The sequence below is a fragment of the Selaginella moellendorffii genome, unplaced genomic scaffold, assembly GCF_000143415.4.
Source record: "Selaginella moellendorffii unplaced genomic scaffold, v1.0 SELMOscaffold_65, whole genome shotgun sequence".
NCBI lineage: Eukaryota > Viridiplantae > Streptophyta > Lycopodiopsida > Selaginellales > Selaginellaceae > Selaginella > Selaginella moellendorffii.
In genome coordinates, this window is record NW_003314326.1 from 495,141 (window position 1) to 708,889 (window position 213,749).

General features: G+C 45.3%; 38 protein-coding genes, 2 long non-coding RNA genes and 1 pseudogene across 59 annotated transcripts; 23 read left to right on the forward strand and 18 right to left on the reverse strand.

Moving 5' to 3' along the window:
* Positions 1 to 5,989: 5,989 nt before the first annotated feature.
* Positions 5,990 to 6,904, reverse strand: LOC9648905 (chitinase 6). The gene is made up of 3 exons (XM_002985024.2): positions 6,646 to 6,904; positions 6,465 to 6,582; positions 5,990 to 6,411 (listed from the first exon to the last, which is right to left on the reverse strand). Exons 1-3 carry the CDS (start codon positions 6,902 to 6,904, stop codon positions 6,108 to 6,110), a joined length of 681 nt encoding a protein of 226 aa, XP_002985070.2. The 3' UTR covers positions 5,990 to 6,107.
* A 28,792-nt stretch (positions 6,905 to 35,696) lies between these two features.
* LOC9648906 lies at positions 35,697 to 37,562 on the forward strand. Of its 5 annotated transcripts, XR_002990141.1 has the most exons (7): positions 35,697 to 35,992; positions 36,086 to 36,187; positions 36,260 to 36,316; positions 36,369 to 36,389; positions 36,472 to 36,619; positions 36,682 to 36,766; positions 36,817 to 37,562. It is a non-coding gene; the product is annotated as an uncharacterized LOC9648906 (long non-coding RNA). The 5 variants fall into 5 exon arrangements; XR_002990138.1 differs by having other exon boundaries at positions 36,086 to 36,316; XR_002990140.1 differs by having other exon boundaries at positions 36,369 to 36,619.
* Positions 37,563 to 38,076: 514 nt separating this feature from the next.
* LOC9648907 (auxin response factor 16) lies at positions 38,077 to 41,996 on the forward strand. 5 transcript variants are annotated; one of them, XM_024659021.1, is made up of 13 exons: positions 38,077 to 38,526; positions 38,728 to 38,843; positions 38,914 to 39,012; positions 39,077 to 39,139; positions 39,198 to 39,350; positions 39,406 to 39,490; positions 39,543 to 39,633; positions 39,681 to 39,845; positions 39,896 to 40,018; positions 40,074 to 40,336; positions 40,392 to 41,263; positions 41,327 to 41,505; positions 41,562 to 41,996. In XM_024659021.1, exons 1-13 carry the CDS (start codon positions 38,508 to 38,510, stop codon positions 41,851 to 41,853), a joined length of 2,520 nt encoding a protein of 839 aa, XP_024514789.1. In that variant the 5' UTR covers positions 38,077 to 38,507; the 3' UTR covers positions 41,854 to 41,996. The 5 variants fall into 5 exon arrangements, with proteins under 5 accessions (XP_024514789.1, XP_024514788.1, XP_024514790.1 ...); XM_024659023.1 differs by lacking the exon at positions 38,077 to 38,526 and having other exon boundaries at positions 38,636 to 38,843; positions 40,074 to 40,149; positions 40,204 to 40,336; XM_024659024.1 differs by lacking the exon at positions 38,077 to 38,526 and having other exon boundaries at positions 38,636 to 38,843; positions 40,074 to 40,149; positions 40,204 to 40,330.
* LOC112340511 lies at positions 39,851 to 40,368 on the reverse strand. Its single transcript, XR_002990142.1, has 3 exons — positions 40,280 to 40,368; positions 40,059 to 40,225; positions 39,851 to 39,963 (listed from the first exon to the last, which is right to left on the reverse strand). It is a non-coding gene; the product is annotated as an uncharacterized LOC112340511 (long non-coding RNA).
* On the reverse strand, positions 41,856 to 43,877 carry LOC9648908 (lysophospholipid acyltransferase LPEAT2). The gene has a single exon (XM_002985025.2). It carries the CDS (start codon positions 43,852 to 43,854, stop codon positions 42,097 to 42,099), a length of 1,758 nt encoding a protein of 585 aa, XP_002985071.2. The 5' UTR covers positions 43,855 to 43,877; the 3' UTR covers positions 41,856 to 42,096.
* A 529-nt stretch (positions 43,878 to 44,406) lies between these two features.
* LOC9649071 (pentatricopeptide repeat-containing protein At4g02750) lies at positions 44,407 to 46,260 on the forward strand. The gene has a single exon (XM_002984937.2). The coding sequence runs from the start codon at positions 44,407 to 44,409 to the stop codon at positions 46,258 to 46,260; it is 1,854 nt and encodes a 617-aa protein (XP_002984983.2).
* Positions 46,261 to 46,373: 113 nt separating this feature from the next.
* LOC9648909 (50S ribosomal protein L7/L12) lies at positions 46,374 to 47,364 on the reverse strand. The gene has a single exon (XM_002985026.3). The coding sequence runs from the start codon at positions 47,332 to 47,334 to the stop codon at positions 46,606 to 46,608; it is 729 nt and encodes a 242-aa protein (XP_002985072.2). The 5' UTR covers positions 47,335 to 47,364; the 3' UTR covers positions 46,374 to 46,605.
* Positions 47,365 to 47,394: 30 nt separating this feature from the next.
* Positions 47,395 to 49,041, reverse strand: LOC9649072 (metal tolerance protein A1). Its single transcript, XM_002985027.2, has 2 exons — positions 48,908 to 49,041; positions 47,395 to 48,822 (listed from the first exon to the last, which is right to left on the reverse strand). Exons 1-2 carry the CDS (start codon positions 48,970 to 48,972, stop codon positions 47,532 to 47,534), a joined length of 1,356 nt encoding a protein of 451 aa, XP_002985073.2. The 5' UTR covers positions 48,973 to 49,041; the 3' UTR covers positions 47,395 to 47,531.
* Positions 49,031 to 50,541, forward strand: LOC9649073. 2 transcript variants are annotated; one of them, XR_002990136.1, is made up of 11 exons: positions 49,031 to 49,169; positions 49,228 to 49,322; positions 49,383 to 49,433; positions 49,497 to 49,561; positions 49,620 to 49,657; positions 49,710 to 49,798; positions 49,853 to 49,966; positions 50,010 to 50,094; positions 50,140 to 50,221; positions 50,273 to 50,350; positions 50,403 to 50,507. XR_002990136.1 is itself a non-coding variant. In XM_024659033.1 (11 exons), the coding sequence occupies exons 1-11, from the start codon at positions 49,055 to 49,057 to the stop codon at positions 50,499 to 50,501; spliced, it is 891 nt and encodes a 296-aa protein (XP_024514801.1). In that variant the 5' UTR covers positions 49,031 to 49,054; the 3' UTR covers positions 50,502 to 50,541. The 2 variants fall into 2 exon arrangements, 1 of the variants encoding a protein (XP_024514801.1); XM_024659033.1 differs by having other exon boundaries at positions 50,017 to 50,094; positions 50,153 to 50,221; positions 50,403 to 50,541.
* Positions 50,542 to 50,674: 133 nt separating this feature from the next.
* LOC9648910 (kinesin-like protein KIN-4A) lies at positions 50,675 to 55,464 on the forward strand. Its single transcript, XM_024659018.1, has 21 exons — positions 50,675 to 50,926; positions 51,033 to 51,179; positions 51,233 to 51,385; positions 51,445 to 51,701; positions 51,757 to 51,947; positions 51,994 to 52,118; positions 52,170 to 52,206; positions 52,258 to 52,349; positions 52,406 to 52,516; positions 52,564 to 52,677; positions 52,729 to 52,812; positions 52,864 to 53,121; positions 53,175 to 53,273; positions 53,324 to 53,437; positions 53,488 to 53,604; positions 53,655 to 53,807; positions 53,857 to 53,942; positions 53,994 to 54,168; positions 54,217 to 54,336; positions 54,395 to 54,883; positions 54,940 to 55,464. The coding sequence occupies exons 1-21, from the start codon at positions 50,786 to 50,788 to the stop codon at positions 55,306 to 55,308; spliced, it is 3,432 nt and encodes a 1,143-aa protein (XP_024514786.1). The 5' UTR covers positions 50,675 to 50,785; the 3' UTR covers positions 55,309 to 55,464.
* Positions 55,465 to 64,785: 9,321 nt separating this feature from the next.
* Positions 64,786 to 66,207, forward strand: LOC112351736 (anthocyanidin 3-O-glucosyltransferase 2-like). The gene has a single exon (XM_024690112.1). The coding sequence runs from the start codon at positions 64,786 to 64,788 to the stop codon at positions 66,205 to 66,207; it is 1,422 nt and encodes a 473-aa protein (XP_024545880.1).
* A 42-nt stretch (positions 66,208 to 66,249) lies between these two features.
* LOC112340510 lies at positions 66,250 to 66,684 on the reverse strand. The gene is made up of 2 exons (XM_024659034.1): positions 66,396 to 66,684; positions 66,250 to 66,337 (listed from the first exon to the last, which is right to left on the reverse strand). The coding sequence occupies exons 1-2, from the start codon at positions 66,667 to 66,669 to the stop codon at positions 66,288 to 66,290; spliced, it is 324 nt and encodes a 107-aa protein (XP_024514802.1). The 5' UTR covers positions 66,670 to 66,684; the 3' UTR covers positions 66,250 to 66,287.
* Positions 66,685 to 67,385: 701 nt separating this feature from the next.
* LOC9648912 (pentatricopeptide repeat-containing protein At1g62680, mitochondrial) lies at positions 67,386 to 70,228 on the forward strand. Of its 3 annotated transcripts, none has more exons than XM_024659026.1 (4): positions 67,386 to 69,679; positions 69,738 to 69,851; positions 69,927 to 69,976; positions 70,021 to 70,228. In XM_024659026.1, exon 1 carries the CDS (start codon positions 67,849 to 67,851, stop codon positions 69,670 to 69,672), a length of 1,824 nt encoding a protein of 607 aa, XP_024514794.1. In that variant the 5' UTR covers positions 67,386 to 67,848; the 3' UTR covers positions 69,673 to 69,679; positions 69,738 to 69,851; positions 69,927 to 69,976; positions 70,021 to 70,228. The 3 variants fall into 3 exon arrangements, with proteins under 3 accessions (XP_024514794.1, XP_024514795.1, XP_002984987.2); XM_024659027.1 differs by having other exon boundaries at positions 67,386 to 69,675; positions 69,900 to 69,976; XM_002984941.2 differs by having other exon boundaries at positions 67,386 to 69,675.
* A 3,319-nt stretch (positions 70,229 to 73,547) lies between these two features.
* Positions 73,548 to 75,656, reverse strand: LOC112351737 (pentatricopeptide repeat-containing protein At4g02750-like). The gene has a single exon (XM_024690113.1). It carries the CDS (start codon positions 75,654 to 75,656, stop codon positions 73,548 to 73,550), a length of 2,109 nt encoding a protein of 702 aa, XP_024545881.1.
* A 97-nt stretch (positions 75,657 to 75,753) lies between these two features.
* Positions 75,754 to 77,399, reverse strand: LOC9649074 (UDP-glycosyltransferase 85A5). Its single transcript, XM_024659028.1, has one exon. The coding sequence runs from the start codon at positions 77,193 to 77,195 to the stop codon at positions 75,780 to 75,782; it is 1,416 nt and encodes a 471-aa protein (XP_024514796.1). The 5' UTR covers positions 77,196 to 77,399; the 3' UTR covers positions 75,754 to 75,779.
* Positions 77,400 to 77,899: 500 nt separating this feature from the next.
* On the forward strand, positions 77,900 to 80,997 carry LOC9649075. The gene is made up of 12 exons (XM_002984942.2): positions 77,900 to 78,534; positions 78,599 to 78,656; positions 78,726 to 78,821; positions 78,897 to 79,010; positions 79,082 to 79,408; positions 79,463 to 79,537; positions 79,591 to 79,913; positions 79,970 to 80,069; positions 80,150 to 80,209; positions 80,274 to 80,360; positions 80,412 to 80,537; positions 80,586 to 80,997. The coding sequence occupies exons 1-12, from the start codon at positions 78,398 to 78,400 to the stop codon at positions 80,895 to 80,897; spliced, it is 1,815 nt and encodes a 604-aa protein (XP_002984988.2). The 5' UTR covers positions 77,900 to 78,397; the 3' UTR covers positions 80,898 to 80,997.
* Positions 80,989 to 82,673, reverse strand: LOC112340509 (RING-H2 finger protein ATL29-like). The gene has a single exon (XM_024659032.1). It carries the CDS (start codon positions 82,295 to 82,297, stop codon positions 81,239 to 81,241), a length of 1,059 nt encoding a protein of 352 aa, XP_024514800.1. The 5' UTR covers positions 82,298 to 82,673; the 3' UTR covers positions 80,989 to 81,238.
* Positions 82,674 to 82,834: 161 nt separating this feature from the next.
* Positions 82,835 to 85,292, forward strand: LOC112340508 (RING-H2 finger protein ATL7-like). Of its 2 annotated transcripts, XM_024659031.1 has the most exons (3): positions 82,835 to 84,218; positions 84,397 to 84,894; positions 84,955 to 85,292. In XM_024659031.1, the coding sequence occupies exons 1-2, from the start codon at positions 83,386 to 83,388 to the stop codon at positions 84,521 to 84,523; spliced, it is 960 nt and encodes a 319-aa protein (XP_024514799.1). In that variant the 5' UTR covers positions 82,835 to 83,385; the 3' UTR covers positions 84,524 to 84,894; positions 84,955 to 85,292. The 2 variants fall into 2 exon arrangements, with proteins under 2 accessions (XP_024514799.1, XP_024514798.1); XM_024659030.1 differs by having other exon boundaries at positions 82,836 to 84,894.
* A 2,672-nt stretch (positions 85,293 to 87,964) lies between these two features.
* Positions 87,965 to 92,419, forward strand: LOC9648915 (auxin response factor 17). The gene is made up of 13 exons (XM_024659019.1): positions 87,965 to 88,585; positions 88,665 to 88,777; positions 88,843 to 88,947; positions 89,009 to 89,215; positions 89,298 to 89,382; positions 89,450 to 89,540; positions 89,615 to 89,779; positions 89,844 to 89,966; positions 90,023 to 90,098; positions 90,160 to 90,289; positions 90,349 to 91,772; positions 91,839 to 92,032; positions 92,109 to 92,419. The coding sequence occupies exons 1-13, from the start codon at positions 88,579 to 88,581 to the stop codon at positions 92,308 to 92,310; spliced, it is 2,922 nt and encodes a 973-aa protein (XP_024514787.1). The 5' UTR covers positions 87,965 to 88,578; the 3' UTR covers positions 92,311 to 92,419.
* LOC9648916 (replication stress response regulator SDE2) lies at positions 92,383 to 93,780 on the reverse strand. The gene is made up of 4 exons (XM_002985031.2): positions 93,101 to 93,780; positions 92,814 to 93,012; positions 92,713 to 92,763; positions 92,383 to 92,650 (listed from the first exon to the last, which is right to left on the reverse strand). The coding sequence occupies exons 1-4, from the start codon at positions 93,742 to 93,744 to the stop codon at positions 92,501 to 92,503; spliced, it is 1,044 nt and encodes a 347-aa protein (XP_002985077.2). The 5' UTR covers positions 93,745 to 93,780; the 3' UTR covers positions 92,383 to 92,500.
* Positions 93,781 to 97,854: 4,074 nt separating this feature from the next.
* On the reverse strand, positions 97,855 to 105,880 carry LOC9649077 (NEDD8-conjugating enzyme Ubc12). The gene is made up of 6 exons (XM_002985032.2): positions 105,698 to 105,880; positions 105,371 to 105,552; positions 98,518 to 98,652; positions 98,385 to 98,463; positions 98,212 to 98,328; positions 97,855 to 98,156 (listed from the first exon to the last, which is right to left on the reverse strand). The coding sequence occupies exons 1-6, from the start codon at positions 105,878 to 105,880 to the stop codon at positions 98,019 to 98,021; spliced, it is 834 nt and encodes a 277-aa protein (XP_002985078.2). The 3' UTR covers positions 97,855 to 98,018.
* Positions 105,881 to 106,399: 519 nt separating this feature from the next.
* Positions 106,400 to 107,584, forward strand: LOC112351738 (annotated as a pseudogene).
* A 3,023-nt stretch (positions 107,585 to 110,607) lies between these two features.
* Positions 110,608 to 111,868, reverse strand: LOC9649078 (NEDD8-conjugating enzyme Ubc12). Its single transcript, XM_002985033.2, has 5 exons — positions 111,470 to 111,868; positions 111,290 to 111,398; positions 111,157 to 111,235; positions 110,983 to 111,099; positions 110,608 to 110,927 (listed from the first exon to the last, which is right to left on the reverse strand). Exons 1-5 carry the CDS (start codon positions 111,579 to 111,581, stop codon positions 110,790 to 110,792), a joined length of 555 nt encoding a protein of 184 aa, XP_002985079.1. The 5' UTR covers positions 111,582 to 111,868; the 3' UTR covers positions 110,608 to 110,789.
* A 2,444-nt stretch (positions 111,869 to 114,312) lies between these two features.
* On the reverse strand, positions 114,313 to 116,307 carry LOC9649079 (DNA-directed RNA polymerase II subunit RPB1). Its single transcript, XM_024690115.1, has one exon. The coding sequence runs from the start codon at positions 116,305 to 116,307 to the stop codon at positions 114,313 to 114,315; it is 1,995 nt and encodes a 664-aa protein (XP_024545883.1).
* Positions 116,308 to 116,549: 242 nt separating this feature from the next.
* On the forward strand, positions 116,550 to 120,183 carry LOC9649080 (cleavage and polyadenylation specificity factor subunit 3-I). Of its 6 annotated transcripts, none has more exons than XR_002994264.1 (9): positions 116,550 to 116,695; positions 116,764 to 116,861; positions 116,921 to 116,966; positions 117,017 to 117,166; positions 117,213 to 118,903; positions 118,968 to 119,220; positions 119,288 to 119,549; positions 119,622 to 119,867; positions 119,917 to 120,183. XR_002994264.1 is itself a non-coding variant. In XM_002984945.2 (5 exons), exons 1-5 carry the CDS (start codon positions 116,570 to 116,572, stop codon positions 118,824 to 118,826), a joined length of 2,034 nt encoding a protein of 677 aa, XP_002984991.1. In that variant the 5' UTR covers positions 116,550 to 116,569; the 3' UTR covers positions 118,827 to 118,906. The 6 variants fall into 6 exon arrangements, 1 of the variants encoding a protein (XP_002984991.1); XR_002994265.1 differs by having other exon boundaries at positions 119,622 to 119,848; XR_002994261.1 differs by having other exon boundaries at positions 119,622 to 119,978.
* A 304-nt stretch (positions 120,184 to 120,487) lies between these two features.
* Positions 120,488 to 123,889, forward strand: LOC9648917. Of its 2 annotated transcripts, none has more exons than XM_024690124.1 (13): positions 120,488 to 120,812; positions 120,882 to 120,932; positions 121,020 to 121,075; positions 121,161 to 121,203; positions 121,278 to 121,352; positions 121,425 to 121,541; positions 121,615 to 122,067; positions 122,138 to 122,619; positions 122,682 to 122,781; positions 122,845 to 122,904; positions 122,982 to 123,074; positions 123,137 to 123,256; positions 123,329 to 123,889. In XM_024690124.1, the coding sequence occupies exons 1-13, from the start codon at positions 120,678 to 120,680 to the stop codon at positions 123,635 to 123,637; spliced, it is 2,094 nt and encodes a 697-aa protein (XP_024545892.1). In that variant the 5' UTR covers positions 120,488 to 120,677; the 3' UTR covers positions 123,638 to 123,889. The 2 variants fall into 2 exon arrangements, with proteins under 2 accessions (XP_024545892.1, XP_024545893.1); XM_024690125.1 differs by having other exon boundaries at positions 121,035 to 121,075.
* Positions 123,890 to 124,969: 1,080 nt separating this feature from the next.
* LOC9649081 (syntaxin-22) lies at positions 124,970 to 126,523 on the forward strand. Its single transcript, XM_024658958.1, has 7 exons — positions 124,970 to 125,323; positions 125,399 to 125,492; positions 125,586 to 125,725; positions 125,795 to 125,842; positions 125,905 to 126,062; positions 126,125 to 126,225; positions 126,295 to 126,523. Exons 1-7 carry the CDS (start codon positions 125,133 to 125,135, stop codon positions 126,358 to 126,360), a joined length of 798 nt encoding a protein of 265 aa, XP_024514726.1. The 5' UTR covers positions 124,970 to 125,132; the 3' UTR covers positions 126,361 to 126,523.
* On the reverse strand, positions 126,492 to 129,339 carry LOC9648919 (transketolase, chloroplastic). Its single transcript, XM_002985036.2, has 7 exons — positions 128,687 to 129,339; positions 128,535 to 128,625; positions 128,365 to 128,470; positions 128,036 to 128,318; positions 127,832 to 127,980; positions 127,633 to 127,786; positions 126,492 to 127,563 (listed from the first exon to the last, which is right to left on the reverse strand). Exons 1-7 carry the CDS (start codon positions 129,329 to 129,331, stop codon positions 126,589 to 126,591), a joined length of 2,403 nt encoding a protein of 800 aa, XP_002985082.2. The 5' UTR covers positions 129,332 to 129,339; the 3' UTR covers positions 126,492 to 126,588.
* Positions 129,340 to 129,605: 266 nt separating this feature from the next.
* LOC9649082 (polygalacturonase non-catalytic subunit AroGP3) lies at positions 129,606 to 131,764 on the reverse strand. Its single transcript, XM_024658955.1, has 3 exons — positions 131,690 to 131,764; positions 130,322 to 131,624; positions 129,606 to 130,261 (listed from the first exon to the last, which is right to left on the reverse strand). Exons 1-3 carry the CDS (start codon positions 131,735 to 131,737, stop codon positions 129,687 to 129,689), a joined length of 1,926 nt encoding a protein of 641 aa, XP_024514723.1. The 5' UTR covers positions 131,738 to 131,764; the 3' UTR covers positions 129,606 to 129,686.
* LOC112351739 (tyrosine decarboxylase 1-like) lies at positions 131,736 to 133,013 on the forward strand. The gene is made up of 6 exons (XM_024690116.1): positions 131,736 to 131,792; positions 132,029 to 132,088; positions 132,135 to 132,304; positions 132,527 to 132,668; positions 132,723 to 132,777; positions 132,838 to 133,013. Exons 1-6 carry the CDS (start codon positions 131,736 to 131,738, stop codon positions 133,011 to 133,013), a joined length of 660 nt encoding a protein of 219 aa, XP_024545884.1.
* Positions 133,014 to 134,127: 1,114 nt separating this feature from the next.
* Positions 134,128 to 136,302, reverse strand: LOC112351741 (polygalacturonase non-catalytic subunit AroGP3-like). The gene is made up of 3 exons (XM_024658954.1): positions 136,192 to 136,302; positions 134,822 to 136,127; positions 134,128 to 134,761 (listed from the first exon to the last, which is right to left on the reverse strand). The coding sequence occupies exons 1-3, from the start codon at positions 136,237 to 136,239 to the stop codon at positions 134,187 to 134,189; spliced, it is 1,929 nt and encodes a 642-aa protein (XP_024514722.1). The 5' UTR covers positions 136,240 to 136,302; the 3' UTR covers positions 134,128 to 134,186.
* A 130-nt stretch (positions 136,303 to 136,432) lies between these two features.
* On the forward strand, positions 136,433 to 138,609 carry LOC9649083 (tyrosine decarboxylase 1). 2 transcript variants are annotated; one of them, XM_024658956.1, is made up of 12 exons: positions 136,433 to 136,578; positions 136,630 to 136,702; positions 136,777 to 137,013; positions 137,063 to 137,244; positions 137,301 to 137,441; positions 137,493 to 137,552; positions 137,605 to 137,769; positions 137,819 to 137,866; positions 137,916 to 137,989; positions 138,038 to 138,161; positions 138,223 to 138,360; positions 138,414 to 138,609. In XM_024658956.1, the coding sequence occupies exons 1-12, from the start codon at positions 136,477 to 136,479 to the stop codon at positions 138,534 to 138,536; spliced, it is 1,467 nt and encodes a 488-aa protein (XP_024514724.1). In that variant the 5' UTR covers positions 136,433 to 136,476; the 3' UTR covers positions 138,537 to 138,609. The 2 variants fall into 2 exon arrangements, with proteins under 2 accessions (XP_024514724.1, XP_024514725.1); XM_024658957.1 differs by having other exon boundaries at positions 137,063 to 137,241.
* Positions 138,610 to 138,730: 121 nt separating this feature from the next.
* On the forward strand, positions 138,731 to 140,309 carry LOC9648920 (violaxanthin de-epoxidase, chloroplastic). The gene is made up of 4 exons (XM_002984949.2): positions 138,731 to 139,098; positions 139,162 to 139,258; positions 139,329 to 139,720; positions 139,774 to 140,309. The coding sequence occupies exons 1-4, from the start codon at positions 138,761 to 138,763 to the stop codon at positions 140,264 to 140,266; spliced, it is 1,320 nt and encodes a 439-aa protein (XP_002984995.2). The 5' UTR covers positions 138,731 to 138,760; the 3' UTR covers positions 140,267 to 140,309.
* Positions 140,310 to 140,413: 104 nt separating this feature from the next.
* On the forward strand, positions 140,414 to 142,836 carry LOC9648921 (protein Brevis radix-like 1). The gene is made up of 5 exons (XM_002984950.2): positions 140,414 to 141,393; positions 141,777 to 142,225; positions 142,281 to 142,401; positions 142,488 to 142,648; positions 142,711 to 142,836. The coding sequence occupies exons 1-5, from the start codon at positions 141,256 to 141,258 to the stop codon at positions 142,787 to 142,789; spliced, it is 948 nt and encodes a 315-aa protein (XP_002984996.2). The 5' UTR covers positions 140,414 to 141,255; the 3' UTR covers positions 142,790 to 142,836.
* Positions 142,837 to 147,820: 4,984 nt separating this feature from the next.
* LOC9648922 (glutamate--tRNA ligase, cytoplasmic) lies at positions 147,821 to 150,602 on the forward strand. Its single transcript, XM_002984951.2, has 6 exons — positions 147,821 to 147,993; positions 148,052 to 148,148; positions 148,201 to 148,354; positions 148,415 to 149,541; positions 149,603 to 150,067; positions 150,119 to 150,602. Exons 1-6 carry the CDS (start codon positions 147,857 to 147,859, stop codon positions 150,332 to 150,334), a joined length of 2,196 nt encoding a protein of 731 aa, XP_002984997.1. The 5' UTR covers positions 147,821 to 147,856; the 3' UTR covers positions 150,335 to 150,602.
* A 116-nt stretch (positions 150,603 to 150,718) lies between these two features.
* LOC9648923 (chloroplast processing peptidase) lies at positions 150,719 to 152,089 on the reverse strand. Its single transcript, XM_002985038.2, has 6 exons — positions 151,472 to 152,089; positions 151,287 to 151,358; positions 151,169 to 151,231; positions 151,027 to 151,113; positions 150,903 to 150,970; positions 150,719 to 150,840 (listed from the first exon to the last, which is right to left on the reverse strand). The coding sequence occupies exons 1-6, from the start codon at positions 151,817 to 151,819 to the stop codon at positions 150,723 to 150,725; spliced, it is 756 nt and encodes a 251-aa protein (XP_002985084.2). The 5' UTR covers positions 151,820 to 152,089; the 3' UTR covers positions 150,719 to 150,722.
* LOC9649084 (photosystem I chlorophyll a/b-binding protein 2, chloroplastic) lies at positions 152,089 to 153,610 on the forward strand. The gene is made up of 5 exons (XM_002984952.2): positions 152,089 to 152,386; positions 152,503 to 152,685; positions 152,758 to 152,795; positions 152,854 to 153,368; positions 153,437 to 153,610. Exons 1-5 carry the CDS (start codon positions 152,334 to 152,336, stop codon positions 153,452 to 153,454), a joined length of 807 nt encoding a protein of 268 aa, XP_002984998.1. The 5' UTR covers positions 152,089 to 152,333; the 3' UTR covers positions 153,455 to 153,610.
* Positions 153,512 to 154,680, reverse strand: LOC9648924 (uncharacterized protein YwbO). The gene is made up of 7 exons (XM_024690061.1): positions 154,519 to 154,680; positions 154,382 to 154,452; positions 154,217 to 154,321; positions 154,089 to 154,157; positions 153,890 to 154,043; positions 153,709 to 153,828; positions 153,512 to 153,661 (listed from the first exon to the last, which is right to left on the reverse strand). The coding sequence occupies exons 1-7, from the start codon at positions 154,618 to 154,620 to the stop codon at positions 153,608 to 153,610; spliced, it is 675 nt and encodes a 224-aa protein (XP_024545829.1). The 5' UTR covers positions 154,621 to 154,680; the 3' UTR covers positions 153,512 to 153,607.
* LOC112351709 (F-box protein SKIP22-like) lies at positions 154,657 to 156,410 on the forward strand. Its single transcript, XM_024690060.1, has one exon. The coding sequence runs from the start codon at positions 154,679 to 154,681 to the stop codon at positions 156,293 to 156,295; it is 1,617 nt and encodes a 538-aa protein (XP_024545828.1). The 5' UTR covers positions 154,657 to 154,678; the 3' UTR covers positions 156,296 to 156,410.
* Positions 156,411 to 193,729: 37,319 nt separating this feature from the next.
* Positions 193,730 to 195,519, forward strand: LOC9649086 (suppressor of mec-8 and unc-52 protein homolog 2). Its single transcript, XM_024690117.1, has 11 exons — positions 193,730 to 193,738; positions 193,969 to 194,177; positions 194,354 to 194,507; positions 194,593 to 194,626; positions 194,680 to 194,797; positions 194,850 to 194,883; positions 194,945 to 195,031; positions 195,083 to 195,148; positions 195,208 to 195,294; positions 195,357 to 195,396; positions 195,457 to 195,519. The coding sequence occupies exons 1-10, from the start codon at positions 193,730 to 193,732 to the stop codon at positions 195,393 to 195,395; spliced, it is 837 nt and encodes a 278-aa protein (XP_024545885.1). The 3' UTR covers position 195,396; positions 195,457 to 195,519.
* A 116-nt stretch (positions 195,520 to 195,635) lies between these two features.
* LOC112351707 (suppressor of mec-8 and unc-52 protein homolog 2-like) lies at positions 195,636 to 196,690 on the forward strand. The gene is made up of 2 exons (XM_024690055.1): positions 195,636 to 195,737; positions 195,797 to 196,690. Exons 1-2 carry the CDS (start codon positions 195,657 to 195,659, stop codon positions 196,082 to 196,084), a joined length of 369 nt encoding a protein of 122 aa, XP_024545823.1. The 5' UTR covers positions 195,636 to 195,656; the 3' UTR covers positions 196,085 to 196,690.
* The last annotated feature ends 17,059 nt before the right edge of the window (positions 196,691 to 213,749 follow it).

The following is a 213,749-nucleotide window of genomic DNA, read 5'->3' on the forward strand; positions in this document are numbered from 1 at the left end:
ATATGGACTGACAAGCGGGGTAGCTTGGTGAAGTGTTCTAAGAGCTGGCTTCTAGTTCCCTCGGGAGATCAACTGGTCAAGGCTCCCAGTCCAAGTGTGGGTGGCACTACCTAGTTGGATACCTAGCGTGGCTCAACGAAACCTCACTCTAAGCCCATGGCTAGAGCACCCAAAGGTGAAAGGCAAGGAGAGTACCTACAAGGCTCGCATAAGGCCACGGTATTCCAAAATGTTGCCCAAAAGTCCTAGACTGTGAAAAGGAAGAGGAGCTGTCCTCTAGTGTAGAGACCAGGGATATGGTCATGTGAGGGGGAAGTCCCAAAGGACCATGGGACTTAGTGGTCGGGCTTGATCCAGTAGTAGTGTTGGCGAACACGGCCATGGACGAAAAGGGACCTGATGAGGACTGGAAAAGGGATATTGGGGAAGGCTAATTCCCATGTCTGTGGGCATCCTAAGGATGCTAAGGAGTGGATCTGGAATGATCACTCATGGACAGATGGCCCAGTTCTTGAGAGACAGGACTGTGATGTAGATGGTGTTAGACCACCGGTGTGACTAAGGTGAAGGGGCATATCTTTAGCGTAACAGGCTGATATGTCGATGGTACCTTGGGGTGTCGGTCATGGGATTGGACACATGGAGCATTTGGACCAAGTGCAAAGGTTGAGTGGCGACGATGTCATTCTTGGGGTTAGCAAGCCCAAGTCTGAAATAGGACTTATGGAGGTTGTGAGAGAGACTCCTCCAAGTGGTCGGAGTTGTGGTTTAAGTGACTAAAGTAGAATGGAAAATTTAGTCGCTTACACTGCTTGGGTCTAAGTTTAAGTTCCACACCATGCTAGCTGGTGGAGTATCCATATCTTTGCATTAGACCACCAGTATACTAAAATTATGTTAGACTCCGTTTGGCTCCATTTTGCATATTGGTCCTAGCATTAGGATGCTGGAAACTCTAGGATTGTTCCAAGTCACTCTGTGCTCCTGTCCCTTTACTCATTGGGCTGAATGCTTAGGAGTTATTCCATGCTCCAGTTCCTTCACTCCTTAATTACAAGCTTGGGAGTTTGGCTTTATTCCTTTGTTCAATGGCCAAAGGCCTTAAAACTAAAGTTCTACTCCACTGTTTTTGTATATGTGGCACGTGGCATATGGCATGTGACATATGGCATATGGAGGGTTTAAATTCTACTTCATAGTTATTCTATGGTAAATTACATTAGGATAAAGGGTGAAAACCACATACGCTACAGGATGCTCCAGAATTACGATACACAATTAAATTACTTAGTATGAAAGTTTGGCATATCTAACTTAAACACTGTACTGCAAGTGGCATTAAAGATGTGGTGAATGAGATAGAGACACTCAATCTCGGTTGCTATGGACCCCTAGCCAGAAGGGTTAGCTTAGGTGCATTGCCAAATGTAAGGGATGCTTCTAGAATTATGATCAACAACTTAAAGGTCTGGCAAACTTAATACCTATTGGTAAATACGTTAAGGTATCAATGTGAGATCATTAAGTAATCCTATGGCTAAAGAAAAACAAACTCCTTATTAGGTCAAGGAATAAAGTTTTTAGTTTAGAGTGTTGATTTGAACTATTAGTAATAGTGTGACTTAGTCAAAGAGACCAAATGGGAAAGACACATAGGTGAAATGAATTATGATATTACAATGGTATTATAAGTTCAATAAATTAGTCTTTAAAGAAAGACCTATGGGAAGGTCACAAGGTTGCACTATAGATAAAGCCTCTAGTAGAAAATGATAAAGAGATTTATTAAAGATAAACACCCTCTAAATTTGGTAAAATAAAGCCTTTACTATGGAACCAAAAAAATACCTTAAGGATGGAGGTAATGATCCTATATTACTTAGTGTAATAATCAAAGGATAAAAGAAAAGGATTAGTGACCAAGAATGGGTTAAAGAAATTATTGGAAGGAATCCAAATGATAAATTATGTGAGGAACACCCATATAATGGATACTAATGGATTGTGAGAAAAGAAATATGTTATTAAGGATGGAATTTTTCAAATGCTTTAATGTGGTGAAGATGAAAGTTCTAAGAGATGGAACAACAAAGTAGCCAAATAATATAGATAGCCGTAATACAAATTATGGATGAATGAAAATTAATACCTATAGTGGCACAAAATAAAAGAGAGGATGATGGTGCTTTTAAGTAAAAGACCTCTTAAGATATGAAAGTGGAGTTTGCGCAATATGTGCAATACAAGGTGTTAGAAATACCGAGAAAATTGACTCATGAAATCAATATGAAAGTTCCAAAGTATGATAGTTATGTTGATAGAGGTTGAGACTACTTTGGAATAAATAGTAAAATTGAGATAGAGAAGGTGTTTCTAAAGGGTTTAGCGAGAGGTAAACAAAAAAAAGAAGAAAACCACCATAAGTGATATTATGAGTCTCTAAGATGAAGAAACCATACTTCTTAGAGGATGGGAAAGGTATGGTGAGCCTTTGGTGGCAAACCTTTGACAAATATTAGTTTAGTGTCAAAGATGAAAATGGTAATCCATAATGGGGTTATTTTATAAAAAGATTTATTGTTCAATGAGGATATTGAACTTCATCTATGGGTGGTGGAGTTGTAAGACATAAATTCTTAAGCCCCAAAGTAGAGCTGAAACTATGTTATATGGTAGTGATTAAAATGGAAGTTTAACAAGTGTAAAACATTGAAACCAAAAGCTCTGACTTGGGAAGTTAAGAACAGGAGTGGAACTCCAAATGAAGTGCTTGAGAAATAAGAAACAATTGATGAATGAATCTCTAAAAAAGGACACAAAAAGGACTAACACATGATAAGTGTCATGACACATGGTAAATGTCGTAACACTTGGAAGTGTCAAAACCAAGTCCGAAATAGAGTTCGAGATGGAGTTTGAGATAAAGTCTGAGATGGAGTCCGAGATGGAGTCCAAGAAGGAATACAAGATGGAGACCGAGACTAGGTCTGAGATCAAGGCTAAGATTGAGACTGAGACCGAAACTGAGACAAAGATCAAGTCCAAATCTGAGTTTAAGTCTGATTACTAATACAAGTCAAAAGGTGAAGGCCCAAAGTGATTGTCCCCCAAGGGGAGGGTGGGGCCTTGAAAGATTCTAAAAGTATAGTAAAGAGAATGTAAGGGTTGAATTCCAATGGAACCAATTTGTTCAAGAAAGGCTAGTGTGATCTAAAAAGGTTATACCCATATGATGGGTGATGATATAACTATTGAAGAATCCAGGCTAAAGTGAACACAGACAAATAAATGAAGTAACTTAATAAAGTGTTTAAAAGCTCTAACTCCCTTAAAAGATCTAATGGTCAATTCTCCTAATCCAAGTGTAAATGGCATTATGTACTTGGATACCTAGTATGGCTCATTAGATTTTGTTTTAGCCACCTGGCTAGAGCATCCAAAAGCAGAAAGTGGGGGGAGTACCTATGGAGGCTCATTGTAACACATATGATTATAAGATGAGATTTGAATGTATTATCATTGTGGATTTTTGGAACTTTAATGAATAAATAGGGATTAAATAGCCACTAAAAGCTCTTTTATCAAACAATTGGCCATTTTTTAGTTAATTTAAAGGGAGAGATATAAAGTGTCTAGTAAACTAAGAAAAATTTTATTAGGTATTATTGAAATTTATACGCAAGAACAAACTGACTAAGTTTGCTTGATGAGGTCCCTAAGCTGCTGAATGAGCTTGGGATTGTGACAGCATCATAAATGGGAGGATTTGATGCAAACACAGCTTTGGCTACCTGGGTGACACTGGGATTCTGGGAGTTGAATCCCGCAAGAGCAACAGCCAGTGTCTTCCCAACGTTGAGCTGGAAGTGAATGAGACCACGCGGAAACACAAAGAGATCCCCTGGATGCAAAGTTTGAGCGAAGAGTGTGTTGTTGGTGGTGCTCACGAATCCAACATAGAGAGTTCCTTGCTGGAGGAAGAGGAGCTCGGTTCCTCGGGGGTGGACGTGAGGGGGATTGACACCATATGGAGCATAATCAATCCTCGCAAAAGAGACTCCAAGAGTGTTGATTCCCGGGAATACGCCAACATTTGCATTGGTGACTATGGATCCGAGCTTGTTGTTGGTGTTCCCGGGTTCCTGAGTCCCTGGAACATGAAATCACTGGCTAGAGTTGCTGCAGCAGGCTTGCAAGTGAATCCATTGACGATGGTGCTGCTGTTTCCGTCGTGGACACAGAAATCCTGGAGGGCATCTTCATCTGATCCATGGACGAAAGCAATGGCACAAATGGCAACTAGACAAATGGCTAACTTGTAAGACATGTTGTATCTTCACACAGATTTTGTGTTGTGATGCTACTTAATTGATGAAGAATTGAGTGAGGGGAAATGTGGAGGTTGCTGGAGTTTATGTAGTACTACAAATCTGACTTGGTCATTTTACTGGAACAGAGAACACGTTAACCAGACTTGATCAGATGTTACATTCTATTTATCTTCCGAGGAAAGAACCAAGAAGTGGACAAAGAACTGTTCCATGAAAACGTTGTAAGGATTGATTTGGGAGGGCATTCATATACAGGCTGTCCATTTGACAGCTGTGAGGCTCAACAAGTTGAACCACAAGTCACAGCCGTGAGAGTTTGATTCGTCCTAAATAGGGAAATGGTAGCGCCATGTGTCACTCAAGGACTTTCCGCCGCCTCTGGATCAGGTGAGTGATCAAGCCTCTATTGTTTCTGTGATCTTTTTCCTGCAGGAGTGTTACGATGTTCCCCAGGAATTATAAAAGGAGGCCTGAGCTTAGCTTGTGACTCACTGTGTGGATTTTGCTCTGTTTTGATTCTGATCAATGGTGCCTGCGAAGTGGGAAGAAAAAGAAGAACAGTGTCCAGCATACACGCTCACGAAAAAGATAAGGACGAGGAGAGCGGAAAATAATCCAACATCTCCTCTCGAGACTGGGATGAGGACTAAACTCGAATTGATCAATCCATTTTCTTAGCACGATATTCGGCTGCACAGGTGGAAAAATCTGTACTGTGCTGCATCGTTTCTTCCGGCAAGTCGAGTGTCCCATGGCCAAATGCGCTGGTGGCGGTTTAAGCTCAGCGTGCCTTTCAGCGATGATCTCAGAACCTGGTTATTCGAGCTTGATGTATATGGGAAGAGCACCATGGGACATCAGGTAGCGGGGTTAACTGGGAAAAGTACTCGCTTGAAGGCCAAATAATTAGAGTCTATTGTCAGCGATTTGTAAGCTTCTTGCAGAAGACCACAGTAAGTGGACGGCTGGAATGCCCGATCTTCTGCTGCGGAAGGAGCAGCTGGCCGAAGTCAAGGGTCCAGTGGTCGCTTGTCCGAGCAATAGGTGGCCTGGTTTCTTATTCTCTCGGACGCTAATTTTCCAGTGGAACTTTGCAAGGTCTCACATGTGGTGTCACTTGTGGACATTAACTTCTTTTGATTGAATCTTTTTCTATACTTCGGCGAGACGCACGCGCAGAGGTATTTAGAACACTTCTTTGACTTGTATGTGAATTCTTTCCTTCAGGCTTTGAACTTCTGAGGTCAAGACATGACAACGAGAAGCTTCTACAGAAGGCCCTTTTGCAACACCAACCAAGAATCGAACCACGTCCGCTTCAAGCTCCTGGTTTGCATGAGTTACCTTTCCAAGATGCTTTTAGACAGGGATAGTGATAGAGACGAGAAGTTGCAACCCCGCGGCAGAGCAGATACCAGGCTTACATTTATGACTTCAAGTCCATCATAACAGGCTGCGTCCAGTCTCCGGACAGTGATCAAGAACAGCCCGACCAGGAAGTCTTTAGCGTGCTCAGCGACTGCGCCAGAGAGAGCAGTAGCCACCAGCAACTCGGCACAGGTTTACTTTATGGGCCATGACTTCCACACTTCTCGGTCGTGCATCCGGGCCTTGAACTCGCCAGACATAAAAGCTATGGCTGCTAAGTTTATGAGAACTTGGATCAATTACGCTGGTTTTATATCAAAGTCGTTAGTGCCACCCGTGAACATATTGACTTGCCATGAACTCCCTAAGAAGTTTCTTACTTATTTCGAAATATTATGGATCTTTAGCTTAAGCACAACCAAGGTTTTCACCTGGTGAAACACCCAACTGTGAGCAGAAGTCCCTGTAATAATTGATACGGTTTTGTGCTGGTTGTGTCTCACTGCCCATGCCACACTCTCGCACTCCATTGATGGCTCGAATTGTAGCTCCAAATCCTTGATTCTGTGTTATTGCGGTGTGGCAATTCGAGTTTTGCATCCAAAACCACACTGATGCCCTCCATGCAAGTAAGCCATTCTGAGCAACTTGGTCTGGGTTCTGGAGAAGGTTCATATTGAAAGCCCTTCCCGCGGCATCATAGTTGTAATTCCTGCAGATGAAATTTTGGATTTGTACTGCATACGTTTTTCATTTCTAACTTACCAAGTGAGCTGCAGAGGACCTCTTCCATAATAAGCCATAGCGCCTGCCGGACATGAAACTCCACCTCTAGTGTCACAATAGACGTTGTTTTGGTTGATCTCTCGAATGAATTGCAGTGCTACAATCAAGTAGAAAAACTTCAAGACATTAGTGAGAAATGGATTTTGCTATGTAAAATTACTTCCAGTCTCCTGCTTCACATTTGCAAAGTACGCAGCCAGTTCCCTCCTTTGAACATCAAGACTCCCTGTGCTTCCAAAAGCAGGAAAGCCATTTGCTGCAGCAATGAAATCACTATAGGTATAGAAAGGATTGGCAACGTTGGATGGGAAGAACTGCCTAAACACAGACTCGGTTATGATGCTAGATGGGTTTGCTAGTGTGGGGGAGGGAGATCCAATGCAAAGTATAAAAGATATGATGATTGCTGCAAATGCCATGGCTGCTAAAGTTTATGAGAACTTGAATGAATTTGGGTTGGTTTTATGCTCTTGAAGCCACCCGTGAACATATTGACTAAAATGCCGTGTTGATGGAAACTTCCTAAGATGGAAGGAGTCTTTTATTGACTTTTCAAAATACTTTTGATTGAGGTTATGATCTTCTGTTTAAAGATATAATATCTAAAGTTTGAACAGTTTCACAATACATTTTTATATCTAGAAATAAAATACCAATTTATACAGTTATCAATCTTAGTAAATAGAAATTCAATTTTTTTTTAATTAACAAATTTTTAAAAAGGAATTTCTTGCATGATTTTTAGCTAGAATAAGCTTGGACATTCAAAGATATTTTATCATCTACTGGTTGCTAGTTATTTAGATTAATATTATATTTATAGTTTATAAATATATTATGATATCTTTATATTTACTAAGAAAGTATATTCATCATGACATAAATTACTATACACATATAAGGGATTATTATGAATCTATACTAAAATTAAGTTTCTAGATTAAGTCATGAATTTATACTAAAATTAGATTTCTATATTAGCTAGAGGTTGGATCAAAGCCTTTATAAAAATAGAGTTTTGATAATTTTGTATTAGAGTGTTTAACATAAGTTTATATTTTCTTTTCCATTTTTTAATATTTTATTAATAGTTTAATCTCTCCCTTCCTCTCAATAGCAATTTTTTAATAGTTTAAACATTTTGAAATCAATGATTTTCTCAAATTTGTTTTTTCAGCTCTAGTTAAATCAGAATACTCTATAGAAGTCATACCAAGCATTAAGAGCAATCCAATACTATACTTAATTTGCAGCTCTACTAAATTATCAACACCAATTGATTTAAAACCAAAATTTGGTATGCCAATAAAGTTTGATGCACATGGTCCAAATTTCATAACTTCCTTAGCCAAGTCAGATTTCAAAGTGCCATGCAACCTAATTGATATTCCATAACATAAAATCATTTTTATTTTCTATTATTTTAATATTTTAATAGTATTTTCATTGTTTTAATATAGAATTATTCAAATAGTTCATTGTGAAGTATAATATATTAAATCCAAATTTAGAACTCTCACTGTGAGTGTATGGAATATGGAAAGGGAATATAGAAAATGTGTACAATAATTAACCCAAAAACCCTAGCTTATATACAGGAGTGAATAGTTTGGATAAAAACTAATTTGATGGCTACTAAAATCCCATTATGCTAGTATTAATATATGGCATTGTAGCCATACACTTGGACCTCATATCATCCCCTCTTGGAATAACGGAAGACCATCAAGGTTCTCTCGTAGATGGGCTAGGATCTAAAGGAACGTCAGGAGGAGGTATCAGCAGATCTATAGGTGGTATTAGTTATTCTTGATCCTTTTTGTATGAAGCGTTTCAACTGCTGCATATGTACAATTTCTAGAAGATTAGCTTGCTGGATGTCATGCCAAACCTCATAAACTTGTGGTCCAACTTGCCACAACACTCGATATGGTCCTTTCCACTAAGCAAGAAGCCCCTTACATAAACCACGTATTGTAAGATGGGGAAAATAGACTAACACCAAGTCATCCACTTTGTACTCCATAGGTGGACAATGATGGGAGTTGTAATGCCATTGTTGTCCCACTTGTATGCAGCCTAAATGTTCAGTAGACTCTGCTCAGACAAGTGGAAGAACGCTCATCAAATACTGATTCCACGACTTAGCATTAGAAACTCATGGCAATCGCAAAGGTAAACCCAGCTCCGTTGGTAATATTAGATCATGACCATATAGGAGTTTATATAGTGAAGCATTAATAGAGCTCTGCACTCCTAACACATATGCATACTTAAGAGACGGCAAATAACCATCCTAATATGGGGAACAACCTTCTCTAATATCCCTTTTTCAGTCCTCACTAAGTCCCTTTTTGTCCATGACCATGTTTAATAGGACTTCCTCAACATGTGACTGTATCCTTGGTCACTACACCAGAGGATTGCTCCTGTTTCTTTCCATAGTCTGGGACATTGGGATAACATTTCGAAACACTGTAGCCTTGTGTGAACCTACTTTCCCCACCTTCTGCCTTTGGGTGCTCTAGCCATGGGGCTAGAGCGAGATTTCGTTGAGCCACACCAAATATCCAAGTAGGTAGTGCCACCCATGCTTGGACTGGGAACATTGACCATTTGATTTCCCGGGGGAGCTAAATCCAACTCTTTAACACTTCACCAAGCTACCCCGCTTGTTTGTTTGTATTCACTTTACCTTTGGACTCTTCAATAAAGATATCATCACCCAACACATGGGCATAGCCTTCCTAGGTCACACTAGCCTTTCCTGACTAAATTAGCTCTATTGGGGCCTAACCCCCACACTCTCCCTAGTATACTTTTAGAACCCCTTGCAGCCCCCTTCTAGAGGACGATCGCTTTGGGCTTTCACCCAACAACCTGTATTAGTATTTGGACTCAGAGTTGGATTCGAACTCAGACTTGAATTCAGACGCAGACTTGGACTCGGTCTCGGTCTCAGACTCCATCTTGGGTCCATCTTGGACTCCATCTCAGGCCCATCCTAAACTCCATCTTGGACTCCATCTCAGGTCCATCTTGGATTCCATTTTGGACTCTATCTCGGGTCCATCTCGGACTTCATCTTGGGTCCACCTTGGACTCTTTCTCAGACTCTATTTTGAACTCCTTCTTGGACACTTTCATATATCATGCGTTGGTCCTCTTGTGTCCCTTTTTTAGAGATTTACTTATTGTTCGCTTCATGCTTGTTCCTCAAGCACTTCGTTGGGAGTTCCACTCCCGCTATTGACCTTCAAGTCAGAGTTTTTAGTCCAAACGTGTTACGCTCGTTTGGCTTTTGCTTTGGCCACCACCACATGGTGCCCTTTCGGCTCCACTTTGGGGCTTAGGGATTTGTATCTCACAACCCCACCACCTATAGACGAAGTTCAATATCCTTATCAAACGATAAACTATTCTATAAAGTAATACTAGTATGTATTACCCTTTCCATCTTTGGCATCTAGCCAATATTCGTCAATAGTTTGACATCGAAGGCTCACCATGTCTTGTCCATCCTCTAAGGAGCATAAACTCTCTAACTTAAAGACTCATTTGACCATTTGTGGTGGTTCTTTCCTTGTATTAGTTTAGTTCTCTCTAAACCTATTAAAGACACCTTCTCTATCTCAATTCCACTACTCATTCTCGAGTAGTTTTAGTTCCTATTGATATAACCTTTGCATTTTGGAACTTTTAATTTTGACTTCGCGGAGTCAATTTCTTGGGTGTCTCTGACATTTTGCATTGCACATTTTGTGCAACTCCACTTCCCCATCCTAGGAAGTTCTCTACTCGAGGGCACCATCATCCTCTTTTCTATTTTGTGCCACCTTTGGCATTAAGTTCCAGTTATCATAATTTATGTTAGGGCTGTCCACAGCTCTATCATTTGGCTACTGCTCCCTCCCTTAGAGTTTCCACCTTCGCCAAATCAAAGCAATTGAGAATCCATCATTGGAAACACATTGCCTTCCCACAATCCATTAAAATCCAACACATTAGTGTTCATAGCCTAACTTTGCCATTTGGGTTCTATCCCATAATTCATATGCTATATGTGATATCAAAATAAATGACATAGGTTCAATTGCCATTGATTAATGGCTACTTAAAATATATACCCTTGAGTAAAGTATATTCTTACCCCTAAATTTGAAATCATATGTATTAAGCATCCATGAGTACGTCCTTCATCTTATAGAGCACCTATGGATGAAGGTATCCACCCGAGACTACAGTACAAGTGGATGATTAGTTGTCTCACATGGAATAACTAATCTACACAATGTAAGAATTGGTAAATTCAGTGCAGAAATAAAAGTGTTAGTTTCCCTTAGTTCAATAATGGTTGTTAGTCAGTAATTAATAAAGACAATAGCTAGTTTACATAATGAAATGATTGGTAAATTTAGTGCGGAAATAGAAGTGTTAGGTCCTCTTGACTTAATAATAGTTGTTAATCAGTAGTCAATAAAGACTTTGACATTTCTAAAGGGGGGGTGAGTGTAGCACATATGATTATAAAATGAGATTTAGATATACTATCACCATAGATCTTTAAAACTTTGGGGGATAAATAGGGATAAAATAACTATTAAAAGCTTTTTCATCAAGTAATTACACCTTTTCCAATTGGCTTAAGAGGGGGTGCACTACACTCATATAGGGCCACAATGTTTCAAAATGTCGTCCAAAGCCTTGGATTGTGAAAAAGAAAAAAACAATCCTCTTGTATTATGGTGAGGAACTCGTAAAGCCAATAGGACTTAGTGATCGAGCCTTTAGGCCTTGACGTAGTGGTGGTATTAGTGAGCATTGTCATGGATAGAAAGGGACTTAATAGGGACCAAAAAAGGGATATTTGGAGTGGGGATAACTATAATTTTTAAGATGGGGAATGATTTTCTTTGAAGCCATTCCTATATTGAAGATTCCAACTTTCCAAGAAGCTTAAGGAAAAAAAAATATAATGACTATAATTTTTCTTAGTAGTTTATATACTAAGTTTTAGTTTTGAGAATGAAGTTTATTTTTTATTTTTTATTTATTACTAGTCATTCCAATACTCCAAATTCTTGAAATATTAGTCTTGAAAATGAGACTTCACAATCATAGCTTATGAATAGACAAACTTCTAGAATTTTAAACAACTCCCATAAACTCCCATAAGCTCCTAGTGGGGATTCACAAATAAACTCCTAGTAGGGATTCACCACAAGAATATGCCTTGCTCTTCTTATATGGGAGGATTGTGAAATAGAATTTTTCATATGAATTAATATATAAATTACAAATACCATAGAAAGTTTTATAAAGTAGATTTATTAGTGCCTTTTGCCATATTGTTCATTTCTTCATTTTTGTTACTCTAAACTATTATTTTGGACATACTAAGAGCAATTTTATCAATAGTGATAATGGTTATCACATTCCTGATAGGTAATAAAAACTAGGACCAAGGTTCTGAAACTATGATTTAGATACAAAATCAAAGTCACTTGGTTTGAAGTGAAGAAAGTCAGCAAACCAACATGCATGACTTTATGTCAAGGTCTTTTATAAAGTTAAGAATAAATAAAAGATACTATAGAATATTTTTCATTACTTTTGTATTCATATGTATGAACATATAGGGATGAATTCTTCTTGCCCTTCTCTTCTTACTCACTCATCAAAAAGATTGTCCTATATTAAAAACAAGCCAAAGTTGCCTCACCATCAAATGCTCTTGTTGAGCTCCACTTCCTCTCTCAATCAAGCATAGAAAGAAGCTTGAAGTGGTAATCATGCAATCTCAGCATCCCTAGTCCTACCCACAATACTAATTGATGTGTTGTGTGTGCTATACCAAGGTGTCAATAGCAAGTACTCTAGTATATTCATAATTATAGCTTATGAATAGAAGAACTTCTAGAATTTTAAATTATCATTTATACATACATGTAATCATAGGATGAGATTTATATATACTATCACCATAGATTTTTAGAACTTTAGGGGATAAGTGGGGATAAAATAGCCATTAAAGGCTCTCTCATTTAGCAATTGCCCCTTTTCCAATTAGTTTAAGAGGAGAGAGATAGGGTGCATTATATATGGTATGTGGTATTGATTAGTGGCTACTTAAAAATATAATATACCCTTGAGCAAAGTATATTCCTACCCCTAAATTTGAGATCATATATATTAGGCCACCATGCATATATCCTTTCTTTTGTGGAGCATTCATGGATGAAAGTATCCACCGTGTGAATATGGTATAGGTGGATGATTAGTTACCTTATATGGAATGGCTAATCTATATAATAGAAGGATTAGTAAATTTAGTGTGGAAATGAAGGTATTGGTTCCTCTTAGCTCAGTAGGGGTTATTAGTAAATAGTCAAAAAGGACGTTGATATCTTTAGAGAGGAAGGTGAGTGTAACATATATGATCATAGGATGAGATTTAGATATACTTTCACCGTGGATCTTTAAAACTTTGGGGGATGAGTGAGGATAAAATAGCTATTTCTAGAGTTGTTTCCTTGCCAGTGATCTAGACTGGAGTATACATCGATGAGGATGTCAATCTTCCCTAAGGAGGGGAGAGTGTTGCAAATATAACTTTGGGTTAACTACCTTTTTATAATAGTCTATTTAAACCTTACTGATAGGTTTGGTTTTTTTGCTCATGAGGGTTGGGGCCTCTAGCTTTTCTCTCTATATCCTTGCAAACAATGTTTCATTGGATTAACATAAGACCATGATATGTGAATAACTCCAGTGAAAATCTTTGACAAGGATAATCAACTATCCTAGATGATAGTCAATCATCGTTAATGATTGCTAGATGCAAAAGCCTACTTGAAAACTTTAAATTATGCCTCCTCTTTGTCATTTTCTTAGAACTATAAGAAATATTAATCATTTTGATAAGAATTTCAATAAAGGGCTTTTGTAAACTCATGAGTTTGGACTTCCCAAAAGGTCACCCAACCCAGTACTATTCAAACCCAAGGACACTTAACTCCAAATATCCTAAAACTCTTAACCAATTGGAAAAAAAAGGTGCACTCTTATTTATAGGCCCTTTCGCTCTATATTTGAACCTCTATGGATCGTCTCTGTCGCGCATGTGACTTCGGGTATCGAAAGTTACCTGTCGACCAGTCCTTACGGACACTCTTACCTTACTGCCACGATGGCAGGAGGTCGGTATTACTGGACCCATTATCAGTTTCCCACTTGAGCTAGTTGAGAAACTGGTCAATGACCATGAACTTAGATTGGATAAACATAAGGTAGGAACCCTATGTGTTTCTTGCTGAGCATACTCGGCCTGGTTTGAGAAACTTGAGTCATTGGCTTGCACTTGCTAGTATCAAGAACCCCCGCGATATTGAGATTGGTCCCTCAATATTGCTAGATGATAGCTTACCGTGTTTGCCAAACACCCTCGCTATCATGCCCTTTGTGTTGGTCTCGTTTCGGTCCCAAATGCTATTTATGGAAAGCGTCCAGATTTGCTCATTTGGCATATCTACGGAATGTAGAGATCGTCCTGAACACAATGGTGTTCGTCCCATGTCCAAATTCGCAATCTAGGGACATTCCATATTTAGTAAGTTTCGAGCTTGTCCTAGAGACTAACTCCTGATACTAAGGGAGGCTTGGGGTGAAAGCCCAAAGCGTGTGTTCCTCAAGGGGGGGGGGGCTGTGGGGGGTTCCAAATGTATAGTAGGGATAGTGGGTAGGTCGGGCATGGCCGACCAACCTGAGGCATAGTCTAGCTCCCGCTTGCGTGCCTGTCCTTGTTCTGCGTCCGGCTTGGGTCTAAGCCCAAGTTCCATTCCATGCTAGTTGGTGGAGTACCCATATCCTCACGTTAGGCCACCGGTATGCTGAAATAGCGCCAGACTCCGTTTGGTTTTGTTTTGCGTGCTGGTCCTGGCATTGGGATGCTGGTTACTCTAGGACTGTTCCAAGTCGCTCCGGGCTCCTGTCCCTTCGCTCCTTGGGCTTCATGCTCGGGAGTTGCTCCGTGGTTCGGTTCTGTCACTCCTCGGCTCCATACTTGGGAGTTTGGCACCGTTCCTTCGTTCAGTGGCCCAAGGCCCTGAACCTCGGGTCCTGTGGACACGTGGCATGGACACGTGGCATGTGACACGTGGCATCTGTCACGTGGCACAAAGAGGGTTAGGTTCCGCTTCGTGGTGTTATCCTATGGTAAATCACCATAGGATAAAGGGTCAAAACCACGTGCGCTACATTTGGTATCAGAGGATACGTCTCAGCGAGTACTATTCAATGAGATTGGGCAACTAGTCTCGTTGCATACGCAGAGATGAAAACGATGATCCGAGTGGGTACACGTTTGGGTGCAAAGACTTCGCGTTCGTTCCTTGGGTATGGATTCGGTTACCTTGTTGTACCATATTTTGTGAGCTTGAGCTTGGGCTCATAAGAGGGAATAAGTTGTTCCAATTTGCACGAGTTTGCGCTTGGGCTCGTGAGTGAGGCACATTAGCAACTCAAGGTTACACTTTGAGTTGGCAGGATTAATGTTAGCCTATCGGTCGTTCCATGGGTTGTTCCAATGGTTCCGTGAGTTGTTCCATGTACCATGGGTGAAAGCAAACTTTCCCTGAGTTTGCTATGAGTGGCAAACAGGCTGGTCCGTAGCTGTTTAGCACAGCACTAGTGGATCCTTCCTAGGCATGATTACAAGTGGATCAAACAAGACTGTAGTGATTAGTCTATTGATTCAGGTAATCATTGCCATGCTCTCTCATAAACTTTTCTTGGATTGGACTGAAGGCAGTGCGAAAGCAAGCTTGAGGTTTGGTCAAAGATGAGAACGAAAAGAGAGTCGTCGGGGACGAAGGATCAAATACGTAAATCATTTTCTCTTCTTAGAAAAATGATTTGCAACGAGGTGTTGACTCATTGCTCGTGTTCATATTATGCAATCAAGATTCCCTACCTTGATGCATCTTGGAGATGATGGTCTTACAAATGGTGAGTTATGGGATGGATAGTGGTGAAACACTATACCATTTTGTCTAGACTCGCTATTGGAAGACTTGGGTTGCAATGCTCAATTCTTTTCCGGGGAACCTTGCTATTGCTCCTTGAGTAGTTTGGTGTTGGATTAAGTTTTGAGTTTGGTCGAAAAGAGAGTGGCATGAGCTTGTCCGTGTTGTGAACAAAAGTTAGTGATTTTGAGTGTTATAAATCCTTATCGATGGAGTGTGGCATTTATGTTGCATTTTGTCGAATTGAGTTGACACTTGATACTCACATAAACCTTTGAAGTAATGACATTGGCATTGCTCGTGGTGTTGCTCAATTGATGATCAAGTCATTGTGATTTCTATATCATATCCATGTGATAATGAACAATGTGTTTACGAAGTTGCCTGGTTAAATGATGATCAACCCCAAAGTGGTTGATGGTGAAGCTAGTCTACTTACACGAAGTAGCATTGTAGTAGCTTTGACTGGATTCTCAATGGTGGTCCATTATGTTAAGCTTAAGTTGGTTCCTTAGTTCCTTGAGTTTGCCCATTGGGTGTTGGAAAAAGGTTGTAGCATTCATTTGCTATAGCTCATTGGTTGATCCGTTAACACTTGGAGTAGATTGTTGGATGGAGACAATGTGTAGTTGATGCATTGACATCGCTAGCATTTGTGTTAGTGCAAGTGGCATTGTTATTTCAAGTGATAAGGATTTTCCTTAGAGCTTGATTTTCTATGTCATTTTTCTTGTTAGTGTTTGGGCTTCACATTGGATCTTGAAGGTGGTTGAAGAAGAGTGTTAGTGCAATGTGGATATCCGAAGATGTGGTCTTCATGATCGAGCCTTGGATGTTCCATTTGCATTTTTACGGATGTCGGTGTTGGATGTCGAAAGAATGGGCAAAAAGATGTTCGAGGCTTAAGCATACTATGGGTCATGAGAATTTGTGTTGAGGTGAACATATGTGAAGTTGTTAGTAGGAGGAAGTTGGTTGAGTCTTGAAAGTTTGTATTCCTAGATTGAAAGTCATTCTTTCTCTAGAATGGAAAAATTTTTCCACAAATTTTCTTAGACTTTTCCAATGGCTGATCTGTTATCACTTTGCTCGAAAACCATTCCGTTTTCGAAAGCCAATACAAACTAAGTGAAGGGGTTGGAGTTGACTTCGGTTAGCTTAAACCTTAGTATGTAGTTTGTATGATGCGGCCCGAAAGGGATGCCGACTTTTGGGGCTAAAGCAATTGAGTTGGATAGAGTCTGGAGTTAGTGTAGAAAAGTGGCTGTTGCACTTTTCTAGAAAGGTGACTTTTGTGTCTTTCTTTTGTAGCGTTATGCTTGGTGGTAGGTTGCACCTTGCATTTCGTTAGACTCTATGAGAGTAGTGAGCTCTCACTCATCTTAACTTAGTCTTGGTGTCCCTGCGCCTTGGCTGAGGATGGTGATGTTCAACTTAGTTGTTTGAGTTTGAGATGTTGGTACCCATACTGTAGCTTTGTCTATGAGGAGGTTGTGTACCAATATGAGTCCATCTCATGGTCTTCGCTTTAGTTTCGGCTAAGTGTTGGTCATGCATAGCTAGCCTCTTCAAGGCATACTCAGAGCTATTGCCTAAATGCATTAGTGAGCTTATTGTGGTTGAGTTGGATTCGAGTGGTCATTTAGTTTGTGCTTGTTTATGAACCTTTATCTCGTCCATGAGGTATTACGTTCATGTTGGACAAGTATATAACTCGATGGCAAGAGTTTAGTGTTTGGGTTTTGTGAAAGGCAAGACAAGTGATTGTTGGTTGCTTTGCAACTAGTGATTGCTTGTAGACTTTGTCAAGGGCTTTGGACACTTGCTTCGCTTGATGAAGATTTAGCAGTGATGGGTTTACTTTACCGGATGGTATTGCGGAGGATCGTGTCATTTGACTTACATGGGTTTTCCATGTTGGCATGTCGACTCTACCTCTATTGGTATCATTTGGTTGCGTTTAGTTCATAGTGTTGGATTTCATTGAGTCTTGGATGTGGTGATGCACTCCTTGAGGAAGTGTTATCTATACCTGAGTAATGTTGAAGAACTAGTCTCGGATACTGACTAAAGTATCTTCGACTTTGGTTAGCTTGGTTGCAAGAGAGTTTTGAGTGGTGATTCACTCTTGCTTTCTTTTAGCTTTGTTCTGATGTTGATGGCATTGAGGTGATGCCTTGTCATTGATATTATTGACGTTGAGATTCAAGTGAGATGAGATGTCTATCCTTAGGATTGATATTGCGTTTCATTAGTCTCGATGAAAATAGTGTTGATGATTTGGCTATGGCTTTGTGTTATTGGCATTCGTGCATTTGCTAGTTAGCAACTGTGTTGACGTTCAAACAAGCGGAATGGCAAGTTTGAATTAGTTGTGTTCTAGACGAGGTTATTTAGTAGGGGTTGAGCTTTGGCTTTTCCTTGAAAAGTGATTTAGTCATAGACTATGCTAACTCTACAAATGGGAGAGTTAGTGATCAATATTGGAATATTTGAATCCTTATGGGATTTTAGTTGAAATATATTGATCATTGATGATTCTTTTTGTGCTTGTTATGAAGTGAGTTACGTCTTGCTATGGATGGATTCATGGAGGATCGTTTAGTGATCACTTGTCCAGCATAGCTTCGTTATGCTTAGCTTTTGGATTGATGCAGACATGCTCTTCATTAGCTTGGCATTATGAAGTTTAGCTTATGGATGTGTTGAGGAGGATATTGTGGGTTGAACTATAATTTCTTCTTTAGCATTGAAGTTAGTTCATGCGAAACTTGTGATCATTGTTAGGAAAGACTTATCTATAGACTTCTTCGAGCTTTTGGTTCTTTGAGCTTTATGCTCATTGTTCCATTTGTTAGAAGTTGTTGGGGAGGGCATTTTGGCTTGTTAGCTTCGATGAAGTTAGTATTTGCATCTGGCAATCATTGGTGATGATTAATTATCATCTAAGATAGTTGATTATCCTTGTCAAGGGTTTTGCTTGGTTGTTGTTGATATAGAATGATTCGCTGCTCTTTGAGATAGTGGATTCTTTCTTAGACAATGATTATGCATCTCTTTATTGATGGGATGATTGATGATCTTTCGTGATAGTTAGTTGTTCTCTTTGATGGCTTGTGGCTTTTTGCAATATCACATGTTCTTTGTGATTTGCTCTGGATTGGTCTCTTGGGTTTGAGACATCAAAAGGATGTTGCTAACACTTGCTTAGGCAACTTGAGTTCCTTGGTGTTGTTGGCTAGGATCTATTTGGATTGGCTAGTGTGATAGTTGGCATGAATGGGTGTTTGTTGGTCTTACCGCATTCATTCTGTTCTGTTGATTATTGCTCGAGTTAGTTCTGATAGGTTGGGATGTTATTTCCTTCGGGTGATACATTCGCGAGCATTGTGCCTGTCAGTCAATGATACTTTGTGTTCTTTGAGTTATCTCTAGTAAGTTGTTAGCTTACTGTCTGCTATCTTTGATAGTTATGTTTTATCATTAAGTGTTCTTGATGATACACTAGCTATTGAATTTTGTTGGATAGTGAATCCTATGTTTTCCAATTATGATGATCTTGGTGGTTCCTGCACTATACTACTAGTTTATCAGATGATAACTTACTTGGAATACTTTTGTGTTCTAATCTAAGATATAATCACTGATAATTCAGCTTCTAAGATATCATTGTCTCTGACTTTGATATTGTCCATCTATTGATCTTTGAGTTTGGGCCAGTAAAGGCAGACTGGCTTCGGCACTTCGTGTGCATGTTGAAATCTCTAGTCATGGGGTAGCTACTGTCAACTGGTCACATAACCCGCTTCTCTGTCGATGTTCCTTATTCCGTTAAAAGGGCGTGACCGTGTAAACAACTCTACCTGCCTGTTTACAGTAGTCTATCTAAACCATACCGACGGGTTTGGTTTCTTTGCTCAGGAGGGTTGGGGCCTCTGGCTTCTCTCTCTATGTCTCTGCGGGCAGGGCATATCACACTTTTGTAAGCTGGGTGACTCCCAGAGCAGCAAGGGTGGCTGACTCCGTTGGTCATTTCCTTGTCGGCGACGGCCGGAAGGTGTCTGAGCTGGTAGCGCATCCGCGTTAGACAAAGAGGTTACCCCTAACTCATTTAAGTTGGTGCATTTCTCACATAGTGTGAGTACCGTGAACTTTTTCTGGAGTTGTTTCCTTGGCGGTATTCTAGACTCGAGTATGCATCGACGAGGACGTCGATCTTCCCTAGGGGGGGAGAGTGTCGCGCATGTGACTTCGGGTATCGAAAGTTACCTGTCGACCAGTCCTTACGGACACTCTTACCTTACTGCCACGATGGCAGGAGGTCGGTATTACTGGACCCGTTATCAGTTTCCCACTTGAGCTAGTTGAGAAACTGGTCAATGACCATGAACTTAGATTGGATAAACATAAGGTAGGAACCCTATGTGTTTCTTGCTGAGCATACTCGGCCTGGTTTGAGAAACTTGAGTCATTGGCTTGCACTTGCTAGTATCAAGAACCCCCGCGATATTGAGATTGGTCCCTCAATATTGCTAGATGATAGCTTACCGTGTTTGCCAAACACCCTCGCTATCATGCCCTTTGTGTTGGTCTCGTTTCGGTCCCAAATGCTATTTATGGAAAGCGTCCAGATTTGCTCATTTGGCATATCTACGGAATGTAGAGATCGTCCTGAACACAATGGTGTTCGTCCCATGTCCAAATTCGCAATCTAGGGACATTCCATATTTAGTAAGTTTCGAGCTTGTCCTAGAGACTAACTCCTGATACTAAGGGAGGCTTGGGGTGAAAGCCCAAAGCGTGTGTTCCTCAAGGGGGGGGGGGCTGTGGGGGGTTCCAAATGTATAGTAGGGATAGTGGGTAGGTCGGGCATGGCCGACCAACCTGAGGCATAGTCTAGCTCCCGCTTGCGTGCCTGTCCTTGTTCTGCGTCCGGCTTGGGTCTAAGCCCAAGTTCCATTCCATGCTAGTTGGTGGAGTACCCATATCCTCACGTTAGGCCACCGGTATGCTGAAATAGCGCCAGACTCCGTTTGGTTTTGTTTTGCGTGCTGGTCCTGGCATTGGGATGCTGGTTACTCTAGGACTGTTCCAAGTCGCTCCGGGCTCCTGTCCCTTCGCTCCTTGGGCTTCATGCTCGGGAGTTGCTCCGTGGTTCGGTTCTGTCACTCCTCGGCTCCATACTTGGGAGTTTGGCACCGTTCCTTCGTTCAGTGGCCCAAGGCCCTGAACCTCGGGTCCTGTGGACACGTGGCATGGACACGTGGCATGTGACACGTGGCATCTGTCACGTGGCACAAAGAGGGTTAGGTTCCGCTTCGTGGTGTTATCCTATGGTAAATCACCATAGGATAAAGGGTCAAAACCACGTGCGCTACAGTCTCTCAAGTCGTTCCTTTTGGTTGCTTACAACTTTCTCATCAAGAAATTGCCCCTTTTTAGTTGGTTTAAGGGGAGAGAAATAAGATGCACTACAATATGCTAAATTATTTATCATTTTGATAAAAACCTACTTGACTATATATATATTCTTTTTACACTTGTGCCAACTTTTTAGTGAAATAGAATGTAGGGAAATATAGACCCCATTATAGTGGTAGAGCATATCATAAATATATAGGCATTCTCTTGTCAAAATTATCTTTTAGTTTTGGATATATACATAGACTTGATTTTTTATATGATATTACTTTTGAGTCTTTTGAAAGATTTTGATTTCTATTATTATTCACGAACAACTTCCATAAATTCCTAGTGGGGATTCACCACAAAAACATACTTTACTCTTCTTATATGGGAGGATTGCAAGATATATAAGCAAGTAGAGTTTTTTATATGAATTAATATATAAATTATAAATATCATAGAAATTTTTATCAAGTAAAGTTGTTAGTGTTTTTTGGCATATTATTCATTTCTTCGTTTCTGTTATATTGTAGCACACATGGTTTTTACACTTTATCCTATAATGATTTATCATAGAATAATCACGAAGTGGAATATGAACCCTCTATATGCCACATATCCAAGGATAGTGGAGTCCAACTCAAGTTATAAGGTCTTGAGCCACTGAATAAATAGAGCCAAACTTCTAATAGAGCCAAGGAGTGAAGGAAGTGGAGCATGGTGTCATGTTTTAAGAAGTTCTATGGGCAAAGCACCATAGTAGCTATGTTCACTCACAAATGTCAAGGTTTCCAATCTTAATATCAACAATGTCACCAATAAAGCATTACTTTAATACCATTAACATTAGAACAAAGCTAGTAGAAAGTAAGAGTGAATCACCACTCAAAACTTTTTAGCAACCAAGCTAACCAAAGTCAAAGTTACCTTATTTAGTATCCGAAACTAAATCTTTAACAAATCTCAGTTACAAATAACACATCATCAAGGAGTGATTCATCATGTCCAAGACTCAATGTAATCCTTAATACGGACTAAATGTAACTAAATGATATCACCAAAGGTAGAGTCGATACACCAATATGGGGAAACTATATAAGTTTAATGACATGATCCTCCGTAACACCATCTGGTAAAGAAGCCCATTGCTGATAAATTTTCATTGAGTAAAACAAGTGTCAAAAGTCTTTAATAAAGTCTACAAGCAATTACTACTCACAAATCAATCAACAACCATTTTTTAACTTGCCTTCACAAAACCTAAACATTAAACTCACATTATCAAATTATATACTTGCCTAACAAAAAGATAACACCCAAGTACAAGATATAAGAACATGGACAAACACAAACTAAATGACTACTCAAATCCAATCATATAACAATAAGCTCACTAATATATCTAGCCAACAGCTATGAGCATGCCTTGAAGAGGCTAGCTATACTTGATCAACATTCAATTGAAACTAAAGTGAAAACTATGAGATGTACTCATATGGTACACAACTTCCTCATAGATAAAACTATAGTATGGGTACTAACACCTCAACCTTAAACAATTAAGTTATCCTCAACCAAGATGAAAGACCACCAAAACCAAGTCAAAATTAGTAAGAGCTCACTACTTTTATATAGAGTTTTAACAAAATGCAAAATGCAACTTACCACCAAGCACAATACTATAAAAGAAAAACACAAGGGTCACCTTTCTAGAAAAGTGCAACTGCCATTTTCTTACACTAATTCCAGATTCTATCCAATTTAACTGCCTTATCCCCAAAAAGTTAACACCCCTTTTAGGCCACATCATACAAACTACCTACTAGGGTCTAAGCTAACCAAAATTAACTTTAACCCTTTCACTAATTTGTATTGACTTACAAAATGAAATAATTTTTGGGCAAAATGATCAATAGATCAGCTATTGGAAAAATCTAAAAACATTTATAGAAAATTTTCCTCAGGCTAGGAATATAAATTCTCAAGACTTAACCAATTTCTTCATACCAACAACTTCATATATGTTCACCTCAACATAAATTTCCATAACCCAACATTTTGCCTATATTTTTAGCATACAACATCAACATCCACAAAATGCAAAATGAATATCCAAAACTTGATTATGAAGACTATATCCTTAGATATCCATATTGCATTAACACTCTTCTTCAATCACCTTCAAAATCCAATATAAAGCTAAAACACTAACAAGAAAAATGACATGGAAAATCAAACTTTAAGAAAAGTTCCTCATCACATAATATAACAATGCCACCCCCACTAGCACAAGTGCTAATAAAGTTAATACTTCAACTTCACACGTTTTCCATCCAACAATCTACTCCAAGTGCTAACAAATAAATCAATAAGCCATAACAAATAAATGCTATAACCCTTTTTAACACCTAATAGGCAAATCCCCAAGGACCAAAGTACCAACTCAAGCTTAGCATAATGGATCACCATTAAGAACTAAGTCAAATCTACTTCAATGTTATTATTTGCAAGTAGACTAATTTCATATCAACCACTTTGGAGTTGATCATTATCTATCTAAGCAACTTTATAACATATTGCTCATGATCACATACATGGAAATCATAATGATTTGATTATCAATTGAGTAATACCATGAGTAAGCCTAAATTATTACTTTAAATGTTTATGTGAGTATTAAATGCCAACTTTATTTGATAAAATTCAGCATAAATGCCACACCCCACCAATAGAAATTTACAACACTAAACATCATCAACTTTGTTCACAACATAGACAAGCTCATATGACACTCTTTTTGGCCAAACTCAAAACTAATCTTACACCAAACTACTCAAAGAACAATAGCAAGATTCCTCAGAAAAGAATTAAGCATTATAACCCAAGTCTTTAATAGCAAGCCTAGCTAAAATAGTTTAGCACTTCACCACTATCCAAATTTATAACATCAATTTTAAATAGGAGTTTTTAAATTTCTTATGGATGCTAGTTTTTCAAGATAGTTTGTGTTTTCCCACAGAAACTATTCATTGTTAAGTTACTGATTTAAGAGGGAGTCCAAGATGGCAAGTTCTCTACCTCATCCTTTTACATACTTTGCTTTTCTTGACACAGTAGTCAATAGTAATAAGATGATTGTAAGCAAGTCATAGTTATATGGTACTCTACTAGAGGCATCTAGGATATGATCCAAGGATCAACTTTGTCACCTTATCTGACTTGGGACTGAATGAAACCATTATCTGTCAGTCATGATTGGTTTGGATTACTAAATATGTGTTGTCATCATATTTCCTGCAAATCCAACTAGAGCACATGTTGTTGACACCTTGGCATAGCACACACAACACATCAATCAGTATTGTGGACAGGACTAGGGATGTTGAGATTGCATGATTACCACTTCAAGCTTCTTTCTGTGCCTAGCTAAGAGAGGAAGAGGAGCTTGGTAAGAGCATTTGATGGTGAGGAAACTTTGGCTTGTTTCCAATATGGGACAATCTTTTTGATAAATGAGTAAGAAGAGAAGGGCAAGAAGAATTCATCCCTATATACACACATATGAATACAAAAGTAATGAAAAATATTCTATAGTATCTTTTATTTATTCTTAACTTTATACAAGACCTTGATATAAAGTCACGCATGTTGGTTTGCTGACTTTCTTTATGTCAAACCAAGTGACTTTGATTTTGTATCTAGATCATGGTTTCAAAACCTTGGTCCTAGTCTTTATTACTTATCCGGGAATGTGATAATCATTATCATTATTGATAAAAATGCTCCTATTATGTCCAAAATAATAGTTTAGTGTATGTCACGAATGTGACTGTAGGTACCAAAAGTTATCTATCGGCGATATTCTTTCTTTATTGCCACAAAGGTAGGAGGTCGGTATTGTTGAACCTTTTTTCAATCTCCGCTCAAGCTAATTGAGAAACTAATCTTCGCATGTGCACTTGATCAAATGAGTATAAGGATGGAATTTGTAAATTTTATTAGTCAAGCATATTTAACCTGGTTAGAGAAACTCATTCGTTACCTTGCACTTGCTAGTGTTAGGAACCCTTAATATTGGATATGTGATAGCTTACTGTGTCCGCCAAAATACTCTCGGTATCATGCCCCTTGTATTGGTTTTGTTTAGTTCCATTAGCTATTTATGGAAAATATCTAGATTTGCTAATTTAGCATATCAACAGAATGTAGAGATTGTTCTGAATATAATGGTATTCATTTTATATTAAAATTCCATTCCATATTTAGTAAGTTTTCATTATTCTCAAAGACTAACTTTTGGTACTAAAGGTGACTAAGGGCGAAAGCCCAAAGCATATTAGTTGGTGGAGTAACTATATCCTTGCATTATACCACTGGTATACTAAAATAGCACCAAACTCTATTTGGCTCTATTTTGCATACTAATTCTAGCATTAGAGTGCTAAAACCTCTAAGATTGTTCTAATATCACTCCATACTTTTTTCCCTTCACTCCTTAAGTTGTATATTTGGAAATTGTTCCATACTTCACTTCTTTCAATCCTTAACTCTATACTTAAGAGTTTGACTCTATTCCTTCATTTAGTGGCCTAAGGCCCTTAAACTCAAGTTTTATTCCATTGTCCTTGGACATATGGCATGTGGCATATGGCATGTGACACATGGCATATGGCACATGGCATGTGATACATGGTATATAAAGGGTTTAGATTCTAGTTCATGGTTATCCCATAGTAAATCACTCTAGAATAAAGGGTGAAAACCATATGTGCTACATTTGGTATCAAAGGATGAGTCTTAGTGAGTACTATCTATTGAGATTAGGTAGCTAATGTCGTTATATATGCAAAGATGAAAATAATGATCTGAGTGGATACACGTTTTGGTGCAAAAACTTCACATTCATTCCTTAGGTATAGATTTTAGTTACCTTTTGTACCATATTATGTGAGTTTGTGCTTGAACTCATAAAATGGATTGAGATGTTTTGTTTGCATGAGTTTGCGCTTGGGCTCGTGAGTGAGGCACATTAGTAACTCAAGGTTACACTTGAGTTGACAAGATTAATATTAGCTTATCAATGGTTTATAAATTGTTCCATGTACCGTGGGTGAAAGTAAACCTCCTTGGGTTTGTTATGAGTGGCAAATAGGCTAATCTATAGCTATTTAGCACAACATTAGTAGATCCTTCCTAGGCACGATTATAAGTGGATTAATCAAGAAGTTTGTGTTTGCACTACCTACAGTCCAATCCAAGAAAAGTTTATGAAATAGTGTGGCAATGATTACTTGAATAAATAGACTAATCCCTATAGTGAAATTTAGTCAAGTTACGTTCAAAAAAAGAGTTATCAAGGACAAAGTATCAAATATGTAAATCATTTCTCTTCTTCGAGAAATGATTTGCAACAAAGTGTGACTCATTGCTCATATTCATATCATACAATCAAGAGTCCCTATCTTAATGCATGTTGGAAATGATGGTCTTACAAGTGGTGAATTGTGGGAATAGCAATAGAAAAATTATTAGTTTTGTGAGTGCTTAGAATATAGGAATAGGTATATTAATTAGGGTTTAAGCCCTTATTTATATACAAGAATGGATGGATCAAATTCAGTCCCAAATGGATAGTCCATATACTATAGTACTATAATTAGTGTATTACCTAGCTTGGGTAATACATATATATATATATATATATGTATTTATAAACCTTACACCATCCTCCCCTCTGGAAGATAAAAGGGTGATGATAATAAGTCAAGTGGAACATCTAGAGCTTTTGCTGAGCGATTATAAACTACCACAAAAATCTGAAGCTTCCACAAAATCACCAATAAAGTTCCTGATAACCATGACTGAAATAAAATCTAAAGCCATAGTATAAACATTAGCTAACTATGGAATCTTGATAAACTAGTTGCAACTCTGTATGTAGCTCCTAAATGTTCAAACCAACTATCTAACCATAACTTTGAACCAGGGAGGTCAGACTCACTTCATTCGTCCTCCACATTCTCTTTATCCCCTCCTCGAAAGAAAAAAAGTTTTGAAGCACTGGCTTCATTCGGACTTGCATTGGCTTCATTTGGACTTGTTGCGCTCGTCCTCATTACGCCATCTATATTCGGCCTTACTCCACTATCACATTTGTTTGGCCTCACTACGTCGGGGCCAGATGTTCCATTCAGATTTATTATACTCGTCCTCACTCCACAATCTATGTCATTCGTCCTCACTCCACAATTTATATCATTCGTCCTCGCTCCATTACTGTATTTACTCATCCTCACTCCATTATCAGGGCCGGACTCCCATCCATCTCCTCTACCCTCTCCTTCGAAAAAAAAAAAGTTTGAAGAGTCCTCAGCAGCAACAATAAAGTAAAGGCTCTCAGTGGCACTCACAAGTGGGGACATGCATTCAACTTAAAACTCTAGCCAAAGTGACTCAACCCTTGGAACAAAGGAATACTCAACACTAGAATTGATTAAAGACTCTGCCAACGAAACAAAAGCAAAATTCTCAACTTCATAGATACACTTAACATCCATATTAGTATGAGGAGGACAGAAAACACTCAACTCAACACTAGATTGAGAATGAGAATCATGAGAGTCATAAATGATCGATGTGCCAAAAGAAAAAACACTACAGATGAGGAAGAAATACTAAGAATATGAGAAGGTGGCTTATGCCAAGAATAAGAAAAAGTTGGGAAAGAGTAAAAAGGAAAGAAAAAGGATTAGATGGCAAATTGAAATATTGATACTTACCATGTGAAATCTCCACTTCATCTCCAAATCATCATCACACTCTAAAATCTACTCGAGCTTGTACACATCATTTTCCCATAAACTTGATCTTCGAACATTCTCTAAGAATTGGACTACATCATCTATAACTTGCCAATCAATATCATGAGCACACTCCACATTAACAAAAGATGGCAAAACACCAAGAACAGGACAAGCCATGTAATCATGTCTCACAAAAGTTGGAAACGGAAACACACCAAAGATAGGCACAACACCAATATGATCACACCTCACAACACCAAAAGTTTGATCTAACAGAGCAGCATTAGCAACCTCAAATGACATACTCTTTGATCGATAACGACGTGGTATGGTAGAAGAAGATAATGCAATGAAGATCAGAAGAAAAAGCAAATCTAAGCACAACAATAGCTAGAATTTTAAATCTTGCAAAAAGCTAATACAAATCTAGATCTTAAAGAGAATAAAGAAATAAGAATAAAAAAGCACAATCCTGAACACTAAAGCAAAGCATTGCCAAAAAACTTTGCTTTTCATGCATAAATTGCAATGTGCCTCACCTCCACCAATGTGAATGCTCAGGATATAGGAATAGGTATATTAATTGGGGTTTAAGCCCTTGCTTATATACAAGAATGGATGCAATCCCAAATGGACGATCCATATGCCATAGTACTATAATTAGTGTATTACCTAACTAGGGTAATAAATGTATTTATGTATTTACAAACCTTATAGTTTTACATTTTAAAACTATATTTAAAATAATTTCTGGTAACAGTTTTGAAATGGGGCTCCTAGTGATAGAAGGTCTTCAAAGCTGGGTGCGTAGTGAAATCATGTGCTGAGTCATATAAGGTTGCACTTGCTGCAGCAGTAAAGGTCCATTTCAACAAATGCTTGCATCAAAACCCCCTATTTGCGGAAAGTAGTTCACACAAAGTAGTAAAGCTTTGTATGGGAAGCAAAGCTTTAAAGGCAAATGGTCAAAACCGGAAAGTCAGGGATTTAGAAAGCAATCAAGAAGGGCAAGATGAGCAACACTAAGTCTCATCAATCATCCACACTGCAGAACTCTAAGCACACATTCAAATCATAATGCAGTGTGAGCAACTGAAAGTGAGGATGGATTTCACAGTACTGGAAATGGAAGGGTGTATGTAGTCTTTCAAATGGAATGGTTCCATCAATATGTCATAGCACTACATGGATGACATAAAAATCTCATAGTGCTTGACAACTTGGCTGGGGAACATTCTCAACAGTATCTATATGTCAGGAAAGAGAGGGCTTTTGATACAAGCCTAATATCATCTCCTCATGACGACAATTGACTAAGGGAACCAAAGCTTTGCTCTTGTACCTGGTTACAAATCCTGATGTGAAAGAGGAGCAATCAGGAATGCCAATAGCCATCTAAGAAAGGTTTAAAGACATTATGCTGGACCACCAGCAAGAGTTTTCGAACACAAAATCAGATGGAGCACCAGTAATGGTAGGTCTGCCATATCATTTCAATGCAAAAGAGCTGGGTGAGCTAAAGTCTCAACTTGAGGATTAGGAATATATTCAACCAATTAAATCTCCTTATAAAGCACTAGTGTTGTTTGTGAAAAAGAAAGATGATAGAATAAGCACACTAAAAAGAACAAATACCCTCTAGCATGGATAGAGGATGAAGTATTTCTCATATTGATTTGTGATCTGGTTATCATCAAATACAAATTGTAGAAGGGGATGTAGAGAAGACAACTTATTAAACACACTATAGGAAATTCTTAATGATGCCTTTTGAAGCCATTTCTCCACACTAATAAGTTTACCTACCATGACTTTGTGGTGGTCTATATTGATGACATATTAGTGTATAGTGAAACACTAGATCAACATATGGAGCATCTAATGAAGCTCTGAGAACACAAGCTATATGCAAAGGGTAGTAAATATAGGTTTACTAGCCGATAAACCAAATTCCTTGAACATGTGGTGGGCAAAGAAGGATTGAAGGTGGACTAAGAGAAAGTGCATGCAGTTAAAGAATGGGAAAGGCCCACTAATGTGCATGCATTCCTAGGACTATGCTCTGCTACATTTTTTATTTAGGAAGTTATGTAATGGATAGAGACCAAAGATAGATGTGAAGATAGATGTGTGATTCTGGAATGGGTGGTGTCATCTTGAGATCTGGACTGTGGTATTGTTGCTGGAAACAAGAATGGTAAATCATTGCGGCTCTTTGTTAGATAATAGTATTACTATAGAATCTAAAAGCAGTTTAGGGTTTGGACATTAGGGCGGCTGGAGCGAAGATTGGTGTCTTTCAGAGAAGCTCAGCTGGAATAGCGCAAGGGTTAAGGTCCTGGATTTGTTCGACAATGAGACAGCTGGTACCATCATTGATGCATTGCCCCAGCTTACAGAGTCAACCCGATTGGACTATTTCCTCCCTGCCGATGCTGCGACCAAATCTGATCTACTGTCACTCGGTATGTCAATTTATGTTGATCCAGCATTAGCGCTTGTTCTGCAGTTAGCAGGAAAAGGGGCAGAGTAGATCCATTTGGGGAGGTGAAGGCTCAAGCTTCTGCGCTGATGGTTGGTCCCAACCGCATTCGGCCGGAATCCCGACCGCTGCCGAACGCGGTCAGACAGCTATGTTCGGTGATTCCGTTTGGCAAAAAAAATGGCAATCGCGCTCGCAGGGGCTAGATTTCCGATGCTGCTGCGGCTATCGCCATCGCCACTGCATCTCCACCACTTTGCTGTTCTCCTACTGCTATGGAGCGATCCATCCATCCACAAATGCCCAGCCCAGCAAGCCTACATCAAATCCGACCAAGAGGGCTATAGCCTATAGGAGCTGCATGCGTACCGAGCTATACAAGGGTGACACTCTCCAGTCAGTCGGCCTCTGCTTTCGATTGAGTGTGGAGCAGCTTGCTGAGGCCTCGCAAATCGCCCAGTCCGCGACACTTGAAATTTTTGCCCTAAAATGGAAATTAGGATTCTAGTGATTTCAGAGATTTGATTCAAGCAATTCTAGCAATTCTGGCACAATTGGCTGAGAATGTCCGGCGCCAGCAGATCTATCTGGGTATTGATGCTCCCGAGCTTTTCTTCTATCATCTCTTGATAAGATGTCTCCAAAGACAATGCCAGTGCCAAGGTTAGTCCCGACCATTCCGAATGCTAACTGGCTGATCAGACATGACCTCATTTTCATACATGGGACGGAAGACTACGGTGGACATACTGAAGTTTTTCCAAGCTGTGGAGAAGGGTCCTAGCGTGTACAGCACGAACCGGAATCTTGATATTCGGTTCATGACTGGGACCACTGGGGCTGCGTTGCAGCCCCAGCTGGTTACCTATATGTCAGCAAGCAAAGAAAAGCTACTGGTGCGTATATCAACACCCGAGTGTTCATGGGAGGTCCATCTTACAATTTATGGTGTGCGCTCATTCTAGCCTATGCTCGTGATGAAGAGGCTCTCAACGTGCTGAAATGTGTCGACTACGACAGGCCAGACAGTCTGCTCCAATTTCTCAAAGAGGGAAAGAAGCTGTAAAAGGTTTACCTTAGAGCCTCTATATTCGACGATGGCAACTCGCTAGATGACAAAGATATCAGATCAGATTTGCTGCTCGATCTTTTGTGGAGTCGCTTGCTCAGGTGTGCGTCGTCGTCTTCTGTGCATTCATACAAAGCAAGCTGCGCAAAGAGCTTATAAAGGAGACTGCTCCGCCTCAATTCAGCGTTTGCGGAGGGTATACGGTAAGTGCCTGTTTTGGAAAACTGATTCACCGAGCTGTTTTGCTAGAGAAAGGAACTAGTTGCCTGCATTGGCATGTACCTCGAAACTACGGAGGTGTACACTCCTACAGAGACAGATACTTGGGTGGTTAAGGACCTCATGTTACTCAAGTCTTCATGTCTTTCGGTCAGCTGTCCAGCCATCTCAAGGATATCAATTCCGCACTTCGGGTGCTCAAGAGCAATCACTACTCAAAGAAGCCGGCCGAGGACGTCTGTCCAGAGTGCAAGTTTGCTGAAACCTGCAGGGAGGATAAGTGGATAAGCTGTACTTACTGTAACGTCTGGTTTCACTGGCTCTGCACCACTGCTACTGAGGAAACTTGCGAGTTGTGGTTGTGTGATAACTGCCGTGCTCCTGGTAAGTATCAAACCTGTCTCTTGCTAACTTACACGCCTTCGCCTTCTGACGCCTCATTTTGCAGATGATGATCCCGATGTGGAATTGCCTCCACCAGTTTCGGATGCTGGTCGAAGGCGTGGAACATTTCAGAGGACACATTAATCTCTTTCTAGTCGGAGCTTCTTCCTTCTGTGCAAATGAGTTTAAATGTGCAAATCGGGGTCTGATTTGGCTACAACAACCTCAAACGTTACGTTATTTCCGTACTTAAAAGTAGTGATGTAATTGCCATTAAATAAAATCATCAGTAAAATAACAAAGCTCGAGGTGTCTTGTAAGGTATGGTCGCATTCTCTTCCTTGGTATGAAGAATTGCGGTATGAATGCATGGCCTGTTCACTGTAGTGCCAGGTGATCCAAGATATGGTCATTTTTTGGTTCGGTGCAGAAGCATGGCCAGTTATTACTTTTGAATTTTATAGCTGTTGGTGGAGATGGCGGTGGAAATGGCTGATGAAGAGCTGAGATGAAGAAGGGGAGATGGTGCCATCGATTGGGGCGCTTTGAAGCAGACTCTCAGGAGCAGACGCCCAGGAGATGTTGAGGCATCGACGTTTTCTCCTTCAAGGTCACAGCTCACAAGCACTGCTCCCAAGAGCTCCTCGTCATCACGTTGCTCGATCCTCTCATGCAAGACTTGAGGGCATGGCCTAGAGAGAGTGAGAAGAGGACTGTTGACACAAAGAAGCAATTCCCTGCACAAAACAACAAACATCCAGGTAGCAGCATTGACCTCGACTTGCTGTCGACACTAACCTTCTACGCCATCCCCTCTTTCCAGAAAGCAAATATTGTTACGGTGTCAATCCGTAAGAAGTACGGACAGACACCAGTACGCCAAAGACGCATCATTTTTGGTTGTACATTGACCAAAAATCTCATGAATAAAGATTCACACACAACAAGCAATAGCGAGATACATCATTAGGCGCATTAGGATGAGGAGATTGCTAGCTCAGGTAGTTAGGGTTGTAGTTGCAAACTAAGGAATGCTTCCTACGGAGATGGCAGTGCCACCTCTGCCCCCTCCTCTTCCTCCTCTTCCTCTTCATCCTCCAGCACCACCTCCAGTAGGACTGTCATAGGAGATTTGGCTCCGCTTAAACTCACAGCTTCCGAATTCTCAATTTGAAAGAGGAAAGTATTACCTCAATGAGCGTGGCAAATAATGGCGAATGATATTGAACCATCCTGCTGCTGCACAAATTGATCACGACCGATGGGCTGCACTGAATAGGAAGGCTTTAGGGAAATTTTTCGAAGCTTTGGATGCATGCGACCTGTGCAATGTTTCTAGATGTACAAAAGCTTGTGAAATCTGGAGCACACTGAAAGCAACCTATGAGCAACAAACTTTATCATATTGGGTTTATCTTCGCCGCAAACACTTCACGATGGCAATGTCTGAGACTGACCACCTCCCACATTGCTGCCGTTAAGGAGATCCTCGACGAATTGATGGCTGTTGAGGCACAGACGGAAGAAGAAGAAGAGTGCGAATATCTCCTTTCGACTCTCCCTTCATCTTTTGACACGGAGATCTAGTCTCTTCAACCATCAATTCCTGGAGGAAAATCTCTTTTGTACATCTGGAAACATTGCGCAGGTTGTGTGCATCCAAAGCTTGGAAAAATTTCCCTAAAGCCTTCCTATTCAATGCAGCCCAGCAGCAGGGTCTGGTTCAATATCATTCGCCCAGTCCATGTTCATCAAGGTAATACTTGATTTTCCTCTTCCAAATTGAGAATTCGGAAGCTGTGAGTTTAGACAGTCACTACTGGATCAAAGGAAGGCGGTGCTGGAGGACGAAGAGGAAGAGGAGGGGGCGGAGGTGGCGCTGCCATCTCCGTAGGAGGCACCCACAAATATGCCACCTCCACGTACTTTTATTCCACGTAGTTTCCATGCCCCTCCACACACTGCAAGCAACTGAGATGCTCCGCATCGAGCATGGCATCCACGGCTCCTCTCAAGCCCGGCAGCACAACTGTAGCCCCAAGCTTGAATAGGCACGCCACTCCCTCCTGCTCCTTGCTGTAGACTTCAAGGGAACAAGGTGCCTCCGAGACTACTTCAACTGCTGAGGGATGGCAGCTCTGTCTGCTGAGACAAAGAAAGAGTGGTCGCCAACTTTGTGGAAAAAACAGCATCTATATCTGCCTTACGTCCGAGTGAACAGCACTAGACACAGTAGAATGTTAGAAAATGCCGATGCAAGGCATTTGCTGCTCAGATTTGCTGCTAAGAGTTGCGTTCGATCGTATGTGCTTGTCCAGGGCAGGAGGAAGATCAATGCAGGTGCTTCAGTCTGTTTATCATTGTTTCTTGTTCTAACAACAAGTGAATATTTCTTTGGACAACATTGGTGCAGCTTTTCTTCCTCAATACACTGGTTTTGTTTGATCCATATAGTTTCCTAGGGGTAGGGTGTCAAGAGAGTGGGGCTTTTGGGAGAGTTGTGGTTTTCAGCTTCCATTCACGAGGATATTCTCCAGAAAGAGCTGGGCAAACTTAATATCATGATGATCCAAGCAAGTAAGTTTCATTGATTGCTTGTCTTTGTTTCTTTTTTTGGCAGAGTTCCTGGTCAATCTTTGGAGGACTATTCTTTTGATTCCAACAAAAACCACACAAGCATGAAATAAGGTTGCATCCGGCCGACTAGACATGGATGTCGTATATGCGGCGAGCCAGGAGCTTGAATATGAAAGATGTTTCACTCTGCTTCTTGTACTTGAGGAAGTCTGCCTTGACCTCCTCTTCGTCCTCATCGTCAATGCGTGCCAGGCTTGCTGCCTCCTTTTCCGGTGAACTCTTGTGTGAGCCCACGAAGCACTCCCCCAATCTCGACATCCTCGCCATGTAACAGCTGCGGCTCTCTGGCTCAAGATCCATTGGCGTCATGTAATGCACCTTCATCTCCGAGTGGCTGAGCACGCCCAAGTGGTTGCCCGCTGCACTGCCTCCGCAGGACGTGCAAGGTGGAGGGAGGGTGGCCATGCAGCTGCCGCATGGCTGGAGCGGCCCCCTTGCGGATCACCTTGTCTGTGAAAATTACATGAGCAACCAAAAAGAATTGAGAATGCTGAAGGCTCACAAGATCCGCTTCTCTCGACAAGTTCGACAGGAAGCTCCGAGTTGCCCAACCACAGCTGCACGTCTAACACGGCAATGTGACGTTCTCCTCGTGCGTAAGATAACGTCACACCGTAATAAGAGAAGCAAGCCTTCCCCCGTCACTCAGATCTACCAGGAGCTGCTCCAGATCCCTTGCACTTACAGTGGTTTTTGTCAGCAGTTTCAACTCCGATGGCTTGCGGCGCGGGATGTCATTAAGCAAGAAATCCAGCTTTGAGGACCACCACCCCTCCACGGCCTTTGGATGTTGAACTTTGTACCGTGCATATGGGTTCGGCTCTATAGCAGCAAGTTAAACTCTACAGCAAGAAAAAACACAGTGCGTACCTTGGGGTACTCCTTCAGGTTGAAACTAGGTACGTATTTCTCCACGTACCACGCTTCGATTGTCTTGAACAGAGCTCCACCCTCCACACACCGCAAGCAACTGTACCTGAAGGAGGAGATGACCCTCCGCAACTCGAGCGTGGCATCCACGGCTTCTCTCAAGCCCGGTGGCACATCGGCATCCCCAAGCTTGAAGATCAAATTGGCCAGACCCACGTTGAGACTTGAATCTCGGCCATCGAATGGCTGTCGCTGGGGAGCAAACAGAATTTGGCAAATATAGCTTACATTGTGATTTCAGCTTGAAAATCCAGATTTGGTATGATGCCGGCATTTGGATCGGTAAGGCAACTCTCAGTCTACTCTTTGTCTCGTGAGCGCTGCTGGCATTCCCGGAGGCTGGGAGTCGAATTTTATTCTCTTGTGGGATTGTAGCAGGGGTTTGTGAACAGTGGTTTCGTTTCTTCCCTGGAGAGAAGGGAAGAAGGGGTCGTGGAAGACTCTTTGCATCTGAGGAGGGGGGGGCTAGCAGCACGACGAGGATGAACGCCGAGATGGAAGGTAAGCTTCGACACTCGCAGTGCCCCTTTGGTGGACTTGGAGAGCGTTTTTACGTGAGTGATCCTAGGCGACTTGGGTTCCGCGAGAGCGATCGATTGTCCGGGGCGAAGTTTCAGGCCCTATGTCTCATGTTTCTTCCCTGGCAGGAGGTGACAAGAAAGCTATAAACCAGGCATTGTGGCTTGAATGCCCGGGACCTCTCATCACTTTGCCAGCGATTGGTAGCCAAGTTGTCTACTTCCCACAAGGTCACACCGAACAAGTCAACATACGTAGGAACTCTCAGAAAACGAAAAAAACCTTTTTTTTTCTCGTACCAGGTGGTAGCTTCCACGCAGAAGGAGGCTGATTTCGATATCCCAATCTCCCACCTCCATGTAAGGCAGACAACGAGAACGCAAACTTCAGAAAAAACTGACTTGTGTGTAGGCCGATCAAGAAAACGACGAGGTATTCGCGCAGATGACGCTGCAGCCCTTCTCACAGACTGCGGTAATCGCTTCCGATGAAACTCTTGGTTTTCTTCTTGCAGGACCCGTTTCTTTTGCCGGACTTTGGAATCCAAACGAAGCAAACCATTGTTTCTTTCTCCAGGACACTAACAGTGAGTGATACGAGCACTCATGGTGGTTTTGCCATTCCTTGCAGAGCAGCGGAGAAAGTTCCCCCCGCCCCCTCTTGTAAGAAAAGTTTCTTTTGTTTTTCTTCGTTTCATCTGATGAACGAGATTTCTCGTGTCCAGGATTTTACCCAGACACCTCCAGCTCAAGAGCTCGTTGCCAGAGACTTACACAACATCGAGTGGCGTTTCCGCCATATCTATCGAGGTATGTGCCCGTCACACAGCAAAATGCAAAGTTCCAGCTTTTACCCGCAGGCTACAAAATGGAAAGAGTATTTTTCACCTCAAGAACAGCACAGTGTCGCCAGCTTGAAGCCGCTTAAAACTGACAAAGACGCTCCACCCGGTCGTTAGCAAGTGCCCTCCAGGCTGGAGCTTGAGATTTTCTTGCAGGGACGAGCAGGGACAACACATGCTGGGAATTCGACGTGCAAACCGGCAGCAAACGAATCTCCGAGCGACAGCACGCTCGTCGGTGTTCTTGCCGCGGCTGCTCACGCAGCGTCGACTAACAGCCGCTTCGAGGTGCTCCTGCAGAGGAGGACTACTCTCTCTCTCGCGGAGGAGGAATACTCGTGCTCTCTCGCAGAGGAGGATCTCCAGATGAAAGAGAAGAAGGCAAGTTTAAATATGAACTTTCCTGGGCTCGGGATGCCGATGCAATTCAACCAGTCGATGCCACCGCTACTCCAGCAGCAGCAACAACAGGCCCAGCAGATTATCGACTTGCCTCCAAACGTCCCGGAAGCAGCGAGCATCCTCTCAAGACCCCTCCGGATCAGGGGTGAATCGAAGCAGCACGCCGCTTCTAAACCGCCTCATCGTCTGGGTGATCGTGATGTTGTGATGATGTTTTGTGTCGTGATCGTTTTTTATGCTTCCTGTCAGGGCCGGATCATGTGAAAAACCATGAAACTCTTCACCTCCTCGAAGATCGAACGCCAGTTTTCCTGTCCGGAAATCACATCGATGGAATAATAAGATACTACTTACTTCCCTTTCCTCGGCATCGATCGATTCACACGCTGGCGCCATCCATTTTTTTGTAGTTTCCCCAAAATGTTCCTGGTTTCTCGTGCAAGCGCATCGATCCAAAAAAAAAGCCATGGATCAGATCGAGCCCTGCCCGATCAAACGCCGCGTCCTCGGTCAATCCCTCAAATCTCGAAAGATTTGCAATATCCGTTCTCATGAATGTGAGGAGCAGCCGACAGTCCAAGTAGAGTATTTCCAAGTAGCGATGATTTTTATTTTAGTTGGATCGAGAGAAGCACGGGGGGACAAGGAGCCGACAGTACCCCCTGCCTGCCTGTCCCCCTTGTCCCCCCGCTGACATCGTTTGCCTCCAAATCCACTCCGCCAAACCAAAACCCCCTGCCCGTTAGTTAAGCCAATCCATGCCCACGTCACCGGCCCCGTCACGGCCACGTCAGGCAATTTGCCACGTGCCCACATCCAAATGGCCGGCAGCATTTATTTGTTTTCTCCCTCTTTTTTGCTCCTGTGTGGCGGCTGCTGTTGTGTAGGGTAACACTGCGCTGGTCTGCTGCTAACTGGGCTTTTGTTTGCTCCTTTTTGCTTGCGCGCTGCCTTGTTTGGATTTGGGAGATCGCGGTGTGGTGTTTGTGCCGGCATTTGGATCGGCAAGGCAACTATTGGGAGTTCTCACTCACTCTCTCACTCGTCCTAGTGTTTGTGGGTTCTTTGTTTTACTCTTTGTCTCGCAAGTGCTGCTGGTGGGTTTGCTGTTCTCGCTGTCTGTGGCATTCCCGGAGGCTGGGAGTGGAATTTTTTTCTCTTGTGGGGTTGTAGCAGGGGTTTGTGAACAGTGGTTTCGTTTCTTCCCTGGAGAGGAGTGAAGGAAGAACGGGGGCTTTTGCGTGTGACAATGGCGTCGGTGGAAGACTCTCTGCATCTGAGGAGGGGCCGCTAGCACTAGGACGAGGATGAACACCGAGATGGAAGGTAAGCTTCCCTCTTTTCTCTTTGCTTGTTTCGAATGCCCTTGGACTTGGAGAGCGTTTTTGCGTGAGTGATCCGAGAGATGGATAGAAGTTTAGGCGACATGGTTTCCACGAGAGTGATCGAAGTTCGATCAAAGTCAACTTTGTTGTCTTGTCCGGAGCGAAGTTTCAGGTCCTATGTCTCATGTTTCTTCTCTGGCAGGAGGTGACAAGAAGGCTATAAACCAGGCATTGTGGCTTGAATGCGCGGGACCTCTCATCACTTTGCCAGCGATTGGTAGCCAAGTTGTCTACTTCCCACAAGGTCACAGCGAACAAGTGAGTATCAATCAACATACGTAGGAACTCTCAAAAGACAAAAAGAAACCTTTTTCTTTTCTCGTACCAGGTGATAGCTTCCACGCACAAGGAGGCTGATTTCGAAGTTCCCAGCTATCCGAATCTCCCACCTCAGCTCTTTTGTATTCTTCACAACATCACTCTCCATGTAAGGCAGACAACGAGAATTCAAACTTGAGAAAAACACTGACTTGTGAGACTTTTTCGTGTAGGCCGATCAAGAAAACGACGAGGTTTTCGCGCAGATGACGCTGCAGCCCTTCTCACAGACTGCGGTAATCGCACCCAGTTCTTCCGATAATTGCGTGAAAACTCTTGGTTTTCGTCTTGCAGCTGCTGAAGGACCCGTTTCTTTTGCCGGACTTTGGAATCCAGACGAAGCAAACCATCGTTTCTTTCTCCAAGACGTTAACAGCGAGTGATACGAGCACTCACGGTGGTTTTTCCATTCCCCGCAGAGCAGCGGAGAAAGTTTTCCCCCCTCTTGTAAGAAGTTCTAAGCTTCTCGTATCATCTGATCAATGGGATTTTTCCTGTCCAGGATTTTACCAAGACACCTCCAGCTCAAGAGCTCGTTGCCAGAGACTTACACAACAACGAGTGGCATTTCCGCCATATCTATCGAGGTATGTGCCTATCACAGACGTAGAATTGCAAAGTTCCAACTTTTACGCGCAGGCCAGCCTCGAAGGCACTTGCTCACGACCGGGTGGAGCGTTTTCGTCAGCGCTAAGCGGCTTCAAGCTGGCGACACGGTGCTGTTCTTGAGGTAGAAAAAACTCGTTCCATTTTATAGAGCTTGAGATTTTCTTGCAGGGACGAGCAGGGACAACACATGCTGGGAATTCGACGGGCAAACCGGCAGCAAACGAATCTCCCGACATCTCTATTGTCGAGCGACAGCATGCTCATCGGTGTTCTTGCCGCGGCTGCTCACGCAGCATCCACCAACAGCCGCTTCACGATCTTCTATAATCCGAGGTAGCTTTGTTCTCTTCCTGTTTTGGAGCTGGCTGATGCGTTCTTCGCAGGGCGAGCCCCTCGGAGTTTGTGATTCCACTGGCGAAGTATCAGAAAGCACTGCATCCTCCGCAACTGACTGTAGGAATGCGATTTAGAATGGAGATGGAAACCGAGGACTCAAGCACAAGGAGGTAGCAACAGTAGAGAAACAAAAAGTATAGATCTATTTACCCGTTTGATCCACAGGTACATGGGAACAATCACTGGTATAGGAGATTTGGATCCCGTAAGATGGCCAAACTCCCACTGGAGATCTCTCAAGGTGAGAGCTTTACCAAAGCAAGCCGAGTCTTCTCACTTTTCTTTGTCCTCTCAGGTCGGCTGGGACGAATCTACCGCTGGACAGAAGCAACGCAGAGTGTCAGCATGGGAGATTGAGCCACTGACAGTACCTTTTCTTCTCTGCAACTCTTCGTTTTTGTTGAGGTCCAAGCGTCCGAGAGGTACTGGTAAGTGAGAGAGCTTTCTCCGGTGTGCTTAATACTCTCTCTCTCTCTCTCGCAGAGGAGGAGCTCCAGATGAAGGCTCCCTCGATCTGGGCCAGAGGAGAAGAAGGCAAGTTTAGCATGCAAAATATGAACTTTCCTGGGCTCAGTGGGATGGATCACTGGCTCCAACTCCAGCAAAAAGCCGGGGGCTCCGCGGCAGTAACTCCACCGCCTCCTGTCATCCAACCTGGTTACTACAGCTCCATCCTCCAAGAAATGCGGACCATTGATGCTACTCCAAAGCAGCTCATGCAAAGTCCGCAAGCCTTCCAGCCGATGCAATTCAACCAGTCGATGCCACCGCTACTCCAGCAGCAGCAGCAACAGGCCCAGCAGATGATGCACCTGCCTCCAAACGTCCCGGAAGCAGCGAGCATGCATGCTCCATACATCCCAGCTGCTCTCAAGACCCCTCCGGATCAAGAGGTGAATCGAAACAGCAACTCATACCCGCCCTTCATCATCGAGGACGGCGTCTCGTATACTTCGATGCTCCAGGGCTCGGCTCCAGCATCACTCCCAAAGCAGCAACACCATCAGCAGCAAGCAGGGATGTTGACTTGCTCGAGTTTGGATCACCAGACCAACTGGATGCCATCCCTGCGAGAAGGTGACGCGAGCATTCCGGTGGATGCATCGCTTCTACCGCCGTCGGCATCACAGCAAGCTCTGGATCAAGACAACGATCCCAGAAGTCACGTCCTCTTTGGCGTCAACATAGATGGCCAAGTCCCGCCATCTTACGCTCCCCCGCCTTTCTCCAAGCCAAAGGATTTCTCCGGAGCTCAAGCCGACATAGCTCTCCTCCATGCCGCCGAAGAGAATGGAGTCCCCCAACCAAGCTGGCCGCAACAAGTCTATCCCCCGCCAGTGAGAACTTTCACCAAGGTTTGCCTCCTTCCACTTGAAACACTTCGATGGGACGATCGATCGAGTAACACTTGCTTGCAGGTCCACAAGGTCGGATCGGTCGGGAGATCGCTCGACATCACCCGCTTCAAAAACTACCACGAGCTTCGCAACGAGCTCACGCGAATGTTCGGCCTGGAGCACGATCACAAGTCGGGTTGGCAGCTCGTCTTCATCGACAACGAGAATGACATGCTGCTACTGGGCGATGATCCTTGGGAGTAAGTTCTTCCTTCCTTTCACTCTTGAGGCGTTGCTAACGTTGACATCGCTGCAGTGAATTCATCGGCTGCGTCAAGTCGATACGAATCCTCTCCTCGTCCGAGATCCTCCAGATGAACCAAGAACATATGGAGTGGCTAAACTCCATTCCACTCCACCAGCAGCAAAAGCAAGCTAGCAGCTCCTCGGATGATCACCGGCCCTGCGGCGACGTCCCTGCGATCACTACTGCTACCCCCACTGCCGCTACCACTACTACTGCTACCACCACTGCTCAAGCAGGCAACGTACCCCGAGCGATGAGCAGCTACAACAGTGACCCGTCGTGCGTAAGCGATGGGATCTAACGTAACCAAGGGAAGAACTTGTCTCGATTTCTAGCAAGTAGGAAGCTTACAGCGAAGTCGCGCTTTTTATTCGCGCGTCTCCCTACCTATGTAGAAATTTTTACGCTGGACAGAATCAACAAAAACCGATACTTAGACGCGCTTAGGAACCACGTACCTCGCTACGTGATTAACAAACGCGTGTATGTTGTATGTCTTCCTTCCACCTACGTATATACACCCCCGACTGATGATCGAGGCAAATCAGCTTGAGCGGAGTGACCCGTTCACGAAGCCATCAGGAAGTGTAGAGGCAGCGGAGGAGGCGGCGGCGGCGGCGGCGGACTTCGTAGTAAGTAGATCCGTCCTTGCAGCGAGAAACACCGCCAGGTACTCGGGATCACGTTGGAGAGCCTCTACAAATTCGTCACGGCTCACCCGCTCCATTCCTTTGCTCAGCTTCTTCCACACCTCCTGTATTTGCCTCCCACTGATGCTGGGAATCAAGTCCTTAAGGCTGCTGAAAACGTCCTCAAAGCTCAAGATGCCATCGTTGTCCTGGTCGCAGAGCCCGTACGCCGCGTCGATTGTCTCACGGAGCTTTTCAAACCTTGATATGAATGCCAGCCCGTTGACATACTGCCGGAAGTTGAAGTAGCCCCTCCCTAAGCCGTCAAACAGCGAGAACACTTGCTGGACCGGCTGGCAATCGGGCAGCCCCAGCACCTTGACAAACGTCTCGTAAGTCACCCTGTTGGTCGCGGCCGGATCCAAGAGCTTGAACTTGGCGTAGTAAGCCTTGGCCTCCTTCATCGTCAACCTGTAGAGCCTCTCAAACCTGCCAAACTCGATCACCGGAATGGTGGAGTAGTCTTTGGCCTTCTGTGCGTCCGACACCAGGCTCAGGTCCTCATAACTGTGCTCCGACACCATCACGTTGAGAATGCTGGCCATTGTCATCCGGGTTCTCTCCGTGAAGAGCCTCGGGTTGCACTGCTCCTTCCAGCTCGGCTCGATCACCGGGAGGTACTCCACCACCATGTAGTTGTGGAACTGGATCATAAGCTTGAAGATGAGGAAGTATATAGACGGGCCCTGTGCTACCCACGATGGATCCATGTGAACTTGAGGATAGCGTACCACCATCGGTTGGATCGGGTAGCCGGGCGTAAACGCTCCAGTCTTGAAAGAAACCAGCGACTTACCATTAGTGGTGGTCGCCTCTGGGAAGATCATCACGGTGCTCCAGTCGTTACACATAGCTCGCCGCTTGATCTCTCCGGCCGCGTTCCTGCGCGAGTCTGGCGAGCCCCGGTTGATGGCAATGACTTGCATGGCACTGATGATCGCGCCAATGACCGGGTACTTGAGATTCTCCTCCGCCGTCACGATCACGGGCAAATGCTTGTAGAAGATGAAAACGGGGTCCACGAACGTGACGTGGTTGGAGACCAGAATCGGAGCTCTCTCGCGAGGAGCCGGCTTGCCTTTGATGGTGATCCAGTGGAATCCACACACGAAGAGAAGCACCCTCGCGAGAATCCTCACTGGCCACAGCAGAGACCTCCTCCATGCAGGAAAGGGCCTGGTGAGCACGTCCCTGGCGCCGATGAGCGCGATCTTGGTCAGGACAAGACCCAGCAGGAGAATCGCCGTGAATGCGATCATCCGCAAGATCGCGACCGGGAGCATGACGATCGCCTTGAAGAGCTCGTAGGGATTGGAAATACCCGGCACTGCGTTGAGGAAGGGATTGAAGGGCATGTCGGGCTCCACAACCGGCGGACTCCCGAGCGACGATAGCACTGGCGCTGGCGCTGGTGCTGCTTCTGTCACCGCATGCCCCGAATCGAAGGCATTGTGATCGGGAGAGGGCTTCTTCACAGACCTCTCTTGGATCGCTGTAGCTGGCGATTCCTCCGCCGACGGCGATTTCATCACCCGACGCTTCGATAATCCGCCGATGCCAGCGTGGTGGACGCTAAGCGGCGCTCCCCCGACGTTCTCCAGGCGCAGCGCCATAGCCACAAGCTCCAGTGCGCGCAATGGAGAATATCCAGGAGCCCTAGAAAAAAAGGCCCTAAATTAGATTAAAACGAGCGCAATCGGTTCTTCCGCGTGGCGCAAGCGGCACCGTTGGATCCGCCCGCAGCACACATTTAAAAGACCATGTGTATGAACATTGATGAATCTTTCGGTGGAGCAGCCTCTGGAGCGGCATTTAATTTGTCAACTCGCGCTATAATTCTTGGATTGGGTCCAAAAACGTTTCAAAACCGCGTGTGAATTTTGTTTCCCTTTCTCCATTCACTGTCTATCCAGGCCAGAGTTTTCGTTTTCCCTGTGGAGTGATTGATTGATCTGTTCGTGTATCACGTCACGGGCATTTGGTGTCCTCTAGACAAGAGCTAAAATTGGGGGTGCCGTGTTCCATGAGAAGATACGCCAACGCCCAAGCCCCAAAGAGTGGAGCCCAAAGCGTGGAGCCGGAGTAAATGGACACGAAAGATTCCGATTCCTTTGTCGTTCATCCTTTGATCGCCCGGGATCCATGCTCGAATCCACAGGAAACGCATGAGTTTGATATCAGGGGGGAATTTCTTCTCATTTCCAAATCGCCCAGATCGATTGGGGCTACACGGAAGGAGCCCAATCTTGTTGTTGTCAGGCTTTGCGAAAGCTGGGGATCTCATCCAGGCAAAGAAGGTGTTTGATTCTCTGTCCCACAAGAGCATACTGGCCTGGACCATCTTGATGACTGCTTATGCCCAATGTGGGCATATAGACAATGCCATTGAGACGTTCTATTCCATGCCGGAACATGATCTAGTTTCTTGGTCTGCTCTTATCAATGTCTATTCTACCTTTAGCGTGATCTGCGCGGCAAAACTGATGTTTGAATCAATGCCAGAGTGGAACCTGGTAGCTTGGAGTTCTCTTCTTGCAGCATATGCCCAGAGCGGGGATTTAAGAAAGACAAAGAATGTGTTTGATTTCATGCAATCGCGAAACATCGTCTGTTACTCGACACTGCTCACAATGTACACAAGATTTTGTAGTTTAGATCATGCAAAACCATTTTTTGATCAAATGCCAGAGTGGAATCTAGTGTCGTGGAATGTGCTTCTTTCAGCTTATGCAAAGATTGGAAATCTTGAAAGCGTTCAAGAGGTGTTCTTGATAATGGAGGCTTGGAACCTCGTCTCCGGCGCAACTATGATAACTGGATACACAAAATATGGCCATATTGGAAAGGCTCAAACCATTTTTGAAAGCCTGCCAGTGTGGAATGCCGTCGCATGCACGGCGATGCTGACTGGATATGCCCAAACGGGGCATGTCTTGCTTGCTAAGCAGGTCTTTGACACGATGCCCGTGAGAGGCATTGTGACGTGGAATGCCATGCTGGCGTGTTATGCCCGAAACGGGTACACGGAAGATGCAAAGGCGATATTTCATGGGATGAAAGAGCACGACATTGTTTCGCTGACGACGATGCTAAGCTGCTCACGCTGTTTGGCCGATGCTGAGAGTCTTTTCAATCGATATCCGGAGAGAAATCTTTGCAGTGAGAATGTGATGCTGGATGCATTTGTCTCTGGAGGAAAGATCGAGCAAGCGAAGAGATTCTTTGATGGAATGAAATACCATGATTTCCAATCGCTGGTTGTCATGGTTCTGGGATTTTCCCACGCCGGGAGGCTGGAAGAAGCAAAGTATGTTTTTGAAGAGGCCCGCGAGTTTAATCCTGTGCTGTGGACTTGCATGGGTTCGGCATATGCTCAATCTGGGCATTTTGAGGAAGCCAGGCAAATTTTTGGCAATGCTTCGGATGTAGTCTTTTTAGATGACAATGCAAATGAAAAGATTGCTTGGCATTTACATGATCACAATGATCTTGTTTTCTGCAATGCTCATCTTTCAGTTTGCCTCCAAGACGGAGATTTTGTGGAGGGAGTCCAGAAGTTCCATCGCATGAAACAAAGAGACCAAGTTACCTGGAACTCGGTTGTATCAGCTTATATCCGGAGGGGTCAAGTGATCACGGCAGCTCGTTTGTTTGATCGCCTTCCAGTGAGAGATGTTACAAGCTGGAACTTGGTTCTAGCCGGCTTGTGTTGGAAGATCGACTCTGAGGTTCGAAATGAAGTGTTTCACAAGATGATCCTGATGGAAATGCCGGACGAGGTCACGCTTCTCTGCAAACTATACTTGTGTAGTCATGAAGGAAACTTGGCCAATTTCTCGAGATGGTTTGCTTCACTGAGAAGTGACTTTGGGCTGGAACCAACCAAGCAGCACTACTCAACAGCGATTGATATCCTTTCTAGAGCGGGGGATTTAAGAGAAGCTTGGGATCTTTTAAACACAATGCCGTTCTATCCAGATGAGATGGAGTGGACAAAGATCACAAAACACAAACACTGATCTTGTCAAGTTCCCAATCGAAGTTCTTATACATAGTTTGCTCATCACTTCGAGTTTTTCAAGGAGCTTTGAAGCTCCGCTGGTTAGAATTGTTGTTTGTTTACAACACAGAATGACTTGAAGCTTGGGGGATTTAAACAACACAACCATGTCGTCCACAAACTTTGATCCAAAAACTTGGTCATCTCATCCAAGCATCTTGAAACGGATCTAAACAAAAATGAATGCAAAGAACAGACTAGAAACGAAATCGAAAGAACCAACCTCAAGATCACTTGTTAGTTGCGAGTAGCTCCGCTTCTTCTTCTTCTTCTTCTTCTTCTTCTTCCAATTCTTTGATCAGTTTCACTCCATGACGGCGGTCCCTCCCACAGCCTTCAACTTGTTAATGATCTTCTCGGCCTCCTCTTTCGTGACGCTCTTCTTCACCATCGCCGGGAGCTTCTCCACGAGCTCCTTGGCCTCCTTGAGCCCCAGCTCCGTCACCGATCTCACCTCCTTGATCACCTTGATCTTGTCCGCGGCCTCATACTTCTCCAGCTTGATATCAAACACCATCTTCTCCACTGGCTTCTCGGGTGCCGCGGCGGCGGCGGACGCATCGGCAGCGGCACCGCCACTTCCAGCTCCGCCAGGAGCCATCATCCCCGCCGGCATCACCATCCCCGCGGGCATCATCATCGGCACCGAGATGTTGGCGTGATCAAGCCCGAGGCGCTTCTTGAGCTGCTCCGTGAGATCCGCGAAGTCGACCACCGAGAGCTCCACGAGCTCGTTGACGAGCTTCATCACTCTCTCGGATGGAACGCGCTCTTGGGCTGCGGCGGCGGCTGCTTCCGGCTTCTCGGATTTGCCCGCTGCTGCTGCTGCTGCTGCTTCTGGCTTCTCGGATTTGGCCTTGTCACTCGCTGGCGATGCTTTGTCTGGTTTTCCCGGGGCCTTCTTCGCCGCTGCCTCGGCCGCATTTACCTGGGAGGATGTGTGGAATGCCAAGGACCAACCTGTGAGAAGCGCGCTCCTCCATTGCTCGTCGGTCCGCAGAGCCAAGTGCCGAGCTCCACGAAGAACGCTCATTCCTCCCTAGGGTTTTAGGGGAGAGCCCAAAAGCCCTAATGGTAAAGCCCAAAACCCTAATGGCTAATGGTTGGTAAAAACTCGATTATTCGCTTGGTTATTTTCTAGAGGACAGTGTTTGTGTTTGTGGTTTGTGGCAGTAGCGTCAATGATATATGATCCAATTGGAAAATCAATTGGGTATGAGAAGACGTTGATCAGTCGCGCTCGATCTGGATGGTAACATGGGTGATCTTAAAATCGCGCTCGCAGTACTCGATCACGTTGCGCAGCACCTCGTCCGCGTCCGCATCGCGCTCGATCTTGACATGGCACGCCAGCAGAACTTTGCCGAGCGTGATCGCCCAGATGTGGAGCTCATGCACCGCCTGGACGCTGCCAATCCGCCGCAGCCCCTCCTCCAGCCTCGTCGCGTCGATCTCCCGCGGCGTGCTCTCCATGAGCACGTCCGAGATCTCCGTCCACATGTTGACGGTGGTGAGCAGCACCAGCACCGAGAAGAGCAGCGTGCACACCAGATCCACCACCTTCCACTCGGGCTTGTACCAGATGATCGCCCCCGCGATCATCACTCCGATGCTCTGGATCAGATCGCCCAAGACGTGCAAGTAAGCGCCCCTCACGTTGATGCTGCTGGTCTTGCTGTTCTTGCTCGTACCGTGGTCACGGAGCTCGTCCAGATCTTTGTCGAGCTTGATACGGTTGGGGCCGTGATCCGAGTCGACACGTATCAGAAAAGAATCACTTTTTCTCCCATGGTGATCGTGCTGTTCCTGTCCCTGGTGGCCGTGCTCTTGGTGGCCGTGATCTTGTTCCTGGTGGTCGTGATCTCGCCCGTGTTCTTCGTGATCGTGCTGCTGGTGGTCGTGATCGCTGTCAGCGTGATTATGATCTTTGTCCTTGTCACCGACAGTAGTGCATCCTCCACTGTGAGTGTGAGAGTGGGATTGGTGGGAGTGTCCTCCTCCACTGTGGCTGTGGCCGTGGCCGTGGCTATGGCTGTGACCGTGGCTATGGCCGTGGCCATGATCTCCCAGGATGAGCATCATTCCAATGTTGACGAGCAACCCAAGCGTTGCGATGATGAACATGAGCCCACCATTCACTGGCTGGCTGTCGTGGAAGAAACGCGAGACCGCCTCGTAGACGAGGATCCCAGTGATGAGCCAGATGATGTGAATTGAAACCAGCGCCCCCAGGATCTCCACCCGGTGGAAGCCATAGGATTGCTTGGGGGTCGCGTCCCAGCCCGAGGCGTAGATCGCGAAGAGCGAGATCGCGAACGAGGCCACATCCGAGAGGAGATGAGCCGCGTCCGTGAGGATCGCCAAGCTCCCGGCTATAATCCCTCCCCCTACCTCCAGAATCATGAAGACGATACAGAGCCCAATCGCGATCACCAGCTTCCTCGTCGTCGCGCGCCGCTTGGCCAGGTCCTCCGGGTCCGATAGGCCGCAGCCATCACCGCAAGAGACCATGCCGCGCTGCCTGATCATCGATCCATCCCAATCGACCAACGACAATCACACTAAATCAGCTGGAATTCCCAATGCGATCGATCAGGTCGGCTCACCGTGAAATGGAATCCACCTCCTCCGCCGCGCGTCCATGGCTGCTCCTCAGCAATGGCTCCTCCATGATGCTCTGCTTAGCCCTAAATTTCGCCCTATCTTTAAGGCCCTTTTCTTCACTGGATTGCTTTTTAGGGCTCTAGCGGAGCATGCGTCAGGGACGCAGGAGTCTCAGGTTTAGCAAGATTTTGGGGCTGGCATTCCTTCTCCTAGTAGTCGGATTGCTCGCGCTTCGCCGGTGGCAGCCTCACGAGTTACACATGGGTGAGTGTTTAGATTAGATTCGGTGGAAAATTTATGATCTCTAAATTCTTCCTGTCAGCATCCTATAATTCGCAGCGCTCGACAATCTATCAGAAAATGGCTGACGAAGGTCGGGCATTCCTTGCCGGTGGAGAAACCACGCAATCTCTCAAGGTAAGTTTTGAGTCTTTCGTTTCAAAAGGGAACTCCTTGGAACATTTTTCTGTTCTCCAGATCAGTGATATCTTCTCTTTCGACAATGGAAAGATTCATCCCATTCACAAGGTACCTACATTTTTCCTTCTTACGTTCATTCCATGCCATTCTAAACACTTGTTTCGATTCAAGCTCGCAGAGCCACCTGTTCGAGCCGCGGTGCTCTACTTGCCGCAGAAATTCTCGCGAGTGATATCGTTCGTGTGACGAGTTCTAGTTGCGGGCTCTGAAGTTGATACGTTTCTTTGTTTGTAGGGAGATCGTCACAGAGACACTCGGCTCGCATTCTTCAGGCAAGTCACGTCCATCGTTTACTATGCCGTGATTGATGTTTCATTGATGCAGCTATCTGGTACCAGAATCCCGAGATGTATCACTTTAGCCTTTACCACGCCTCGCATCATCTGGAGCCGGTGCCGGCTTCCAAGTCCGAGGTAAGCATTTCGAGATGTGTGCTTTACGTGTTGGTGTTTTTTTTTATTGTTTAGATCGCAAGAGAGCTGGAAGCTGTGGACCAAGTTGCAAGATCGTGCTCTCCTTTACGTATTCAACTGGAGCGTGTTGTATTGACTTGCACAGGAGCTCTGATCGGCTGCTGGCAGGTTTGACGTCCATGATTGGAAAAGTCGTTAAATCTTACTTTAGTGTCCAGGTTTTGGAAGGGACAGATCCACTTGTTATACGGGAACGTTTGAAGAACAAGCTCCCAAATGCACCAAAGAAACAACTGGTAAGGGTTGTAGCCCTTCATCCATTCTATGATCTCTCTTTTAAGCTTGGTTTTGCAGTATGACAAGCTCATACTCCATTGTTCTTTCGCGAGAATTTTACCACCGACAGCAAACGAAACTGTGGAGGTTTGTTAGATCGATCAATTGCTCGAGTTTTCTAAGTTATTATCCATACAGACAAAAGATAATCGGATGACCACGGAGCTGCTGGAGCAACTAGTCATGGATCTGAACAAAGCGCTGCAAAACTTCGAGGTGATCAAACCACTATTACTTCCAGGGTAAAGATTTATTGTTCCAATTCCAGGCTGATATCAAAGAGCTATGGTTCGTGGAAGAACTGGATATATTAGCTCTGGCACTCCAAGGCCGAGTTAAAACCCATAAGTTTTCCCTGGGAGGATAAACGTAATACCATTCTGGCGAATATGCCGTTGGCCCTACTAGCCGTTGAGTTTTCTGACGTGCCACGTTCGCCGGTCGGCACATCTTTCCGGCGTGCCCCCAAAATTCAAAATACAAGTTTGCCCTAAACCGGCAGCGGCCGGTAGAGAAGGACGCTAGGCTAGGCGCCAGGGAAGGAAGCTTTCTTGGATGCGCCACACCCACAGCTAGGTTTTTCTAGGCGCCGAGCTCGCGATCGCTGCGCCGCCCTCGCGATTTGATGCATCGCTGCTGAAATATCGCGGAATGGAGAGCGGCGGAGGCTCGGAGGTCGAGAAAGATGCATTGCAGGCTGTCCAGGTCGCCGTTCACATCAGGCCCCTCATCGCGCAGGAGCGGATTCAGGGATGCAAGGAATGCGTTTCGGTTGTTCCCGGCGAACCGCAGGTAAAATCTCCCAAAATTCCTCTCGCGAGCCGGCGAGATTTCACTTCTCCCGGTACATCGATCGGGGAATGGATTTAGGTCAATTACGAGCTTCTGTGGTGCGCAGGTGCAGCTGGGATCGCATTCTTTCACGTTTGATCATGTCTATGGAGGCGGTGGCTCCTCGCCATCGTCTATTTTCGATCAATGCGTGAGACCTCTTGTCGAGGGATTGTTCCAAGGCTACAATGCCACTGTCCTTGCTTATGGACAGGTAAGAAGTTTGTTTTCTTCTCGTTTGGCACTCACTTGGAGCTCAATTTATAGACAGGATCCGGCAAAACTTACACTATGGGCACTGGTTACACAGTGGGCGGTAGCAGTGAGGGTGTTATCCCACAAGTCATGGACACACTCTTTAGCAAAATCAATGCTTTGAAGCACAAGGCAGACTTCCAAGTCCGAGTCTCTTTTATTGAGGTAACCGGGCAAGCTGGTTCATTTCTTCTTTCTTTTCTGAAGTTTGGCAGTGAATGCAGATCTTGAAGGAGGAGGTCCATGATCTTCTTGACCCAAATCCACCGTCTACAATGAAAACTGATGCTGCCAACGGCGCACTTTTGAGAGTTGTGCCTGGAAAGCCTCCCATCCAGATTCGGGAGACCGGGAGCGGAGGGATCATGCTTGCCGGCGTAACAGAAACTGAAGTACGTACGTTACCAGAGATGGCCGCCTGCTTGGAACAGGGATCTCTTTGCCGAGCAACAGGAAGCACCAACATGAATGCGCAATCAAGGTGCGTTTGACAAGAATTTTCGTCTTTCTGTGGTAGCTAACAAAGTTTACCGCAGTCGCTCTCACGCAATCTTTACTATCAACGTCGAACAACGTCGAAAATGGGATTCCTTTCTGAATGCTGATACTTCATCATTGCCGGAGGACACCGGAGAAGACTTTCTCTGTGCGAAGCTCCACTTAGTAGATCTTGCTGGTTCTGAGCGCGCCAAGAGAACTAAAGCAGATGGGAATCGTTTCAAAGAAGGTGAATGCCTGTTATTCTTGTTACCACTAAAATAGCACCAATGCAGGTGTACATATCAATCGAGGACTTTTGGCTCTTGGAAATGTGATTAGTGCTTTAGGAGATGACAAAAAACGCAAAGAAGGTGGCCACGTACCTTACAGGGATAGCAAATTGACACGCCTTTTGCAGGTAAGCCTTAGGGATGGCTGAGTTTATGGTTGTTTATTATTTCGCATGCAGGATTCTTTAGGTGGTAATAGTCGCACAACAATGATTGGTAAGTCTGCTCAATACAGTTTTCAGAGACCTCACATCCATTCTGTATTAGCTTGTGTTAGTCCTGCGGATTCTAATGCCGAAGAAACACTGAATACTCTGAAATATGCTAATCGGGCACGCAACATTCAAAACAAACCAATGGTAGGCTGGCTAATCAATTCTTCTCCCCGTTGTTGATGGTATGATTTGGTGTGCAGGTGAACCGTGATCCAGTAGTTGCGGAGATGCAGAGAATGAGACAGCAGTTGGAAGTGCTACAAGCGGAACTTTTATGCGCTCAAGCAGCAACCATACCTGAGGAAATTCAGGTAGTTATTTTCCTGTCATTCGTTGATTCTGATCCTCGGAAGCACAGATTCTTAAGCAGAAAGTGACATGGCTAGAAAGCAACAACCTGGAACTACGGCGTGAACTGCAACAGTCGGCTGAAAGCTGTGCTTTACTTTCCGAGCAAGTCGTTAGTGCACAGGTATTTTACTGTTGGACTGAGTGAACTTTCTGAATCTAAACGCAAGTGTAGGTGGAACGCGATAAGTTGCAGCTCAAGTTTCAAAAATTACGTAGTGGCGTGGCGCTTTCGGAGTGTGGAGAGAACGATACCGAGGTTTGTGTCTGTAAAGTCTCAGTTTGTTTTCTAACCGATTGTTCTCAGCAGAGCGAAGATCTGGTCAAAAACTACTTGAAAAGGATTCAAGAATTGGAGCTGGAATTGCTAAGTGTGAAGTCTAGCAACGCCACCGATCTTTCGGCTGAAGGAGAAGGGGACGTGGAAGAAGGAGAAGGGGACGTGGAAGAAGGAGAAGGAGAAGTGGACGTGGATGTAGTTGCTGCAAAAGAGCTGGAGCATACTATGCGGCAGGACTGTCTGGACAAGGAACTCGAAGAGCTTGATAAACGACTTGAACTGAAAGAGGTACCAGATGTGAGAATTAAATTGGTTTAACATGTTTTTTTTTGTCAATTCAGGCGGAAATGAAAGCGTTTGCAAGACCCGACAACGTCGTCTTGAAGCAACATTTTGAGAAAAAGCTTATTGAGCTTGAAGACGAGAAAAAAACCCTCCAGGTACTGCTTTGCAGAAGTATAGCTGCCGTAACTACTTTGATCTTCTGCAGAAAGAGAGAGATGCATTGCTGAAAGAGTTAGAGGCGCTGGCGACCAGCTCAGATGAGCATGCTCATAAAATGCAAGAGACGTATGTCCAGAAGCTCAAGGACCTCGAGCGTCAGGTGAGAGAGTTCATAAAGTTTACACTGGCAATGAAAGTTTGGTACTACAGATTGCGGAGCTCAAGAAAAAGCAAGAGAATCAAGCACAGCTGCTGCGTCAGAAACAACGAAGCGACGAAGCAGCAAAGCGTTTGCAGGAAGACATTTTGCGTATGAAGCAGCAAAAGGCTAGTCATTTTATTGTTTCCTTCGTGATTTGACTCATCTTCTTTGACAGGTGCAACTACAAAACAAAATAAAGCAAGAGTCAGAGCAGTTTCGTGCATGGAAAAACGCCAGGGAAAAGGAGGTCTTGCAGCTCCGGAAAGAGGGAAGGCGAAATGTTTACGAAATGCACAAACTTCAGGCTCTACACCAGCGTCAGAAATTGGTATTCCGTAACGATATCCTTTCCTGAATTTCTGATTTTATTTTTCCAGGTTCTTCAAAGAAAAACAGAGGAAGCTGCAGTTGCAACACGCCGCCTGAAAGACATGCTAGAGGCTTCGGAAGCTTCTTATGCGAGGCAAGTGCTTGTGACGTTACTACCATAACACCTTCGGTTTGTCTGTTGCAGAAGCCAATTGCGTATCAAAGAAATCGAAAACAGGGAGCTTAGAAAAAGAGTTATTGAGCTTTCCGAAAGCCTCAAGCAAAGTGAAGCACGCAGAATGGAGTTCGAAAGGGATAATGCTAAACAACGTCGTGAAAGAGAACAGCCTGCTGCAGTTGTTTTAGCAACAGCGTCAAAGGTACTGCTCAGTTTCATTTCTAGCATTCACTCTGTTTCCTTCTGGCAGGATGCTGGGCGAGAGATAAATGAGCTTTCTGTCGGACTAGCGCAGCTTGTACATACCGGTAGGAAGTCGTCGCATTATGGCAGTGTTGGTTTTGAAAGCATCCCTTACGATCTTCGCAAGGTGGGAGGATTGACGGTTCTTCGATTTTCCACCGGCTTAATCTTGTCGACCATGACAGGCTCCACGGGAATCCTACAAGAGCATAACTAGCGAGAGCTCCGAATGTGAAACGGACATGGAGATCGAAGAGATTGATCAGTCAGACAAAGACTGGGACGTGGACGACGAGAAGTACAAAGACGGGCTAAAGCTGGGCTCGGCAGGGTGCTGCAGCTGCAGCCAAACCTCAGGCTGCAAAACGAAGAAATGCCAATGCAGGCTGGCTGGTGGCTACTGCGGTGCTAGCTGCTCGTGCAAAGCCAGCAAGTGCGCGAACAGAGAGCATGCGGTGTCCGGGTCAGACATGGCAGGAACCTCTTCAGCTAGCAGTAGCGTACAGGACGCTGGATCAGACCGGGGATCGGAAGAGCTGGCCAAGTATGGAGCCAAGCTCCTGGACACTGCATACAAGGAGGAGCTAAGCGCGCAGATAACAGCCAGTATCGGTGGTGAAACGGTGGAAAAACCCAGCCAGCGTCGCCCACTCAGCGACATCGGCAATACAAGAGTAAGTACGCAAAAACTCCACATACGTTCGTTTTCTAACGCAGAGGTGTCTCACAGGTCGTCATTCCGTCTCGAAAGCCTGGAAAGCAAAAGAGAAAGTCGCAGAAGATAGTGGTACAACTCGTTCCCGTGGAGTCCAGCACTGCCCCGCAGCCTGAAGCGGTGGCTCCTCCTCCCCAGCCGCCCGCTCTTCCTCCTCTTGCTGTCGATCAAGCTCCACAAGACAGCGAAGTGGAGCAGCAGCAGCAGCAAAGGTATCGGCATCAACGAGAGCAGCCTCTCCAGCCGCGGACTGCGTCAGTGAGCCCGCTTAGAGCTCGCAATCGGCATCGAGCAAGAGACGATAGCGGAGGCGTGAAGAGAGTGTCGAGCGGTCCACCCAGTCCCAGGAAGAAGCACGGCGACGAGAAAGAAAACATTAGATAAGATGCGAAGCAAGAAACAAACGGCATTACAGCCCAAGTGGCAGCCATGTCATCTCTTCACTCCAAATTAGTGGGAAAAAACGCTTATTTGATAATATGGATCTTTTAAGAATGTTATGAGCTAATAATTTAACAATGAGAATAATTTAACAGCTAATAATTTTAACAATATGAACTTTTATCAACATATTGAATATTGTATTAAACCTTATAAACTGGTGGCCCAATTTAGCACAACATTTGATATGGTCGTTTTCAATAAGTAAATAGCCCTTTAGACAAACTATATATCATAAGAATGGGAAAATAAATTAATACTATATCATCCACTTTATATTTTATATATAAAGAAAAAATTCTAGAAACTAACTTCAATAATTGGTGGCAATTGTAAAAGTAAACATAACTCCGTTAGCAATATTAATATTATAAACATGAGATACATATATTATATAAATAACCATCTTAATCTGGGTTTTGAAAGTTTATGTACTTCATGATCATCCCTTTAAAAGTCTTAATAAGCCATTCGACTAAATCATCCATTTGTAGATGGTAAGCATGTATGAAAGTATGGAATATCCCTAGTCAAGACATCATGCCTTAGCCATAAATGCAGGACTATTATCTAAAAAAAATCTACTCTAAACAAGAATGTTGGAATCATCCAATTTAAAAGAAGTTATAAATTATAAATTTTCATTTTCTAATTTGCCAACTACTTTGTCTATCCAACCACATTTGCTTTGGCCTTAGTGGTTCCCTTGCTAAAATTCACACTTATTATACCAATTTTTATTTAGTCCCACTTGAATTTAACTACTTACTACATAAACAATAAAGTGTTAGCTATCCTTCCATGGATTCCCAAACTCTTTATTAATTCCTTTCCCTGAGTTAAATTAGACTTATGGTTTGCCTACACTCCCCACAAAGTTAAGCAACTAAATATACTAAACTTTCAACATCCCTTGATACAACAAAATTTGTTTATAGAACCTTTTAAATCCTACACTTTCAATGCATTTCTTTTTGGGGAAATATTGTGGATTAACAATTAATATGGGTATTTTAACTTCCCACCTCTATCCCAAAGGGAAAACCCAAGCCTTTAAAATGGGGTGAGGATCAATGAGTTACACAGTACTCAAATTGAACACCACTCTATTTGAGTTAAGAGCACTACAATCAATTTCTTTTTCGGGAGTGGGAGTTGCTTTTAAGTATGTCATTAAAGTGCCTCTCAAACACCCTTTAAACCCTTATTCACTCCCACCCAAGACTAGTAACCCCTAATTCTAATTTCAACTCCATTTGGAAACACCATTGGATGGTTCTTTCAAGACTGGATCTTTAGTAGCCCCCCTCAACTCCCCTCCCCTCTTGGAGAAATAATTTCCTTAGGCTTTCACCACATGATTTGTATTAGTATTTTTGGACTTGATCTCAGACTTGGTCTTGAATTTAATCTTGAATCTCGGACTCAAACTCAAAGTCGAGTTCAGACTTGGTCTCATTTGACTAACTCTTTATTGTTTTAATCATATGTAAGACATAAATCCCTAGGCCCTAAAGTGGAGTTGAAAGGGTGTCACATGGCAGTGGTCAAAGTAGAAGTCTAACAAGCTTAACACATTTGGACCAAGAGTTTTAACTCGAAAAGTTGAGAGTGGGAGTGAAACTCCTAAATAAGTGTTTGTGGAACAAGTGCAAAATAATTGGTGAACAAGTCTCTAGAAAATGAAACAAGAGGGACCAACATATAGCAAGTGTTGACATATGAAAGTGTCGAGACTGACTCTAAGATGGTGTTTAAGATGGAGTCCAAGAAGAGTTTAAAATGGAGTCCGAAAAGGAATTCGAGATAGAGTCTTAGTAAAAGTCCAAGAAGGAATCCAAGTTCGAGAAGGAGTCCAAGATAGAGACTGAGATCAGGGCCAAGAGCGGGATTGAGACCAAGACAAAGACGAGGACTAGGACCGAGACTGGGACCAAGATTGAGACCAAGATTGAGACTAAGACTGAGTCTGAGTTTGAGTCCGAGTCCGAGTTCGAGTTTGAGTTCAATTTGAGTACGAATTCGAGAGTGAAAGGTCAAATAAATTGTCTCCCAAATCCCCCAGGGTTTGGTGAGCTTCAAAAAGATAGTAGGGGGAGGACTCTAGTGGAACTAGTTTGGCTAAGACAAGCTAGTGTGACTAAAGAAAGCTATACCCACGTGGTGGGTGATGGTATAAAAGGAGTCCAAGGCTAAAGTGAACACAAATAGGGTAACTTAGTGAAGTGTTCAAGAGCCAGTTCTAGCTCCCTCGAGAGATTGTGGTCAATACTCCCAATCCAAATATAGGTGGTAGTACATACTTGGATATTCTATGTGGCTTATTGAAACCTCACTCTAGTCACATAGTTAAGGCATTTAAGGGCAAAAGCTAGGGAGGTGCCCACAAGGCTCTCATAGGGTTATAATGTTTCAAAATGTTATCCCAAAGTCTCAGACTGTGGAAATGATAAGGAGTTGTCCTCTAGCATAGTGACCAAAGGCATTGTCATGTGGTGAAGAAGTCCCAGAGGTTAGTGGGACTTAGTGGTTGAGGCTTTAGACCTTGATTTAATGGCAGTGTTGGTGAGCACGACTATAGATGGAGAGGGATTTAGTGGGAACTAAAGAAGGGACATTGGGGAAGGGTGTTCTTTATGTCTCTAAGCATCTTAAAGATGTTAAGACATGGTTTTGGGATATAACTTATAGACATATGGTTTAGTCTTGGAGAAATGAAACTATGGCATAAATGGTCTTGGACTACTAATGAGACAAAGGTAAATAGACATAACCTTAATGTAACGGGCTAATGTGTTGATGGAACCTTTGAGGTGTCTATCGTGGGATCAGACATGTGAAAGTGTAGCGCATGTGATTATGGGATGAGATTTGGATATACTGTCACCGTGGATCCTTGGAACCTTGGGGGATAAATGGGGATAAAATAGCCACTAAGGGCTCTCTCATCAAGCAATTGCCCCTTTTTCAGTCGGTTTAAGGGAAGAGAGATAAGGTGCGCTATAGCACTTGCACCAAGTGTAAAGGCTAAGTGGCATAGGCCATTCATGGGGCTAATATATCCCTAAGTCGGGAATAAAACTTATAAAGGTTGTGAGTGAAATTTCTCTAAGTGATTAAAGGTGTGGTTAAGTGATTAAAGTAAAATAGAAAATTTAGTATTAGGATCCTACCCTTACACCTTAAGCCAACTAGCTAAAAGGGTGATTACTTGATTGCAGGGCCCTTTCTTTCAATCCTCCCCTTGTCAGAGAATGATTGTTCGTAATCATTTTTAAGCCACCCTCCTGTCACCATGGTCCTTCTCTTATACCAAGCCTTGGTTCTCCCTCTAGATCCACCATGTTGAATATTCCTTTAGCATATTCTTGCCCTATTCGTCAGCCATGAGAATCAAATTGGGCTCCAATGCTAATGTTATGATCCAGTGTAAAAAAGACAGAGATCTAGTCTCCCTAAACTATACTACACCACCTCTTGAGATTCTTCACCACCTAACCACCTCCAAGCTACTCCAAAAGCTCCACTACAGCACTCTTCTGTGAGCCCTAGGGTAGGTTAAGTCCCTTACCTTAACATACCTTAATATACACTTGAGCCTCTCTTTAACCGATGTTAAGCACATGGTCAAAGCTGGCACTTAACAATTCTTTCCCCCCCAACAAAATCCTTGTCTCAAGGATGAGTTGTACTGGTGATCACCTTTTATAGGGAACTCTATTCAAGCTTCTGGTCCATCTTCCACAACCATATACATCAAGGAGGCATTGGGCCCATCATTTCGAGATAATACACCTTTCAACTGGCTAACGTAAAATATCGGATGAATTTTCACCCTAGCTGGTAGCCACACTGAATAAGCCATTATACTAATGCGCTCCAGCACTTCATATGGACTAACATATTGATGGGAAGGTTTGTCACTCTTCCCTGTTTATAAAGGCACCAAGGTGTTCTATTGCTCACTTGACAGAAAGGTCACTCGCACGAAGACAAAATCACCCACCTTATATTCCCAGAATTGACGATGCTTATTAGCAAACTTCTCCGCTCTATCTTGAGTTGCTTGTAAATTCCATTTGCACACCACTAAAATCTCATCAAGGTCTATTGCTAAATCAGTCACCTTAGAATCAAGCTTATCTTGAACATCCTTACTCAAATGCAATCCCAACTCCACCATTATTCAGAGATGCCTTCCAAACATGACAAAGTAAAGACTTAGCTTGGTTCCACTATGTTGGCTATTGTTGTAAGTAAATTGCACCAACAGAAGGTATAGATCCCACTATCTCTGCCTTTGACCAATGCTACAGCATAGCATATCTTTCACCATTTGATTCATACACTCAGTTTGCCCATCTGTTTAAAAATGATTTCCACTCAAGAGTTTCAAAATCACTTGCATAGCCTTTGCAAAGCTCTTCCAAAATCCACTAGTGAACCTTGAATATGATCATTAATAATGTCCTCTGGCAAACCAAAATCATGAAAACTTTCTCCAAGTAAACTATAGCCAAGTCTGAGGTAATGATAATCTTCCAAAGAGCTAATAGCCGTACATACTTTGTCAACCGATCCACTATAACCCATACTTGCTCCTTTTGCCTTTGTGTGTGTGGCAAACAAGTGATGAAGTCTATAGAGATATTATACCAATAGCTCTAAGGAATAGGTAAAGGTTGTAGAAGTCTTCTTAACTTTTCTCGTGGCACCTTAACCCATTAACAAAGCTCACATAATTTACAATACTTAAAGATATCAGCCTTCATATTCCTCCAATCAAAATTGCACTCAATCAACTTATACATTTTCTTCCCCCAAAATGACCAGCCTCTGGATGATCATAATAGTGGGATAAAACTTAAGTAATTAATGCATCCATATGTGGCAAATATACACGGCCATTGTAGTAAAGAATCCCAACCACCAATGAGAAAAGGGTTTCCATGTGGTCTTACAAAGAGGCCACCTCAGCATTCTAGGCCTAAGCATGCTCAATCAACTGCCCAAATTTAGTGACCATCTTACTTAAATGATGACAAAATTGTGTTTGTAATGTTGTTATATGATGAACAGAAGACAAAGCATTTGCCACCATATTTGATTTTCCCGAATGATGCTCAATAAGAAACTCCCCAAATTCCATAAGTTTGACCATTTAACGAGCTTGCCTAGTGTTCAACTCCTTTAGTGTGAAAAGATACACAAATGGTTTGTGATCCATCAACACCATAAACACTACATCATAAAGATAGTGTTGCCACATCTGCAAAGCATGAACAAGAGAGAGTAACTCTTGCTCATATGTGGAATAGCGTTGTTCTGTAGATTTCAAAGTTTGACTCTCATATGCAATAGGTTGTCCCTCTTACATGAAAACTCCTCTTAGTGCATAACCACTCGCATTGTATATCACCTCATAAGGTTTAAATGGATCAACAATACAAAGCATTGGAATCTTTCTCAACAATCATTTCAGCACCACAAAACTCCCCTCTTATGGCTTCTTTCACTTGAATGGTATGTTCTTGCGCAACAATTGTGTCAAAGGAATAACCACCTCCACAAATTTATACTGGAAATGTCGGTAGTAATTAACTATACCAAGGAAATTGCGTAACTCAGCCACTATAGTCAGTGTAGGCCAGTTCTCCACCACAGCCACCTTCCTTAGATCCGTCTTGACACCCTTAGATGTCACAATATGGCCTAGATATTCCACCTCTGACTTTGCAAACTCATATTTACTCTTCTTCACATAAAGTTTATTATCACGAAATAATAAAAGAACCTTGTGCAAATGCACCCTATATTCCTCCATAGTCTTGCTAAAAACAAGAATATCATCCAAAAAAATCTCCACAAACTCATGAAGATAATGCTCAAATACCTTTGTCATCAACAGAATAAATGTGGATGGTGCATTCATCAAACCAAAAGGCATAATTGTAAACTCAAAATGTTTGAAGCTTATATTAAATGCCATTTTGGAGATAGATACATCATCCATTACAATCTAATGATATCCACTCCTTAGATCAATCTTGGTAAACATTTATGTTTCACCAAGCTTATCTAAAATATCATCCATATGTGGTATTAGCATCTTATCCTTCACTGTCTTTTTGTTTAAGGCATAGTAGTCAATACGCATTTGCATTGAACCTTCCTTCTTCTTCACAAGCAAGATTGGAGCACCAAACAGAGACTTACTTGGCTGAATAAATCCAAACTCAAGTAACTCTTTGACTTGTCGTTGAACTTCTTGCTCCTCCACATAACTTAACTGAAATAGACGTTAGTAAATTGGCTACGTCCTCGGCTTCAACATAATCTCATGCTCTATACTTCGTAATGGAGGCAACTCATAAGGAAGTTTAGATGGAAAAACATTAGAAAACTCGTTGAGTACATTCTATACTGCTACTTCTCCCCCACACATGTCTTGGTCCCCCAAGTCACGAACAAATAGCAAGTAACTAAAAAATGCATTTCCATTACGATAAGCCTGCTTCAAAGATGTAGTGAAGAGCATAACAATTGGAGGTTGAACTCCCTCTCCAAACCACACATCTTTAATGCCACCATACGCAAGTGAAACATGCTTAATACTCCACTTTATTTCTAGATCCACCTTCACCAACCATGGCATCCCAAGAATGAGATCCACATGATGGATATCTGTGAGATAAAAAGTCTTCACAAGAGTGGTTTTGTCAACCAACACTTCTAGCCTCTCTACACAAGCATCAAAATGTTGAGTAGAGATAATTGCACTTTCCACTGTATATGGAAGAATTCCTTATGTCACTAAGCCATGCTTCATAACAAACTTTGCCAAAACAAGTTGTTATCACTCCCACTATCCAATAAAATTCACATTAGACCGCTATGGAACACGCCCTTTAGCATTAAAGCTGATTCATAAATATCCTCAAGCTCTATTTTGTTCCACACACAGTTCCTTATGTCCATGACAATCATCACGACAATACCAATGTTAGGATCTTATCCCTTACACCCTAAACCAACTAGCTAAAGGGGTGATCACTTGATTGCAAGACCCTTTTTTTATCCTATTATCCTGACCTGGTGCTTAACAATACTAGGATCCTATCCCTTACACCCTAAGCTAACTAACTAAAGGGGTGATTATTTGATTGTAGAGCCCTTTCTTTATCCTATTATCTTGACCTAGTGCTTAACAATCCTTTCCTCGTAAGGGAATGATCATCTACGATCATACTTGCCACCCTCTGGTCACTATGGTCCTTCTCTTAAGGTTTACTAAACCTTGGTTGTCCGGGGCCCGACATATTGGATGCCTAACATATCTAGGGCCCAACATATCGGGTGCCCAACATGTCCAGGCCCGGACATATTCGGGGCCCAATATATCCGGGGCCGGACATATCAGATGCCTGACATGGACATATCCGGGGCCTGACATATTGGGTGCCCGACATGTCCAGGCCCAGACATATCCGGGGCCTATATATTTGGGGTTAGATATATCGAGTGCCTAACATATCTAGGGCCGGACATATCGGGGCCCAGCCCGACATATCCAAGGCTTGAGATATGCCAGATTCACCATATTGAATATTCCTTCAAAATATTTTTGCCCCACTTAGGGTCTACCAAACCTTGGTATTCCCTTTAGATCCACCATGTTGAATATTCCTTTAAAATATTCCTGCCCCACTCATTAGCCACAAGAATCAAACTATGCTTTGATACCAATGTTAGGATTCTATCCTTTACACCTTAAACCAACTGGCTAAAGGGGTGATCACTTGGTTGCAAGGCCTTTTCTTTATCCTATTATCTTGATCTAGTGCCTAACATTTAGTCACTTATATCATGATTTTAAGGGATCCTTTATCCTATGACACCTTGGTTAAAAGTATTTTATAATAGTCATTGCACTAGTAAAAGCACCAACTTCCACCCAACAAATTAAGTAGTCAAAACTAATAATTTATTGCCAATATTCAACTGTGGAAAATGCCTATTATACTAAATACTATTAACTCAAAAAAACAAAAAAAACTACAATTGATTCCATAACATGAAGAGGAGTATTACAAGCTTAGCATTAGTTAAACTATGCATATATTAGGTCATATCTTGTCTCATCTCTAACTAATAAAAAGACCTATACAACTTCTTAAGCATATTATAATGTCCCATATACCCTCCTAAAATGAGAGAGTTATGGTAAGTGTAAAGGAAGCATGGAATGGGATTAAAGGCAATCAACTATAAATGGTTATTCATATCAGTTTTTACAAAATAAAGAAAGTTATCCTTAAGGTAATATTAAAAATATAAACAACAAATTATCAGCAAACAATACAAGATCTTCAAAGCCATCATAAAGCATTCAAATCCATGGCTTAACCTTTAGATTTTCTAAACATCATTCAAAGAAGACAAATCTAACTTCACACCTTATGAACATTGATCATCAAACATAACAATTGCTAATAACATAGAATCTTTGTTTTAAAATCCACTAACATTAGAATAATAAGCTCCTCAAAAATAGAAAAAGAGAGAGGAGGGAAAGGAACTTGAGCTAGAGCATCACTATTAATTATTAAACTCTCAAGGCAATAAATAATCTCAAAGTCATAGATCATAAACCTATTGAGCAATATAGCCAACAAAGTTTTTTGGCTTAAAAAATTCTTTGGCTTTAACAGCAAAGTGATTACAATATAATCCAGGTTTAAAAACCATATAAATATGCATGGAACTTCTTAAAACCCTAAACCATTATAAACATTCCTTTTCTGTTGCAAAATAGTTCAACTTAATTGACTGTAAAGTATAGTCATGTATGTAATGAGATAATATTAGTTAAAGACACTTCTACTCTCTTGCATCCTATCAAGAACTCCCACACCCTGATGGATCGCTCCTGGCAACTAGATTAAGGATATAGTAAAATATGCCTTTTCAATCTAATGGTTGGATACCATATGTATGTATGTTTTTCACATGTGTATGGCCATAATGGCTAAGGGAATAAACATGGGAAATTCTACTGAATAATTTTCTGTAATAAAATTTTCTTTGAATCCTTTCTTACTCCAATCTGGGTCATCTCTCGGTCACTCCAGGTGCCATTCGCATTGATCTCAATAGATGAGCTCAACTGCTCTAGTAAAAGAAATCAAGATTTAAGTGTCCACGGAGGAAGCACATGGGTGGTTACCAGCAAGGATCTCAAAAATTGCTCCATTGCATGGAAATGTAGTTCAACCTAAATTCTTTAAAGGTGGGCCTAACCCAAACCTGGGTGGCAGAAGGTTCGGCACTCTTTTCTTTGTAAAGACTGGCAAAGATTATAAGTCAACACCAAACTTTCTATTGTTATTTGAAAAGGTCGGTATGTGCGATCTTGGCAGAATGGCGTCTCCTCCTCACTTCGTTGTAATTCCACTGCCCGTCTATGGCCACATCTTCCCGATGCTCCATCTCTCCGTGCAGCTCGCCTCCATTGGAAACAAGATCACATTCATCGCCAGCACTAGGACCAAGACCACCACGCTCTCCACCTTCGAATCCAGTCTATCCCAGATCCAAGACCCTCAAACAGTACGTACCAATCTCATCTTTGAGTTTCTCTCCGGCGACGAACTTCTCCAGCAAGGTGGCGAGCAAGGCTTCCGGGCCAGTCTCGACTGGATGGTCAGCCAGATCACTGCCGTGGACGAAGCAATCGAATCCTGTGTTAGCCGTCACGGCCCAGTTTCCTGTGTGATCCTCGACTTCATGGTTTTCTTCCTCAAGAACGCAGCGGCAGACAAGAGAAATGCCACTGTTGCTGCCTTGTGGACTGCTTCCGCCCCATGGATGCTCCTTTCTTTGCAGATCCAAGCTTTGATCGACGGGGGATATGTTCCACTCACGCCTTCCAATGCTCTGTCCGTCGTCTCCGGCCTCACTGGAGTTCCACCCTTGTGCAACTACAAAGACGTTCCGGTGTGCCTGCTCAAGCCGGTGACAGACCAGCAGATTGAGGAGATAGCAGTGATCTCGAAGATGTTTTTGGAGGTGCCATGGCTGCTGGTGAACACGATCCCGGAGCTGGACAGTCGATCGCTGCGCTGCGTCCGTCAGCTCGGAGTTAAGTCAGTCGCAATTGGTCCTCTGCTGCCACTCCCGGTGAAGGACTCTTGTAGAGCTCCAGACGATGTTCCGGTTCTCTCCTGGCTCGACCAGAAGCCACCCCAGTCTGTCGTCTTTATCTGCTTTGGAACGCTGGCGGAGAACACGCTGGAGCAGCTCCAAGAACTTGCGAGTGCGCTGGAGGAGCTGACGAACCAGAGTTTCCTGTGGGTGCTGCGACCGTCGCAGCAATCGTGCCTGAGCGAGGATTTCAAGCGACGAACAGCTGCCAGAGGTAAGATCGTTCCCTGGTGCTCGCAGCTCCAAGTTCTCAGCCACCCTTCCATCGGTGGATTCGTGACGCACTGCGGCTGGAACTCCATCCTTGAGAGCCTGAGCTGTGGCGTCCCAATGCTCGGTTGGCCGTGCCTTGGAGAGCAGAGTCTCAACTCCAAATACTTAGCGGATGTGTGGAAAGCCGGCACCAGAATTGTTCCTTACAATCCCGATGGCAGCAACAGGGTAGTGAACCGGTCCGAGGTATCGAAAGAAATCGCCCTTTTGATGACAGGCGAGGAAGGACAAGAGTTGAGGAAGCGTGCTCGCGCGATTCAGAAGGCGAGTACGCGAGCCATGCAGTCGTCAGTCGATGAACTTCGGCGCTGGATTGCTCAACTGTTCCAGCAGGGAGAAGAAGCTTCAGTGGAAGAACAAGTGTAAGCTTCGTGGCGCAGCTCGAGACAAAACAATGTTGACAATTGAGTCCTAGCCAACTTTTTCGGTAAAAGCCTCGAAACATGTCAGACAACGCATTTCTCTCCTCGAATAAATGTGGTTGGCCAAAGCACACCTACCAAAAAAAGAAGACTGAGGCGATCTCTACCAGCAAAGCACCAGAAAAACGATACCGAGTGAAGGCCAGCTGTTAAGTCGTGAGCCCGATGATCGTCCTCCCATCGCATTCCATGGCTTCTCCACACTTGGTTGTGGTTCCACTGCCGCTCTACGGACACATATCCCCAATGCTTCGATTGTCAGTCCAGAGCTCGCATCACTGGGAAACAAAGTTACCTTCATCGCCAGCGGAAGAACACAGACTGCCACGCTCTCGGTATTCGAGTCGAGCCTCTCCCACATCGATGACGCCGAAACGCCGCGTACCGGGCTTAGCTTTGAGTTCATTCCGATGAAGACGGCGTCGAGCTCGAGCAAGGCGGTGAGGAAGGAATCTGGGCCGTTTTGCGATGGATGAGCGCGCAGCACGGTACCGTAGATCAAATAGTCGAGTCGTCCGTTAGCCGCCACGGCCAGATCTCCTGCGTGATCCTCGACTTCCTGGCTCTCCACCTCAAGGACGTGGCTGACAAGCACAAGGCTTCCGTGGCTTTGTTTTGGACGCCATCTCCGCCTTGGCTACTTCTCTGTCTCCAAGTGAAAGCTTTCGTGGTCGGGGGCTATGCCCCTCTCACGCCTTCCAATGCTCTCTCCACTGTCTCGGGCCTCACCGGAGTTCGAGCTCTGTGTAACTACATGGACGTTCCAACGAGCATGCTGATCAGCAACTTGAAAGGGCTGGCACAGTACCTGATCGAGGTACCATGGGTGATCATGAACACGATCCCGGAGCTGGACTCTCAGTCTCTTGCTTGCATCCGCCAACTCGGAGTGAAGCTGGTCACACTCGGTCCTTCGCTGCCGATGGATGATCCGGTAGCTCCGGATGATCTTCCAATCATCTCCTGGCTGCACGAGAAACTACCCCTCTCGGTCCTTTACATCTGCTTTGGAACGGTGGCAGACCACTCGATGGAGCAGCTCCAAGAACTCGCCAGCTCACTGGAAGAGCTCGTCAGTAACCACCAGAATTTTCCTTCTTGTGGGCTTTGCGTCGATCCCAGCAGCCGAGTTTGAGCGAGGAGTTCCAGCGAAGAACTTCTGCGAGAGGTATGGTCGTTCCTTGGTGCTCGCAGCTCCAGATTCTCAAGCATCCCTCAGTTGGTGGATTCGTCACGCACTGCGGCTGGAACTCCATCCTAGAGAGCTTGAGCTGTGGAGTTCCACTGGTCGGCTGGCCATCTATCGCGGAGCAAAGACTCAATGCAAATGGATGTGTGGACGGTCGGCGCCAGGATCGTCCCTCGCAATCCCGATGCCAGCACCAGGCTTGTCGCTCGATCCGAAATATCCGACGCGATCGCCACGGTGATGATCGCCGAGGAAGGGCGGGAGATGAGGAGCCGCGCTCGCGAGATCCCGAAGGCTGCCGATCGAGCAATGCGATCTTCCCTAGCCGCGGCAAGACGCTGGGCGGAGAATTTCTCACCGTTAGAAGATGCTACCTAGGATTTAGGGTTCTTGGGAATGAGAAGGGCGCCTATAGACGATATTCCCAGGACCGTGACGGCGATCCTCAATCTCCTCCACAGCGGTCGGCCATGGAGCGCGATCGAGCCCGATCTCTCGCCATTCTCGGCCACCACGCCCAGGATCGTAGGTAGGGTCGTGAACAGCCTGAAGGACGCCAAGCTCGCCCTCGCCTTCTTCCGCTGGGCGCCAGCGAGCATTCCAGGGTTCTCCCACACCGCATTCTCCTGGAATTCGCTGCTCCAGGTGCTTGTGCGATGCAAGAAGCATCGCGAGGCGGGCGACCTCTTTCGCTCGGAGCTCCTCACGAGCTGCGAGCCCGATGTGTGCTCCTACAACATCGTCATCTCTGGATTTTGCAATGCTGGGGATCTCCACGCGGCGCTTGAGCTCCTCGAGGAGATGAAGAGCGCCGGGTTCGCTCCAGATGCTTTCACGCACACGCCGATCATCACAGCCATGGCCAATGCCGGTGATTTGGATGGAGCCATGGATCACTTGAGGAGCATGGGATGCGATCCAAACGTGGTGACTTACACAGCTCTCATAGCAGCGTTTGCAAGAGCAAAGAAGCTCGAGGAGGCGATGAAGCTGCTCGAGGAGATGCGAGAGCGTGGCTGCCCTCCAAACTTGGTGACATACAACGTCTTGGTGGATGCTCTCTGCAAGCTTTCCATGGTTGGAGCTGCCCAAGACGTGGTGAAGAAGATGATCGAGGGTGGCTTTGCTCCAAACGTGATGACCTTCAACTCTCTCGTGGATGGATTCTGCAAGAGAGGCAATGTTGACGATGCTCGCAAGCTCCTGGGGATCATGGTGGCCAAGGGAATGAGACCCAACGTCGTGACTTACAGCGCTCTCATCGATGGGCTTTGCAAGTCTCAAAAGTTTCTCGAGGCCAAGGAGGTCCTGGAGGAGATGAAGGCCAGCGGTGTTACTCCCGACGCTTTCACTTACAGTGCCTTGATCCATGGACTGTGCAAGGCTGACAAGATCGAAGAAGCCGAGCAAATGCTCCGACGCATGGCTGGTTCCGGCTGCACTCCCGACGTGGTTGTCTACAGCAGCATCATCCACGCGTTTTGCAAGTCCGGGAAGTTACTCGAGGCACAGAAAACTCTCCAGGAGATGCGAAAGCAGCGGAAATCTCCGGACGTGGTGACTTACAACACAGTGATTGACGGACTTTGCAAGCTAGGAAAGATCGCCGAGGCTCAAGTGATACTGGATCAGATGCAAGAATCCGGGGACGTTCTACCGGACGTGGTGACTTACAGCACGGTCATCAACGGACTTTGCAAATCCGACATGCTTGTCGAGGCACAAAAGTTGCTGGACAGGATGTGTAAAGCTGGCTGCAACCCGGACGTTGTTACTTACACCACCATCATCGACGGGCTTTGCAAGTGTGGAAGATTGGAGGAGGCCGAGTATTTGCTCCAAGGGATGAAGAGAGCTGGCTGTGCTCCAAACGTTGTCACGTACACCACGCTCATCTCCGGCCTGTGCAAAGCTCGCAAAGTGGATGAAGCGGAACGAGTCATGGAGGAGATGAGAAACGCAGGCTGCCCTCCAAACCTGGTGACTTACAACACCATGGTGAATGGTTTGTGTGTGTCGGGACGGATCAAAGAAGCACAGCAGCTAGTCCAGAGGATGAAAGACGGTCGTGCGGAGTGCTCGCCCGACGCGGCCACTTACAGAACCATCGTCAATGCGCTCATGAGCTCCGACTTGGTCCAGGAAGCCGAGCAGCTGCTGGAGCAGATGAAGTCGACCACATCGAGCCAACAGGAACAAGGGTCTCTCACGCTTTTCTAACTGGTGTGTAAGTTCTTTCATTCATAGTCTTTCTTTTTCTCATTTGGTGCTGTTGGCTCTAGCAGGTTCATGCTGATCTTCCCAAGTTCATTGTTTTTGTTGCGAAGTTTATCAACCTCAGGCTTGAATTGATTTCCTTGATTCAACACTTGCGACGGGGACGGTGTTAGATGCTCCAGGTGGGAAGTCTTATCGTTCTGAGATTTGGCTTTCTAAGATTGTTTCAGAGTATCAAAATCGGCTCTATTGAAAAGTTCCTATGCGTCAACACTCACAGATCGATCATTCAAATCAAGATCTCAAGGTAAGAGCTTTCCTCTTTGTCTCATTTTCTTATAAACTACGCAGGTGGTAGTGGAGATTGGAACTAGAACACTATGTTTACAAGCGTACAAAGCTCTGGGATTCCATCCAAAGGATTAAATCCGTGCGCTACGCCTCACATCAACATGATTCCGACAAACAACGTTGTCCAATGCTGCAAGTTCGCGGGCACTGCGAAAGTGCAAAATCCCCGATCATAGACAAGAAACACGATGTCCCAGCCTCCAGCTTCCCGGCCTGGCTCAGCACGCTCAAAACCAGCACGAATATAGCCTTAGCTATCTCGTCCAGCAGCTTCATCTCATCGAAGAGATTCATCACTGCGACCCATCGGCAAATCCACGCCACGAGATTTCTCTCAGGCATTCTTTCGAAGATCTTCTTTGCTTGATCCAAATGCCCGTTCTGGACATACGCTGCTGCGATGGCGGTCCAGCACACGCCCGGGAATCCGTCAAACATCGCCTTGGCCTCGTAGGTCGATTCGAATGATTTTGCAGTCAAAAAGCTAGAACCATTAGTCGAGAAACATGCCTACCGAATACAAGCCCCTCTATCTTTCCCTCTGCCAGCTTGTCTTCTTATATTCAGATCCTGTTAGATTAGAAAACGAAGGCGCGGAGGCTTTAGAAAACATAAATCGCGAACGTTTGGCAGCTTTTCTCCCACCTCCAAATCAAAGAAATATCTTTCTTACTTTATACACCTGAGAGAACACCATTCCGACGATATGTTCTGGCCTTCGTGAGTCAGCGTGAAAAGCAGCTGTTCTGCCTCGGCAACTTTGCCTACAGTGTCCGCCAACCTCACAAGCCTGAATTCAAAGGTAGAAGTTTTTTTTCCTTTTTCTTTAGCGCTTGCCTGTGTCCATGCAAAGAATTCGGCCACCATTTAAAATTCTCATTGATCGTCACGGGCTTAGATATCTCTGACCAAGAAAACTTACCCTCTCAGAAGTAGTCCAAGAATCCGATCGAGTATACTCCTCTCCAGAAGGATTGGTGTTGCGATCGATAATCGAATTTGTCTGGTATCAATCACGGTAGTGGTAGGACTGCGACCGCATTAGAAATATGTGCCGGGGATGCTGATCCCCCTTCGGATGGTTGTGGCGATCTGTCATCGTGCTCCCCGATGCCATGTACTTCTGATTCATTACGACCTACACAGGCTGAGAGAGTCAAACACACACAGCTTGAACGCAGGAATAAGAAGTCGAGATTGCAAGAGGTAGTTTCTTAAAAAGGAGAGCTAATGTTGCGACTCTTGGGTCAGAGAGACAAGCTTTTTCATGGCTATGAATTGCTGCCGGTTGCTAGGCAAAATGATTGGGTACATCGCTGGGTCGACAACGGCCCGTCCCTCTGCCACCCAGTCCAATCCCTGTATTGCAGCAGGTGATGCTCTGCCATAGAATCAACAGTATCACGAAGCGCCACTAGCTCCGAATACGGAACAACACCATCCGGGTGAGATACAACTCTTTCCAGGACTGAAAGGAATGTCTCCTGTGTCCACCTGTTATCAGCGAAAGCCAGAGCCTCATCCTTGGTGAAGTTTCCTATCATCACGTGACCTTGGACGCCAGGCATATGATCAATCCATGACTTGAAGAAGTTCTCGGACGAAAGCAAGACAATGTTTGCTCCACACTCCTGCTTGGAGATCCTGACTACCTGCCGCATCAACTCCTCCAGCTCGCGAGGACCCCAGTATCGAAGAACGTTGGCTTCGTCGATGAAAATCGTTGGGAAGGCACCGATGTAGCCACCAAGTGAAAACCCCACCACGTTCACGGAGTAGGCACTTAAGGCCTGAAACACCATCTCCATCGCATCAGGCCGTTCCTTGCTATACGAGACGGCTGCAGCAGGAGTGGTGACCATGATCACTTGCCGCCAAGTTTAACATCGACTTGAGTTCTCTGTCCCAAAGAGGCAAAGTTCGCAGCAGACATGTTGTAACTCTTCATCAAATCGATGTAGGAAGACACCCCTGAGACAAGTCCCACGCTCTCCCTATGGCGGAACTCGTGAATCGTGGCGGTCTTACCCGAATCCTTGAGACCGAGGATGATCACAAACTTCCGAAGTTGAATTCTTGTAAGAGGATGAACTATCATATAATTTTTAAGTATTAGTTTGTGGAGGAGTGGAATAAAGTTTTGTTATCCACCATGATCTTCACTTTGTCGGCTAGCAAATAGTGGTTCTTGGTAAAGAATCTCTTTATAACTTGCACACAGCCATAGTTCAATGGTGTTCCTAAGCCTTGTTGTTTCCATCTAAGTTTGTTCGAAAAGATCTAGAGTGTTTGTTGGGAGTTTGGAGAGCTTGGCCCAATTTTATAGGATGTCTAGAGAGTGGATAAATTGTTAAAACACAATGGTTTGAGCTTGGAGAAGTTGTTGGACAATATCTCTAATGAGCTGGAGCAGTCAGTGAGGAGTTTGAATGCAAGAAGAGGCATACCACCCTCCTGTGGTGAGCTAGCAAGCGAATCTTGCAGCCAGTTGTGGGAACACAGTGGCCCTAAGCATGGAGGAGTTACTAGAGGACACGTCCTGTGTGTTGAAGCGGCTAAAGAATTATTAAAGAGTCTGTCACTATGGGTGGGGAAATTTTGGAGTTGTTCATGAATCTCAAGTATACTAAAAGTCCTAAGAGAGTTCTCTAATAGGTTGGATTGGAGTGACTGGGAGCTCCTGGTGCAAGAAAGAGCCCACCACCTTCTTGGGCAAGTTGGATTGGAGAATCTTGGTATACATTAAGAACAACTATAGACCAGTGGTGTTCCTAGGCATGTTTGAGAACAATGTAATGTATGAGAGACACAGAAACCACAACTGCAAAGTTAGGACTAAAAAAGATTCACTGGAGAATTTGTGCATGGCATCTCCTTGGTGGTGCAAGTTGGTGGGCAGCACTTCTACTGCAAGCAGGCCATTAGAGGTGCATTTGGTGAGCTAAAGGAGCTCAGGAGCGACAAGAAAAAAAAGAAGAGGAGAACAGCTAAGCCAGGCACGTAAATCAATCTCACGTGGATTAAAACCAACTTGGACTGTTTGCATCCACAACCAAGGCACAAAAGTTGTTGGACAGGATGTGTAATGCAGGGAGGCTGATCTTTTGTTATACTGGAGGAGAGTACATCTGTAAGTTTGCTTGTTTTTCACTTTCTTGTTATGTCTCATGGTATTTTCCCAAGTTCATTGTTTTCATTGCAAAGTTTATCAATCTCAGGTTTGCATCGATTTCCTGATTTCAACACCTGACGGGGACAGTGTTAAATGCTCCAGGTGGGAAGTCTTATTGTATTTGGCAAAAGCTTTGGTTTTCTAGGATTGTATCAGAGTATTCTATTGAGAAGCTCCTATGCGTCAACACTCACTAACTCAAAATCACGGGGCTGTAGTATCAGAGATTTAATGACGATGGGCATCTTTCTCTCAAGGCTCTCCCATCTAACATTTCATTTTTCTTATAAACCATGCAGGACCACCACGGAGGTGACGGTGGCTCTCCAAACTCTATTGGAACTACGTACGCTTCTTACAAGTGTACAAGCAAACTCAAAGCTCTGGGATTCAATCCAAAATCCTTTCCCGGCTGCTCCTTGTTGCTGGCCCTCACATCATCATGATTCCGACGAGCTCCAAACAGCGTTGTCCACTCGAGAAAATCAGGAACAAATGGCATGCTGCAAATAAGTTCGCGAGCGTTGCGGAGGTGACCGGCCCTGCAAAGAAGATCTACCAGACAAGAGTAGTGCTGCTTGCACGGCTCCACTCCAAAATCCCCGATCATGGACAAGAAACACGATCTCCCAGCCTCCAGTTTCCCGGCCTGGCTCAGAGCGCTCAAAACCAGCACGAAGATGGTCTCACCGATCTCGTCCAGCAGCTTCATCGCATCGAAGAGAGTCATCACTTCTCCCAGTCGCGACCCATCGGTAAATCCAGCAAGAAGCGAGCTCCACGCCACAAGATTTCTATCGGGCATTCTATCGAAGATCGTCTTTGCTTGATCCAAATGCCCGTTCTGGGCATACGCTGCTGCGATCGCGGTCCAGCACACGCGATTCCTCTCCGGGAATTCGTCAAACATCGCCTTTGCCTCGTAGATCCTGCCGCTTTGCGAGAGCATTGACACAAATGTGTTCCAGGAAGCCATGTCGTGCTCGGGCATGGCTTGGTGAAAGATCTTCCGGGCCTCCTCCACAAGGCCCATCTTGGCACACGCGGATAGCACCGCGGTAAGCAGCACCAGATCCTTGGCCGGGATGGAATCAAGCAGCCACAATGCCGACTCCAGATCGCCGGTCGCCGCATAACCATCGATCATCGCAGTGGCCGTGACGAGATTGTGCCGCGGCATTCGATCGTAGATTGCCTTGGCCGCGCGGAGATTGGTAGCTCTTCCGCGATCCTGGGAGTTTGAGTAGAGCGCCAGCATCGATCCACAAGAGACGATGTCCCGCTCGCGCATCTCATCGAAGAAGAGACGCTCCGCCTCTTGGATCTTCCCATGCTGCGAGTAAATCGCGAGCATCGCGTTGCAGCACACGAGGCTGTGCTGTGGCAATCGATCGAACAGCGCCCTTGAGTGGCGGAGGCCATCGATCCGGCCGCCAAGAACACCCAGGATGGTGGTGATCGAGAAGGGATCTATGGCCGGCATACTCTCGAAGAGCCTCTCGGCCTCCTCGATATGCCTAAGCCGGGCATACGCGAAAAGCATCGCGTTCCATGTCACAATGTTTGTCTCTGGCAGCCCATCGAAAACTCTTTTTGCTTCTTCAAGCTTGCCAGCCACGGTGTATGCCGTGAGCATTGCGTTCCAGGTGACGAGATTCCTGTGCTCCATGCCCGAGAATATTTCTTTCGCGTACTCTATATGCCCAGATTGGGCATATGCTGTGAGTAGTGTGGTTTCAGAGATTACATCCTTTTCGGGTATCTTGTCCAGAATGGATTTTACATTTTCAAGGTTACCAGCTTGTATGTGTCCAAAGAGATATGTATTCCAAGAAATGAGATTTAAAAGGGGCATCTCTACAAAGAATGACACTACTTTATCAAAATGACAAGATTGGGCATATGCTGAAAGCATGGCATTCCACGTAACGAGGTTCCTTTCGGGCATCTTTTCAAACAAAATTTCAGCGTCTTCAACTTTACTGGCTTGTGCTAATGCCGATAGCATTGCCGTGCAAGATACCACGCTGTGTTGTGGCATCGCTAAGAAGATTCGCTTTGATTTATCAAGGTGACCATTTCTGGCATTTGCAAAGAACATTGTGTTCCACGAGACAGCGTTTCGCTGCTTCATGGAGGTAAATATCTCTTGCGCTCGATCGAGAAAGCCATTATCTGCATACGCGGCAAGGATTGTGTTCCAGGACATAATACTGTGCTCCGGCATCGCGTCAAAGATTTGCCTGGCTTGGTTCAAATCTCCGTTGCGCGAGTAGGCCGAAAGCATCAGCTTCCAGGACGAGCAGTTCTTCCCGGCCAATCCATCAAATACTCGCCGCGCGCTCCTGGCGGTCCCAAATCGCCCATACATCTCGATCAATCTGTTGGAAATCGCAATCGCCTCCTCCTCTTTCTCCTCCATTTCCAAGAGGCCCTGAATTCTTCTGTGGGCGCTCTCGAGCATAGTGAGCGAGCTACAGGATTGGATGAGATGAAGCGCATCGTTCCCGGTCACGAGGAAGAAGAAGCAAACCATGAAAGATTCTTTATTCAGAAGGAATATTCTTTGTCAGGTAGGATAAGAGCCCTACTTCCCAGCACTTTTGAAACTTTGTGCCCAGCGTCTTGCCTCGACTAGGGAAGATCGCATTGCTCGATCGGCAGCCTTCTGGATATCGCGAGCTCGTCTCCTCATCTCGCGCCCTTCTTCGGCGATCATCACAGTGGCGATGGCGTCGGATATTTCGGATTGAGTGACAAACCTGGTGCTGGCATCTGGATTGCGAGAGATGATCCTGGCGCCGACCTTCCACACATCCACCAGGTACTTTGCATTGAGGCTTTGCTCCGCGATAGATGGCCAGCCGACCAGTGGAACTCCACAGCTCAAGCTCTCCAGGATGGAGTTCCAGCCGCAGTGCGTGACGAATCCACCAATCGAGGGATGCTTGAGAATCTGGAGCTGCGAGCACCAAGGAACGACCATACCTCTCGCAGAAGTTCTTCGCTGGAACTCCTCGCTCAAGCTCGGCTGCTGGGATCGACGCAAAGCCCACAGGAAGAAGAGATTTTGGTTGAGTTCTTCCAGTGCGCTGGCGAGTTCCTGGAGCTGCTCCGCGGAGTGCTCCGCCAGCGTTCCAAAGCAGATGTAGAGGACTGAGAGAGGTGGTTTCTCGTGCAGCCAGGAAAGGATTGGAAGATCATCCGGAGCTACCGGATCATCCATTGGCAGCAAAGGACCGAGTGTGACCAGCTTCACTCCGAGTTGGCGGATGCAAGCAAGAGACTGAGAGTCCAGCTCCGGGATCGTGTTCACGATCACCCATGGTGCCTCGATCAGGTACTGTGCCAGCTCTAGCGTCCTTTCAAGTTGCTGATCTCTTGGCTTGAGCAGGGCCGTTGGAACGTCCATATAGTTACACAGAGCTGGAACTCCGGTGAGGCCCGAGACAGTGGAGAGAGCATTGGAAGGCGTGAGAGGTGCATAGCCGCCATCCACGAAAGCTTTTACTTGGAGACAGAGAAGTAGCCAAGGCGGAGATGGCGTCCAAAACAAAGCCACTGAAGCATTGTGCTTGTCAGCCACGTCCCTGAGGTGGAGAGCGAGGAAGTCGAGGATCACGCAGGAGATCTGGCCGTGGCGGCTAACGGACGACTCGACTATTTGATCTACGGTACCGTGCTGCGCGCTCATCCATCGCAAAACGGCCCAGAGTCCTTCCTCACCGCCTTGCTCGAGCTCGACGCTGTCTTCATCGGGAATGAACTCAAAGCTAAGCCCGCTACGCACCGTTTCGGCGTCATCGATGTGGGAGAGGCTCGACTCGAATGCCGAGAGCGTGGCAGCCTGTGTTCTTCCGCTGGCGATGAAGGTAACTTTGTTTCCCAGTGATGCGAGCTGGAGTGACAATCGAAGCATTGGGGATATGTGGCCATAGAGCGGCAGGGGAACCACAACCAAGTGTGGAGAAGCCATGGAAGCTTGCGGATGTTTCTTCGACATGCTTTTGCCGCTGCCCTAGTACTAGGAGAAAAGTGCTGCACGGCTGAGGTGTGATATATGTGGATACAAGCGAGCCATGCAAAACGACAGGGAAAACACGAATCTTTTCTAGACTTGATTTTTAGTGAAGTTTCTTCTTGTTGCAGAGTGATGACTGCATGGCATCAAAGCAACAAGATATACTCTAAATCCCCCTAGAAAGATATAGCCACTTTATCCAAATGACCCCTTTGGGCTGCAAGGATTGCCTCAAGATGGCAACAACACTATGTTCCAAGAGACATGGAGCTAAATATTTCTTGCAGTCGATGAAACTTTGTGTTGGAGCCCATCGTTCCCGCTCTGTGACGAATATTGTCAATTCAAATGTTTGTAAGCCCTCGATTAAAAGGTTTGACTGTGACGGTGCGCCGGCGGAGGCTTCATAGTTTGGAAGGATTCCCACGCGAATCTTTCCGATTAGCGTTGCTATCGACCGAATCGAGCCCGAGACCTCTCACCAGCCAGCGACGCCGACAGCTCTTCTCCGCGTTATATTCGTACTCAGCTACGCACGCAAACAAACAGCGTATGTATACACGTATGGAATGGAAGAAGCGAACAGAAAGAACGCATTTAATGTCAAAGAGACGCCGCCCCAGTAAAAGGTTAAAAGGTCTTCGTTTTTACTAATTTATTTGCGAATATTCGTGCGCATGAAGAGAAAGAACGAGGGCTTAGCTAATGAAAGAAGGAATGATGAACACATTCCAGGCGCTGGCGCTGGCCGGAAGGAGCTAGGTCGATTCGATCGCTAGGGCGCATTCATTGCGCGGCACAGGTTTGTGAAGCCAAATCTCGTGGTATCGTCGCGCTCCAGGCAAGCAGGCGGCTCCATCGGCATGGGATCGCGATGATCTTTGCTTATTTCGATGGAATCCCGAGCGCGGGCACGTATTTCGAGCGCTCCAGGCCGGAATCTCTCCTCTTTTGGGATCGCAATGCGGGTATCCAGCTGCGAGCTCTGGAAATATTGAAAGGCTGGGCAGTGATTCTTTTCTTCCGGGAAGAAGGAAGGGGCGTGCTCGCCGAGCCAAGACAATGGCGTTAGTTAGGTGGATGTAACTGCTGCCTAGTTCCGGAATGCGGCGCGGAACAAGAATCGAGAGCTCTCGTCGTGATCATCCAGGCGCTCGGCTCCAAGCTGGATTGATTATAAGGGGATGGAATCGCCAGAGTTTCAGTTCGACGTTTTCTCCGCGAATGATCATCACTTCTCGCTGCGCGATAGCGTTTCTTTCGTCGATGCCAATGCTGCTAGTGCTGCTGCGGCTTCGAGACGACACTCGCGATCTATGAGGTATGGCTTTCTCGCGACACTGGTTGATAACTTTGGAAAAGCTGATGCTCGTGAGCTGGAGCAGTGCGCCGGTGTATCAACGCCCGTCTGGTGGTTGGGGGGAGGCTTTTCAATACAAAGAGGTGAGCAACGCCGATACGCTCTCACTCTCATCGCTAGTTCCCTCTTCTCTTCTAAAAACTTTTTTCCAGGTCTTTATGCCGGATAAAACAAGAGGGTGGAGCTACATGCTGAAAAGGAGCGATGTTGACACGAGAATTAGCCAGCGAGCGAGCTTAGAGAAGGACGTAAGTAGCGATGGTTTAACAAAGAAGTTCTATTTCACTTACGTGATCCATCAATTGGTGCTTTTAATTCCGCAGGTTCATGAGCTCCAGCTACAGCTTGAGATTGAGAAAACTGTACGGAAGGTGCTGGAGAAGGCCTTAACATCGCCCTGCTGTGAGCCACTATCGTCTGGAGTTTTAAGTCCTCAGGTGAGTGGAGTGGTGCATTAAACTGTACTATATTTCTGTTTTTTCAAACTGGTCCTTTGTCCGCCTGGCAGATCACGGAGCTCATCAAAGAGATTTCAAGTCTCGAGTCAGAAGTGGTTCACTTGGAGAAGCACGTACTCTCACTGTACCGGAAAGTGTTCGACGGCAGAGGGACTCCACAAGATGCCAGCGTTCCAATGCGTCTGCTGTCGTCGAGCGACCATCAACATAACGTCAGCGTCCGACACAGGCCAAGGAAAGCTTATTCTTTCCAGCATAGACGACATGCTTCCCAGGGCTGCCAATCTCTACAAGATGCTGTCTCATATGCGCATTCGAAAACAAGGCATGCGTCGCTCCTTGGCGGGAAGTTCCGCATTGCGGAGGAGCAGGAAAACGTAAGCAATGCGTTTCAAAGCCTTTCTTTACCTTTTGCTCTTTATCTTGGCCAGGAAACTCGGGTGTATTCTTCCGAATTTGATGTTCCGAGTCCGCGGGGTTGGGCCTTGGCGTGTGATCCTCATACGGTAAAAGCCGTTTCGCTGTATCATCTCTGCAATTTCTGGCTTTACGTGTGCAGCCGCTGCAAGACGCAGCACCAGATCGCAACTTAACGGAATTCTATGATTCTCCGAACAAACTGTCGGAACGAATGGTGCGCTGTATGGCTGCCATTTACTGTAAACTAGCTGATCCGCCGCTGCCATCCACTGGAGATGCATTATCTCCACCTTCTTCATCGTCAATGTCGTCAACGGGCACTTCTCGTGATGTATCCAGCGAAGGATGGAGTCCGCTGTCCAAAGAATCAGTGACTTGTTCAACTAGTATGATCGAAGTCCCCTGGATTCGCGTGGACAAGGAGCGTTTGACTTACGCAGCACAGGCCTTGCGGAATTTCAGGTGAGTGGTTTTAATGATGGTGTTTTGTTGCTGCTGGCTGACATACCGGCCGACAGATCAATGGTCGAGCAGCTTGAGAGCGTTCACCCGGGTGAAATGAAGCATGACGAAAAGCTAGCGTTTTGGATAAATATCCATAACGCGCTGGTGATGCACGTACGAGAATCTCTTCTGATTTAACTCACCTGATCAAGATTCTCGCTCCTACTAACGTGCGGACATGACGTCTCTTGCAGGCATACTTGGCATATGGAATCCCTCGCAGTAATCTTAAAAGGGCTTCTCTTTTGCAAAAGGTACATCCACCAGACCATACCAGCTTCTTGCTTAGAAATTGCGTTCGTGTTCCCCATGTTTCAGGCTGCGTATAAAGTAGGTTCATATTCTATAAACGCGTGTACCATAGAGAATTCGATTCTTGGCTGCCGCTCTCAACGTCCAGCACAGGTTCTTGCCATCCCACTTGCAACTTGACAGAAATATAGTCCTTCTGTGCAGTGGCTTCAAACGCTTTTCGGACCCCTCACCAAGTTCAAATCGGAAGAACGTCGAGCTTATGCACTAAACACGCCAGAGCCACTGATCTGTTTTGCGCTGTGCTCCGGAGGACGCTCCGATCCGGCGGTACTTTTCCCGTTTACTTGCGTGTATCTGGCTCACATTCTGTTCCAGGTGCGAGCTTACACTCCAAAGTCTGTCAAGACAGAGCTCGAGTCAGCCAAGAGAGACTTTCTACTCGCAAACATCAGCACCAAAAACAGCAAAGTCCTGGCGCCAAAGCTGGTCGAGGCATATGCGCGCGACGCCGGGCTCTCCTCGAGCAAGCTCCTGGATTGGATCATCCGCAACGCATCTGACAAACAGGCGAGGAACTTTCGGCATGGAAAGTCGACGGGGCAGCGGCAGCGACACCTGGAATGGATCCCTTACGACTTTAACTTCGGCTACGTGTTTGTGAGGGAGCTCGCGACGACGACGAGATAAATGGTTTTCTTCTCCGAGTGAGTTCTTCACAGCATATTTATTGGTTCTAACTCTGTGTATATTAACACCCCAAAGCGAAGTTTACAGCTTGAAAGAAAAAGAGACGCAACACGGGGTGGTATTCACTTTTAAAGAAGCTTCTTCCGCGACAAGAGCGTGAGCCAGCCAAACCATAGGTGCGCGAACGGAAAGCGTGCACACACGACTCTCACAACAGCGTTGCTCAGCTCAGCCACAAAAACCAATGACGACGACGACGACGACTTTTCCTCCCTCGATCGGATTCGACAAGCCGGAAGCTATGTACAGCTTACTAGGAGGCAGCGGAGGTGGGCGGGGACTTATGATGATGGGGCTGTGACATCCTTGGCAGCAGCACCACCAACCAGCCACTTCAAGCTCCGCCTCGCAAATCCAGAGACCGCTGCTCCTCGGCTTGCCGCGGACGACTCGCCGCCGCCACTCCAAAGATTGCCGGAACCAACCGAGACGGACCTCCGCAAAACATCCGGGCTGCGAGCAGCCGGCAACGAGTCGGGCTCGTCGAGTGGAGCAAGCCCGGCAAAGCTGTTTGAGTGGTGGATCACAACCTGAGGAGGAGCAAGTCCCCGCTGGCTCCTGGCTCGCATTTTCTCCCGGATCTCCATCAGCTCCAGGTCGTGCACCGCCATCTTAAACGACTCCGAGTGCCGCGAGAGTGTCCTCACCGCCTGGCCCTGGTCGTGCCGCCGGCTGGCATCCAGCGCCTCGTCGGGCTGGTGATCTTCACGAAGAACCGAGCGCTCGGGATCCGCCGCCACCGCCACCTCCACCTCCACCTCCGCTGCTGCGTCCCGCCGCCCCTCAGCGATGGAGTTGGAGTTTGGATCCCGGCGGAAGGAGCCGACCACTGCCGAGAGAGCGCGCTGCAGGTGCCCGGACACGGCATTTTGGTCGAGGTTGCGGCGGCAGAGCGGGCAAGTGGAGTGGGTCTCGAGCCACATATCGATGCAATCGGCGTGGAAGAGGTGGCCGCAATCGGGGAGGAGGCGGACTTGCTCGTTCTCCTCGAACTGGAGCAGGCACACTGTACACTCGGGGCCGGCCTTCCCCTTCTTGCTGGATTTGATGGACGAGTATCTCAAGATGGGCAGCTTCTCCAGCGATTCGGGATCCAGGCCGCGGTGCCGCTGCTGCTGCTGCTGCTGCTGCTGGCCTTGCTGCTGCTGAGCGTTGGGGCCGGCGTTCCAGCCGGTGGCATTCACCATGTTGCAGCGGCGGATGTAGAGCACGAAGAGGGCCATGAAGAAGAAGGTGGTGACGAGCACCACGACGATGATCGCCATGCTCGCGTTGAATTTGTAGGTGAGATCGCCCGGGTAGAACATCCCGCCGGGGCCGCTGGGTGGGGTCGACGACATTGTAGCAAGCTCTCACTGCTCTCGCGAAATATCGCCCAAATCGATCGATGATGGGAAGGATCTAGATCGAATCGCGGAAAGAAGAAGAAATCCCTCTCGGGCTGATGGATACCGATCTTAAATAGCCAGACCTTGGTCCTGCCGCTGTTCACACGCAGATTTCCGCGATCGCTCGTCCCTTTGTCGTTGCTGCTGGCCTCGCAGCGCCTCCTCGATACGATCCAAGAAATAGAACCGGAAAAGAGAACGCGGACACCGCTGTTCTCATCGCACGGCTTTCTAGCCTAATCCCTCACTAGCCACGCCAGACAGAGATCCACAACACGCCAAGCCGAGCGCTCCATCGCGTCCTCTCTCCTCTCTCCTCTCTCCTCTCGCCCTCTCGCCCTACCCTAATTTCTCCCCCTGGAAGAAGAAGAAGAAGTATCGCAGTCGCCAGGCATTGGGGAGAGGCTTTGTTGCCAAAGTCGTATCCGGTAGCTCTGTGCTGGTTGACAAAATTTCCCCACTGCCACGTGGCCAACACTCGGCCACTTGAAAAAAAATTCTAGTAAGGGAATTTTATTTCTTACATTACGTTGGCGGCCATCAAGATTTTAAACTTACCATGGCGGCCTTCTAGATGCTCCCAGACCAAAGCATTGTATTCCGGCGCTACTACAGTAAAACGCCAGAAGAATATTCGCAAGAATCTTTCCGACACAAGGAGATCGATCCAACGGCTACGATTTGCGTGCGTTTGAAATAATCTTTAAACAAAATAGAAAGATTATCTCCGACGAAAAGGATGAGATGAGCTTCCCTTCCCTTTCAAAGAGGTAGGGCTGCCTTTCCGTGATATGAATCTTTGGCCTCTCTCTCTGCCAAAAGAAATCTCTCTTTCCTGTGCGCGCCTCGCAGATCCATCCACCAGCATTTCCTCCATCATCGATCGGCGCCTGCATTTCAACTCCTCTTCTCGATCGATGATCTCTGGCGGTGAGCAGCAGCTCGCAATTCCCTCTTCTTGGCGTGGCTATGGCGGATTTTCACGAGCGGTGATTTGATCGGCCGAAATATCGACTCGAACTTCTTCCTTGGAGGGAGCTATGGCGGCTCCTCCATCGGCATCGCAGCTCACATACCCCTACAGCCTGAATTTCCAGTCGAGCACCAGCGTCGCGATCATCATCGTCGTCCTCGGCGCCACATTCTTCTTCATGTTCTTGTTCGTCATCTACATCAAGCGATGCAACACGGAGCGATTCGACCAGGGCGATGGGATGATGGCGCTCTCCAATCCACGCCACGATGGCGGCGGCGGCGGCGATGGCTGGAATCACCACCACCAGCAGCCGCGCATCCACGGCCTGGACCCCGAGGTTCTCCAGAAATTCCCAATCTTACAGTTCTCTCTGGATCGCAGCGACAGCAAGAACAAGAACAGCGCCAGCGCTACCACCAAGAAGGGCAAGATCATCGATGGGCCGGTGGAATGCGCGGTGTGCTTGGGGAATTTCGAGGAGGGCGAGCTCTTGCGGATCTTGCCCGCTTGCGGCCATCTCTTCCACCCGGATTGCATCGATGCGTGGCTCCACACGCACTCCACTTGCCCGCTGTGCCGGCGAAGCCTCAGCCGCGATGCCGTGTCTGGGCATTTGCTGCAAAGAGCGCTCGCCGCGATCGCATCGCTCAGGAGCTCCGCCAATGCGGCCGCTGCCAACGAGGGGGACTCCTCCCCGGAGAATTCCACCATCTCTCCTCCAGTTCTTCCCACCCCTAGCGAGGATTTGGATCTGGAATCCCAGCAAGAGCTCGAGCAGGGACGGATCCTCCGGGCGCTCTCGCGCAATTCCGAGTCGTTCAAGGCGGCAGCCCAGAGCTTGGAGATCCAGGAGAGGCTACTCGCGGCGGTGGCGGCGACGAGCTCCTCGTCTGGAAGGTACAATCTCTCTTCCAGCTCCAATCCCGGCTCCGCGAGGCTGGAATTCCTCTCCCCGGGGAGATTGAGGAGCCTCTCTCACACCGCGGCAATGTCGCCCATCGCGTGTGGGCGAATGCCCCACTCCCAGAGCTTGACCAATCTCATCGCCAGTGGGCAATCGCCCGGATGCTCGCAGTGCCAGCAGCCGGATGAGGTGCAATCGCAGCAATCGCGCTTCTCCCTGCGGAGATCCGTGTCAGCGTCCGGCCGGCGGCCATAAGAGCCCTAAAAACAGAGGAGTGCTCCTCGGGACTGGTGATTGAATGGATCCCCCCACCAAACCCGAGCGCGACTGGACGGATCAAAGATTGGATTGATTGCGTGCTGCAGCTGCGATGCGATCGATCCATCCGAGCAGTAAAAGGTCGGCATCAAATGGGAGAACAGGGGAAAAAGGAGATGCGAGTGCCCTAGATGACGTTCCTTCTGCCCTAGCGGCGGGGGAATGGATATTCCGCTAGGCGAGAGACAGTTTGTGTTGTCCTAGACCTAGGAAAGGAGAGGAGCTCTGGCGGCGAGTGATCAACTCGGCATGGCGGGGGCTCCGCAGCCCAACATGGCACTCCTCTCGCAAGCTCTCAATCAGTGCTCCGTCGAGGTTGCCCACATTGGGAACCTCCCCATCAAGATCCAGGTAACTGGAAAAAATGCCTCTTGCTTGAATCTCTCATCTTTTTTCTGTTCGTGATCGCAGCAAACGCAGCAGCAGATACAACAGACACAGCAGCAGATGCAGCAGCAGTTGCAACAAGTTCAACAGCAGCTGCAGGTGATCCAGCAGGCGCAACAGCAGCAACTGCAGCAAGTCCAGGTGAGCGCATGAAACAGAAAAGAAAAACAAGTTCACCAAAAGGAAGGACAAAATCGACACGCCACCTGTTTCTTGAAGTTGACAAGCACGTAGTTGATCACAGTAACACAAGTTTACAAACACTCACACACACACACACACAGAGACTTGGGAATTGTGCTGAAAGACTTGATCGGAAGCTTGCTTGTGGGAAGAATGAACTTTAAAGCTGGAAGCTCAAAGCTGGTTGAATTGAATCGTGTTCCTCGCTCTGCTTGTGCAGCAAAGCATCCAGATCTTGCAGCAAGGCCAGGCGGGGATGCTGCAGACGCTCCAGCAGTGCATCCAGGCGCAGGCGCTCGTCCAGCAGGTGTCCGAGGCCCGGGCGCTGGCCCGAGCTGCAAACGCCGCAACCTCGCAGTCGATCGAGCCGCTGCCCGACGCGCAGAACGTGATGCCGCAAAACTTCCCCGCCACGAGATACGAGCTGACGCAGCTCAATGACAATGGCGTCAACAATCTGCTCGGCTTCTACGGCCTGCAGCTGCAAGGTAACATTGATGCCCGGCGGCAAAGGCTGGCGAGATTTCTAGGTGTGTCCTTGTGAAAGGTACTCGTTCCATCATTTGGATATATAACTTTTTAAAGTGCTAGTCACTGATCCTGAGGAGATTTTCTAGCAGATTTGTGAACTTTGTTTTGTTTCAGCTGTTGTTTGCGCTGATGTTTGGAATGCCGAGGCAACTCATCACGTCCCTAGCCAGGCCACAACTTTCAGGGTCCATTTTTTCTGAATTGCGATCATGATATCGAGGACTACTTTGTGTGAATCTATAATAATGTCATATCTTCCAAGTTCAAAGCAACATGAAGGTAATGAACAGCTTGACATGTTTTTCTTTTTTCCCATGAGCTTTCAAACGCTGAGAACTGAAAAGTCTTCTAGCCCCTGTATTCGGCGTGATATAAGATTCAGGGACCCATGAATATCTATGCAGTACGTCCGTGGTCATCAAAGAGCAGAGTGTGGAGTTACATAGTCTACTTTTGTGCGCGAACTTGCTTGATCGTGTCAATCGCTGGTGTGACATGGTGGAGAGTAAAGAAATGAGAACCAGACCAGCCAATTCTGGCTGTCATGCACAATATCAATCAGCCCAATAAAGAAATCGGAATGCACACTGTCTCTAACACAGCAAGCAGGGAGATCGAGGCGTCTACAACCTTAATATACGCAGTCTTCGGTCTTGCTCTCCAGAAAACACCAAAACTTCCGCGCAGGGGAATATCCGCGCTTTGACAATGACGAGTTTTTGATCTTGTTGTTTCCCAAGGTGTTGTTTGTTTGCCCCTCTCCATACCTACACATCTCTAGCTATAAGAACCCCTTTTGATCCAAACAAGATCACTCACCAATTGGGTAGAACAAAGAAACCTTGACAAAAAAAAAAGGAATTGGAGTGGCCAGGGGGATTAAATGTGGGCCTTTAAGAAGTAAGAAGGTAGACACACAGAACTCACACAATGGTGCCCATGCCCATACCAATGAGTCAGTGACAGGGGTTAAAAATAAAAACAAAGTCAAGAGCTAAAGAGCTGCTTCCTGCCAACAAGTGTGCCAGAAAACAACAACAGGCTCTCAGGATGGATGGATGAATTAAGCTGGCCCCACAGACAGGCATATTCTTGGAATATTCCTGATTTTTATTCCGATTCTCACTGGGCCAGTTTTACTGTTTTACCCCAGCAGGCGGCGCCGCTTGGTCACCTGTCGGTTGGTGGGGATGACAATGTCGGTAATAAAAGCGATGCACGTGGGAACGGACTGACTGACGGAAATGCCGCCGGCTCTCTGTCAGCCGCTACGTGTAGCGCGTATATTCCATCTGCTGATTCGCCTTACGCTACGCAATACGAGCATACGGGCACAACATTGAGACTGGAGTGCTGTGATTTGCCTAATTCGTCGAGCGAATCGATTCCATGGTATGATCGCGACAACGAAAGCCGCCACGTCATTGTGTGTGGCTTTGGCACGGCAGTAACACTGTGAGTGTGCGTATGTACAAGAGTAGTGTACAAGTGGTATTCGTATCGTGGGTGTCGTATGTGTGCTTGCGTCTCTTAAAGGGAATCTCGCGATGACGACAGCGTGTGTGTTTATACAGGCGACGCATTTAGGGTTTCCACAAGTAAAATGATCCCGCGCGGGTTGGCAACAACGAAATTTGGCAATGATTCCGGGATTTGATGCTCCTACATGGGAAGGAACAGGAGCGGAGAAGGATGAGAGCGAAATGATCTTAGACGGCGATACCATAATATGCTGTGGTCCATCCACTCCTCCTTTTCTCCTTTGAGTGTGATTTTTCTTTTTGCTTTGGTTGGAGCTCGAGGTTTCTGGGGGGCGTCTCGCTCGCGTGCGTGCCACTTTGTGGGATGGAATATATAGATTGGAATCTGGAGTGTGCGTGATTGTTCTTGTGGGGGTTTTGTTTGTCCCCCCCCGCCCCCAATTATTCACTTGCGGGCGATGCAAATCGAAAAAACCAGCGACGAGAAAATGCGGGTTTGATACCAAAACGAGGAGCACTGGCTTGATTGATTTTACACACTTGCTCCATTGGGAGGGGGCACAGCGCAACCAGCCCGGGCGCGTACGGCGCCGGTACGGCACGGTCAAGCGGCGCTGACCGCGCACCGACAAAGCTGCGGCCGCCTGGCCGCAAAGCCCGCCGGGTCCAGCGCCGCCTGCAGTGGGGCCGCCTGTCGCCCAGCCGGTCACCCCGGCGTGTCCACTAACCGGTCCACAACATTCCGACCGGTCACGGCCCCACTGTCCGTACCGGATAGGGGCGGCGTACGGTAGGCGGGGCTGCCCAATTGTGTTTAGTTTAGTGTTGTTGAGCTGGGTTGTTTTGGTTGCGCTGCTCGGCTATGGCGGACAAGGGAAGCAGCTGTGTCTGAAGAGAGCAGCAAAAAGACGTGAAATTCCGTTTGCTCTGTTTTTGGGAGCGCAGTGCGTTGTTGCCGCTTGTGATCCCCCAGATCCAAGCGCTCCACCTCTGTGTTTGTCACTACTTTCCTCTCTCGATCTTATCCATTCCCATTCCAATCCTTTCCCCTCCTGGGTTTTCTCCCTTGGGTCTCTTCTCTCGTGCGAGCGAGTAGAGGGGTTTTAAACTTCCCAGATCCTGTGAGCTGCGGTCGTCTTGTTGGTGTTCTTGTCGCTCTTCCGGGGAGCACAACGGCAAAACTGGCATTATTGGGCCGGCAGCGGCGGCTTCCCGTGTGGATCTGCCGGATCACAGGCCATGGGGCTGCGAAATGCCCAGCAGTGGTCGCAGGTAGAGCTCCGTCTCGTCTCGCGGGGGGTGGAATGAAGCATGTCTAGCAGCTCGCTCGACTTCTAGGAGCACGAGAACAGAACAAGCATCGATAGGAAGGTAGAAGGCGAGAGATTTGAGCTGGTTTTGGAGCTCGATCTGCCTTCTTCCAAGTCCGAGTGAAAGCTAAAAGCTAGGATTCATGGAAGGTACAACTCGCGAGTTACAGAGAGAGAGAGAGAGAGATAGAGGGCTTTAGCTGGGTGGAAATGAATTGTTTGCTTGCAGGAGAGAAGAAGGCGATGAACACGGCTCTTTGGCTGGAATGCGCTGGTCCTCTGGTGACGCTTCCAACAGTAGGCAGCCATGTCGTCTACTTTCCTCAAGGCCACAGCGAACAGGTTCGTAGCAAACGCAAAGAGGGTGTGACGCAGGAACTTAGAGCAAGTTGGTGTTTGATCTCCAGGTGGTGGCTTCCACGACTCAAAAGGATGGAGTGGAGGCAGAGATCCCGAACTATCCCAGTCTCCCAGCGCATCTCATTTGCCACCTCCACAACATCACGCTCCATGTAAGCTTTCCAGATCTTGCAGCGAGAGTTTGCTCGGGCTAAGCGAAGGACTTGGTTTCAGGCCGATCCAGACACGGACGAAGTCTACGCGCAGATGACTTTGCAGCCGGTGCAGAACGACAAGGAGCCCTTCCTGACACCCGATCTGGGAATCCAGCCCAAGCAGCAAACTCTCTCCTTTTGCAAGACTTTGACAGCCAGTGACACGAGCACGCACGGTGGATTCTCCATCCCAAGGCGCGCAGCTGAGAAAGTCTTCCCTCCTCTCGTAAGAAAACTCTTTTCTAGACTTCTTGGCTTGGGGGGCTCTAAAGCTTTCTTTCTCGCCGTTCTTTGCGTGGCTTCTCTAGGATTTCACCAAGCAGCCCCCGGCGCAGGAACTCGTTGCCAAGGATCTCCACAACCAGCAGTGGACGTTTCGACACATTTACAGAGGTAAGTTCGTCTCGTCTCCGCGATGAAAACCGTAAGAGAAACACTCTTTGTCTCTCCTGGCGCGCAGGACAACCGAGGAGGCATCTCCTCACGACTGGCTGGAGTGTTTTCGTAAGCGCCAAGAGGTTGCAAGCGGGAGACACAGTTCTCTTCATCAGGTTCGCGTTCCTCGCGCGAGGGGTGTGTGACTCGTGAGCCTGATCTTTCGTTTCTTTCTCTTGTTCTTGATCAGGGATGAAAACAACCATCTCCTGCTGGGAATCAGGCGAGCAAACAGGCAGCAGGCCAACGTTCCCTCCTCGCTTCTGTCGAGCGACAGTATGCTCATTGGAGTCTTAGCTGCGGCTGCCCATGCTGCCACCACCAACAGCCGATTTACGATCTTCTACAACCCGAGGTGAGAGAGAACTTTAAAAATCTTCGTCTTGTCCTTTCGTTCCTAACCTTAATGCTTGTGTCAGGGCAAGTTTCTCCGAGTTTGTCGTCCCCTTCTGCCGATTCAGCAAAGCAACTTACCACCCCCGCGTTACTGTCGGCATGCGCTTCCGCATGGAGCTCGAGACGGAGGACTCGAGCACGAGAAGGTAATCGTCGTTGCTCGTTCTTGCAACTTTAGTATAAACTCGGCCATCTTTTGCAGGTATATGGGTACGATAACTGGGATAGGTGACCTCGATTCTGTTCGGTGGCCAAACTCTCTCTGGAGAACTCTAAAAGTGAGGAGCATTGCTTTCGCGATTGATCACCAACTTACACGAAAGATCTTGATCTTTGCAGGTTGGCTGGGACGAGTCGACTGCCGGGCAGAGACAAAGACGCGTGTCGCTGTGGGAGATAGAACCACTCACTGCTCCCTACTTCCCATGCACGTCCTCGCTCTTCCTGAGAAAGAGAACTCGACTTGATGGTATGTACGAGTAAGTAGCAGAAATAACAAATGAGTTACCAGGCTTTCTTTTTGCGCAGGCGAGCTGGACGAGCTGGACGCGATCCGGTCTCAAGTGTGGGCTCGAGCAGAGGACGGGAAGATGGACATCCGTGCACTCAACGCCGCCGGCTTGAGTCTCGAGCACTGGCTTCGTTTCCAGCATAAGCCCGAGGCGGCCATAGCCACGGCGTCGCAGCCGGACTACTACCGAGCCATGGCGGCCCAGGCCCTCCAAGAGTTTCGAAGCGTCGACTCCGCAAAGCAGCAGCATCAGCAACAGCAGCAGCAGCAGCAGCAGCAGCAGTTCGTCACACCAGTTATCCATATGCCGCCACAGCAGCAGCCGCAGCAGCAGCAAATACAGTATAGAAGCCAGTTGCCGCAGCAGCAAGTTCTGCAAAGCCATCCTCCACAGCAGCCGATCTTCCAGCCTCAACAATTACAGCAGCAACAGCAGCAACTTCACCACCAACAGCAACAACAGCAATCTTCTCATCATCAGCAGCAGCAACAGCACCACCACCACCATCAGCAGCATCGCCAGCAGCAACAACAGCAGCAACAGCAGCAGCAGCAGCAACAACAACAACAGCTCCAACTTCAACAGCAGCAGCAGCAGCAGCAGCAACAACAAAGCTATCAGCTGCAAGTCCCGGCTTCTCTCCAGCAAACTGTCCCCCTAGCGTCGAGGCTCACCCCCGGTTTCTCCGAGGACTCTGGAGCGAGCTTTGGCTCCATGCCAGCCAACAACATGTCGCTGCAAAGCCTCCTCAACCGGTCCAATCCAGACGCCTTGCTCCAAGAGAGCCAGTACTCGAGCCAACCAGTGGCGGCTGCTCTCAAGCAAAACCAGCTCCCTTTACAGCAGCAGCAGCAGCAGCAGATCCCAGCTCCGGGACTCTTGTCTCAAGAGCCGCAGCTCTCGGGTTCCTGGATGTCGTCGATACGGGACTCCACCGGACCAGCTTCCGCCGTCTTGAGCCCGCGGACGCTCGACTCGTCAGGAAATCCTTACATGGTCCAGCCTTCTCCATCAGGAGGAGCAGCAGCAGCGGCTCATCTCTCTCACTTGCCACCACCAGCAGCAGCCGCAGCAGCAGCAGCTCCCACACCACCTTACAGCGTCTACCGGGACGTGTCATCGTCCCACCAAGAGCAAGACGTCCAGTCTGATCTCCGCAGCAACAGCCACCTCCTGTTCGGAGTAAATATCGACAGTCCTCTGATGCTGTCGAGCGCAGCCGCGGCAGTGGCGCAGGGATTTGCTCCCGCCGACAAGGCTAAAGACGTTTCCTTCTCGATGATCGGCTCGCCTTCCGGCTCGGACATGCACATGAGTGGAGGAACAGCAGTTGCTCTTGACGACAGTCCGACGAGTTGGCAGCAGCAGCAACACCAGCAGCAGCAACAGCAACAGCAGCAGCAACAAGTCCAGCCTTCTCCGATGAGAACTTTCACCAAGGTGGTAGAAACAAGCCTGCTTTCCTGTGCCAAGCTTGACGAGCTTCCGTCTGTTTATGATTCGCAGGTGTACAAGACGGGGTCCGTCGGAAGGTCCATAGACGTGACGCGGCTCAAGAACTACGAGGAGCTCCGGAGAGATATCGCACGGATGTTCAACCTCGAAGGCCAGCTTCTCATGGACTCGTGTCGATCGTCGTGGCAGCTTGTGTTTGTCGACTACGAGGGAGACGTTCTGCTCGTTGGAGACGATCCGTGGGAGTAAGTGACGCATCCGCTTCGTTGCTGAGAGAGCTTCTTTCACTGATTGATTGTCTTGTCTCTCTGATGATGCCAGGGAATTCGTCGGCTGTGTCCGGTTCATCAAGATCCTGTCACCTTCCGAAGTCCAACAGTTGAATCGCGAAAATCTCGAGTCCATAGCTGCAGTCCCCAACCAAAGACAGACGAGCAGCAGCTCTGACGACTGTGCCAACCCCACCAACAACTTTGCTCAGGATCCTCGCCTATCCTATCACCACAGGCCAGACTTCTGTTGATCGCCTCGGTCTTTTCCATACCCAGCCTGCCACGGAAGAAGATCCTGGTAGCAATTTTGTAAAACACGTCCGTCTGTAAATACTATTAACTTTGTTATTGCTCTTCAAATGTAAGCTCCTGGAATGAAGCACCAGGCCAGGAGGACAAGCGTTACAATTAGTCGCACAAAAGCCAGTGGTACCTTCTCTGTTACTTGGACTTGGCAAAATGCTTCTTATCCAGTTTCTCGACTGGTGTGGTTTTCAAGAGAAACAGCCTTGCCGACCTTTCCTTCAAGCTTCCACCGCACTTAAGGCCTCGCTTCTGGAGCTCGGACTTAAGCCGATCCATGCCAAGTGTCTGTAAATCACAGAGCAACCTGTTTAGCCATCAAGTAAAAAAGAAATCCGAACAGTACATACCTCCAGCTCTTCGGCGCTCTGAAAGTTGTCGAAGCTTAGTTCTTCTATGACCTGAAGTAAAAAACAATGGTTTTTCCTTTTTAACAACTCTCATTGCTTACCTTTGGCGGTGGCTCCTGGGGAGCCTGGAGATTTACCACAGGCTCCACAGGCTCCACGGGCTGCGCTGTCTCAGCCGGTGACGGGACAGCCTCTGGCGAAGGATTTAATACGCTGGGGTCTTCGAAACTTTGACTACTGGAGGCCCCAGTGTGGATAGGAGGCATCAACTCTTGGTCGCTATCCTTCCCAGTCGACATTCTGGAAAAGGAGACAGAACAAGAATCTCAGAAAAAGCAAACAAAACTACAGCCAGAAAAACACCAGCCAGAAGAATGGCACGACTTACATTCGAAGTTTCTTGGATGCCATGTCGTCCATGTCGATCTTCTTTCTCTTTCCATCAGTCCCCCGCTTCTTGTTCTTGGCCCGCCTCAAGCCATCCAGCACTGCTTCCTGGACCTCCTGTGACTTTCTCTCCGCCTCTTCACGGAACTTCTTGATATCCTCCGCGGCGGACGACTCATTCTTTAGCTTCTGGCTTTCCTTCTTCAAATAGTCGTGAGCCACCACTTCCAGCTGCCTCAATCCCGCCTCCTCGTTCCACTCCTTGATCTTCTTCTCCCCATTTACATGCCTCAGCCGCCTCCCACTCATGTCTCTACACGCATCGAAATTACTCGTCTTCTTCTGTCCGGCCTTGGTGGCCGCCCCCCTAAGCAGCGAGCCAAATCCTCCCTTCCCGCCCCTCAGGCGCAGCAACACAGCGCACGACGCATCCCTGGACGCCGGCAGAGCCTCGCCCTCGCCAATCTCCCGCGTCCCTGTGACGACCCGCTGGAGCGATGGCGGAATGCCGGCGATCTCGAATACCCTAGCCTTGAGATCCTCGCAGAGAACCCGCGGTGATGCGAATCGCACGCACCTGGTGCTGCCATTGAGAAGCCTTACCAGGAATTGCTGCTCCACGGACTCCTCTGCCGCCATCGCCATTCCTCCACAAACCCTAACTCAAAATAAAGAATTGGAATATCCTTTTTAGGGTTCTATCATAGAAGTATCGCAACGTTTTTAAAGGTATGCGCACTACGATTGAGGACTTTGTTTCGGGTTTTCTAGGGGACAAATCGTTGCTGCCAGTGTGGATTCATCCCAACTTCGAGCTTCTTGAAGAGTACATTGATGCTGTCATGCGAAGCACAGAGAAGGAAGTGCCACCGGTTCGTGGTATCGGCAAGAGGTACTTCGGACACTATTGGTTCTTCAAGAAAGCCAAGCTCAAGCACAGGGTGATATGGAGGACAAATAGTGACGATCCACTGTTTCTCTTGTACGACTTCTCGTTGGATGAGCCCCTGGTGGACGTAACCATGCTCTAGTCGGCTGGACTGAAGCGGAAAAGGATCATACCTGGTTGATTGTCGATGGTGAGTCCAAGGGGATTGCGGGGCACTACGGGCCAGTTCTGCAGTTCGTGCCGCCAGGTCGTCATGGTTATCACGAGTTCTCCAAGGAGCTTTGTCATCTCGAGGCCTGGAGTTTGGAAGACTTGAGGGCTTGCAGAGCTGGAGTTTGATGATGCGCAATTAGAGAGGCGATTCTATATCTGCAGGGGTATGCCGCGTTTGATATTTGATGACAAGATTTCGCTCAGGCCATTGCACTTTAGGCGACTTAAGATTACAGGGGACATTCCGAGTGAATGGAGAGGGACCAGCTCGACAAAAAGAATACTGGTAGGGAAGGCTGGGTTCAATGTTTACGATGATTTAGTGGGGAGAGAGGACGCAGGAGGATCGGGAATAGAAGGAGGTCTGGCAAGGGTCCCATGTTTCGTGGAGCCATATTCTGGAATTCAGAATGCTTTCGGTTCATTACTCATGGCAGATATCATCTTCCAGGCGACAGTATCGGGAATCATAAACTCTTTTGGTCAGTAATTTGGGAGATCGTTCAGGAGTATGATATATGGCACAAGCATAGGAACCTTCCTGCACCGCCATTTTACAGGTTTATTCTTGTGGTTCCAGAGTCAAGTTTGATGCCTACGAGTTACAAGAAAAAACGATGGAAATACAGCCTTTTATTTCTCATGCCGTCAGATCAAGGTAATATCCATTGTGATTTATATTCCTGTGTTTCCCTTAAGATACTTTGCTCATCAGATCCAAACATTAGTGACTGTCAGCCAGTCAAATTATTAAGCAAGAAGCTGGCCGAATTTACACAGTCCTCGACGTTTCTACCTAGAGTATCAGGACTACACAATAAAGTTTCAATGAATAATATTGTATTGGCATGGCTTGAGCCTTCCATCCAAGGAATCTATTTATTTTCTCCTGCCATAGAATATAAAGGTTTTCTAGTTTTTAGAATATTATGAGTCTTTTGGAAAGTTTGTCTCACATTTTGTTTGTTTTGGGCCATTCGATCATGTTGTGAATGTTGCTCGTGGGTTCTCAGAACACTATAGCATAAACCACTTGCAACTTGAAAAGAAAAATATGAGCCACCAATGAGACAAAGATGGCTGTCAAACTAGTGGAGAGACTGCTGAAACAACTATTTATCAGTGTGGTGAGGAAGCTTCAACGGGAAGGTTGCAGCTGTGGACGCATTAGTACCAAAGATTTGGAGCAGGAGCACTTTCTTTTTATTAATGAAAGAAAATGGACCTGCACTTCCCATATCCAAACTATTTTGTCTCGACCACAAGTCATGAACAGCAGGAGCGCTCCATGCAACGCAATCCATTTTCATGCCCCTGAACCAGGATGCCATTAAGTTGAAAAAAAACAGTGTAGCATTGTAACACACTCTACCACTGGCATGGTTTATTAGCTATATATGTGCCAATATGTTGACAATATTAAAGTACTCTCTGAATTGGAATTGTGTTGAGCTCAATTCAGCTACCATAGAAAGTATATTCAACCCAAATGTGGCACTCATTTGTTCCAGATGCTATTTCAAAAGGATGGGATTTATTTTTAAATTCATATAGAATATTAGAATATTTTAAATTCATAATACATACTATTATTATAGTCTTCAGAACTTAGAACTTATTTTACTTTCTTGCTGTAAATTATTTTTTATTTATAGTACATGGCTTTTTATATCTTATATTTTTTTAAAAAAATATTAAATTTAAAACTAGAATTTTTTTATAATTGATGAGCTCAACTTAAATTTGGATTATTCCTTTTGTGATCACTAAAGCATGAGTATATTTTTTAAAATATATCCATCATTTTATTCCATTTCTTAATTTTCTTTCGATTTATCCCACCCACTGAAGGAATAAAACCAAAGGGTACGGCTTTCCCTAAACCCAACGGACCCAAGCAACACAAGCTTGGGCTCAGGCTTGAGCGTGTGGGGTGAAGTGCTTGTCTCCCTGGGGTGTGGTAGGCCGTGAGCACCGGAAGGATAGTGGGGGATGTGAGTGTTGGGCAGCTCGAAGTTAGACCTTGGGTGCCCGGCTCCACACCCCCAACTGGACTTCCAATGCATGTGCAGGCTGCTAGGCTCCTCCCCGTGTGCACTATGTCGGAGTCAGACTTGGGCTCCATCTCAGACTCGGGTTCCAGCTTGGACATGGACACGTGGGGGTGAAAGCCCAAAGCATTTGTCTCCTTGGGGCGTGGTAAGCCACAAGCACCAGAAGGATAGTGGGGGATGCGAGTGTTGGGCAGCCCGAGGTCAGACGTTGGGTGCCTAGCTCCACACCCCCAGCTGGACTTCCAGTGCATGTGTGGGCTGCTGGACTCTTCCCTGTGTGCACCATGTTGGAGTTAGACTCGGGCTCCATCTCAAACTCGAGTTAAAACAATGTTATACTGACTTGCAAAAAAATCTATTAAAAATGAAAGATGATTAAATTTTAATTCATTTATAATTTACGCATATGATCATATATTTTTACATTTTAAATGCACTATGGATAAAAAAAATGTACTTAGTGTACCTTATAATAATTTATTTCCTCTTTATTTAGTTTATTTTTGGCTATAATGGATTTTCAATTATAACCAATCAAGATTTTATTTACTTTCTCATATATTTATTAAATGGTTCTTTAGTTAATTGTTCAATTTGTATAAGAATATTATGAAGGCTACAATAAAATCAGTATAATTTAAAATAATTTTTTAAATTAAATATATAAATATTTTAAAATTAGTATCTTAACAACTCTTTAAACCCTTGAACGGCTTTATTATTTAAAATGTAATATATATATATATATATATATATATATAAAATATTTTTTATTTTATGTCTTTTAAAATATATTTTTGTCCTCTCGTATCACATAACAAGATAACTATACATTGTATTAAAAGGTGCAATTGGAAAAACTTGAAATCTTTAGGATGGTAAAATAAAAAAATACAATAAAATTCATCTTAAAAAAACGTGCGAGAGGCTCCCACAAAGTCCCGATATAACTCACAATGGGCTGACCCTTTATTGATTGCTTTACTATTTAGATTGAAATTTTTTTTTAGATATCTCTGAAAACTTCTTAATATATTTTATTTTCTTTATTATTTAAACTCATTATATATTACTAAAATACCATTATTTAGTAAAATAACTAAGCAATGTCCATAACAATCATTATTATTGATGTCCACAATAAATTTTATCTAACTTTAAATAAACATCTAAATTTTAAACATAGTTTTTTTATTATTTACATAATAATATAAAAGAAATATGACATTAAATATATCCAACAAAATGTAATCATGTGATTGTAAAGAAATAATTCTTATTCCTTTGAAATAATTTAAATTTATTAAACTATCAACATGATAAATTTACCATAAATATCTTATACTACTATTAGCATTAGCATAAGCTAGTAAAATCAACTAAACATTGTTTCCAAAAGAAACCGTATAGCATTTTGATCAAGTAATTATATTTTTTTAGACCTTTTATCATTAACTCATTTTAAACCAGATACCTAAGGGATTTAGAGTGCTTGAAACTAATATTCTAGAGCATATGGAGCACAGATTCGAAAGGAACTTACCTTAGGAACTTATACCTTGGGTAAATGGCTCAAAACAATCCAAACTATTTAACAGATTTTGTACATTGAACAATGCTTTATGTCAAAATTTAATAGATACTAACTGGGAAATATCCCTGTATATCGCAGCCATTTGTACCAAACAAATCCTTGTTTTTCCCTTCCTAAGCGAGCGAGCGAGCGAGCAAGAACGATCGAGAAGTCGACCGAGAAACCGAGATCATACGCATCTGTGAAACTGGTGGCCACCGACGAATCCGCCTTGCATCGATCTCCTCACGTTAGTTTCAAACTGTTTGGGGTTTGTTCTAAGCACCTCAGCGGCTTCCTGATTCAAAGGATCTTCCGGGTTTGGATCCTACGAGCAGACAAACTAAATTGGTATCTTAAGTAGAGAAAACATGGATACTTACCAAGAAGAGGTACTGCAGGCCGTAGATGATCGAGTTTATGCTCAAGACTGGCTTCCAGTCCTCTCGGAGAATGTTGAGACAAACATTTCCTTCGAGGTCGATGTTGGGGTGATAGATCTGCTCAAAACTTCGTGTGAGCAAAGAAAAGAATGTAAAGAGGAGAGAAGACTTACTTTGGTCTTGCATTTTACTTTGGGAGCTTCGTGAGGATAGATTCCCGAGACCTGGAACGTGAAAACAAACAAACCTCCGCTGGAACAATCCAATCGATCAATCGATAGCAACACTCACACGAAAAGAACTTACTGGTAGTAGCCTTCGTCCGGTCCGATGGTTATCTCGAAGTTGAGGAGATCATCCTTCCCGTTGGGGAATCTGATGGACGTAGATTTCGCCAAGTTGAGCTCACTGATATCTAGACAAAGAAAAGAAGACCAAGTTCTGGACATGTGGACGCATTAGTACCAAAGATTTGGAGCAAGAGCACTTTCATTTTATTAATGAAAGAAAATGGACCTGCACTTCCCATATCCAAACTATTTTGTCTCGACCACAAGTTATGAACAGCAGGAGCGCTCCATGCAATGCAATCCATTTTCATGCCCCTGAACCAGGATGCCATTAAGTTGAAAAAAAACAGTGTAGCATTGTAACACACTCTACCACTGGCATGGTCTATTAGCATTAGGTACTGTGCCAATATGTTGACAATATTAAAGTACTCTCTGAATTGGAATTGTGTTGATAGAAAGTATATTCAACCCAAATGTGGCACTCATTTGTTCCAGATGCTATTTCAAAAGGATGGGATTTATTTTTAAATTCATATAGAATATTAGAATATTAGAATATTTTAAATTCATACTACATACTATTATTATAGTCTTCAGAACTTAGAGCTTATTTTAATTTCTTGCTGTAAATTATTTTTAATTTATACTACGTGGCTTTTTATATCTTATATTTATTAGAAAAAATATTAAATTTAAAACTAGATTTTTTTTTATAATTGATGAGCTCAACTTAAATTTGGATTATTCTTTTTGTGATTACTAGAGCATGAGTATTTTTTAAAAAATATGTCCATCATTCTATTCCATTTCTTAATTTTCTTTTTTAAAACAATGTTATACTGACTTGAAAAAAAATCTATTAAAAATGAAAGATGATTAAATTTCAATTCATCTATAACTTACGCATATGATTATACATTTTTACATTTTAAAGACACTATGGATAAAAAAAATGTACTTAATGTACCTTATAATAATTTATTTCCTCTTTATTTAGTTTATTTTTGGCTATAATGGATTTTCAATTATAACCAACCAAGATTTTATTTACTTTCTCATACATTTATTAAATGGTTACTCAATTTATATAAGAATGTTGTGAAGGCTACAAAAAATCAACATAATTTAAAATAATTTTTAAAATAAATATATAAATATTTTAAAATTAATAACTTAACAACTCTTTAAACCCTTGAAGAGCTTTATCCTTTAAAATGTAATATATATATATATATATATATATATGTGTGTGTGTGTGTGTGTGTGTGTGTGTGTGTGTGTGAGGGCGAAGTGTACGGCTACGATGCCGTATACTAATATTAGCGTAGTGGATTTTGGTAGCTGTCGGATTGGTTTCAATCCGGACCACTCGCTCCTGTATATAAGCTAGGGTTTTTGGGCTAATTAATATGCACATTTCTATATTCCCTTTCCATATTCCATGCACTCACATTGGTGGAGGTGAGGGGCACCTTTGATTGTCCCTGGGGAGTGCTTGGATTTGGGATTTGCATTGTCTAGATCTAGCTTTTTCCATTTCCTTTCTTTTGTTCTTTCCTTTCAGGATTTTGGTTTAGATCTAGCTTTTTGCATTGTCTAGATCTACCATTTCTTTCTAGCTTTTTGTCATTTCTCTTCTTTTGCTCTTTCTTTTTCATTCATTTTCATGGCTAATCCGCAATCTCCTCCTTTGACTCTAGAGCAGCAGTTGGTTCAATTGCTTGATGCTATGCGCTTGCAATTGAACAACCAAACTCAGTTGATGGCGGCGTTCACAGCACATGGTACAACTCCTCCTGCTTTTGGTGCCAATCCTCACGTTCGGCCGGAGTTCTTTCGTGGGAATCCTGGGGATGATGTGTACCATTGGTTCGATCACTTCACGGTGATTGCCACATATCATTCTTGGGATGATGCTCGACGTTTGCGTGAGTTCCCCACATGTCTCCAAGGGACGGCATTGCAGTGGTATAATGGATTGAGTGCAGCTACTCGTGGCGATTGGAGTGTTCTTCCGGACGTCTTCAAATGCGCCTTCGGACACGCCGACGATTGTGATGATGCCTTCCAACAATTGCATCGTCTTCGCCAAGGGCCATCTGAGTCGGTGATGCAATTTGGCGTTCGTTTCCGAAGTCTTTTGCTTCGTGCGGAGCCAAATATGTCGAAGCAGATCAAGCTAGGAATGCTGTGGCCAGCACTTCATCAAGATCTTGTCGGACTTGTGCATGCACTTGCTCCTGCCACTCTTGACGATGCTCTTCGCTTGGCCCAACGTTATGAGACGTCGCCTCTTCCACTTCTTGCTACACGTCCTTCAGCTCCACTTCCTATGAGTGATGGTCCTGTTCCCATGGAGGTTGATGCTGCTGCTACTCGAGTCCAAGGATAAGGGCGAGGACGTGGTCGTGGCCGTGACGTTCGTTGCTGGGCGTGTGATGAAGTTGGTCATACTTATCGGCGTTGTCAGCGCTTTCCAGATTGGCAACCTCCATTTCCTGGGTGGAGACCTTGGCGTCAGCAACGTCCCGTTGGTGCTGCTGCGGTGGAAGGTTTGGATACCGAGGTGCATTCGGGAAATGAGGAGTCGCGCGAGTAATGGAGGGACCTTGCGCGAATAAGTTAGTGACCCCTCCATCTTTCTTTCGGGAGTATCATCAAGGGGTTCACTCGGCACCGGTTCATCCAGTGTTTACTTTCCAAGCTCGTTTTTATAACAAGAGGTCTCCTATTCCTCTCTCTGTGTTGGTTGATACAGGTTCGAGTTTATCTTCTATTGCTCGACCTGTTGCCACACGTTGTCGTCTACACTTGTGTCGTGCGGCGGATCCAGTTTTCATTCTTTATGGCAACGGCCGTACACATGCATGTGCACGAGATGAGGCGGACCTAGTTGTGCGCGTGGGCGATTTCGAGCTTGAGTTGCAGTCGTTGCGGGTGGTGCCGAGTCAAGCTTTTGACCTCATTCTTGGTATGGATTGGTTGCAGCACAATCATGCCAAGTGTGACTTTGAGGCTTCTCCCCCTTGTCTTATACTTCCTTATGTTTCATCCATTCCTCTCACTTCTGTACCTCTTCGTCCCTCTACTTTTACCTCTACTTCCATTACTTTTGTTCCCCCATTATTTCCTCTTGTGTTTCCATCTTGTTCTGCTCTTCCCTTTTCCGATCCCTCCGATGATCTTTGTGTTGCAGCTGTTGACCAGCTCATGAAGGAGTATTCTGATCTCTTTGAATTTGACCTATCGTCTGGGGCCAAGATTGCCACACGTCATCCCATTCCAACTGGGGATGCTCGTCCAATCAAGGTTCCTGTTCGTCGTCGGTCACCCAAGGAGATCAAGATTTTACGTGCAAACGTCAAGGAGATGTTGGAGAAGGGTGTTATTCGGAAGTCGCGGAGTCCTTGGGCATGTGAACCTCATCTTGTGACGAAGCCTGATGGGAGTATTCGTTTCTGCATCGACTATCGTCTGTTAAATGAAGTGACGATCCCGGACGTGTACCCTCTTCCTCACACTGCTGATCTCTTGGATCGTCTGGGGCGAAGTCGTTGGTTCACCAAGCTAGATCTTGCTTCTGGGTATTGGCAAGTACCGATGGCTGAAGAAGATATTCCTAAGACTGCTTTTCGTACACCATTTGGTTTGTACGAGTTTTTGGTGATGCCGTTTGGATTGAACAATGCTCCAGCAACTTTTCAGCGGATGATGGACGAGGTTCTTTGCGATATGCCGGAGATGACGGCTGACTTCATTGATGATGTCTTGATCCACTCGGAGGGGACGTGGGGGGAGCATGTTCGTGATGTTTGTAAAGTGTTGGATCGGCTACGCGACGTTGGTTTAAAGCTGAAGCGGTCGAAGTGTGTGTTTGGGTCCAAGGACACAACTTATCTTGGGTACCGTATTTCTCGTGAGGGTTTGCAAGTTGATCCTGACAAACTTGTGGCTGTTCTAAAGTTCCCTACTCCGAAGTGTGTGAATGATGTGCAGCGCTTTTAGGGTAAGGTGCAGTATCTCGGTTGTTTTGTGGATCATCTTTCCGATCGCACTATACCATTGCGAGCGTTGCTGAAGTCATCAACGTCATCTTTCATCTGGTCTCCCCATTGTGAGCGGACGTTCGTGAATCTCAAAGAGCTATTGACGACTCCTCCGGTTTTGGCATATCTTGACTACACTCGACCTTTTATTTTGTGCGTGGATGCTTCTGACATTGGTCTTGGAGGTGTGTTGATGCAAGAGAGCTCCAGTGTGCCTGGTCAGCGCCATCCCATTGCATACATAAGCCGTACATTACAACCAGCGGAGATGAACTACTCCACAACGGAGAAGGAGTGTTTAGCAGCAGTCTGGGGTTTCGAGAAACTTCATGCATATCTACATGATTCTCGGACGTTACTTGAAGGTGACCATGCTGCTGTTACTTCATTATTGAAGCGGAAGAACCTGGTTGGTCGTACGGCTCGATGGGCTTTGAAGCTTCAGATATATGATTTTGATGTTATTCATCGCCCAGGGAGTTCTATGGCTGATGCTGATGCCCTTTCTCGAGCTCCTCTTCCTTCTCCACTCACTTCTCATGTTTCTGACGAACCTGTTGTTCCAGCATCTGTGGATTTTCTAGATGAGGATTCTGTGCCGTCGGCGGTTGCTGTCCTTGACGTTCAGTGTCCACAGGGCGTAGAGCAAGATCTACCTTCTCTGGATGAGGTTCGCGAGGCTCAAAAGATTGAGCCGTGGATTCGAAGGCTTCGAGATGGGTTTGAGAATCCTGCATCACTTGCTGATGACTTGCCTTTTCGGCATTTACATTCTCAATATCGCCTTGAAGATGGCCTTCTTTATTTTGTGGGGACGGATCCTGATGATCATTTACGGTTGGTGGTGCCTTCGGTGTTTATTCCGCGGTTTCTCCATGCCTACCATGATTCTCCTATTCTAGGTGGGCATATGGGACACCGTCGTGTCACCGAGAAGCTGCGCAGATCTTTCTATTGGCCAGAGATGCGACATGATATTATCCGGTATGTGCGTAGCTGCGTTTGGTGCCAAGCTCGTAATACTCCCCCTTGTGCTGCGGAAGGACGGTTGGAGTCAATTGCAATTTCTCGTCCGTTTGAGTTGGTGGCGTTTGATCTTATGGGACCTTTTCCGCGATCGACTGCTGGCAATGAGTATGTTATTATTGCTTCTGACTACTTGACTCGTTGGGTGGAAGTTGGTGCTCTTGCTAGTGCCTCTGCAACTGCTGTTGGATACTTCCTCCTCAATCGAGTTGTGTTCCAGCATTCTTGTCCAGAGCGGATTCTTTCGGATAATGGTCCTGCATTTATGGCTGAGGTATTTCATGTTTTGACATCTCGGTTGGGGATACGCCACACTTTTACGAGTGCTTATCATCCACAATCAGACGGTCTGGTGGAACGGCTCGTTCGGACATTCAAAGGGATGATTGCGAAGTATGTGAACTTTCAACATTTGGATTGGGATGGTTATTTGCCGTCTCTTCGGTATGCTTATGTCACAGGGGTGCAGAGTTCTGTTGGTGCTTCACCATATAAACTTCTATATGGTCATGATCCAATATTACCAACAGAGCTGGGTTTACCTTCGCGATTGCCATGAGCTCCTGATGCTAGGTCATGGGATCAATATTTGACAAGCATTCTTCCACTTATCCGAGCAGAGTCTGCTGAACACTTAGGCCGCGTACAAATGGGACAACAACGGCGCTACAATTCCCATCATCGTCCACCTGCGGAGTACAAAGTGGATGATTTGGTGTTAGTCCGTTTTCCCCATCTTACGGTACGTGGTTTATCTAAGGGGCTCCTTGCGCAGTGGAAAGGTCCGTATCGGGTGTTGCGGCAAGTTGGACCACAAGTTTATGAGGTTCGGCATGACGTTCAACAGGCCGATCCTCCGGAGATTGTGCATGTGCAGCGGTTAAAACGCTTCATACAAAGGGATCAGGAGCAGTTAATACCATCTACAGATCCACCGATGCCTCCTCCTGACGTTCCTCCAGATCCCGGCCCATCTACAAGAGAACCCTGACGGCCTTCCATTATTCCAAGAGGAGGGGATGATGTGAGGGCCAAGTGTACGGCTACGATGCCGTATACTAATATTAGCGTAGTGGATTTTGGTAGCCGTCGGATTGGTTTCAATCCAGACCACTCACTCCTGTATATAAGCTAGGGTTTTTGGGCTAATTGATATGCACATTTCTGTATTCCCTTTCCATATTCCATGCACTCACATATATAATTTTTATTTTATTTCTTTTAAAAGATATTTTTGTTTTCTCATATATCATATAACAAGATAACAAAGCTTATATCGCATTAAAAGATGCAGTTAGGAAAACTTAGAATCTCTAGGATGGTAAAAGAGAAGAATAAAGGATGTTTATTGAAAAAGAAATAATAAAGTTCATCTTGAAAAAATGAGGTACATATTACTATTTAGATTGAAAAAATTTAGATATCTATGAAAACTTCTTAATATATTTTATTTTCTTTATTATTTAAACTCATTATATATTACTAAAATAGCATTATTTAGTAAAATAACTAAGCAATGTCCATAGCAATCATTATTATTGATGTCCATAATAAATTTTATCAAACTTTAAATAAACATCTAAATTTTCTGTTATTTACATAATAATATAAAAACAATGTGACATTAAATATACCCAACAAAATGTAAAGCATGTACTGAGTAGGACAATACACAAGCTCGACAATTCCATCTTCATACTGGTCTCGAAGAAAATGGTGTCGTTCTTGAATTGATCTTGCAATTCTTGCTTAAGGCAATGCAGCCCTGATTGCCACAATAGATCGCTATTGAACCTGGAAGAGAGTGTTCCATGTCTATTAGAAGACGGCAAAGCCAGATGGCCTCCTTGCAAGCAAGTGGCCATATACCCAACTTCGCAGCTAGAGCAGGCCACAACACTCTGTTTCTTGCTGCTCCAAGAAAGAGCTGCTTGATGCAAGCTAAAAAAAATAGCCTGTGTGTGATCTTTGTGAATCTGGGCAGCCAGCCCAGTCCAAATCACAGTAACCCTGTACGGTTGTGACTTTTGGTGTGTAAAGTAAGCCAAAAGAAGTAGTACCGAAAAATTCTTTTACTGCTTGCCAATGTGCAGGGCCTGGATTGTCGAGAAACCTGCTTACCATGTTCACTGAGAAGGCAATGTCTGGTCGTGTGAACACCACTAGGTACATTAAGCTTCCCACAGCACTTTGGTAAGGAACGTTCGCCATTTTCCTCCTATCCGAGTCTGTAGAAGGAGACGTATCCTTGGAAAGTCTTAAGCCAGCAACCATTGGCGTGTGTGCAAGCGCACAAGAGTCCATGGCGAATTGTTACAGGACATCTTCCACATGTTTGGTTTGATGCAGAAAGAGGGAGCCATCTTGTCTGCAATCAATTTGGATGCCAAGGCAGTAGCGAGCTTCACCAAGGTCTTTCATCTCAAAATGAGAGGAGAAAGCCACCTTGATTTTAGCTAGGAAAGCAAGGCTGTTGCAAACGAGTAGGGTGTCGTCTATGTACACAGCGATGTAAATCACTTCATCTCCCACTCGTTTAAAGTAGAGATTCAGATCGTTCTTGCTCTGGAAAAGTGAGATTTCACAAGAAAATCATCAAGCTTTTTGTACCATTAGCGAGAATTGTGCGCAGCTGCTAAAGCAAGCAAGGTGCAAATGGTAGTCAGCTTGACCACCGGGGCAAACATCTCAGTGTAATCCACACCAGCCACTTGAGAGTAGCCTTGAGTTCTTTCCACCAAGGAGAAGGTGTTGTTCTTGAGAAAGGAGTTAAACTTATACTCCTCATCAAAGGCTGCAACCCATTTGTCTCTGTCATCGTCTTGTTCCCAGGATTCCCAGCAAATTCGTGGATTCTCAGCCATGGGCGGTGTGACATCCACAGTTGCACCTAGGTTTGCCTTCTTCCCCGGACGCCGCCGTCGTACGCGGTGATCCGGGACCAGATCACTGGCCGCTTGGTCCTCGGATGTTCTCAACCGGGATCACGTCGATGTGGTGAGCATGAAGACGAAGCGAGGGCAAGACATTGTGGGGATCTACGTCCACTATTCCGCCGCGCGCCTCACGCTGCTCTACTCGCATGGGAATGCCGCGGATTTGGGACAAATGTATGAGTTCCTGGTGGAGCTCAGCGTCCATCTCCGGGTGAACGTCATGGGGTAAGCCAAAAATCTCGATTTTTGGATGGGAATTCCTCTTCTTCCACTGATCTGTCCTTGGAGATTTTTTATTTATTTTTTTTCCTTCTCTTTGTTTCGTTGGAGTTCTTTTGAGTTCTTTCTCACTGCCGTTCTTTCGCTGTTCTTCCATTGTTTCATTGATTATTGTCTTTGTTGTATCGGTTTTTTCCCAAGTTTCTATCATTGACTGGTTTCGTTTTCGTATTTTTTGAATTTTTTTCTTCCTCGCGCAGATACGATTATTCGGGCTACGGAACATCTAACGATAGAATTCTCTCCTCTTATAACTATTTGCCTGGCATTTTCTGTGTAGATAGAAAGAATATATTCTCTTTTATACTGTCTCTTTTAGCTACAGGAATTTTGCAGTTTTTCATTGTTCTTGTACTTGGCCATGAACTCTGGTTAAGTTTTTCACTTTGGACTGTCCATCTTTTTCCAGCCGAGTGAAGCAAACACGTACGCGAACGTGGAAGCTGCCTATCAGTGCTTGGAGCGAGACTATGGCGTGAGACAAGAGGATGTGGTGCTCTATGGACAGTCCGTGGGAAGTGGCCCGACAGTGGACCTGGCGGCCAGGCTCCCGAAAGTTCGAGGCGTTGTTCTTCACAGTCCAATCCTTTCCGGCTTGCGTGTTATGTACCCCGTCAAGAGAACATACTGGTTATGAGAAGAGAGTTCTTTGATTTGATTTTCCTACCTTCGGTTCCTTGCAGAACATTGAAAAGATAAGACGCGTGAATTGTCCCGTGCTCGTCATTCACGTAAGTTTCTTCTTCATTCTTTCTTCTTTTCCCCACTTGGTTCTAGTTGTAGGTGAGGAATCTGATCTTTATTTTCACAGGATACCAGCGACAAAGTTGTGGATTGCTCGCGTGGCAGCTGTGGGATCTTTGCAAGGAAAAGTACGAGCCACTGTGGCTCAAAGGAGGGGGTCACTGCAACTTGGAGCTTTATCCAGAGTATATCAGAAGTTTATCATGTCTCTTTAGAAATCCGGTGGCCCAAGGAATGGGGAAGGGATCGAAAGGACCCGGTCTTACTAACGAGAAAGAAAAAACGCTTGTAGTTTTATGAAACAGTTCTTACAGGTAGACCATCGCTTATTACAAGAGCTTTTTACAACTTCAAAGAAATTTTATATCTTGTTATGAGAAGAGCCACGAAGCGTCGAGACGAAGATAGAGCCGAGCCGCATGACCGTCATTGGGACCTCATCCAAAGACGACGTGATTGGCCGGGGTTCCAGAAGTGTTGATGGTAGCGAGACGAGCTTTAAAGGATATAGTGGATCCTGGGGATATTCATTCATTCATTCATTAGCTGTTTACAGGGTCTCGTGAGTAGAGTCAGCTGTTTTGACAATCTCGTGAGCCGTTCATTTGCTGAATTCCTCCCAGATATAATCCCAGACGCGTAAAGTAACAGTGAAACATTGGAAGTACCAACCTTTTGGTGTTTCAAGAGCTATTCCAGAGATGAGCATTGTTGTCCAAGTTCTTATTCTCGTTCATATCTATGTTTAATTTACACCACTCGCTCTCCAACAAAATGCCCATTGTATGCATCGCCAAAACACGTCTGAACTAATAAATAGTTTTAGTATTTCGTCCTTAAGTGCATTCCGGATCTAACAAAGATCAAAGATATCACTTAAAACTAACGTGAGAACACCACGTAGACCATCTTGGAGCAATTTCACAATGCATAAGCTTGTGTGTGCCTTGTTGGTGCTTGTAATTAACACATTCCTACTTGTGGTAAGCTCACAATTCTTCTGCGACCAAAGAACTTGATTTGGCTTCTTGTAGAGTTCTGATTCATCATGTGGAGGCTTTTTGAAAACCTGTACACCCATCTCTTATAGGAAAAATGTGCTGAAAGCAAGTTGCCAAATGGTCAATGGCTCTAAGCACGAGTCAAGTTTGAGCACAAACGAGTGCCGTGGAGTGGTCAATTGTAGGCTCCAGCAGCCTGGATCAAGCCAATCAGCTCCAACCTTCTATTGCACCGGTAACGGCGCCATCGTCAATATGGAGGAATATGCGGGCAACAACGACGGAAACATGGGGTGTTGCAGGAAAAGTACTCAGTCTGGCACCTGCGGTGGATTTCTCGACAGTTGCACTCCTGCTTGGTATGAACTGGACACCGGGCTGCTGAAGTATCGGTGCTTGAAAGTGGACACTACATTGAATGACGATGCTTACCTGGATGTTAAGACGTGTACCTCAGATCCCAATGCCAGCTGCTATTTTGCGGAAGGCGAGCTGAAGTGCAACTATAGCACCGGAGAGGCCGTGCAATTCACCACTCTGGCAACCAACAATGATGGAAATATAACATGTTGCACTTAGTACCAGTTTAAGCAGAAGGAAGATAATAAAGACATTCAGTACAATAAAGGTCTTTGGAAAAGCTTGTTGATCTCGAGACTTTGGACATACGCTCCTAGAGCAGGAGCTTGAGAAAGCTTGTAAACGTTTTAATTCCCATTTGGATTTTATGGCGTCTCAATTTAGATAGAGCCAAGCATTCAGTACAATAAAGGTCTTTGATCTCTAGAGCTATTCTTGGCTTTTACATAAAATACACATTTCATACTGCTATGAGACATCACAACTGTTGTGATGGCAGACTAGAAGCACCTTGTCTTTTCATCACTTTGGACATATGCTCCGAGAGCAGAAGCTCGAGAAAGCTTGTAAACGTTTTAATTCCCATTTGGATTTTATGGCGTCTCAATTTAGATAGAGCCAAGCATGGTTGGATCAAAGACGTGATTGGCAGTGATTCCAAAGTGTTGCTGCTAAGAGATAAGGTAATTCCTTCTATATAGGTGAAGTAATAGATTGACCTGGAACGCTAGACTTTCAAGAAAAAAGAGTTATAACAATGTTGTACCTCAGATTTACACATAGGGCAAGAATTTCATAATTTTTTTTGGTATGATTAGAAAAAAAGAGAACAATAATGCGCAGCAAATAAAATACATTGGTTATCACATCTTCATGTTACAAACTAAGACACAGTATTTCGTCCTTTAGTGTGCATTCCAGATCACTGGAAAGATGTGGTTCATTGCCCTTCTAGAGTGTCTTTTCTACCCTAGTTCTCCCTTATATATGTATCATAGCTGTACCAGTTTGGCGACTCTCACTGGGAAAAATGCGTCCCTTGCAAAAAAGAAATATGCTGGAAAGGAGAAACCGGAAGACGTCTCAACCAAAAGAGGGTTGACAAAGAATGTTCTGAGACAGATTTCAAGGCCAAGCTCCAAGGCAAAGATGAATAGAAAACAAATTCACAAGAACACAGAAAGATGGAAAAGTCCCAAGACATCCAGACACAAGTAATAGCCTGTCAAAAAGGATAAGTTGTCTGGCCGAAAGGACTGAACAAGGCAGCCAACTGTCAGCTTGAACCAACCCCTACTCTTGGACCAAGCGGCTTGGCCTTCTTTCAACGTAGGTAAGGCAGCCAAAACAAGTATCAAAGACGTCAAGGAAACACAAAGATACATATAAACAAGAGCCATATGAGGCAGGCTGAAAGCAACAAGAATGCATACCAATTTGATCAAAGAAATTCTATCTCATGACACTGAATGAATAGCCCTGCTTAAAGGAAAGAAACTTATCTCGTAAGAGAATCATAATAGACCTTTTATCGTTAACTCATTTTAAACCAGATACCCAAAAAGGATGAAGTTCCCAACCTAAGGAATTTAGAGTGCTTGAAACAAATATTCTACAGCATATGGAGCACAGGTTCGAAAGGAACTTACCTTAGGAACTTAACCTTATGGAGCAATGAACTTACCTTGGGTAAATGGCTCAAAACAATCCAAACCATTTAACAAATTTTGTACATTGAACAATGCTTTATGTCAAAATTTAATAGATACTAACTGGGAAATATCCCTGTATATCGCAGCCATTTGTACCAAACAAATCCTTGTTTTTCCCTTCCTAAGCGAGCGAGCGAGCGAGCGAGCAAGAACGATCGAGAAGTCGACCGAGAAACCGAGATCATACGCATCTGTGAAACTGGTGGCCACCGACGAATCCGCCTTGCATCGATCTCCTCACATTAGTTTCAAACTGTTTGGGGTTTGTTCTAAGCACCTCAGCGGCTTCCTGATTCAAAGGATCTTCCGGGTTTGGATCCTACGAGCAAACAAACTAAACTGGTATCTTAAGTAGAGAAAACATGGATACTTACCAAGAAGAGGTACTGCAGGCCGTAGATGATCGAGTTTACGCTCAAGACTGGCTTCCAGTCCTCTCGGAGAATGTTGAGACAAACATTTCCTTCGAGGTCGATGTTGGGGTGATAGATCTGCTCAAAGCTTCGTGTGAGCAAAGAAAAGAATGCAAAGAGGAGAGAAGAGCTTACTTTGGTCTTGCATTTTACTTTGGGAGCTTCGTGAGGATAGATTCCCGAGACCTGGAACGTGAAAACAAACAAACCTCCGCTGGAACAATCCAATCGATCAATCGATAGCAACACTCACACGAAAAGAACTTACTGGTAGTAGCCTTCGTCCGGTCCGATGGTTATCTCGAAGTTGAGGAGATCATCCTTCCCGTTGGGGAATCTGATGGACGTAGATTTCGCCAAGTTGAGCTCACTGATATCTAGACAAAGAAAAGAAGACCAAGTTCTTCGTGAATGGATGAAGAAGGTGAGAGAGATTTATTCGTTTTACCCTTTTGGACGCGCAACTCTCCGGGCGTTTGCTTCTTGCCGGCGCTGGGTTTGCCATTGGCGCCATCGGCAGCTTCCTTTTGCTTCTGCTTGACGCTGAAAAGCTTGATCATTATTGCCCCGGCGCCAAGCACTGGAATCGATCTCTCTCGCCGAAGACCTAAAACCACCGCCAGACCTAATTTGTCCCCCAAGCATTATGAGCGCGATGCCAAGGGTTTTGCTCCACCGCCATTCATCCACTAGAGCGCTGGACTCTCCAGGATCGATCGATAGATATCGCCGCAGGTAGATCGAAATGTTGCTAGATGGATATGTGTTGGCCAGATTATCGGTGACTGAAAATCTGGTCACGGGGACGATTGATGGAGTGCTTGGAGATGCGATCGCCTGCTAACGTTCCAGTGAGTTTTGTTCTTGAAACATCAAAGGAAAAACCGCTTTTTTCAGGTATGCTACTAGCATTCGAGCGAATCTAGGATGCCTTGCGAAGTTTTCCCCGGAAGCTGATCAATCTAGCACAGAAGCTCGCGATCGATACACCAGTTACTACAAAATCCAGTTTTGTTCTAGAAAAAAAGAGAGACTAACATTGTGATGGTTCTTCAGGTATGCGTTTCTATGCATTCTAGCGAATCCATTATTGCGAGTCACACACACACCTCACAGATGCACAGTAAGTGTTTCCAGCACGCTCTCTAATGCTCTGAGCACGCAAACGTGTCTCCTCTTTGCAGGTTATCGAGAATCCCATTCAGGCTGTGCGCCTGGAAGGCGCAGTTCGAGCAAGTTGAGCTCCCATCGCTCACTGAACAAGCCGCGCAGTCCGACGCTCCCTGGTGCTGCACCAAGCAAACCGTGCCAACTTGCTGCTCCCACGACCCCGTGACCACGGTATCCCACTCGTCACCGATGACAACCATGTTACGCTTCATCTCTGGAGAGAGCTGCAAGGACCTCGACCGCAGCGAGCCTCCAGCTCCCGGGCCGCTGAAAGCAACAACAGCAGCAGGTCCGCCGAGCGATGCCGAGACGAGAACCGCGAGTCCGGCACCCAGGCTATGGCCAGTGAGCAGCAGCGATGCGTTTGGATACGCCTCCACAGCCTGGCGTGTGTAGCTCACACCTTGGGAGACGTAGTCGAGGCTCTGGTTGGAATAGGTGGAGAGGCAAGAGCTCAGGCTGGGAAGCGACACCCTTGGAAGCTCTCCAAACAGGATCCGATCGACGCACAGGTCTGCCTGGGTGGAGGTGCCCCGGAACGCAACCACAATGCGTTTGTGAGCGGAGGTGGTGTCTTCCTCGTACACTAGGCCCCGAGCTCCGGTGTTTGAGGAGGGCTCGAGTGTTGGGACTTTGGGGGATGGCTTCCAGCCGGGGACGGAGGCGGCCGTGGCCGAGAATCCATAGGCGTTGGCGGAGATTGTGACGAGCGGGGAGATGAAGAGTGCCAGGCGCTTGGGATCATACTGTGAGAGCTTGGAGACTTCGTCCCACGCTTCTGGAGCTTCTTCGCTTGGTGGGATTTGTTTGGCTGAGCGGTGGTGGTGACGGCGGGCTAGAAGAACACTGGTAGTAACAATGGCGACCACAACCAAGAGCACGAGCAGGAGAGTGGTGCATTTGCAAACCATGGCTTTGGGATTTTTCTTCATTGGATCAAATTCTCACCTGTGTTCTCGCTGCGGGCCTGAGAATTAGAGATTCACCGGATCTCACCTATCCCCGTTGCCTTTGTCAAAGCTTCCAACTCTTTTTCACTTTATAATGGTCTAGATTTTTCAGCTCTTTCTTGCTTTATAATATCTCAACCCTTAAATTTTTGAGTATGCACAACATGAAACTATGGCGCCCATAGTTTCTTAGAACTGAAAATCTAAGATTCACAGATCTCACCTATCGGCATTGCCTTGGTCAAAGTTTTATATCTTATGATCTAACACCACACTTTACTATTATGGTCTGGATTTCTTAGATTTTCTATTTCTTTCTTTCTTTATATTAATCTAGCAGTTTCTTAGCAGATGTTGTATAATTTAAAGATGCAGTTTATGTGCTTCACAAATTTATAGTTTTACCATCAACTGTCAGGGGTTCCTTTGCAAGAGCGTAATCTCCAAGCGCTCTTGTTCTGCCTCGTATTAAACCTTTGGAATGCGGATTCTCTAGTGAGAGAGTAATAGGTCATTTATAGAATATTCTAGTATATGCCAGATATTCCTCCAACAAACTGGATCTGGAGAGTAGGTAATGAAAAGTCCTCGAATGCTTTCACTTTTAAAAATCTTTATACCCTCCAGGCCCAATTTTCAAAGTGTAGCCCTTCATCATCCAAAAGGAGGCTTATGAGATATGATTAAAACTCTGACGGAGTATGTTGTGAGTATGTTCCCAACTACTGTTAACTTTCAAAGTTCTTCACAGCTTTTCTCACCTATAAGTTTTCACAAAAGAGATGCAAGTTTACAAGGAAAAAGGAAAGAATGAAAACAGGGATATATGGAGTATGTAAGTTCGCTGCTTCTGAGATGTTTGGGAAGATGTATCAAAGACAAAAGTGAGAAGCGACAAGCGTTGAGATCTGCTGATCAACAAGCCGGACTGTTGAAGCTGTCTTGTCGAGGCCCTCGGATCCTCCCATACAAGCTAAACGCTGGTGCCTGGTTTGTCTTCGGCAAGAAGTACGCTCCCGGTCCTGGAGAATGAGGTCTCTCACGAGAAATCTTCCCCCGGATGCTGAAAGATGGAGAGCTTCTTCCGCTCTCGACGTTGTAAGCCCCCTGTCCCGGACTCCGGCTAGTCTTCTGGACTGGAACCTTTCCCGGCCTAGTCTCGAGTGGAAAATCATTCCATTCGTTGTTCTTCTTCACCAGGCCATAGATCGTAAGCGATGGACTCGTCCGCTGTGCATAGGACCGTCCATGGAAGATCTCGATGTGTAGGAGCCGGGGCTGGGGGTGTCACGTCCTGATAACTCGAGAAGCTTGTCTGCATCGAGAAGGATGGAGAGGAGCTCATGCACTGCGGACTGCATGATCCCCGGCCGGGAGAGTTTGGAGTTCTTGGCGAGCTTTGTCTCGACTGCATGGTGAGAGCCGGGCCTCTGGGAAGCCGCACAGAGTAAGTACCGTGGCCTGGAAAATCGCTTTCTCGTGGAGACGTCGCCTTGCCAGTGATGGTGAAAGCTGGTAGACCAGAGCCGATGGTTCCATTCTCGTACTTGTAGGCTCCGGGACCGGGACTTCTCGAGCGGGGTGACGAGTCTCGGGGCTTGCCAGTGATTGAAAAATGCGGGCCGTGTGGCTTCCCTATGATCCTGTACGCTCCTGGCCCTGGATTTTCTGTTTTGTCCTCCGGAACAAAACGGCGAGTGCCGAGAGAGAAGGATGGCGAGCTCGGCCTCGACACAACGTCGTAAGTTCCTGGTCCTGGAAAGTTCTCCTTTGGACGTAATGGAATCCTGGACTTGATAGTTATCCAGGGACCGTTTGTTTGAAACTCGGCGTCCTGGTGTTCTCCCGGTCCCGGAGTTGGATCTGGTTGTGGAGGACCCGACGGCCGCCTCGGAGATAAACTGGATCTTCTCCTGGAGCGGGAACCTCTCCTGTCTAGATTGCCAGAGTCCCTTCTTCCTGACTCCCCTCTCTCTGGATTGAAAGCCGGATCATCCGGTTCCGGCATCAAGAAGGTCCCCGTCTTTGTGATCTTGTAAGCCGGTCCTTTCGGATTCACCTTGACGATGAAGTAGCCAACTTCCTTTTTCTTCTCCTTCTTCTTCTTCGGCAGATGCTCGGGCCTGTAGCTGGAATAAACCCCGTGACCAGGAACGTTTGCATGAGCATTCAACGAACCTTCAACCGCTGTCTTGGTCCAGCTAGTGTTTGTCTCTCGCATCGGGCCGGCACCTTTGCCTAGGACGGACAACAAAGAAGCAAATGGCTTCGGGCTGTGAGCTCTGGGAGGCGAGTTAAACCGCGGCGCCATGGTGTAAGCCGGACCACCAAAAGTTCCTGGAAGATTGTGCTGCCCCGGCCCGGGACTCCGGTCCTTTGCAGCGTCTCTAAACCGAGGAGACATCGTGTAGCCTGGACCGTCCGGCCTCCTCTTTACGTAGTGTGCTCCTGGTCCGGGATTGTGAGACCTCTTGCCATCGCCAAGCCGGCTTCCCATCGAGAAAGCTGGCGAAGATGGCTGGGACTTCGGCGAGTACCATCCCGGCCCCGGTCCCGGCGATGACGATCCTCCACGCAAAGTAGCCGGCTTTCCAAAGTTCGTGGAAACCAAACTGGATGTGTCTAGCGCGACGTTCTTGGAGCTGGAAGTTTGTGTCGATTTCTCTGCCATGGTTGTGATCGGGAGCTTTAGAGGCTCGAGCTTCTTGGACTGGACGCTGGCACCATCCTGCTTCTCAGAGATCCCACTGCTCCTATAGCTAATCACCGGTACTCTAGTTGACAAGCTCTTGTTCCCCATGCTAGTGTGAGAGTTCCTGGAGCTCACCAGAGAGTTGCTGCTGCTACCATGGAAGAAAAATGGTGGTGGAGGAGGAAGAACCTCTATCTCGTCAAGCTCGCAAAGCTTAGCTCGAAAGAATCCACTCCCTCCTAAAATCTCTGGCCTGGGGACGCTGTTGTGGAGGAGCCTGGGATGAAATACAGTGCTGCCTCGACAAGAAGGATCGCAAGCCTGTGAGAGATTGCCTGCTACTCGTCTCGGAGAGCTTGTGATTCCAATTCCAGCACTGCTCCAAGCGGATCTGGGAGTGGTGCCGCCGCCGCCGCCGCTGCCGTCCCAGTTCGTGTCGTGACCACTGCGCCAAAGAGCTGGCAGTTTGATCATCTTTGCTACCCAAGGCGCCCATCAATGGGAATTTTTTTCCACAGATTGTTCTTCCTATCAGAGGTTCTTGATGAAATGGATTGAATCGAAGCCGAGAGAGCCGCAAGAATCTCACCTGGGATCATCCGCGACTGCCGCAATGCGAACAGCGCTCCTCCTAGGGCTTTTTGGGCGGGAGTGCAAGCGCTGCGTAAATGCCGACGTGGCAAAAGCTTAGAACCCTAAAATCTTCGTTCTTTCTAGGGCTTTTGGTTTCGCGACGATGCTGAAGAGAAAGGATTCGATGGCGAGGAACGAGGGCGAGAAGATGGAGATTATGCCTCTGGGAGCTGGAAGCGAGGTCGGCCGATCGTGCTGCCACATGACTTACAAGGGAAAGACGATTCTGGTGAGTGGATTTCGAGATTTCTTTCTTTCGAGCAAGGAAATGTGAAATGTGAGTGCTTTCCTGCCCAGTTCGACTGTGGAATCCATCCCGGGTACACTGGAATGGCCGCGTTGCCGTATTTCGATGAGATTGATCCGTCGACAATCGACGTGCTGTTAGTAACTCAGTAAGGATTTTCCTTTTCGTTTCCTTTTATTGTTCTACTCTTCGTGATCTCTGTTCCAGCTTTCATCTCGATCACGCGGCCTCGCTTCCATATTTTCTGGAGAAGGTACTTGATTTCTTTTTTGCGAGGCTGGTTTGTAAAGTTTTGTCTCTCAGACCACATTCAAAGGCCGAGTGTTCATGACACACGCAACCAAAGCCATTTACAAGCTTTTGCTCACGGACTATGTCAAGATCAGCAAAGGGTCTGTCGAAGACATGCTGTATGACGAGCAAGACGTGCTGAAAACCATGGACAAGATCGAGGTATGTGTGGTGCTACCTGGGGTCACATCACTTACGGTGCCTACAGGTTATAGACTTTCACCAAACTATGGAGGTGAATGGGATACGCTTCTGGTGCTACACCGCGGGACATGTCCTCGGGGCAGCGATGTTCATGGTGGATATAGCCGGTATCCGGGTCTTATACACAGGAGACTACTCCAGAGAAGAGGATCGCCACCTCAAAGCCGCGGAAATGCCAGAGTTTTCTCCAGACGTCTGCATCATAGAGTCGACTTATGGCGTTCAGATTCATCAGCCGCGACACGTCCGGGAGAAGAGGTTTACGGAGACTATAGCGCAAACCGTGTCTCACGGAGGCAGAGTTCTCATTCCGGCTTTCGCTCTAGGACGAGCACAGGAGCTTCTGTTGATTCTGGACGAGTACTGGGAGGCTCACCCGGAGCTGCAACACATCCCGATATACTATGCTTCGCCGCTAGCCAAGAAGTGCATGGCAGTCTATCAGACTTACATCAATTCCATGAACGACAAGATCAAGTCTCAGTACGAGAACTCGAATCCCTTCAACTTCAAGCATATCTCTCCTCTCAAGAGCATCGAGCAGTTCGAAGATGTCGGGCCTTCGATTGTTATGGCTAGTCCAAGCGGTTTGCAGAGCGGGCTCTCTCGTCAGCTATTCGACCGCTGGTGTCAGGACAGGAAGAACGCTTGCGTGATACCGGGTTACGTTGTGGAAGGGACACTTGCAAAGACTATACTCAACGAGCCGAAGGAAGTTGCCCTCGTCAGTGGCCTCGTAGTTCCGCTCAACATGAGGGTGGTGTACATCTCTTTTTCGGCACACGCGGACTTTGCTCAGACCAGCGCCTTCTTAGGGGAACTAAGGCCTCCGCACATTGTTCTCGTTCATGGAGAGCAGAACGAGATGGGCCGTCTAAAGGTCAAGTTACAGGCGCAGTTTGCAGAACAAAACGTCAAGATAAACTCGCCAAAGAACTGCCAACCCGTGGAGTTTTTTTTCAAAGGAGAGAAAGTTGCAAAGGCTGTTGGTAGGCTGGCGGAGAAAACACCAGACGAGGGGGGCGCAGTGAGCGGCCTGCTGATCAAGAAGAGCTTCACGTACCAGCTGATGGCTCCGGACGACCTTCATGTTTACACACAGCTTTCCAGGGGCAGCATCCAGCAGAGGCTCTCAGTCCCATACGACGGCGCATTTGTTGTGCTGCGACACAGGATTGAGCAGATGTACGACGGCGTGGAACACGTTACAAAGGCCGAGAGCCAGACACTGAGGATCCATGACAAGGTGACGATTTCTCAGGAGTCAAACGAGCATGTGGTCCTCCAGTGGGTGTCCGATCCAGTGAGCGACATGATAGCGGATTCAATAATTGCGATCATCACGAAGATGGATCCTCGCTTGCTGACGGACGCCAATGGTCTGCCGAAGATTGAGGAGGATCTTACGGTTGTCCAGTCGCTGCTCACGTCTTTGTTTGGAGACGTCAAAGTAGACGAGGAAGGGAAGAAGCTCGTGATTTCTGTGGACGGAGTTGCTGCCACTGTGGACTACACCAGCCGCAGCGTCGAGTGTGACGATGACAATCTCAAAGAACGCATCAAATCTGCTCTTCACAGAATGCATAATGTTCTACACCCTCTGGCGATTGAAAGCTGATCCAACACACCTGGTCCTTCATGTGCTCGGTACGTTTTGTGATCATCATCGCAGTAACAAAATCCATGACTTTTAAGGTACGCTTTTTTCTGTTTTCTAGACTAAGACGGGATAGCGACGCGGTGTTGTTTGATCTTGCAGCCTGGAGTTTTGCGCCCGACCCGACTTGCCGACTTTTTAAGATCTGGCATGGTATCGTTTCTTACTCAACCGGCACCTTTCACCATCTGTGCAAGATCATAAGCTCGTCGTTGCTGACCTGTGTTGATGTTCTCGACAAGTGTTTTTTATATTCGAAGAGGTGGGGAATTATGCTTACAACCACAAACGACTGCCGCTGCACTGGTGTTTCACACTACTCCAGATTAAAAGATAAAAAAAAACGAAGGAAAAGGTATGTCTTTTAAACTTCCGTCAGGAGAAACGCATTTTGATATTATTGTTCATTCCTGTCAATGCAGCGCAGTGTTGGCGCGTTGGTTTCCACCACCATCGCATGGACTGCGGACTGGAAACTCTCGTGAAGCCCATGAAGTGGAATCCGACGGCATTCAGGCGTCGTCTAGTGGAGTTACAGGTAACTTTCTTCCCACCTAGCAATGTTCCAGCAGATGTTTCGCTTTTGGATCCTCCGATTTGGGGCCCCGGAATGGAGGAGTGCGTTCCGGGACGCGGTCAGAGCGATATCCGGAAGACTGGACGGACTGCATTTCTTTTCCACAGGTGAGCTGTGCTGTGTCGCTTTGTTTCATTCCAAGTGGAACTTATCTCGTTTTGCGGTGCTTGTTTTTGTAGGAAAGAAATCGTAGCGAGCACAGCACAAGAGGTTCTCTCTATAATGGTAGAGATGCCAGAAGCTGCAGAGGGACTGCCAGGAGGTATAATTTTTGGAGCAGTGGCGCTGTGGCAGTAGCTCACAGGGCGGGCCAAGCCAACAAGGAAAGCGTCTGTGTTGGAAATGACGCTGAAAGGATTGGATTTATTCCTTCGTGCTCGAGCACATGGATGAAAGAGGTCGACTGGTATGGAAAAAAGAAGATGGTATATACAAATCTAAGCTCTAAGATCTAAGATCTAATGTAATGTCCAGGGATCGATCTGGAAGTTTGGGAGAGAGGATAAAAAGATATCATACTACTTCAGAGTACATTATAGTTACGTCCAAAGATATTCTTCCATTCCAGACAGACAAAGAATTGCTTGGAGAGGGATCCTTTGGGAAAGATTCGAACCGGCGACCTTGGCGCTAGCAATCATGGGATCTCCATAATCTCCGACAGTAATTAGCAGCAGTTGTTTGCTCTAATTGCCCACGCTAACGGGCAGGGTAGTGAAAGTTTTGGATTGGTCCGGTCAATTTAGTTGGGTGCGAGCCACTGTGGACCAGACACGTGTCACGACCCGCTGGTCCCTGTCGCAGCGGTGGGGGTTTTTATTTTTTACTGCGGTGGCGTAAATTCAAATCCAAGGCCAGGATCAACGGCTATCAATGTTTCACCGTTGACGGTTTCATCTGGCCCGTCAACCATGAGAGGACCGGCCGAACTTCAAACCTTTTACCCGCCCGCAGTAAACTCGTTTGCTGGTTCGGGGCTCGTGCCTCGGTGCCGAGCCTGGCCCGAGCTTTTGGCTATGGCTTGTATTTGGAAATAGTTTTTATTTTAGTGTTCTGTGCATAGGGTTTGTGTGGTGTGTGTGGAGAAAATGTGAGAAGAGGATTGCTCGGGGATCTCGTCTATCTGCGAATCGCGAGAATGTCTGGATTCTAGGATGGTGAAATTTCGTCACAGATGACTACGCCGCGGCTGGATTCAAGAAAATTCTCCGGGAATCGGCAGCGCGAGCTCGGCGATGATGAATCGGAGGAGCAGCAGCAGCAGCATCGGGAGCTTTGCGCCGTGGGAGACATTCCTCATCAGCGAGCACGCCTCCAATCTCGGCAAAGCGGGAGAGATTTCTTTCCTCCCCTGCCATGTCCAGCAGCAAGTAAGCGTCTTCCCTGAGAGCCGATCGACTCAATTTGCTGAAATGCTGCTCGATTGATGGCCCTGCCAGGCGAGCTGGATCGCGGGGAAGCAATCCGCCGGCGCGCTTCCGGGAACCTGGGTGAGTTTCTTCTGTTTGTTCGCTAGTCTCTAGTCCGTGCTTTTTCTTGCGTTTGGCTTATTGTGGCTACTGGCCAACACTGACTAGGCCTTCTGCCAAAAGGATGAGGTGATGGATCGTGGACGCGTAGGAAATGGTCAGAGGTACTACTCCTGGTTGAATTAGCTCCATCTTTTCATCTGGTCTGGTGTTGACTCTCATCCTCTCTTGTCTTGCCTCTCTCACCAGCGTCCTCCTCGAGAATCAAAAAATGATCCATCAAATGTCCACGGTATGGTTCTTCTAGCTATGGATGCTTTTGCTTCCTTCTAAGTTCTCATCGATGGCTTTGTATTGCTTGCACAGGTCGTGGACAAGACCGATTTCGAGGCTGTCAAGAGGGAGAGTTTGCGTGTGCATCGCTCCAGGCTCGAGTTTGATGTGAGTAGAGCTGGAATTTGGATGAACAGTCTGGTCTGATCGAATGTTTTCGCCACAAATTCTAAAAATCAGGTGTCCAGGCTCGAGAAAAGGCTGCAAGAGGAGCGCGATTTGCACTGCGCTTACACGACCGCCCACGAAAACGCAATGGAAGCCATCTCCAGTCTCCCCAGTCATCTCCCAGTCAGTGTACGTATGCAACGGTGACTCGTTGCTCACATTAGAAAAGTGCTGACGAACGCCCGTTTGATTTCTTCTCCAGGCACAGAAACTTCTCCTGGATGTGGCCACGCTCGAGTTCTCTGTTTCCAAGCTAGAGGAACAGATGCTGACTCTACAAAGCCAAGTTTTCAAAGAGCGGTCCGCGTATGAAAAGTCCCAATCGACGCTGCAAGGCTTATCACAGACGGTGACCGAGGAGGAGCCTGGCACTCAGGCTTCGTGCTTATCTCCAAGCTCACAGGGCTCGTCATACTTAAAGCCTGTCGCGAGGGGCCGACCACCATCGCCAGCCACACCATGCGCCGTAGAGGCCTTTAGCGATCAATCAAGTGGCGCTTCAACAGAGGCAAATGGTGATCATCAGGCGGGCGAGAAGCATCATAGCTCGGAGGACGTACTCACTCTCGAGGATTACAGAAAATCTTCCGCGGACGAGGAGAGTGAGTGGCGGTTGCGGAATGAGGAGGAGCAAGCCGTGACGACTTCTGGAAAGGTAAAGCTCGTTTTTAAGTACTTCACGTTTTCTGTTGGGCTCATTTTCAAACTTTGGCGCTCTGTGTTAGTGGGAATCAAGGGACGTGTCAGGCAATCTAAACGACTGCGGCACAGAAGCTCCCCCGGTGGAAGATATCGTGGCGGAATCTCTCGTGTCGGAAGCGCTTTGGCGATATCCCAACAGCTTGTCAGAGCAGATGGTGCAGTGCATGGTGGATATTTATCACCACCTTTCCGGCCGTTCGACGCCACACTCGAAATCAATTCCCCGGGACATGCCATCGCCAACGTCGCCGTTTGTTCATCTGGTCTCATCGTCACTGTCATCGGTATCGGAGTCGTCATTCGTATCCTTTGCGAGGAGCCCGCTTGTTGATTGGAGAAACAAAGCGGGAGTTGCCGGACAAGACAGCGTCTTCGATCCATACACCATGGAAGGAAAGGTTATGCTGCCAGAGATTGGAGCGTATCAGACAGCCGCCGAGGTTTCGTGGATCTCTGTGGGGAAGAGACAGCTCAATTATGCTGCCGGCGCACTTCAGAGATTCAAGTGAGTACTGTTGCTCATTCTAATCTTCTTTTTCGGCTTTTCTGACGTCGAAAGTCTTGCAGACTATTGGTGGAGCACTTATCAAGAGTAGACCCGAGCAGCATGAGGCATGTGGAAAAACTTGCCTTTTGGATCAATGTACACAACGCGTTGATGATGCACGTAAGTTTCTACACCGTTTGGTTGTCCGCTTCTTGTTGTGAGATCACGAATTTGTCTATGCAGGCATTTCTTGCCTACGGAACACCTGATAACGAAGCGAAGTACTTCTCTCTCATGCAAAAGGTATGTATGTCGTAGCAGTTTCATATACAGCAAGCACTAAACAGCTAAATCCCGGAATGCCTTCAATTCTTGTGCAGGCAAGCTACGTAATTGGGGGCCATTCATTTAATGCGATCACTATTGAATATGCGTTTCTAAAATCCCGGGCATCCACATATCGGCCTCAACTGGTATGTGTCTAAGATCTGGCTCGCAGTGTCTGTTTCTTAAATTTAATTTCTTTTTTTTGCAGGAGTTGCTTTTGGCACTAAAAGAGATCAACCTGTCAGAGCAGCAAACGAAGTTTGGCATATCTCATGCAGAGCCTCTGACGCTGTTTGCGTTGTCGTTTGGTGCTTGGTCGTGCCCAGCGGTATGCAATGCAGTCTCGCTAATCCTTTCCTCGACATCTTCAAGAGATCCATTGATTTCTTTCCTTTCCCAGGTACGAATATATACAGCGGAAACAATCTACGAGCAACTGGAGGTATCTCTACGCGATTATCTGCGAGCATCCGTCGGGATCAACCACAAGAGCAGCAAGCTCATGGTTCCAAAGCTGCTCTACGCTCACGTTCGCGAGACGCAGGGCAGCGAGGTCTCGCTAGCCGACTGGATCTGCGCGCACTTGTCCAGCTCCCAGCTTCGTTTCGTCATGAGCTCTTTGAAACGGCGAAAGCAGCGCGGCCACAGCGCAGTCCAGGTTCTTCCATTTGATTTTCGCTTCCGGTATCTCTTTCTCGCTGAGATCTAGCTAGCTGAAAGGCGAGGACTCGCAGCGGTCGGAAAATCACACCCGAGAGTAGGAAAGGAAACGCTGAGCTCCAAAAATTTTTGCTCGATCGATCGAACGATCGTTTAGACCGAAGCTAGAGGAAGTCGACACTCCCAATTCTTTGAGCGCGTGGATCGTGTAAAAGAAAGCTCCTTAGGATTTGTACATACAAGTTGGCGGGAAGATCTCAAAAATCTAAATAAAAAATGTGCAGCTTTTTCAAAATTCAAATCTTTTGAATTCAAATTGTGGAGGGAGGATTCAAAGTTTGAAGATTTTTCTTGGTAGCACCGACAGGATATACATGCCTACATAAAGAATGGGCGGTAGTTTTGTACGGTAGAGCCACCACGTAGCGATACTTGGCAACATGGGAAAAAACCCAAATTTAAATTCAAACAAGAGAAAGTCCAAACAATTCCGCGCCATCGCGCAAATGCGACAAGAAAGAGTCCTCGCCTTCCAACATTGACGGAGTGTCTCTGCTACTAACGGAGAGAAAATCTTAGGAAAAAGAGAGAGATCTCGGAAGAACATGAGTGTGATCGTATGGAGCTATCGATCGATCCATCCGAACGAGCTGAGAGCTATGAAACAAAAGGCTTTGATCGAGAAAGCGTACTGGGAGAATATTTGCGCGATGGAATTCGAGCGAATGTGCTACTCCTCGGCTGGAGGAGCTTCTCCTCCAGCGCCCTCCTCGCCCTCGGGCGGCGGCGGCGGCTTCTCCTCCACTGGCGGGGGCGGCGGTGGCGGTGGCGAGTGAGCGCAGTGCGAGCAGATCAGCTCCGGCGGAGGCGGCGGCGGCGGTTTCAAAGGATCGTGATCGATGAGGAACTGGCCTAGATATCCCACTGGATTCGAGGGCCTATGCGAAGTTTCTCCATGGGGTCAATCGAGATAGAGCTAGAGCTTTCGTTCCTCCCACAATGTGGGCGAGATCAAACACTCTCAAGGAGGAAGGATTCGCTTACCTTTCGATGAGCAAGTGCTGCAAGCCTCTAAACACAACTTGTACCACATTGGCATCCTGGAAGAGAGAAACCCATCAAATTTCCTCGAAGATCCGAGCGATTATCGGGAATTTACCAAGTAGACGCGATGCTGATTCTGGAGAGTCCTCAATTTCATCCATACGTTCACGGATTCCTGCTTCTTCTCGTCCCCCATCTCCGCACTCTGTTCTTCCCGCGCCTCGAATTTAGGGCTGACTCAAAACGGCACGCCCGTCTCAGCGCGCCACGTGTGAGACGGAATATGCCACGGCACATCCCGCTAGCTCTTTCTTTTTTTTCCCCAGGAATAAAATAGAGGAGCGCAGGACACCGCTCCCTTCCAATCGTGAGGAGAGATCCCACGCTCGATCGCTCAATTGATCGCGGGCGGCGCATGCAGCAGCGATCCGGGGCACGGATCGACGAATTCGACGCGGCTGTAGGTCAAATTTCGCGGCGACAGGGTTGAATCGGGCAGGATGAGCTACCAGGACTTGGATTTGGAGCGCGGCTACCCGGCCAGGAAGGGCGATGTGCTGAATGGGGGCCAGGATCCAAGCCAGGCGGTGGCGTCGGGGGTTTTCCAGATCAACACGGCCGTGATGAGCTATACGAGGCTCATGAACCAGCTCGGCACTGCCAAGGACACGCCGGAGCTGCGAACAAAGATGTGAGTGGAATTCTGGAATTCTTCTTCCACGTACAAACCTTTTTTTTTTTTTTTTGTTCTTTCTTTCATCCATAGGCACAAGATGAGGCAACACATATCACATTTGATCAAGGAGACGGCCGCGAAGCTCAAGGCTGTCAATGAGACCGATCGCACACAGCCAGTCAGTGTAAGTGGGATCTATCTCTTTGTTCTTCTTGTTCCTTCTCGGGTTTTTTCTTTCCATGGTGGAACTTAAGAGATATGCGTTGTGGTGTTCTAGGCCTCGACGAAAATGAAGGATGCGAAGCTTGCCAAGGATTTCCAGAGGGTTTTGCAGACGTTTGAGCAGGCCCAAAAGATTAGCAAGGAGCGGCAGACTGTGTATGCGCCATTGGTTCCTGAAGTGCTTGGAATGGAAGGGTATGTTTTTCCTCGTCTTTCTGCTTTCTCGAAAGCTGGCTGATGGTGTTCTTGTTTTCTTCGTTCCAGCGCCAGTCCGGATGATGAACGTCGAATTCTACTCGCCGAGCAGAGACGGTGAGAAGATCCAAACTTGTTTCCAAGTACCTTGTACTGATCTTTCTTTTGAAAATACGCAGGCAGGAAGTGTTGCAACTAGACAACGAGGTTACTTTTAACGAGGCCGTGATTGAAGAGAGAGCGCAAGGCATCAGAGAAGTCCAGGAACAAATCGAGGAAGTGCACGAGATCTTCAAGGATCTTGCGGTAATGGTACATGAGCAGGGTGGAACAATCGGTAAGCTTATCGTTTTTGTCTTCTCCCTTCCATAACATTTCTTTACGTCGTTGCTTCGCCAGAGGAGATTGATTCCCACGTAGAGAACAGTTACGCTGCTACAGCGCAAGCGAATAAGCAACTCTCAAAGGCTTCGAAGAGCCAAAAGTCCGGCAATACTTTGGTAAGAGAGAATCTCTCCATTCTCTCTTCTCATCTACGTTCTTATGTTCCTCGTGCCTTTGTTTTGCAGAGCTGTTTGCTCATGGTTATTTTTGCGGTGGCTCTGGTGATTGTGATAATCGTGCTCGCGGCATGAGCAAGAGAAAAAGGATGAACATTCAAGCTCATCCCATCAAAAAATTCTTATAGGTATATAGAAAAGTATGATACTGATTTGCTTCTGTAGCGGGCCTTGTACATGGGAGTTTCAAAGAGAACACCGAGAGCTAGTGTAATTACATTCATCTATTTATTCTTCTTACAAGCATTGATTGGGTGTGTTTTGATCGATCTATGGACGCTGGAAATAAAAAAAACTATGATCTCAAACTTGGAGAAGTTTGCGAGCTTCACTCTCGACGTTGTCTACCGTGAAGCCAAATTTCTTGAACACGTCCAGGTAAGCTCCACTCTTTCCAAACGAGTTCACCGCAAGAACCCGGCCATGGAATCCAACGTACTCTCTCCATCCAACCGGCGAGCCAGCCTCCACGCTCAATCTCTTCTTCACGCTCCTCGGAAGAATCTCGTCCTTGTACTCGACCGGCTGCTCGTCGAACAGCTCCCAGCTAACCAGCGACACCACTCGTACCTTAAATCCATCGCTTCGCAGCTTCTCGGCCGCTCCCTCGCACAGGCATAGCTCGGAGCCTGTTCCGATGATAATGAGCTCGGGATCGCTGCCGCTGGAGGAATTGTCGCTGACGACGTAGCCTCCCTTCTCAACTTTGTCAGCCGAAGTTCCTGCTACGTGAGCCTGGACTTTCTGCCTGGAGAGTGCGATCACGGTCGGGCCTGAATCTCGTCTTCTCACTGCCACTTGGTATGCTCCGCTGGTTTCGTTGCCATCAGCCGGGCGTAGAACGACCAAGTTTGGGATCGCTCGAAGTCCCACGAGCTGTTCTACTGGCTGGTGCGTCGGACCATCTTCACCCAGGCCGATGGAGTCGTGCGTGCAAATGTAGATCACGCCGGCTCGGCTGAGAGCTGAGAGCCTCATGGCGTGTTTCATGTAGTCGCTGAAGGCTAGGAACGTTGCCGCGAACGGGATGAGACCGCTAGAGTGGAGAGACAGGCCGTTGGAGATCGCTGCCATTGCGTGCTCACGAATTCCATAGCGGACGTTTCTTCCCCACGGAGTCTTGTGTTGGAAATCATCGTAGTCTTTGAGATAGGCCTTGTTTGATGATGCTAAGTCTGCACTGCCGCCAATCAGTCCAGGAATCACAGTAGATAATGCGTTGAGACATTTCTCCGAGTAGCTTCGGGTGGCGTCCACAGGATCTGATTGAGACCATGTCTATAAAACAAACAAAAACGTGAGACAAAAAATAAAACTACTAAGTGAAGAGAAACACAAAAAACTTACCGGTAAGACTTTTTCCCATCCCTCGGAAATGATATTTCCAAGAAGCTGTTTGAACTCGTTGGCCTCGTTAGGAAATTCCTGCTCGTACTTGGCAAGCTCTATGTTCCACTCCTCTTCTATGCATTCTGCTTCCTTGGCCTTTTTCTTGAACTCCCTGGAACGAAGCTTAGTCAAGACGGAATGAAGATACTCGACTTACTCGTAAACCGTGGGTACGACATAGAAAGGCTCTCTTCCCTCCCAACTAAGAGCCGCTTTGATGCCTTTCACGTCTTCTTCGTCAAAAGTTCCGTGATGTGCTTTAGAAGTTCCTTGTTTCTTAGAAGGAAAACCGATTGAAGACTTTACCTGAACAAATGCGGCTTAGCAAACGAAAGCAATAAGCATTCTCACGATACTCTACCTGGATTAATGTTGGTTTCTCAGTTTCCGCGAAAGCTTCGTCTAGAGCTTTAACAAACTTTCCAGGATGCTCGTGGATATCTTCCACAAGAATCGTTTGCCATCCTAGAGCCCTGTATCTGCCAGCCACATCCTCCGAGAACGCAAGCTCTGTATCACCATCAATCGTATTATGATTGTCATCGTAAATGACTGTGAGCTTGTCGAGTTTCCAGTGCCCGGCTAATGAAGCTGATTCGTTTGAAATGCCCTCCATAGCACATCCATCTCCCATAATGCAAAACCTGTAAAAATGATGTTTGTGATAAGATCCACGAGTTGTTGCCTTACGTTCTGTGGTTAACAATATCATGTCCCGGTTTATTGAATCGAGCTGCTAGATGACGTTCCGCTAACGCTAGTCCCACAGCATTTGCTACTCCTTGTCCAAGAGGACCTATAAACCAAAGAAGAAGAAGCAAGAAATCAATAGCATCAAACCAGACTGAAAAAAATCATACCAGTTGTTACTTCGATACCAGCAGTCTCAGAATTTTCTGGGTGGCCTGGAGTACGTGCTCCAAACTTACACAAGCGTTTCAAGTCCTCCATCTAAGAAGAAACAATCGCAGGCTAAGAACAAACAAGAAAGAAAGAAAGAAAAACCTCAAACCTGGACAGATTCAAAGCCTGCTAGATGAAGACATATGTACTGAAGAAGGCAGCCATGGCCAGCGCTAAGAACGAAGCGATCGCGATTAAACCATCCAGGATTTCCCGGATTGTATTTCATCACCTTCCTGTAGAGCGTGAATCCAACCTCGGCCATTCCCAGCGGCATTCCTGGATGCCCAGCCTTGGCATTGTTGACGGCATCCACCACAAGCATGCGCATATTTTGGACGCATCGTCGATCGATCTGTTCCTGGAGCCATTCCTTGTCGCGAGCGCGTCCATTAGCCTTGTATTCATCCCACACCCTTGATCCAAGCATCATCCTCAGCTCATCCTCCCACACCTCCACAGACCCTAGCTCCGATTCTTCCCGGAATTCCTCCCTCGCTGTGTCCACGGATCTATCGTGCGTCTGCCCCGGCTCGAGATCGAGCGCCGTGGATTTCCGGATGGACTCCTTGACCTGATCCCTCTGCTGGGACGAGGCGCGAACCTGGAGATGGAGAAACCTGTGCCTGTGAGCTCCCGCCGGCGATCGAGCGAGAAGAAAGCGCCCGGCCCTGGCATTGTAAATCGAGGACGAAATCGAGAGAGAGCCCGTCGATGATGCTGTGAGGGACGCCATTGCTGCTCTCTCGAGCATGAAAGACCTTCCATTTGAAATATAGGGCTTTAACAACAAACGTGGCAAGAGCCAACAAGGCCAAGTGGCAGCCGCGCGTCCAAAGTACATATTCACTGGTTATGACTACCATAACTATGTTTACTTTAAATATGTTTAAAAATATTTAAGTTGTTTAATTTTTAAAAAATAAAAATAAAAAATTTTAAATAATTCTTTGTTAATCCCAAAACTAATAAGTATTATGATTATGATTATTAGTATTATTATTATTAAAAGTCCAGAAGAAAGAATCAGATAGTAAGCATATTATTATTGTTATTATTATTATTATTATTATTATTATTATTATCATTATTAGCTTTTTTAGATACAATCAAGCATAGACAGTGGCAGTGGGAACGAACATAATGACCGTTTCCACAAACCAGTGACAAACATAAGTCTTACCCATCTTGTGGCACAGAACGTTTGGAGTGAGCTCCATGCCACTGCTGGTCTTCACATTTACTTTGGAAGCGCTGGTGCTACTCACCTTGTGACAGAAGTAGACTTTGTATGGAAACATAGTTGTGTGGCAGACGACCATAAGGGTGTCGCCTTTCGTGATGGGCTTGACCTCGCCAAGCTTGATAGTTTTTCCAACCTCGGCCGCGAAAGCCTTGCTTCCTGTCACCATGGTAATCTCTACAGGGCCAAGGGTGGAGGTGACGAACTCGGCCATTTCTTCCATGGAAGCCACACACTTCATCTTCCCCCCAGCATTGTCATTGCAGAGTTCCAGAGTGAAGGCCATCTTTCTTGCCAGTGGAGACTCCTTTGGGACGTTAAACTCTTTCAAGTAAGAGTCAAGGCTCCGCTTACCGAAGTTTGTGTGCTTAGCCATTGCGTTTGGCAGGAGTGCCCGTGGAGGATAAGTGTCACGGATGTTTGGGAGGACACTTTCAGTTCCTGTCAAGATTTTCCACAAGTACGAGTAAATAAGTTTGCAAAAGGAATGTTTGGACTTACCGTTTCTCTGTCGGAGTTCTTCCAGTGTGAAGAAGTGATGGAGCATTCCAGGGGAGCATTTCGCTATTAAGGCTTTGATGGTTGGCCAGTCCATAGAGTGCAGTGACTTCCTTCCTCCATAACCCTCTTCCTCGTACTCAGTAAAAATCTGGATCAAATACAGCGGCATGTTCTTCTTGCAACTAGTGCTTGGTTTGACAGAAGCATCGCCAAAGTGAGCATTTCCTCCTAATCCGTGGTCACCAAAGTGAGCATTTCCACCTAGAGAAGCATCACCAAAGTGAGCATTTACGCCTAAACCATGGTCTTTGAAGTCCCCAAAGTGAGCATTGCCACCCAAACTTTGGTCTTTGAAGTCACCAAAGTGAGCATTACCACCCAAACCATGATCTTTGAAATCGCCGAAGTGCGCGTTGCCACCCAAACCATGGTCTTTGAAGTCCCCAAAATGAGCATTGCCACCCAAACTTTGGTCTTTGAAGTCACCAAAGTGAGCATTACCACCCAAACCATGATCTTTGAAGTCACCAAAGTGAGCATTACCACCCAAACCATGATCTTTGAAATCGCCGAAGTGCGCGTTGCCACCCAAACCATGGTCTTTGAAGTCCCCAAAATGAGCATTGCCACCCAAACTTTGGTCTTTGAAGTCACCAAAGTGAGCATTACCACCCAAACCATGATCTTTGAAATCGCCGAAGTGCGCGTTGCCACCCAAACCATGGTCTTTGAAATCGCCAAAATGGGCGTTGCCACCCAATGACCCATGGTCTTTGAAATCGCCAAAGTGGGCATTGCCACCCAAGTCATGGTCTTTGAAGTCGCCGAAGTGTGCATCTCCACCCAATGATCCGTGGTCTTTGAAGTCACCAAAGTGCGTATTTCCACCCAATCCAGTGTCACCAAAGTGAGCATTTCCGCCAAGCCCGTGATCCTTACGAAAGTCACCAAAGTGAGCGTTTCCACCCAGAGCTCCATGATCTTTGAAGTCACCAAAGTGTGCATTGCCGCCAAGATCTCTGGCTTCCAGCGAGCGTACACGGTCATGGAAGTCACCAAAGTGAGCATTCCCTCCGAGCTTGCTTGCTGCAAGGGCGGTCTTCTCTGCAGCATCGCCAAAGTGGGCATTGCCTCCATGCCTTCCGTAAGGATGACAAAAAAGTCCTGCACGGTGGCAAAGCTTTGCATCGGCCGTGAAAACGCCTCTTCTCATCTGCTCGCCGAAGCGAGCCGATTCGAATGCCCCCAGAGGCGAGGCTTCATCGGCGAAACTCGTGGAGATTATGTCACTGCATTCGGAAAGCTGCCAAACAGGAATCCCCAGCTTTAATAACGATTGAACGATATAAGTTGGAAAGAACTACTTACAAGGAGAGACGAGAAGAGAAGAGATAGGCCGAGCGCAAGGCGATCCATGGTCTTGCGATGGGGCTGGAAGCCAGAATTTATTGATCGTAGTCTCACTGTGCAAGTAAAGAGACAGATATCTTTCAAGCCTCCGTGGCTTTAACTCTTTTGTCCGGGAGCGTGAATTATAGAGGAAGAATTCAATTTAGAATTGCATGTTGAAACTTTTGCTAAAACTCTTTATAATTGCATTGATTAATTGATCGATTTTGGAGATAAGGACCCGCACCAACTTTCGGGCCGGACGAATTCTCGCAGAATTTTCAAGATAATTATTTAATCTAATTAATTTGTATTAAGGTTGGGACTACTTCTTCTTCCGCAATTGATCCATTACCAGCACTGGCTGATATTGCCAAGGTAAAAATACATTTTCTAGTTATTGAATGTTTTATTAATTTCCAAGAGACGGGAATGTGGGATGTGGTTCCATGTTGATGCAGCTTATGCTGGTAATGCCTGCATTTGTCCAGAATTTCGACATTTTTTAAATGGTGTTGAAAATGCCCACTCTTTTAATCTAAGTGCAAATAAGTGGCTTCTTACCAATATTGACTGTTCCATACTTTGGCTGAAGGTTTGATCTTTTACAAACGTTACAATCAATTTTTAATATACTCTTACAGGACTCTAAGCAGCTATCTTCGACACTTTCAACATTAACAAACATACAGGTATGAGTTCTTAAATCTACTCTTTTTCATAGTTCAATTCAGTCTCGGGTGGTAAATTTCAAAGATGGCAAGTTGCTCAAGGAAGACGATTTAGGTAAGTGCGAATAATTCTTTTTCCTTTGACATGGGATACTCTTTTCCAATCTTTAAAGCTGTGGTTTGTGATGCGCTTGTATGGAGCCTCGGGACTTCGTAGCCACATAAGAACTCACATAAACCATGCTAAGCATTTCGAGATCCTTGTGCCAGAGGACTCTCGCTTTGAGGTATAACTCGTGAGAGTTCTCTAAAATTGTGAGACCATGATCTACGTTTGTGAGTTGCCAGTCTTAGCACCATGTCGATTTGGTCTCGTTTGCTTCAGGCTCAAACCAAGTGTAAAACAGTAAGGGCCAACAGCGTCGAGCGCCGTCAGGTGGTCGAAGATTGGAATAGACACTCGGAGAGATCTCTGTGAAGATAACGGATGGAAACTGAACTGTTTGCTTCTGGAAACTGTTAACTCTGGGGGAAAGATTTTCATGACACACACTGTAAGAAGCTCTCAAGCTATAGTGAAATGGGACTATAACCGATTTATCCTCAGGTACTCTCGGGCGTGTATACATTGAATGTCAATTGGTGGCACGCAGACTAAACGTGAAAATGTTGATGGTGCGTGGAAGATAATCCGCACAAAACTTGTTAGATCAAGATTAATAAGACCAGGTTATAATATCAAGATAATATCCTTGTGCATTTAAGAATAATAATTAACTAAGAAAACCTAGCTTTTAAAATGGTGAAAATCCACGTGTGAGAAAGGGGCGAGTCTCGGAAGAGTTCTAGATGTGGTGACTAGGTATGTTTTTCTCTTTTCCTTTGTATCCGTTCCAGGTACTAGGGTCGCCAGGCAGCAGCATTGCCCGAGCAAGAGGGCTGTAGAAAGATCGGGGATCAAGCAGCCAAAGAAAAACTATAACCAGGCTATATTTCTCAAGATTGTCTCCCAGGATCGCCAGGAGCTTTTCAGGAAGCAATGCGGAGAGCCCATCATCAAGAAATCCATTGAGAAGAGGGAATTTTTGCTAGGAAACCATTTGAACTGGAGAACACACATAACTGTGGTTTTTGCTGGCGCGGTTTTGCTTGCAACACCTGCGTTTGCGGCCGATGCTCTCAAGACATGTTCCTGTCTTCTCAAAGAATGCTGGTAATTTTATTCTTCTCTTTTGTCCTTCAAGAAAGATGAGTTTTTTTTTTCTTCCCTAGATTGGAGCCTGCTTGATGTATTGCAGATCCTTCGTGTGGTGCCAATGTTGCGTGCTTGCAAACTTGTAATGATTGACCTAACAAGACTGAGTGCCAAGTAAGTCTCTAGATTTTGTGTAAAACTTCTTTTGGATTGATCGACCATTGTGATTCACAAATACTTTCAGATAAAATGCAGAAACATTTTCGAAAACAAGGTGGTGGATAATTGAGTGGTGAAAATGCAGAGACATTTTCAAGAACAAGGTGGTGGACGAATTCAACGATTGTGCAGTGAGCTGCAAGAGCTGCATCCCGCAGAAGAAAGACGAGTGGCATTTCCGAGTCCCGCCACCCTCGGCACTTGTCCAGAGCTTCAACACCACGAAGTTTACTGGGAAATGGTTCATCTCCAAATGTGTTTAAAATAATGAAGTTGTTTAATATTTAAAATATTTATTTACAACTTATCAAGACGTTAAAAAAAAAGTAATATAATTTCAAATATTTTTTGTTGTTAACCCCAAAGCCAATAAGTATTATTATTATTACAATCAAGCATAAACAGTGGCAATGGGAACGAACATAATGACCGTTTCCACAAACCAGTGACAAACATAAGTCTTGCCCATCTTGTGGCACAGCACATTTGGAGTGAGCTCCATCCCACTGCTGGTCTTCACATTTACTTTGGAAGCGCTGGTGCTACTCACCTTGTGACAGAAGTAGACTTTGTATGGAAACATAGTTGTGTGGCAGACGACCATAAGAGTGTCGCCTTTCGTGATGGGCTTGACCTCGCCAAGCTTGATAGTTTTTCCAACCTCGGCCGCGAAAGCCTTGCTTCCTGTCACCATGGTAATCTCTACAGGGCCAAGGGTGGAGGTGACGAACTCGGCCATTTCTTCCATGGAAGCCACACACTTCATCTTCCCCCCAGCATTGTCATTGCAGAGTTCCAGAGTGAAAGCCATTTTTCTTGCCAGTGGAGACTCCTTTGGGACGTTAAACTCTTTCAAGTAAGAGTCAAGGCTCCGCTTACCGAAGTTTGTGTGCTTAGCCATTGCACTTGGCAGGAGTGCCCGTGGAGGATAAGTGTCACGGATGTTTGGGAGGACACTTTCAGTTCCTGTCAAGATTTTCCACAAGTACGAGTAAATAAGTTTGCAAAAGGAATGTTTGGACTTACCGTTTCTCTGTCGGAGTTCTTCCAGTGTGAAGAAGTGATGGAGCATTCCAGGGGAGCATTTCGCTATTAAGGCTTTGATGGTTGGCCAGTCCATAGAGTGCAGTGACTTCCTTCCTCCATAACCCTCTTCCTCGTACTCAGTAAAAATCTGGATCAAATACAGCGGCATGTTCTTCTTGCAACTAGTGCTTGGTTTGACAGAAGCATCGCCAAAGTGAGCATTTCCACCTAGTGAAGCATCACCAAAGTGAGTGTTTCCACCTAAACCATGGTCTTTGAAGTCCCCAAAGTGAGCATTGCCACCTAAACCTTTGAAGTCTCTGAAATGAGCATTGTCATGGTCCTTAAAGTCGCCAAAGTGAGCATTGCCACCCAAACTTTTGTCTTTGAAGTCACCAAAGTGGGCGTTACCACCCAAGCCATGGTCTTTAAAGTCGCCAAAGTGTGCATTTCCACCCAAACTTTGGTCTTTGAAGTCACCAAAGTGAGCATTACCACCCAAACCATGATCTTTGAAGTCGCCAAAGTGGGTATTACCACCTAATGATCCATGGTCTTTAAAGTCTCTGAAATGTGCATTACCGCCACCCAAACCGTGGTCTTTGAAGTCGCCAAAGTGGGCGTTACCACCCAAGCCATGGTCTTTCAAGTCGCCAAAGTGTGCATTTCCTCCTAAACCATGATCTTTGAAGTCACCAAAGTGAGCATTACCACCCAAACCATGATCTTTGAAGTCGCCAAAGTGGGCATTACCACCCAATGATCCATGGTCTTTGAAATCACCAAAGTGGGCATTGCCACCCAATCCATGGTCTAATTTAAAGTCGCCAAAGTGTGCATTTCCACCCAATGATCCGTGGTCTTTGAAGTCACCAAAGTGCGCATTTCCACCCAATCCAGTGTCACCAAAGTGAGCATTTCCGCCAAGCCCGTGATCCTTATGAAAGTCACCAAAGTGAGCGTTTCCACCCAGAGCTCCATGATCTTTGAAGTCACCAAATTGTGCATTGCCGCCAAGATCTCTGGCTTCCAGCGAGCGTACACGGTCTTGGAAGTCACCAAAGTGAGCATTCCCTCCGAGCTTGCTTGCTGCAAGGGCGGTCTTCTCTGCAGCATCGCCAAAGTGGGCATTGCCTCCATGCCTTCCATAAGGATGACAAAAAAATCCTGCACGGTGGCAAAGCTTTGCATCGGCCGTGAAAACGCCTCTTCTCATCTGCTCGCCGAAGCGAGCCGATTCGAATGCCCCCAGAGGCGAGGCTTCATTAGCGAAACTCGTGGAGATTATGTCACTGCATTCGGAAAGCTGCCAAACAGGAATCCAAGTTTTAATAAGGTTTGAACGACAGAAGTTGGAAAGAACTACTTACAAGGAGAGACGAGAAGAGAAGAGATAGGCCGAGCGCAAGTCGATCCATGGTCTTGCGATGGGGCTGGAAGCTAGAATTTATTGATCGTAGCCTCACTGTGCAAGAAAAGAGACATAGATTTTTCAAGCCTCCGTGGGGACAATTGCTTTAATGCTCTTTTGTCCGGGATCGTGAATTATTGATCTTGGCTTTGTACATTTCTCGATTTGCAGATAAGGACCCGGCACCGACTATCGTGCTGGACGATCTCAACTAATCATGTCAGAACCCTAAACACCGACGTTGATGGATCCACAAGAGTTTCGAGCTCAAGCGCACAAGATGGTCGATTTCATCGCGGACTACTATCGGGATGTGGAGAGCCTTCCTGTGCGCAGCCAAGTTACAGTGAGTATATGATAAAGATCCATTGCCACATTCCAGGTTTGTTTCTTGTAGCCGGGATACTTGCGGAGTTCTCTTCCATCCAATGCACCCGAGGAGCCTCAAAGCTTTGACACTGTTCTGGACGGTTTGCCTCGAGATTATCCATCCTATGATCCAAGAGTAGAAACAGCATTGTCGATTCGATTGTTTGGCACACAGATGTGAAGTCAATGATAGTCCCTGGCGTCACGCATTGGCAGAATCCAAACTTTTTTGGTTTCTTCCCATCCAACAGTAGCACGGCGGGGATGCTGGGTGAGTTTCTCAGCGGCGGATTCAACGTAGATGGAAGCGAGTGGGCGACTTCTCCTGCGGCAACCGAGCTGGAAATGCTCGTCCTAAACTGGCTGGGGAAGCTTCTTAATCTTCCAGACGAGTTTCTCTTCAATCGAAGCGGTAAACTCTTCATATTAATCAGCAGTAGATTAACTTGAAGTTTAAATAGGCAATGGTGGTGGAGTGATCCATGCTAGTGCTAGTGAGGCTGTTCTAGTAGCCTTGCTAGCCGCTCGAGGTCGAGCTATTTCAGAGAACAAAGCCAAAGGTCTGGAAGAACAAGAAATTCTCTCCAAACTTTTGGTCTATACATCGGATCAAACACATCCTTGTCTACACAAGGCATGCGTGGTAGATAAACTATACATATTTGAATAGTATAATTTCTTATGAAATTGTTATTGCAGATTGTTGGGCTCCCCAAAAGCAACCTTGTGATTCTGCCGACACTTGCGACAGATGATTGTGCTCTTTCACTTTCTATATTAAAATCAGCTGTTCAAGACAGTCTTGCGAAAGGCTTCATACCATTTTTCCTTGGAGCAACAGTGCGTAAGAATTTTCAAGATAATTATTTAATCTAACTAATTTGTATTAAGGTTGGGACTACTTCTTCTTCCGCAATTGATCCATTACCAGCACTGGCTGATATTGCCAAGGTAAAAATATATTTTCTAGTTATTGAATGTCTTATTAATTTCCAAGAGACAGGAATATGGGATGTGGTTCCATGTTGATGCAGCTTATGCTGGTAATGCCTGCATTTGTCCAGAATTTCGACATTTTTTAAATGGTGTTGAAAATGCCCACTCTTTTAATTTAAGTGCAAATAAATGGCTTCTTACCAATATTGACTGTTCCATACTTTGGCTGAAGGTTTGATCTTTTACAAACGGTACGATCAATTTTTAATATACTCTTACAGGACTCGAAGCAGCTATCTTCAACACTTTCAACATTAACAAACAAACAGGTATGAGTTTTTAAATCTACTCTTTTTCATTCATACAATTTCATTTCAGCTAAAAACTAGTTCAATTCAGTCTCGGGTGGTAAATTTCAAAGATTGGCAAGTTGCTCAAGGAAGACGATTTAGGCAAGTGCGAATAATTCTTTTTCCTTTGACATGGGATACTCTTTTCAGATCTTTAAAGCTGTGGTTTGTGATGCGCTTGTATGGAGCCTCGGGACTTCGTAGCCACATAAGAACTCACATAAACCATGCTAAGCATTTCGAGGTCCTTGTGCGAGAGGACTCTCGCTTTGAGGTATAACTCGTGAGAGTTCTCTAAAATTGTGAGACCATGATCTACGTTTGTGAGTTGCCAGATCTTAGCACCATGTCGATTTGGTCTCGTTTGCTTCAGGCTCAAACCAAGAGTAAAACATGAAGATAACGGATGGAAACTGAACTGTTTGCTTCTGGAAGCTGTTAACTCTGGGGGAAAGATTTTCATGACACACACTGTAAGAAGCTCTCAAGCTATAGTGAAATGGGACTATAACCGATTTATCCTCAGGTACTCTCGGGCGTGTATACATTGAGGATGTCAATTGGTGGCACGCAGACTAAACGTGAAAATGTTGATGGTGCGTGGAAGATAATCCAGGAGGAAGCACAAAACTTGTTAGATCAAGATTAATAAGACCAGGTTATAAAATATCATTGTGCATTTAAGAATAATAATTAAATAAGAAAAACCCTAGCTTTTAAAACGGTGAAAATCCTGGCCGTTGGCCAGTGAAATAAGCGGCGGATCCATGGGCTACGTGGGAGAAAGGGGCGAGTTATCCATGGAGTTTCGGAAGAGTTCTAGATGTGGTGACCAGGTATCTTTCTCTCTTTGCCCTTTTATCCGTTTTGGCGATGAACGCAAGGGCATTTTGCGCTCCTCCAGGTACTAGACTCGCCAGGCAGCAGCATTGCTCGAGCAAGAGGGCTGTAGAAAGATTGGGGATCAAGAAAAACTATAACCAGGTTATACTTCTCAAGATCGTCTCCCAGGATCGCCAGGAGCTTTTCGGGAAGCAATGCGGAGAGCCCATCATCAAGAAATCCATCGAGAAGAGGGAATTTTTGCTAGGAAACCATTTGAACTGGAGAACACACATAGCTGTGGTTTTTGCTGGCGCGATTTTGCTCGCAACTCCCGCGTTTGCGGCCGATGCTCTCAAGACGTGCTCCTGTCTTCTGAAAGAATGCCGGTAATTTTATTCTTCTCTTTTGTCCTTCTAGAAAGACGAGTTTTTTTTTTTTTTTTCCCCTAGATTGGAGCTCGCTCGATGCATTGCAGATCCTTCGTGCGCTGCCAACGTTGCATGCTTGCAAACTTGTAACGATCGACCTGACGAGACCGAGTGCCAGGTAAGTCTCTAGATTTTGTGTAAAACTTCTTTTGGATTGATCGATCGTTGCGATTCACGAATACTTTCAGATAAAATGCGGAGACGTCTTTGAGAACAAGGTGGTGGACGAATTCAACGATTGCGCGGTGAGCCGCAAGAGCTGCGTCCCGCAGAAGAAAGACGAGGGGCGTTTCCCAATCCCACCACCCTCGGCACTCGTCCAGAGCTTCGACACCACGAAGTTCACTGGGAAATGGTTCATCTCCAGCGGCCTCAACAGGTCCTTCGATACTTTCGATTGTCAGCTCCACGAATTCACCGCCGCTCCACAGAGATTGACAGGGAACTTGAGCTGGAGAGTGAACACTCCCGACGGGGGATTCATCACTCGAAAAGCAGTCCAGAGCTTCCAACAGGACGCCGAGAATCCAGGAGTTCTCTACAACCATGGCAACGAGTTTCTACACTACAGGGACGATTGGTAAGTCTCATTCAATCGATCAAAACTTAGTTTTTCTTTGGCGATCTCCATAGGTACATTCTTTCGTCCAAGCTGGAGAATCGAGGAGACGACTATGTTTTCGTGTACTACCGAGGATCAAACGATGCATGGGACGGATATGGTGGCGCCGTCGTCTACACTCGCAGTAGAACACTGCCGCGCAGCATAGTGCCCGAGCTCCAGCGCGCGGCAGCCAAAGTGGGCCTGGATTTCGCAAAGTTCTCGAGCACGGACAATTCGTGCGGGCCGGAGCCGCCGCTGCTGGCGCGGATCGAGAAGAAAGTGGAGGAGGGCGAGAGCGTCCTGGCCGAGGAGGTGCGGGACATCGGCAGGGCCGAGAAATCGCTGCTGGACAAGATCGAGAGCGGGATCGAGAGCGGGATCAAGGAGCTGGAGAAGGACGAGGTGAGTTTCCTCAAGGGATTGAGCGAGGAGGAGAAGGCGCTGCTGGAAACGCTCAAGATGGAGGCCAAGGACGTGGAGAAGCTTTTCGGGGGCGCGGTCCCGGTGAGGAAACTCCGCTAGCCAGGAGCCCTAAAACTTTAAAACACGCGAATATTCACAAGCATACTAGCTTAGGGCTGTCGTGTACAGCCACGTGTCGCTAGACTGACACGTCGGTAGCGGCATGGGCCCCAGCTGTCGGTTTCCGGCCGGCCACCAACCCGCGGCATGCGACTGAAATCCTTGTCGGACGCTCGCCGCGGCGCTTCCGGCATGGTGAAAAACTGGCGGTGAAAAAACGAGCCGTGCATGCGGATGCGATAAAGTAAAAAACCGGGAGTCCTGCCACGTCGGCGTGGACGAAGCATATTCCAGGCTCTGTCACACAGGCTGGAAATGAGATGGCTCTCCTCGTCTATCCACTTGGTTTGAGCTGATTCGATCCACGATACGGGCTCTTTTATTCCAATCCTCGCGGCGATTTGGGGCTAATTGGGCCGCGAAATCGAGCAAAGATCTGGGCTTTGCGCTCTCGTGCTCGCCCAAATTCCCCAATTTCTCAAGCTAAAATGTGGGTTCTGGGTCTGGGCTCTAAAATTCTCTCTCTTTCTTTTCTTTCCATTTCTTTTCTCTCGCTTTGATCATTGACAGTTTGGTGTGTCTTGTTATGGAATGGTAGTAGCATCAGGTGGGATCTCTGGATCGAAAGCGCCATAGCCACCATCTTAAGCTAAGCTAAAGATCGAGGAGCTCTTTTGCTGGGAAGGCTCCAAGAGACAAAGCTTTTAAGTGTTTTTTCTCCTCTTTTTTGTTTTTGTGCTGCTATGGTGTTTGGAGAGGCACAAGAGATCAGGAGGGTAATAGCACAGCATAGCAGCAGACAAGCCTTTGATTCTTTTGTTCTGTCCCCAAAATATCCCATCCTCTCTCTCCAGCTGTGATCTTCCTCCCAAATTCCTCCAAGTTGAATTCTTCCCATTCTGATTCTCACTCCTCGCTAGTCGATCTCGGCGAGAATTCCCTTTGTTGGTCTGGATCAATCACACAGGGACAGTGAGATCTTTTCGCGAATGCAAGCAATGCTGCCTTGTATTGCTTGCAAGCGGCATGCGATTGAGGACGATGACGAAGACGAGGACGAGGACGATTACACTGGAGGCCGAAACAACACAATTACAAAGGCCGAGGTCAAGTCCTTGTCTTCACAGGTCAGTAGTTCTTAGCTCCTTCTTTTCTAGTCTCTCCATAGCTCTAGAGCTCTAGAACTTTCATTGTCTCTAGGAATCATGCTAGGAGATATAGTTGTAAGTACTTACAGTCTACAGACAGTGTGTGCTTCCTCTTTTTTTCTTTTTTTTTGTTCTAGCTGGAGAGTGCTTTGATTTGCTTTGCTTGCTTGTTTGTTTGTCCCTTGTAGCAGCAGCAACGCGTGTTATGAAATCAATGGCTGTTTTTATGACAAAGAGGTACCGACAGGATTCCATTGTTTGCGTTCCAGATCCAGCATAACTTCCAGCTTAAGCAGCTCTAATCATCTTTTTTTCTCTTTCTTTCTCGTGTTCTTGATGGTTTGTCTTTGATCGTTTGGCAGCTCAAAGACGTGGTTTTGAAGGTCTCGGCCGCTTACAGGCAATGCAGGCCATGCGCTGGATCAAAGGGGAAAACTTTCGAGCACGAATTCGTGATTGGAAACTCGGATGCTTCGTCGTCCGAGGATCAGTGGATCCAAAAGTCTGGGATTCTCAAGAAGGAGAATTATCCCAGCAGTGCTGCGAGCTCCATCTCTGAGGGCGCAGTCTCGGTGAAACAGGACGATCAATCCAGTAGTAAAGTTTCACCGAGTAGTCAAGCGAGTAGCAACAGCAGCAGTGGATCCGCGGCGAAGAATTCTTCTTCCAAACAAGATCATCTTGACCAACATAACGAGAGGAACTGCGAGGAGACGAGCCAGGAATGGGTGGCACAAGTCGAGCCTGGCGTTCTTATAACTTTCATAGCAATGCCCAACGGAGAGAACGAGCTCAAGAGAATTCGATTCAGGTGAGCTTGGTTTTCTTCTAAGCTTTGCAATTCTTCCGCTTTATTTCTTTCTCAGTCGCGAGCTTTTTAACAAATGGCAAGCTGAAGCATGGTGGGCCGAGAACTGTGAGCGTGTTCACGAGCTCTACAACGTCTCTGGAAACGATCACTCGTTTCCAAACAGCCAGAAAGATCAAGTAACTTCAGAAGTTTCTTATTTCTCTGTTCTTGCTTGGATCCCTCTCTGGAAACAAAACTTACTTTTCTTGTTGGATCACTCCAGGTGGAAGCACAAACGTCGCAGCAAAATCACGCGGAAGTGACTAAATCCAACACTACGAGTGACGAACTGACCGAATGGGTCGAAGAAGACGAGCCCGGGGTTTATATCACTGTGAAGCTCGGCCCAAATGGCAACCGAGAACTAAAGCGTGTAAGATTCAGGTACGAGATGACAGAAAAGTTCCATTCTTTTCCTTCAATTTTCCTGTTTTTCTCGTTTCCAGTCGCGAGAAGTTTAGCGAGAGGCAAGCAAAGCTATGGTGGGAGAGGAATCGCTTTAGAATACACGACAATTATTTGTAACTTCAATTGTTTGAGCTTTACATTGTTAGAGCTTCAATTATTTGTAACCTTTTAGGTCGTAGCTGTAGCATAGATTGATTTGGTTGTGGAGGGAATTCTGCTGTGACAGCGTGTGTAAGTTCGCTTGTGTGTGCAAGTACTGGAACAAGATCATCTCTTCAGACAGATTTCGCAGTTTTTACAACACGATCGCAAAAGTGGTTACAAGAGACGGCTCGCAGGACCTGTGCAACACAAGCGGCTGGCACCTGATTAGCTCTGTCAAATACATGGTGCTCAAGCTTTCAATAACTAGGTGAGGAAATGGGAGGTTGGCGCTGGTTGATAGAGAGGATGGTGAGATGCTCGCACTGGTGTCTTGTCCGCGAGTGCTGGATTGCGATGGCATGGTTGGAATGTTTGTAACGGATGGAATGCTGCTGGTTGTCGGGGTTGACAAGCGGGAGAGGCGTCACGGTGGAATCCATGTTTGGAGGCTACGCAAATTGGATGTCTACTCAGATCCAGTGCCAGTGTTGGAATGGATTTGTAGTGCTATGGTACGATCCGCTGAGGATGAGGGATTGGAGCGAGGTTGTAGACAGCAGAGAATGGGAGCCAGGGATAGTAACAGATTGGTTGGTTGTTTCCAGCCCTGCCTCCTCTGCTTGCGCCACTGCTCCAACTGCGTCACAGGAGGTAAGCACCAAAATTTCTGCTTGCGAGGGTATTTGGATGGACAGGAACTAGTTTGCAAGCTAAGAAAAACCTGTCTATGGTCTCAAGCAAACATTGAGGCAATGGTATCGTTGCATCGATGAGTTCCTTTAAGGAGAAGGTTTCATCAGATTGAATTCTGATGGGAGTCTGCATCAAAAGGAAAAAGGTGGCCGCTTTTAGTGATTCTTCCTGAAATTTTGGCATACAATTAGAAGAAATCCTTTATCCGGGCTGTGACGTCGCAGATATCACGATCTGGTCACCTCTCGCTGGTAATCTTAGAAGTTAAACTTTGAGGCATTTTCTTTTTCAATTTTGTTGCAGGTGGTATGGCTCGGTCGTCAGATAACGGACTAGATTCCAAGTACTCTGGTTGAAGTGAAGTCAGTAGAGCTCCAAAAGCCGATGTCCAGACGGTAGAAGGCTCGTTTGAGATATCAGAGCAAAAGCTTTGGAGGTGTACTCACCACCGCCATCAGATCTCAACACCTTGATAGTGCTTTTGTGCTGCCTCTCAACCTCAAGCCCACAGAAGACTTGAAGTACCTTTGTCACAGCTGCAAATCTAGTAGCATTGTCAAGAAACGATATAAAGTAACTCTTTTTCTGGCATGTGATCTAGACCTGAAATACCAGAGTGCACTAGCCCCAAAGGTTGAGAGCATGGGAGCTAGATCCAGCAGTGAAAGCGTGAGACTGTTGCTTCCTTATAAGACACGGCTCACAAAGGGGCATCTTTGAATATTTAATGTGCAAACCGTCCACCACTTGAGCTCATGCCATCTCTCCAATGGTTTGCTTATTCACATGGCCCCATCACCAGTGTTAAGTCAGGAGATCGGCAGCTCCCCCCGAACAGCTGCACAGACTATCACCATCACCTGGTTCTGGATCTTTAACCAAGCAGTCCAATCTGAGGAGCCTCAACTTTCATCACCCAAGCCACTATACCATATTGTGGATGACTGATATCCACTTCAGTGCTTGAGAAAAACAGCAAAAACACCTGTTCCACCATTTGACCGATGGAAAGGCATGTCTAGTTTGAGGAATGTACCACACAACACGTCCTTTGGAAATTTGTTGCCGCACAATCCAACCACAATGTGTATGGCATACTCTGGATGTCCAGTGTCATCCATGCCATCCCAGTGGCTCAATCAGAATCTTGATTGTCATCCTGTTGAGGTCCCTTCTTATCAGCAGTCTCGATTTAGGCCCAGTTTGGTAGTATTGAAAGCCGACCACCAATCACCAGAAATGGGAGGCGGTGAAAGAGCTACCAATCTCTAACATAAATGCATTCCTTCTCTTTCTTAGCTTGCAAAGAATAAAAAAAGAAAGGGTGCTACCAAAGAAAGTAAAGTTGGTGCTACCAAGAAAGTAAGGGCTAAAGAAAATAATAAAGAGAAAGGAAGTAAAGAAAGATGACAAACATTAAATTTTATTCTATTTTCTTTCGATTGTAATAAAAAGAGGAGTTTCATTAAAATTCTCGAAATCCTACTTTTATAGCGAATCTGGAAACTAATTTAGTTTACCCCCAGCTAACCCAAAAATCTAATCCGGGTGTACATTTATGTCCATGTGTATAGTAAGTTTTGAATTTAAATCCTATGAATAGTTTTGTAAACTTCTGAAGTAAGATGTCAACCTTTAACAAAAGTTTCAAAACATATATGTTAGTAAAATTATAATTCAAATGTGATTTCATAATATTTATTTATGTTTCTATTTGAGAATGGTATATCCAGACTTCAAAAAGAATGCCATTGCCTGCTGCAACAAATAGAAGGTAGATTTTACGAAGTATATGAAGATTAAAAAAAGCTATCAACAAGAGTCAACAAGTAGTACAAAAATATTAATAAGTTCATATTAACAATGGTTAATGTACATAGAGGTGTGAATAAGAAGGGTGTTGGTTTACCATATAAGTACGATGAAGATGTCAAGGAAATGAGATAACCAAGACAACTAAATAACTAAACAAACAAAAATAAATATTAGAATATGCTTGAATATAATACAATTAATAGTTGTTATTATTCATTTATAATTAATGATAACTGGATTAATAAATAATAGTAAAACTATTAAGTTATTATACTCAAGAGGAATGAAGTACTCTAAAAGATGTTTTAAATTTTGCTAATAAGATCTTTTAGAGTGGTTCTTTAGCCCCTAGTTCATCTTCAATAAGACTTCTTTTTTTAAAATTGAAAAAAAAAAAAGAAGATTTGATTGGCTTCTTCGTACTCTTTTTTGCCGTGTGCAACAAAGTTAAAGTCGTATTGTTCGTCAAGTTCAGCTTTTTCATCTTTGTCACATCAAAACACATGTAACCTGGCCATCACGACCAACTTGCAATTTCTAGCTAGACCAGCTCCCCATCAATTGTTGTTGAATGTGTGTGTCAAGAAGCTGCAAGTGAGAGCAGATTGCCATAGAAGACATGCCCTTGAACAAGACTGCATTGAATTCTGGATCAGTAACTCCTGACTTAGAGTCAAGGAGGTGAATCTGCAGGGCTTTTGGGTGATAAACTTCTGAATGGGTTCTCCAAGATCTTGCATGAGGCTGTAAAATTCACTGTGCCGAATCATGATATCGACGTCCTATGTCGCATCCGCTCCCATAACCTGTTTCACATGACTGCGCCAGATTTCATGTTATCGTCTAGATCTAGCCAGGTAGTTTCCTTTGCCCAGAAACTATGGGCCACAATCCCCATCGCATCAATGAGCACGTTCTCTGAAATTGTCGCCTATCAAACACCTCCATCTCTCAAGACAAAGCGTTCTGAACACTACTCGTCCTCGGACTGAACCACAAGGACTATTAACCTAAATATAATACTGACGAGAATGAAGATCCTGTCTCCTCACCATGAAAAAAAAGGAAGAAGCACCAACCAGAGGACGTCCAAACTAGACACCAGTGCAAGGCCACGGCTAAACAATAAGGCTGTTTGAGTCGGCAGCTGTTGGTTTTCTTAGCTCTCATTCTCGCTCTCTGTGTCCCATCTTTCTCCAATAAGTACACTTTGTCCAGCAATCCTTCATGAAGCTGAACCTTTTGTTCTCCAGGTTTCGAAGTTTTCTTGTGTAAATTTGTGAAACAATTTCTCCCATTCAACGTCGGCTGATGTGGAGCCACCCAGCCACAGCATGGAACACCAAGAATAGAAGGGCTCCTTCTGTGATCGGCTTGGGACTCAGCGATAAGTTCGTCCACCTTGCTGGACCTCTCCAAGAACGCTAATGAGAACTAGGAGTCCGTGGTCTAGGTGATTGCTGCAAAAGCAGCTAATGGCAAGATCGTCCTCATCCTTCTCTCAGAATGCAGCCAACAGACACTATGGCACTATGCCAAGGTATTCCTCCTCTACTCAGTTTCCTCTGAATTACAACTATCTTCCAGGCTCGTCTAGTTTTTCCTGGAACAAAGGAGAGCACCGAGGAAGATGGTTGTAGTTCAGGAGAAACTGAGTAGAGGAGGAACGCCTTGGCATAATGCCATCATGTTTGTTGGTTGCATCCCGAGAGAATGGAACTTTTGTGTAAGGATGATCTTGCCATTGGCTGCTTTCGCAGCAAACACCTAGACCAGGGACTCCCAGTTCTCATCAGCATCCTTGGAGAGGTCCAGCAGGTGGATAAACTTCTTGTTGAGTCCCAAGCCGATCCAGAAAGAGCCCTTCTATTCTTGGTGTTCCATAAATGAAGTAGCTACCAAGCCGTGTAAGATTTGACTACAACCATACTTCATTGCATTGGGTGGTTATACACATGACTCTTGACGGTTGGTGAGGATGGCTGATGTGGCAAGTGACGTGGACCTTGTGATGTGGCACATCGATCAATGCTTTTTAAAAATTTTTTTGCTCGTTTTTTTCTCTCTTCAAACAGTTTTCTATTTCTTTTTTCTGTGTTGTCTCCCTTGCCTTCTACGGGATCCAGAGTTCGACGGTGGTTTCATCGACTGCATTGGTTCTCGGATATGCTGATATCTTTCTCGTGTTCTTGATTGGTTTGTCTTTGATCGTCTGTCTTAGCTCAAAGATGTGGTTTTGAAGGTCTCGGCAGCTTACAGGCAATGCAGGCCATGCGCTGGATCACAGGGGAAATCTTTCGAGCGATTGGATGCCGGGGATGCTCGTGAAGGAGAATTATCCGAGCAGTGCTGCGAGCTCGCAGGACGATCAATCCATCACCGAGTAGTCTAAGCTTCGCAATTCTTCGTGTCCCTCATGGTGGGCCGAAGAACTCAATCCACCCGGAAAGATCAAATTTTTTTTTCTCTCTCTTGGTGGATTCAATAATTCTCTAGGGTTTTAAGGATTAGGTCTAGGTAGAAAGCGAGCAAATGGCGCTCGCGCTGTTCTTCGCCCCAGATCTTCCTCCTCTGGCAGCGATCGCAGCGGCGGCAGTGGGCGGCGTAACGATCGATCCGGTTTCTAGCCTCCCTGAGGGATCCAAGCCGCAGCTAGCGCTAGAATCCGGGTAAGGGTTTAAGAAAGATTGCGCGCCGATCGTTTTTGATAGATTTCTTCCAATGCAGTGACAGGCTACTGGGATTGAACACGCTGGTGCGATATTTCGGGCGATTGAGCTCGCTACACGGATTCTATGGCGTCGATCCGGTCACTGCTTCTCAGGTAGCCACATTCTTTGGGTCACGGCTTTAGAACACTTTTGTTCTGATCCCAGGTAGACGAATGGCTGGACTATTCACCGAAGTTTAGCGCTGGTGCCGAGTTTGAGGAGTGTTGCCACTACGTCAATTCCTATCTAGCGATGCGTACCTTCCTGGTGGGATACACTACCACTGTCGCTGATATCACGATCTGGTCATCTCTCGCTGGTAATCTTAGAAGGAAAACTTTGAGGCACTGAGGAATTTTAATCTTCCATTTTGTTGCAGGTGGAGGCAAGAGGTGGGAGAGTATGAAGAAGTCTGCAAAGTTCCCACATCTTTCACGCTGGTATGACGCCATTTCAGTCGATCGTCCGATACTCCAGGAACTAGCTTCCAAGTACGTTGGGAGAAGGGGACTGGGAAGGCCCGTCTCTGTTGAAGCGAAGCCAGTAGCAGCCGCAGTGGCTGGAGCTCCAAAGAAAGGGAAAGCCGACGTCCAGCAGACTGAGAAGGCCCAGAAGGTCGAAGGCTCGTTCGAGATATCTTTGCCGGGTGCCGAGATGGGAAAGGTGTGCACTCGTTTTCCACCGGAGCCTAGCGGCTTTCTCCACATCGGGCATGCGAAGGCTGCGTTTCTCAACGAGTATTTCGCGCGGAAGTATGGAGGGAAGCTGATTGTTCGGTTTGACGACACGAATCCGAGCAAGGAGAAAGACGAGTTCGTGACGAATATAATGCAGGACCTGGAGACTCTAGAGATCAAGCCAGACGAGGTCACGTACACGTCCGACTACTTTCCCGCTCTAATGGAAATGGCGGAGAAGCTGATCAAGGAAGGGAAAGCTTATGTCGACGACACTCCCAGGGAGGTGATGCAGAAGGAAAGGATGGACGGGATCGAGTCGAAGCGTAGGAATCAGAATGTGGAAGAGAACTTGGCGTTATGGAAGGAGATGGTGGCAGGGACGAAAAGGGGCCTGAGTTGCTGCTTGAGGGGAAAACTCGACATGCAAGCACTGAACAAGACGCTGAGAGACCCTGTGTACTACCGGTGCAACCCGGAGGAACACCACAGGGTGGGCTCGAAGTACAAGGTGTATCCAACGTATGACTTCGCATGCCCGTACGTGGACAGCACCGAAGGAGTCACTCATGCGCTTCGATCCAGCGAATATCACGACAGGAACGAGCAGTATTACAGAATCCTCGCGGACATGGGTGTAAGACCGGTCCATACGTGGGACTTCAGCCGTCTCAACTTCGTCTATACACTTCTGAGCAAGCGGAAGCTGCAGTGGTTTGTGAGCCAGGGCCTCGTGGAAGGCTGGGACGATCCGCGCTTTCCTACAGTGCAGGGTATGCGAAGGCGTGGCCTGACTGTTGAGGCACTGCGCCGCTTCATCCTTTCACAGGTATGAAAAAATCTCTGGGAACTATTGAGTTTCAAATGATCCTCGTGTTCCTTTTCTCCAGGGCGCGTCAAAGAATCTAAACCTGATGGAGTGGGACAAGCTATGGACGATCAACAAGCAGATTATCGACCCGGTTTGCCCGAGGCACACGGCGGTCTTGAAGGATGGAAAGGTTCCACTCACTTTGCGAGACGGACCAGAGACGCCATTCATCCGGATCATACCTCGGCACAAGAAGTTCGCGGGAGCAGGCAAGAAGGCTACCGTTTTTGCCAACACCATCTTAATCGACAAAGCCGATGCGGAAGCAATTCACGAGGGGGAGGAGGTGACACTCATGGACTGGGGAAACACCATCATCGAGAAGATCGACAGGGAGGGGGACAAAGTCACTGGCTTGTCCGGGGTGCTGCATCTCGAGGGATCGGTGAAGACCACCAAGCTCAAGCTGACATGGCTCGCGGATCATCCGGAGCTCGTGGATCTCAACCTCGTTGAGCTTGACTACCTTATCAGAAAAGAGAAGGTAATTTTTTTCCCTTGGTTTTGGCTCTGGATGAATGTTGTTTTCTTTCAGATGGAGGAGGAGGACGAGCTGCTTAATGTGTTGAACCCAGTCACTAAAATCGAAGTGGCAGCGGTGGGCGATTCCAACATGCGAAACCTCGCCAAGGGGGAGATTATTCAGCTGGAGAGGAAGGGGTACTTCATCTGTGACGCGCCGTACGTCCGACCGACGAGTCCGATTGTGCTCATCAGCATACCAGACGGGCGCCAGCGCCCTCGACAGTAGTCCAAGCACACGTAACAAACGTCAGAGTATTGGTTTACAATTGCTCACATATGGAGAAGGGAGGCTATGTCGTCAGGCAGCGATCTTGTGGTGTTGCTGGGAGCTGTTCGACGAGTAAGAGGTTCTTCCCAGGAGCGAGTCTGGGTTGGAATAGTATTTCGCTTCACAGACTGGATACGTTTTTTTGTAGTTTTTTCTTCCTTTTTTGACCACACCAGTCAATGAAGTCAAAGAAAAGTCAATGCAATGTCAATAAAGTTTCTTCAAAGATTGTTGACCTTGATTGACTAGCATTGACTTTTGCTTTGTCACCATCACCCTCGAAGTGGAACGAAGGGAGACACTTGTTTGCGAAGAGCAAATAAGGATTTCACCCTCCTCAGGATTTTTAAGGTTTTAGATGTGGAGATGTTCTATTAATGTGTAACTTCGAATACTTGTGTGGGAAGGGCGGCCAGAAGCGGCCAGCAGATCTTCCCATGATGTTCTTCAAAGGAAGAGGTCCCCTGCGTTGAGCAAAGCACACGTAAAAAGAGAAAACACCAAAAGAATGGATTTGAGCTCTCACCAGACATGCGAGTCATTGCTGAGGTTGCGATTGTCACCCAAGACGAACACACACCCCTTGGGGACTTGCTGACAAAACAAAAGCCATTCATGAGCTTGGTGTATGATTTCTTCCTTCGACTTACCCTTCGCTTCATCTCGTACTTGTGTGGTTCCAGAATGAAGGCTTCTTCTCTGCAAGCTCCATTCACTCGCAGTGAGCCATCAGAAACCTGCGAATCAAGAGACAAGTAAAAATCATTACTTTCCACTTTGGTTTGCTCATACCTCCACGAAATCTCCAGGCATTGCAACAATCCTCTTGACAAAAACTGCTCTGGAGCCAAAATCCTGCCAGCGAACTTTTCTTTTGTCGCCTGGAAAGAAAGAAGAAAAGATCATGTACCTCGATCAGCGCAGCAGGGCCTTTGAACAAAACAATTTCGTTCACCTCTGGTTTCCTAAAACGATAAGTTACCTGCGGTAAAAAAGAAACCATCCATGAACAAACGCAAGAACAGGTGAGAGAGAATAAACACAAGAACGAAAGAGAAAGACCATGGAAAGAAAAAAAAAATGAGAAGAGAGTACCTTGTCGACAAAAATGTGATCTCCAACGTCTAGGCTGGGGAACATGGACAGCGATTGGATTCGCCTTGGCTCCGCAACCAGGCGCCTCACAGCGAATGCCAGCAGCAGCGCCACGAGGAAACACTTGGTCTCGTCAGTCCAAAATCTTTTCATCCAAACAAAGCGCTTGCCTGGCACGGAGAAATCTTTCGCTCCATCATTGTCGTCGTCGTCGAAATGTGCCCGATCCCTCGCTGCACGACAGCGGCAGCACATACGAATCCCTCGCGATCGTACATTCCTGTCGCTGCTGTGAAGCACGGAGAGCTGGAGCTGGAGCTGCCCGCCAACACGAAATATCATCGCCATCGCTGCCAAGAACCCTAAAAACACGAATCTAGGGTTTGTGAGCAAGGATGAATGCCGCGGCTGCGCTCCACAAGGCGGCGAATGCGATGGCGATCATCGTGCCAGCGGCGGCCATAGCAGCCTACATCAATCTCCCAGCTCCAGAGAAGAAGGTGCCATCATCATCCAAGAAGTAAGCTCACAAATGGGGAGAAAGAGGAATTTTAGAGAATCTTTTGTGGAATCTCTCTATCAATCAAAGAATCTCTAATCAATTGCATTTGTCTATAATCTAAACTTCCGTACCAAGTGGCCACAAACTGGGAAATGTGGCCACTGTTGAAAGATACATTCTGCAAATTTGTGGCTGTGGACGCCCCGGATCAAAGCCAGCCAATAGGCAGCGCGCTCCCCTATCCGGTCAGGATTCCATCCACCTAAACAAGCTTTTCACCACTCCATACTATCCTTCCTCCATAGCTTAGCTTGCAAAGTTCTTTGCGAAACATACACACACCGCAAATCCCACATTGCTATGGCGACTGCGGTGTGTGCTTCCTCCACCATCGCTGTAGCACCCTCTTCAAGGTAAGCAAGAGAGAAGAAGAGATCTAAGCTCTCGTTCGTTTGTAGCAAAACGTCTAGTAGATGTGCGTACCTCTTCCCTGGATGGTTTGAAACTTCCATTCTTTTTGTGACACCAGCGCTCAAAAGAAGCCGAACGAGATCGTCTCCGCAAAGACCACCTTCCTCGCCGGGCGACCACTGAGGAACAAGGCTCACGTCGCAAAGGCAGCCAAAGCGGTCTTCTCTGTGACAGCCGCGGCAGCGACCGAGAGACCCCTGTGGTTCCCTGGAAGCACTCCTCCGGCCTGGTTAGACGGAAGGTCAGTGACAACTTCGATTGATAAGTATGAGAGCAAGGAACTTACCGCTTTGCTGTCATCCCTGTGATGCAGCCTGCCAGCAGACTTTGGATTCGATCCTCTCGGCCTTGGTAAGATCTCTGGAAGTGGTGTTCTGACTTGATAAGCTTGGGAACTCCTTCTCGTCAGGCTCGGAACCGGAACTTCTCAAGTGGTTTGTCCAGTCGGAGATTGTGCACTCGAGATGGGCCATGCTTGGCGCTGCTGGAATCTTCATCCCCGAAGCTCTCACCAAGCTCGGAATTCTCAACACTCCTTTCTGGTACACTGCTGGCGAGCAGGAATACTTCACTGACCAGACCACGCTCTTCATCGTGGAGATGATTCTTCTTGGCTGGGCCGAAGGCAGGAGATGGGCCGACATACTGAAACCAGGCTCCGTCAATACGGACCCCGTCTTCCCCAACAACAAGCTCACAGGAACAGACGTGGGATACCCCGGTGGATTCTGGTTCGATCCATTCGGCTGGGGAACTGCTTCGCCTGAAAAGCTCAAGGAACTCAGGACCAAGGAGATCAAGAATGGAAGACTTGCAATGCTTGCCGTCATGGGTGCCTGGTTCCAAGCTGTATACACTGGTGCACGTCCGATTGACAACCTGCTGGCTCATCTCGCCGATCCTGGACATGCAACGATCTTCTCGGTAAGAAACAAGCCAAAAGAGAGGAGAGAAAACGAAAATGCTACTCACGTCAATGTTTTGTTCTGCAGGCATTCACGAGCCAGTAAAAAGTCTCTCTTTTGCGCGTATAACTGTATGTGCATATAGACCCCCTTCGGTTTCAATGGTGATCAAATTGCCTTTAGTTCGAACGCCATTCTTGCAAAAATGTACACAGCTTGTATTAGACAATATATATCCAGAATAACGAGTTGTTTCTCTTAGATTGTGCCGTTCATGGCTTTCATGATGGTCGCTTCGAATGATTTTGTATCCTGGCAGTGAAAAATTAAGAACCACAATAGTCGAGAAAATTGCTTACCATTGCTCCGGAGCACGAGAACTTTCCGTTGAAGAGAAATGACGGAACCGAATGCAAGCCCATCTTTCCCTTTGCAAGCTTATCGTCTTCGAGAACTTCGCGTTTTCCTTCTCCAGATTCCTGTTGGATAACACACAAAGATTAGAAAACACAAGGTTTAAAAAACAAATATAAGAACTACCAGATACTCGCGAACGTTTGGCAAGCCGAGCTTTTCTCCAGCCGATTTCAGGACCTCCAAATCCGATATATTCTGGCCTTCTTCGTAAGTCAGCGTGAAAAGAAGCTGTTCTGCCTCGGCAGCTTTGCCTACAGTGTCCGCCAACCTCACAAGCCTGAATTCAAAGGTTAAAACTGCTAGAAGTTTCTTCCCTACTTGCCTGTGTCCATGCAAAGAATTCGGCCACCACTTCCAATTCTCAAATACAGCCCCATCCTTGGCACCTGACCTGAGGTAATTTTCTATGGATTGTCACGGGCTTCGCTATCTCTGTCCAAGAGAACTTACCTTCTCAAAGAAGTAGTCCAGGAATCCGAGCCCCATCTCCTTCGATTATAAGCCAGATACTCCTCTCCAGAGGGATTGGTGCTGTGATCAATAATGTATGGATGCCTAGAAAGAAATTTCTTCCAGTGAGATAGAATCCACAACAAAATGCGCATCGTGGCGTACCATTTCACCGACGCAATCTTTGCCCCTCCAGCAGCCGATTCAACATTCTTTATGGCACGATCCAAGCGAACCTATCGCGAAATCCCAAAGCTCATCGGTCGAAAATCCGCGCAAACGAGCTGGATTCTTCACAATACCTTGCCGACATAGCACCATGGGCACGAAATATCGCTCCAGACATCGATCTGGACGGCCGGCATCGGCGAAGAGCCATCGCGTGGCGCCCCGGGCAGAGCCATGGACTAAAAGAACTTGGGGATATTTTTATTACCTAGAGCAAGAACCCTAATTTCTGGGATGGAGAACAGGGGCATGAGGCTGCGCGTTCGTGCCGCTGGCGGTGGCGCCACACATCGCATCCAGGTACCGGCACCAGCAAGAATCTACGATCTCCGCCACGCGCTCTCCCAGATTATTGGCGTGCCGGTGGATAGCATCCGGCTCTCGCTCAACAAGCGCGACGAGATCGAGGGCGACGCGTCGGCGCCGCTGGAAGCGTATGGAATTCGCCCCGGGGATCTCCTCTACTACTTCGATCGGGAGCTAGGGTTCTCGGATTCATGCACAGTTTCAAGGGAAGTGGAAAGAAGGGAATTGTGTGCCTCGGCGGCGGATAAGCGTGCTCGAGAGCAAAAGGCTGCTCTTGCGGAAGAATCCTCGGCGACAAGGAGTAGATTTGAGGCTGTGGATCGAAATGCCGGGCAGCCATCGCCGCCACATGTCGAAGAACAACGTCGATTGGAAGAGGAGGCTGTGAATCGAGGTGCCGAGCAAGAGCAAGGATCGATAGCGATGGAGGAACGATCCATGGAAGGAGAAGAGGAGGAAGAAGTCCAGGACTCCGGGAACAAGTACTGTCACCTCATCCCAAATCTCCTCTCGAGGCTTTTGTCCGTGGAAGGCAAGAATGTGGGGAATTCGCGAGACCTCTTGATCTTGGCGGTCCACGCAGTGATGCTCGAGACTGGATTCGTGATTCTGGGCTGCCCGACAATCGCTGGAGCTTCCTCGATCAAGTATACTCTTCCTGAGCTCGGCCAGCTCAAGAACGATGAGGCCAGAGTTCTTCTCCGGTGTCAAAGCGTTGGAGAATTCATGGTGGTCTACGGCAGCGTCCAGGGATCGTCTCAGATCTTCCGCCTTAGCCTCTCCATCTCCAAGTTTCTGGGAGAAGTTCTTTTGGAAGGAGAATCAAAAGGTGGTGGTGGTGGAAGCCAGGAGCAGCAGGACCAGGCTTCTTTCTCGCTCTACAAGGACGCGTTTGCTCTCTGGAAGGAGATCAAGGACAACCTCACGCTGCGGTTGCTGATGCTGCTGTGCGAGATCGCGGGGCTGCCACTGCCGGCGTGCTTCCAGATCCTCCCCACCGAGCTCAAGATGAAGATCCTCGAGTTTCTTCCAGCTTTAGACGTCGCCAGGATCTCGATGGTCTCATCGGAGCTGAGATTCCTCGCCGCCAACAACGATATCTGGCGAATGAAGTTCGCGGGTGAGAGTTTCAAGCTCAAGCAAGGGGAAGCTCCGCCGGCGAGCTGGAAGGTCGCGTTTGTTCGCGAGTGGTACGCGAGGAAACGGAGAGAGCGCATCCAGGTCCTATCGCGGAGAGACGTCATCGTTCCCAGGAGGAACTTGAGGCCACACCATCCCTGGGGGATCATCGGGGGCGACTACGATGCTTACCCGGAGATCCCATTCCTTCCGGCGCGAGGAGGGATCAATCCATTCGGGGGGCCAAGGTTTCGGCGGCCTCTCAATCCTGGATGCATTGGCCCCGCGAGCAGTGGGATTGGATCGGGAGGAGGAGCACTGCCAGAGCTCTCCCGCCCAGGTGAAAATCCTCTTCCTCTTCCTTTCTTCATGGATCACGATCATAGTGGAAATCCTCCTTTCTTCATGGATCACGATGAGACGTAGAGTAACATACTTATTAGCTAAATAATAATACTATATACTGATAGTAACTGAAAGTGTCTCCCAGTGTTCTTTGTTTTAGCTGTTTTGCATCAATGTAAGATAAACTTACCAGGAATCCTTATAAGCATACAAAAAGATCTACAAGGTTAGAGGCATGAGGCTTAGGAGATTTATAACATTAGTAGGCCTTTAGCATGTCAACATGTCAAGGCCTAGTATAAGTAAGAGGTTTTGGAAACAAACACAAAATTGCATTATCGTCGTGAATAGCTAATATTTTTGCTTTTGTAGTCTAGAAATTTTTTTTTCAAATTTTGAAAACTTTTCATGTTTCAATGTCATTTTTATTAAGAGATTTACAATTTTAAACAATGCAACCTCATACAAAGTTTAACAACAAAGATTAATCTACTATATATAGAAAAATATACAAATCTCTCATTTTCATTCTTCCTCTTTGATCTCTAAAAGGCACAAGAATTGCCTAAAACCAGTACACTAACTCATAGTTTCTTTTTTTTTCCCAACAAAACTTGGACACTAGAAGTACTTGTCCTCATTGTCCACATTCTGGAAAATGCAATTTATTTCCTTGTCACTTTTTCGAATTTCCACCAAGCCTTCCCTAGCTAGAGTTTGCTCTTCCTCATTCACTCCCTTCTCCTCTTTTCAAGTACTGCCATGATATTGGCTATTTTGTTGTCATCAATTTCAAGATCTTCCAAGTCTTCCAGCCGGATCACCGCCACAACTTCATCACTTTGTTGACCACTCTGTTTTTGGTCAACAACCCTCCTTTGACTATTGTTAATTGTTAAACCCTTTATCTTGTCTTAAATTGGAGTGCATTTGAGTTTTTTGTTTTGATATGCTATGTCTACTTTCTATTAGGAATCCCCCAATTCTTGCCACATTCCTGACTCTCGCCGGATTCTTGACCCATAGACCACATTCCTGACTCTCGAGACACTTCCTTATTCTCTGATTTCCCATACGATTCCTGAGTCTCAAACCACATTCCTCATGATGATGTGGCGCCTCCTCGACCTCAGCTATATTTAGGCCGTCCTCGATCCAAGAGTGGTGAAGCTTCATCAACCTATAATATATATAGGTTAGCCTTGTTCCATTTCTCCACAATCTGAATCAACACCAGTCTAAGGCTTTTTCTTCGTTTCCACTAGTTTTTCTCTTTGTCTTTTGCATTTTCTAGTCCTGATCTTGTTGGGGGTCTTGACAGTTTGATTCAAATTGTGTTTTTTGCTTTTGCTTTAGCTCGTTTTGATTGTTTGACTGCCTTTGCTTTTTTCCCCCTTTTCTTTCTTCTTTGCCGATGGAGTCTCCAAGCCATCCTGATTTCTTTGCTGAAGTCCTTGCAAAAATCCAGTCTGAGAATGTCGTGAATGTGACTTTAGGTATCGAAAGTTACTTGTCAGCTAGTCCTTACGGACACTCTTTCCTTACTGCCATGACGGCAAGAGGTCGGTATTGCTGGACCCTTTATCAGCCCCTCTTGTGCTAGTGGAGTTAACTGGGCATTTCGAGTGTACTTAGACCGGACGAGCATAAGGACAGAATTTCTACGTGTTATTAACTAAGCATACTTAGTTCGGTAAGGAGTTCCCGTCTCGTTTTGTCTTGCACTGGCTAGTGACAAGAACCCTTGCATATTGAGACTAGTCCCTCAATATCGCTGGATGATAGCTTACCGTGTCTGCCAAACACCCTCGCTATCATGCCCTTTGTGTTAGTCTCATTTCGGTCCCAAATGCTATTTATGGAAAGTGTCTAGATTTGCTCATTTGGCATATCTATGGAATGTAGAGATTGGCCTGAACACAATGGTGTTCATCCCGTGTCCAAATTCACAATCTAGCGCCATTCCATATTTAGTAAGTTTCGAGCTTGTCCCAGAGACTAACTCTTGATACTAAGGGAGGCTTGGGGTGAAAGCCCAAAGCGTGTGTTCCTCAGGGGGGGGGGGGGGGGCTATGGGGGGTTCCAAATGTATAGTAGGGATAGTGGGTAGGTCGGGCATGGCCGACCAACCTGAGGCATAGTCTAGCTCCCGCTTGCGTGCCTGTCTTTGTTCTATGTCTGGCTTGGGTCTAAGCCCAAGCTCCACACCATGCTAGCTGGTGGAGTACCCATGTCCTTGCATTAGGCCACCGGTATGCCAAAATAACACTAGACTCTGTTTGGCTCCGTTTTGTGTGCTAGTCCTAGCATTGGGATGCTAGTTGCTCTAGGATTGTTCCAAGTCGCTTCGGGCTCTTGTCCCTTCGCTCCTTGGGCTATATGCTCGGGAGTTGCTCCGTGGTTCGGTTCTGTCACTCCTTAGCTCCATGCTTGGGAGTTTGGCACCGTTCCTTTGTTCAGTGGCCCAAGGCCCTGAACCTCGGGTTCCGCACCACTATCCTTTGGACATGTGGTATATGACACGTGGCATGTGTCATGTGACATAAAGAGGGTTTAGGTTCTGCTTCGTGGTGTTATCCTATGGTAAATCACCATAGGATAAAAGGTCAAAACCACATGTGCTACAGAGAATACCGAGCTGAAGGCGACCCTCTTCACATGTAATAGGAGCTTGCTTCACTTTCGGCTCAAGGATCAAGTAGAGTTCCTGAATAGAAGGTGAGTTTCTTGGCGAAGTTCTCAAGCAAGCATTCGAAGCTTCATGGATTCCTGAACCAGATGGAGTTGATCTTCGCACTTCAACATCGGCGGTACCCCACTCCCGAGTCTCAAATTGGCACGATTCGAACGTTGCTTGAAGGTGCAGCTTTGTCATGGTTTTCTCCTCTCCTGGAGAAGAGCATGAAAGGGGTCATGGTTCTGGAGTTGATGGATCTTTAGTTGTTGAAAGAGAAGCTTGAAGCATGTTTTGGCGAAACGGATTGGGTTCGGGCTACCACCACAAAGATGAGACATCTCTCTTAGGGGTCTTGTCCTACCTCGATCTATGCTGTGGAGTTCTAACTCCTTGCCTTGGACACTCAGTAGGATGAGTGGGCCTTGATTGATCAATTTCATTTTGGCCTCAACAATGGTGTCAAGGATTTGTTACTCACCATGGAGGATCCCATGGATCTATCAGATGCCATCAACAAAACTGTTTGATGTGACAATTGCCTCTTTGAACGTTGTCAGGAAAGTCACCGTGCCGCCATTTTCCTGTCCCAGACTCAGGAATCCTAGCTTGAGTCTTCGGGGCATACTCTTGAACCTACTGCTCCGGTCCCGATAGGTATTTCTGGTACTCCCCGACTCATCAGAGGGAAGTTGAGTCCTGTTGAAAAGCAACATCGAGTATCTCATAATCTTTGCCTCTACTGTGCTGATCTTAATCACAAAGTAGTTGTGTGTCCCAAGAAGCCTCCCCAACTGCTTGAGTTCACTCTGCCTCAAGGTCCACCTCTGTTGCAGTTGGGAAACAACCCTATCTAAATAGAGTAGGAGCTGTTTGTTTGGACTCCTCAAATAAAAATCACTTTCCTTTTTTATCAAGCTTCTCACCACCTTTCATCAAAGCCACCACCAATTCCCGCAACCTCCGCATCCCATGTCTCCTTTCTTTCATCGGACAATCAGGACTCAAGGCTCTGGTGCTACTAGACTTGGGTGCAACTTTCTGCTTCATGGACATAAACTTTGCTGCCTGACATCACGTTCTTCTCTTTCCTACCATACAGGATCTGAGGGTTGAAGGCCTTAGATTTTGTGTTTCCATCTTCTGGACTTAGGGAAATGTTGCCCGTTCGAGTACACATCGGGTCCACCATCACCGATATCGCCTTCAACATCATCAATAACAAGTCCTCCTCTTTGGTGCTCAGCCTTCCTTGGTTCCAACTACACCAGCCTTAGATCTGTTGGAAGGAATTACAGCTCGTCTCTCCCACGTCACCATCTCCCACATCTTCCCCTACTGTTCATCGAGTCTGAATCAGGAAAAGTTCCCTAAACTCAAATTGGGTTCTGTTCCTGACTCTACGAAGTTTTCACCCTCTTCTTTTCCCTCTCTTCCATCTTACACTGGACAGTATCCTTGTCTCATCATTCCATTCAATTGTACACCTCCTCCTATCTCCACAATCACTATGAAATAACTCCTTCACGAAGAACTTGTTTTCCTTTTTGCTTTGCATGTTTTTCCTGTCAGTTTTTTTGAGAAGTATCATGATTTTGGGGATGTGTTTGACAAGAAAAAAGCTAGTGTACTGCCTGTTCATTGACCTTACAACTGTCCCATTGATTTACAGGAAGGAGCGTCACCTCTGTGGGGGTCTATCTATGGGTTATCCCCGTCCGAGCTTAAGGCCCTCAAAGAGTATGTGGACAAGAAACTTGCCTTGGGGTACATTCAACATTCGCAGTCCCTAGTTAGAGCGCTTGTCTTCTTTGTCAAGAAGAAGGATGGGAGTTTGCAATTAGTCATCGACTATTGAGGTTTAAACAAGGTGACTGTTCGAAATCGTTATCTGCTACCCTTGATCTCGGACCTGTTGGAACACCTCGGCGGTGCCCGCTTCTTCACCAAGATCGACCTCCATGGAGCATACACCTTGATGACATCCTCATCTACTCAAAAACTCAGGAGGAGCACGACGAGCATGTGTGCAAGGTGCTGGCAAAGTTGCAAGAACACGGCTTATACGCGAAGTTTGAGAAATGTTTCTTCGATCAAGAGTCTGTGGAGTTCCTTGGGTACATTGTCACTCATGAGGGTATAACGATGGATCCTGCCAAAGTCAAGACTATTCTCGAATGGGAGCCTCCACAATCAATGTTGGACGTTTAGGTTTTCCTTGGCTTTGCCAACTTCTACCGCAAATTCATTGATCACTACTCCGACATTGTCCTTCCTCTCACGCATCTCGCTCACAAGAATGTTCCCTTCTCTTGGTTTGCTGCTGCCCAGTAGGCCTTTGACACACTCAAGTCGGCCTTCAATTTTGCTCCCGTCTTGATCCACGCTGATCCCTCACAACCTTTCTTCATCGAGGCGGATGCCTCTGACTTTGCTATCGGTGCTGTGCTGTCTCAACTCGGAGCAGATCAGGAATTTCATCTAGTTGCTTTCCATTCTCGGAAATTCCAGCCTGCGAAGATCAATTATGAAATCCACGACAAGGAGCTCCTTGCCATTGTGGATTCCTTTGGAGAGTGGTGTCGTTTCTTGGAGGGGGCGAGCTATCAAACAACGGTCTAGACGGATCACAAAAATTTCGAGTACTTTGCCACTTCCCGAGTTTTGAGCCGTCGTCAAGCAAGGTGGGCACAATTCTTGAGTTGGTTTGACTTTGTTATTAAGTACAAACTTGGAAAGCTTCAGGGCCTTCCTGATGCTCTTTCAAGGCGCTCCTATCTTAGTCTCAGGCCTGGTAATCCTGCCTTCGATCAACAGGATTAGGTTATCCTCGGTCTTGATCGGCTTCAAGTTATGGCAATTTCCCTGGCCCCTAGCCTGTGGCTTCAACAGCATTTTAGTCATGGTGGATCGCTTCACAAAGATGGTGCACTTCCTGCCGTGTACCAAAGAGTTTTCGGGCGAGGACATGGCAAAACTAGTATTTAGGGAAATTTTCTGACTTCATGGGATTCCTACAGATGTGGTTTTGGATCGGGGACCTCAGTTCATCTCTCATTTCTAGCAACAGTTTTTGCAGCTGCTTGGAGTGAAGGCCAACCTTTCTTCGGTGTATCATCCTCAAACTGATGGATAGTCCGAGCGAACGATTCAAACATTGGAACAATTCCTGAGGTGCTTCATCAACTATCATCAGGATGACTGGTTCGATATCCTTCCCCTTGCTGAGTTCTCCTATAACAACTCTGTTCACTCCTCCCTTCGAGTTTCCCCCTCCTTTGCAAACTCTAGCTGAAATCCTCGATTCAATATCTCACTTCCTTCTCCATCCAAATCCTCTTGTTCAAATCCCTGCTCTAAGGCATTTGTCTCCAACCTCTAGGAAATCCACATCTCCATCTCCTTCCACCTCCATCGTGCTTAAAAATCTCACAAAACATTTGCCAATGTCCATCATCAGGATTGTCCCCCTTACAATATCAGGGATAAAGTCTGGCTCCTCATGTGAAATATCTCCACCACTAGGCTATGTCCCAAATTTGATTTCAAATGCCTCGGTCCTTTCCCTATCACTACCATCATTAATCCTGTCACTTATCACCTTGCACTTCCCTTCTCATATCAAATTCACCCCGGTTTTTCACTCCTCTCTCCTTGAGCCTTATATTCCTAGTCCTATTCCAAATCGGGTCATTCCTCCGCCTCCACCAGTGCAGCTTGAGGATGGGTCTGAGTACAAGGTTCAAGACATCCTTGATTCCAAGATCTCACGGTCTAAATTTTACTATCTGGTAGACTGGAAGGGTTACGGACCTGAGGAATGCACTTGGGAATCTGCAAACAACCTAATTCATTCTCCTGACCTTGTTCAGGACTTCCACTTTCGCTATCCTTCTCATTTTTCATTCTCCATCTCCCATCCCTCGCCGCCCATCTCATCCTCCTCTTCGTTCTTATTTACATCCTCATTCCACTTGTTCTTGAGGAGGGGGTGTTGTCAGGAATCCCCCAATTCTTGCCACATTCCTAACTCTCACCAGATTCCTCACCCGCAGACCACATTTCTAACTCTCGAGACACTTCTCTATTCCTGACTCTTTGATTTCCTGTATAATTCCTAAGTCTCGAACCACATTCCTGATGATGACATGGTGCCTCCTCGACCTCAGCTATATTTAGGCCGTCCTCGATCCAAAAGTGGTGGAGCTTCATCAACCTATAGTATATATAGGTTAGCCTTGTTCCATTTCTCTACAATCTGAATCAACGCCAGTCTAAGACTTCTTCTTCGTTTCCACTAATTTTTCTTTTTGTCTTCTACATTTTTTAGTCTTGATCTTGTTGGGGGTCTTGACACTTCCTAAGTGTTGCTTGATCTTGGCCACTTCATATAGGTGGGCCTTGTTTTTCCACCTTAGGTGAATTTTTTCCTACACTATTTACAATAGTACCTTGGCTGGCTAATATTGTCATTGTTGAAGTAGTCTAAGTTGCCACACTCATTGTGATTGCATTTTGTACAAGTCAAGTGCTACTATTTTAGATACATCTTTAACTCGTCCACACTTCTAAATTGGAGGTCATTCTACTGGGAGGATAAGGACCCAAAGAGTGGGTAATTCTGGAGAAGATGGACCTTCTTGTATACTTTGTTGCTCTTTTTTGGCATGGGGAAATACTCACCACTCAAAGTGTGAAACACCCTTTGCAAGGCATGAACCACCCTTTGTGATACATGATCCATAAGTGTATGTACCTCTTCACATGAGAGAATTTCCACTTAGTGGATATTTTCCATGTAAGCAAAATTATATAACTACTCAAGTAAAAGTCATGGCTCAATTTCTGCCCATATTTAGAATGCATATATCACCTCGTAAGCTAATCAAACTTTTGCCAAACAAAGCAATTGATAATCTTCACACTATAAATGTGGAATATAGAGTTGTAAAGTTTGTTGCTAGGTATAAGCATCAATATTGGAGACACTACTACCATCACTTTGATCTCTATTTAAAAAGGTAAAATAATCTTAGAACTAATGGTGCTAAATTGTGAATTTAGACGCAGGACAAACACCATTATGTTTAGGAAAATCTCTATATTCTATAAATATGCCAAATGAGCAAATCTAGACACTTTCTATAAATAACATTTATAACCGGAATGAGACTAACACAAAGGATATGATAGTGAGGGTATTTGGCAGACATGGTAAGTTATCATCTAGCAAATATTGAGGGACCAAACTCAACACTAGCAAGTGCAAGTCAACATCATGAGTTTCTCGTCACCGTGTCAAGTATATTTAACTAAATGACAACTTAGGATTTCCTTCCTTATTGCCCTTCTAGCATAAATGCTCATATGATGACTAGTTTCTCAACTAACTTAAGCAGAGATTAATAATAGGTCTAGCAATATTGACCTCTTACCGTCATGGTAGTAAGGAAAAAATATCCAAAAGGACTAGCCGACATATAACTTTCAATACCCGAAGTCACATTCACGACACTCTCCCCCTTAGAGAAGATTAACATCCCCGTTCATGCATACTCGAGTGCAAGAGGTTTTAAAAGTATAATAGGGAGAGTGTGGGGGTTGGACCCTAATGGAGCCAGTTTGGGTAGGAAAGGCTAGTGTGACCTAGGAAGGCTATGCCCACGTGTTGGGTGATGATATATCCACTGAGGAGTCCAAAGCTAGAGTGAATATGGACTAACAAGTGGGGTAGCTTGGTGAAGTGTTCAAGAGCTAACTCTAGTTCCCTTGGGAGATCGAATGGTTGATGTTCCCAATCCAAGTGTGGGTGGCATTACCTATTTGGATACTTGGCATGGCTCAACGGAACCTCACTCTAGCCCCATGGCTAGAGCACTCTATAAGCAACTAAAGAGAATGACTTGAGATACAATCTATGGGGTTCAAATATAAAAGGAAAAGACCTATGAATAATAGTGCACCCCCTTTTTAAATTGGTTAAGGGTCTTGGGATATTTGGGGTTAAACATCCTTGGGTTTAAAGACTTCCCGAGAAGTCTAAATTCATGAGCTTATATTTGGTATTAGAGTGGTCTTAGGTCCAACTCTATTGGTTGGCTTAGGGGAATTGCACCATATGTTGATTGACATCTAGCAGATCTAACTTGCTTCGGCTGGGCTTAACGTGAAGGGTAGGTTGTCAAGAGAGTGGGGCTCTCGGGAGAGTTGCGGCTCTCAACTTTTGTTCATGAGAGCATGAACTTGCAAGGAAATATGGTGGATTGTAAATAACCAAAGAAAACAACTTGAGAGATGATTTATAAGGTTCAAATATAAAGGGAAAGAGCCTATGAATAAAAGTGCAAAACCTTTTTCAATTGGTTAAGGGTCTTGGGATAGTGTTCTTAGGTTTAAATAGTACTGGGTTAGGTGACCTCTTAGGAAGTTTAAAATCATAAGCTTATACACCCAAAGGTAAAAGGTGGGAAGAGTACCCATAAGGCTTGCATAGGGCCATAAAATTTTGAAATGTTGTCCCAAAGCCTGGACTGTGGAAAGGAAGAGGAGCAGTCCTCTGGTGTAGTGACCAAGGATGCAGTCACATGGTGAAAAAGTTCCAAAGGATAGTGAGACTTAGTGGTCAGGCCTGTGGGCCTTGACCTAGTGGCAGTGTTGGCAGACACGACTATGGACAGAAAGGGATTTGGTGGGGACCAAAAAAGGGATATTGGGGAAGGTTATTCCCCATGTTTGTGGGCATCCTAAGGATGCTAAAGAGTGGATTTAGGATGATCACTCATGGATGGATGGTCTAGTTTTGGAGAGACAGGATTATGATGTAGGTGGTGTTGGATTATCATATGACAAAAGTGAATAGGCATAGCTTTAGTGTAACGGGCTAATATGTTAGTAGTACCTTTGGGTATCAGTCATGGGATTAAACATGTGAAGCACTTGGACTAAGTGCAAAGGTTGAGTGGCATGGTTGCCATTTTTGGGGCTAACAAGCCCTAAGTCTGGAATAGGATTTATGGAGGTTGTGAGTAAGTATAGTTAAGTGACTAAAGTAGAATAGAAAATTTAATCACTTACAATTTGGTATTGGAATTTGTAGGCAATATGGTAAATAGAAAAGGGCCAATAAAAGAACAACTTTGGGATCTTAGAAATAGTATAAAGTTTTCTTTAAAGAGTTGAGGATGTGATCTAGATGAACATTTAACTTAGCAAATTGGCTAATGTAGTTGTGGTAAATAATTAAAGTTGGGATCACGAGAAAGATAGAGACTCCAAAACAATAAAGGAGTCATAAGATTATCCTTATATAATTGAGGCTAGTGTTCATGAATTTGAGACTAAAATTAATGACTATGGGAGGTCAAATATAGATAAGGACACGAGTCCTTGAAATGGTAGCTGGGGCTACTTTTTATAAATGCTAGAATAACCCAAGGAGTTAGGGGTGTATTTAGAGGATGAGTTGGTATTCTCATTATATGAACAGATAGTCCTAAGGGGCAAAAATAACCCATAGGAAACGGAAAATAATCAAGTGTCTGTAGCGCACGTGGTTTTGACCCTTTATCCTATGGTGATTTACCATAGGATAACACCACGAAGCGGAACCTAAACCCTCTTTGTGCCACGTGACAGATGCCACGTGTCACATGCCACGTGTCCATGCCACGTGTCCATAAGAACCCGAGGTTTAGGGCCTTGGGCCACTGAACAAAGGAACGGTGCCAAACTCCCAAACATGGAGCCAAGGAGTGACGGAACCGAACCACGGAGCAACTCCCGAGCATAAAGCCCAAGGAGCGAAGGGATAGGAGCCCGGAGCGACTTGGAACAGTCCTGGAGCAACCAGCATCCCAATGCCAGGACCAGCACGCAAAACGGAGCCAAACGGGGTCTGGCGTTATTTCGGCATACCGGTGGCCTAACGTGAGGATATGGGTACTCCACCAACTAGCATGGAATGGAACTTGGGCTTAGACCCAAGCCGGACGCAAAACAAGCACAGGCACGCAAGCGGGAGCTAGACTATGCCTCAGGTTGGTCGGCCATGCCCGACCTACCCACTATCCCTACTATACATTTGGAACCCCCCATAGCCCCCCCCCCCTTGAGGAACACACGCTTTGGGCTTTCACCCCAAGCCTCCCTTAGTATCAGGAGTTAGTCTCTGGGACAAGCTCGAAACTTACTAAATATGGAATGTCCCTAGATTGCGAATTTGGACACGGGACGAACACCATTGTGTTCAGGACAATCTCTACATTCCGTAGATATGCCAAATGAGCAAATCTGGACACTTTCCACAAATAGCATTTGGGACCGAAATGAGACTAACACAAAAGGCATGATAGCGAGGGTGTTTGGCAGACACGGTAAGCTATCATGTAGCGATATTGAGGGACCAATCTCAATACGCGAGGGTTCTTGTCAAGCCAGTGCAAGACAGAGCAAAAGAGAACTAACAAGCCGGGCCAAGTATGCTCAGCTAAATAGACACTTAGGAATTCCTTCCTTATGCTCATCCGGCCAAGTACAGATGCAAAGTCCAGTTTACTAACACTTGAACAAGAGGGGCTAATAAAGGGAACCAGCAATACCGACCTCCTGCCATCGTGGCAGTAAGGTAAGAATGTCCATAAGGACTAGTCGACAGGTAACTTTCGATACCTGAAGTCACATGCGCGACACTCTCCCCCCCTTGGGAAGATCGACGTCCTCGTCGATGCATACTCGAGTCTAGAATACCGCCAAGGAAACAACTCCAGAAAAAGTTCACGGTACTCACACTATGTGAGAAATGCACCAACTTAAATGAGTTAGGGGGCAACCTCTTTGTCTAACGCGGATGCGCTACCAGCTCAGACACCTTCCGGCCGTCGCCGACAAGGAAATAACCAACGGAGTCAGCCACCCCTGCTGCTCTGGGAGTCACCCAGCTTACAAAAGTGTGATATGCCCTGCCCGCAGAGACATAGAGAGAGAAGCTAGAGGCCCCAACCCTCCTGAGCAAAGAAACCAAACCCGTCGGTAAGGTTTAGATAGACTACTGTAAACAGGCAGTTAGAGTTGTTTACACGGTCACGCCCTTTCAACGAAATAAGGAACATCGACAGAGAGGCGGGTTATGTGACCAGTCGACAGTAGCTACCCCATGACTAGAGATTTCAACATGCACACAAAGTGCCGAAGCCAGTCTACCTATACTGGCCCAAACTCAAAGATCAATAGATGGACAATATCAAAGTCATAAACAATGATATCTTAGAGTCTTAATTATCAGTGAGTATATCTTATATTAGAACACAAAAGTATTCCAAGTAAGTTATCATCCGATAAACTAGTATTATAGTATAGGAACCACCAAGATCATCATAATTGGGAAACATAGGAATCACCATCTAACAAAACTCAATAGCAAGCGCATCATTGAGAAAACTCAATGACAAAACTTAACTACTGAAGATGGCAGATAGTATGCTAAACAACTTACGAAAGATAACTCAAAGAACACAAAGTATCATTGACTAATAAGCAAAATGCTCGCAAATGTATTACCCAAAGGAAATAACATTCAAATCTATCAAAACTAACTCGAGCAACAATCAACAGAAGAGAATGAATGCGGTAAGACCAACAAACACTCATTCCTGCCAACTATCACAAAAGCCAATCTAAACAGATCCCAACCAACAATACCAAGGAACTCAAGTTGCCTAAGCAAGTGTTAGCAACATCCTATTGATGTCTCAAACCCAAGAGACCAATCCAGAGCAAATCACAAAGAACATGTGATATTGCAAAAAGCCACAAGCCATCAAAGAAAACAACTAACTATCACGAAAGATCATCAATCATCCCATCAATAAAGAGATGCATAATCATTGTCTAAGAAAGAATCCACTATCTCAAAGAGCAGCGAATCATTTTATATCAACAACAACCAAGCAAAACCCTTGACAAGGATAATCAACTATCTTAGATGATAATTAATCATCACCAATGATTGCCAGATGCAAATACTAACTTCATCGAAGCTAACAAGCCAAAATGCCCTCCCCAACAACTTCTAACAAATGGAACAACGAGCATAAAGCTCAAAGAACCAAAAGCTCGAAGAAGTCTATAGCTAAATCTTTCCTAACAATGATCACAAGTTTCGCATGAACTAACTTCAATGCTAAAGAAGAAATTATAGTTCAACCCACAATATCCTCCTCAACACATCCATAAGCTAAACTTCATAATGCCAAGCTAATGAAGAGCATGTCTGCATCAATCCAAAAGCTAAGCATAACGAAGCTATGCTGGACAAGTGATCACCAAACGATCCTCCATGAATCCATCCATAGCAAGACGTAACTCACTTCATAACAAGCACAAAAAGAATCATCAATGATCAATATATTTCAACTAAAATCCCATAAGGATTTAAATATTCCAATATCGATCACTAACTCTCCCATTTGTAGAGTTAGCATAGTCCATGACTAAATCACTTTTCAAGGAAAAGCCAAAGCTCAACCCCTACTAAATAACCTCGTCTAGAACACAACTAATTCAAACTTGCCATTCCGCTTGTTTGAACGTCAACACAGTTGCTAACTAGCAAATGCACGAATGCCAATAACACAAAGCCATAGCCAAATCATTAACACTATTTTCATCGAGACTAATGAAACGCAATATCAATCCTAAGGATAGACATTTCATCTCACTTGAATCTCAACGTTAATAATATCAATGACAAGGCATCACCTCAATGCCATCAACATCAGAACAAAGCTAAAAGAAAGCAAGAGTGAATCACCACTCAAAACTCTCTTGCAACCAAGCTAACCAAAGTCGAAGATACTTTAGTCAGTATCCGAGACTAGTTCTTCAACATTACTCAGGTACAGATAACACTTCCTCAAGGAGTGCATCACCACATCCAAGACTCAATGAAATCCAACACTATGAACTAAACGCAACCAAATAATACCAACAGAGGTAGAGTCGACATGCCAACATAGAAAACCCATGTAAGTCAAATGACACGATCCTCCGCAATACCATCCGGTAAAGTAAACCCATCACTGCTAAATCTTCATCAAGCGAAGCAAGTGTCCAAAGCCCTTGACAAAGTCTACAAGCAATCACTAGTTGCAAAGCAACCAACAATCACTTGTCTTGCTTTTCACAAGACCCAAACACTAACTCATGCCATTGAGTTACACACTTGTCCAACATGAACGTAATACCCCAAATATAAGATAAAGGTTCATGGACAAGCACAAACTAAATGACCACTCGAATCCAACTCAACCGCGATAAGCTCACCAATGCATTTAGCCACTAGCTCTGAGCATGCCTTGAAGAGGCTAGCTATGCATGACCAACACTTAGCCGAAACTAAAGTGAAGACCATGAGATGGACTCATATTGGTACACAACCTCCTCATAGACAAAGCTACAGTATGGGTACCAACATCTCAAACTCAAACAACTAAGTTGAACATCACCATCCTCAGCCAAGGCACAGGGCCACCAAGACCAAGTCAAGATCAGTGAGAGTTCACTACTCTCATAGAGTCTAACAAAATGCAAAGTGCAACCTGCCACCAAGCATAACGCTACAAAAGAAAGGCACAAGGGTCACCTTTATAGAAAAGTGCAACAGCCACTTTTCTACACTAACTCCAGACTCTATCCAACTCAATTGCCTTAGCCCCAAAAGTCAGCATCCCTTTCAGGCCGCATCATACAAACTACATACTAAGGTTTAAGCCAACCGAAGTCAACTCCAACCCCTTCACTAGTTTGTACTGGCTTACGAAAACGGAATGGTTTTCGGACAAAGTGATAACAGATCAGCTATTAGAAAAGTCTAAGAAAATTTGTGGAAAATTTCCATCCTAGAAAAAGAATGACTCTCAGTCCAGGAATACAAACTTTCAAGACTCAACCAACTTCCTCCTACTAACAACTTCACATAGGTTCACCTCAACACAAATGCTCATGACCCATAGTATGCTTAAGCCTCGAACATCTTTTTGCCCATTCTTTCGACATCCAACACTGATATCCGTAAAAATGCAAATGGAATATCCAAGGCTTGATCACGAAGACCACATCTTCGGATATCCACATTGCACTAACACTGTTCTTCAATCACTTTCAAGATCCAATGTGAAGCTAAAACACTAACAAGAAAAAATGACATGGAAAATCAAGCTCTAAGGAAAATTCCTCATTACTCGAAGTAACAATGCCACTTCCACTAACACAAGTGCTAGTGATGTCAATGCCCCAACTACACACCTTCTCCATCCAACAATCTACTCCAAGTGCTAACGGATCAACTAATGAGCTATAACAAATGCTACAACCCTTTCCAACACCACAATGGGCAAACTTAAGGAACTAAGGAACCAACTTAAGCTTAGCATAATGGACCACCATTAAGAATCTAGTCAAAGCTACTACAATGCTACTTCGTGCAAGTAGACTTAGCTTCACCATCAACCACTTTGGGGTTGATCATCATTTAACCAAGCAACTTCGTAAACACATTGCTCATTATCACATGGATATGATATAAATCACAATGACTTGATCATCAATCAAGCAACACTATGAGCAATGCCCATGTCAGTACTGCAAAGGTTTATGTGAATATCAAGTGTCAACTCAATTCGATAAAATGCAACATAAATGCCACACCCCACCAATAGAGATTTATAACACTTAATACCACTAACTTTTGTTCACAACATGGACATACTCATGCCACTCTCTATCCGACCAAACTCAACACTAATCCAACACCAAGCTACTCAAGGAGCAATAGCAAGGTTCCCCAGAAAAGAATTAAGCATTGTAACCCAAGTCTTCCAATAGTGAGCCTAGACACAATGGTTTAGCGTTTCACCACTATCTATCCCATAACTCACCACTTGTAAGACCATCATATTCATCATGCATCAAAATAGGGATTCTTGATTGCATAATGTGAATACGAGCAATGAGTTAACACCTCGTTGCAAATCATCTCTCCAAGAAGAAAAGATGATTTACGTGTTTGATCCTCCGTCCCTGACTACTCTCTTTTCGGTCTCATCTTTGACTAAACCTCAAGCTTGCTTTCGCACTACCTTCAGTCCAATCCGAGAAAAGTTTATGAGAGAGCACGGCAATGACTACCTGAACTAATAGACTAATCCCTACAGTCTTGATTAATCCACTTGTAATCATGCCTTGGAAGGATCCACTAGTGCCGTGCTAAACAGCTACGGACCAGCCTATTTGCCACTCATAGCAAACTCAGGGAAAGTTTGCTTTCACCCACGGTACATGGAACAACTCATGGAACCACCGATAGGCTAACATTAATCCTGCCAACTCAAAGCATATCCTCGAGTTGCTAATGCGCCTCACTCACGAGTCCAAGCGTAAACTCGTGCTAACGGAGCATCTCAAATCCATCCTATGAGCCCAAGAGCAAGCTCACATTATTAGGTACAAAAGGTAACCAAAACCATACCCAAGAACGAATGTGAACCCTTTGCACCAAACATGTACCCACTCGGATTATCGTTTTCATCTCTGCGTATGCAACGAGACTAGTTGCCCAATCTCATTGAATAGTACTCACTGAGACTCAACCTGTCTCTGATACCAAATGTAGCGCACGTGGTTTTGACCCTTTATCCTATGGTGATTTACCATAGGATAACACCACGAAGCGGAACCTAAACCCTCTTTGTGCCACGTGACAGATGCCACATGTCACATGCCACGTGTCCATAAGAACCCGAGGTTCAGGGCCTTGGGCCACTGAACAAAGGAACGGTGCCAAACTCCCAAACATGGAGCCAAGGAGTGACGGAACCGAACCACGGAGCAACTCCCGAGCATAAAGCCCAAGGAGCGAAGGGACAGGAGCCCGGAGCGACTTGGAACAGTCCTGGAGCAACCAGCATCCCAATGCCAGGACCAGCACGCAAAACGGAGCCAAACGGGGTCTGGTGTTATTTCGGCATACCGGTGGCCTAACGTGAGGATATGGGTACTCCACCAACTAGCATGGAATGGAACTTGGGCTTAGACCCAAGCCGGACGCAGAACAAGGACAGGCACGCAAGCGGGAGCTAGACTATGCCTTAGGTTGGTCGGCCATGCCCGACCTACCCACTATCCCTACTATACATTTGGAACCCCCTATAGCCCCCCCCCCCTTGAGGAACACACGCTTTGGGCTTTCACCCCAAGCCTCCCTTAGTATCAGGAGTTAGTCTCTGGGACAAACTCGAAACTTACTAAATATGGAATGTCCCTAGATTGCGAATTTGGACACGGGACGAACACCATTGTGTTCAGGACAATCTCTACGTTCCGTAGATATGCCAAATGAGCAAATCTGGACACTTTCCACAAATAGCATTTGGGACCGAAATGAGACTAACACAAAAGGCATGATAGCGAGGGTGTTTGGCAGACACGGTAAGCTATCATGTAGCGATATTGAGGGACCAATCTCAATACGCGAGGGTTCTTGTCAAGCCAGTGCAAGACAGAGCAAAAGAGAACTAACAAGCCGGGCCAAGTATGCTCAGCTAAATAGACACTTAGGAATTCCTTCCTTATGCTCATCCGGCCAAGTACAGATGCAAAGTCCAGTTTACTAACACTTGAACAAGAGGGGCTAATAAAGGGAACCAGCAATACCGACCTCCTGCCATCGTGGCAGTAAGGTAAGAATGTCCATAAGGACTAGTCGACAGGTAACTTTCGATACCCGAAGTCACATGCGCGACAGTGTCGGAATAACACTTGCAAAGATGGTCCTTATGAATAAGACATGAATACAAGAAATTATATTCCAATGAGCTGGTACCTCAAAAGTAGGACTTTATGGGTCATCAAATTAACAAAGTCAAAAAAGTTGGATGACTCAAGTGGAGTCAAGGAATGGTCCTAAAGGATTGATAAAAACATTTGTACTAAGGTGTGTTATACCCTAGGAAGGATGGAGAGGATCATATAATTCACATATGAGAATAGTGAGTATTTCATTGATAGTAGAATGTGCCATACTAAATTTGTGGGAAAGGTGTTCCCAAAAGAAAGTAACTTTGGCATGGAGTTGTGTGTGAACACCATGGTGTAGTGCTAACTGATAGTTGGCATGAGAAACAACTACTTTTGTCTCGGCAAAGACTTAGACATAAGTGAAAAGTGTCATAAAAGTAGGCTTATAGAACTGATGGTGTGGAGACACCAAATATACCAAAGTGTGATGCCTTGAGGTCAAGTTAATGAGTTCATGAGAACCCCTTACCAAAAGAATCCCAATGGAAATAAGAATGGTATAGCCTAAGCTGGAAGGCATACAATTAGAGTGTGGTGACCCAAATAATGATGGAGGTGTGGAAACATTAGTAATGAGTTGTAAGACTTGACAACTATGAAGCAACTAAGCAAAAAGTGTAAAATAATTGATTAGATGGGTAGAAGTTAATTACCCAAGACTTCTTATTAGGCTAAGGACATTAGATATACCCTTTAGGGGATAAATTGGTTAGGTTGAGATATAGTAAGTCAATGTTAAAAAGGGAAATGCTCATTGTCAAGAAAGTCATTATTGGGACATCTAAACACTATAAAACATTAAGAAGTGGTGTTTGGTATCATAAATGCATTAGATAAGGCTTAAAGGACTAAGTCCCTAACAAATAATGGATAGAAAGTGTTATCTAATGTCCAAGGGATTTATAAAACACGTGAAATTAAAGTGGTGTAACAGAAGTATAATCTTGAAGCTTGTCATGAGGTGAGGCTATCAAGGTTAGAGAAGTAATTCCCGAGTGTTCAAAGGGATGGATTTGAATGAAAATCGATGGTTAAGGACTTTCACGTTTATGCATGAAACTATGTTACACTAATCAAGTGACTTGCTAAACGAGATTGGCAAGTCGAGAGGGAACAAAAACCTTAGCTGAAGGTGTTGACTTAAAAAAGGGGTGGCATATGGGGCCAAGCATGGAAGAGTTCATGCATGATCATAGATTTGTCAAGTGAAAGAACTTGGCAATTCAAAGGAATTAAGTTTTTAAATTATGATCTGTAACGTGCTTTAAGTATAAATTGGTGCACCAGTGTGAGGAGTCATGCTAGGCATACTTGGTGATGCCATCCATAGATGCATATACGGAGATTAGATTTGAGTCCCAACCCTTTAATGCTTAGCTTCAAGTCCCAACTCACTAGGGCGTGGTGATGGTTTGGAATATGAGGACACTCATTTTTTGGTAGTCATGGACTCTTAGTAAAGAGATTAGCTTGGGCACACTGCCAAGCGAGGGATGCCCCGGAGTCGTGATGCACGATTAGATTGCCTAGTGTGAAATCTCATCATATCTAACTTGAACAGTTTGGTGCAAGTGGCACTAAAGACATGGTGAATGAGATGGGGACACTCAATCTCAGTTACTATGGACCCTTGGTCGGAAGGGCTGACTTGGGCGCACCGCCAAGTGTGGGGGATGCCCTAATGGTCATAGTCAACAACTTAAAGGTCTGGAAGATTTAGTATTTATTGGCAAATCTATTAAGGTGTCAAGGTTAGATCACTAAGTGATCTTACTGCTAAACAAAGACAAAGTCCTTGTAAGGTTAAGGAATAAAGTTCCTAGTTCAAAGTGTTGATTTTAACTATTGATAATAGTGTGGCTTGGTCAAGGTGACCAAGTGGGAAAAACACCTAAGGGAAATGAACTATAATAATATAATGGTATTGTAAATTCAAGAAAATAGTCTCCAAATAAAAACCCATAGGTGGGTCACAAAGTTGAGCCATGGATAAAGCCTAAAGTAGAAAATATTAGGAAAACTTACTAGAAGTGAACACCCCCTAGACTTGGCAAAAGTAAAGCCTTTGCTATGGAACCAAATGAATATCTTGAAGATGAAGGTAATGATCTTATGTTGCTTGGTGTAACAATTAAAGGATAGGAACAAAAGATTAGTAGCCAAGAATGGTCTATAAAAATCATTAAAAGAAATTGAAATGTCAATATTAGGCAAATAACACTCATGTGTTAGGTGCTAATAGATTGTGGGAAAAGAAATGTGTTTCCAAAGATGAATTCCTAAATGCTCTAATTTGGCAAAAGGTGAAAGCTCCAAGAGAGGGAGTGGCAAAGTAGCCAAACGATAAAATTGTGGATAGCCCTAGCACAAATTATGGGTAAATAGAACTTAGTGCCTAAAGTGGCACGAAATAGAAGAGAGGATGATGGTGTCCTCAAGTAAAGAATTTTTTAGGATGGGGAAGTGGAGCTTGCACAACATGTGCAATGTAAGGTGTCGGAGACATCTAGAAAATTGACTTTGAGAAGTCAAAAATAAAAGCTCCAAAATGAAATAGTTATGTTGAGGGAAGTTGAGACTACTCAGGAATGAGTAGTTAGATTAAGTTAGAGAAGTTGTCCCTAACGGGTTTACCAAGAACTAAATCAAATAAAGGGAGAGAATCACCACAAATGGTCTAATGAGTTTTTAAATTAGAGAGATTATATTTCTTAGAGGATGGGCAAGGCATAGTGAGCTTTTGATATCAAACCATTGACGAATATTAATTAGGTGCCAAAGATGAAAAATGTTAATCCAAGATGGGATTACTTTATAAAATGTTTTATCATTCGATAAGGACATCGAACTTTGTCTATGGGTGGTGGAGTTGTGAGACACAAAATCCCTAGGCCCCAAAGAGGAGCCAAAAGGGTGCCACGTGGTAGTGGCTGAGGTAGAAGCCAAATGAGCGTAACACATTTGGACTAAAAGCTCCAACTCAAAAAGTCGAGAGTGAGAGTGGAACTCTTAATGGATGAAGTGCTCAAGGAACGAGCACGAAACGAATAATAAGTGAGTCTTTAAAAAAGGATATAAGAGGACTAATATATAATACGTGGAAGTGTCTAAGATGGACTTGAGATGGAGTCCAAAATGAAGTTTAAGATGGACCCGAGATGGAGTCTAAGATGGACCCAAAATGGAGTCCAAGATGGAATCCAAAAATGGACCTGAGATGGAGACCTTGCATGCAATTCAAAAAGCCAAAAAGACTAGGCATAATAGATAAGTGAAAATCTCTTATGGCTTAGGCCAAGAGATAAAGTCCTTTGGTATCAAGGCAAAATAAACACTCTTGGAAATAAATTTGAGAGAAAATGAAATGGTCCATTTATTTTGTTTAAGATATCAGCCCTAGGAATGGCCGAAGTGCACACCTTAAATGGAGACGATACTACACTCATAAACTTAAACCATTTAAAAAAATACCATGAAGATATAAACATAAATTTTGTCTATATCTTAGGGTACAAAGCTATGGATAAGCTCGTAAATGAAGCCCTCTCAAAGATTCATCGTGATGAGCTGCCTAAGTGCATAGATAAGGTGGCCAACTGGATGAAGAATATGGGTCTAGAAAAATTCTACAAAGCTACATCAATATTTGTAAGATTACAATAAGGCAAACTGATTTTTCAATTATGGGATCTTGTGAAACTAACTTTCAGAATGGATGGAGGGGATATTAAGATCACTCAGGATCTTATTTTCAAGCTTTTCTATCTCCTTATAGAGCTAAATCAATGGAATTGGACAGAAGGAGTAGTCTTTCCTGATAAGTTCAAACATGGATCTATTCATCTAGAATATGGGGAAAATACATGTCCCCTAAAAAAGATTCATCTTTGTGCAAGAAAAACATTTATATATCTGAGCACTTTCTTTGATGGGGAACTTCCAAAGAAAGAAATCAAGGGATACATTAGATAGATGTTTCTTTTTCTAGAGCAGACCTTCCTTCAAAATCTTGTTGATATGGCCTATTGAATTTTTTTTCGGGCAATGCTATCGCAAATGTTCTAGATGACTTCGGGTATCAAAAGTTACCTATCAGCTAGTCCTTTCGGATATTCTTTCCTTCCTTAATGCCCTTCGGGTCTAAGTGCACATGTGATGACCAGTTTCTCAACTAGCTTAGGCAGAGACTAATAAAGGATCTAGCAATACCGATCTCCTGCCGTCGTGGCAGTAAGGAAAGAATATCCGAAAGGACTATCCGACATGTAACTTTCAATACCCAAAGTCACATTCACGACAAATGCAAGATTTAGAAGAAAAGAAGGGGTAGATACTCTAAAAGTAACGTCTATATTTTTCTTGCCCCATCCTATAATCTTTGCCAGCAAATCACAAGGATCAATAAGCAGAGATTACTAGGCCAACAAGGAAAAAACATTTCCAAAATATGTTTGCATGCAAAAGCAAACAAAGGCACAAGGACAAGGCTTAGGGCAAGCACATTTAGGCAAGACAACCTAGGTAGGTTGGAGGTGGTTAGGGAGCTTCTTTCTCTCTCTTGCTCTTCCCCTCTCAATCACTCTACGTCTACACCTTTACCATGATACACTGACACTCCAAGTTTAGATCTGAAGCTATGTACGGCAACTCAAATGCTGCCTAGGGCTGCGCCCGAAAAGTACGTCCTCCCCAACTATACATCCAGACGAGGGGGCAAGTTCACCTATTTGAAGCCAGAGTATCATACTAGGCTTAAGGTGTTGTGTGTCATCATCGACAAGAGGACGGTTGTGCAAAATACAAACATAAAGATAACTCACCTATTGGAAGATATTGAGGATGAAAGACAAATAAACATAGCTCATTTCATGGATTTGTAACCAAAATTAAGCATGTTACCTTACAAGAAAGCAAGGGAAGGCAAGTGAAAATAGAAGTCTTCATATTTTTGCAGTGCATCTACGAGCATTATGCAACTCAAGAGAATCCCACACCTCTCCTTGCCATTGAGGCACCACCACCACTATCTCCTCCAAGGGAGATGGTGAGGGAAAGGATGCCTATGAGAGATGTGGAGGAGGAACAAATTTCCCAAGAGCCCAAGGATGCAGATCTGGGCGAGGGAAATTCTCCCCTCAAAAAGAGATTCTGCTTGGCAGAATCACTTTATAGGATAAATCCACATGCCTCCTCCAAAAATGGATATCTAGGATAATAGAAATAACATGCTAGGAAGAAGAAAACAAGCATTGCCACAATAGTGGTTGCTTGTTGATTGCTACATACCATGGAAGCAGTAGAGTGTTGATGAGGTGTTGCTGGATGTATTAAGGCAGCCACAACCAGATTGAGGGGTCCAATGGTATGCTCAAGCTCTCAATTCTTTGAGTTGAGAGGATGCCCAATAGTTCCAATGGCATGCTAATGTGCCTAGTGGAAAACAGCCATGACAGCATCCAGCAGTGCCATCAAACATAAGCAATGACAACCATTAATGGGGGGAGATTTAGGACTAAATGACTACTTTTCACCCACCAAATGGTTTTCAAGTTGGGTTTGGGACTGAATGTTTTTGAGTAGAAGTGCCAAGAGATTTTCACATGAATAATAAGCTAGGCCCAACTTGTTTGAGCGGCTTATATATTAGACCTTAGAGCTATATTTTAAAATTATATTTAAAGATCTTGATAGATATATTACATTTTATTCTTTTGAGTTTTATTTATTTTTGTTGTGCTTAATAGAGTAATGCCAACAGCGATATAGAATATTAACCTTTGCACTTAGCATAAGGAAAATGCAACTGTTTGGAGTCACAATGATAATCACACTCTGTAGAAGATTGATGATTGTGTTGAGGCTCATGATAATAGTTATATCAACTTTGATGTAATTGATTGGAATCCACATAGGAATGGTATTGCCCAAATACTTGCAGATGATGCCAATGATTATCAGACAAGGGTAGCCACCAGGGATATAGATCACAATAATCTCAAGGATAATAATCACCAGGAGGATGATATTCAACAAAGGAACTTTGATGACGAGATCTTTTAGACTGGCTATAACTTCAGTGAATATTCCAGTTACTTTGTCAACTAAATCCAATGGAACACCAATGTTGGATAAAGTCTCATTTGAAGAATGTGTCTCCTTTAGTGACCTCATTGTGCCTTACAAATTTTTTTTACATGGATTTAAGAGTTACAGATGTTTTTAAGTTATGCCATACTGGAGAGGTCTCTGTGAATACCATGAACTTCATTGGCTGAGACATCAAGAACATTTGCAATGACAAGGCATGCAAATATAAGAGCAAATGCTATGCTTGATTTGGCCATTCTTACTCAAATTTTTGAGTTCTCAATTTGAGGGACATAGATGTTCATAAAATCACACCAAACTTTTAGGCCACTGCTAGACAGGGCTTTTGAGACAAGCTTATCTTTTCTGACACATATAATATATTATCATTTAAATTTTCAATTTGTGCTCCAAAAGTCCACTTCCTCAATCCAATTGTATGGCACCCTCTCCTCCAAATCTCCTTGAATATCTTTTGTCACCCAAATATGCTCGTCCAGGTACATAGATTCAAACCTAGTGAAATTTCCACACCATTTGATTATTTTTCACTTGGAGAAACTTTACCAAAGGAGTGACTGGAAAACTCTAGAAGAGCGCCAGTAAACTTATTGCCACAAACATATCAAAGAGAATCACAATATTAGCTGGAATTCCATCCTCATGTCCAAGACCACCTCCAAGTCAACCGATTAGGAATAGACGGAAGGCCATGAATCTTGAAGCTCTCTAATACCTATTGTCCACAAAGAAACCCATCCATTAGCTCTCTTATATAGAGCTCACCCCGAGCATAAGGTACATCACATTTCTTCATATTTCTTAAGCTGGTGGATGTCTGAAGATATTTTCTTCTTATTGGCCTTTTTTTGAGAACTTGACAATGCTGTTCTTCCACTACTGAATATGAGAGTTCCATGGAGATCATCATTTTGGTCTTGCCTAGTAAGCTAACAAGGTGGAAGACGAGCTCTTGGTGACAGGTAAATTGAACAAAAGAATGAACCTGCAGTCATTAGGTTCCCAAACATAAGCCTCTATGCCAACCAATGCTTGTTTCTTTTCGTATATATAGATCTCTAGTGACAGCAAAGCCAGATGCAAGTTTTCTCAAAGGTTTTTGAACCTTGGACAATTTTGGAACGAGTTGTATAGGTATACTCATTCAAAGGCTTTATGATTAGCCATCTACTGGGGTCTCTTACAAGGCATCCACACACCAGACTTGATGTTGAACCTTAAACATATATACTGAGTTGCTAGAACACTTAAGACCCTTCCATGAAAATGAAGACATAATAATAAGAATAAAAATATTATAGCTGTGAGGACCAAGTGTATGCCTATGATGCTGTATACTAATATTAGCATAATGGGATTTTGGTAGCTGTCAGATTGGTTTCAATCTGGACCACTCGCTCCTATATATAAGCTAAGTTTTTCGGTTAATTGATATGCATATTTTCTGTATTCCCTTTTCATATTCCAAGCACTCAGATTGGTGGAGGTGAGGGGCACCTTTGATTGTCTTTGGGGAGTGTTTGGATTTGGGATTTTGGTTTAAATCTAGTTTTTGCATCATCTAGATCTAGCTTTTTCCATTTCTTTTCTTTTGTTCTTCCTGTTTAGGATTTTGGTTTAGATCTAGCTTTTTGCATTGTCTAAATCTACCATTCCCTTCTAGCTTTTTGTCATTTCTCTTCTTTTGCTCTTTCTTTTTTCGTTCATCTTCATGGTAGATCAGCAATCTCCTCTTTTGACTTTGGAGCAACAGTTGGTCCAATTGCTTGATGCTATGCGCTTGCAATTGAACAACCAAACTCAATTGATGGTGGCATTCATGGCACGTGGTACAACTCCTCTTGCTCTTGGTGCCAATCCTCGCGTTCGGTAGGAGTTCTTTCACGGGAATCCTGGGGATGATGTGTACTATTGGTTCGATCACTTCACGGTGATTGCCACATATCATTTTTGGGATGATGCTCAATGTTTGCGTGAGTTTCCCACGTGTATCCAAGGGACGGCATTGCAGTGGTACAATGGTTTGAGCGCAGCCACTCATGGGGATTGGAGTGTTCTCCTAGACATCTTCAAATGCACCTTCAGACATGCCGACGACTGTGATGATGCCTTCCAACAATTGCATCATCTTTGCCAAGGGCCGTCTGAGTCGATGATGCAATTTGGCATTCATTTCCGAAGTCTTTTGCTTTTTGCGAAGCCCAATATGTTGGAACAGATCAAGTTAGGAATGTTGTGGCCAGCACTTCGTCAAGATCTTGTCGGACTTGTGCGTGCACTTGCTCCTGCCACCCTTGACAATGTTCTTCGCTTGGCACAACGTTATGAGATGTCGCCTCTTCCACTTCTCGCTGCACGTCCTTCAACTCCACTTCCTATGAGTGATGGTCCTGTTCTAATGGAGGTTGATGTTGCTGCTGCTCGAGTCCAAGGACAAGGGCGAGGACGTGGTCATGGCCGTGATGTTCGCTACTGGGCATGTGATGAAGTTGGTCATACATATCGGCATTATCGGCATTTTCTGGAATGGCGACCTCCATTTCCTGGGTGGAGACCTTGGCATCAGCAACGTCCTGTTGGTGCTGTTGTAGTGGAAGGTTTGGACACTGAGATGCATCCGGGAAATGAGGAGTCGCATGAGTAACGGAGGGACCTTGCGCGAATAAGTCAGTGACCCCTCTATATTTCTTTTGGGAGTATCATCAAGGGGTTCACTCGGCACTGGTTCATCCAGTGTTTACTTTCCAAGCTCGTTTTTATAACAAGAGGTCTCCTACTATTCTCTCCGTGTTGGTTGATACAAGTTTGAGTTTATCTTCTATTGCTCGACCTATTGCCACACATTGTTGTCTACACTTGCGTCATGCGGTAGAACCAGTTTTCATTCTTTATGGCAACAGCCATATACATGCATGTGCACAGGATGAGGTGGACCTGGTTGTGCGTGTGGGCGATCTCGAGCTTGAGTTGCAATTGTTGCGAGTGGTGCGAGTCAAGCTTTTGACCTCATTCTTGGTATGGATTGGTTATAGCGCAATTATGCCAAATGTGACTTTGAGGCTTCTCCCCCTTGTCTCATACTTCCTTATGTTTCATCTATTCCTCTCACTTCGGTACCTCTTCGTCCCTCTACTTCTATCTCTGCTTCCATTACTTTTGTTCCCCCACTATTTCCTCCTGTGTTTCCATTTTGTTCTACTCTTCCCTTTTCCGATCCCTCCTACGATCTTTGTGTTGCAACGGTTGACTGGCTCATGAAAGAGTATTTTGATCTCTTTGAATTTGACTTATCCTCTAGGGCCAAGATTGCCACACGTCATCCGATTCCAACCTGGGATGCACGTCCAATCAAAGTTCCTGTTCATCGTCGGTCACCCAAGGAGATCAAGATTTACGTGCTAACGTCAAGGAGATGTTAGAGAATGGTGTTATTCAGAAGTCGCAGAATCTTTGGGCATGTGAACCTTATCTTGTGACTAAGCCTGATGGGAGTATTCGTTTCTGCATCGACTATCGTCCGTTAAACGAAGTGACAATCCCGGATGTGTACCCTCTTCCTCACACTGTTGATCTCTTGGATCGTCTGGGGCGAAGTCATTGATTCACCAAGCTAGATTTTGCTTCTAGGTACTGGCAAGTATCGATGGCCAAAAAAGATATTCCTAAGACTGTTTTTCATATACCATTTAGTTTGTACGAGTTCTTGGTGATGCTGTTTGGTTTGAACAATGCTCCAGCAACTTTCCAGCGAATGATGGACGAGGTTCTTTTGATATGCCAGAGGTGACTGCTGACTTCATTGATGATGTCTTGATCCACTCGAAGGGGACGTGGGAGGAGCACATTCATGATGTTTGTAAAGTGTTGGATTGACTATGCGACGTTGATTTAAAGCTGAAACAGTTGAAGTGCATATTTGGGTCCAAGGACACAACTTATCTTGGGTACCGTATTTCTCGTGAGGGTTTGCAAGTTGATCCTGACAAACTTGTGGCTGTTCTAAAGTTCCCTACTCTGAAGTGTGTGAATGATGTGCAACACTTCTTGGGCAAGGTGCAATATCTTGGTCGTTTTGTGGATATCTTTCTGATCGCACTGCACCGTTGCGAGTGTTACTGAAGTCATCAACATTATCTTTTATTTGGTCTCCAAATTGTGAGTGGGCGTTCGGGGATCTCAAAAAGCTATTGACGACTCCTCCAGTTTTGGCATATCCTGACTACACTCAACCTTTTATTTTGCACGTGGATGCTTCTGACATTGGTTTTGGAAGTGTGTTAATGCAAGAGAGCTCGAGTATGCCTGGTTAGTGCCATCCCATTGCGTATATAAGCCGTACATTACAACCAGCGGAGATGAACTACTCCACGACAGAGAAGGAGTGTTTAGCAGCAGTCTAGGGTTTTGAGAAACTTCATGCATATCTATATGGTTCTCAGACGTTATTTGAAGGTGACCATGCTGCTATTACTTCATTATTGAAGCAGAAGAACCTCTTGTGAGACACAAAATCCCTAGGCCCCGAAGTGGAGCTGGAAGGGTGCCATGTGGTAATGGCCGAAGCGAAAGCCAAACGAGCGTAACATGTTTGGATTAAAAGCTCCAATTTGAAAAGTCGAGAGTGGGAGTGGAACTCCCAAGGAAGTGCTCGAGGAACAAGCACGAAGTGAAAGATAAGTGAGTCTCTAGAAAAGGGACACAAGAGGACTGACATATGACATGTGGAAGTGTCTGAGATGGAGTCCGAGATGGAGTCTGAGGTGGACCCGAGATGGACCCAAGATGGAGTCCAAGATGGACCCGAGATGGAGTCCGAGATGGACTCGAGATGGACCCGAGATAGAGTCCGAGATGGACCCGAGATGGAGTCTGAGATGGAGCCCGAGATGAACTCGAGATGGAGTTCGAGATGGACCTGAGATGGAGTCTGAGATGGAGTCCGAGATGGACCTGAGATGGAGTCCGAGATGGACCCAAGATGGAGTCCAAGATGGAGTCCAAAGCCGAGACCAAGACCAAGATTGAGACCGAGACCGAGACCGGGACCGGGACCGAGACCGGAACCGAGACCAAGGCTGAGGCCGAGATCGAGCCCAAGCCAGAGTCCGAGTCCGAGTCCGAGTCCGAGTTCCAGTCCAAGTATGAGTCCGAGTCTGAGTTCGAGTCTGAGAGGGTGGAAGCCCAAAGCGTTCGTCTCCCAGACCCTGGGGGGTTTGGTGAGCTCCAAAAGGGGGGAGGACTGTAGTGGAGCCAGTTTGGCCAAGAAAGGCTAGTTTGGCCCAGAAGTGCTGTACCTAGTGTTGGGTGATGAGCTGCCCACTGGGAAGTCCAAGACTAGAGTGAACATGGACTGACAAGCAAGGTAGCTTGGTGAAGCATTCAAGAGCCGGCTCATACCCCCCCGGGAGATCGACTGGCCGATGCTCCCAGTCTAAGTGTGGGTGGCACTACCTACTTGGATACCTTTTGTGGCTCAATGGAATCTCGCTCTAAGCCATGGCTAGAACACCCAAAGGCAGAAGGCGAGGAGAGTACCCACGAGGCCCGCGTAGGGCCACGGTGTTCCGAAATGTTACCCCAAAGTCCCAAACTGTGGAAAGGAAGAGGAGTAGCCCTCTAGTGTGGTGACAAAGGACACAGTCACACAGTGAGGAAGTCCTAGAGGACAGTTGGACTTAGTGGTCGGGCATGTGGGCCTTGATCCAGTGGCAGTGTTAGCGAACACGGCCATGGACAGAAAGGGACTTGGTGGGGACCGGAAATGAGATATTGGGGAAGGCTATTCCCCATGTTTGTAAGCATTCTAAGGATGCTATGGAGTGGATCTGGGATAACCACTCATGGATGGATGGCCTAGTCTTTGAGAGACGGGATTGTAATGTAGGTGATATTGGACTACTGATGTGACCAAGGTGAATGGGCATGGCCTAGTGTAACGGGTTGGTATGTCGGTGGTACCTTGGGGTGTCTGTCATGGGATTGGACACGTGGAGCACTTGGACCAAGTGCTAAGGTTGAGGGGCATGGATGTCATTCTCGGGGCTAACAAGCCCCAAGTCCTGAATTGGACTTATGGAGGTTGTGAATGAGACTCCTCTAAGTGGTCAGAGGTGTGGTTAAGTGACTAAAGTAGAATGGAAAATTTAGTCACTTACAATACTGCTCGATGGGCTTTAAAGCTTCAGATATATGATTTTGATGTTGTTCATCGCCCAGAGAGCTTTATGGCTGATGCTGATGCCCTTTCTCGAGCTCCTCTTCCTTCTCCACTCACTTTTCATGTTTTTAACGAGCCTATTGTTCCATCATCTGTGGATTTTCTAGACGAGGATTCTATCCCGTCAGCAGATACTGTCCTTGACATTCAGTGTCCACAAGGTGCAAAGCAAGATCTACCTTCTCTTGATGAGGTTCACAAGGCTCAAAAGATTGAGCCGTGGATTCGAAGGTTTTGAGATGGGTTTGAGAATCCTGCATCACTTGTTGATGACTTGCCTTTCTGGCATTTACATTCTCAATATCGCTTTGAAGACGGCCTTCTTTATTTTATGGGGACGGATCCTAATGATCATTTAGGGCTGGTGGTGCCTTCTGTCTTTATTCCGTGGTTTCTCCATGCCTACCATGATTCTCTTTCTAGGTGGGCATATGAGACACCGTCGTGTAACTGAGAAGCTGCATAGGTCTTTATATTGGCCAGAGATGCGACGTGATATTATCCGGTATGTGCATAGCTATGTTTGGTGCCAAGTTCATAATACTCCCCCTCGTGCTGCAGAAGGACGGTTGGAGTCAATTGCGGTTTCCCGTCCATTTGAGTTGGTGGCGTTTGATCTTATGGGACCTTTTCCATGGTCGACTGTTGGCAATGAGTATGTTATTATTGCTTTTGACTACTTGACTCGTCGGGTAGAAGTTTGTGCTCTTGCTAGTGCCTCTGCAACTACTATTGGATACTTCCTCCTCAATCAAGTGGTGTTCCAGCATTCTTGTATAGAGCAGATTTTCTTTCGAATAATGGTCCCGCATTTATGGTTGAGGCATTTCATGTTTTGACGTCTCGGTTGGAGATATAGCACACTTTCACGAGTGCTTATCATCCACAATCAGACGGTATGGTGGAATGGCTCATTCGGATATTCAAAGGGATGATTGCAAAGTATGTGAACTTTCAGCATTCGGATTGGATAGTTATTTGCCGTCTCTTCGGTATGCATATATCACAAGGGTGTAGAGTTCTGTTGGTGCTTCACCATATAAACTCCTATATGGTCATGATCCAATATTACCAACGGAGCTAGGTTTACCTTCACGATTGCCACGAGTTACCAATGCTAGGTCATGGGATCAGTATTTGACGAGCATTCTTCCACTTGTCCGAGTAGAGTCTGCCAAACATTTAGGCCACGTACAAGTGGGACAACAACAGCACTACAACTCCCATCATCGTCCACATGCGGAGTACAAAGTGGATGATTTAGTGTTAGTCCGTTTTCCCCATCTTATGGTACGTGGTTTATCTAAGGGGTTCCTTGCGCAGCGGAAAGGACCATATCAGGTGTTATAGCAAGTTGGACCACAAGTTTATGAAGTTCGGCATGACGTTTAGCAGGCCGATCCTCCAGAGATTGTACATGTGCAGTGGCTAAAACGCTTCGTACAAAGGGATCAAGAGTAGTTTATACCACCTACAGATCCGCTGATGCCTCCTCCTGACGTTCCTCCAGATCCCGGCCCATTTACAAGAGAATCCTGATGGTCTTCCATTATTTCGAGAGGAGGGGATGATCTGAGGACCAAGTGTATAGCTACGATGCCGTATACTAATATTAGCATAGTGGGATTTTGGTAGCCGTCGGATTGGTTTCAATCCGGACCACTCGCTCTTGTATATAAGCTAAGGTTTTTGGGCTAATTGATATGCACATTTTCTATATTCCCTTTCTATATTCCAAACACTCACATAGCATTATAACAATAAAATTATAAATTTAATATTATTATGTTTGTACACAACTCCATTAAATATTTTATATTGTAAGGTCTGTAAATATATGTATGTAGATATATATAAAATACTATAAAGTAACTATGCTAATCTTGGTAGTGTAGCATATGGACCATCTATTTGGATTAAATTTGGTCCATCCATTCATGTATATAAGAAAAGGTCTAATCCCTATTTAATATACTTATTCTTTATATCCCAACCACTCACTAGTGGAGAAATCTCCATCTTCAAAGTTATCAAATTCCTCATCAATTGAAAGAACCCACTCAAACTTATAAACATCATTTTCCTATAAAGTTAATCCTTGAACATTCTTCAATAAATTAATTGTGTCATCTATAGCTCTTTGATTGTGTCCACCTCCACCTGTCACCAACCAAGTGTTAGCTTCATGTGGACCACTGCTAAACAACCCTCTAAACCAAAAACCTTTCAAATAATACTCATGAACGCTGCAAAGCCCATATCATTTCATACAACCACACATTCACAATACAGTCACTATATATACCCTGAGCCTCAGACCATTTTGGTGCATTGAGTGCATTGGTGCATTGGCGTTATGGCTTTCCATTCTTCTTCAGTTCTTGCGGTTCTCTTGGTGCTTCTGGTCTTTACCACCACTACCATGATGGTCGAATCCCAGCAATGCTCCCAGCCATGCTGCGGCCGGCTCCCGCAGGGTGGCACCGGCGTCTGCAACTCGGGCCAGTGCTGCAGCCGGTTCAATTACTGCGGCAGTGGAGGAGATTACTGCGGCTCTGGATGCCAGAGAGCCTATGGAAGTTGCTATAGCTCAGCCGCCACGAAAACAGCAAAAGTGGCCCAGAACATGACTTCCAACAAAGGTACGAAGTGATGCCATAAGGAAAACATCTTGTTTACGAATGTCTCAACTATATTGTACCAAATAATGGTGTGTAATATGTTTGTGCTATCTATTGAAATTCGCCCTTCTATACTATATGAATTTGTTCTTGCGTTACCTTAGGCAATCGGACCGGTGATTTTGGATGCCTATAGATGTGCCGTGGGAAGCCGCTAGTGGGATAATGGGATTTGGATCTGCCTTGCTTGGTGCCTCGCAGCTGTGTTTGCTGTGCTTGCATAGTAGAAAAGACATGGAGGCAGATGCTGGGGGTGAAGCCGCAGAGAGCTTGATGTCTCTGGCAAGAAGGTTGCTTCCCGATTGCAGCATCCTGTCAATGCGTGCTTTGCTCAAGATACGAGTCGTTCCTAGAAGAAGCTAGTTCTAAGGTCAATTTAATATTAAGATGTATTTACAGGAAAAATCATATTTCCTTTCACCAGCCTATCAACATCTTTTCACCAGCCCCACAAGACTTGACTAGCTTAGCCTACAGTCGTCTAAAGCCAATCCCAATGAAATAGTAGATACCTGAAATTTATTATATAAGCTTGAAGCTTCGTTTCCTATGAAAGGACATAACTCATCTACTTTTTCTATGATGGGACAAACACACGTCTGAACATACAACGTGTTCAGATTATGGACATGCAATACGTCCAAGATTTATATGTCCAAAATGTGAACATCAACAATGACTCGTCTTGGGGACCAGATTTTGAACATATATAATGAATTGTAGTTCTGCTGGATGTGGACACGTATGATGATTTATCTTGTGAGTCGGATTGTGGTGAATATATGTATGTCAGGATTATGCTGAGCTGTCTTCTGGTCATTGAATTGGACCCCTGTGAAACTGTGCAGGAAACATCCGTTGTCAACTTGGTGTGCACCACTTCTGCAAGTTGTATCTTGGCTGCCTGTACATGTTGATAAGCCCTTGAAGTATTTTATGGAGTATATAATGTGATGTACCTTATGCTCGGGGCAAGCTCTATATAAGAGAGCTAATGGATGGGTTTCTTTGTGGACAATAGGTATTAGAGGGCTTCAAGATTCATGGCCTTCCATCTATTCCTAATCAGTTGACTCCGCACCTGTCTATGGAGGCTTCTTTAAACCCTAAACCCTAAACCCTAAACTAGGTCAATATTAGTGGCTAACATCATGAAGCACCACCACTCCCCCGCCGCCGCCACCATCACCACTGGTATGTAACTTAAACTTCCATTTCAAACAGGTCAAAGAACCATGAGATTTCCGAGTTCCATGGCACATGAAGATGTGTCCATCAAAGGATCTTAATTGCACAATGGGAGACCTACTTTCAGGTCAATACTTGTGATGAGAATGTTAAGCTTTTGCTTATTAAGAAAAAGCTTGGTACCTATGCTTACTCTTGGTGGCAGAATCTACAAAAGGCAAGGACCGCACCCATGACTTTGGGCTGTTTTTCTTCCTTATTCTGCTCGGCTTTTGTGTGTAAACATGAGGCGGTGGACGAGTGGTTCTCTTGCACACAAGGTACTTTATCGGCTCAGCAGTATGCTCAACGTTATCACGATCTTCTACTAAACTCGCTGAATCCATCCCTGAGTTCCTGCAAGTCTAACAATTTATTTTCGGTTTGGCGTGATGGAGTGTGAGATGAAGTGAAGCGAAATCCATCAACCACACTTGCTGAAGCTGAAGAACTCGCTGTTATTTTTGTTGAGAGTGTTCTCGTATGATCTCTATTCTCAATTAGATCATAAGAAGAGCATTAAGCACTCATATGAGCATCGTTTCTCTAGCCGATCTGCTAGAACTCCACACTCAATTAATGGTTTTAATGGTTCTTCTCATGTGGTATAGAAAAATGATGCTAACTATGCAAGTAAGCAGTCTAAGTCGAGTTCGAGACTGATCGTGCTTCACTCTGGGCTGATAATCGTGCACTTCATCAATGTTACAGTTGTTATGATCTTGGACATCTTTTGAAGGATTGTCCTTTGAAGATACTGTTTTGAGTGCAGATGTCAGAGGTCCTCAAATTCCTTCTATCCCTTTTAATTTACTAAGCATTATCTTTTTTGAAATGGAGATAGAAGATATCGCTTTAGTTTTGTAAATATAAACAAAGAAATGCTTTTCTTTTTCTTTTTTGCTATCTAAGAATTGAACCTTACCTTTCTCTTTTTAAGAATATAGATCTATATAAGATCACTTTATACTCTACAAAGAGGTTCAAGGTTTTTTATTTTTATATTCTGGAAACCAAACATTAAAACATTTGATTTTAGAAAAAAAAAACTAGTTGCTACTTTGAAAAAGAGTACCTACTAGTGCTTGGCAAGAGTGTAGAGAAAACCATGAATGGTCAAGAACTGCTGGAAATCTGAAAGTGAGTATTGTGTTAAGTAAGCTCTTTCTGTCCACAACAAAACATCAAGGGGAGTATCCAAAGTGACCATTTAAGGTACAGGAAGAGGAGAGGTCCTAGTTGGGTGAAACCGGACTGTAAACAGTTAGTATTTAGATGGTAAGGCAAGTAAAGTATAAATCTCACTCTTGTGTCACACATTAAGGTCTATATATATACATATCATAGCAAAGCTTAAAGATAAGTTTGGTGGAATTCTTACAAAACCACCAGCTTATGAACCAAAATTAACCAATTATAAAATTATGATAAATAAATTTCAATTTTGTGTTGTAATGCTCGAATCAACCCCTAAACCTCCATTCATAAACTTATTCTTCTATCCCTTCACACTCATACTAGTAGAGTTGAGAAGTTAATTATTTTTCTTTGTTAAATTTACATCTGCATTAATTTTGTGTTTAATTTATATTCCAGCCATTGTTGTGTTTCAATTAACTCTTCCTTTGATATTTATTGCATTTTTTTATGCCACACCATTGGTCTTGATCAATAAATGTATCATTAAAGGCTGTAGATGTTATTCCATTGTCCTCATCTAGCAATATTATTTCTACTACTGTATCATATTTAGTGAGCATTTAGACATGATATAGAGTGTGATCAAGTTTAATGTTGCATCGCTTCTGTAAGATATGATTATAGTGTTAATCCTATTTTTGGTATTTTGCTAGTGGAGAGCAATTTTTGAAATTAACTAAAGAGCAATGGATGACATAATTAAATTCTTAGAGAATATTTAAAGATTAACTTGTGAGAGTATAATATTTATGAGCTCAAATAAGTATTCAAGTTTTTAAAGATATATTTTAAGATAGAGGTGGAGATTTCATGCGTCAGAAATTAATTTATAAATCAGTATACCATGTGATCCATTTTCTTTGCCCATCCTCTCCACCAATATGATTACGTGAGTGCTTGGGATATGAGAATATATATTAAACTCCCTGAAATGGATGGACTAAAGGTGGATAATACTAAGATTAAAGTAGTTACATCCTAGTATTATATATATGTAATTATAGACCATATATAACTAAGATCTCAAAAAAAAAATTCAACTCACACCATCATGCCATCTAAATATGCAAATTTAAATATTTGAACCTCACCAGTAGAAATCCAGCCAAAAGAGCGAATTTATTTCTTCATGACACCAATTTTCTTCCTTAAATCAAGCTCCCTTACTCCAAGTTTCAAACATCTCTAAGTCATGTTTGGTGAAGTTGCTATTAAAAACGAAGCAAATAATTAACTTCAAAGCCAAGCAATAGGTCCCTTTTTAGTCCTTCTAGCAGCTCTTGTAGCCATGGGAAATTCTCAAGTGATTCCTGTTTAAGTGATTTTTGTCTTCGGATTGTTTGTTTAATTAATTTGTATATATCTAGGATTGCAGTAAGGGTATTTACGGGTAACAGACCAGCAGGAAGCACTGCCAAAATTACACTTGTCCTCTACAACGACGGAAGCATCGCCCAAAATCTCACTTGAGCCCTCCTGCAAAAATTGTTGACTCTCCTTTTCTTATTATTTTTCACAATGCATATAACAGGTTTTAGGCAATGTGATCTTAGTGGTCCAGAAAGACCTTTCCAAGATGCTTACCAGGAGGATCTTTTCAACAAGAGGGCCGGGTGCATCACAAATGCTTGTGCCTACAGTTCATTCTTGAAGGACAGCGGGATGTTTTTCACAGCATGGAATGTGAGCAGTGCACAAGTTGGATTTTTGTCAACTGGAAATGGCCTAATTATAATTGATGCTCCCAGAATCAACAAACTGTTGGTGGTGCAAGCAAGTGCAACATCTTTGGCGCCGGCAATATCTAAAATATATGGAAGCTGCGCTTGAGAAGTCTGCCTGTGAAGATGAAGGAAAATGAAAATGATGGGATGTTAATGTCGTTAAGGACCAGTAAGAAACAACTTCATAAGTTAGTGGTCTCAGTTTTTACTATATCATACGGAATATTCTGGTTTAGGGTTTAGGGTTTAGGGTTTAGTTTTCCCAGAACTTTAGAAAATTAAGAGAGAGTATGCTACAAATGTATTTTCCAAATAGGCTCATGTCCACTGCTTTCTTCAGCAACAATGTCACCATCCTCATGCAAACCCCCTTTTTCTCTCTTCCATTATCTGAGTTATCTTGTGTAGCTCGTTGTTGAGCTTTTGATCCTTGTTTTGCTGCCATGTCTTTCTTCCATCTTGCATCTTAACACCAAATTGATAAGCGGCTTTTGGAGTGGCTTCTTTCTGGTCGTTGTATTTAGACCATTCTTCTTCTGTCTCAAAGTCCCAGCGATGCAATCTTCCTTTAGCCTGGAGAATGAAGAACACAGTTAAAAGTAAACAAGATAAAGAAATCCTCCATTGCCACCGACGTCCATTTTCGTGAGATCCACGTCTTCATCACTGTCAACTATCTCTCTGTTGTACTCCTGGTATCCTGGGTAACACTCCGAGTAGCTCTCTGACACGAAGTTTGGATCTTTCTCGCGAGAATCAAGCTCCCTTCGCTGACGGAGCCTTTGATCGTCCTTCCAGATGACATTTAATGCTGAACCAATAAAAAACTGCCACATGGACATTGTATTGTGAGTGAAATCTGCCACAGTAACACTCACCCTTTTACGAATTGCACGCCATAAAAAAATCTTTAAGCTTTTTGAAAGAGTCGCGATGGTTCCAATGCGTGGCAGGATTTCCATAAGATTTTTGAATGAATTTTGTTTGTACACCTTTCCAGAAGTTATTTTTTTGCACAAGTGTGCAGCTGGAGATTGGCCTTTATTTCTTTCTGGGTGGCTTTCTCTATTCAGCATGTGGGATTGGCCGGCAAGGACTTCAGCAGAAGCAATCTCTCGCGCCCAATCTCTCGCTGCCCCCCCCCTCCTCCGCGGCGCAGGAGCGATGGCGGATCGTCTGCGCGCCAGGAGAATCTGTCCAATGCGGACTTCCGACGGATGGTCATGGAGACGCCACGGCGAGCTCCACCGGATGAGAGCTCTAAGGAGCAGCGCCCTAAAAAGTAAGTGTTAAGCTGCATTCCACAGGAGAACAGTCTTAAATGGATTTTCGATCCAGGAAGAATGCCGATGAGAGTGCAAAGCGTCCTCCTCGAAAGTTTCGGGCCGCCCAAGCCCAAAGACAATGAGTAAGCATTTTTCTCGCTTTCCGTTTGCTTACGCGACTTCATTGATATAGAGAGGAAAAAAAGCCGACGACGATCGAAGACATTAATTTGCCGAAGTATCGTGACCGTGCTAAAGAGCGACGCGAGGATCAAAATCCAGACTACGAACTTATGGCTGCCGCATCAGGAATTAGCAGCTTACACGCCGTAGCTCCTCCGGGAGCTGTCGATTTACAGTCAAGTAATCTGTTCTTACGTAGAATTTTCTTTTTCATGGTGGTGTGTTGTTATCCCGCAGGGCAGCTGAAAGAAGATATCCATAGCCAATAGCAAGTATCTTGGAGGTGAGTTTCACAGTTCCTTAAAATACTGCTTTTATGAACTGGTTTTGGTACAGGTGATGTCGAGCACACGCATCTGGTGAAGGGGCTGGACTACGCTCTCCTAAACAAAGTCCGGAGTGAGATTGATAAGAAACCAGAAGAATTTGAGCAGCAGGCTGAGGAAGAAATAAGGTGCAAAACTTCAATTTTGGTTTGCGTTTTCTCAGAGTACGTTTTTATTCAGGGTCCCAATAAAGTTCAATTCTCCAGCTGCGAGGGTAAAATCCTAGTTCGCTGTGAAGTTGTTCTAACCTTGAAAGAGTTCTCGCATTTTCTCAGGTGGTATACAAATGGTTGGTCAAGCCTCCAACTTCGAGCAAAACAAACGACATGTTTCTTCCGGGTATGGCCTTTGCATTTGACATGGTAAGCCTTAAATTTATTTGGTGGATATCTAAAGTTTTCCGGAAATTCCAGGAAGAAATGACACACCATATTCCTACCATTGTGTACCGAAGCAAGGATGACTGTCCTACACCCGAGGTAAGCAAGAAGATAAGTGAGAGTTGTATTTACAGTGTTTTCCTTTCGATTTCACGCAGGAATTTGTGACTGTGGGAGTGGACATGGTTGTCTTAGATAGAATATCCAAAATCATGGCTTATTTGAAGCTGGGAGCTTCCAGTAAGGTGAGAGAGCTCGTTTGTTTTTTGTCTTAGCTAAAATCTCTAAGAGTTTCTTTATTTCCCAGGCCTCAAAGAAAAAGAGAAGAGACAAATCCAACTCGTAAAGTACGTTTTTTTTCATTCACTCTAAGAAGTTTCGGCCGACACTTGTTTGGCTTTCTCCAGGCACTGTAAAAGAAGAAGCGGCGGCACCACCGGTTGACGTCAAACAACCAGCGATGAGTGATGGTGATGAAGCAAAGGATATCGACACTAGCACCGTCGAAGAGGAAGCACCAAAGGCTCGAGTCGTTGAAGACGACATATTTGCAGACGCTGGTACAGAGTACGTAGTAACCATGAACGGCAGTCCTTGATCCGAGGATATGGAGGAGTCTCCACGACGGGATGGAAATGGTGGCGATTCACACTTTCAGGAGCAAAGATCACATGAAGACTGGGAACAGGCAAGCATTCTAGCTATCAGTTCTGGAAGACACCTGACTGGTTTTTCTTTACCTTCCAGGCTCCAGCGCAAGGTCCTGCGATGCCTCAGTGCGGTAGTGAGTGGCAATATTATCTTCCTTCTACTCCCGACGATCCTTCCTACGAATACTACGCCAATCAGCTTAGCGTGGAAGGAAATGCAAGCGTTCCAGCAGCAGCCATTGCTCCTGCTCCTGCAAAGGATCCTCGCTTCATGACGCAGGAAGAGAAGGACAGAGGCATGAGTTCGGTTTTCTGGCATCTATGTATAGCCCATTGTTCATATTATAATCGACCCATTGGGCCAGCATCCATGGGGTATCCATGAGGCACATATCGGTTTAAGAGACGCTTCCTTGCCTTACTGCCCTGCTTTAGTGCTCTGTTGTTCTATGCTCTGTAGAATCTGTTCTTGGCTATGGTGTAAGGGATATTTCGGGTGGTATGGAGAGCTGCGGAGCTGCTAGGGATTGATAGCAATGGCCGCAATCACAGCTTCGGATTCCAGTGTTCTGGAGCAATTCCATCACTTGTCATTGCCTTCTCCCCTGCGTTGCCATCCAGCTCGTCCCCGGCAGCTCCAGCTTGGCGACCTCCATCCTCAAGAATCGCAGTGCAAGATGGAGGAAGCAAGAGGATTCAACAATTGCCTAGACGCCGCGGCGGGTAACAATGGGAGCATCGATGGTTGCGAGCAGCACAGCGGCAGTTGGCAATGTGGGGAGGACACGGCGATGGCCGTCGATGACAATCAAGGCTGCCACACTCCCAAATTCTAGATGGAGTTAGATGGAGTTCACTTACGCTTGCTATGACACTGAGGTGTGCCAGAAAAGGATAATTCTTCTTCTTTTGCCATGAGCGCCAAGAGCAAGATGTGAGAACATAGTGCTCTAGATAAAGTAGTATGGTATGCAATTTAGTCGATTGTCCATTTGGTTTGCAACATTAACAACTGCTGGAATGCATGGGATGAATGGGTCTATGGCCCATGAATGGCTCCATTCCATACATAGCATGGGTCATTGCTATGGGCATGATGCCCCATCCAGGGCATAAGGATTGGATATTCGTAAAATATTCTATGCTTGTGTTTTTCTCACACTCATAATACACGTGGACCAATAACAGGCATACACGTGGTGTGAGTGAAATCCACCATTGTAAAATCCACCCTTTTACGAATTGCACGCTATATTTTTCCTTCCAATAATAAGTTTGGCCAAATGTACTGGAAAGGTATTTTCTTCATGTAAATGATAACCGTGCACTAACTAAACTGAGGGTGATTTCACAGTGCTGTCCAACTGCATCGAAGAGCCTGAGTCTTAATGCCAATGACCATTCTAACTTGCTTATTTTACCACCGTTAATATGCCGGCCGAGTGTTAGCACTAGGTTTCTATTGGAAGCCTACCAACAAAGCACCACATATAAAATGTAATAATATGCTGCTCCTTAATTAATCTGTCAAATATGTCACTTCAATTGTAAACAAAAATTAATCTAATTAGAATATACTAGATTATAAGTTATAAATATGTTTGGGGAAATTATAAAATTGACATATATCTAAATCATATAAAATTTTATATTTAGAAGTATCCAAGTATATCCTAGATATATCCACTCTACTCCATTATAAAATATAAGTAAAAATTGAATGCATAAAAAGATCATTCTCAATAAAATTGTAGATATAGGAACATTTTATGATAAAATAATTTTATTTTATTTCTTTTAGTCAGCAACGCTTACATTGCTTGGTTATTTATTATAATCTTGGATGGATGGAGCCACAAAGTTGCTTTGCTTGATCATGCTCATTCTTTGAAAACACTCAAAATTCCTTTGCCCACAGCAATCAAGGCAATTGATTATGATCATTAATGTAGAAACCTATCTTATTGAAGGCATTGTACAACTTCTCCCCACTGACTGTGCTCCCAACAAAAGGCATACACCCCAGTGTATTGGTAGGGATAAGTAGAAATACACTTGTTAATAATTGGGCTAATAGATGTTGGATTATTCTGGAATTTGAATTGATAAGCAACTAAATTTTGTAGAGTAAATTTATTTTAAGATGGATCACACATGAGCAAGATAGATACACTGTGAAAATTAACATTTGTTGCTCGAGAAATTTTTGGGACTTTTATATAAGAGATGTCCTAGACATTTAGCCTCTAGAGGAAAACCATCTCCATTTTGAAATTGATCAGAAAGTTAAGTGCTTACTCCTAAAAGTGATTGATAGGCCAATTTATAAAGGGAATATATTGCATACTAAAACCTTGTACCACTCACTCCACAAACGAGGCATAATAACTAGGCTTGCCATAATAGCAACACCAACTGACCTTGAAATAAGTAGGCATAGACTAACAATTGATTTTACCTATAAATCTTTAGAGAGCATAGTTCTTATGCATAAAACTATCACTATTTATACCAAACAAGGTGATAGATATACAATATTTCCCTTCACAATCTAATGAATAAAAAGCAATCTAAAAAAAAGTATTCACAAGATCTAGAACGAGTTTATAGAGCACTTGCTCATGATATCCATGATCTTAACCTCCTTTCAAAATGGATTAAATTGCTCAATCAAGCTAGAGAAAAGTTTAAAAAAGAGTGAGCTGAAAACATATTAGGTACACTTTAATGAAAAGGAAATCATGACTTTGATGGTCATCCAGAATACGGGAATCCATATGCTACTCGGCAGTATTGGCACATAGAAAACACCTCTACTTCAGCTGAGAGTAATGAAACACAAAACAACTAGAGTGATTCCCCACAAAAGGAAGAAGAGCTAAATTTACAACTGTAGTACACATGGTTTTTACCCTTTATCTTATGGTGATTTATCATAAGATAATCACAAAGCGGAACTGTAAGTGATTAAATTTGCCATTCTACTTTAATCACTTAACCACACTTCCAACCACTTAAAGAAGTCTCACTCACAACCTCCATAAGTCATATTTTGGACTTAGGGCTTGCTAGCCCCAAACATGCATCCATGCCACTCAACCTTTACATTTGGTCCAAATGCTTCACAAATCCAATCCCATGACCATCACCCAAAGGTACCATCGACATATCAGCCCGTTATGCTAATGCCATACCCATTCACTTTTGTCACATGGTGATCCAACACTACCTACATCACAATCCAGTTTTTCAAATACTAGACCATTCATCCATAAGTGATCATTTTAGATTCACTCCTTAGCATCCTTAGGATGCCCATAGACATAGGGAACAACCTTCTCTAATATCCCTTTTTTGGTCCTCACTAAGTCCCTTTCTGTCTATGGCCCTATTTGCCAATACTGCCACTGGGTCAAGGCTCACAGGCTTGACCATTAAGTCCCACTATCCTTTGGGACTTTTTCACTATGTGATTGCATCCTTGGTCACTACATTAAAGGATTGCTCTTCTTCCTCTCCACAATTTAGGATTTTAGGATAACATTTTGGAACACCATAGCCCTATACGAGCCTCATAGGTATTCTCCTTACCTTTTGCATTTGGGTGCTATAGCCATGGGGCTAGAGTGAAGTTCTGTTAAGCCATGCCAAGTATCCAAGTAGGTAGTGCCACCCCCACTTGGACTAGGAGCATCAACCATTCGATCTCTTAGGGGAACTAGAGTCGGCTCTTGAACTCTTCATCAAGTTACCCCACTTGTCAGTTCGTATTCACTCTAACTTTGAACTCCTCTGTCTCAATGGATATATCATCACCCAACACATAGGTTGGTCACATTTTTGGAACCCCTTGCAGCCCCCCCCCCCCCCCTTCCTTGGGGGGGCGATTGCTTTGGGCTTTCACCCAATAGCATATATTAGTATTCGAACTCGAACTCGGTCTCAGTCTTGGTTCTATCTCAAACTCTATTTCGGACTCCATTTTAAGTCCATCTTGGACTCTATCTCAGGTCCATCTCGGACTCCATCTTAAGTCCATTTCGGACTCCATCCCGGGTCCATCTCGGACTCCATCTTAGACTCTATTTCGGGTCCATCTCAGACCCAGATTGCTCTAAGTTTAAGCTTGTTTAAGTTTTCTAGTTTAGCAACTCTTTGCTTAAGACCTTTTTTTCGTCTAGGCCATTTTTAATTGTGATATGCAAAAAGGGAATTATAAATTCCATAAGCGGTAAAGCTTCCTGGCCATAAGTAAGACAAAATAGTGTCATGCCTGTGATTACTTTATATGCAATCCTATAAACCCACAAAGCATCTAGGATTTACTTGTCTTAATCTTTTTTATTGTCGTTTACAATCTTTTTTAAGATATTCTTAAGCACTTTGTTAATAGATCCAACCTGGCCATTCCCTTACGGGTAATATAACATGGACTTTTTGTGCTTGAGGATAAATTCTTGTATAAAAATTTCTATTGTTTCATTGATGAAATGGGTGCCTTTATCTATGATGATTTCTTTGGGCAAACCAAATCTTACAATGATGTTTTCATAAAAGAATTTGGTAGTGTTAGCAGCTGTGGCCTATTTCATAAGCATAGTTTCTATTCATTTTGTCAAGACCCCCAACAAAATCAAGATTGGAAAATGTAGAAGACAAAGAGAAAAGCTAGTGGAAACGAAGGAGACACTTTAGACTGGCATTGATTTAGATTGTGGAGAAATGGAACAAGGTTAACCTATATATACTATAGGTTGATGATGCTCCACCACTCTTGGATCGAGGACGGCCTAGATATAGCTGAGGTCGACGAGGCACCACGTCATCATCAGGAATGTGGTTCGAGACTTAGGAATCATATGGGAAATCAGAGAGTCAAGAATAGGGAAGTGTCTTGAGAGTTAGGAATGTGGTCTACAGGTCAGGAATCTGGCAAGAGTCAGGAATGTGGCAAGAATTGGGGGATTCCTGACAACACCCCCTCCTCAAGAACAAGTGGAATGAGGATGTGAATGAGAACAAAGAGGAGGATGAGATGGGCGGGGAGGGACGGGAGATGGAGAATGAAAAGAATGAGGACTGGGATGAGAAGGATAGCAGCGGTGGAAGTCCTGAATAAGGTCAGGAGAATGAATTAGGTTGTCCGCAGGTTCCCAAGTGCGTTCCTCAGCTCCGTAACCCTTCTAGTCTACAAGATAGTAAAGTTTAGACCGTGAGATCTTGGAATCAAGGATGTCCTGAACCTCATACTCAGACCCATCCTCGAGCTACACTAGTGGAGGCAGAGGAATGACCGAATTTGGAATAGAACTAGGAATATAAGGTGTAAGCTCCTGAGTTTGGACTTTCCGGGAGGTCACCCAGCCTAGTACTATTCAAACCCAAGGATGCTTAACTCCACTATCCCAAGACCCTTAACCTTTGGAAAAGGGGGTGCACTCTTGTTCATGGGCCCTTTCCCTCTATATTTGAACCCCTATGGATCGTCTCTTAAGTTGTTCTCTTTGGTTGCTTACAATCCACCACGCTTCCCTGCAAGTTCAAGCCCTCGTGAACGGAAGCTGAGAGCCCCAGCTCTCCCGAGAGCCCTGCTCTCTTGACACCCTACCCCTTGGGTCGAGCCCAGCAGGAGCAAACTGGACCAGCCAGATGTCAATCAACATGTGGTGTGATTCCCCTAGCCAACCAACAGAGTCGGACACGAGACTGCTCCGATACCAAATGTAAGCTCCTGAGTTTGGACTTCCCGGGAGGTCACCTAGCCCAGTACTATTCAAACCCAAGGACGCTTAACTCCACTATCCCAAGACCCTTAACCAATTGGAAAAGGGGGTGCACTTTTGTTCATGGGCCCTTTCCCTCTATATTTGAACCTGTAAGCCACAAATTTTTCCTTTCCAATTTGCTAGCTTACCTCGTCTATCCGTCCAACACTGCCTTGGCTTTTGCTAAGTTCCCTTGCCAAGGTTCTCGCCTATGGTACCAGCTCCTACTTGGTTTCAGCTACTCACTACACGAGCAACGGAGTGTTAGCCATCCTTCCACGGATTCCCAAATCACTCCCAATCCCCCTCCCCGGGTTAGACTGGACTTAAGGTTCGGCTACACTCCCCGCAAGCACAAGCAGCCAAGCACACCAAGCTTCCAGGTTCCTAACATCCCTTGGTACCACAAGACTTGATCATGGGACCCTCTAAATCCCAAGTCTTGAGTGCAACACTTGCTTCGGGACGTCGGGGCGAAACACCGTGGCCTAGCGGCCCGGTATGGGTACCTCTCGCCCCCCACTTCCATCCCGAAGGAAGGCCCAAGCCCCTAGGAAGGGCGAGGACCAATGAGCCGCATAGTACTCAAGTGGGGCACCACTCCACATGAGCCGGGAGCACCGCAATCGGTTTCCCTTTCGGGAGTGGGAGCTACTCTTGAGCACTTCCTTGGATGGCCCCTCCGGCACCAGCCAAGTCCATGCTCACTCCCACCCAAGGCCCCTTGGTCCCAGTCTCAACCTCAAGTCGGTTTAGGAGCTCCACTGGAGAGTCCCTTCAAAACTGGTTCCTGGACCTCACTATCCCTACTATACTTTTGGAACCCCCTGCAGCCCCCCCCCCCCTGGGAGACACATGCTTTGGGCTTTCACCCCTTGACCCGTATTAGTACTGGGACTTAGTCTCTGGCTCGATCTCGGATCCGATTTCGGATCCGACTTCGGATTCGGTCTCGGATTCGATCTCGGACTCGATCTCGGACCCGACCTCGGACTCGACCTCGGACTCGGTCTCGGACCCGATTTCAGATCTCGGACTCCGTCTCGAACTCGGTCTCGAACTCGGACTCGAACTCGGTCCCCGAGTCGGTCTTGGACTCGATTCCGGACTCTATCTCGAACTCGGTCCTAGAGTCGGTCTTGGACTCGATCTTTGACTTGGTCCCATCCGATGAACTCTTTGTCATTTTGGTCATGCTTTCGGGGTTCCTTTAGCCTACGACACCTCGGCGAGTTGGTTCCTTACAACTCCACCACCCATAGAAGAAGTTCGATGCCCACATCGAACGTCTCTTTTTTATCCTACGACTTGTTGACCATGTCTCCGGGGGCATCCCCCCACTTAGCGGTGTGCCTAAGTCAGCCTCCCCGGCCAAGAGCCCATGACAACGGAATATAGGTGTCCCTATACTCCTCACCTCACCACGCCCTAGTATGGGGTCGGGACTTGAACCCAGCCTTGCTTTACTAGGGGGTTGGGACTCGAACCCAACCTCTGTAGAATACGTCTACGGATTCGACATCCCCGCAAGGAGTTAGGCGTAGCTCCCTACGCCTGGTTGACCTAGCTAACCCATGCTAATTAGCTTACCTTCGGCGCGCCTTCGGGTCCCAACATATGCCATTGCTCAACTTCTCAAATTGATACTTTTAATTGAACTTTGCATAAGTACATAGAGTTCTACCATGCAGAAATTCCTCCACAAGATCTCGCGCGTTTGCTAGGTTCTCCTCCGGTTCCCATGTTGCTTCGCAGTGTGGAAATCCTTTCCACTTCACATGGAACTCTCTCACCTCGCGTCCTTGTCGCTTGCTCTTGCGCGCATTGAGGATGGCCTCGACTTCGTATTCCTCCTCCCCTTGGATAACCTCAGGTAAAGGTCTTACTTGGTCCTTGCGAAGCGGATCCTCAAAATACGGCTTGAGTAAGTTCACATGGAACACGGGATGCATCTTCCCCATCTCTCGAGGAAGTCGGAGACGGTAAGCCACTTTACCGATTCGAGCCTCAATCTCGTAAGGCCCCGCGAACCTGCTTAAGGAACTCAAGATCAATTCATTTACAGGAATACATGCATTTTTACCTTTGGGTCAACTTTCGGCTAATCCCACTTGGTAGCCTGAGGTTCTTGGTGTTCAGCCACACCTTCTCCCCAGCTTGGAACTCCACATCCCGTGTTCAACCACACCTTTTCCCTAGGTTGGAACTTTACATCTTGGCACTTTTGGTTCGCGTACTTAGTTTGTCTTTGTTGAGCCCGTTCCAAGGAATCCCTCACTAGATTCCAAATGTTGAGTCTTTTCGCCGTGAATGCCTCCACTGCGGGTAACTCTCCATGATACTCGGCCATGCCGAGTTCCACAGGACCTTCAATAGCTCGCCCATTGATGACTTCCCATGGACTCACCCCGATGCTCGAATGTGGTGAGTTGTTATAACACATTTCCGCAAGTCCCAAATGACTTACCCAGTCGGTCTGGTCTCCCGAGACATAGCATCGCAAATAATCCTCCAGCTGCCTATTCACCCTTTCCATTTGTCCGTCTGTCAAGAAGTGTTAGTGCCATCAATCTTGACTTAATACCCATTACCTGTCTGTGGGTGATAGGCTGTGCTGAATTTCAACTTGGTGCGATACTGTTCTAGGAGTGTCCTCCAGAACCTACTGGTGAAGATCTTATCTCGATCTGAGATAATCTCTTCCGGCCTTCCCCGCACTCGAACCACTTGTTCGAAGAACAGCTTCGCCACACCTTCCGTTGCGCCACACCTTCTCTCGAGTTGTTCCCTTTGGTTGCTTACAATCCACCACGCTTCCCTACAAGTTCACGCCCTCGTGAACAAAAGCTGAGAGCCGCAGCTCTCCCGAGAGCCTCGCTCTCTTGACACCCTACCCCTCGGGTCGAGCCCAGCTCTCTTGACACCCTACCCCTCGGGTCGAGCCCAGCGGGAGCAAATTGGACCAGCCAGATGTCAATCAACATGTGGTGTGATTCCCCTAGCCAACCAACAGAGTCGGACCCGAGACCCCTCTGATACCAAATGTAAGCTCCTAAATTTGGACTTCCCGGGAGGTCACCCAGCCCAGTACTATTCAAACCCAAAGACGCTTAACTCCAACTATCCCAAGACCCTTGACCGATTGGAAAAGGGGGTGCACTCTTGTTCATGGGCCCTTTCCCTCTATATTTGAACCCCATGGACCATCTCTCGAGTCGTTCCCTTTGGTTGCTTACAGAACCCCTATGGATCGTCTCTCAAGTCGTTCTTTTTGGTTGCTTACATAAGGCTTAAGAAGAGAGGAGTGAAAAAGGGGTGAATTTGATATAAGGAGGGAAGTGCAAGGTGATAGGTGATAGGATTAATGATAGCAGTGATAGGGAAGGACCGAGGTGCTTAAAATCAAGTTTGGGACATGGCCTGGTGGTGGAGATAGCTAGACTTTATCCCCTTTATTGTAAGGGGGACAATCCTGACGATGGACATTGGCAAATGTTTTGTGAGATTCCTGAGCACGATGGAGGTGGAAGGAGATGGAGTTGTGGATTTCTTGGAGGTTGGAGACAAATACCTCAAAGTGGGGATTTGAACGAGAGGATTTGGATGGAGAAGGAAGTGAGAGATTGAATCAGGGATTTCGGCCAGAATTTGCAAAGAAGGGGGAAACTCAAAGGGAGGAGTGAACAGAGTTGTTACAGGAGAACTCAGCAAGGGGAAGGATATCAAACCAGTCATTCTAATGATAGTTGATGAAGCACCTCAGGAATTGTTCCAACATCTGAATCGTTCGCTCGGACTGTCCATCAGTTTGAGGATGATACACTGAAGCGAGGTTAGCCTTCACTCCAAGCAACTGATAAAACCGTTGCTAGAAATGAGAGATGAACTGAGGTCCCCAATCCAAAACCACATTTACAAGAATTCCATGAAGTCGGAAAATTTCCCTAAATACCAATTTTGCCATGTCTTCGCCCGAAAACTCCTTGGTACACAGCAGGAAGTGCGCCATCTTTGTGAAGTGATCCACCACAACTAAAATGCTGTTGAAGCCTCCAGAACTCAGAAGATCACTCAAGAAATCCATAGAGATGGATTCCGAGGAACCTGAAGGGACAGGGAGGGAATGAAACAAATCTGAAGGAAGGTGGTGAGGGACCTTATTCTAGGCGCAAGTGTCACAGGAGGTAACAAAAGCTTTGATGTAGTCGTCTATGTGAGGCCACCAAAAGTCTTGTGCAACCAGCTCATAGGTTTTTGCAATGCCAAAGTGACCAGCAGTCGGGCTATCATGGCACGCCCATATGAAGGCTGATATCGGCCAATGCATAGAAGGAATAGGCCTAAAAATTATCAGCTCGTCAAGAGGCAACCCGAATGAAATGGAGCATACGCACTGCGCAAAGAGGCAAAGACGCGATGCCAGTGTGAGGACCACCCAGGGAGACCATATTGGTAACCTGAAGTAGCATATGAGTTAGTTAGATTACATCTAGGGTACCATAGCGGACTTACAGGAGGTCCATCACACCATTCAATCAATCCTCTTCCTATCAAGTTTCCCTGTGGAAAACATGAACACGGTAATGATAGAGATGTGGTTTCGTCGTTCAGGCTCTACCTGGGAAAGACCACTCGACGGGTGCTCCTTCTCCTTCCTTTGGTTTCTCTTCAATTTTCTTTCGTGGATTGTTGTTTGTCAAGTACTTCAGGACCAACCTTTGAGCATCACCTTCAGAAACGTAAAGCTGCTACCCACGGTACAATAAGCCATCTAAGAACTCGAACTCGTCAAATCGCCGGTAGTCAGGAGTCACTGGGTGTCCAGCTTGAAGATGGAGGAAAATGTCACTGGCGAGGTCGTCAGATTGAAGATCGTTTCTGATTGCATCCATCAAGGAGGAGTCCTGAGGGGCCAAAGAAATTGCCATAACTTGAAGCCGATCAGGACCGAGGATAACCTAATCCTGTTGATCGGAGGTAGGATTACAAGGCCTGAGACTGAGATAGGAGCGCCTTGAAAGAGCATCAGGAAGGCCATGAAGCTTTCTAGGTCTGTACTTGATAACAAAGTCAAACCGACTTAGAAATTGTGCCCACCTTGCTTGACGACGGCTCAAAACTCGGGAAGTGGCAAAGTACTCAAGATTTTTATGATCAGTCTAGACCATTGTTTGATGGCTCGCCCCCTCCAAGAAACGACGCCACTCTCCAAAGGAATCCACGATGGCAAGGAGCTCCTTGTCGTGGATTTCGTAATTGATCTCTACAAGCTAGAATTTCCGAGAATGGAAAGTGACCAGATGAAATTCTTGATCTGCTCTGAGTTGAGACAGTACAGCACCAAAGGCAAAGTTGGAGGCATCTGCCTCGATGAAGAAAGGTTGTGAGGGATCAGCGTGGATCAAGACGGGAGCAAAACTGAAGGCCACCTTGAGTGTGTCGAAGGCCTGCTGGGTAGCAGTAGACCAAGAGAAGGAAACATCCTTGCAAGTGAGATGCATGAGAGGAAGGACAATGTCGAAGTAGTGATCAATGAATTTGCAGTAGAAGTTGGTGAAGCCAAGGAAAACGTGAACATCTGACATTAATTGTGGAGGCTCCCATTCGAGAATAGTCTTGACTTTGGCATGATCCATCGTGATACCCTCAGGAGTGATAATGTACCCAAGGAACTCCACAGACTCCTAATCGAATGAACATTTCTCAAGCTTCGCGTTTAAGCCGTGTTCTCGTAGCTTCGCCAGCACCTTGCGCACATGCTCGTTGTGCTCCTCTTGAGTTTTTTAGTAAATGAGGATGTCGTCGAGGTAGACAATCACCATCTGATCAAGAAACTCCCAAAAGACATTGTTTGCCATGTGTTGGAAAACTGCTGGAGCATTTGTCAAGCCAAACGGCATGACAGTGTACTCGAAGTGGCTATAGCGGGTTCGGAACGCAATCTTCCATTCATCACCAAGCCAAATCCGGATCAGGTTGTATGCTCCACAGAGGTTGATCTTAGTGAAGAAGCAGGCACCGCCAAGGTGTTCCAATAGGTCCGAGATTAGGGGCAGCAGATAACAGTTCTGAATAGTCACCTGGTTCAAACCTCAGTAGTCGATGACTAATTGCAAACTCCCATCCTTCTTCTTGACAAAGAAGTCAGGCGCTCCATCCAGGGATTGCGAATGTTGAATGTACCCCAAGGCAAGGTTCTCATCCACTTACTCTTTGAGGGCCTTAAGCTCGGACAGGGATAACCCATAGATATGCCCCCATGGAGGTGATGCTCCTTCCTATAAATCAATGGGACAGTCGTAAGGCTGAGGAATAGGCAGTACACTAGCTTTTTTCTTGTCAAACACATCCCCAAAATCATGATACTTCTCAGGAAGACTGATAGGAGAAACATGCAAAGAAAAAAGGAAAACAGATTCTTCATGAAAGAGTTCTTACATAGTGATTGTGGAGATAGGAGGAGGTGTATGATTGAATGGAATGATGAGACGAGGATACTATTCAGTGTAAGATGGAAGAGAGGGAAAAGAAGAGGGTGAAAATTTCGTAGAGTCAGGAACAAAACCCCGATTTGAGTTTAGGGAACTTTTCCTAATTTGGACTCGATGAATAGCAGGGGAAGATGTGGGAGATGGTGACGTGGGAGAGACAAGCTGTAATTCCTTCCTACAAATATGAGGCTGGTGCAGTTGGAACCAAGGAAGGCCGAGCACCACAAAGGAGGACTTACTGTTGATGATGTTGAAGGTGATATCGATGATGTGGACCTGATGTGTACTTGAACGGGCAACGTTTCCTTAAGTCCAGAAGATGGAGACACAAAATGCTCGCCAATGCCTTCAACCCTCAGATCCCATATGGTAGGAAAAAGAGGAATGTGATGTCGTGCAGCAAAGTCCGTGTCCATGAAGCAGGAAGTTGCACCCGAGTCTAGTAGTGCCAGAGCCTTGAGTTTTGATTGTCCGGTGAAAGAAAGGAGACATGGAATGCGGAAGTTGCGGGAATTGGTGGTGGCTTTGATGAAAGTTGGTGAGGAACTTGATAAAGAAGAAAAGTGATTTTTATTCAGGGAGTCCAAACAGATAGCTCCTACTCTATTTGGACAGGGTTATTTCCCAACTGCAATAGAGGTGGACCTTGAGGTAGAGTGAACTCGAGCAGTCGAGGAGGCTTCTTGGGACACACAGCTGCTTTGTGATTAGGATCAGCATAGTAGAGGCAAAGATTATGAGATACTCAATGTTGCTTCTCAACAGCACTCAACTTCCCTCTGATGAGTCAGGGAGTACCAGAAATATCCATTGGGACCGGAGCAATAGGTTCAGGAGTAACCCGAAGACTCAAGTTGGGAATTTTGAGTCTGGGACGGGAAAACGACGACATGGCGACTTTCCTAATGTCGTTCAAAGAGATGATTGTTGCATCAAACAGCTTTGTTGATGGCATCTGACAAGTCTGTGGGATCCTCCATGGTGAGCAACAAATCCTTGACACCGTTGTTGAGGCTAAAACGAAATTGATCAATCAGGGCCTGCTTATCCCACTGAGTGTCCAAGGCAAGGAGTTGGAACTCCGCAGCATAGATCAAGGTAGGACAAGACCCCTAAGAGAGATGTCTCATCTTTGTGGTGGCAGCCCAAACCTGATCTGTCTCACCAAAACATGCTTCGAGCTTCTTTTTGAACAACCGAAGATCCATCAGCTCTGGAACCACGACCCCTTTCATGCTCTTCTCCATGAGAGGAGAAAACCATGACAAAGCTGCACCTTCAAGCAACATCCCAATCGCGCCAATTTGAGACTTAGAAGTGGGGTACTGCCGATGTTGAAGTGCGAAGATTAGCTCCATCTGGTTCAGGAATCTGTGAAGCTCCGAATGTTTGCCTAAGAACTTCGCCGGGAAACTCACCTTCGGCTCAAGAACTCTACTTGATCCTTGAGCTGAAAGTGAAGCAAGCACCTATTGCATGTGAAGAAGGGTTGCCTTCAGCTCGGTATTCTTAGACTAGATTTTTGCAAAGACTTCAGCAAAAAAATCAGGATGGCTTGGAGACTCCATCGGCAAAGAAGAAAGAAAAAGGGGGAAAAAGGGGGAAAAAGGCAAAGGCAGTCAAACAATCAAAACAAGCTAAAGCAAAAGCAAAAAACACAACCTGAATCAAACTGTCAGGACCTCTAACAAGATCAGGACTGGAAAATGCAGAAGACAAAGAGAAAAGCTTGTGGAAACGAATAAAAAGCCTTAAACTGGCATTGATTCAGATTGTGGAGAAATGGAACAAGGCTAACCTATATATACTATAGGTTGATGGATCAAGGACGGCCTAAATATAGTTGAGGTCAAGGAGGCGCCACATCATCATGAGGAATGTGGTTTGAAACTCAGGAATCATACAAGAAATTAGAGAGTCAGGAATAGGGAAGTGTCTCGAGAGTCAGGAATGTGGTCTGTGGGTCAAGAATCCGGTGAAAGTCAAGAATGTGGCAAGAATTAGGGGATTCCTAACACATTTAGTCACATAATTAGTGGTGACTAAAATGTATTTGTTCCTCTTATTGCTTGTTATTATAAATTCTACAAAATCCAATCCCCATTTATGAAATGCTTCATATGGATAGGTAGGATTTAGTTCGTGGATTTGTTTTTTAGACTGCAATTTATTCATTTAGCAAATATCATAATTTTTGCAAAAAATTGTTGTGTCTTTCTAAAGTGTAGGCCACTACAACCCTACTTATAAAACTTTACTTGCAGTGATTTCATCTACAAAATGGCCTCCTAATGGGTTAAATGAGCTTCTTTTAGGATTTCACTCCTTCTTGCTTATTAACATATCTCCTTAGTGTTCTATTGATGCCTAATTTATATAGATGCTTCCCCACGACAGAGTAAGGTTGTGTCCTTAAAATAAATTTCTCTGGTGAGTTATAGTGAGCTGGAATAGTGCTTGTAAAAAGATAGATTTATATATCTTCCAACCAAGTGGTAGGCACAGTGATTGCAAATAAGTGAACATCTAGGAGTTCGTCCGGTTTAGGGTTTAGAGCATCTGTAACAATATCAAAAGTATCCACTAGTAGGTGAAACTCTTTTGTCCAATTTGGCTTAACAAGTATAAGTGTCTTTTTAAGGCATTGTTTAAGTCTTAAAAATTCTTTTATATAAATGAAATATCTTTCTTTAAAAGATCAGTAAATGGCTTGGCAATTTTTGTGTTAGCTTTTATAAAACGCTTATAATACCCAATATTGCTTTGAAAGCAACATAGACTTTTCAAATTATGTGGTAGATAAATTATTTTAATTACTTGAGTTTTGCTTTTGTCTACAAGGATGCCTTTGTGAGACACAAATCCCTAAGCCCCAATTTGGAGCCGAAAGGGCACCACATGGTGGTGGCTGAAGTGAAAGCCAAACGAGCGTAACACGTTTGGATTGAAAGCTAGGTCAAGAGCGGGAGTGAAACTCTCAACGAAGTGCTCAAGGAACAAGCACGAAGTGAGCGATAAGTGAGTCTCTAGAAAAAGGACCCGAGATGGAGTTTGAGATGGTGTCCGAGATGGAGTCCGAGCTGGACCCGAGATGGACCTGAGATGGAGTCCGAGATGGAGTCCGAGATGGACCTAAGATAGACCCAAGATGGAATCTGAGATGGAGACCGAGATGGACCAGAGATGGACTTGAGATGGAGTCCGAGATGGAGTCCGAGATGGACCTGAGATGGAGTCTAAGATGGAACCGGGACCGAGACCAAGACCGAGTCCAAGTTCGAGGGCGAGACCGAGGCCGACACCGAGACCGAGTCCGAGTCCAGGTCCGAGTCCGAGTTCGAGTCCAAGTCCGAATACTAATACAGGCAGTTGGGTGAAAGCCCAAAGCGATTGTCCCCCAGGGGGGACGGGGGGGGGGGCTGCGGGGGGTTCCAAAAGTATAGTAGGGAGAGTGTGGGGGTTGGATCCCAGTGGAGCTAGTTTAGCCAGGAAAGGCTAGTTTGGCCCAGGAAGGCTATGCCCAGGTGCTGGGTGACGGGATAACCACTGGGAAGTCCAAGGCTAGAGTGAATACGAATTGACAAGTGGGGTAGCTTGGTAAAGTGTTCAAGAGCTGGCTCATACCCCCCTGGGAGATCGACTAGCCGATGCTCCCAATCCAAGTGTGGGTGGCACTACCTACTTGGATACCTGGTGTGGCTCAATAGAACTCGCTCTAAGCCCATGGCTAAAGCACCCAAAGGCGAAAGGCAGGGAGAGTACCCATGAAGCCCACATAGGGCCACAGTGTTTCGAAATGTTGTCCTAAAGTCCTAGATTGTGGAAAGGAAGAGGAATAGTCCTCTAGTGTGGTGACCAAGGATACAGTCATACGGTGAGGAAGTCCTAGAGGATAGTGGGACTTAGTGGTCGGGCTTGTGGGCCTTGATCCAGTGGTAGTGTTGGCAAACATGGCCATGGACAGAAAGGGACTTAGTGGGGACCAGAAAAAAGATATTTAGGAAGGCTATTCCCCATGTTTGCGGGCATCCAAAGGATGCTAAGGAGTGGATCTGGGATAATCACTCATGGACAGATGGCCCAGTCTTTGAGAGACGGGATTGCAATGCAGGTGGTGTTGGACCACCGGTGTGACCAAGGTGAATGGGCATAGCTATAGTGTAACGGGCTGATATGTCGGTGGTACCTTAGGGTGTCGGTCATGGGATCGGACACGTGGAGCACTTGGACCAAGTGCAAAGGTTGAGTGGTATGGATGCCATTCTCGGGGATAGCAAGCCCCAAGTCTGGAATAGGACTTATGGAGGTTGTGAGTGAGACTCCTCCAAGTAGTCAGAGGTGTAGTTAAGTGACTAAAGTAGAATGGAGAAATTAATCACGTACAACTTGGTATTGGAATTGTTCTTTAGTCCGACTTTTATTGGTGCTCAAGTATATCACCGCTAGTGTTGGCAGTGGAAGGTCCTAGGAGTGGGCCTATCCTTGAGGAGTAGCAGGTCAGGAAAACATGGCTCTCCACTACAATTCATGTGTGAACTTGTAGGTGAAGCGGTGGATAGAAAAGGGCCAATAACGGAACAACTTCAGGATCTTGGGAACAGTATAAGGTTTTCCTCAGAAAGTTGAGGATGTGATCTAGATGAGCTTTTGACTTAGCAAACTAGTTAATGTAGTTGTGGTAAACAACTATAGTTGGGATCACGAGAAAGATAGAAACTCCAAAATAATAAAGGAGTCACAAGATTATCCTCACATAGTTGAGGCTGGTGCTCATGAATTTGAGACTGGAATTGACGACCGTGAAAGGTCAAGTACGGATGAGGACACAAATTCTTGGGGCTACCTTTTATAAATGCTAGAACAAACCCAAGGAGTTGGGGTTGTGCTCAAAGGATGAGTCAATATTCTCATCATATGGACGGATAGTCCTAAGGGGCAAAGATAGCCCATAGATAACAGAAAATAATAAAGTCTTGGAGTAACACTTGCAAAGATGGTCCTTATGAGTAAGACATGAATACACGAAGTTGTATTTTAGTGAGCTGGCACCTCAAAATAAGACCTTGCGGGTCAATGGGTTAGCAAAGTCCAAAAATGCTGGATGACTCGAGTAGAATCAAGAAATGGTCTAAGGGATTGGTAAAAAGCATTTGGACTAAGGTGTGTTGTGCCCTACGAAGGTTGGGGAGGATCATAAGATTCAAGTATGAGAACAGTGAGTATCTCATCGATGGCAGAATGTGCCATACTAAAGTTGTGGGAAAGGTGTTCCCATAAGAAAACAACTTTGATACAAAGTTGTGCATAAACTCTATTGTGCAGTGCAAATGGATAGTTGGCATGAAAAAGAACTGTATTGGACTTGGTAAGGACCTAGACACAAGTAAAAAGTGTCATAAAAGTAGGCTCATGGAGCCGATGATGTGGAGACACCAAATGTGCTAAGGCGTGATGCATTAAGGTGAAATTGGCAAGTTCACGAGAACCCTTTCCCAAAGGAATCCTAATGGAAATGGGAATAGCATAGCCTAAGCTGAAAGGCATGCCGTTAGAGGGTGGTGACCGAAATAATGATGGAGGTGTGGAAGCACCAGTAATGAATTGTAGGACTTGACAACTATGAGGTAACTAAGCAAAATGTGCAAAATAATTGGTTAAACTGGTAGAAGGTAATTACCTAAGGCTTCTTATTAGGATAAAGAAGTTAAATATACCCTTATAGGGGATAAATTGTTTATGTTGTGATATAGTAAGTAAATGTCATAAAGGGAATGCTCATTGTCAAAAGAGGCCA

Coding starts and splice junctions, on each gene's coding strand:
- LOC9649071 (XM_002984937.2), top strand. CDS start 44,407: ATGAGTTTGATATCAGGGGGGAATTTCTTCTCATTTCCAAATCGCCCA.
- LOC9648908 (XM_002985025.2), bottom strand. CDS start 43,854: ATGGCGCTGCGCCTGGAGAACGTCGGGGGAGCGCCGCTTAGCGTCCAC.
- LOC112340508 (XM_024659030.1), top strand. CDS start 83,386: ATGGCGGCTCCTCCATCGGCATCGCAGCTCACATACCCCTACAGCCTG.
- LOC9649081 (XM_024658958.1), top strand. CDS start 125,133: ATGAGCTACCAGGACTTGGATTTGGAGCGCGGCTACCCGGCCAGGAAG. Junction 125,726..125,794: donor GAAGTGCTTGGAATGGAAGG/GTATGTTTTTCC, acceptor TCTTCGTTCCAG/CGCCAGTCCGGATGATGAAC. Junction 126,226..126,294: donor AAAAGTCCGGCAATACTTTG/GTAAGAGAGAAT, acceptor TTTGTTTTGCAG/AGCTGTTTGCTCATGGTTAT.
- LOC112351741 (XM_024658954.1), bottom strand. CDS start 136,239: ATGGATCGACTTGCGCTCGGCCTATCTCTTCTCTTCTCGTCTCTCCTT. Junction 136,128..136,191: donor TTCTCTTCTCGTCTCTCCTT/GTAAGTAGTTCT, acceptor CCTGTTTGGCAG/CTTTCCGAATGCAGTGACAT. Junction 134,762..134,821: donor AGAACTCCGACAGAGAAACG/GTAAGTCCAAAC, acceptor AAATCTTGACAG/GAACTGAAAGTGTCCTCCCA.
- LOC9649073 (XM_024659033.1), top strand. CDS start 49,055: ATGCGTCAGGGACGCAGGAGTCTCAGGTTTAGCAAGATTTTGGGGCTG. Junction 50,095..50,152: donor ATGCACCAAAGAAACAACTG/GTAAGGGTTGTA, acceptor TTGGTTTTGCAG/TATGACAAGCTCATACTCCA. Junction 50,222..50,272: donor CAGCAAACGAAACTGTGGAG/GTTTGTTAGATC, acceptor TTATCCATACAG/ACAAAAGATAATCGGATGAC.
- LOC9648909 (XM_002985026.3), bottom strand. CDS start 47,334: ATGAGCGTTCTTCGTGGAGCTCGGCACTTGGCTCTGCGGACCGACGAG.
- LOC9648910 (XM_024659018.1), top strand. CDS start 50,786: ATGGAGAGCGGCGGAGGCTCGGAGGTCGAGAAAGATGCATTGCAGGCT. Junction 52,517..52,563: donor CCATACCTGAGGAAATTCAG/GTAGTTATTTTC, acceptor TCGGAAGCACAG/ATTCTTAAGCAGAAAGTGAC. Junction 53,438..53,487: donor TCAAGGACCTCGAGCGTCAG/GTGAGAGAGTTC, acceptor TTGGTACTACAG/ATTGCGGAGCTCAAGAAAAA.
- LOC9648919 (XM_002985036.2), bottom strand. CDS start 129,331: ATGCTCGAGAGAGCAGCAATGGCGTCCCTCACAGCATCATCGACGGGC. Junction 128,319..128,364: donor GATATTGTTAACCACAGAAC/GTAAGGCAACAA, acceptor TCATTTTTACAG/GTTTTGCATTATGGGAGATG. Junction 127,564..127,632: donor GATGGGAAAAAGTCTTACCG/GTAAGTTTTTTG, acceptor TTTGTTTTATAG/ACATGGTCTCAATCAGATCC.
- LOC112351709 (XM_024690060.1), top strand. CDS start 154,679: ATGGAGAACAGGGGCATGAGGCTGCGCGTTCGTGCCGCTGGCGGTGGC.
- LOC9649074 (XM_024659028.1), bottom strand. CDS start 77,195: ATGTCGAAGAAACATCCGCAAGCTTCCATGGCTTCTCCACACTTGGTT.
- LOC9649075 (XM_002984942.2), top strand. CDS start 78,398: ATGGAATCGCCAGAGTTTCAGTTCGACGTTTTCTCCGCGAATGATCAT. Junction 78,535..78,598: donor CGACACTCGCGATCTATGAG/GTATGGCTTTCT, acceptor GAGCTGGAGCAG/TGCGCCGGTGTATCAACGCC. Junction 79,914..79,969: donor CAGGCCTTGCGGAATTTCAG/GTGAGTGGTTTT, acceptor ACCGGCCGACAG/ATCAATGGTCGAGCAGCTTG.
- LOC9649086 (XM_024690117.1), top strand. Junction 194,178..194,353: donor AAGGAGCAGCGCCCTAAAAA/GTAAGTGTTAAG, acceptor TCATTGATATAG/AGAGGAAAAAAAGCCGACGA. Junction 195,295..195,356: donor AGCTGGGAGCTTCCAGTAAG/GTGAGAGAGCTC, acceptor TTTATTTCCCAG/GCCTCAAAGAAAAAGAGAAG.
- LOC9648924 (XM_024690061.1), bottom strand. CDS start 154,620: ATGGCTCTGCCCGGGGCGCCACGCGATGGCTCTTCGCCGATGCCGGCC. Junction 153,829..153,889: donor CAAACGTTCGCGAGTATCTG/GTAGTTCTTATA, acceptor GTTATCCAACAG/GAATCTGGAGAAGGAAAACG. Junction 153,662..153,708: donor TCTCGTGCTCCGGAGCAATG/GTAAGCAATTTT, acceptor TTTCACTGCCAG/GATACAAAATCATTCGAAGC.
- LOC9649078 (XM_002985033.2), bottom strand. CDS start 111,581: ATGATCAAGCTTTTCAGCGTCAAGCAGAAGCAAAAGGAAGCTGCCGAT. Junction 111,399..111,469: donor AGAGTTGCGCGTCCAAAAGG/GTAAAACGAATA, acceptor TTCTTTGTCTAG/ATATCAGTGAGCTCAACTTG. Junction 111,236..111,289: donor CCGGACGAAGGCTACTACCA/GTAAGTTCTTTT, acceptor GGATTGTTCCAG/CGGAGGTTTGTTTGTTTTCA.
- LOC9648915 (XM_024659019.1), top strand. Junction 89,383..89,449: donor GTTTCGACACATTTACAGAG/GTAAGTTCGTCT, acceptor CCTGGCGCGCAG/GACAACCGAGGAGGCATCTC. Junction 89,967..90,022: donor GAGGACTCGAGCACGAGAAG/GTAATCGTCGTT, acceptor CATCTTTTGCAG/GTATATGGGTACGATAACTG.
- LOC9649079 (XM_024690115.1), bottom strand. CDS start 116,307: ATGATCAAACTGCCAGCTCTTTGGCGCAGTGGTCACGACACGAACTGG.
- LOC112351737 (XM_024690113.1), bottom strand. CDS start 75,656: ATGCTCGAGAGCGCCCACAGAAGAATTCAGGGCCTCTTGGAAATGGAG.
- LOC112351707 (XM_024690055.1), top strand. CDS start 195,657: ATGGAGGAGTCTCCACGACGGGATGGAAATGGTGGCGATTCACACTTT. Junction 195,738..195,796: donor CACATGAAGACTGGGAACAG/GCAAGCATTCTA, acceptor TTTACCTTCCAG/GCTCCAGCGCAAGGTCCTGC.
- LOC9648920 (XM_002984949.2), top strand. CDS start 138,761: ATGAACGCAAGGGCATTTTGCGCTCCTCCAGGTACTAGACTCGCCAGG. Junction 139,099..139,161: donor TGTCTTCTGAAAGAATGCCG/GTAATTTTATTC, acceptor TTTTTCCCCTAG/ATTGGAGCTCGCTCGATGCA. Junction 139,259..139,328: donor CTGACGAGACCGAGTGCCAG/GTAAGTCTCTAG, acceptor GAATACTTTCAG/ATAAAATGCGGAGACGTCTT.
- LOC9648922 (XM_002984951.2), top strand. CDS start 147,857: ATGGCGCTCGCGCTGTTCTTCGCCCCAGATCTTCCTCCTCTGGCAGCG. Junction 149,542..149,602: donor GCCGCTTCATCCTTTCACAG/GTATGAAAAAAT, acceptor CCTTTTCTCCAG/GGCGCGTCAAAGAATCTAAA. Junction 150,068..150,118: donor ACCTTATCAGAAAAGAGAAG/GTAATTTTTTTC, acceptor GTTTTCTTTCAG/ATGGAGGAGGAGGACGAGCT.
- LOC9649084 (XM_002984952.2), top strand. CDS start 152,334: ATGGCGACTGCGGTGTGTGCTTCCTCCACCATCGCTGTAGCACCCTCT. Junction 152,387..152,502: donor GCTGTAGCACCCTCTTCAAG/GTAAGCAAGAGA, acceptor TTGTGACACCAG/CGCTCAAAAGAAGCCGAACG. Junction 152,796..152,853: donor ATTCGATCCTCTCGGCCTTG/GTAAGATCTCTG, acceptor CCTTCTCGTCAG/GCTCGGAACCGGAACTTCTC.
- LOC9649082 (XM_024658955.1), bottom strand. CDS start 131,737: ATGGATCGCCTTGCGCTCGGCCTATCTCTTCTCTTCTCGTCTCTCCTT. Junction 131,625..131,689: donor TTCTCTTCTCGTCTCTCCTT/GTAAGTAGTTCT, acceptor CCTGTTTGGCAG/CTTTCCGAATGCAGTGACAT. Junction 130,262..130,321: donor AGAACTCCGACAGAGAAACG/GTAAGTCCAAAC, acceptor AAATCTTGACAG/GAACTGAAAGTGTCCTCCCA.
- LOC112340510 (XM_024659034.1), bottom strand. CDS start 66,669: ATGAACTCAAAGCTAAGCCCGGTACGCGGCGTTTCGGCGTCATCGATG. Junction 66,338..66,395: donor TAACAGCTGGCCTTCACTCG/GTATCGTTTTTC, acceptor TTTTTTTGGTAG/GTGTGCTTTGGCCAACCACA.
- LOC9648923 (XM_002985038.2), bottom strand. CDS start 151,819: ATGGCGATGATATTTCGTGTTGGCGGGCAGCTCCAGCTCCAGCTCTCC. Junction 151,232..151,286: donor GCCCTGCTGCGCTGATCGAG/GTACATGATCTT, acceptor GTTCGCTGGCAG/GATTTTGGCTCCAGAGCAGT. Junction 150,841..150,902: donor AGCAATGACTCGCATGTCTG/GTGAGAGCTCAA, acceptor TGCTCAACGCAG/GGGACCTCTTCCTTTGAAGA.
- LOC112351736 (XM_024690112.1), top strand. CDS start 64,786: ATGGCGTCTCCTCCTCACTTCGTTGTAATTCCACTGCCCGTCTATGGC.
- LOC9649077 (XM_002985032.2), bottom strand. CDS start 105,880: ATGGACTCTTGTGCGCTTGCACACACGCCAATGGTTGCTGGCTTAAGA. Junction 98,653..105,370: donor CATGGAACACTCTCTTCCAG/GTTCAATAGCGA, acceptor CCACATGTCCAG/AACTTGGTCTTCTTTTCTTT. Junction 98,157..98,211: donor GCCTGCAGTACCTCTTCTTG/GTAAGTATCCAT, acceptor GTCTGCTCGTAG/GATCCAAACCCGGAAGATCC.
- LOC112351739 (XM_024690116.1), top strand. CDS start 131,736: ATGGTCTTGCGATGGGGCTGGAAGCCAGAATTTATTGATCGTAGTCTC. Junction 131,793..132,028: donor ATCGTAGTCTCACTGTGCAA/GTAAAGAGACAG, acceptor ATTTGTATTAAG/GTTGGGACTACTTCTTCTTC. Junction 132,669..132,722: donor CAGAGGACTCTCGCTTTGAG/GTATAACTCGTG, acceptor TACGTTTGTGAG/TTGCCAGTCTTAGCACCATG.
- LOC9649083 (XM_024658956.1), top strand. CDS start 136,477: ATGGATCCACAAGAGTTTCGAGCTCAAGCGCACAAGATGGTCGATTTC. Junction 137,770..137,818: donor GTTCCATACTTTGGCTGAAG/GTTTGATCTTTT, acceptor ATACTCTTACAG/GACTCGAAGCAGCTATCTTC. Junction 137,990..138,037: donor GCTCAAGGAAGACGATTTAG/GCAAGTGCGAAT, acceptor TACTCTTTTCAG/ATCTTTAAAGCTGTGGTTTG.
- LOC9648907 (XM_024659020.1), top strand. CDS start 38,703: ATGTCTCATGTTTCTTCTCTGGCAGGAGGTGACAAGAAGGCTATAAAC. Junction 39,846..39,895: donor ACGATCTTCTATAATCCGAG/GTAGCTTTGTTC, acceptor CGTTCTTCGCAG/GGCGAGCCCCTCGGAGTTTG. Junction 41,264..41,326: donor CAGTGAGAACTTTCACCAAG/GTTTGCCTCCTT, acceptor ACTTGCTTGCAG/GTCCACAAGGTCGGATCGGT.
- LOC9649080 (XM_002984945.2), top strand. CDS start 116,570: ATGCTGAAGAGAAAGGATTCGATGGCGAGGAACGAGGGCGAGAAGATG. Junction 116,696..116,763: donor ACAAGGGAAAGACGATTCTG/GTGAGTGGATTT, acceptor TTTCCTGCCCAG/TTCGACTGTGGAATCCATCC. Junction 116,862..116,920: donor GACGTGCTGTTAGTAACTCA/GTAAGGATTTTC, acceptor TCTCTGTTCCAG/CTTTCATCTCGATCACGCGG.
- LOC9648905 (XM_002985024.2), bottom strand. CDS start 6,904: ATGGCATTTGCAGCAATCATCATATCTTTTATACTTTGCATTGGATCT. Junction 6,583..6,645: donor TGTGAAGCAGGAGACTGGAA/GTAATTTTACAT, acceptor ACTTGATTGTAG/CACTGCAATTCATTCGAGAG. Junction 6,412..6,464: donor GGTCCTCTGCAGCTCACTTG/GTAAGTTAGAAA, acceptor TTTCATCTGCAG/GAATTACAACTATGATGCCG.
- LOC9649072 (XM_002985027.2), bottom strand. CDS start 48,972: ATGGAGGAGCCATTGCTGAGGAGCAGCCATGGACGCGCGGCGGAGGAG. Junction 48,823..48,907: donor GAGGTGGATTCCATTTCACG/GTGAGCCGACCT, acceptor ATCGATGATCAG/GCAGCGCGGCATGGTCTCTT.
- LOC9648916 (XM_002985031.2), bottom strand. CDS start 93,744: ATGGCGATGGCGGCAGAGGAGTCCGTGGAGCAGCAATTCCTGGTAAGG. Junction 93,013..93,100: donor GCATCCAAGAAACTTCGAAT/GTAAGTCGTGCC, acceptor CTCCTTTTCCAG/AATGTCGACTGGGAAGGATA. Junction 92,651..92,712: donor AGAGCGCCGAAGAGCTGGAG/GTATGTACTGTT, acceptor TGTGATTTACAG/ACACTTGGCATGGATCGGCT.
- LOC9648921 (XM_002984950.2), top strand. CDS start 141,256: ATGCAAGCAATGCTGCCTTGTATTGCTTGCAAGCGGCATGCGATTGAG. Junction 142,402..142,487: donor CAAACAGCCAGAAAGATCAA/GTAACTTCAGAA, acceptor GGATCACTCCAG/GTGGAAGCACAAACGTCGCA. Junction 142,649..142,710: donor CTAAAGCGTGTAAGATTCAG/GTACGAGATGAC, acceptor TCTCGTTTCCAG/TCGCGAGAAGTTTAGCGAGA.
- LOC9648912 (XM_024659026.1), top strand. CDS start 67,849: ATGAGAAGGGCGCCTATAGACGATATTCCCAGGACCGTGACGGCGATC.
- LOC9648917 (XM_024690124.1), top strand. CDS start 120,678: ATGATGAATCGGAGGAGCAGCAGCAGCAGCATCGGGAGCTTTGCGCCG. Junction 122,782..122,844: donor ACAACGCGTTGATGATGCAC/GTAAGTTTCTAC, acceptor TTGTCTATGCAG/GCATTTCTTGCCTACGGAAC. Junction 122,905..122,981: donor ACTTCTCTCTCATGCAAAAG/GTATGTATGTCG, acceptor ATTCTTGTGCAG/GCAAGCTACGTAATTGGGGG.
- LOC112340509 (XM_024659032.1), bottom strand. CDS start 82,297: ATGTCGTCGACCCCACCCAGCGGCCCCGGCGGGATGTTCTACCCGGGC.